Source organism: Microtus pennsylvanicus, chromosome 1 (assembly GCF_037038515.1).
Source record: "Microtus pennsylvanicus isolate mMicPen1 chromosome 1, mMicPen1.hap1, whole genome shotgun sequence".
In the NCBI taxonomy this organism is placed as follows: domain Eukaryota; kingdom Metazoa; phylum Chordata; class Mammalia; order Rodentia; family Cricetidae; genus Microtus; species Microtus pennsylvanicus.
The window spans coordinates 201,211,294-201,499,651 of NC_134579.1; the positions used below are offsets into that span (position 1 = coordinate 201,211,294).

At 39.7% G+C, this 288,358-nt stretch overlaps 2 protein-coding genes, 1 long non-coding RNA gene and 1 pseudogene across 10 annotated transcripts; all 4 read left to right on the forward strand.

Annotated features, from left to right (window-relative positions):
- Nucleotides 1-14,605: 14,605 nt before the first annotated feature.
- Nucleotides 14,606-18,728, forward strand: LOC142832468 (large ribosomal subunit protein eL32-like; annotated as a pseudogene).
- An 18,648-nt stretch (nucleotides 18,729-37,376) lies between these two features.
- Rab32 (RAB32, member RAS oncogene family) lies at nucleotides 37,377-52,303 on the forward strand. Its single transcript, XM_075949042.1, has 3 exons — nucleotides 37,377-37,819; nucleotides 46,439-46,716; nucleotides 50,717-52,303. The coding sequence occupies exons 1-3, from the start codon at nucleotides 37,576-37,578 to the stop codon at nucleotides 50,864-50,866; spliced, it is 672 nt and encodes a 223-aa protein (XP_075805157.1). The 5' UTR covers nucleotides 37,377-37,575; the 3' UTR covers nucleotides 50,867-52,303.
- Nucleotides 52,304-92,431: 40,128 nt separating this feature from the next.
- LOC142842579 (uncharacterized) lies at nucleotides 92,432-96,091 on the forward strand. Its single transcript, XR_012909405.1, has 3 exons — nucleotides 92,432-92,540; nucleotides 94,360-94,451; nucleotides 95,145-96,091. It is a non-coding gene; the product is annotated as an uncharacterized LOC142842579 (long non-coding RNA).
- Nucleotides 96,092-97,438: 1,347 nt separating this feature from the next.
- Nucleotides 97,439-216,033, forward strand: Adgb (androglobin). 8 transcript variants are annotated; one of them, XM_075949057.1, is made up of 36 exons: nucleotides 97,439-97,602; nucleotides 113,000-113,162; nucleotides 121,452-121,544; nucleotides 124,041-124,112; nucleotides 124,631-124,840; nucleotides 131,606-131,745; nucleotides 134,182-134,268; nucleotides 136,125-136,372; nucleotides 148,192-148,286; nucleotides 152,991-153,165; nucleotides 154,028-154,118; nucleotides 160,187-160,316; nucleotides 160,581-160,614; nucleotides 162,371-162,551; nucleotides 163,654-163,717; nucleotides 165,933-166,035; nucleotides 168,565-168,706; nucleotides 170,217-170,331; nucleotides 172,444-172,611; nucleotides 173,806-173,941; nucleotides 174,492-174,629; nucleotides 177,010-177,103; nucleotides 177,853-177,987; nucleotides 178,491-178,644; nucleotides 182,279-182,466; nucleotides 187,623-187,807; nucleotides 195,250-195,449; nucleotides 198,139-198,250; nucleotides 198,846-198,875; nucleotides 201,263-201,435; nucleotides 203,904-204,083; nucleotides 204,950-205,061; nucleotides 207,275-207,535; nucleotides 211,209-211,299; nucleotides 211,960-212,143; nucleotides 215,649-216,032. In XM_075949057.1, the coding sequence occupies exons 1-36, from the start codon at nucleotides 97,529-97,531 to the stop codon at nucleotides 215,835-215,837; spliced, it is 4,947 nt and encodes a 1,648-aa protein (XP_075805172.1). In that variant the 5' UTR covers nucleotides 97,439-97,528; the 3' UTR covers nucleotides 215,838-216,032. The 8 variants fall into 8 exon arrangements, 7 of the variants coding, with proteins under 7 accessions (XP_075805172.1, XP_075805186.1, XP_075805204.1 ...); XM_075949067.1 differs by having other exon boundaries at nucleotides 97,442-97,602; nucleotides 113,018-113,162; nucleotides 215,649-216,033; XM_075949108.1 differs by lacking the exon at nucleotides 198,846-198,875 and adding an exon at nucleotides 140,988-141,122 and having other exon boundaries at nucleotides 97,452-97,602; nucleotides 215,649-216,033.
- Nucleotides 216,034-288,358: the final 72,325 nt, after the last annotated feature.

Below are 288,358 nucleotides of genomic sequence, written 5' to 3' on the forward strand. Positions count from 1 at the left end.
TCTTTTGTGCTATAGGTTGAAAGAAACCTTCAACAATTCTCATTATTTGTCAATTCCCATATGCTCCAGTGACTTGTCTAGATGTTCTTTGTTTGTTTGTTTTTCCCGAGACAGGGTTTATCTGTGTAGCTTTGGAGCCTGTCCTAGAACTTGTTCTGTAGACCAGGCTGGCCTCGAATTCACAGAGATCCGCCTGCCTCTGTCTCCCAAGTGCTGGAATTAAAGGCGTGCACCACCACTGCCCGGCTTGTCTATATGATTTTAACCTCAACATTTAACATGTTGCAGAAAAAGCTATCAATATCTTGTTTTGAATGAAATACATTTTCTACTTTCTGTGAAATAATTAGCAAGAACAATGATGCCAAAATCTTCTCATTGTGTGTATAAACCTATAGAGAAAGAAGCAAAGGCAGAGGAGACACCAATGAGCCGATCTATTAATTAAGGGGAACAATCATTCTAAAATGGTAAAAGACTAACCCGGATGCTAGCTATATTTTAATTGTCGGTGTGTCTTTAGAAAGGCATTGCACACAGGCTTCATTCAGTCTACAGCTGCATACTTCCCTTCCATCAAGAAATCTTATAGCTCATCATCTATAGCAATGAAGAAGAAAATGAGATTTTTAAAAAATTAAACTAAGTACATGATGATGTAATGTGCAACTCAACAGCTAGTGTTGAAGACACTCAAAACCAGTGTCTTTCATTCCTAACATTTACTAGTTTCTATGATGACACATAGACCATGCAATTATGTTCATATATGACTGTGTAGTGGTTTGAATAACAATGGCCCCATAGGTTCGCCACTAGTTTCTATGATGGTAGATTGGCTGTCCAGTCTATGTTCAAATAGGGCCCTGTGGTAGTTTGAATGACAATGGCCCTACAGGTTCATACATTTGAATGTTTAGTTCCCCATTGGCGGAACTGTTTAAGAAGGACTGAGAGGTCTGGCCGTGTTGGAGGAGGTGTGGCACTGGTGGTCTTGGAGGCCTAGTCTCACTTTCTCTGCCTCTTGCTTGTAGATCAGATGTGAACTCTCAGATAGGGCCCCATCACCACGCCTGCCTGCCATGGTCCCCACCATGAAGGTCATGGACTCACCCTCTATAACTGTAAACAAGCTGTCAATTAAAGGCTCTCTTTTATAACTTGTCTCTGGCATAGTGTCTCATCACAAAGCTGAAACACTAAGACAGGCACCAGCATGGTGGATGATTGTTTTGTCATTTTTGTGGTTCAAGAAACATGGCGGAGTGGAAGGAATTCATTCTCTATGAAAGTTTGCCTGTGATTACAGTACAAAACCATAATGTCGGTTGATTCAGGATAATCAGGCCTGTGAGAGAAATGAAGTGGGTGAAGTGAAGGGCTTCCCTCTCAGCAGGACTCTGAAGACATAGCATCAGCACTTCACAGAGGAAGGGCAATGCTAATGGGAGCTCTTTGCAAGCTTCCTTCAAGTGAGCACTCATTATTCAATACCATGTTCACTGAATAGAAAATCCTATTTTAAAGAGTGTTGGTATGTGCAAATGTGTGTGAGAGAGAGCAGGGACAGACAGAGAGACTGAGATAGAGAGAAACAGGGAAAAACATTCTCAAATAGAGAGAATACATTTACGTGGGGTTATGTGGTATTCAGCCACTTAGTACTTTCTAGTAATAGTAGGGTTGTAAGGGACACGAAACTCTCTCAACACAGGCAACAGTAGCTACTTGATTTCAGAATGTTGTGTGTTCTCTATGTTGTAGCTACAGGCGGTGGTTTCTCTTTGTTTGTTCATTTTGTTTGTTTGTTTGCAAACAAGGTTTCTCTGAGTAGCCATGGCTATCCTGGAACTCCCCCTGTAGAGGAGACTGACCTCTGTCTCCTGGCAGAGAGCTGGATTAAAAGCATGTGCCACTGCTGCCTGAAGGTCATGGTTGTTTATCTCCCCCAAGAGAAGTTAATAGTAGCCTATTGCCCTCTAGCTCCTTCACTTATACTCTCTCTGCTCCAGAGCAAGTTTGAGGGGAATCCCTGGAGCAGGTTAGCATCGTTTTCCAGTGGAAATGCTTCTATTCTAAAAAGAGAAGGCGAGGTGGGGGGTGGGGGGAGAGGGGGGAGATTCCTCTGCTTCTGCCATCCTCTTTCTGACAAACTGCTGTTTGGGAGACAGATTGCTTTTTCTGCCGCCTCTGCACATCTGGGGTGTGTGCAAGGATGTGCAAGGAAGCCCGCTCTCCTTGAGACTGTTCTATTCTGCACAGGGATCTCATAAGAAAGTCATAACCCTGTGGAGAAAGTGTCACAGGGACCTTTTTAGGAATGTGAGTCTGAGACACCTCCAGAATCTGCTAGCGTGGCCCCTCCTGGACCTACATATTGGTGGGACTTCACTGTGTGTGATTCCATTTTCCTCTCGGCTATAATGTCAGAAGCCAGGTAGCCTAAGATACTCAGGATTTTCTTTATTTGAGTTGTATCATACTTTCAAGCTGTCTCCCTAAACTCCTGATGGGGCTGCTAAAAATAATATGACTCCCAAGACAAATAATGAGTAATACTCCGAGCCGTGCGATGGGAGAGGGAGGAGAGTGTTTGCAGCTGAGATTTCAAAAAGAATCAGTGGGGAAAAGAGATCAAAATGACTGTGTGAGTGGATGGGAGAAACACCCTGCTCCTGCCGAATTTCCTCCCCTGCCGCCTGTCAGCGAACCAGTGCAGAAACAAAGACATCAAACGGTTCTCAAAGAGCAGCTCCGGGACACCTTAAAATTAACAAATAAAAACGTCAAACAATTGTTAAACTGAAAATATTCAGAGAAGCTGTGTAAGATTCATTAGCAACAGAACCTTAATTGTTTTTGTAGGTAGGGAGAATAGGTCAAGAAAGGTTTGATGACTGACCTACACCGTAAGTAATAAGCCAAAAAAAAAAAAAAGTATACCCTGGGAATCAGGGTCACAATTTCTGAAAACAGCCATCTGAAAACACCGATCTGAGTCTTCTCAGCACATGAAGCCCTTGGATTTTCATCATATTGTAACAGCTGAATATTGTTTACAACCCTTGGCTGTTCATTGTGAGGCATGTGTGTGTATGCATGTACGTGTGTGTATGGATTAGGGTGTGTGATTGTGGGTCTATACATGTGTGTTTGTGTGTGTATGCAGATGTGTGTATGTGTGTATATAAATATGTATGGATGTGCATGTGTATATGTGTGCATATATGTATGCAGGTGTATATGTGTATATTCACATGTGTATGCAAATGCATGTATTGTGGGGTGTGTGTGTATGTGTGTGTATGCATGTAAGCATGTGTGTATGTATGTATGCATGTGCATGCATGTGCATGCATATGTGTGTATGCCTGTGAATTCTAGTATGTGTGTATGTGTATACACGTAGTTTATGTGTGTTTATATGCATGTGTGTATACATGTGTGTGTGTGCAGGTGAAAGTGCTGGACATTGAGCCCAGAGTCTTGTGCCTGCCATGCAAATGCTTTATCATTGAGCTACATCTAGATGAGGAGCACCAGCTACTATTAATCTAGCATATAATTAGTAAAATAAATAATAATTTGGCAAAGGATCTGAAATGTGACAACCTCCAACCTCAACCTGGAGAGCACTTTATACTAGTCTCTGATATCTTCCCAAAGTATGATGTCAGATGACTTTTGGAGGTAAAATAAGTGATGGTGAATTTTGGTTATTCAGTGAGAGGGATTTAGAGTCACTGTGAAAACAAATATCTGGCACATTGATGAAGAGTTTCTAGAATGAGTTAAATGAGTTTTGAAGACCTGAGAGTAAGCAGCATGTATTGGACTGGGTCTCAGACTGAATAAGTGAGAAAAAGCCAACCCGAGAGCAAGGCCCTTCTGACTGTTTCCTGGGTGTTGTTGACACAGTGTGGCCGACCTGGGAGTGCAGTAGGAGATCTGCTTGTTCATTCCTGGCTGCTCAGCCCAGAAATAGCCACACAGAAACTATATTAATAAAGCACTGCTTGGCCTATTAACTCTAGCTTCTTATTGGCTAGCTCGTACATCTTAATTTAACCCATTTCTATTAATCTGTGTATTGCCTCGTGTCTCTATCATACCAGCAAGGTTCTATCTGTCATCTGTCTCCAGCGAGGCTACATGGCTTCCTTTCAACTCCGCCTTCTTCCTTCCAGCATTCACTTTAGTTTTCCCCACCTACCTCTGTTCTGTCATGCTATAGGTCCAAAACAGTTTCTTTATTAATCAATGGTAATCACAGCATACAGAAAAGAGTCACACATCACCTCCCTTTTCTGGCTAAATGAAAAGGAAGGTTTTAATTTTAACATAATAAAATACATATACAAAACAGGTATCAAGCAAGAATTACAGTTACAATATTTGTATCTATTTTATCTTTTATCATAACTAAGGAAAACTATAAGTATAACCATCTATTCTTCAACTCTATTAAAGACACCAGAAGGGTATAATAGTACCAAAGTAAGCAGGAAGTGCATTGTAAGCAACTTCCAAAACTCTAGAATTGACAGAGACATCTTGCTGCCTGGACAGTCACCCAGAGTTCTTTTGTATCCTTGGGGTATCCAATCTTCAGTCTAATGACCCATAGTATTGGGCAGACTTTTCCATGAAGCATGAAATTTGAAGGTCTGTTCTGCCTTGTAATGGCAAAGTTCATCAGTTGCTTTCTTCTGTGTCCTACAGAATGTCTAACAGACTCGTTCATGAAGCAGGGACCCTGAAGGATCATCTCATCTTTAGGCAAGTTCAGCAGACATTTTTCTATGGGTCCTGCATGTCATGGGAGCAGGGCCCTTTTGACTGTTTCCTGAGTAGTCTTGACACAGTGTGGCCAACCTGGGAGCAGGGCCCTTCTGACTGTTTCCTGAGTGTTGTGGACACAGTGTGGTCAGATACCTCACATCCCTGCCACAACACCTTTGCCACCATGATGAATTAAGTATTCCAACTGTGAGCCAGCACAGACCCTTCTTAAGCAAAGTTTCTTTCGTCGGGTGTTTTGTTGTAGCAATGAGAAAAGTAATTAATGCATTTTAGTTCATAAGAACATTTCAGGTTAAATATAATCCTCAAGCTAATTTCATTTTGGAACTTGAGTTTTAAATTTGTAAAAGTACATCCAAGAACAATCTTTTTCAATCTAGTAACAATGATTTCTAAGGTATCTTATTGTAAGATTTTTAAAAATAAAAATGAAATTCCCTCCTCAACTTTATAAATTGATTTGAATCTTTGTTTTGAAATGTTCTAATCAAAAATACATTTCACTTATGGCTACTATCCTGTAACATCATTCAAAAGCTTACTATCCATTTTTATATTATATTAAGATCTAATTTGATACATGAATTTTCCTATATTCTACTTCAAACCATATTCCGTCCTTTATCATTATCACCACCATCATCATTGTCATTATCATTTTTTACAGGAAAAGAGAAATCCATATTCCACCAAATATTGAAGATTTATTTTTAATCAGTGATCTGCATGTGAGGGGTAAGTGGTTGAGGGTTTTTAAAAACACATTGATTCAGATCTTGTCCAGGAACACCACAACAGAGCAGGAAAAGGAGACCCTCACACCTTCCCAGGGCCTTGAGGAGTGAGGAGAAAGCACTGCCTGAACCACTTTGCCCTGACGTTATGAGAATGGGAGACCTGTCGTTGGCCCTCAGCAGCTGCAGCACTCTGGAGAACAGGTCCTGCATCTCACTTGGGAAGCACTGCAGAGCTGATGTTGTTGGCATTGTTGGCAGAGGCAAGACAGTCCTGAGGGTGTGAGCATGGGAGATCTGTCACAAAGAGGCCATAAGGTGGCATAAGGTGGCGTGGTAAGAGAGATTTTATTCCCCATACTCCTCACTGACTTTGGTAGTTGGGGGAGCTGTCCATGAGGTCATGAAAGTAGAAGAACTGCCCCCTCACCATCTGCAACACTCAGGAGAGTGGCCCCTGCACCTCACCTGGGCAATACAGTAGAGCTGGACCTGGGGGTATAGGTATGGAGGAGCTGACCCTGAGGGCATGAAAAATAAGCAGGAGAATCAGTCCTGTCCCTTGCTCATTGCTGCAACGGGAGATACATGCTCGAGAGCTCACCCTGGTGGTGATGATGGGGAAGAGCTCGAGAGCTGCCAACCCTGCAACTACCCAAGCCCAGAACCAGGGATATGAGTTGGCTCACCCCAACACCCACCCCATCTATGAACTGTTGGAGCATATGAAGGGGCTGGTCCCTCAGATGCAAAGCTGAAGAATCTCTAAGACAAGGCAACTTTCCTTTTTTCCTTCCTTCCTTCCTTCCTTCTTTCTTTCCTTCCTTCCTTCCTCCTTTGTTTTTCTTTCTGTCTTTTTTCTTTCTTTATTCTTTCCTTCCTTTCTCTTAAATTTTATTTTCTTTTATTTAGTGGGGGTCAATGCAAGAGCAAAAGATAGATATCTGCAAATGAACAGAGAGATAAATGGAAGCAAGATACATGATGTAAAAGTCAGAAAGAATAAATAAAATGTTTTTTATAAAGAATTTGAGGGCACGAGCCATCTCAACACAGCCCAAGATAACCATTTTAAGAATCTGGATTAGTTTAAAAGCATGAAACTCTTGCCCAGGCTGGAGTACCTGTTGCCATGCACTGACATTAAACTCTATTTAGTTTCACCACTTAAAAGTAATCAGGCTCTCCCTAGAAGTATGAGCCCTTGAGATAATGGTTGTTTTATTTTACCTGCTGTAGGAAACAATAATGAAATTCAAAGATGAATGCTTTGTCACAATGTGTCTAATGATCTGGATGTAGACTATAGATCTTCAGGGTTCAGACCAGAAACCTGGGCACATCGTTGGTTTCTTAGTGACCTAGATTGGCAGAAACATGAAGGGGTCAGTTTTGGGGGAAGAAATTGTTTGTTTGCTTTTGTTTGCCTAAACTATAAGCAAAATCACAATCAGAATTTATGACCCATTATGCTTATTAAAATATCAGAATGAAATGTCAATTCTAGTATTAACTTCAGTGTCTCTTTAGATGATATTAACTAAATAGTATTAAACAAATCTCACAAAGCACCTGAGCTATGCTCCATGTTGTTTTGCAACAGAGGGAAGAAGACAGTACAAAGATTAATAATTTAATTTAATGACTACTTATCAAATTATTACAGAGAGGTGGGAGTCTAGCAGATGGTACCCCAAAACTCACACGAATGGAAGACTGAGCAACTGGAAGATATCGTTCTGTCCATGCGCCCCTTTCTAACCTGCCACTTGCAGTCAGGGAAGAAAAATGAACGCTGGTAAAGCAGTTTAAATAGCTTTTGTTGAGAAATCATGCTCGCCGGCATTTCATATTTCTATAAATATACTAGGGAAAGGCTAGTTCCCTTGCATACCAAATATGGAAATAAGAAATTAAATTTTGATGCTGCCATGGACACCCAGATTCTAGCCAGGAGAATGTAAATAGAAAAGATGAGAACACCCTCTCCTAGCTGAAACTGCATGTGGGCCTCCCTGGAAGAGGTGTTTGTGTGTGTGTGTGTGTGTGTGTGTGTGTGTGCGCACGCGCGCGCGCGCACGCACATGCATGCAATTATATGCCCAAACAAAATAACCCCTTCTTCTCTAAGATGACTCTGCTAACCCCTGTGGTATGGAAGCACATGGGTATTAAAGAATGTTACCTGAGGCAGGTGGCTGGCTGTGGAGTACTTAGTATTGATGTAGGAGGGTCTTCTATCTATCTGTTGCTTTCATTGGTTAATTAAGAAAGAAAACTGCTTGGCCTGATAGGTCAGAACATAGGTAGGTGGGGAAAACAGAACAGAATTGTGGGAGAAATAAAGCAGAGTCAGGCAAAAGCCATGAAGCTCCAGCCCAAGATGGATGTGGGTTAGAATCTTCCTGGTAAGCCACGACCCCGTGGTGATACACAGATTAGTAGATATGGGTTAAAGCAAGATATGAGAGTTAGCCAAGAAAAGGCCAGATATAATGGGCCAGGCAGTGTTTAAATGAATATAGTTTCCATGTAGTTATTTTGGGTAAAGATAGCCGGGAGCCGGGCGGAGGGAAGTGGCCCGCAGCTCCTCATCACTACATAATATTGCTCTTCGTGATACTAAAAGGAAGAAGTAGGTCTTTGACATGTCTTTTAACATCTTATAATTTCTATTTTATCACAGACCTAAGCTATCTGCAGCTAGCCATGCTCACAGGCAGCACATACAAATCTTAGCACCTTCTCAGATCCGGGGTTGACAAGAGTGAGTCCATGGATATCTGCTATTATGGCTAATCAGATAAGCAAGATTTGAAAGTCTAAAGAATAGTAATAAAGAAGAGCAGGATTTGGCTGTTGTTAAAAAGAAAGAAGAAAAGAAAAATGCTGGGCTGTCGGAACAAAAAAGGTGTTCTCAATCCACCTAATGCTGTGACCCTTTAATACAGTTCCTCATGTTGTGGTGACTCCCAACCATAAAATTATATCATTACTACTTCATAATTGTAATTTTGCTACTATTATGAATCATACTACAAATAGGTATGACCCCCAAATGAGTAGTGATCCGCAAGTTGAGAACCACTGCTCTAAGACCCCACAATGGTTCACAAGTAATTGCTGACTTTCTGAATGAGACTTTTTCATTTCCTAACTCTTACTTGGGAAGGTACAAAAACTAGGAGTATAATTCTTAGGGAAACACAAAATATAGGGCTTATTGTCTAACCGCTCCACAGTGAGTGGCTGAATGAGCCTATTTACGTATGATGTAGTTCTCTCATTTGTGAACCCCCAAAAAAGACTGAAACCAAGATAGAGAATAGCTTTTTCCCTTCCAATTAATGGAGAATTTTATGAGGATAAATAAATTGATACTAGTGGAACTAGTGTTGGAAATCTGCATCAGAAAATGTGATAAAAAATATGTGGTATTATTGAAACTTTCTTAAAGAAAAGAACACTTAAGCTGACTTGTGTTGTCCGGCTGGGGATGTGGCTCTGTGGGAGCCCTTGTCTAACATCCATACAGCCCTGTATTTCATTTCCAGGACTCTGGGTAGCAGTATGTGTTATACTTGTCTATGTAATGAGGTAGAAAAGGGTTTCTCTGGTATATCCCATTTTATATAAACAAGATTTAGAACATTCTCATATCTCTAGAGGTTTAAATATACTATTTAATGCTCTGTTTTATAATTTAAAAAGCGAATTTCCATGTAAATATGAAAATACACTTCACTGAAAGGAAATATTCAGTATAATTTTTAAGGACCAATGGTAGTTGAAATGCTTCTTATCCTGTACGAGTCAAAACAGGTGACATAAAACACTGCAGACAAATGAATACAGGCTGGAGCTGTGGAAGACAAACACATACGGAGACATGGCCACATAGGAAGAAGGACACTCATCAAGGGAAGCAGGACAGGTTCAATCAAGGTAGTTTTGCAATGGATTTTAAAGATGGATTGGAGAGTTGGCTGTGCATAGGTTATAGGAAAAGGCCTGGACAAACAAAGGGAAGTCCATGCAAATGTCAGATGCAAAGGTTCCAGGATGAATGACAAAACGCTCATCGTGGTTGATATGGGGTGGGGAGAAGAGGTGGTGGTCAGATAACAACATGTAACAGATCTTGGAGATCTCTTAGCATACATTCTATGTATAAATTATTGTTTTCATGGCCCCCAAGCTACATTTTCTGATAATTTGTGTAGAGATTTTTTGAGCCATGCTTTCCTGACTGCTCGGTTCCTACACAATGTTATAATGCTGTCCAGCACAGTTTATTATCTAGGGATCAAAGTGATTTCTCATACAAGTTCAATTTCATAGTTTACACACATGCCTAATTGGGAGGTGATTCATTTACATAGCCATAAACTACAGAAGGCTAATTATGTGTATTCTCTCTGAGGGGCTATGTACATGCATGTTTCCAGGAGACTCTCTATGTTTAACAGTTTAGCAGATGCTACAGACTAGTCACAGCAGAGGGAGAGGACACTTCATTTTTTGACTAGAAAGTTTACACCTCACATGGATAAAACACGGTGATAATGAAGTCCCTGGGATGTGCAGTTTCCTTGCTTCAGGGCCACAGATGACACACTTTATCTAGAGCTAGCCCACTCATGAATCCAGACCCTCATCCGAAAGGACTTTTATTTCAAGACACTACAAAATCAGAGAATTTCGGGTTTAGAAATAGCTCAATATATTTTTGTTGATTGTATAACATTTTCTAGGCACTGCTCTAGAAAAGATGGATATGGTAGTGAGTAAACCAGCCAAGAACATGAGATTAAAATGGAGAGACTGCCAAAACGTACAGCATACATACACACACACACATACATATACACATATATGCATGCATGCCTACATATATACATGCTTGCACTCACATATATACACATACACATTATATGCATACACACAATACATGCATGTATATGCACACATACATACTTAAATTCACATTTATACATACACACATATATGCATGCATACACAATTAAATATATACATATGTATACATACATAAATGCACACATATAACACATGCATACATACATACATACATACATACATACATACATGTTATAGGGACAGGAGAATAGAGCGAATGAGGAAGGAACAGGTGATGCCTTAGGGAAGACATGAAGCCTGGAAATTCATGAACCAGCATGAGCTGAAGTTGTGAACTGTGAACTGTTATCAAGTATTGGAGAAGACCAAGGTGGCCTTGGTGCCTGGAGAAGGTTCACAAAAGAGAAAGGGCACAGAGGGGAGTCATACAAACAGCAAGAGCCCAGATCATATGGGACCTATAGCTTTGGTAAGGACTTTTGATTTGCTTTAAGTTAAAAAAAAATTAGAAAATGAAGACAGAACAAGTTTAGAGAGAAGATCAGGCGAGAAAGATGGTCCAGTCAAAGAGAAAGGATGCCCCAGACAGGAGGTTCCTAGCTGCAGGGATGAAAGTAGGTGAGCTGGGTCCAGAACTCAGGAAGATCAAGGAAGATCACTGTTACTTCTATAACAGAGGGAAGAAAAAGCGCTTGAGAGAATGGTAGGACCAATCCGAATTTCTTTTCTCTTCTTTGTTTTTAATGAAAATAAGGAAACAAGATAGCAGCTGTGTAAGTATTTGGATGATGGGCAGAAGCTTAGTGAAGCAAATGGGGGATGCAAAAGAGCTACATGCAGGCAGTATCAGCAATAGACAGTGGATGTGATATGGTCCTGATTACACACAGTAAACACTGAAAAATCTCTCTCACCCTTTCAGGCTCAGAGCAATCCTGTTTCACTTCCATACCATTTAAATAAGGAGAACAGACGGTTCACTGCTGTGATGATCAGTTCTAAAGTATGTTCTGCAACCTTTTTATGGTTTTTCAAGACAGAGTTTCTCTGTATATAGCTTTGGCTGTCCTGGAACTCACTTTATAAAGCAGGCTGCCCTTGAACTTAGAGACCCTCTTGCCTCTGCCTCCCAAGTGCTGGGATTAAAGGTGTGCACCACCACCCCCAGCAACCCGTGCACCTCTTACATCTCACCTTCCTCTTTCTTCCCCTCTTCCTCCTCCTTCTCCTTTGTTAGTTTCTCTATTAGATCAACAGAACAGAGAAATCCACCCAAGTTCACCATCCCCTACGTTAGTTGCCAGTTCTTGCTTCGTTCCTCTTTGAGTGTTTGCTAAAGGCCTCTTCTCCAGACTCCCACCCCAGGTTCTTTGCCTCTGAGACAAAAGACAGTTTCCTTCATTACCATTCTATAACAGACAGAAAACTCCCCATTAGGAGCCAGAATCCAGAGTTTGGAAAGCACCTAAATTGTTACATAGTTTTGTTGAATTCAGCATGAAAAGGGAAATGTTTGAAGGCAAATAAATTGCAATGAAAATTAAAAAATCCATCTTATTATCATCTCTGGAGCTCTGGCAGTGGGACAGATAGGCACACTAATTGGCATGCTTCTCTCAAACAAGCTGGGCACGCATGGGAAGAAATAAACTTCAGGATATTGGAGAATTTAAAATCTAATGAGAAAGCATCTACAGTTTAATTCATCTCATTGATGCATGCCTTGTGCAAAACATTGTGAGGGATTGGGTGAAATATGCAATTGAATGAGAACTAATCCCCATAATTAAAGAAGGAAAATGACAGGACAAGAATGAAGTATTTAATTATTTTTAGTAACCCCGACCCTACAATAGACCACACTAATCATGCTCCAAACACATCGAGTATCTTCAAATCGAGTATTTTTTGCCCAGCCATTCCAAATGCCTGTGGTATTTTTCTCTATCCTATCCATCTTTGAAATAGCTTTCCTCCCTTAAGCTGCAGCTTCCTGAGAATTTTTTTTATCTCCAGTGGGAATCAATCCCTCCTTTGTTCTTCTTGGCAACTGGGTGGTTTTCCTGCTGATCTATAGCTGTCTGCGTATGCTATCCCATTCAGAACACTTTGAAGACAGGCATTATATGTTATTCTTTTTTTTAATCATTACAGTGTGCTTCTCAGTGCTTTAGCCATAAAAAACATGTAAAATATTTTTGTGAAACTAATTTTTATCATAGGCCATCAGTCTGAAAAAGCTCAACCAAGGGAAAAATAAAACTCAAAAAAAACCTATACATAATATTTTTTCGAGAACTAGAAACATTGTCTTGGCTGGGAAATAGAAGAATTAATTATATACTGTGCCTGAAATTATTGTATTTTCTAGAAAAACCTTTCTGAGACCTTTTTAAGATAAGAAAATTGAAGACCCTAAAGCTGACAAATCAAATACCCTCAACCTCAAGGAGAAAATGTCAATCTAGGCACGGTCAAAATTCTTCTCGATGGACTGCAGTGATAGCGTTTGCATTTCAGTGCTGCCCTAACCCCACCCCCATCTGCTCCTAGCAGTGGAGAGAGACAGGAAGAGGACACCTTCATTGAGCACTTACCCTGTGCCCAGGATCGTGAAATTACTTAGCATGTATTGTCTTATTTGACAGTCACAAAAATTTTATGCCATTGGCTTACAGAGGCTTAGCAAGAAAGGAACTCTCGCGGACGGTATAGCTAGCTGGTCGTTGATAAGCTCAGCTTTCTGCCCCTAGTCTGTGTGCTGAACTAAATACTGTGGTTATAATTTTAGTTCTTTAAGAAGAAATGCCAACTGAGCCTGCTCTGTTCTTCCAGACCATGTTCTTGCTCCTGGTCAACTCTCCTCTCACCCCTCTTAGAGAAGTACAGTTTTGCAGCCCTTATATCGCTAAGTATCAGCCATTTCTTTTCTACCTTTCCCCATGATCCAAAGCTCCTCTTCTCAAAGTGCAGAAAAGGAAGTCTGTCCCTGGCCGCTCCCCACATGCCCTGGTGGATTCTCAAGGAATTATCCCTCAATACAGCCCATGATGTCTCTCTGCTTCTCTGACTCAAGTCACGAAGAAATGGGAGCTTCTTTCTTACTCCAACCCTCCAAATTCCTACCCCTCCTTCCCCTGTTCTTCACCAGTGACTTTCTATCTGTTGGATTTTTCACATTTGACTCTTGCAGCATTTGACAACTAGACCTGGCAAATGCTTCTCTTCCACTGCATTTTAAACTGTGGAACAATCGTGGGAAAGTTTGGGGTGAGAAGTGAGTTACAGTGGGAATTACTGTTCTCCACAGTAAATATCTGTAACCAAGAATGAACGATGACAGAGTGAAAAACGATGGCATTTGAACAATTCTGACACCTTAGTTCAGGAGAAGCCAGGTGATGGGATAAGAATTTGATGAGGGAAAAACAAGGAATTTCAAAATGGGTGACTGGGAACAGGGTCACAGCTCAGAGGACAGGTAAGTGCAAGCTGATGAGAGAACACAGAGACCAGGAAAGCAAGGAGTCATGGTTTGGTGCTTGTGATGGCTGATGGCAAAGGGAATCTCAGAATATACAGAGCTGTTGCAAGAGAAGGGCACAGATTCATATTCAAGAGTGAGGAATATGGAAGGCCAGCCAACGTACTTGTACCTGAGAAAATCATCTGCAACACTTTAGCTCCCACATAAGGAATTTAAAACAAGTTTTGCTCAAAAAACCTTCAGTAGCATGAGTGGGAGTTTAATAAGCCAATCCCGTCAAGCACATTTTATGTGGATTAAAGTCATTTAATTGGCCACATTATTAAATCATACATAGATAGAACCACACATAGGCTAACAAAAATCCTTTGTTTAAAACAATATCTTTCTTAAACCTAAAAGATAAAAAATATATCCAAGTAAGTTTTATATTTAGTCAAGGTAAAGTCAAAAGGTCACACACATTAGACCTTTAAGGCTACGCTCAAGCCTTTAGTAGCTGGATAGCACATTGAACTTCTGAGCAGACTACATTTTGAAAAATTAAACTGTTTATCTTTTATTTCATATCATATATGTATACATATTAAATAAGTTAATAGAAAATGCTATGATAAAATATCTTCACAAAATCAATTTAAGGCAAAAGGGTTTATTTTGGCTTATAGCTCCAGAGGGATACAGCTCATCATGAAGGGAAAACATGAATGCATGCTATCAGGTAAGGAGCTGGTCACATTGCACTCACAGTCTGGAAGCAGAGAGTGAACATAAAATGGAACCAGGTTATACAGCCTGAAGACCCACCTCCAGTGACACACATGCTCCACCAAGGTTAACTGCCTTAACATTCCACACCCATTCCAAACAATACCAACAACTAAGGGCTACATATTCAACTACATCTTTATATGAAAATACACACACATACTACACATGCAAACACACCACACACATACACAAAACGCATGCCACATACATACATATTACACATGAACATACACCACATACATATATAACACACATACACATATACCACACACATGCATACCACACATGCACATATACATGCATATGACACACACATACAGACCACGTACATACCACATGTGCATGCACACATCATATACTACATATACAAACATACTCTGTGTGGGAATTGCCCTCTGTATGCTGTGAATACCATTAGTTAATAGAGAAACTGGCTTGGCTTCTTCCTTGTCGCTACCTGCTAGGTGGCTGCCATCTCCTTTGCGGCATCATAGCTGTCCTCCAGCCTCTGGTGAAGCCCAAGATCGTCAAAAAGAGTACCGGCACCAGTCAGATCGATATGTCAAGATTAAGCGAAACTGGCAGAAACCCAGATGTAGTAATTGGGGCAGCGGGGCTGCATCCCCAACACCCCAGCCGCCTGCTCGGCCAGCTTATGCCCCAAAATAATTACACAGACACTGTATTCATTTAATCACTGCTTTAGCTCTAGCCCTTACTGGTTAATTCTGATATCCCGATCAACCCATTTCTAATAATCTGTGAGCACCGGTCTTACTGGGAAGATTCTAGGTCGGAGCTTCATCGCTTGTATCTGCCCGGGAGCGGGGCATGGCGTCTCTCTGAGGCGTCTGCTCCCGAGAGGAGAGCTGTCGAGTCTGAGCTCACTTCCTCTTCCTCCCAGCATTCTGTTCTGTTTACTCCACCTACCTATGTCCTAACCAATAAAATGGGCCAAGGCAGTTCCTTTATTAGCCAATGACCTTCCTCCATCATTTCCCCTTTTTCTGTTTAAACAAAAAAAAGGCTTTAACTTTAACATAGCAAAATTACATATAATGAAACAGTTATCAAGTAAAAGTTACAATAATCTTTATCATAACTAAGGAAAACTATAACTATAACTAACTATTCTTAACTCCATCAAAGACTCCAGAAAGATACAATACTACCTAAGCAAACAAGAAAAAAGCAACTTTTAAAACTCTAGAAATGACAGAGACACCTCGCTGCCTGGACAGTCACCCAAAGTTCCTCTGTACCGTTGGAGCATCCATCTTCAGCCTTCAGGCCCATGGTATCCAGCAGACATTTCCATAAAGCAGGAAAATTCAAAGTCAGTTCAGTCACTATCTGTTGTGTCCTGCAGAATGTCTCGCAGACTCTTTCATGAATCAGGAACCCTGAAAGATCATCTCACCTTAGGCAAGTTTAGTAGTCCTCTTTCTGTGGGTTCTCTGTGTCCAGTTTATGCAATAGTCCAGGCAAGAGCAGTTTCTTGCCCAAATGGCTATCAAACTCCATAAGGATCCTCTTCTATGCCCATCTTCCTCTTGAAGTAGATTGGTGCTGCCAGGAGCAGAGTGTCTCATTGTCATGAAAAGTCCTAAGTTATTAAAACATTAAATGTCCTATTCTGTAATCTTTGAAAGACATGAAGAATGTCTATCTAAAATATATCTACGCACATGTAGAAAATATTAACTAACATGACTACAAGCTTTACTATTATCAATGATTATCCATTAACAACCTATATTTCCTAATTATACAGTACATATTTAAATGAACTACACAATCACAATACCTTAATCAAAATCAGAAACACTTATACATATAACAAAATTGACCTTAAATCTCTATCAATAAAGCAAAATCTATACTAATGCAAATTATTCATATATATATATCATATCCCCCTTTAAATGTAAAAGAATGTTTATAAATCATATTTGCAAACATGGGCGCAGTTTTTTCTCTCCAAACTGCTTCCTGCTGAATGGGGGCGTCGTTAATTAGGCCTTTCATGGTATAACCTGTGTGCTAGTTTCATCTCAGTTGGCAGTTGAGCAAAGCAATTTTCTGAAGATGTTCACAGCAACCCTTCAGGAGGGCATGGTCCTGAATGCAATCCACAAGGTCTGATCCTCTGTGAAAACAAAAGAAGACCCTCTCCAAAGCATCATATCCTTAGACCCAAATTCTGAAATCATACCCTCATGATATCCGTTCTGGTTCTGCTTGGCAGCCCATATAATGAAATGTCTCTCTGTACTTAGCTCCTTCACAGTCAAAAATTTTAAAGAAAACACAATGTACATAATCCAGACTCTCTGTGAATTTTCCATTTTTACGTGGCTTATTTTTCTTTATTTCTTTTAATCTCTTAACTATCTGTATTCTGTCTCTTTAAAGACTTTACCTTTTTTTTTAAAACCATTAACTTTATTCTCTATATTCTTTTTCTTCTCTCTCCCAAGCCTACGTACATTCATCCAACAGTGTGACTCATTTAGTGGTCTGAATCTGTCCTATTGTGAATCTGCAGTTTTTTACTATCCAGGAGCACTTTTGATTTGCTCCTTTAAATCACTAGGTGCTTAAGAATCTAAGCTGTGACATTCCTAGGTTAACTTTTTGCTTTTTGAGCGCATATCTTTGACCTGGAATAACCCTGTAGACCAGGCTGTCTTTGAACTCTCAGAGATCCGCCTGTCTCTGCCTCCCAGGCATTGGGATTAAAGGTGTTTGCTACTACACCTTGAAGTCACAGAGGTTTACTTTAAGAATTTTAACTTTTAGTCTGCATATATTTTTAACACACTTTAAACCATTCAGAAATTCTCTGTCTTTGAATCTCTCTTTACTGTATATCTCTCTTTTTCTGACCACATGAGTCTTTAATTTACCAAGCAATCTCAGTAGGACTAAAGGTGTGGCTTTGCCGGCTAGATGTAGCCCATTCCTTAGCTTTCTGCCATTCCAACCTTGTGGCTGAGGTACTGGCTGTAGCCATATTTATAAGAGTCAGAGTTTGCCCTGACAGGACAGCCCAGAAAGCTGGCATTTTTAACGGTGCAGCTTTTTTCCTGCTACGGCTGAAAACCGAAAAGCATGTGTTCAGCTTTTCATCAACACCGTTTAAGTGTTTTGTGGCAGGACCTCTTAATGAGCTGCACGCTTTGCAGCTAAAGCTGAGTCAGGAAGCCTCTCTTAGATGAGGCGCTTGCTTGCCTCTGGCAAGCAGAGTAGACCCGAGAGAGTGCTGCTACCAAGAAACAATGCACAAAGCTGTCATTTTGTTCTAGAATTACTTCCCAAGCTGTCTCAGGCTTTATGTGGAAGCAGTTGTCCACATGGGCGCCATTTGTAGTAATATGGGCGTGGCGGGGCTGCGTCCCCAACACCCCAGCTGCCTGCTCGGCCAGCTTATGCCCCCAAATAATTACACAGACACTGTATTCATTTAATCACTGCTTGGCCCTTTAGCTCTAGCTCTTACTGGCTAATTCTGATATCCTGATCAACCCATCTCTAATAATCTGTGAGCACAGGTCTTACCGGGAAGATTCATAGTGTGTGTCTGCCTGGGAGCGGGGCATGGCGTCTCTCTGAGGCGTCTGCTCCCGAGAGGAGAGCTGTCGAGTCTGAGCTCACTTCCTCTTCCTCCCAGCGTTCTGTTCTGTTTACTCCACCTACCTATGTCCTAACCAATAAAATGGGCCAAGGCAGTTCCTTTATTAGCCAATGACCTTCCTCCATCACCCAGAGGTATTGACAACAGGGTGCGGCGAAGATTCAAGGGCCAGATCCTGATGCCCTTGGTTACATGAGCAACAAGAAAACCAAGCATGTGCTGCCTAGTGGCTTTCGGAAGTTTCTGGTCCACAACGTCAAGGAGCTGGAGGTGCTGCTGATGTGCACAAGTCTTACTGTGTGAGATTGCTCACAATGTTTCCTCCGAGAACCGAAAAGCCATCGTAGAAAGAGCAGCACAGCCGGCCATCAGAGTCACCAATCCCAACGCCAGGCTGCACAGAGAAGAGAAGGAGTAGATGGCTTGCGTGCACGTTTTATTTGTGTTTAAATAAAACCACAAAAACTGCAAAAAAAAAAGAAAGAAAGAAAAAAGGAAGAAACTGGGTTGGCCTAATAAGGTAGAGGAGATGTAGGTGGGGAAAATTAAATTGAATGCTGGGAGAAGGGAGGAGAAGTTAAGGAGAAGCCATGTAGCCCTGCTGGAGCTAGGCAGAGCTTTACGCGGTAAGCCACAACATGTGGTGATACACAAATTACTAGAAATGGGTTAAATTAATATGTAAGAGCCAATAATAAGCTAGAGCTAATGGGCCAAGCAGTGATTTAAATAATTTAAATAATATAGTTTCTGTGTGGTTATTTTGGGAGTCTGGGTGGCCAGGAAACAAACAAACAGCCTTCTACAACACATACTCTACACACGTACACCACTCACATATGCAGATCACAAATACCACCCCCCCACACACAAAACACCACATCATGTGTGTATTACACACATACACAGGTATGCATGTTTGTACATACCTATCCAATTCCTGTTAATTTGCTTTTTCTTAATTTGGATATCTATAAGTTTAACTGATTCTCTGACTCTTAATACTCTTCCCCTTCACACTGAAGAGAGCCATTGGAGTCCATCTGCTTAGAATCCTGTTGAGGATTGAGAAATTTCTGACTTTACCTCTTCAGACAAACGTGTCAGGGTTTGTCAGCCTTTCATAATTCTTTTCGTAATTTTCTTGGTCCAGAATATCATTCTCTTTCTCTCTGTCTTCTTGGTTGGCCCTGAAATTCTCTATATTTCAGTTCAGGTTTTACAATGACTATGAAATAAAATTTGGCATCCTGTTGGTCCATTTCCCCCACCACCCTGTCCTTTGTCTGAAGGTGTTTCCATTGCTTTGCAGAACATGCTATGAGTAAAATGCCTCTCTCTGAAGCCTCTGAGCCTTTCCATGAGAACACAGCTTAATTAGTGCCAATAAAAATGTGTTACTAAGTCTCTTTTATACCCACTATACTGTGCGTCTCCTGAGAACAAAAATGACATCTTTTCTTATTGTATTTGCTCTAATTCAGGCAGTGCCTGTCTCCCAGAAGGGGGCTGACAAACCCTTGTGGAGGACATCTGTGACTCCCAGGGATGTCATCTGTGGTGATATTTTGTTTGTGATCTAGCAAATAAAGCTTGCATAAAGATCAGAGTGCAGAGCCAAGCCACTAGGTAGCCATAGAGGCTAGTCAGTGGTAGGGCATGCCTTTAGTCACAGCATTTAGAAGGCAGGGGTAGGTGGATCTCTGAGAGTTCAAGGCTACCCTGGGCTACACGAGATGGATCCAATCCCAAAGAGAAACAGAGACAGGTGGTGATGGCTCAGACCTTTAACCCCAGTGCTTGAGAGCCTCATGCCTTTAATCCCAGCACTAGGAAGGGGAAAACAGGAAGGGATATGGCTGGATGGAGAGAGGAATATGAGCGGGGAAGAGACATTCACTCAGGGCATTCAGTCTGAGGACTTGTAGAGACAAGATATCCATTCGGTCTGAGGAGTTCACTGAGGTAAGAACTCGTGGCTGGCTGCTCTGCTTCTTCTGATCTCTCAGCTTTCACGCCCTAATACCTGACTCCAGGTTTTTATTGTTAAGACCAATTAGAGTTTGTGCTATACCAGATTCACTTCACTGCACAGTGCTAAGAATATAACATTCCACCTTTTCCAATTGGCTTTCTCATCTGGTCAACAGAATATCATTTTCTAATTATTTTAGTAATTGAAATGATTCTCTATAATGTAGCATAATATTAGTTTGTAGGCTTGCCTATGTTAGCATGTGAACTTCCAAGTTTGCAGCTGAGAATGTTATAGGGCATATTTCCTACCAGTGAATTTCTCCCAAGGGTCAGTTTTTTTTCCCCACACCTCTTTCTTCCAGGAGCCATTTGACAATGTCCCATCTGGTGGGTGGGGACAGTATTTGTTATTGGTAGTCCAAAGTAAGAGGGCAGAAATGCAACCTGTTTCATTTAATACACAGGAAAGTCCCACGTAGTAAAGCATTGTCAAGAATGCCAAGCTCTAACAAGCTTGCTTAAAATTTAAAAAATGGTAGTAGGGGAAAGACTCTGAGTGTATTTGACACTATGCAATTGTCAGGATTTTAGCTATTTGCCTAGGAGTTGAGAGCATCTTATTGACTTTCTTGTAACTTTTGAAATAATGCCCAGGCTTTTACAATATAAATGTGCTTGCTCACTCTCTGTACGGTTTTTCAGAAGCAGTCATCATGTATGACATTTTCTCTGCTTTCCTTTCCTTCTAGGTGTCTAGTGAGTTTACACGTCCCTGTGTCCCAAATACTAGATAGGGTTTTGTGACTAACCAGCCTTATGACTAGAAGTGGTATATGTGAGTTCCATGCCAGAGCATTTAATGGCTGGTGCAGGCTGTCTAGTGTTATCTTGCTCTGGTTCAGTGACTGGAGAATCAGCGACTGACATGGAAACAGAGCAGAATCAGCCAGGATTCCAGGGTTTTGTCCAGTCCATGATTGTCTATAGCTGGGCCTAAGCCAACATAAGTGTTGCTATACCCAAAGTCAACCTTCCTCTAGACTATACTATTTCAGTGGGAGAGTGGCTCATAATGGAGCTTAAAGGACTAGTTTGATTATGATTTTATATAAAAGGGAACAACACTGGCTATGCTGAGCACCTTAATAGTCAATTTGAGTAGTCACTGATGTTGCAAGGAGGGGGCCGCTTTTTCTTTCCAGCTGCCCGGCTAGCTTACACCCGAAATAACCACACAGAAACTGTATTAATTAAATTAATGTTTGGCCCATTCGCTCTAGTTTCTTTGTTTTTTTTTTGTTGTTGTTTGTTTGTTTTTTGTTTGTTTTGTTTTTCGAGACAGGGTTTCTCTGTAGCTTTGGTGCCTGTCCTGGAACTAGCTCTTGTAGACCAGGCTGGCCTCGAACTCCCAGAGATCCGCCTGCCTCTGCCTCTGCTGGGATTAAAGGTGTGTGCCACCACCGCCCGGCTAGCTCTAGTTTCTTATTGGCTAACTCTTATATTAATTTAACCTATTTCTATTTATCTGTGCATCGCCACGTTTTTACCTGGTAAAATTCCTAGTGTTTGTCTTTGGCAGATCCATGGTGTGTCTCTTTCTCTTTCTGTTTTCTTCCTCTCAGAATTCATTTCCATCTTCCCTGCCTACGTAAGTTCTCCTCTATCAACAGGCCCAAAGCAGTTTCTTTATTAACCAGTGAAAGCAATGCAAAGACAGAAGGACGGCCTATACCATTCTGGAATATAACAGATACTTTGAAGTATTTTAATCCCTTGGGTCTGGACAGAAGGCTCAGTGGATAAGAGCACTGGCTGTTCTTGCAAACTTAATTTGATTCCCAGCACCCGTGTGGCAGTTGATAACTGTCTGTAACTTGAAGTTCAGAGGTTCTGAGAGGCACTCTTTGGGCACCAGATACTCACCTACAATGGTGGTACACAACCATAAATTCAGGCAGAATCCCATACACATGAAAGAAAAATAAATTATGTAAAATATATTTTAATCTCTTGTTGAGGGAATATAGGTAAAGAAAATTATTGACCTTTGCTTCTAACAGTATCTTTATGATGTGAGAAGTGATGTATATGAATATGTTTTTATTGCCATTGGTTAATAAAGAAGCTGATTTCAGCCAATGGTTTAACAGAGTAAAGCCAGGCTGAAAGAGAAAGAGAGAGAGAGAGTAGGCAGAGTCAGAGAGACTCCATATAGCCATCCACAGTAGACAAATGTGCTGGAACTTTTCCAGTAAGTCACAGCCATGTGGTGATACACAGATTAATAAGAATGGGTTAATTTAAGATATAAGAGAAAATAAGGCCAGAAATATGCTTAAGCTGTTGGCCAAACAGTATTGCAATTACTACAGATTTCTGTGTGATTATTTTGAGTCAGGGTGGTTGGGAAATAAACTAGTGGCCCGTGCCAACATCTCTGTTCAATTATGACAAGCATTTGACAGAAGCATTTTGTCATATAGAAGACACACCATCCACCAATTAATTTAAATCATATGCACCAATTCTTGAAAACCACTTGAGCTTACTGACCCCAAGTCTCCTCTCCATGCTGGTTGGAAATTCCCAGGGGATGCATCAAGATCTTTTGCTCCCTGGGAAATGCCTGGGTTAAATTAGTTATGCGTCGCAGAGCATTTTCTGTCACTGCTCAGTAAGTCTGGTTTTGCAAAGCTTGCCCTCTTGAGGACGAACAGCTTCAGTCCACCTGGATAATAAATATACAGAAGTCTCCTGATGCCTTTAGAATTACTGATTGATGAGGACTGGGCTCTACCAAGACAGGAAGGTCAGGGAGTGTGAGATCAGTTCTCTGAGTTGGCGTCTGGAATCTGCCATCTCATGTCTACCATTGCAGGGTTCAAGAGTCCATATTAAAGGGCTGTTAACTGCTTTAATCTGTGCACATGGTTTAAAATAATATGTTCTGCAATGTAAATATTCAGATAAAGTGACCTGATATTATCTCCAGAGATTCTGAACCATTATCTACAATAATTTCTTCACAGTGATGCTTACATTATTGAGTCAAACTATTGTAATTATTAGAGTGAATACATGCTTTATGAGCTCGAATCTCAAAATAAATTTGAAACAGATAAATCTAATAGCTTAAGACTGGACTACAACCCTCTTTGAAATAAGCCTGCCAGATCGTTTGTTCTTTACATGGGCCTGCATCATATCAAGCCGTCAAAGTCATGCAAATATTGACATCTTCTCAAATGATATTTTCAAAAGATTTGCATGGGAAAGAGGTATCTTTGCATTTTTTTCTCTAACCTTTTCCACTTATCTTTCAAATATCCAGGCAATTGAATAAACATTGCAGTTTTAAAACTTGATGTGGAATTTGTATTGCAGATAAAATTCAAACTGATTCAAAATTATTTTGGTGGCTCCATAGAAGAGAGCCAATTTAATATGAGAATGAATCATAACAATGGCTTTGTACGTTCTCGAGAAATTATGTCAAGGAGCTCCGTGCAGAGTGGTTTAAAAACCATTTTACCAGCATCCACAATTGTAAGGCCTCCACACAGAACACGGATATAAAATGGAGCATCTTAAACTGTGAAGATAATATTGTGTTTAGCTCAGTAATGCCAAAACTATTAGATTATCTGGTACACTGTAGAATCAAAAGGCAACAAATAAACTTGTCCAAACTGGCTATAATTTTATTTACAGTTTACTAAGTTCTGTAGCCGAACTGACACAAATTGTGTGAAATCAGCATAGAATTTAAATTGAATGAATAGATTTTTTTAGAAAAATGGCTCAGTGCTTTAGAAGCATTTGTGACACAGTTGTGGGGATAAAAATTCAGATTTCAGCACACACAGAAGAAGCCAGGGAATGAACATGCCTACCTATAACTCCAGCTGTGAGGTGGGAAGACACAGGAGAATTGCTGGGGCATGTTGGCTTCCAACCTCGCTGAGAAAATGCAAACGCCAGGTTTACAGAGAGACCTTGCCTCAAAGGTACAAGAAGAAAGCAACAAAGGAAGACATCTGATATTGTCTTCTGGGAATAAACACACACACACACACACACACACAAATAAACAAAAATTTAAAGTTTTAAAATTAAATGGTTAAATAAGAATATATATCCTCTGAAAAATTATCGAAAGATTTAATTGTTTAATGCATTTGAAATATTGAATGCACTTATAATTACTTGAAATTACGTTAATAATAGAGGAACTTCTCTCCTTTTATTCCTATTCATATCTCATATTCTAAACACTTAAAGAAAATAAGAGATTATTAATTTAAACAGAATTTCATAAAGAAAACACACTTACTTATACTTGACAGGGAGCACAGTGCTGGGCATCTAATAGCTTCTCAATTTGAGAATGATTTTTAGCACATTTGTACACTTTTATAGTGTATTATACATTCATGGAAATATCTCATAAACACCACTTTGTGGAAAACAAGACATATACCTCAGTTTCAGTAAATCTGAGAAAATGAGAAATTGAAGACTATGCCCTCTGAGATCAAACAAGAGGCAGCAGAATCAGAAACTGACCTCAAGACACTCTAAACCCTGGACCCTGGTGCTACTTAAAGAATACAAAGGTGGTCTATAGCTAAAGCTGAGATGTAAACTCAGGTCTTGGAGTAAAGTCTTAGATTCATTTAATATTCACCTATCAAATACCTATGGAGCACCTTCTACAAAGATGATGCATGTTTCTGTCGCTATAGTAATGAGGTTAGGGTGCCTGTATTTTCCTCACAGCTGGAGAGTGGGGTATGGAGTCTCAAATGTATTTGTAATGCAGGACCACGGGTGCCTCTTAAGGGGGAGAAGTGAACATCCAGGACAACTCAGACAAGTGGATAAAGCTGGTGTTATCCAATGCCAGAGTTAGGCTATTATAAGATGGATGAAAAGGGGTATGAAAGGAAGAGTTTTGTGTAAATCCCTGGGATCCACGGGGAAAGAAAAACATTTAACTAGAGTAAGGATTGGTAGAAATAGAATGAGTAAGAAAGAGCCTGTAATAAAAGCATAGCTTTCTTACAAAATGTAGTCCTCAAACAGAGTTGTATGGACAACCACTGACCAGTTTCTTTCTCTTTCTTTTAACCTAACTAGATTTTGGTTGATATTTAATGTGTACATTTTGATGGATTTCTATATATGCATGCATTTGTAATGCTGTTACCCAAATCAAAGCATTAAAGATCTCCATTTGTATTCAAATTGTTCCTGTGTTTGTTTACATTTGTAATTCTTACAAGTGTTTTGGGTTTTGTAAGAACATTTCACGTAACACCAATCTCTTCACATGTATCTCAGGGTGCACACAACTGTGTTGTTGCCTGTCAACGTGAAAGTCCTGAGACTGTAATCCTCTTTGAGGAAGAGGAGAAAACTCTTCTGTACATCTGTCTTCGCAATTAAGTATTAAATTTGACAACAAAACAGCAAATGATAAAAATGAAGAAGGGACATTATATCAAGTTAAAGCTTTTATACAACACAGAAAACAAAATCATAGAAAGGTAGTCTAGCTAATGGGAGAAACATTTGCAATCTCTTCAATAAAGGTTTAGTACCCAAAATATCCAAAAATTTCTAACAACTTAACCCAGTTAAACACGGGGGATGACTTAAATAGTTATCTTGTCAAAAAGAATACACAAATAGTCACCAGGCAAGTAAAAAGCTGTGCATTTGTACTAACCATCAGGCAAATGCAGGTAGAACATATTGAGATATGACACCACACCTCTTAGAATAGGTATTAGTAAACTTAGCGAAAACCTCTGTTGACAGATAAAGAGAAAACAAGGTCAGGTTGAGATGGAAACATCTTCCCTACTCTCTAACTTGACTAGTGACAGAAGGAACTATTCCAATTGCTGCGGAAGAAAAGGCACCCATGGCCCTTCCCAGCTCTAAATGCTAGGAAGTTCAGTCACACCATGCCAGGCATGATGTGACTGCTTGTGCAATCGTGGCAAGGCTGTTGTGGGAGTAACCAACTAGGCCACAACTGGAGGTCTGCTCTATAGATGGAAACTCATGTGTATACTGTAAAACCAGTCAAAGACATATGGCTGAGAAAGTCACAGGCCCTAATTGGAAGCTTACTACTGTTTAGTTAAATAGATGTAGTGTAAAACTGCCTTCTAAATATTTGTCTTTACACCCATAGAAACAATGTGATGAGGATGTAACCTTCATATATTATGGCTATGAAAGTGGAATGTTGCATTTATTTGGCAAAACTTTATGTTTATTCCAAAAACTAAAAACAGAACTACTATATTATCTGTCAATATTATTTCTTGGTATGTATGCACAAATATCAGATTTAGGAACTTAACACAATGAGTACCATTTTGTTCATTGTGGCACTGCTCACATTATGTCATGTGCAGCATGACTAATATTAACCATGGCATGAAGATAACCCAAATTTCCAAGAAAAAAATGGCTAAATAAAAAAAATGTGATTAATGCATACATGGAGTATTATTTGCTGAACAAAAATAGAAACCGCCTCCAATAAGCCAGTCAGGGAAGAGTGGTTCTACATGTTACCACCTATACGAAGTACCTAAAATAAACTTACAAAAACAGAGACTAGAACATTTACAGCGGGGGGAGAGAGAATTGGAAGTTACTGCCCAATAGTATCATGTTTCATTTACATGAGATGAACTGCCAGTGAGGGCTTTAGTTATTTTGGGGGTTTTGAGATTATATTTGCAATTTCCCCCTTCCCTTTCTTCACTCTGAAACTTCCCATGTACCTCGTCCCAGTCTCCTTTCTTGGGAACTGCAGGTACAGCTACCCTTGGAAGCTATACTCCACAAACACTTTAAAAATTTACTTTATTTTTAAAAAATTATGTGTGTATACATATTTGCATGTATGTATATGTGTTTGTACGCATGTGTTCATGTTTTTATGTATTTATATGTGTGGATTTGTGTGCGTGTGTGTATGTGTCTATTAATGCGTGTATCTTTGAGTATGTGTGTTAGTGTGTGCATATCTGTGTGTGTATATTTGTGTATATTGTTTATATATTTCTGTGTTCATGTGTGTGTATGTATGTGTTAGTATGTATATGTGCGTTGGTGTGGATGTGAGTGTGATCTGTGTTTATATGTATGTTTGTATGTTATGTGTTTAAACATGTGAATATATGCAAGTGGCTTAAGAAGCCAGAGGAAGGAGTCAGATGTTAAATTCCCAAAGCTGCAAGTTTTATAGGCAAGTTTTTGCTCCACATGGGATCTTGGTGACCCTACAAGAGCAAAAGTGCTCTTAACTGTGGAGCATTGTTCCAGTCTCTTAAAGTCACTTTAAATTCTGCAGTCCTATACAGCCTCCTCTCACAGTCCCATCTTCCTGTAGACAGCATAATGCTTATTTTCAGGAATTATTACACTGGGGGAGATACCTGGTACAATAAAGGGCAAAGTGTCATACAGAAAGGCAGGGTGTGGATGAGTCTAGAGACTCAACAAGGAAACTGTCGTACCTTTATCTTGCAGCCAGGTTTATATCTCTCACATAAGAGTCTAGAAAATACTTTTCAGGAGAACCTGAACAGCCAAAGAGAAACCTACATACATTGACATGAAATGAGCGCCAGTAGCTGAGCCTCACTTATTTATCCTACAGTGGAACGTACAACCTGTGGCATTGACAGAGAATGAACAATGAACTAGCTGGGCCTCACCTAGCTATTCTACAGTGAAATGTACAACCATTGGCATTATTTACCAGTGTTCCAATTGATGACACTGTCCTACCTTTGAACATTAATAATAACTTCTCATGTAGAACTCAAAGACAATAAAGATGAAAGGACTTAGGGCTTGGACTCAATAACTAAGAATGCCTGTCACTGTTGCAGAGGGACCAGGTTCAGTTACCAGCACCTACATGGCACATCACAACCATCCACAACTCTAGTTCCAAGGCATATGACCTTCTCTTCTGACCTCTTGGGCACCAGGCACACAAGCAGTGCACGCATGTGTGTTCAGGTCAAATATATACACATAAAGTTTTAAAATCTTAAAAACAAATTCAATATGAAAAACTCTCCAAAAAATAAGAGATGTAGTGATTAAGACAAATATATTAAAAGAGAAAACATGTTTGGGAAAGATGGGGTAAAGGTTGTTTGTTTAAAAGGACTCTACTTTCAGTAAAAAATAAAAAAAAACAAAGTAGAGTTCTAGGAAGTAATGCAGTTACAGAAGAAAACTGTTTATGAAGTAGTCTAGAAAAAAGAGACTAAACACATAACTAGCTTTGTGAATGTGGATTATTTTTGCAAAGACTATCTACTACTTTCCCCCACAAAGAGTGGCGGATACTTCACTCTGCTAGTGCTGGGCTGCAGTCATGAAGCTTTCTTGTAGGAAGAAGAGAAAATATCCTGGCACAAGACAAATGAGGAATGTGTGGAGCAGATAAACCTAATCAGCCTATACTAAGCTGCCACAGCCAAGCCATGCAGGGCCCCAGACAACTGGAGCCTGGTGAACAAGTAAACAAGAACTGTTTTATAAACAACGCTAAGCTCTGAGAAATTTGCTGTACAACATTATCTCAGCAATCACTAAGACAAAAAAAAATCCTAAACAAACAAACTTTAAAAAAATGATAGATGCAAGTTAATTATTAGCTGAAAAGCATTTCAAAGAGAGAAAATCAGGAATGTAAAAGGTAAGGTGTAAGAAATTATATAATCTAAGGAATATTCTAGAAATTCTGTATCTAAAATCCTCTACCAAGAGTCCTGTGACAATCTTGTGAGAATGATTGAATTGAGGCATGTTTAGGATTTTAATATAGCACACCTCTGGTTTCTCTCGGTTTTTTATTTTACCTTTTACGGTCTGAATAAGATCTGCTTTAGTGGGGATCTTTTTGTATTCATTGGACTTGTCTGTGGGACATTTCCAGCAAGGATTAATCTACCCTGAATGTGGGTAATGCTGTTTCATAGGCTGTTGCCCTAAATGTAATGAAGAATGGCAAGCAGTCAGTTAGCACCAGCCCACCCTCTCCCTTTGTTTTTTGACCACCACAATGTGAGCTATCCATCATGGCTTCCTTGTCATATTGACTGAAACCTCTGAACATGGCAACCAAAATAAGTCAGTTTTTCCCTCAATTTGTTGCTGTTGGATATTTAGTCACAGCAATAAGAGTAGAAAACCTGACTAATACAAACCCATGATACAAAAAGATCTACATTAAAGCTTTTTTTATTTCAGAACATCAAGGATAAAGAAAATCATTAAATCTGCCCCCATCAATGCCCGAGGTGGGTGAGAGAGCAGGCCCTGTTGTCATAAGAGTGGGAAAGCCAACCCTGAACCCCACCAGCTGTGACACTTGGGAAAACTGGCCCTGCACCTCCTCAGACAGCACGACAGAGCCAACCCTATTAGCACAGGTGTGGGTGAACCAGCCCCAAAATTGTGAGCATGGAAGCACAAGAAAGGTGTCTTCATTATCCATCTGTCTTGTGGTAGCATGTGCAAGGGACAATTGTCCCCGCCATGTCCATCAACACCTGGCTCTCTGGTCATAAAAGCAGGAGAGCCAACAGTATTTGCACAGTTGTTGGTGAACCAGCTCCGAAGTTGTCAACATAGGAGAGCTGTCCCTGTTTCTCTCATCTGGTGGATCAACCACATACTGACCCTACAGTTGGCCAGGCTCAGTCCCCATCTATGACCTGCTGGAGCACATGAAGGGCCCTGACCAACAGACCTGAAGCTACTCCACAACAAAGCAACAACATGATATCCAAGAAGAGTCCAAATGAGGGTCCAGAATCGATAGTGTAGTAGAAACCAGAGGCTTCAAATCATATCAATAAATTTTTGCAATGAACACTTGCAAGTAAAATATATGGGCCGGGCGGTGGTGGCGCACGCCTTTAATCCCAGCACTTGGGATACAGAGGCAGGTGGATCTCTATGAGTTCAAGGCCAGTCTGGGCTACAGAGTGAGTTCTAGGACAGAGAATCCCTGTCTCGAAAAGCAAGCAAACAAACAAACAAAAAATTTTAAATGTTGTTAGTCTAAAAAACAAAACCTTCCAGAGACTGCCAAAGCAGTATATGCAAATGTACTAAGCAGAATGGTGCTGTACTTAGACAAATGCTCAAAGGAGGAGTTAAGTAAGTAAATGCCTCTGTGTTTAATATAGAACCTATAAATGTGTGGTCTAGAATTACATAAACGCAGACACACACATTAGTCCCACTGTCTAGTGCCATAAACTATACCCATACTCACACCTTCATAGAGACATCTACATAAACACGAGGACCTGCCCATGCAATTGAATGTGTACATGAATCTTCCATAACCTGAGTTACCTGTGATGCCTCATTCTCTTTATATGATTGGTAAGAACAGAAATTCTTTACTGTGCAGTCTCCCTCCCAAACTGCCATAGCTCTAATTTAACAGTGATTAAATAACTGTACAAATCCAATTGAGATGCATTCTACATTATAGCTAGACTGTATGCCAAACCATGAAGGTTATCAGAAATATCCAAAGCCTGGAAATGTGTTAGGAATAAAAAGTTTTAACACATAGATTAAACTTACTGTGGTATCCTAAATGGGACACAGAAACAGAAAAGAAAACAACACATTAGGTTAAATATAAGTAAGTATACTTAAAGTATGGTCTTCAGATAATTGTATAAACACTGATTCATTTCTTATGGCTAATACATCATTATGAAATAATAACAACAGGGTGACTAGTATGGAATAGGTTGGCTGATATCTACATACATTTTTTAAAGTTTCATACCACTGAAGAATTAAAAGTTTATTAGAATAAATCATTGGCTGTAGAGAATTTCACATCTAAAACTGGGTGGAGCTGAGAGATGGCCTGCCAGAAGAGCACTGGCTAATCTTCTGGAAGACCAGGGTTTGATTCTCAGCACCCATGTGGCAGCTCACAACTCTCTGTAACTACAGTCTTAAGGTATCCTTACCCCTTTTGGCCTCTGTGGGCACTTAGCATGTGTTACTGGGGTTATATTCAGCAAGAGGTTTCCTGTGCCAATGAATTCAACTATCCCTTCTATGAGGTCCAGTGTGATTGATTTTATGTTAAGGTCTTTGACCCATTTAGATTTGAGTTCTGTGCATAGTGATAGATTGGATCTATTTTCATTCTTCTACATGTTGATGTTAATTTATGCCAGCACCATTTGTTGAATATACTTTCTTTTTCCATTTTATATTTTTTGCTTCTTTGTCAAAAATCAGGTGTTTGTTGGTGTGTGGATTGATATCTGGGTCTTCAGTTTGATTCTATTGGTCCTTCTGTCTGTTTTTATGCCAATACCAGGCTGTTTTTAGTACTGTAGCTCTATAGTAGAGTTTGAACTTGGGTATTGTGATGCCTTCAGAAGTTCCTTTATTGTACAGGATTGTTTTGGCTAACCTGAGTTTTTTGCTTTTCCATTTCAAGTTGAATATTGTTTTTTCTAGGTCTGTAAAGTATTTTGTTGGAATTTTGATGAGCATTGCATTGAATCTGTAGATTGCTTTTGGTAAGATTGCCATTTTTACTATGTTAATTCTACCTACCCAAAGTATGGGCAATCTTTCCATTTTCTGGGGTTCTGTTCAATTTCTTTCTTCAGAGATTTAAAGTTTTTGTTATACAGGTCTTCCACTTGTTTGATAAGAGTTACTCCAAGATATTTTATGCTATTGTGAAAGATGATGATTCTTTGATTTCTTTCTCAGCCCATTTATCATCTGTCTAAAGGAGGGCTACTGATTTCTTTTGAGCTAATCTTGTATCCTGATACATTACTGAAGGTGTTTATGAACAAAGCAAATATCAACAGATGCAATAAAACTGGTATAACCCCTTGTATCTTATCAAATCACCATGGCTTAAAATTAGAATTCAACAGCAACACTAACTTCAGAAAGCCCTAAAACACATGAAAATCAAACAGTGTTCACCTGAATCACCAATGGGTCAAGGAAGAAATAAAAAAAGAAATTAAAAACTTCCTAAAATTCAATAAAAATGACTACACAACATACCCAAATTTATGGGACACAAGTGTTAAGAGAAAAGTTCATATCACTAATTGTCTACATAAAGAAACTAGAATAATCCCACACTAGTGAGTTAACAAAAAGCCTGAACTCTAGAACAAAAAGAAGCAAATTGACCCAGGAAGAGTAGATGTCAAGAAATAATCAAATTGGGAGCTTAAATCAACAAAAGAAAACAATACAAAGAATCAATGAAAGAGTTGATTCTTTGAGAAAACAACAAAATAGGAAAACCTTTATCCAAACTAAACAAAAGGCAGAGAGAAAATATCCAAATTAATAAATTAATAAAATCAGAAACAAAAAGGGGGACATAACAGCAGACACAGAGGAAATACAGGGGGACATCAGGTCATACTTCGAAAATCTGTACTCTACACAATTGGAAAGCTTAAAGAAAATTGACAATTTTCTGGATAAATATCACTTACCAAAATTAAATTGAGACCAGATAAGCAAATTAAATAGGGCCATAACTGCTAAAGAAATAGAAAAAGTCACCAAAATCTTCCAACCAAAAAAGCCCAGGACCAATTGGTTTCAGTACAGAACTCTACAAGAGTTTCAAAGAAGAGCTAATACTAATACTTCTCCAATTGTTCCACACAATAGAAACAGAAGGAACATTGCCAAACCCTTTTTACAAGGCTACAATTACCCTGATACCTAAATCACACAAAGACATTACTAAGAAAGAGGATTGCAGGCCACTCTCACCCACGAACAATGATGCAAAATTACTCAATAAAATACTGACAAACTGAATCCAAGAACACATCAGAAAAATCATCCACCATGACCAAACAGGCTTTATCCCAGAGATGCTGGGATGGTACAACATATGAAAATCTGTTAATGCAAACCACCATATAAAGAAACTGGGGGAAAAAAAAACCCACATGATCATCTCATTAGATGCTGAAAAAGCTTTCAACAAAATACAGCATCCTTCATGATTAAGGTCTTGGAGAGAGTAGGGATACAAGGAAAATACCTAAACAAATTAAAGGCAACAAACAATAAGCCAACAGCCAAGATCATACTAAATGGAGAGAAACACAAAGCTATCCCATGGAAATCAGGAACAAGAAAAGATTGTTCACTCTCTCTGCATCTATTCAATATAGTACTTGAGGTTCTAGCTAGAGCAATGACAGCAGAAGGAAGTCATTGAATCTTAACTAATTATATACACATCCTTGACTTAGCAGAATGTGATAGCAAGAATATATATTACATGTGTTAGGAATAATACAAAGTACATTGTATACATGCATAAAATTTACAACCTCACCTTATTATTGAACGATAGTAATAGTTGCATTATTACATGCATTATTGTAATAGTGTATAATTATTGCATGATATCAATATATTTAAAGATTTAATGTTGTATTGATCAATTGTCCTCAAACTAATGAGTTGTATCCATTTTTGTTCCAACAAAAGACCTGGCAGTGTGTTTACAAAAGTTGATGTTAGATGGAAACCAGAATATAAAGGCAATTTTGAAGGATTGCAGAATTTCTCAGAAACATACACACACACAGTACTTGCAAAATCATGACTGCATGTGCACACATATATGCACATACAAACACAGATTACAGGAGAAAGGGGTGTGACTTAGATGAAACTGCATAATAAAAATATAGTTACCACATCAAGGTTGGTGTAATTCTGGTACATAAACCAGCGGAAGAAGGGAAGCACAGAAACAGACATTTTTCTTTTCTTTCTTTTTTTTTTTTTTTGGTTTTTCGAGACAGGGTTTCTCTGTGGCTTTGGAGCCTGTCCTGGAACTAGCTCTGTAGACCAGGCTGGTCTCGAACTCACAGATATCCACCTGCCTCTGCCTCCCGAGTGCTGGGATTAAAGGCGTGCGCCACCAAAAACAGACATTTTTATGAGAACATGTGGACAGCTTGCTTTTAATGTGAGCAGCAAGCAAAACTTATTTTAAACTTATTTTCAATGTTTATTTCAGGAATACCAGGCTTGTTAGTTCCACTTCAATGATTATCACTAAATAATATTGTATTTTTCATAAAGCACATGCTCTAAAATGTATCTGATTCTTTTGAAATTGCTTCTCCTGGACTCATTCCAACACGAAGCCCTTGAGATCAAGCATTTTGTTCACTCTGCTTCTTTCTATTTCAAGTGTCAAAAATAAGCTTTCGAATCAATAAATAAGCATATACATCCTTCAGGAGTGGAAAGATCAGATAAACCTTTTATGTAACATATAAAGGATGGAGAGCATTTGGTTTGAAAAGCCTGAGTTGGGGCAGATGTGTGAAAGAGATTCTAGGTGAAAGAGAAGGCAAACACAGATGAAAAGGACGGCTGGGCGTGGTAGAACACAGCTGAAGTCCCAGAACTTGGGAGACTAAAGCAAGGAGATCTCAAGTTCAAGGTATGGAGCAAAATTCTCTTTTCAAAGAGGCAAAAGGTATTTATGTAGGAATATAATGTGAATTCACTCTTAGAGAAAATAAATGGAAAATTCATTTCAAATAAAAACAGCCATTCACAAGTCTCAGAATAGTTGCATTTTTGTTATACACAAAAACTGTTTCCCCATTAAAATAATACAGAATTCTAAGATTTTTTCCCATTCTCCCTAACTTGTAAACATCTCCAACTTATATATTATCCAATACATACATACATGTGTGCGCGCACACACACACACACACACGCAAGCACGCATGTGTTTGTATGCGTTTTGGGGACAGTTTCTCTGTAGCTTTGGTGCCTGTCCTGGAACTAGCTCTTATAGACCAGGCTGGCCTCGATCTCACAGAGATCCGCCTGCCTCTGCCTCCCAAGTGCTGGGAATAAAGACATGTGCCACCACTGCCTGGCTAGAAGTTCTCATTCTTAAAACAAGTATGTACCTCAAGCTTTTGAAGGTTTATCTGTAACATGCAGATTGCAGGGTTTTTCTTCTAAAAGATTAAATAGAAGTTTTGGGTTCCTTAGAAAACTAGCTCATCAAGTGTCTTAGGGTTTCCTTCGCTGTGAAGAGACACCATGACCATGACAACTCTTACAAAGAAAGCATTTAATTGGGGTGTCTCACTTACAGTTTCAGAGGTTCAGTTCATTTTCATCATGGTGGGTGCATGACAGTGTGCAGACAGGTGTGGTGCTAGAGTAAGTAGCTGAGCGTCCTCCATCTTGCAGGCAGCAGGAAGTTGACCAAGACACTGGGCAGTATCCTGAGCATAGGAAACCTCAAAACTCACCCCCACAGTGACACACTTCCTCCAACAAAGCCATACCCACTCCAACAAGCCCACACCTCCTAATAATGTCACTCCCTATGAGATTATGGGGGCCAATTACATTGAAACAACCACATCATTTGAGTCAGACGTATAGCAGACATAGAAATGACTGAATTCTAAGCACAAGTACATGGGACACTATTAGAATTTCTGAACCTCTGTGAATGAGAATTTTGTAGGCACTGTGGAAAATAATATGGAGTTTTTGCCAAAACATATATGGAAATATATGATCCAGAAATTCCACTTTGGGGTACTTAGGCAAAAGGATGAAAATCAAGATCGTGTGTGTAGATATGTGGGTGTTGGGGTATGTGTGCCAGAAGGGGCAGGAGAAGCTAGCAGAGGAGAGCCAACAATATCCCACAGAACACAGAATATTCCTCACTTCTATAAACTTTTAAAGCTGGGAATCTGAGCTTAACTGCTTAGTTGAGGTACTTGATACAATATAAGGCTGTGGTTCAGGTTGCCTTGGGTCTGGAAAACAGACAGTTAGTCCTGTTTTCCTGTCTTACCTTGGGGAAACTACCTGCTACTTTTGCAGCTGGATGAAGGGCCTGAAATGGCCAAGAAGCTTTAGGGTGGGGTGAGGTAGGGGACGAGGCTAATCCCTTCACTAGGGAAACATCTGGCATCTAGTAATAAGTAGTAGAGTGTAGCACTTTTCATTCCAAGTCAGGCCTGTTACATTTAGAAATGTGTCCTCTGGTTTCATCCATTTTGCTACATCCATTTAAGACTGAATAATATTCCATTGTGTATATATACAAACATATAAATAAACATATATCTAAAAACATATAAATTTATATATATATGTATAAATATATGTGTATTTACTCAATGCGACTTCAACTCTTCTGCTCATGAACACTTCCGTTCTTTCCAAGTCTTGGCTACCGTGAATAACACTATAATGATTTCAGGTATGTGTTTACCTCCAGGGCGGACCTGATTTCATTTCTTTAGAGTATATCCTCAAAGGACATATTTCTGGGTCATGGGCTGGCACTGAGCTTAGCAACTATATTGGAAATCACCCCAAAGCTAGAGCCAAAACAGACAAAAGGAAGTTCATTAAACAGAGAAGTCTCTGGACACCAAAGCACAACAAAGAAAGAAGTCTACAGACTGGGAGAAAATACATCTAAGCCGCACATCTGAAACAATGCTCAAAAGCGAAAACACAAAAACAAAACCAGAATGCTCAAATTCCCAAATATGGAATGGGCAAGATGATATGAATGGGTATTTTCCTAAAGAGAACATACAAATGGCCAACATGTGTATGAAAGAGGAATTTGACATCCCTAACCATCAGAGAAATGTCAATCAAACCCTCATGCAGCAATCTCCTCACACTTATAGAACAGCTATTACCAAAACAGAGAGAGATAGTAAGTGTTGACTAAGGTGTGGAGAAAAGGGAATGCTCGCACACTATTGCTGACGATGTAAATTGCAGCCATTATGGAAAGCAGAGTGCAGTTTCCTCATACATGAAAACTAGATTTATCAAACGACCCAGCCTTAGTCCTTTGAAAAGTTCAGTCACCTGTCTTTTATTTTCCAATTACTGGAAGTCAAACGCATGGGGCTCAGGGCCAACACTGGCCTCTCAAGTCCCCAAGCGGTCTGCAGCCAGCAGGAGGCGCCGTGGACCACGAGGGGTTCCGCGGGAAGAGGAAGTGCCCAGATCAGCTCACCCTGCGCAGAGTGCACCGAGACTCTCCTGGCCGGCTGTGCGCGGTCGGTTCCGGGTCCGGTGACTCCCGTGACAAGGGTCTCCGGGTGCGCAGAGGAAGGATCTGCCCTGACAGCCTGGTGGAAGATTCCACGGCCGCGGTGCCCATGGCGGGCGAGGGCTTGGGGCACCCGGGGACGACGGCCACCACGGCGCCCGAGACCCACGAGCACCTCTTTAAGGTGCTGGTCATCGGCGAACTCGGCGTGGGTAAGACCAGCATCATCAAGCGCTATGTGCACCAGCTCTTCTCCCAGAACTACCGGGCCACCATCGGGGTGGACTTCGCCCTGAAAGTCCTCAACTGGGACAGCAGGACGCTCGTGCGCTTGCAGCTGTGGGACATCGCGGGTAAGCGGGCGGCGTCCCAGAGCCACCAGACTCTTGCTCTTCTCTGCCTTCTGGTTCCTCTCTTTTCTTTTCTCTGCCTGAACTCCCTGCGGTGCGCTTTTAGATGTGAACGAATGGACCGGGAAGATAAGTCGGCTTTGGGAGGCCTATCCCCTCTCCTACTGAAGTTCTGGGTGACTGAAGGACTTACGTGGAGTTCCACTACAGTGGTTCTTTCGACTCATTCACGTGGGATCGTCTAAGACCACGGAAAACACATTTACATTACGATTCATAACAGTAGAAAAATTACAGTTATGAAGTGACAACGAAAATAATTTCATAGTTGGGGGTCACCACGACTCAAGGAACTGTATTAAAGGGTCGCAGCATTAGGAAAGTTGAGAATCACTGCGTTGGTAGCGCAGCCAAAACCAACACAACTGGGTTATTTTCGACCAAGTTCCCCCAACATCTGTCTTGGGTCGGTGCCCCGCTGATGTAAGGGTTTTCTCTCTCCTTAAGCCAAGAAATTTTACCTCTGAGTAATAACAGACATGTTTATAATTTAGTAAGAAGGGGGTTGGAGCTATGGGTGAGAAAATCTTGGAGCCCAGCCAAGCCTTTGTGAAGGGAAACTCCGTTCCTGAAATTTTCTCACTTGGGAGGCCCGGTGACCCTAAAGAAGGGCTGGGAAAGTTCTGAAACTTTCCCGCTGCCCGTCCCTCCCTAAGCCAGTTCTCCTGCCTTCCATTGGGCAATTCCTCATCCCACAAACACTGAACTGTTTCTTTTTGCTTTCAACTGTTGCTCTGGAACGTAAGAGCCATTGTCTTTAAGAGACCACTTGTGACCCTTCCATAGGTTCTCATTGGTGTGGTAGGTGCCATCTGGGCATCGAACAAAAAGGGACCTTCTGTGAAGTTTAATGAAAATGGTAGCAAAGGTTACCCTGTTCAATCATTGCGTGTTCAGAAGCTCTGTCTGCCAGGAAGCAGTTGAATGGGAGCTTGTTTAACTGGAGAACGCCTTACCGAGTGCCAACTTTGAAGTCTTTGGAGGCTGTGGTTACACAGCTGGGTAGCAGAGCGAAGGGATACCTGGCTTCTGTCTGTCAGGTAGTATGTTCTGCATCTAGCCACTCCATATAAAGCGTTGAAAGACTGCAAACTTTAGACTGATTTCCTTAGGAGCAGAGTCAAACTTAGACAAGAAGATACATGTATGCATATCGATACCAATCTCTCAGAAAGTTATTTGGTCTTGGGCTCAACTTGGTTATAAAAAAAAAAAGGCTAAAGAATCTATTTGAAGTGCTGCCCGTCCTTTAAGGCCAAAGGATTTGAAATACTTTCTGATACGGCCCAGAACACCGAAGAACATTCTTGTTGCTTGTTGTGACTTCTCACATCCTGATGGTCGCCCTTACCCTGTCCAGTGCAGCTTTTTCACAGAGATGGTTTGAAACCCGTTAGAATGACAATTCATTTTCTTTTATTACGTGTAAATCACGATGACAATAAGTATTAAATTACATTTGGAAATTTGATGAAACAAAAGCAGCAAGTAGTTCTGGATTCCCTTAGTTCCAACACTCGGGAGGCAGAGGCAGGCAGATCTGTGAGTTTGTTGCCAGACTGATGTACAGAGTGAGTTTCAGGACAGCCAGGGCTACACAGAGAAACCCTGTGTGGAAAAATAAATAAATAAATAAATAAATAAATAAATAAATAAATAAATAAATAAGAATCTTTTCTATCTGTACATCACCTCTCCTCTTTGCATGGCCCCCTCATTTTCTCTTTCCCTCTATGCAGCCTAAGCTGGCCTCCGTGTGGATCCCTCTTCCTCAGTTTCCCTACTGTTGGAACTACAAGAACTTGCCAAGATACCCAGTTTCATCCTTCTTGAACTGACACCATAGCCAGGAGGGAGGCATGGCCCATCCATCTGCCGTACTGAAGCCATCCTTGCACTCTTGCCAAAATCTGAAACTTGAGCTTCTCTGGGGGAAAAAAAAGAAACATTTTATAATCTCAAAAGGGATCTCTGATGTTAGCTGCTGCTTTTCAGCAGGAACTCTTGTAGCGTTCAGCAAATACATAACTCCAAATAAGAACTAAAGAGGTGTTAGTGTCTTAGTTGGGGGTCTGCTGCTGAAACATCATGACCAAGATGAATGTTGGGGAGGAAAGAGTTTATTTAATACACTTCTACATCACTATTTATCACTGAAGGGAGTCAGGACAAGAACTCAAACCGGGCAGCAACCTGGAAGCAGGAGCTGATGCAGAAGTCGAGCTACTGCCTGGCTTGTTCCTCATAGTTTGCTCAGCCTTCTTTCTTTTAAAAGCCAGGAACACCAGCCCAGGGTTGGCACTACCCTCAATGGTAGGGGCCCTCCCTCATCAATCACTAATTAGGAAAATACCTTACAGCCAGAGTTTAACTCTAGTTTGTGTGCTAAGTTGATATGAGATGAGCCAGTACATGTGGTCACTAGAAACCGTTAGACTTTTCTCACAGAGTCAGAGTTTGGGAAATGCTGTCTTAATATTCAGACAGCAAGAGACACAAATAGCTTGGATTTGGGCTGGAATTTGCAGAACTATGGCCTTAACTGCGCTGGATTTGAGCACTTGAGTTACTAGTGAATTCTGCTTAGCTCATGGCATCTGAATAAGAGAAAAGTTGTATAATAAACACCATGCCAAAACACTTCCCCAAGGCTAAGCATATGCCATGCATGATTACAACGCTGACTCATACTGAATTCTGAAAGAATAAAAGTATTTATCCCCTGAATTGCAAAACATAAGGAGGAGAGGAGCCAGCCACATGACATGACGCAACTGCTGGTTCCTTTTCAATACTGTTGTTCTGGAGGCCGTAGAGGTAGACAACGGCATAACAGCAATGTCATCTATCAGAAGGCGTTTGAGAAGGGTAATAGGCAAGAATTACTGATTGCTTTCTGTAAAGGTAGCCAAACAGGTTCATGTAAACCCTTCAAATTAAGGACCACAGTAACTTGCTCGTACAGGCCTCAATAATGTGCTTCTCATTGCACAGAAGAAACCTAAATTAGAGCATGTACCTCATAATGTAGACTCATAACAATTATCATTTCTTCCTACCTTCGTTTCACGAGTCATCATGCTTCCTTACTTATGAAGTTTAGTATCCAGAGAAAGCCAGTTTTGATTGACTCCAGCTTTTTAAAGTGAATTTTGAAAGGTTTTCTAAACTATGGCCATTCTGCTTGTGATAAACTGTTTCATTGGTCCATACCCTAAAAAAAATCAAAGCAATAATTTTAGATATTTGCCTGGTATCTGGTAAACAATCATTGAGGAAGTCTGTGGTCATTGTGATCCAAGAATGAAGTGTTATTTTCAAATACATCCTTGGAGAAATTGTATCCATCATATATATGTTATAATGACCATTTGCTTTCTATAAGCTTTCCATATAGAGTTTTCTGTTATTGTATAAACCTGGGTGACTTCTGAATGGAGATATCAGAGATCAAAGAAGCATGTTTTAGAATTTATCCAAGTGTTCTCCTTCTCATCAAAAGCCTTTTCCCTTTGATCCAGCAAGCATGCTTTGATGGCTCCTTTCTGAGACAGAAATGGAAGGAAAAAAAAGTGGGTAACAAAGATGTAGCTTTACAGTTTCTATTGGTCATTATAGCCTACAAACTGATTCTCTCCCACCCCATCCCCCCCGACCACAGTGGAGTCTATATGTAGAATTTATGTATGTATCCTCTGCCATGACTTGTGATTGCTTCTGGGGGTTATTTTGAATATGCAGGGGTTTCTGGTGTGGTTATCTGGAGACTCTTCAGAACCACAGACAGGGGCCTTAGCATCCACCATCAGTAACATGAAAAGATTCTTTAGCATCTGCTGTGTAAGGAGACTAAGCTCCATCTGACAACTGTGTTCATCCAGCCTGGTTTAGCAGAAGAACTACTTCTTTCCCACGTAAGTCTGGGATTAGGCCTTCCAGGACTGGTGTACAGTATCATAAAATCTTCATAGACAAAAATTGGCTTGCCACCTCTCACTTATTCCAAGACTGTATTATTTGTTTCAGTGGTGCAGTAGAAAAAAGCGCATGCCTACATGCAAGCGCAGTTAGGAGATAAAAGGCTCATGTTTCAAACTATGCAGGGAGTTTGCTCCAAAATATTCTGTACAAGGAAGTTGGGGCTAACAATTAGCCATCTTTCAGACCTGCCAAATCAGAATTCGAAGCACTTGGAAGGTTGTCACCTACTAAACGCTGTGGGTGATTCTGATTTATACTAAAGCTGAGAAGCATTGTTCTATCTTGGGTTTTTTGCACCCTGGCAACACACCCACATCCCCACTACACCCTACGAGCTCACCACTTAATCCGACAGCCTGCCTGGCATCCATGTTCCCCCGCGGTCACATCTTCTACGTTCTTCACTTCCTTTCCCAGGTTCGCAGTACTTTCACAGAAGTGACCTCAGGCCACCCTCATCCTCCATGTGGCCATCCCAGGAGCCTCTGCTGGAGGCTAGTTTATGGACACAAGAGCAATTTACATACAGAGATAAGATACTTTTTGTTCCTGTTCAATAGATTTATTTAAAGGAACAGAAACAATGTCTTAATCTTCTAAAGCTGTTATGAGTTTGAACAGAAATTAGAAAGGTTTTTATTTTCATAGATAATGATTCTCTTATAATCTATGATAGGAGATTGCCTGTTGAGAGTACTTTGTATCTGAAATGCAGCATGAGATTTAAGAATTTTATTTAAGAGACCGTCCATTTGCTAACTAGAAGCCAAACATTTCTTCTAAGTCACCTTGAGTGGTTATTGAGTAACTCGTGTTTACTTTCAGTGGATGGGGAAGCGGTGAATATCTGAAAGGGGAAACCATTTTATTCTATTGCTCTTGATTTTTGTTATGAAATTTCTATTTTGAGTTTTAACTAATGTTACTAGAAACATTTGGATTATCAAGAGAGAGACTCAACCTAAGCAAAAGTCATGATGAAAATCCCAAAAATCAGTTTCTGTGCATTGTGCTTCTCATAACCACAGAATGTGGTATTTCCTTTATTAAATCCAAGAGAAATAATTCATTATTAAGATTTTCATTTGTCTCAATGAGGTACGGTGATAGATTTTGTGTATTTTTTTTTTCTTTAGCCTAATAAGAATATTTATTCCTGCGAAAATGCTGGTTTTGCTGTTTGATCCTCCTCGGTGTCATTAATGGGTAGTATCCCAAATAGCAAGATAAATATTTTAATCTTTTCCCAATTTGCATATTTTAAGATTTTTCGCATTTGCATATGTAGGAGCTTGTGTGATATCTTTGGAACCTGCATCAACTCTCTCTGCCTCTGCACTTACCCTTCTCGTCCTTCATGGCTGCCAAAACCTCAAGTTATAATCAACATGCCTTCCTCCTGAGGCAGTAGCACATTGTTGAAGAGACAAAACATTTTGAGAGTCGTTGAAAATATGCTGTCAGTATGGCAGCAGCAGTGGAGATGACAAAGGCTAACCCTTGTATCAGTGACTGGTGCACTCTGCAATAGGGGATCTTCCCTCCGCTACTGTAGTAAGCAAGAGGTGACTGGGAGTGTGGGGAGGGGGACGGGGGACATTGTAGCAGCACCATGCTGTGATTAAGGATATCACTCTTAGCTACTGTTACTAATAAGAATCTCTTCCGCCACACAAGACACAATCAGAAATGTATCTGTTCCAGCAAATGTCGGGTAGATCGGGTGGCACAGTAGTGTGATTAACCCAGAAAATTTGAGTCTCTCCTTGGGACTCCATTCTCTCATGAATGAAATAAGAGAGCTGGACTAAGTGGACGTTTGCACCTGTCTCCTCGGTTGCCCCTGAACTAGTATGAACTTGTTCAGCATACCCCTGGGTTTCAATCGATTTTCCTAAAAGTGCAAGTTTTAACTTTGAACATGCATACTCTACAGGAAGCCAAACCTTCTCAGGCCCCCTAACTACTGAGGAGAGGCTTTCTCCCTTACCCACCTGTTCCATATGCAAAGACTCCATCAGGTCCCGAGCCAGGCCCTGCATCCTGGGCAAAGATTGTCTTCCTTCTGGTAAAATGTGTTCTACTGTTTTCATGACTTTGTTAACTGACTGTTTTCTCTTCCTGCTTGAAAGTCCTCTTCTCAACTTACTCTGGATATAAATCTTCACTGGGTAAGTCATTGATACTTGGTCCCCAGTCAGTTTTTTCCCTTTACATTTGCTCAATTGTATAACTGACACCTTTTTCACATAGCATACAGGGTTTTTTGTTTCTGGTTTGTTTTTGTTTGTTTGTTTTTTAGTACAGTTTCTGATGTGAGGCTTGTAAGGGAAAATTTTCTCCTAATCTTGACATCTCAGAGAATCTGTCTGACATTTCTAAGCTAACATATCTTCCCCCAAAATTCCTTATCATAGGCATTTCTGGTTTTGAATGAGTTATCAGAAAGGGCAGATGAGTACATCTTTTAATACCACAAGTTATGATTAACAGAAAAATTATTTGGGATTTTCAGGAGCTTGACTAAAAAAAAAGAGCTATGAAAGCCTAGCAGTTCTTTGAAACACATAGTATATAGTTATCCATCCTTTTACTAATTTGGCACCTTTTTGAAATTCAAAGGATGGTCAAACTGAGAACTACGTAATTATCGTACAATGCTAATCTTCCCATATTTTTTAATCTAAGTCTGTCTTTGTCTTAGTGGGGCTACAGACCCTTTGGGTTCTATAATTCGAGTTAGTAACAGTGGATTCCTAAAGCTTCACTCGTAGAAAATGAAATCCAAACAACTTCAATGCATCTGTATAGTTGCTTTTGAAGACTTGGTGACTTTACCCTTACCTGTTAAAATATCCTGGGTGAATGTATTGGTGTCATTGTTCAATGTACATTTATAGAGAGAGGTACAAGACTAAGATGCCATAAATGTCAGCATATATGATCGAATGAGCTACAAAGATAAGCTAAAATCACATTTATCTTACCAATAAAATGTAAACATGACAAGTTCCAACAGATGACCATTCATTGTAAAGAAATCCAGATGTTTGGATATATGAAGTGTCACGAGCCACAGAAATATTTGAAATATGACGATATGATAGAATTTGGAGGAGGAAGGTTATTTGCGATCTGGGGTAGCTTTGTGTTTGCGTGAATAAATGGTAACAAAGATGTAGATGAAGCTTGTGTCTTGATGTGTTTTAGCAGAAAAGTATGCTGTAACTATGCCAATGTCTTAGATCAAAGTGATAATCTTAGATTCTCATTGCTTGCCACTCATTCTCCCTCTGAATCTAGTCAGCAATTTGACACCTTAAATATATGAGCCTAAGAACTCAAGGCAACTGTAAGGTAGTCCAGAATCTTAAGCCTGTAGGTGTGAAGGAGTCATAAGGCTGTCTCCTTTGGTGAGTGTCACTGTGATCCAGGCCATGCATCTTTTTGTCCCTCTCTTCATCTGTCAGATAAAGATTGGTGGCCTTGTTATGGGAAAGATATGTTTGGAAGCACATAGCGACAGCATGCTTTTCAGGCCTGTCTGGATGTGCAGATTGTACTATATTGAGTAGCAGAATTAGTTGAGCCGTTAACAGAAGCTCAGTTCTTTTCAAAGGATTATGTCTGAAGAACTGTGCATCGAACCTTCTCATAATCATACAGCCAGCTGTGTTTGGAAAGCATGAGTTTTCCAGTGACTGCTTCTAAGAGGGGAACAATTTGAGTACTGAGTCAAAAACAGGTAGATATGTGTTGGAGTGAGGCTGCTTATTCCTTTCCCAGCCTCCTGGAACCAAAATAATCACACAGAAACTGTATTAATTAAATCCCATTAACTCTCTAGTTTCTTATTGGCTAACTCTTACATCTTAATTTAACCCATTAATCTGTGTATCGCCACGTGGCAGTGATTTACCAGGTAAAGTTCTGGCATCTGTGTCCAGCAGGCTACATGACTTTTTTCTTACTCTGCCCTTCTTTCTCCCAGCATTCAGTTTGGTTTTCTCAGCCTACATAAGTTCTGCCCTATCATGGGCTCAAGACAGTTTTCTTTATTCATTAATGGTAATCACAGCATACAGAGGGGAATCCCACATCAGATATGGGTTTGAGATATAAAGGGAAGGCGAACTGAGATTACAAGCCGTCTTCTTGCCTGTCTAGTCCCGGTGTATTTGACTGGCCTTTTATCACCTCACCTATCTGCATTCTGTAAACTTCAGCATAGTCTATTTTTGTCTCTTCTTCCACTTCTACCTTTCTTTCGCCCCCCGCCCCACCTCTCTCTTCTTAGACTAACAGGAGAGAAAGCAAAACCGGCTACCTGAGCAGCCTGAACTACTAGAATCCTGAAGTGTATGGTAAATATGTTCTGCAAAGGACTAACTCTTATCAAGCAAATTGTCAGCCACTTTTGTTAAGTTCATGTTCGGTCTGAATGTCCTTAACACCCGTGATGCTTAATCCCAGTGATGCTTATTTCTCTGAATAGTTTTTCGGATCTTTGAGCATATAAATGCTGCTAACTATGACCCTCACCACAATGAACATTTAACCTCCGTTTTTATTCATTTCCAGGGCAAGAACGGTTTGGCAACATGACCCGAGTTTACTACAAGGAAGCTCTTGGAGCGTTTGTCGTCTTTGATCTCTCAAGAAATTCCACATTCGAGGCAGTCTTAAAATGGAAAAGTGATCTGGATAGTAAAGTCCACCTTCCCAACGGGAGCCCCATCCCTGCTGTCCTCCTAGCTAACAAGTGTGACCAGAAGAAGGAGGGCAGCCAAAGTCCTTCCCAGATGGACAAGTTCTGTAAAGACCACGGCTTCACTGGGTGGTTTGAAACCTCTGCCAAGGTGAGATGGCTCTCCTGACAGATCTGTTTGTGACACCCTTGTCAGACTAGTCTGGGACATGAAGCATATAGATAGATTTCTGCAGAGGCTTGTAAGCACAGAATCAGAAAAGCATAGTGTGAATATGTGACAGCCTCCCTCTCGGAAGCAGAAGTATTTTCGAAGTTAGCTTGCCGGGCCATGAATAGGCCAGCAGAACTGTCATTCAGGGCCAAAATCGCATGACATTTTTTGTGAGTTTGCATTCTTAACCAAGGTGTTTCTTTCCTGCTGCCGGAGTGAATGGAAGATAAGGTGTTTTGTCAAAGACAAACACTTTATGACTTTTGAAAAAGGCAAGGAACATGAGAAAATGTCTTTAGAAGATGAAGGTCATATGGACAACTCCTACTGAATAGTCACTAGGAGGTTGGATTGACTTCAAGAGCTTTAAGTAGGAGCAAGATTTACTATGTGCCTTTTCCTAAATAGTTGAGTGGATTATCTTCTCCTACTATTGGAAATTGTGCTTTATTTTTCTTTTCTAGAAAAAAACCAACTAAGATAAATTTTGAAAAGCTTAACCATGGGGCAACTAGAAAACCAAGGCTAAAAAAAAAATCAGAGGTACATTCACTATACTGGAGAGTTGTAGTCCCTGGCATTGTTAAATAAGACAGCTCAATAACCATCAGTCTCTCATAAAAAAATAATAGCCTTTTTTGAGAAATTTTATAATTGGCATTTACTCCTTAATTTACATACTTGTTATACTGTCCCAACTTATAATATGCGTATTATATATGTATGCAGCTGCGTGTGTGTCCACACCGTTTTTCCTCCAAATATCCTTTCTGAGTGATGGCTTCCAGGATTCCTGTCAGGTTGCTTTCAATTTTACTAGGCTCTTACCCTCAAGGTGGGAGATTATTCAATGTCAGTTCTCATCAGAATTATGAAAGCAAATGATGAGCGGCCACATCACAGGGCAGCCTCTGAGCATGGAGTGATGATAGAATCGCTGGCAGGAAAGTCCCTGGAGGCAGAACTGAGTGGTCTCAGCCATACACTGTTTTGATAAATACGGCATCTTTTGTTGTCCTTGGTTTCGTGAACAGATAGTTGTGGTGGAAGAAAGATGGGGCCCAGGGGTCCTGCAGGAGTTCTTTAGCCTGGCAGGAAGGAGGAAATCACAGAAGAAGGAAAGGCATTTCAGAGAGACTGACTTGTCCAGGACTGTGCCCCTCTCTGCCCCGTGTACATGCTGAACAATTTGCTTTAACTTCCCAGTGAAGAGTAGTATGCATACAGCTACATATATATGTTGAGGAATTTCCTATATTGCATGTAAAATTCCATGTAGGATTCAGTTGATTTTTTATCTAAAATATTATAACTTTATACAAAAATCTGCCTATAAGATTCATAAATGATTGTCATATAACCTATAATTTGAGACTGTATAAGTGATTGGCTTTATTGTATTTTAGACAAGATACTATATAGAAAATGGAGAGAAACATATTATTTATAAATGAATGTTCTCTTATAGCTCAATGCTCCCCTCAAATATGTGAAGAAGAACTTCTACCTGATCTCCTGTGTGGCAATTCAGGAGTCTTCTAGAGTCTAGAATCTAAAAAAATTACTATGAAGTTTTACTTTAAAGGTTTGGAAAATTATATCAAGGCTTTAAGTATTACGTATTACTAATAGATGTACTTTCTGGGTGTTGGCAACTAACTTCATATCTGGATTTTGCTTGCATTTTAGTGGTGTGGGTTTTAATAGATATATTGTCAGAAGGTAGTTTTGAGCTCACAAATTTAGTCTTTTCTCCTTTATGGCACATAATGGATTTTGATACCGAACTTTCCAACCCATTTCACTACAATATGGGATTTATGTTCCCACTCAACTTTGGTAGCACTGCTGGAGACCTGTGTCGGAAGGAGAGTATCCCCAGAGGCTCATATATTGAATACAGATCTATTTGATGGAGTTGTTTGGTGAGGCTTAAGAGATGTAGAGGAGTATATCACCAGGAACGAGCCCTGCGATTTCAAACTCTCATGTCATTTCCAGTTTTCTCTCTCTGCTTCCTGCTTATGGTTTAAGATATGATCTCCTAGTCTCAGCCAGTTGCTCCAGTCGCCATGCCTGCCTGCTTGTTGCCAAGCTTGCCCTGGCCGGTGATGGTGACGACACCTCTGGGCTCCGTCTTTCTTCCACCATAACTATCTGTCTGTTCACAAAACTAAGGAGAACATAAGATGTCATATTTATCAAAACAGTGTGTGGCTGGTACCATGCACTCTTGCCTCCAGGACTTTCCTTTGCCAGCGACTCTATCATCATTCAACAGATGGTTGCCCTGTGATGCAGTTCCTCATCACTTGCTTTCATCATTCTGATGAGAACTTACATTGAGTAACCTCACACCTATGAACCCAAATAAATCCTTCCCTCCATACGTTTCCTGAGTCATGGTGTTGTATCACAGCCACAGCAACAGCAAAATAACTAATGAAGAATGGGGATGACAAGAACTGAATGACACGTTTGGAAATTCAAAGATCATTTTTGTGTTAAAGTTATCTTAGGAGTAAAGATCTCAAACCAGTCCATACTGTAAAAGCATCCTAAATAAGCAACATCACTCCCAAATGAACAGGCCTGCCATCTGAAGAAGTTTGTGCAAATAAAGGGGTAGGTAATTTCGTAATGTTGGATTGGGTTGGAGACATTAATGTAAATAGTTTCCTATTTATAAAATCTATGTGTGTATTCATATGTGTGCATTTCTTTTCATGAATATTTATAAATATATTTTAAAAGATGTAAATGAGGTGTGTGCACACAAGTGTTCAATAGCTCTCTCAGCCAAAGGGCTGGAGGCAATAATGCCATATAAAAAAAATGAACTCTCCTAATCTGACTTGTGAATACAATTTTTTAAATAAACAGATGGAGGTTCCAGGAGAAAGACATGATTCCATGACTGATGGGAATGGAAAGTGCAGATAAGCTTGAGATAGTTTGTGTTGCCAGCAAGTAAGAAGGCACTCATAAAACAGAGTGGACATCTCACAAAGAGCACAGGCCTTGCTTTTAGAAGTTACAGAACTATACACCAATCACTAAATAAAGAATTTTTGCAACCGAATTAATGGGTAAAACTGATAGCCTGATGAGCACAAACGAACGATAAATACATTTTCCCTCACGGTAGAGTCCTGACTAGTAAATATAGAAGGTTTGGTGCAAACGAAATGACAGCTTTTAATACTGCAGTGATAACTGCTTTAGAAGAGAATTAAAAGATGCTAAAGTTAGGGAGGAAAGGTATGAAAGAAACAGGCTGTCCACTTATTTATACGCACTAGGTCCGAAGGTGGGGCTGCAACTTTTCAACAGGAAGCCAGGCAGAAACGACCTTAATTCACGTGTCTCCTGCACTCCGAGGACACGTGATCCCGTCTACTTCCCATCAAGAACGCGAAACTTGAAGTTAATCGAAAGGAAATATTAGAAAGAGCCAGACCGAGGGCGATTCTGTGGCCAGTGTTCTCCAAGATGTCTCTTGAGGTTACAGAAGTGGTTTAACCATTAAAACCTTTCCTGTGTTTCCGTAAATAGCCTCCTACTCGTGCTGGGGCAACAACACTAATTAACTCAGTGAATCACACAAAAAGAAACACGAAAACAGGAGGAGGACTTTTCGGGAAGACGGGGTTCTGGGAAAGAAGGAAAGGGTAAGAGAGATTAGTGGAAGTGGAAATAACTGAAATTCATTCTATACATGTATGAAATTTTCAAAGAATAAATAGCAAATCAATTAACCAAATGCCTTGGACTCTTAGTGCAACAGATACTAACTAGCGTTGGAGAAAAGGTTACCCAGTATGCTGGTGTGCCTAGCGCCCTCTGGCACGTCTCCCTAGTCCCCTTACGGCACTCAATATTTACTTCCGAGGTCAAGGCTGGCACTGATCTTCCACATTCTGTTCTCCTGTTACAGGATAATATAAACATCGACGAGGCCACCCGGTTCCTGGTGGAAAAGATCCTTGCGAACCAGCAAAGCTTCCCTAGGGAAGAAAACGACATGGACAAAATTAAACTAACGGATGAGCCCCTCCCAACGAAGGCCAGGTCCCAGTGCTGCTGATGTGTCTCTGTGTCCTCTCTCCTTGGTCCTGCGTGCCTCTGAGGATGTTCGGGAGCCAGTGACCTGTGAATCCCCCTCAGGCTTTATCATTCAGCTGCTCAGGAACCGCCCCTGCGAAGCTGGAGATCGGTGGAGAACTGTTCCCACTAGAGGCCCCGTGACTTACCAAATGAACCCTAGGCTCTTTTTGTACTGTCAAATGCAGAGTAATGTTTACAGCCTTGGAAACAGTTTTTTTCTACAGCAAGTTCAAGTGTTAGCTTTTAGTGTAAGAACTGGAATAGCAGAAAAACGTCCCCACAACGTTCCTGACATTTTCAGTGTCTTTGTTCCTGTGTTCATCCCCACCTAGCAATGATTTTTTTTTTTCTCATAGGCTGTTACCTACAGACTTGAAGGTCCCATGCAACTATTTCCTAGTCAAAACGCTGTACTTCAAGGGGGGCAGGGAACTGTCTTTGCGCTTCCTGTAAACTTTTGTTCTTAAATACCGTGAGTCTAAGCTGAGCTAGGCGGTGGTGGTGCATGCCTTTAATCCCAGCCCTCAGGAGGCATAGGAAGGCTGATCTCTTTGAGTTCTAGGCCAACCTGATCTACAAAGCAAGTTTCAGGACAGCTAGGACTGTTACACAGAAAATCCCTGTCACAACAAACGAACAAATAAACAAAAACAAACAAAAAAATGTGTTTCTAGAACTGATAGCTAGGGTATAATGAAGTTGTTCTGAAACATTTTAAGATTCCATTCCTTAATTAATCGAAAGCACTGAGCTGGGGCTGTAGCTCAATGATAGAACGCTTACTTAGAATGCTATAGTCCCTACGTCTGCAGTACTGGGCGGGCTGGAAGGCCCTTGCACCTTACCTGTATTATGGGTGTCTCCCTCTGAATCCTCTCCTGGCATAAACTATAAATGAACATTCCTTCTCTCCCTTCTATTCTGTTTATAGCCTGGAGCTATTGACGGCACAGCAATACTAAGTGGAACTTGTCTTTCCAGATCTGTCAGGGTAAAGGTCAGGGGGGCAGAATTTTTTCCCAAAGCTTATGCAATTATATCCAAGTTTCTAGAGTATGAAACCTGAAAGAAAATAAGCCATGTATCCTTTTGTCTATGGTTTCGGACACTGATTATATAATGCCTAGGACACTTTTGGAAGATGTACAGTGTTTGTGTTGCACTCAACTCAGAGAAAGGAAAGAATAAATATTTGAACCTAAGCCTGTGTGTTGAATGAATGTAGTTCTAGGCAGGTACTTTCTGGTTTAGAAGATGTTGTGTTTAACTGGAGTTCATCTGTAATACTAGCATGCGGGAGACAGAGGCAAATGGTTAGGAGTTCAAGGCATATATCGACTACACAGCGAGCTCATGAACAGCCTGGGCTACACAAGAGCCTTTCTCCAAAAAGAATAAAATTTCTTTTAAAAAAAAATATTTTCTGTTGAATTTTTTAGATTTAGTTACCTTATTTTATGTGTGTGCTTTAGCTGCATTTGTTTGTATGTGTACTGTTGTGTGTGTGTGTGTGTGTGTGTGCACGCACACACACATGTACCTAGTATTTGTGGAGGTTAGGAAAGGACGTTGGATTCCTTGGAATGGAGCTATGGATGGTTGTGAACCACCGTATTGATGATGAGAGCCCAACCCACATCCTCTGCAAGAGCAAGAATTGCTTTTAATCCCTGAGCACCTTGATTTTTATTTTTAAGGGACTTTTCACATTATGCAAAAAAAAAATCAGCTTCTTTAAAGAAATTCAAGAGCCTTAGTGTCATAGCCTAAAGCTAAAACAATGAAATACTGGACATATTTGTCTCTTGAACCATGTGAACCTGCAGCCTAATATTCTGAGAACAATAAAACCATAGAAATGCTATTGTTCTGTCCTCTGTGTCCTGAGAATAAAGGAGGCACAGGCTTTCTTTTCACCAAACTTAAGCCTGACCTAAGTGTGGCTAGATGCTATATGTTCATGGAAAGAAAGCATGTTAACACTTAGGACATGTATTCGTAGATCCAAGTTTTCTGGAATAGGGTACCAGGGCTTGATTGATGTGTATAATATAATCCCTATGATTCGTCGTGCATTAAATCTCACTTTCTAAGAAATGCATATCACCCTCATGTAAAATAAAGCTTTATAATGCCTCTGATACTCCCCAGCCTGTGAAGAATACATGAGGTATTGTTATCGAACGCCACATGTAGAAACATCAAGTCAATACTAAACTACTGAAAGTGACAGCAATCACTTCAAAGTTTTTGCATGTGACACGATTTCAATTTGATAAGAAATCTGCCACATTTAAGTCTATTATCAATGATCTTAAAATGAGAAGTGTTATATTCCATTTGCTCAACTTCACAGTGTGGGTTAATTTACAGTATTTGTCCAGGACAGTTCCTGACAGAACTGATTGCTGTTAGGTCAAGTGAGACAGTTTAGACTTTGTACTGTGCACATTTCAAGGAAAGAATTGTTCATCTTTGGCCTTAATCTTAAACTCTTTAATGCTTTGTAACTTTAGCATAAAATTTGAGTTGAAGCTAAATTATATAAAAAGGACTAAATGAAAGTAAAGAATTCCTTGTTCCCTCATTCACTTTAAGAAGCAGTTATGCATTTAAACATACACTCTAGCTCAGAACTGGCATGAAGTAACCAATTAAAAGATGTATCTTTTCCCCTCACTCGTCTTAGATATCAAGATGTTGCCAATTTTTCTCCCTGCTATGTGTGGGCCCTTAAATCCCATGTTTCTAAAAACAATTTCTGTGGAACAGTGATTTTCCAAAGTGTAGTTTCATTTTTTTCAATATGTCTACAAAGTACTGAATTCCTTAATGAAATTTCCCAAGCCTCCCTTTAGACTTGTAAGGTTTCTTGGAAATACACTCTTATGGAAATCCAATATCTATTTTGAAACCTCCTATGCTAATTAGTATGCTAAATATTACTGAGTTTGAAATCTACCGTTTGCTCAAAACACTATTAAAATATAACACTATTTCTGTGTGCAAATTATCGATACTATAAGTCTAGGCACTTTAGACAATGGACTAAAAATAAAAATGTGTTCTCACCCACTGAAGTCAATAGGCACTTAAGAGTCTTGCTACCACTGATTAGCCATTTAGTCTACATCATAATTCTCTCTTACTTCCTCCCAAAATTATATAATACTGAAATTAGCTCAATTATGAGAAAAAAATCTAACTACACTAACTGTAGGACTGCTAGGGGGAAATATACTAAGACAATTCTTAAGCACTCTCAAGTGCTAAGAGCCAAGAAAAATAAAAACATACATTTGATTACAAAAGAATATAAATAAAGATAAGATAGACAGAATTCCAACAAGCAAAAAACAAAATATTTACAACCTATTTGATTAGGCAGGGAATGAAAGAAGGATAATGACAAACAATGAACAAAAATGAGCAAAAAATGCAAAACCAGCATGTGTGTACATGCTATGCGAGCGTGTATACTGATAAACCATGTGCATTCATGCAAAGAATCCAGGAGTCCGTTGGATGTCCTTCTGCATCATTTTCTGCCTTAACTCCTTGGTGGAGGGTTTCTCACTGAAGCTAAGGCTCTCAATCATTTTTGGCTATGCCCCGTTTTTGCCTAGGGTTAGATTCCCAGGTCCTGACATTAAGTCACGGTCTCCACATGGAGAACACACACATGTGTATGTGCATCTGCATTTACATGTGTACACTTGAACATGTAAACACTCATATATCCACACATGGACATTGCATACACATGCAAAAGTTAATAATCAGGAAGCAAAACAATTTGTTGTAGTGGCATTTCATTTGTAGTTTAATAAATAAAGCTTGCCTGAAGATCAGATTGTAAAACAGCCCAACTGGTAAGCCTTATAGACCAGGCAGTGGTAACAAACACCTTTAATCCCAGTTGCCACACTAATTGATATAGAAATAGTGTAGTGCATGCCTTTAATCCCAGTGATGCATACCTTTGATTCCAGCCTTAGAGAGGATTATAAAATGGGAGGAGACAGCTCTCAGTCTCAGGCTCATTCTGAGATTTCTGGAGACAGGATTGCATTTTCCGTCTGAGGTAGAAGTAAGAGCTAATAGCTGGCTCTTACTTCTTTTCTGATCCTCGAGGTGAACCCCAATTTCTGTCTCTGACTTTTTATTAATTTGCTTCATTTGGTTAAAAGCCAATGGCTAGCTGTTTCCCTTTTCTGATCTTCAGGCAATTTTTATTTATTAAAATACAAATGAAATGCCTTTGCAATTTGTTAACAGATTGATAAAAAGTATATAACTTTGGTTCTATTTTTTGTTATTTCCTTAATGTTGGGATCATATAAGAAATAAGGAAGTTTTAGCTGTTACACTCCATTTATTTAAATCAATAGAGTCAAGTTTCCTTCCCAAACTGCTGCTTACTTTACACACCAAGTCCACATCCTGCTAAGAAGTGACATACTTATTCTAAGGGGAAATATAATTAAAAAAAGAAAACTTTTGTTTTTGGATAAGTATTATCAAAATGAAATGTTTTTGATTGTTATAGTTATTTTTGAATAATCCATTAGAAACTTAAAAAAGAGACAACTCAAGGTAACTGCACTCTTTCATATGGTCAAGTACATAGGACATGCTAGTTAATTCAGTTTCTTAAGAAAAACAGAACTAGTCCAACATGAAGACAAATTGACATCATTTGTCAAACGGTTCATTCCGAGTCCACCTGGTAACTGGAAGGATTGTCAGTGTTAGTCAGTTTTATCTGAAAGGGTAAAAAATAGACTCACATTGTTATGACAAATAATTTTGTGTCCAGTACAAGCTGCTCACCAAAGTTAGTTTACCACAGAATCTTTGAACCAAAGGTGTTCTTGGTCCTAACAACTACATCTCAAAGAGGTGCTCCCAGGCTGCTTGGAAAAGCCAGTGAGAGCCTAATTTATGTTACAAAAGGACTTCCCACATCTCAGGGACAACAAAGGAACTTGAAAGTTTCCTAATGCAAGTATCTCAGAAAAGAACATGGGAAGAGTCACTTCCTTCATTTTCAATAGGGGAATTAAACCTTTCATTTTTAATGTTTTTGTTTAAAATTTTGTTTGCCCTTATTATCAATTCCAGATAAACATTTGCTTGTGCACACAAATCTTTTTAAACCTTCTTAAAGATTAATAGCTACAATATCTAGCTCACAGTAAAAATGTAAATCTATATTAACCAACATTGTAGAAGAGACAGTTGGCCAGCTCAAGGAGGCTTTATACATAAAATCATATGGACTACACACATTTATAAAATTGTTTTGAAAGATGAACATATAAAAGCTGTGGCTCAAAGGCTAGGACTGTAGTTTAGTGATACAATGTTCAAGTGTCCCAAATAAAGCCTAGACTTCAGCCCTTATCAACACACACACATACACACCATAAATTAAATCCACTGTCTCCAAGAAGCCAAATAAACCACCTAGTATTCTCTAATAAACAGAATTACATCCACTGGAAGGCAGCATCTGAAACTGTCTCCTGAAGGAAATGCTCATTCGGCTGAAATTTTGGTCCACACTGGATTTGCAGTTTGCACTGATGTAAACTTTGCTTTGGAGTCCTGGGGATCGCATCAGCCTTGCTTTAAGACTGTGGCTTGGATGCCTATGGAACTGGGAAAGACTGTAATTGCATCTGGCTGCCCTCTCACGTCAGCATCCTGCCTCACTTCTCTGTCTATAAAGATTGACTTCCATGAGTTTTTTCTCACTGATAATTTTTTAAATTTGGAATAAAAGATAATCCCATTTTCCCCCTTTCCCTTTAATCTATCTCGTGTACTGTTCCCCATTTCTTCTCTCTCAAATTCATGGCCTCTTTTTATTGATTGCTGATATTTCTTTCTTCTTATTGATTACAAGCTTTTAAGATATTGTCTAAAGCCTTTTACTCCTGTGGAGATTTAGTTCTATGAAGAACTAGAGGGTTTTCATGCTGGGTTGATTCAGAATGATTTTCGTCTCAAGGAAGAGAGGCTAAGTTTTTACATTATTGTGTCTTTATTTTTTTTATTTTTTTTCCTGCCTACTTCTGAATTTCATTTTTTTCCTTTAAATTTATTTATTTATTAAGGATTTCTGCCTCCTCCCCATCACCGCTCCGGATGGAGGTGGGCGGTCCTTGGACTTTCCACAGGTCAGGGAACCCTGATTATTGTGTCTTTAAACTAGAGCATGTAGTATAGCTTCTGACGTGGTACTATTTGAACATATTTGCAACCATCCCTACTTAATGTGGCAATGATTAAATGATAAGCTCAATGCATTTACTAACAATACAAATATGGGCAAGAGTGTGCTTTCTGTAGACAGAAATTAAAGATAAAACAGGATCTCAATGCCAGGAGATAGAGTGAGCTAAGCACACCATGTTCTGAATTAGAGATAACAGCTAACCAGAAATCAACTATAGTCAAGCATTCAAACATCTTATCCTGCAGTGTAAGATGAAGCCTGATTGTTGCCACTGCTGAATTGAGTGTGTTATGTTCTGATAGTATTCGTGTATGTGTATATCATAATGCTATTGCAATGATTTCACATCACACATTATTTAATGATGGGGGAGGGTCATCTGTCTATGTGTTACTGTCATTAGTTAATAAAGAAACTGCCTTGGCCCTTTGATAGGACAGAAAATTAGGTAGGCCGAGTAAACAGAACAGAATGCTGGGAAGAAGAAGGCAATGAGGCAGACGCTATAGCTCTCCTCTCCAAGATGGACGCAGGTTAAGATCCTTCCCCCTAAGCCACCACCTCGTGGTGCTACACAGATTACTAAATATGGGTTAATCAAGATGTGAGAGTTAGCCAGTAAGAGACTGGAGATAAGGGTCAGGCAGTGATTAAAAGAATACAGTTTCCTTGTAATTATTTCTGGTAAAGCTAGCCGTGAGCCGGGCAGAAACACAGCCCTCCACTCTTACTACAATTTAACTATAAAGCTAACATGAAATAAGTAATTCTCTTGGTAACTGACACTTTTAGGCATTTTACAATTTAGTGAGAATGTCCAATGAAGAAGAGAGTCTCTCTACATGTTTCAAAAGAGATCTCTGGTGAAACACACTAAAGGAAGACCATACAAAGTATGGAATCCTCTGTAGTAATACTGCCTCTGATCTCTGACTCTAAGCAGGGTTGATCTTGGTAAGTACTTGGATAGGAAACAGAACATGCAATCGACTCCTGTCTGCTCCCTTCAGCCTATTACTCATGGGTGTCCTGACTTGTGAGTACCAGACAAAGTCTGCTACAGCAACTGTCTTCTAATCTTGCTTTCAAATCATGCATTAGTTGATTCATTTGTATATTAAATATGTATTTTATTTTTGTTTATGTGCATGTGTCAATGTGAAAGTATACACACATGTCTGCAGATGTGCAGGAGGCCAGAAAAGAGAACCAGGTCTCTTAGAGTTGTAGTTATAGGCAGCTGTGAGCCACCTAATATGGGTGCTGGGATTTAAACCAATGTCTGCTAGAAGAGCAGCAAGTGCTTTTGCTAGCTGAGCCATCCCTTCAGGAACTAGGTCTTGTATTTGTAACTACAGATGACAAACAAGATTTGCTCTCCAACTCTGAGTGCTGCAGGAAATCCTATAGCCAATAGCCTTTAAGTTGACCGCCCACTGGAGCGTGGCCTCTTAGACTATGCTGATGTAAAGCATGCATCTGGCCTCTTTTCTGAGCTGCGGGATTCCGGTTGCTGTTCTCTGTTCCAACAGAGGATATTGATTTGTCAGCTTACCCCTAAATAAATAACCATCTATTATTCTCAATTCTGAGCTAGGGTGGGGTTTCTTTTCAGCGTCCTTCTTCATCTGAGTCCTCAGACATTAAGTCACCAGATAAAGAAGGGAAGCCCTGCTTTCTTTTCCTATAAAGAGTCTGACAGACTTCCATATGGCTACTTTTGGCAGAAATATTTTTGATTTTTTTTGAATTGTGTATTATGAAGTCTGCTTAACCTTTCCTAAATGACACATTGTGAGTTTACTTTTGAAGTCACCTTGTGCTTTTAAAACCAAGGCCAATGATGAACTTGAAGAGAATAAAGAAACAGGGTCTGTCAATGGTGTTAGTTACCTGTGGGCTTCTCCACAGAATCAACCTACTTTTATCAGTTTTTTATTGTGCTTCAATCCTAATGCTATAGGAGGGCATGGCTGATTAACTCTGCCCAAACATTTGTTTTAGGGGTCATATTAAAATGCTGGAGTTTGGTATTTCTAATCCAAGATCTTTTTGTGGTTTTTATTGAGCTATATACTTTCTATGCTCCCCTCTTTTCTTCCCTCCTCCCATTCTACCCTCTCCCATGATCCTCACACTCCCAATTTACTCAGGAGATCTTGTATTTTTCTATTTCCCATGTAGATTAGATCCAAGTATGTATCTCTTCGGGTTCTTCTTGTCTGGGTTCTCTGGGATTGTGAATTATAGCCTGGTTTTTCTTTGCTTTTTGTCTAAAAGCCACTTATGAGTGAGTAAATAATATATTTGTTTTTCTGGATCTGGGTTACCTCACTCAATATAGTGTTTTGTAGATTCATCCATTTACCTTCAAATTTCAAGATGTCATTATGTTTTTTTCTTCGATGTAGTACTCTATTACATCAATGTACCACATTTTTTTATCCCTTCTTCAGTTGAGGGGCATCTAGGTTGTTTCCAGGTTCTGGCTATGACAAATAATGCTGCTATGAACACATGTCCTTGTAGTATGATTGATCATCCTTTGAGTATATATTCAAAAATAGTATGGCTACATCTTGAGGTAGGAGACCTCAACATATAACCAACCATACTGAACCTTATAGAAGAGAAAGCAGGAAGTACACTTGAATGCCTTGGCACAGGAGACAATTTCCTAAATATAACCCCAGTGGCACAGACACTGAGAGCAATAATTAATAAATGGGACCTCCTGAAACTGAAAAGCTTCTGTAAAACAAAGGACATGGCTAACAAGATAAAACAACAGCCTACAGAATGGGAAAAGATCTTCACCAAATCCATATTGGACAGAAGACTGATCTCTAAAATACATAAAGAACTTAAGAAATTGGTCATCAAAAGAACAAATAATTAAATAAAAAATGTAGTACAGACCGAAACAGAGAACTCTCAACACACAAGCCTAAAATGACTGAAAGACACTTAAGGAGATGCTCAACATTCATAGCCATCAGAGACATACAAATCAAAACAACTGTGATTTTATCTTATACCTAAAAGAAAGGCCAAGATCAAGAGCACTGATGACAATTTATGCTGAAAAAGATGTAGGGTAAAGGAAACACTTCTCCACTGTTGGTGGGAGTGAAAACTGGTATAGCTGCTTTGGAAATCAGTATGGCAATTTCTCATAAAATTAGAAAACAACCTAATCCAAGATTTTTATATAACTTTAACATTGGAAAATTATTAAAAAAATAATTTTGAAGCAAAATTGAAAATGAATACGATATTTATTAAAATAAGGTAACATTCTCATAACATTAATGTCCCATAGCATTACATGGTTAGCTGCCTCAACGGCAACAAGATCAGAAATTATACCAAGCTGTTAGTGGTACTGATGTGGGATTCCCCTATGTATGTTGTGATTACTATTGATTAATTATGAAACTGCTTTGGACCTATAGCAGGGGAGAACTTAGATAAGCAGGGAAAATTAAACTGGATGATGGGAGAAAGAAGGACAAATTCGGAGAGAAGCAATGTAGCCCCACTAGAGACAGAAACCCAGAACTTTACCCACTAAGCCACAGCCACGTGGCGACACACAGATTAATAGAAATGGGTTAAATTAAGATGTAAGAGTTAGCCAATGGGAAGCTAGATCTAATGGGCCAAACAGTGTTTTAAATAATATAGTTTCTGTGTGATTATTTTGGGGCTAAGTGGCTAGGAACAGCCAAAGGACCCTCCCTCCTACTACAGGACACGGCAGGCAGTCACTGCCATATTTCCACTAGCAATGGCACTGTTTAAGTGCATAAGAAGGGCTTAGCATTCTAAGAAGCTCTTCTGGTCATAAAAGGATTACAGACATGCAATAAAGGCAAATTCAGATGAAAGAATCCTCTAAATGAGAAACAGGGTGCTTTAAAAATGTATGTAGGCATGGGAGAGAGAAGAAAAAGAGTATAGAGAGTTATAAAAAGAAGTAAATTGTTTATAAAAATTGTAAAAGCAAAGTATTTAAAGAGACAGAGTAAGACAGTCATAGATTGGAGCAAAGATAATAAAATATTAAAAAATAATAGAGCAAAAATTGATATGCCATGTAAAGATGAAATACAGAGTCTAAATTATGTATATTATTGTGTTTTCTTTGAATTATTTGACTCTGAAGGGGCTAAGTAAACAACATATATACTTTAACATATATACTTTTTATATGTCTTGACTTCAGAATTTGAATCTAAGGATATGTTACTTTGCAAAAGAGGTTGTTCTTTTGTTTCCTCAGAGGATGAGAACCTAATGTGGTTTGATGGACCAAGAACCCCAGAAAGGTGGCTGTGCACACCCCCAAAAGTTACTTCACTCAATAAACAGCAGAAAGCAGTTTGGAGAGAACTACGCACATATTCCCAAATATTGCTTATACAAGTTTGTCTACATTTAAAGGGGAAATTGTTATAGAGATTTGCATTGGTATGGATCTTAGTTTATTGATACAAATTTAAGGTCAATTATGATATATATATATAAATATATATATAATTTCTGCTCTTGATTAAGATTTTGTGATTGTGTAGTTCATTTAAAAATGTAATGAATAATTAAGAAATATAGGTTAATCTATAAAGTTAAGCTTGTAGTCATGTTAGTTAGATTTTCTAGATGTACAGAGATATACTTCAGAAGGATAGGGATTCTTCAAAGACTGCAGAATATGGCATTTTATTGTTTTAAGAATTTAGGACTTTTCAAGACAATGAGACACATCTGCTCCTGGCAGCACCAATCTACTAACAAGAGGACAATGGGCACAGAAGAGGCTCCTTATGGAGTTTGTTAGCCATTTGGGCAAGAAACAGCTCTGTGCTTGCCTGGATTGCTTGATGGCATGCTATGTGAGCTGGACATGCAAGACCTACAGAGAAATGAGTGCTGAACTTGCCTAAAGGTGAGACGATCCTCTGGGGTCCTTGCTTCATGAAAAAATAGAAAAAGTCTGCTAGACATTGTCCTGGACACAAAAGAAAGTGACTGACAAACTGTCAACATAGACAGAACAGTCTTTGAAATTTCCTGCTTCTTTGAAAAGTCTGCTGAATACTATGGGTCTGTAGACTGAAGAAGGATGCCCGGATGGTAACAGAACTTTGGGTGACTGTCCAGGCAGTGAGATGCCTCTGTCAATTCTAGAGTTTTCAAAGGTGTTTACAATGTACTCTCTGTTTACATAGGTAATATTATATCCTTCTCAAGTCTTTCATGGAGTTGAAGAATTGATAGTTATAGTTTTCCTTAGTTATGATAAAAGATAAAGTAGATATAAATATTGTAACTATAATTTTTGCTTGATACCCGTCTTGTTATATGTAATTTTTATATGTTAAAGTAAAAACTTTCCTTTTTATTTACACAGAAAAGGGGAAGTGATGTGGGATTCCCTTCTGTATTCTGTGATGACCATTGATTAATAAAGAAACTGCTTTGGACCCATAGCAAGGCAGAACTTAACTAGTCAGTAAAAACTAAACTGAATGCTAGGAAGAAGAAGGCTGAGTAAGAGAGAAGCTATGGAGCTGCCACCAGAGACAGATGCACTGAAACTTTGCTGGTAGGTCACGACCTCGTGGTGATGCACAGATTAATAGAGATGGGTTATAAGATGTGAGCGTTAGCCAATAAGAAGCTAGAGCTAATAGGCCAAGCAGTGATTTAATTCATACAGTATCTGTGTGGTTATTTCTGGGCAGCTGGGACAAACAAGCAGACTCCTTACAACACGGTATGAAGATGGGTTTGACTGAAGTGTAACTAGATGATGCCATGTGGAGACACAGATGGGGTGAATTCCCTGTGAAGACAGTGAGTGAGGAGTTTCATCCCCTGCTGCAAAGGGGTGAGGAAGGATTTTTCTGCAGGTCCTGGGGATCATAGTAACACATGATTGCCTTGATCTTGAGTTTTTAGCCTTTGCAGCCATCTGTCACACTAGTGTTGTTTTAAGCCATCAAGTGAGTGGAGCCCAGGAAAATGATTAGATACAGTCTGCAGTGGTTTGAGTGAGAATGGCCCCCTAGACTCATATCATTGCTTCTTTGGTTCCCAGTTGAGAGACTATTGGGAGGGAATGATTAGGAGGAGTGGTCTTGTTGGTGGAGGTGTGTCACTGGAAGTGTGTTCTGAGGTTTCAAAGGCTCAGCCAGACCCAGTATCTCCCTCCCTCCCTCCCTCCCTCCCTTCCTCCCTCCTGCCTGGGGATCAGGGTGTAAAGCTCTCATCTACTGCTCCAGCACCATGCCTCTGTGCTCCCCACCATAACGATAATGCACTAATGCTCTGAAGCAAGCCCCCAGCTACATGTTTCTTCCATATAAGAGTTGCCTTGGTCATGGTGTGTCTTCACAGCAATAGACCACTCACTGAGACATCCCAGAGCAGCTTCGTTTCTTTCAGCAGATTAGACAAAAGAAGACAAAATGAGGGAGAAGCATCAGAAACACAGATCTTGTTAGAAATAATACAAAAGAGAATAGACGCTTGGAAACACAGGAGTGAGCGTAGAAAAAAATGCAACTGATAAGAAAGAAAAAAAACTCCTAAAGGATAAAGAAAGAGTACACACTGAGGCCTAACTGTGTCAGAATATGCCCAAATTATAGTAATGTTTTTGAAGTGAAACGCTAGGAGAGGAAAAGGCACACTAGGGCAACTAAAACCAAGCACAGATATCAGGAAAGGTGAAGTCAAGGAAAAAGTACCGTAAAACCTACAAAATTACTTGTTATAGAAAGAAGACTTCACAATAAACGCCTTAGAATTGTAAGTCATTATACATTCATCACAGCTCTGGGAGCTCTGGGAAGTGTTAGAGGAAAAATATTTTTATGGGACTTTGCTTAAACCTTCTTCAAACAAATGTGAAATAACAGAAGATCAATCTAACACACACACACACACACACACACACACACACACACAAAAATGGCATGCATTTTTTTCCTCAAGTTATCTTGAAACAATCAGTCATAAAAATGGCTGAGGACCAGACCATAAAGAAACCTAAAGTCAAAGAAAATAAAACAAACCTATAAGGTTATTTGTCAGCATCTATCACAAAGCAACAAAATGAGATACTAGCTGTAGGCACATCACAGAATCAAATAAAGGAGACCTAACCTGAGCATACATCTCGAGCAAAGGATAAAACCCATCCTACCACTATAGAGTACCCGGAAAGTAACTACAGGGATAATACCACACACAGCTGCCAGAGCTTCTGATGGTGTCAAAGGGAAAACATTTAAATCCAAAAAAATCAAGAATAAGGTTCATGGGTGAATTATCTCTTCATAAGAACATCAAACAAATTAATTCAAAAAGATGATGTATTCTTTTATTAAGTGTAGTGTGACTCAGAACAGTGTAAGCCTGAAAGCTTTAGTTACCAATCAGAGTACTTTTTTTTTTTTTTTGCAGCTTCTATTTTACATGGTTCTGGAAGTCCTGTCCAGAGCAGCTATACAGAAGGAGGAGATCAAGATCATCTAAATTAGCTAGGAAACAGTAAAAGCAAAAAAAGTCTGTGTTTTAAGATGATGCATTCTCATCCATAAAAACAAATTTAAGGAGCTCATGCAAACACAAACTCACAGCATACAGATCTCAGATCCAAACATTGAAGTGTTCTCATTGCAGCATGACCAGAAAATCCAAGATGCACAAACAACCCACATGTCCACACATAATGAAGACAAGGAAAATGTGTTATGAACATGAAATGGAACATGACCCCATGTTTTTCCAAGTAAAGAAATGGGCCTGTTATCCAAGCTACTCAGGAGGCTGAGTGTGGGCAGATTTTTCTGTCCTGCCTACCATCTCCCAAATAACCACATGGAAGCTTAATATTCCTTATGAAAGCTTGGCCGATATCTCTAGGCTTGTCTCTATCTCTTCTAAGTTAACCATGTTTGCTTTGTGACTCGTGCCTTTTACTTCTTTTTCCTTCAAGTTTGTTCCCTCTGTATCTGGTGGCAACACCACCTTCTTCTTCCCAGCATCCTATCTGCCTTAAAAATCCTGCCTATTGGACATTTAGCTTTTTATTAAACCAGTCTGAATGACACATCTTCATGGTATTCAAAAAGATTATTCCACAATAGCTAAGCCAGAGGATCATGGGAATGAGAACACATGCAGGAGTGACCTTGAAACTGATAATTGTTTCTGAGGAATACTGGTGTGGCAGACTTGCTGAAGGTCTGTCATTGGTGGCTGCTCTGCACCTGCTTCCAGCTAGCTAAACCTAATGCAGAAGGAAATCTCTGTCATGTTGTTGTCTGAAACCCAGAATGTTCTGAGTGATGAAAGACGCTTTTCAGTCATAGACCAGTTGCTTACATTCCATTTAAGACAAGGGATCTCCAGGCAAAAAAAGAAAAATAAGACCTCTGAAAATTTTTATATATTGAATAAGTTAATTTTTGTCCTTTGGGGATCAAAGGGACAAAAACACAAATAAATAAATCAGATATAGCACCACCTGTGATAGGAAATTTTCAAACAAGACATAATGAAGAATCTAAGGTAGGGGTCAGTGACATGGCTCAATGAGTAAGAGTACCTGAAGTTAAAACTCTTTTGCCACTGAACCTGAGTTCGTTTCCCAGGACCCAGGTGGGAAAAGGAGAAAACCAATTCCTGCAAGTAGTTCTATGATCTCCACTCACATGTCTTGGCACACTTGTCCACCTACACACATACATACACACACACACACACACACACGTGCACTTCAAACGTAATAAAAGTGTAATAAGAATCTAAATAAGAATAAGAAAGAATGAGATATTTTAAAATTACACTCATTGGTTATTTCATGATTAACTGTACATTGAGAGGACGTGTGCACATGCCACGATATATGTGTATAAGATACATGCCATGGTGCATGTGTGTAAAACACATGCCATGTGATGTGTGTAGGACACAAGTCATGGTGGTGTGCAGGGCAGACAACAGGTTTTAATCCTCTGTAGCCAGTTCTCTCCTTCCTCCGTGTGGGACCCGGGGATGGAGCTCAGGTTGTCAGACTTGGCAGCAAGTGTCTTTCCAGGCTGAGCCATCTCACTCATCAAACAAACAAACAAACACATTTTTTGTTTGTTTGTTTGTTTTAGTGACATATTCAAATATGTTCTTCATTAATTACACCAGAACAAAAGACTTGTCTACAATGTCCTAGAATCAGTTGCCTGCTTTTTGATTATCTGTGAAATCTAACAATTTGGAAGACAATCAGAAAAAAAACATTACTCTGGACTGCCAAGCAACTTTATTATAAAGATAGAAGCGAAATGTTTGTTTCTCCCAGTTATGAACTGCAGTAAAATGTCATTTAGATGTTGCTAAGAAAAGGCTCTTTTGCCCCCTTAATTATATTCTACAGTGCAAAAGCATCAAATGTTGGTTCTAGTAAGTATATTGCTCTGAGCCTTTTATTTCCTGCATTCGAACACGTGGGAATAAGTTTGACAGTGTAGAATGTTAATAATAAATTTCATAACGCTTTTGGTTTGTTTAATAGCAGAGGGATTTCTGGGTCCCGCATAGAAATCAGCATAGTGAAAGAACTGAAGATGCATTCAGGAGTGGAAAAAAAAAAGTGAAACAGCATGAAATTGTCTCTGACAAAAAAAAACACATGCGGAGACCTCATGACCCCGAGGGTTTTGTATGGCTGTATTATGCGCTTAGAGCAGTTACACTGCTGCAGATAGCAATACTCTGCAGGCAGAAGTAGAGAACGACAAGACAGTATCCTCAATTCTAAGTCAGAGACAAAAACCCTGCAACATAAAAGAGACTTTAGAATGTTCAAGCGTGAATACTCATGAGATTTTTAATCCAAGTGAAATATGAGCTATTCCATGCAAAAGGAAAATCTGAATGAAAACCAGAAAGACCTTTAATTGTTAGGAAATGTAAGCTCTCAGTCATTTCTAAATCAATGACTGCTTTTAAAGGATGAAGTGGTTTTGTTGAATGCTGCTGCTAAAGCAGCTACATTAAATGTCTGGGAGTGTGTTTAGCTCTTGCATGATGATGGGCATTATTTGAACATCATCTGCTTGCATGTCAAAGACAAATCCTGACACTCATGCAGAATCAACATAATTGAGATGCGGATGAAGGTTAGGAGATGCCTTTATGACCTTGAGAAATAGTATTTACTACCCAGGTTCTTTGTACATTTTCCATGAGTAATTTCCTCAAAGAATGATATGAACTAGAAATGCAAAACAATATTATGAATAGTATTTTGCTGAAGGGCAGTAATCTATCTAAAATATTCTAGAAACATTTTCTTTGGGGCAGGATGTAAAGTTTCATGTCCAGATGCAAGCTGGTGAAGAATCAGGACCACCAGTTATTACTGGGAAGCAAAAAGGGCATCATAGATAGCTTACACTGGAAGAGACATTGAAGGATCATTTAACTCGTCACTAGCTCAGTCAACATGAGCTATCAGTTCAGCACTAAAATAGAATAGTCAGGAGCATGATGACACCTGATGGTGCTGAGAACCCCTTCCTTGGTGTTATAATGCTAAATCTCTGAGATTTGACTTCTTAAAATGCTATTGTGAATATCATAACTTTGCGAGCAACTCTAAACTGTTTATGTGTATAAAAAAGAAATATATAAAATTAAAGAAAGTTTGTGACAATTAAGGAAAATGGGGTACATTTACACAATGGAGTACTACACAGCAGAAAAAATAACGACATCTTAAATTTTGCGGGAAAATGGATGGAGCTAGAAAACATCATTTTGAGTGAGGTAACCTAGACACAGAAAGACAATTATCATACGTACTCACACATAAGTGGTTTTTAAACATAAAGCAAAGAAAGCCAGCCTACAAACCACAATCCCAGATTACTTAGACAACAATGAAGACACTAAGAGAGACTTACATAGATCTATTCTACATAGGAAGTAGAAAAAGACAAGATCTCCTGGGTGAATTGTGAGCATGGGGACCTTGGGAGAGGGTTGAAGGGGAGGGAAGAGGCAGGGAGGGGAGCAGAGAAAAATGTAGAACTCAATAAAAATCAATAAAATAAAATAAAAAAAGAATGCAAATAACATCAGGGAAGAAAACTGAAGACAAGGGTAATAATCTAAGAGATGACTACTAGTCTAAGAGATGAATATTCAAAAAGGAAGAGAATAAGACACAGGAATAAACCATACGAAGGGTGGGAAAATGTAAAACAAAAACAGTAGGGCAGAATGGGAGAAAAGTTGCTTGGGCTTAAGGAAAAGAAAGCAAAAGAGGCTAGAGGCCAGCAAAGACTTCTCAAGTAGAAAAAGCAAGTGTCTTTATTGTAAAGCGGTGAGGTGAAAGGAGCATCAGGAAACAGGGGGATGGGCAAGGCAGAGCCACAGAAGCCCAGGACTGCTTGTTTCTTTGTGTGAGTAAAGTTTAGCATACCTGAGTGGAGCTGGCATCCAAAATCATGCTGAGGTGTTGTTAAGGATCTGGTATACTGGCTTCAGCCTCAGCAAACCTCAGCTACCAGTTTCCTTTCCAGTAAACTACAGTGTCTGTGTTTACATACACCTGTAACTTGCAAGTTGTTGTAATTCCCACAGCTGACCATAGAGGCAGGGTAAGAAAATTCTGGACAGCAAAGAAAAAAAAATCATTTGTTTTATAAAAAATAAATTAAATCTTTTATCTATTTAATAAAACCTGTTGATGCAGTTCTTAATTATGTGTATGCAGCACAAGATCTTACTGTGGGGATGATGTCTGGTAGGATCATCCAACTTTGGGCTATAATAAGTATCCCATGTATGTCCAAATTGAAATCCATTTGGTGCCAGCCTAAGAATTACAGCATAGACTAGAGATAGCAAATCCAAAAAATGAGTCTGAAGCCATTTATAAATACAGGATATGATGGATGGGATGTTATTTCAAATCAACAAATAAAAGTTGATTATTTTGTAGAATAAGTGGCAATAACCAGGTATATATCTAGAAAAGTGTGTTTGTTCCTATTAGTGCCTGTTCTATTGCTGTGAAGAGACACCATGACCAAGGCAACTGTTAACTGGGGGCTTGCTTGCAGTTTCAGAGGTTAGTCCGTTATCATCATGATGGGAAGCATGGCTTACACAAGCTGACATGGTGCTGGAGAAGTAGCTGGAGTGTTCAACATGTGCTCTGTAGGCAGCAAGACGAGAAAGAAAGAACTACAGGATTTAGCATGGGCTTTTGAAACCCCTAAACCCACCTCCAGCGACACACTTTCTTCAACAAGACCACACCCATTCCAACAAAGACAAACCTTAGAGGTTTGTAATCCTCTCCAACACTTCTACTTCCTGATAACCAAACATCCAACTATATGTAAGTCAATGGAAGCCATTCTTATTCAAACCACCACAGCTTCCTGTGCCATTATTTGTCCAAATAAGTTTCAAGTAAAATAGCAATTTAACTGATAACATATTTCCTAAATTACTAATAAGAAACAGTACCTAAACAAATGAATCATGACTGTGAAATCTGATTTATTTAGCTAAATGAAAATAAATTCTTGCTCAACATTGCCATAAACATTAAGCAATGATCCTGAAAATATTCCTTATCATAGATAAACTGCTTTTTTTCCCATTAATTTTTAAGAAATTCCCAAGAAACAAGCAAAGGAAAAGTCTAGCGGAAAATTGAGCAAAGAATAATTAGAAATGGTTCATCAAAGTGAAAATTCAAATGGCAATTTAACACGTGAAAAATTATTCAAACTAGCAATAATCCAAATTTAAACCAGACTGAAATAGCATTCTCCTGTATTAGCTTGGACAAAAATACAATTCCTAAAAGTACTATTACATGTTACTGAGACTGTAAAAGCCAGTTAAATGTATGTAATGTATGTAAATGTATTTAAAAACATCCAACACATTTACGAATACAGTGTTGGGATGTAGCTCAGTAGTAGCTCAGACTTGTCTATCACACACAAGCCCTGAAATCCAACTTCTCATACTCCCCCTGCAAAATACATACACACACACACACACACACACACACACACACACACACACATACATATAGGACAGATGAGATGGCGCATTGGATAAAGGTGTTCATCTCCAAGGCTGATGACCTAAGTTAGAACGCAAGGACCCAAATAATGACAGGATAAAGCTGACTCCAGAAAGTTGTCCTCTCCTACACTGTAGCACTCAGGCCTCATCCACATGCAGAGAAGTGAATATTAACCAAATAAAATAAAATTAAAATGCTACTTTACAAAGCAGTCTCCCACAGACCTTTAATTTTGGATGTAAAGTGGTTTGCTGCAGGAATATATTCAAAGGGGGAAATTTAGAGGCCATGGATCAAAACCAGAATGGTTTTGTGGTGTTATTTTCATAATCAGAGAAAAGCATTAATACAGAAAAGCTCCCTTAAACAGGAACATAACTGTTTTACAAGCTGTTTTAAAAGTAATGCACTAAAGTAACCACCATTTACTCTGCACTGCAGAAATGAAACCTTTCTGAGTTGATGTATGTCTCTAATCATCTAAACAGAAATGATTAGTTACTGAGGTCTATGCTGAACTAAAAGAACATCCCCCATATTACACTAGTAATAATTGCTTCCTAGATTATGGAGACTAATGTCACTGAAATCCTAACTTACTATCTAATCTACACAATTATCAGGTTAACATATTATAACAAACTCCTATAGACCAAATGGTTTAAAAAGGATGTAAAGCTATTCTCGCAGCACTGGATGCTGGCTCAAGTCTACAACTCAGGCTTTACTAGATTCAAATGTCATGACATGCCGACAGCTGCTTTCTCTCTGTGTCTTCATGAGCCATTGGAGGCAGGAGCGGGCTCTCAAGTGCGGTGACCGGAAAATTGTATTCCTGAATATTCTGTCCCATAACAAGTAAAAGCTTTGCCCCAAAACCAATAACCAATGTGTGTGTGTGTGTGTGTGAGTGTGCTTATGTGTGTATACTTTATTCCTACTACTTGTTAAGATATATAGCATCAGTATTCTTTTTTTAAATTTATTTATTTATTAAAGATTTCTGCCTCCTCCCCACCACCGCCTCCCATTTCCCTCCCCCTCCCCTGACCAAGTCCCCCTCCCCCGATCAAGTCCCCCTCCCTCATCGCCCAAAGGCTTTGGGTGAGCCTAGGCAGTTTGGATGCTCTCCTTACTAGACCTGGATGGAGGTGGGTGGTCCTTGGACTTCCCACAGGTCAGAAAACCCTGATAGCATCAGTATTCTTACAGCTAAAAAGGCAGAGGTTCCAATAATTGAATCATTTGCCAAGAACAACTGTGTGTGGTAAATTCCAGTTCCAATTCATTCACTCTTCGACTCTCTACCTAACAAGCAATCACAGTAGCTAATTATAGGATTCATCAAATTGTGATATCATAAAGCATCACTAATTCACACTCCTCTGATAGATACAACTTGCAAATTACAATATAATAGAGCATTATACCATACCACCCTCTAGCAAATTCCTAGCATATAAAAATGTAGTGCAGTAAAATGTTTTGATAAATTGACATTGATGTTTTGATGGGAGTCTTTCAAAACCTGATACACTAGTCTCTTATTGTCAAGTATTTTCTTTACACATTGAGTTACAGAAGAAAGTTCTTGGTGTCATCTTTTGTTTGGTACAATGAACCATTTATGATCACTACTTATTTATTAGCTGATATTACAAAAGAAATTGTAGCTGCCCTTTAAATGATAGACCCTCCGTCCTTCATTTTGTCTTCTTCAGAGTAACTTCGTTCCATAGAAAATTGTGCCCTGATGCTTCTAAAAGAGCTCAACTACAGCTAAATTCAAAACTTGCCCAGTAGCATGAGCAACGGGTCTCAGTCATGAGTTAGACAATCATGACGGCATTTGTGTTCTCTCAAGTCCAGGCAACAATTGTGTCTTCCCTTCTGTCTGCTAGATAATAATTGCGAGACTTCAAATATATAGTTAATGTTTTCAACATTTAAAATAAAGTCTGAAAAATGGATGAAAAGGGGACAAGCATAACATTTGGCTCAGAGGATGCCACAAAAGGCTCTTCCCTAGGGCTGCTCACTGTCCAGTATAGCCAGAATTGCCAGTCAGCAATTTAAACTAGGTATAAAGATAAATGTAACAATAAACAGGGATGCATCGCTTTATATACATATGTATACTTTATGTGTGTAAATTTATTCAGTCTTTATAAAAATTTTATGAGGTGAATACTTGAAAAATTTAAGGCCATCCTTGAATATCCAGCAAAGCTCCCTAAGCTTTGCTCTGAGGGTGGAAAGCTTTTCGCAGGAGGTGCCATGTAAGTGTGAGTAATGGAGGGTCTAGAAAAACAACTGAATTAAAGGCAGTCTCACTAGGCGAGAGGAATCAGCACAACTGAGAGAGTGTGCTCCCTGGAAACGATCATGGTAGAAATGTAAGGGCTTTGAGGCTCATAGCCTGCTGCAGGGGAGAGACTTCTGCAGCCTCACAGGGGTGTAGATTGCATCCTCCATATGAGGGGGACCATATCTGAAGTAGAAGCACCAGAAAAACCAATCAAGAGAAATATTTCTAAGAGTTGAATAAAAGTTAATGAGGAGCAGGGTATGGAACTCAGATAATAGAGTGCTGGCCCAGCATGTTTAAGGTCCTGGGTTCTGTCCCCAGCACCTCATTAAGCTATGTGAGGAGGCACACTCCTGTTATCTCTCGCTTGGGAAAAGAAACCAGGAGAATCAGAAGTTCAAGTTTATCCTCCATTGCATGGCAAGTTCAAGGTTAGCCTGGGTAGCATAAGTTTTGTTATAATAATGGCTCTCAGATTAAATTTGCATCAATGTGTGAAAAATTAAATTCTGATATCAAAGAGGTGTCCTTGATGAGAAAAAAAAAGGCAGAACAGAACATACTGAAGCTGTGCCCCTTCCCTAATGGCAGTGAAAACTCTGGCAACACTGCAAGAATTTGATTTGGGGAACTCTGAATATTAACCAAAGATGCGTAGGAACCCCAGAAGAGTTGTTCAAGACCAATGCCTTGTTAAATGTATTTAAGGATGAAAATTACCAATCAATAAATAAACATTTCAAGCATTAAAAATATATCAATTCTGGAAAACGGTATAAAAAAAACAGAAAATAGATCCAGCCTTGAAGGAATAACCGGTATTCCCAGGGCTTAGGATGCAACCCCGACATTTTCACCCTAAAATTAGTTGCCTGAAGGCTAGTTTTAAAACCTTGTATTTATCTCACCTGCGTCCAGATTAGCACTAAAGCTGCAATTAATAATATGTTTGTTGAAAGTGCTAAAAGGGAAACTCTCCAGCCTCTGCTACCTGAATCTACGTGTATTCGTGGGCAACCTAATTTAAATCTAAACAGAAGCCTGAGAAGTGAGATGGCTACCAGCCTCAGAAAACTCCTGTATTCTCCAAAAGTCCATTCCTGGGTGGTGTGGATGCTCACAGATACAAGGGAAAGGCCCTATGCCAGTGGTTCTCAACCTATGGGTCTGACCCCTTTGAGGTTTACTGATCCATTCATAGGGATTGCCTAAGACCCCCAAAAAACACAGAGATTTACCTTTTGATCATAATGTAATTATGAATTAATTACAGTAACACAATTACAGTTATGAAATAGCAATGAAAATAATTTTATGGTTGGGGGTCACCACAGCATGTGGAACTGTATAAAGGGCCACAGGGAGATTGAGAAGCACTACAAGCTCTCAAGGCTTGGCAGAGCAGCTCTGGCTTCGGAGTTAAGATTGCTGTGGCTTGGTACTAAAGGCATACCACTTGGCAAGGGCTGGGAGAGTGTGGTTCCAGGCATGTAAGGAAATCTCTATGTGGTCATTATCTGACCGCTAATTAAGAAGTCTGACATAGGTCAAACAACAGTACTCTGAAAATCCAAAATAGAAAATGATTCCAAGTCTGAAACTCTTTCAGAGACAACATCTGAAGAATTTCAAGTTCTGGAGGATTTGGAGTTTGAAAGCTTGAGTTGGTGATGTACAGCTAGTATTTTTGACTCAGATATTCACAGAGCCGAGGGACTCTGAAACCTGAAGCACACTTGCTCTCAAGCATTTCGAGGCGGGAAAACTCAACCTGAACTTTCATTGCCATGTGTGATAAAGGGTGCATGTTTTCCAGAATCAGGTAAGAAATGTCTTTGAACAAATGGCAGCCACAAAATAAGTGGGGAGAAGAAAGGCCAGTGAGCCTCGGGAATCCACCTGCCTGCAGGTGTTGGGGGTTAGAGGTGCGCACAATGTGCACAGATAACACTGAGCTTTGTATTTTTCCGCAGGGGTGTAACTCAGGTCCTCATGCTCACACAGGCATTGCTATGCCCCTCTGAATCGTCTCCTCAGCTGTAACCAATTATTTCTTGGTTTTTTTTTTTTTGTTGTTGTTGTTTGTTTGTTTTTTGAAACAGGGTTTCTCTGTGAAGTTTGGCTGTCCTGGAACTCTCTCTAAAGATGAGGCTGGACTCTATTTCACAGATATCTGCCTGCTTCTGTCTCTTGAAATAAAGAGGCTGGGATTAAAGGTATGTATCACTACCACCCAGCAAAAAACTACGTTTCCCAAGCTGGCCTCAAACTCCAGATCCCCCTGCCTCTGGCTCCTTTAACAAAGCCTACTACTGTCCTGTGCTACCAGAAAGGGCCATTATTCCTACATGTCCTAAAAAACAACTGTCCTTAGCCTGGCCATGGCAGCTCATACCATTAATCCCAGCACTCAGAGGCAGAGGTAGGTGGATCCCTGAGTTCAATGCCAGTTTGGTCTGCAGAGTGAGTTTCAGGACAGTCAGGGCTACAGAAAAGCCCTGTCTCAAAAAAACAAATAACAAATAAATAAAAACAACTGCCCAGGGACTGGTAAAATACTCAGCATGTAAAGTTAATTATTGCTGAACCTGATGAACTGAGTTCTATTCCTGGAATCTATATAGTAGGTGAAGAGAACCAACTTCCACAAATTGTTCCCTGACCTCCACACTTGTGGCGTGGTACATGTGTGCATATATACACATCACACACACACATAAGTAAATGTTAAAAGAAAGTAAAGACAATTGTCCAAGTCATTAATTATAATTCTGTATAAATGGATAGAAAAATGCAATTTCTAATAATAACAACATAAAAGTTGAAGGTGAGAGATATAGAGAAAAACTTTTAATATAATTGGAATCATTAAAACTTAAGAATAAAAAGGAAAACCTGAGTAGTCCTATAAAGTATGAAAAATGAATTTCTTATCAATTGAATTAATGATTAAATTGATGAGTTAAATCTCTAAAGGCACAAGATCCATGTCTTTTGGGTGAAATATATCAGCCATCAAGGACTAATTAATTCCTAACATGCACTAACTTTTCCAAAACACAGGAAGTGAAAACACTTTCTAATTCATTTTGAAGTCAGTATTCACAATGTCAATGATCACAAAGGTATCACAAAAATAAATCCAGATGAAAGAAAAATCCTTTAAAAACTAGCAAGTCATTTTTAAGTAGAAGTAATTAACATATTATATTAATAAAGGAGCAAAAGACACACGTGCCTCAATAAAAACAGAAAGAGAAGATGACGAAAATACAGTACTAAATTTAGCTATTACTAAAGAAGACAACACCTCCCTCCATCGCCTGACCAAAGAAAATCAGTTGAGGAAAACGTCCTCAAGGGACTATCTGTTGAAATCACACAGCAAAGTTCATACTTGCTGTTGAAAGATGGAAGCTTCCAGAAGCAAGACAATGACACCTTCTTTGCCCTTCCCTCTGCATTGTACCAGAGGTTCTCACTGGAACAATCAGGCAAGAAAAAGAATGGAAAGACATTAGCACTGAAATTAAGGAGCTGACATTATTAGCTGCATGCAACCTGATCTTTCCTTTAAAAACCCATTAGGAAGCCGTTGAAATTGCAGTGTTCGTTTTTAATGGAATACTTGAGCAAAACTTCAGTGTATAATGCCAGTGCATAATATACAGCATATGAAAATCTGTCATGCTCATAATCATAGTAAAGAACTATCTCAAAATGAAATTAACAAATTCATTTACAATGCCACCAGAAATAATAAAATTTTTGAATAAATTTAAAGAAGCACAAATTCTTGCATAATGAAAGTTACAAAACTATTTTTATAAATTTAAATTATGAACGATCTAAATAAATGGATAGGCATCCCCATGTTCAGGAACCTAAAGAGTTAATGTTGCTACTACAGTTGTTTTTGTAGAAAGTGATTTACAGATTAAATGCAACCTTAACTGCCCAAACCCAAACACCTCATGTAAATTACTTTTTGAAAATATCGACCACCATTTTTTCAGAAAAGGGTAAGCTGATTTTGAAATTTCCATGGACTGGTAAGGGCTGAGTTTCAGAAGTCCACTGATGTGATATCACAGCTAAAGCAAGGAAGAGAAATTTCATCTTGCTCCTTCTTTCTGTGTGTAGTGAGGAAGAACTTCAGAGCCCAGAGGGCATAGGGAGGAATTGATTTGCCTCGTGGTGGGGAAAGGTGGGGTGAGGGGAAGCAAAAAGCAAGAGGGGAGATGGACAAAGGCAGGTCAGAGTCCTAGGGCTTTCCTGGGTACACCCTGATGACCTTGTTTCTCTACCCAAGGCTTGGGGGTCATACTAGATCCAAATTATAATAGAACCCAAATAACCAAAGCAGTGCTTAAAAATAACTACAAAGTCGATGGCCTTATATCTCTCTGGATTTTGAATTTCATACATAATGACAGCAATTAACTGTATTTCTCAATAAGTGATAACATTTTAATGAAAGTGAAAACACTAAATACAATACCTAGATTTGTAATTTATGTTTCCAAGCATTATATTTGCTTATAGAGGAGCCTGCCTCCTCCAATATTTGAACCACACCTGTATGAAAAGGAAAGTTATATTCAAATGATTTTCCCAGCTTAGTACTAAACATGAACATTAAATTCTGTTGCATGTATCTTTCTGTTGCTATGGGCAAATTATTTGAATGACTTCAACAAATCCTTGAACTGAACAGAAATTGCTTCCCACTCAGTTATAATTTTACCAGGCAGAGGCTAGAGATTGGGACTAAACAATAAAAAAGTCATTCAAGTTCACATTTAATGCTCTGTGTGGGATGCAGCTGAAGTCTGGAGAGGGAAACATGACCTGGTGGTAGAGAGAGCTTGCTTTATCATCTGAAAGACATTTTGGCAGCTCTGCTTTTAATTCCACAGAAGTAAATGGGGGAGGGACCACCACAAAGGAACAAATATGACTGTTAAATTGAGCATTGAAAATTGTGCCTGGAGAAAAAAAGGTAAACAATCACAAATGAAGAAAAATGTAAGAGAGAGATTTCCTTTTATTAAGTTTTTGGAAGTGGTTGACAAAGCAACAGTTTTCATTATGTTCTCATGTGTCCTGTGCTGTGTTCCTGCAGCCCCTGCTTTCTCACATGCTCTGTCCCCTGTAACTGGCCTGATTTCCTGTGAGAGAGGAAGCTTAAGACTTGCTTATTATATGTTTCCTTCATTATGTCTAAATGTGATATGCTATTGGTTTTTTTTATCAACTTCCCCTGATAGTCTTTCTTCTATGCAATCTACTTTATCAATTTTGCTTTCTATTGTGACTTTATAGATAATTTTGATATTTCCATTTGCAACACCTGATTTTATGATTTAAGTCTCAGCTTCATTATTGAATTTTCTATCCATGTTTCTGTGTTTTGCATCCCTCTCCTGAATTGATTTGTTGGCTTTATTCTTTTTCTGTCTTATCCTCACTGGAATCGTTGATCATTTTGTTTATATGGAAACATCTGAATTTTCGTCTGGCGTGTCAGATATCAGATATTTTAGTTCCCTTAGACTCATTTGTTGTGGGCTGTGGTTTTAAAGGGAATCCATGTTGCCTTACTTTCCAATGTTTCTTGTGTTTCTGTATTATGGTTTCTGCATTATTTGGGTTGGCCATCTCTTCTAGTTTTATTTTATTTAGTTGTATCTGCCTTCTTACTTCTTTTGAGAGCTCAGTTACCAGTACTGCTCCCAGAGAAGAAAAGAAACCATTGCAAAAGCGGTGGCATCGAAACAAACCAAAATAAATACACCAAGCGTGAGAGCCCCACTTTGAATTGTTGGTCAGGGCTGTCTAACAGACTATCAAAATAATACACAGTAAGGCACACATTTAAGAAAAACTATTAGGGTAAAAAGTTTTTAAAATTAATTACATAAAGGCAGAAAATACAAGGAAAGAAGAAATAACAGACAAGTTTACACAGAAGAAAGGAAAAAGAGAAGAATGGTGGGCAGAGGGAGATTGCACAATAATGAAAATGTACGAAGTTATGTGCAAAAAAGGAGGTCCGTGGCTGTGTCAGAGGAGCAGCAGGTGGGAACTGCAGTTCAAGGTGTCCATCCCAATAGCAGAAAGCTCCCTGATGGGTGAATCTTGCACAGGCAAGGTCCCGAGACCCCAGACCTCAGAATGTCTTTTGTTTTTCTGCTGTGCCCTCACTTGCTTGCTGTTGCTATCTTTCTCTGGTGTCTGGTATGGTGTGGACGGGTGTGGGGAGATCCCGACTGCTTGTAATGTAGCACATTTATCTCATGGAAACATCCTATTCTGCTGGGTATTCTTACTTTTGAATTATTATGAAGATGATTCCTTCCTAAGATGTACTATCTGACTGATAATAGTAATGTTGCCTAAAGTAGAGTTTTAATGATTAAAATATAAACAAGGAAGGGTCACACAGCTAGAACACATGGGTTTCTATCGAGGAACCGCATAGACTGTGGCTTAGGTTAATGATTAAGAGAAACAGTTGAGTTCCGGTAGCCCAGCTAGCTTAAATTCTTTTAACCTTAATGTTGGGCAATGTGTTCACAGGTTTTTGGAGTGAAACACAGCTGAAACAAAGCTTTGAAAAGAACTTAAAGTGAGACCAAGATGTTTTTGTTAAATAGCTTTGAAGTGAAAACCCCAAGAAGATAATCTAAAGTTTTAGCAAGGCACATAGTTGAATATGGAGCTTGTGAAGGTCAGGGAACAAGAACAAAACAGCCCAATTATTTCCAGCTGATGTACTTTTGTTACCAGGATTGGTTGATGACCAAAGATGATGATTAATTCCTGTACCCATTTTGTCCTCAATCTCCTGACATAAAAAAAAAAAGACTATTGATGAGTAGGTATGTACCCTAAAGATTTAAAGTAGAGATGACTGATTCTTTTTCATATATAAAATTTTAGGCTTGTGATTCCTTTTAGATTCCTTATAAGATTATCTTTCAAGATAAATAATAAAGTAATTGGCCCTTTTTTGTTAATGCAGCCTCCAAGTAAAAGACCTGACTGAGAAGACTACCTTGCTTACCATGTTATCTATAAAAGGTTGCTTGGGTATGAATGTACATAGATCTTGGGATAATTTGTTTTTCTTCTGTAATACGTAAAATGTTTCATAATGTTAACGGATATGGAAAACATGCTGTTTTTCACTTGTATTTACTGTAATCATTCATTTGAAAAATCAATGTAGACACATTGCCATTTTTATATTGCCTGAAAGATCTTGCTGGGGTATATATGCCCTAGGGAAAGAATAAAGAGTTGAATTGAGTTGGAAGGAAAACATCAAGAAAGTTAAAGAGAAACATCAAGAGAGACAGAAAGGACAGTTCTGGATAAAACTAAGAATAGAGGAGAATAAAGAAAGAAATGGTCAAGAGAGAGTGTGAGTGTCCTTTTCCCTTAACCTCCTCAAATGAAAAACAAAGTCTAGCATCAGCCAACTCCACTGCTTCCATTTGAACCCTGCACTGATGGAAGCTGCCCCCCCCCTCCAGCAACTATAAAGAAGAATCAACAAGGAAACTATAACAAAAATGACAGTAACACACAGTCAAAATAGAAAAGGACGACAAAGGTGAAAAAAGAAAAGAAAAGCAGAGGGATAGACAAAAAATAGTGTTTTCTATGTGCTCTAGTGTTGGAGTTGGCCAGGTGGGTGAGCCATCACTTGATCTTGGAGTCTCTTGTCTTTCCGCTCATTCAGGCTGGTGCTGAGCACAGACTGGTCAAGGACCAGTTGTCCTTCAGAGCCACACTCATTTTATTTGTTTCACTTCTTTGTGTGCCAGGAGCCTCTGCTGGCCTCCCTTAGTTTTACAGCCTATGAGTCTAGCAAGTTCTCACTGTGGATACTCCCTAGTGAGTAGACCCAGACTGGTCAAGGACCAGTTGTCCTTCAGTACCACATTCTTTTTATTATCTTCCTTTTTTGTGTGTGTGCCAAAAGTCTCTGCCAGCCTCTTTCAGTTTTGCAGCCAAAGGGGCTAACAAGTTCACACTCTGGATAATCCCCTGTAAGTAGACCCCAGGGTGCCTAATGTCAGAGCTAAGAGACCCTCCCCGCCAAGGAAATTGAGATGAAGGAAGCTGGAGTCTTTACTGCAGAACTGGTCTCAAAAGATGCTTTCAAATCCCTTATCAGGTGTTTTTGGGTGTGAACTCCAGAGTTTTCAGTCATTCTAGCAGCTAATCATGCAACTGACTGAACTGACTAGTGGCCACAGGCTCAAGGGCTCTCCCTACTCATCCTCAGGTGATGGGATGTTTCTGGTCAACAGACAGCAGAGTCACCGACCACTGCGTCCATCCTGATGCCTGTCTGCTTCCAGCTCTCCTCCTTTCTACAGTTGCCATCGAGGGCCTGGGACAGTGTCCTAGGGTTCACTCATTAGGGGATCTTTCTTATTTTAAGTCTCCCCTTATTTTCTACTGCATTTCAAAACTGCTCCCTATTTTTAGACTCTGGAGTGGTTCCATCTCAAGATGGCACCTGGCTATAATGATCTGAAATATAAGGAATGACAATGTGACAAAGTGAATTGCTTCCCCAACATTGACCTGTCACACAGGTAGAGTTATTGTCACATCAAATTCCTTTTTTGGATTCAATGCTTACAAAAACTAAGGGCCTGTCCTATGGGCAGGACTTCCGGGCTTTTTGTAGGCATGACATTTTATGTCCTTACCTCCTCCCTGGCCGGGGATGGAGAAATGGGCTTCATTCTTCTTCTCACTCATCAGACGCCCTCTCTTCAGATGTTCTCAAATCTCAGGTGACATCTAATGTCTTTCTGTTTTCATCTTTGGAATAGAGTCTATCCTTCTATCCTCTGCTGAGTAAGACTCTTTTTACTCAGAGTCTCATTCAAAGGGAGATTCTACTCTGCTATCTTCTGTGGGGATGGAGTGTGTGCTTCTTATCATCTGGTTATGACCATGACACCATTTGCTATCTAACTGTAATGTTCTTGACGTAAACAGTGATGAGAAGTTTGGTGGATGGGGGAAGTATTGGTCAGTTCAGCATAGCAGACTAAATGGATTAAACAACAGAGACTAATTTCTCACAGATCTGGAGAGTTAGCAAGGCCAAAATTGGGGTGCTGATACTGTCAGATTCTAGTGAAGCCTCTCTTCCCAGATTGTAAATAATTGTTTTCTTGCGTTTCCTCACATGCAAAGTAAGGATGGCAGAGAAAGGAAGCAATTAGAGGGAGACAAGGAAGAGGAAGGTTAAATAAGCAGAAGATAATTTTTGGTATACTTTTTCCTAAGGCATTCAATCTGCCTTGAAGGTTTCATCGTCATGACCTCATGAAATTAATTGCCTCTCAAAGGTTCCCATCTCTAAGTATCAATACATAGAAGGATTGTAGGCCCATATTTCTGGATGGTGTGCCAGCCAGGCACAAAAGCCATAGGCCCGATCTGAGGTGGTCATGTAGCTCTGCAGATAAGCTGTCTCCGCTTAACAACAGCCAGGTTGTGCTGCTCCTCTTTCTCTTCTGTTATAAATGTAGATCACCTGAGGAGAGGTGTTGGCTGAAGCTAATGGTCAGGAGGTTTGGTGCTTCCTTCTTTTGTAATTTGGAGGATATCTTATAGCGATGCTAATTCAGGCCTATGTGACAGCAAGCATACAGGTAGAATGCGGATGTAACTAAAGCCCATTCACCTGGTTGCCTAGGAGACAGCCTTATGTGTTTTCCGCTCAATTTATATGATGATATATAAGCTGTTTGGAGAATAAATGAGGGGAGATCTTCAGGAGGTCGTCAGGAGAAAAGACCCTGAGATGCCCTTCCATGATGACCGTGTAAGCTGTGTCTGATTATTCCTCGCGACTCCTTACCAGTCCAGTTAGGGGAAAGAATTATCTGTGTTGGACCCACACGGGCCCCAACAAGGATAAGACATCATATACATGGATGTAGACTGCCCCGGAAGGTCACTCTGTCTAGGGTTGTAACCCGCCTGGCTGGTCAGTAATTCCAGGGTCCCGGAGAGGCGCTATCTGGAAAATATGGGCGGAAAAAGAGGAAGGAGGCCAGGCAGATTTGTCAAAGCCTCCATTTATTAGAGTCAGGGTTACAGCTTATATAGGATAAGGAGTTTGGCTTGGGATGGGGGCAGGGGCACGGAATCTTGCCGCGTGGTCCACGGTCACATAGGCCAGGAGGTTACGTTCAGTCAGGTCACGTAGGCCAGGAGTTCACAGGTTGACACACCTAGTTCTATAGATAGTTTGGAATGTGGGGCAGGTTCTGCTAACAGATAGCTCTCCATTAACGGATAATTGGGTGTGGGGTAGGCTCTGTCAATAGAACAGTTCTCAATACAATTGAGGGTGTGGGGTTCTCTGTAGACTCCCCAGGGCGATGGTTCCTGTAGTAATTTTGGGAGAAAATGGCTCCTGACACATGGACATCATATAAACTTCTCAATGGAGTTGATTTTCCCTCAGCCAGAATCTTCTCTAGATTCTATAGCTGGATTACCGACAGTTCCGGCTCAGCAGAGAATTACCTGTAACTTTTGATTCTGCCCACAGGTTCTGTTACGGCTGGAATCCTGTTCCTCATAATATAGCTCCCTAACTGTGAGGAAACTTACGGATATGTTATGGTCAACATTCCCAGCCAGGGCTCCTATTCTTCTTTCTTGACTCTACTTTCTGGACTCAGGTCTAGAACTGCCAAGATGATCTCAGTTAACACACAGAGCCCTGAGGAGTAATAGAATGGTTGTTTCAAGCTATTAAAACTTGGATGCTTTGTATATGCAGCAATCACTAATCAAAATGTGTATCTTGTGTAATGGTTATAATAAATTGTGTAAAAAGCTAAATATAACAGATGGTAGAATGAATTAAAGATTAGCAATTTGACCTATCTCCACTATTGTGTCTGGTTTCTCATGTCTCCAGAGAACTTCCTCAAGGCTATTTTTTTTTATTCCAAAGATTGATTTTTTTCCCTTTGTTTCAAATTTATATTTCTCTGGTTCTAAACAAAAAGTATTATATATATATATAAATATATATATATAATCATATACATACTATATAACATATAATATATGTATGCATATACTGTACAATATACATATATATGCTATATATCAACAAAAGTATGATATATAAAGCATGATGCATATCATGTATATGATATTACATATGTGATATATTATATTATATAAACATATATATGTATATACACACATATTTATAAATACACACATACACACACACGCACACACACACACACACACACACACACACACACACACACACATCTTCAGTATGTGAAACAGGGAAATGCTTTCACCCCTGAACTACAAGCAGAAAGAGAGACAAGACTTTTACTTAGAATTTCAGGCTGTCCACTTGTTTTAAGTAAGATGGGAACAGAGAAATGTCAAGAAGCTATTTGTGACACTAACCTTTTACATTTTTTACTGACAACCATTTCAAGTGGATTGAAACTAAACCAAACAACTCCCCCAAAATAATAAACCTAGGCATTCCCAAAGAGGAATCTCTACATATTGAGTTAAAGCTTTTAATTCAGTATCTGAGTATAATTAAACTTAAATTAAAATGGTTAAAATTTGATCAGAATAAATCAGGACACATGCAAACTAGGCTGTCCTTATAGCCTCCTGCAATTTGTGTAAGATCCCAGTGTTGAGTTTAAAACAATCATGTGCCTTGGTAGAATAATAAAACGTTTTCCAATGTAATCTACTAAGAGATAACAAAATTCCCTGAGTTAAGAGGCCTGTCTTTTGAGAGTGGCTTTGAGGAAGAAAAATATTATTTAGGTGATTTTGAATAAAATGCTAACATAGATTGACTTTGATATTTAAATTAAGAAACAAGGAATAATAATAACAACAAAAAAGGATTGTTCAAAATCGAGTGATCATGTGTTCATTTCAAGAATTAAAAGCATTTCAAAGATAAACAGTAAAAGGGGAAATGATATGGGAGGGTCTTCTATCTATCTGGTGCTTTCATTGGTTAATTAATAAAGAAAACTGCTTGGTTTGATAGGTCAGAACATAGGTAGATGGGGAAGACAGAACAGAATGCTGGGAAGAAGGGAAATGAGGCAGATGCAATGGAGCCTGCCGCCAGGTCAGACATGCTGAATCTTTCCCAGTAAACCACCACCTCGTGGTGCTACACAGATTATTAGAAATGGGTTAAGCAAGTTATGAGAGTTAGCCAAGAAGAGGCTAGATATAATGGGTCAGGCAGTGTTTAAATGAATACAATTTGTGTGTTGTTATTTCGGGTGTAAAGGTAACTATGCAGGAGCCGGGCGGGACGAAAAGCAGGCCTGCTCGCCTCATCACTACACAGTACTGAATATATTATCATTTTTTTAACATCATGAGTAAAACTGCTACAAATTTTCCTGTACAAATCTTTATGAAAACATATGTTACCTCTCTCTCAGGCCAATATCAAAGTTTCTGAATCTTATGAAAATAGGTGTGTGTTTAAATTTATAATTAGCTACCCAACAGCTTCCCAGAGTCCTTTTATTCAGTCATGATGTGTTGCAGTTGCTTGTATTAGCTCTAGTATTTGGTATTTGTATTGAGCAGTTTTATTTCATAACAAAACATGTATTGTTATAAAATAACATTGATCTGAGCCAGTACATTAGAGAACATAGCTGAAGGCCAGTCACCTCACTTGTATTATTTGATTCCATCCCTAACAGAGATGATGGGATGGTTTTGTTTACTGTGTTTCAGAAGCCACAAAGAGTCACCTGGTAGCTATGTTACAAAGTTAACAAAAGACAAATTCTAGCATATTTTTTACTTTCAAAGCTCTGCCTGGGTCATGTTTGCTAATGTCACAGTAGTGCAAGCAAATATCATGGCCAAGAGGCATATTTAAGTGATGGAATATAGAGTCCCCCTTTACTGAGTGGAGTTAAGTCACTTGAGAAGGAACATTGCTACAGAGATGAGAAGCATTGCTGGAAAATAGAGTAATTTTAAAAAGCTCAGCTTATTTAAAGTAGTAGTAGAACGAACTTAGGGAAATCCAAAAACGCAAGGGCTTTAGACACCATCACAGGATGAAAAGGGGGTAAGTGAGTAGAATTGTCCCCTCTGTTCAGGAATCCAAGGCTACTCCCCTGTCTGACAGAATCACAGTTGAAGTCTGTCTGTAAGGCTACCAGCCCAGAAGGTGAGTTGGACATGCGGAGAAAAGAAAACAGGCTGTTTCTCCAGAGGACGTATTTGTTGTGTGTGGCACTAAGGTACTTTTAGGAGGAACAGCTATTGTTTCACTTACATGATTCAATGATTTTTATTGAGCTCTACATTTTTCTCCCTGGGTCCTTATGCTCCCAGCTTACTCAGGAGATCTTGTCTTGTTTTACTTCCCATGTAGATTAGATCTATGTATGTCTCTCTTAGTGTCCTCATTGTTGTCTAAGTTCTCTGGGATTGTGGTTTGTAGGCTGGTTTTCTTTGCGCAAATTCCTCTTCGGTCTAAATCTAAACAAGAAGATGAAATTCCAGGAAATGATGAATTTTGTCTAACTCGGTTGTCAGAGAGTTACCAGTACACCATGTGAGTCTTACCCAGTTTCTGAACTGTCGTTCTATAGAGCAATTCCCTGGCTCCACTCTGTGTAAAATAGACTTGTGTCCCCTCCCCTCGCCATTTTCAGGTATGTCCACAGAGGTCACAGTGTCCTCTAAACCCTGACCTGTTTACTTAACATACACCCGGTGCACAAGCTCAGCATCCTTGCTTCAGGCCACCAATGTATCAAAAGGAAATTAGAGTTAATTTTTTTTATATTCTCTTTTTGTTTGTCTGTTTTTGTTTTTTGAGACAACATCTGGCTATATAGCCTAGGATAGCTTAGAACCCAGCATGTATTCCAAACTGGCCTCAAATTTTCAACTCTCCCACCTCAGCTTCCCAAGTGTTGGGATTGTAAGTATTTACTACCATGGCCAGCTTTCCTTTAAACTTGTAAAATATCCCTGCCTCTGCTCGCTGACTCATCCCTTCATCTAGTTTTCAAACCTTTTTATTCTAATGTGTCTGTATTTGAATGTTAAATTCCTTAACACTTTGCTTTTACTGATTTAGTCTTCTTCATGACAATTATTAGGGATCTGTAATGTTGTACAATGGCTTGCTTGTTTTCTAGTATTCCTAATTTGATGTGGGATTCCCCTCTGTATGTTGTGAATAGGTTTTATGGCCACTAGTTAATAAAGAAGCTGCTTTCAGCCAATGGCTTAAACAAAGTAAAGCAAGGCAGGAATTCCAAGCAGAGATAGAGGAGAAAGTAGGTAGAATCAGTGAGATACCAGGTAGCTGCCATAGGAGAAAGAAGCCTACACATGAGCCTTGTGGTAAAATATAAAATAATAGAAATGGGTTAATTAAAGATGTAAAAGCTAGCTAGACATACACTTAAGCTATTGGCCAAACAGTATTGCAAATAATATAGTTTCTGTGTGTTTATTTCGGGTCTGGGCGGCCGGGAAATAAACATATATTGACTGAATTTTAGGTGACAGTATTCACTGTACATTTCTAACCTTCAGCGTACCACCCAGGTCTCAGTAATTAGCATATATTTGTTGAATTACTTAGCTAATTAACTGTGGTAACTAAGTGGCTTTGACCAAATCGCTTTACTTTTTAAAATTCGAAGTGTGTCCTGCACACCACTGTGTAATACAATCAGAGATTGCATGGGACAATAATTCCAAAATTCAGTGATTTGCCTGTGAAATGTCACCCTCCTCTAGCAAAAGTTTCCCTTACACTAACAGTTGCTGTGTTGGGAGGGAGAACCCTAGGGTCACATTTCCAATAAAGAAGTAACTAGAAAGTTCTGAAGTGGAAATTCCACCTAAGCAGCATTATCATTTAAAAATTGTAAGTGAATAACACAGACACAAATCTCTTCAATCACCTTCACACTTGAATGTTTCCCATGTTCTTATAAAATTATTGTATATACAGTATGGGGAAGTTACAGGAGAAGTGCTATCTTCTCTATCCTAGTGTTAAATGGAATGAAGGAAATACCTCCATCTTTAAAGAGGGCTGCAAAGTTACTTCTGGCAAACCCCTCCTTAGCATTTTCTAACATCAAAGTAAGCATTCAAGGTTGCATTCTGCATTCAAAGTTGGGCTTTGCTTCTCAGTTGCACCATTTTGAACTAGTCAGTCACATGGGACTGTGAGGCTGAGCTCTGAACACTCATTGTTAGGCACAGAACTCTTTTGCATTAGGAATAAAATTCCGGCAGGACCACTACTGAGTGAGCTTGCCGCCTTGATTTGGCTTGGCCATGTACTGTTTTCAGGTATAAAACATTTTTGCCTTGCCTATATTTTTGGACTGTGAGGTCATTTTGTTAAGAACCTAGACCCATTTCTTTTTTTTTTTTTAATTATTGATTTTATTGAGCTGCACATTTCTAACGCACACTCAAAGGCCCTGTATTTTCTGCTAAGAGCAGGCATCCTGTGTTCTTTTCAGTTTGGAAAGTGGCAGTGTCACTTCATTACTTACTTAGACCCAAGTTTTTACTTCAACTTTGATCCTTCTTCTAGCTCAGAGACCATAACCAATCTGTCAGAAAAAGCCCTTGGACGTGTGCGTCTTTGGAACACACTGGGAATCTACCAGTTCTCACATTCTGCCTTAGTTACTTCCGTTGCTGTGGCAAAACAGCGTGACTAAACTAAGGAAACTTATAAAAAACATCATTTATCTGGGAGCTCATTGTTCCAGAAGACAGAAGAGTCCATGACTATCGCAGTGAGGAGCATGCAACAGTCAGGCAGGAATGGGAGAGGAGCAGTAGCTGAGAGCTTATATCTTATCCACAAATTTGAAACAGGGCAGGGTGAGGAGAGGGAAAGGGCAGAGCAAACACTAACTGGGGGTTTCATGAACCTTTGAAACCCCAAAGCCCACCACTAGTGACACACTTTCTCCAACAAGGCCACACTGTACCTTCTCATCCTTACTGAACAGTTCCGATAACCAGGAACCAAGCATTTAGACACGTGAGCCTATGAGGGCCACTCTCATTAAAACCACTACACTCTCCTATGCTGGAGGCTGGTGTCCATTGATGGTGCATTCTCTGAACAACCTCATTGGCATTTTAACTTGCTTGTCATGGCTTCTGCTCTCCCCACCCCTGAGGAGCCACCATTGTTTATTTTCAATAACAGCATCTGCTCCAAATCTAATTGCTTCCATCTAACTCAGAATAAATGCCAGGAACTTAACAAGAGGTGTAAAGTCTGCCTGCCACACACCCATGCGAAGGAACCTCTATTCTTCCTTGTGTTAGAGGCGTAGAATGTCCGCAGCATGTGCCCTTCCGCCTCAGAGAATCAACTTGATGACCTTTCAAGGGGTATTCTTGTCCTCAGAGGTCTGGGTAGCTTACCTTCTCACACAGGTCAGATCTCTCTGCAAACGTCACATCATCAGAGCAGCTATGCTTATGCCCTTAACATAAAATAGCAACTTCCCTGTCCACCTTCTATGTTTCACATTTCTTTTATATTACTTCCTTTACCCTAATCTAATTTGTAGCAACATTATTTATTATACATTTTTCACCTGTCTACCTTTCCTAGGGGGGAAATTAATGAGGGCTCTCCCTTTCTCAGTTTTCTATCCTCCTGTCGTGGTTTGAATAAAAGTGGCTCCCTAGGACCATAGGGAGTAACACTATTCGAAGAGTCTTAGTTGGGGCTATAACAAAATACCATGACCAAAAAAGCAAGTTGGGAAGGAAGCGGTTTATTTGAATTATACATCCATATTGCTGTTCATCACTGAAGGAAGTCAAGACAGAAACTCAAACAGGGCAGCATCCTGGAGGCAGGAACTGATGCAGAGGCCATGGAGGGATGCTGCATACTGGCTTGTTTTCTATGACTTGTTTAGCCTGCTTTAGTATATAACTCAGGACCAACATCTCAGGGATGGCCTCCCCCATTGATCACTAATTGAGAAAATGCCTTACAGCTCTGTCTCATGGAGGCATTTCCTCAACTGAGGCTCCTTTCTCTCTGATGATTTTAGCTTGTGTCAAGGTGACACACAAAATCAGCTAGTACAGGAGGTGTGGCCTTGTTAGAGTAGGTGTGGTCTTGGTGAAGGCACTGTGTCACTGGGGTTGAGCTTTGAGGTTTCAGATGCTCAAGTCAGGCGAGTGTCTCACTCACTCTTCTTGCTGTTTGCCAATTTGAATACAGAACTCTCAGCTACCTCTCCAGTACATCTGCCTGCATGCTGCCTTGGTTCCCATCATAAAAATAATAAACTAAACCTCTGAACTGCAAGTCACCCCCAATTAAATGTTTTCCTTTATGACTTGCCATGGTCATTGTGTCTCTTCTCAACAGCAGAAGCTCTAACTAAGACACTTTCTTATATGTCTAACCTCCAGAACGAGGCCATGGACATAGTAAACATGATAAATACATTAAAGTGAAAACACAGATGGATCTGTGGTCCTTACGTACATCTTTCCTGTGCTATGCTCTTTCTCTGTGGACCTCTAACTTTTAAAAACTGGCTCCTTGGTAAAGGAAGCTTACTTTTAATGAACTGCCCTTAAAACAATGCACTTTGATAATGTGAGCTCTCTCTCTGTGTGTGTGTGTGTGTGTGTGTGTGTGTGTGTACATGCATGTAAGCACAAATAGTATGTGTAATAGTATGTGTAAGATATGGCATATGCAGAAACTAAATGTTTCAAAAATGTAAAGAATCACCAGCAATTCAGAGAAAAGAGAATAGATACTAGTTAAATTGACAGGATGTGTAATATCAAGATCCTTTGGTGAGGGAGAGAAATGCTTTATCTTAATCATGTGATTTCATTCTGCTCTTCTTAATCCCCATGTTATGAAACTTGAAATTAATCATTAATCTCTTAAAAGATGTTAAAATTATTTGAAATCTTCACAGAATGTAGTAACACAAAATTTTATTAGTCTCTTCTTTGCAATTATAGTTTTTGCCCCCTTTTTAAAGAAATTTGATGCAGGCTAAGCAGTGATGTCTCATAGAGAAATAACTGCTTTTATTTCATTTGCCGTTGTTATTATTGCAGCACAGTTAATCACTGCAATAAACCAAATGAGAGGTGAACTCAGGAAGCATGCTTCTAGATGAGTAGAGGTTCAGAGTCTAACTTGCTCACTATACGATGCATCCAGAATGTGATTCAACTCAGTAGAATTTCAAGTCCAAATACCAACATATGCATGCCAAACTGTCAATACAGAATCTTTTAAATTAATCTGATGGCCCTTTTTGTATGGTAAGAAAGGAGAGAGGCTTATCTTAGTATTCTTCCAGCTGCTCATTTCTTTCTGTTAGGCCCCTGGGATACATCTTACTGTACTATCCACAACTTTTTTGCTGCATCAATTTTCCCTGGGTTGCCCCATGGCCATGATTTAAATGGACATTCACATCCCCTCCTGTGTATTTGACCTATGCAGTGCCCACAGGACCTGATCTCATCAAGAAACTTCTTTCCTGGCATAACATCTTATATGTCACCTTGGAGGTCTGTGAAAAGCTAATCTTGGTTGTCAACTTGACATACCTTGGAAGAGCGGACCACGACTGAAGAATTGCCTCCATCAGGTTGACCTACTGAGAGTATCTGTAAGGGCATTTTCTGGGTTGTTAATTGATGTAAGAGGGCCTAACCTATTGTAGATGTCATCCCCGGACAGATGGGCCTGAGCTGTATAAGAAAAGTAGCTGAACAAGTCATGGAAGCAAGACTGTAAGCAGAGGTCACAACTTCTGCTTCCAGGATCCTGCCTTGATTTCTCTGGATGACAGGCTAAACCTATAAGCTAAAACAAACCTTTTCCTCGCGGTGCTCCTCTTGGTCAGAGTTTTATCACAGAAGCAAAACGTAAACCAGGGGAATGTCTTACTCGGGGCTGCTATAAGCTCAGGTTTTGGCTATCTGGCAGAAGCCACTGTGCCATTTGTAAATGTCGGTTTATTCCCTGTTTGCTTCACAGAATTACAAATTCTTTAGGGTTGAAACCCAATCCTACTCATCTTTTATAAAATGCACAATCCATGCAATTAAATCTCTAACCAAGACCTACAGATAAACCCAAAGAAATTAGGGTTCAAAGTATCAATAGTTATAGTTAGATGATGTAAACACAAAACAAGATAAAATACATGTTTTATAGCTAATAAGAACAGAAGATAAGGTGGTGAAATACATAGCATTAAGAGGAAAAATAAACCAGTGAAAAGAAATTTAACACAAAAAGAATATAGACAATTGAGTTGATAGGTAAGAATATTAAAATAAATATACGCATGTTTTTAAATGGTAACAGCTATCAAGTTTTTTAGGCTTTATAATTCCCAATTTCTGGAGCCTTCATAGGTCTCAGATATTACAACTCTTGGTAGGCGCTGTACACTGATACCTTGTCCTTATTTGCCACAGGTTCAAGCTTGTCAATCACGCTGTAATCCCAAATCAGCCATCACCTTTCTTAACTACTGGTCAGCTCCACACCGAGCTCATTTTGAGATGCCTCTATAATTGTAGTTAGTTTTACTCAATGTGATCCTATTGAACCTTGTACTGGCTGGCTTTGTGTGTCAACTTGACACAAGCTAAAGTCATCAGAAAGGAAGTAGCTTCAGTTGAGGACATGCCTCTGATGGGGAACCTCCTTCAGCCAATGGTCTTTGAGAGGCTGGACCAGATTAGTCATGACCATGGGTACCAACAAAGTTGCAGGCCCACCTGCACTCTCTCTCTCTTTCTCTTTCTTGTCTCTCTCTCACACCTGGTTGCTGAGTTCAGTTCCTGTTCCTGGTTCCTACAGAAGCCTGTGATCGGTGAGTTCCCCCTAAATAAAGAACCCCTCTATTATACTCAATTCCGAGCTAGTGTGGAATTTCACCTTCTTGCCTCCATGAGATATAGCTGTAAGACATTTTCTTATTTAGTGATATATGGGAGAGGCCCCAGCCCATAGAGGGTGATGACATCCCTGGGACGTTGCTCCTGGGTGCTATACTAAAGAAGGCTAAACAAGTCATGGAAAACAAACCAGGAAACAGCATCCCTCCATGGCCTCTGCATCAGCTCCTACCTCCAGAATCCTGCCCTGTTTGAGTTCCTGTCCTGACTTCCTTCAGCAATGTGGAAGTATAATTCAAATAAACCCTTTCCTTCCCAACTTGTTTTTTGATCATGGTGTTTCGTTGGAGTAATAGAAATCCTAACTAAAGCAAACCTGGTTCTGGAGTGTTTACTATTTATTAGGTTTAGGGTTCACTTAAATTTTTGAATCTGTAGGTTTATAACTTTTATAAAATTTATAAAAACTTTCAACCAACCATTATTTTTTTATATAACACTTTCTATATTCAGCAGGTCAGTCTCCACCATGTCCCTGCCCATTTGGGTGTTCTAACTACATCAATATTGGGCCATATGGTGTTATTACACTATACTGAGACTTCATCTACTTTTTCAACAGTGTTTTCATCTCTCTTTCATTTTGGATAGCTTCTGTTTCTGGGTCTTCAAATGGAGTAATCCATTTTCCTGCAATGTCTGGTCTGCCATCAATCCAATTCAATGTGTTTTGCAATATAGACATTGTATTTTTTTTCAGATGTTTCTAAATTGAAGTTAGCACATCCAGTCTTCTGCACATATGGGTTTCAATAATGATAACTGTTGTAATGTTCTATCTGCTAATTTTATCATCTGTATTTTTTTTATTCATTTTGAATCAACATTTTCTTAATGGAGTATGTCTTTCGGCCTACTGATTTTTATTGGCTATCAGTAATTGTGAATTTTATATTTTGGGGTATTGAATTTTTTGGTTATATTAGTGTTCTTAAGATTTTTTTCTGTGTTGCTATTATTGAAAATACTATGGTCTTTTTGGGTGTTATGGATGGCATCTGTTAGGAGGAATTAATTTTTATATTATTGTTGTTGTTGTTATTGTTTTGAGACAGGGTCTCAACTAGGTAGCTCTGACTGTCCTTAAACTCACTATACAGTCCAGGCTATCTTCAAACTCTCAGAAATTCATGCTTCTTAAAGATGCTTCTGCTTCCTAAAGGCTGGGATTAAAGACGTATTGTTCCAAACCTAGCTAGAGATTCTAGGGATTAATACCTTCTTTCTTTGTTCCCTTGTTTAAATAAATTCAGAATTTCATTTCAAATATCCCTAGTGCTGGGGCTAAAGGGTGTCCACAAATAAAGATTTTTGTGGTAGGGCCACATATAGACCCCAAATCACCTATTGCATCTGTAGAGGCCAAGCACTAGGACAATGACCAAATTAAAACTATAATTTATAAAACCACTTTCAAACACTCTCGGTTCACTTAGTTTAAGGATGGGGATGTAGTTCTCTGGAATTCACATTTGCTTAGCACGGCCAAGGCCTTGGGTTCTTTCAATTTCTGGTGCGGCAAAAACAATTACTATAAAAAGAAGGCTACTAATTCCTGCTAATTGAAAGGGGAAGGGAACAGGTTGCTTATGAACCTGCACTGGGAAGCAGAGTTGTATTCTAGTTCCATTTTCTGAGCTCTTGAGTGCTTTAGATTTCAGATAAGTTGCTTTACCTTTTCATAGTTTACTTTCCTTCTTTGTAAAATGGATTGATTGTAATCTCAAATTTAAGGGAGCTATAGACTAAAGGTTCCTGAGCAGTCATAAGAGCCAAAAAGCAGGAGTTTGGGGACTTCAAAGGGCCCAGCTGAGTTTGTCAAAAAGGTAAGACAATTCCTGTTTCGAGGGATCCTGTAGCTCCATTATTGAGAAAAGCTGGGGGGCATAAATAAGGAAAACCACAATATCATAGATATCTTACATTATAAACAGTAAGGCTTGTCATGATAAAGAAGGTTATTATTTCCTAAGCAAATGAGACAAAACCTCAAAGTTGAAAGGGTGTTGGCCCTCAACCTACTGCAACATGTAGAGTTCACTCTTTCATGTAGTTGGATTTCTCGTGATTAACTGCACACCTGGCCTACCTGTGAAGACACTGAGCAGCAGAATCTGCTGTGATTCCCTGTGGATTTGAGCACTGGAGGACACCTGAAGGGAGGATGCTAAGAGGTAGAAATTACCTCCCCTTCCCCCAACACACACACACCTCCAGTCCTCCCCTCCTCCCCTCTGGTTATCCAGGGCTGCTGATGGTGGGTACATATTCTATACCAAAGCATGCTTCCACATTTCAGCAGAGCCCCTGAGGCTAGTTCTGTTTCTGCTGATAGAAAGAAGTGTGTCTTTCTAACCACTTCCCTATGAGCTACTACTGCCCTAAGTCAAATCTCTCTTCCCGCTAGAGCAAGTCTTATTGGGGGTGTGGCTTAGTAGTATCGATGATGATGGTGATAGCAATAATAATAACTGAAACAATAATAACGGCAATAGCAATACCACTCTCTTCTTTCCCAGTTTCTAAAGGTATCTGATGGAAAGCAAGTTTGAAATTCCCTAAAGTGAAACCAAAGGCAACCACCTGGATGGGGAAATGTGACCAACGGGGAGCCAGAGGAAGTGAGCATCTCAGCCTGAGGTGTAGCCTGCCTTGTTGGGCTGCCCTCCATCTGTTCCGCTTCTCCTGTGCACTGCAGTTTCGTTACAAGTGGCAATATCACCCGCCTCTGAGCGCTAATGACCTGTCAAGTCCATTTGTGGTATTATTCTTCCTTATTTTACAAATAAAGAAAATGGAAGTTCTGAGCATTCAGTGAATAAGAGCCAGTATTTAAATCCAGCATGGTCTCTAAAGGAGCTGGCATCCTTTCCCAATGTAGTAGACATGTGACAAGTCATAACGGATATCATTTATTATTCCAAGATGGTATCAATCATAAGTAAAGGTGGATCTAAGATCAAGTCTCCTTCCATGTTCTATTACATGTCATGTCACTATAAAGTTAGAGAAACACACATGCTACTTATGTGACTTGCTCAAGTTTTTTAACTCTATATGGAAGAGAGATTCCATCTACACATGTTGCCTTCTCGATATGATAATTACAGAAGGAACACAAGCCTAAGAGTTTCTTAGGACCACATAGTTGTTAAAATTGCTGTGTGATCCTCTCGTTCCAATACTTCGCTCATATTTTTAATCTTAATGATAGATAACCATCTATCTGAAAGTCGCTTTGTGAAATAAGCTCAGCTTAAATCGGCACTCTTATGCCTGTCATCCAGCCGCCATCAGTGTGCAGCGTTGTGATTTCTGGCGGGACACTTTGTCCCTCTAGGTCTGGAGTTCTTTGTAATTGTTTGGCATGTAGCTGTTTTGATTTGCGGAGCCTTTCTTCTCTCAGGGTCTTGGCATTCGCAGGCATGGACGGTGATGACTGCCCCTGCTCCGAATTAAATTCACCCACCTATGCGGTTGGCTACTCAGAGCTGTACTATTTCAAACATGGTCATTTGTACCAACTTATGGCAATGTTCCTTACTACTTCATTAAAATCATTACTGATATGTTTTCTCACTATTTAGTCTACTTTCATTTAGAGGAATTCTATGGAAGTTCTAGAACTTTGGCAAACAAAGCAGGGCCCTCTATGGACCTTCCATTGTCTGTAGATGCAGTTTAAAGGAAGAATTTGAGGACACTTCTGCAGTAATAAATTTAGTACTTTAGGCTTTGAATTTATTTTATGTGTAAAATATACTGAGTCATTATCTAATTGTCATTGATGTAGCTCTCAACAGTATTAAGACTGCAGTAGTTTGACAACCCAGGCTCCGTAGAATGGAGAGAGTGGAGCAGTCATTTGCCAGAGTTGAAAGATTTGATTTGAGGAAGCTGCTTTCTCAACTGAATCCTGTTTTACTCCCAAGAGCAGAGGGGCATATTTTATTTAAAGATGCTTAGTACTTCCCAGTTTATGGGAGAGGCCACATATATGTTCTAAACCTCAGGACCATGGGTCAAATTTGTCTTGAAGTTACAATGGGCTGAAAAAATAATGTTTTGTCTCAGTCAGTGGTGACCTTCCAGTATAAGCATTTTTTAGTTGAGTATAGGATCCACGGGCCCTATATTTAGCTGATTGGCCATATTTATTCAAGTTATCTACCCTCTCCCAGAAGGCACGAAAGGAGTCATGCATGTTGTACTTAACACTTTACATCCATTTTATCCTCAGAGTAGATGTCAGCATCTGCTAGCAAATGAACAATGGAAGGTCAAAGAAAACCAGTTCCAAGGCAACCTAACTGCACAGACTGCCTGAGCTCCAAACCCAAGCTTTAATACATCCCTGTTGTCCAGCATTTTCAGCACCCCTGCATTCCTTAACCAGATTAATCCTTTCATTTAGCCAGACAGGACGCTGCTTGTTTATCTCCCCGACTCCACAAATGGATTCTCTTCCGGATCCACCGTTTTTTAAACCTTTGGCAAACTCAGTAGTATTTAATGAAGAAACTCATTTCTTCAGCTAAGAGAACACGGGGTTGGACACCCATAAAAATCTATATTCTCATAGTTGAATAACTGAGTTTAAGGTTCAGAGCCTGAAACCCAGGCATAACAAGCTTCAAAGAAACCCCTCAGCAGCCATTTGATACTGTCAATGCTTGCCCACATCACAGTTCCTCCGGAATAAACCAACTCCTAGGTCTTAAACTGTGTCTCCACTCAGAGCCGGCCCTCCGCCCTCAAGCAGGCCTGGCGGGAGCTTCCGGTTCTCAGAACTCGGTCACGGTCTCCGTCTCCTGGCAACCGCGGACGCGGGAAGCCTCGCGGGCCTAGTCCCGCGAGCGCGCTCAGTGGGCCCTGGTGGCGGCTGCCAGGGTGAGCCTCGGGCATGGCCTCCAAACAAGCTAAAAGAAAAGAAGTGCATCGGATCAATTCTGCGCACGGATCTGACAAATCTAAAGAGTAAGGGACTTCTTCCACCGTGTGCCTTCCCTACCCCTGGACCACTCCCACCCAGTGCCGGGACTGGCTCCAGAGCAAACTACCACACAAGGAATTGATCCGCTTGCCTTGTGTCTGTCTTCCAAGGGACCAGTCTAGGAGAAGCCTGTTCCCACATCCTCCTTACTTTAGAGCCATTTCCTTTCCAGAGAGGCTGCTTTCCCGTTGGAAATGTTTCTGTGACTCTCCCAGCGGCGCCCCCTATCCTGAGTGTCACAGGCCTCTCAGAAGCTCTGAAAGAGAAGGTTTATCTAGGAAAACTCCAGTTAAAGACCCGCCCACTTTCACCAGTCCACCTGAAAAGAGGCCTGGGGAGTGGGGAGTGGGGGGCGGGGGGAAGGAAAGAAAGGGAAGAGAGAGAGGAGGAGAGGAAGTGAGAGTTTTATTCTTGCAGTAGCCCAACCTTTCCAGACTTTTAACCAGATGCAATTGAATATGCAGTGACTTCAGAAAACTGAAAGAGTAAAGTCTACCGCATGAGCATGAGGTGGCGTTCCTAAGGCCTACTGGGGAGGTGGTATGTAGGCTGCTGGTTCGTGGGATCTTTTTGTTCTGGGCTGCTGGTGTGTCTTAACCTCCCTATTCGTAGTATTTTCCTTTGGTGTTTCCTTCCCTTTGGATATAACCAGATATTCTGTAGTATATATTATATTATATTATATTATATTATATTATATTATATTATATTATATTATAATTTGTAAGCCATTCCAGCTTCGAGACACCAAACCCTACTTCAGGGGAATCCTGAACAGTCCTCTCCATGCAGTTCCTGTGGGAGATTGGCAGTACGATATATATATATTGATTCTTACATACACGCTTGCTTACATACGCTTCCCGATCTAAAATAAACACCTCCTGCGTCTTCTGCTCTCTGGTCCCTCCTGTTTGAACTGTTTTCCTTGTGAATTCATCTCCTGGGCTCAGTCCAGAGTGGAGATTCTATGGTCTTCTACTTCTGTCCTCTTTTATAAAAAACAAATGTCCAGATACCCAGCAGATAAGCCATTCACTTCCTTAGTTTCAATTTCAGACCCGATGGTACATACGAAAGTGATCTTTACAGGATCACACTACTTTTGTGCACGCGTTGTGAATAGAGCCATTTCAATGTTGCCTAATATTCCAGTCTAGAAGTCTAAGACCCATAAGGGCCTGGAGAATCGAGCCCACACGGCCTCTCTGATTTTCTCCTTACAGGTTCACTTACCCTCAGACACATTAGAATACCAGCTACCCTGTCCTTGTAGGGTCTCTTCAGTTGTTCCCACCCCAGGGTCTCCACACTCTGTCTTTTCCCTCCAGATGTCCATTAGGTCCCTCTCCATCTCCTTCACAAGTTATCTAAATGTAATTTCTTCTCAGCTTCTTTTTTAGTTGCCTGTTTTAAAATTGTATCCCTACTTCCCTGCCCAAACTAAAGCAAAAGCTCAAAATACCCAATACTCCCTGTCTTCCATTCTGCTTTTTCTTCATTGACTTTTTTGCTGCCGTTTTTCTTCATGTTACACATACACAAACACACACAACACACATGCACACACACCTCACAGTTTTTTAACTGATTTTTTTTCATTTGTCTGCCCAATACTGGATTATTTTAGGTACTTCCTAACATAAGTTCTCTGAAGACAGGGTTTTTGTTTTTTCTGTTTTATACATTGTCAAATTCTTATTACCTAGAATAATTCTTAGGTCATATATAGTAAGTATTAAAAAATGCTTTGTGTGTGTGTGTGTGTGTGTGTGTGTGTATGAAATATATATGAAAAAAGTAATTAGTAGTATAGGTCAGATTCTTAGGTTAAATCACTTTTATTTAGTTCCAGCACTGTGAGTATTCATGAGCTAATTCCTGCAGACTCTGTTCAAGAAGGATGTCTCTGATAGCCACACTGACTCATTGTCCCATGTAGACAGAGAATTGGGTCACCTGGTAAAACTTACTTAAACAGACTAAATGAAAAAACAATAGTTGGTGACAGATTTTACTTGAAAAAGGACTTCCCCCAAATAATGATGTTCATATACTCAAACCTATTTAGGAGCTGGGGAAGTCATCAGTATTAAATAGTTTATTACAGCCTGAAAGTGAAAAACATGATTTTTTCTTCTTCTACAAGGCAGCTAGTTTTTATCAGTTTCTGGAGAGAAGACATGATCTGATAGGTTCTGTGATGGCTGCACCAAAAAGGAGGCTCACAGTCCCACTGTAAGACACTGGCTATGGCTTTGCCAGAACTACATTTCTTTTAGAAAAGATGATGTATTTCACATATGCTTCTTTCTTGCAAAATAACCTGAATTGAAATCCTGCTGGTACAAGTGCATGTTTGATTTATAAAAATAGAAGAGAAATGGTAAGTACTTTTATACCATAATATTTCAAACCTAGGTTTTACTACCAGTGATTAAGCATTGAATATCACATCATTATTTTGATGTAGCATTAAATGAGAGAATGTGAAGTGGATGATAAATCAAGTCCTTCCTATGAGGTTTTGCCACAAAACCAATGGTGAATGCAAGGCTGACTCACAGATACAGAGCAAAGTGTCACGCAGTCACAAAGCCTTAGGGATCAAAGTCCAGCTACGACTCTGGTGTGGTTGTCTTTTGTAGTACCATGGGAGAAAGTTAGAGAACTTGATGTCATCTTACCACTCCTATGGTTACATAGCTAATAAAATCAATCGACTCTCCCATAATCCAGGATAAGGCAATGAGAAAAAACTTTCATAACCTTGAAAGCATCCATTTCAGGCACCACCCCCTGAAGTTGGCATCTATGGCATCTGCTTTACCTTAAAATTATGCATCAGTCCCGAGGCAGGGGCCATAGCTGGCTTTTGCTTACTAGGGTCACCAACAACTAATAAGTTTTTACTGTGTGTGTGGTAAATGACCTCTTAGTTTGGTTCCCTACCTCAGTTTTCAGTTCTTCTGGATTTGATTAAAGCCCATTTCTCCTTACATGTCCTAGTTTGATCTTTTGTTGGCATTGTGCAAAATGAGATGTTAAAACTGACCCATCTCACTTTGTGCATTCAGTTAGAGGTTGGTTCTATGGTGTGCACTTTCTCATTCAGACCATATAAAATCTTTTTAGGGTTCACACTGGCAACGGGTCATTTATGATGATGGACAAACATTTTGAATTCAAATGGTTGCTTTTCTTTTCAAGTGAGGTCCATTAAAGTATGATTGCTTTGCCCCTCTATTGTTCTATTAGATTTATTTATTTTAATTTTTTTGTTTTTTTTTTTTTGAGATGGGGTTTCACTGTGTAGCTTTGAGATTTTTTTTTTTAACTCCAAAATAAGTATGGGGATATAGTAAAAATACTTAAAGTCTTGACTCATGTGACTTTTCCATTACTGTTTAACATAATGAACATTAGCATAACCTGTAGGAATCATTGTTTCAATACTTTAGCCAATTCTAAGAAGTCAATAGAATACTTAGTTCAGTAACTGCGGCTACTAGGAGTTGTTTCTCGCAGTTCTGGAGGCTAGAAATGCAAGACCAAGGGACAGGTATTGCCAAGGCCTGACTCACAGGGGACCTAGCTCTTTCTGTGCCTTCACTTGGTAGAAAGGATGAGAACCAATCCTTTTCCTCTTTGAAAGACACTAGTCCCATCACGAAAGCTTTGCCTTTATGACCTAATAACCTTCTAAAGGTATCACATTCTAAACCCATTCCACTGGCAAGTAGGACTTCAGCATTCCGGGATATGGATAAGGTGTCTTCTGTAACATTATATAGCAGTAATTAGGAATCATAAACACATTTGACTGAGTTGTTTTGATAACTGAATGATACTGCAAAGATTCTTCTACCCATTACATACTTGTACAAGCATTCTTCAGATGAGGGATTTGATCTTCTTGGAAGGACCAACCATAAGGCAAAAAGATACAACCTAAGCATTCGAAGTAATTAGAAGGCTGTAGGGATGGCTCAGTGGGTAAGAATGTATGCTGTGTAAGCACAAAGACACAAGTACGACTCTCAGAGTGTATACGTGCACACACATGTGCACACACACACACACACACACACACACACACAAATTAAAGCCTGGATGTGGCATCACAAGTAGCACGGGGCTTGGAATACAGGCAAGTAGTTCCCTGGGGCTTCCTACCCGTCAACCCAGTTCCCAGTTTGATGTGAGGGTCTCTTTCCATGGAATAAGGTAGATGTCACAGAGCAGGATAGCTGATGTCCCCTTCTGGCCTCTGCATGTACACCTTTATACACATGCGGCCCTCAGAGCCATTATTATCATTAATGCACATTTGGACACACTTAAATATTCCAAACTTGGCAGAGTAGTCCACAAGGGGGATGGGGTACAATTTGGTATTAGTAGTCACAAAATTTTCTTCTACCTCCAATAGCATATTCAAAATATGATTTAAAACACTGCAAGAAAGTTATTCAAGTAGCAAAAATTATAACACCTTCTAGATTTGTAATGGTGATATCTTGTCATCAAACGTCTCTCAGATTGAGAAATACATAACTCATCTCCATGTTAATTGTGTCCTTATGGCCACAACACCCATTTTAACTTTATAGAATTCTCAGAAAAGGTTAATGTGTCTGTCCATATGTGAAAAATGGGATTATTTTCAAACTTAATTTTAATGGTATTATGAGAGCAATATAAACTAGAATAATACATTTCTTGCTGAGTATTAAATTGAGTTCCTGGTTATCTGAAAGAGAGAAAAAGGAGCTGATTACATGCAGCTGTGCAGCAGTGGGTGGTGGCGTATGTTCCTCTGTTTACAGAGATGGGGACAGTCCCACCCACTGCAGAGAATGAGGCACAGGAGGAGGCTCCTTTATGGCTCCCGGTGAATATCAGCACTCACCATATTCCTAGTTCCATCTGCACAGTCCACACCAAAGTGAGAGGCCAGAGGAGCAAAGGTGGAGGAACAAAGGAAGGAGTGTGGGGGGAGCTTTGTGATTTCTATAATTGACCTTTGTAGACCCCAACAACTACAAACATTTAAAATGCTAGCGCCACAGATAGAAATACACCCAGGGGGAATTCAAATTCTTCGTGTTTCTAACCATTTAATGAGCGTACCTCCCACTGACGTCATCGGAAATCCACAAAAGATAAAGAATTGTGCATCAAGATAATTCCATCAAAGGAGTTATGATGCGGCGTGGGTGGAAATACAGTTCATAAGAGAAGCCACCGGGAAATCTATAATCATGTTTTAATTTCCCTGAGGACTTGGTGGACAGCAAAGAAGTCATGTGTCAGCATGAGGTTAGATTAGCGAAATCATGAGACTCCCAGAACGAGGCTGTGTGTGTTAAAGAGGAAGTTGCTTCTCTGGAGCTTTCACCATTTCCCTCAACAGTCACTCCTTAGACAGCTAGTGCTGGAGAGGCAGATGTTTGGGGCACAAGAGGTCATCTAGACCGCCCATGCAGAGGGTCTGTGGCTCTTGACAGGTGCTAGCTCGTGAGCGTGTAGTGGAACGAGATGGAAAGGTAAAGAGAGAACTATAAAGTCGTGTGGGGAACACATGGCTTAGATGTCTGAGCAGTGATTTCAGAAACACAATCTGACAGGTCCATGGAATTTATGCTGGACTTCAATCCAAGGCAGAACAAAACGAGCCATGGTTTGAGCTTGGGGGATGCCTCCTTCTGTCCTGTTGACGAGCATGAGGAACACAGGGTGGTGGGTGGCCGAGAAGATCTGAGAAGTAACGATGGGAAAAGCTATGTTTGCCTTCCTCTATGGCAGTACACACAGTGACGGTGTACAGACCTGAGAGTGTGGTGCCTGAAAAGGGAAGGGTTAAAAAGTTATAGGTCTAGTTTATTTCATATTTCCTCAGGGCCTGACACAGTGTGTCGTAATAAAAGCAGGGTATAATTTAAGAGAGTTGAAGTGGAAACAAGTCTTATAGCTGGGTCATAAAACCCTCTGAATCAGAGAGGGTGAGGACATGAGAGCCAGAGGGCAGAGGCCCATCTCAGGTTCCAAGAATCCCTGCCCCTGGGTAACACTCGGCAAAGATTATGACGTTATGTAAGTGTCCATTGCGTATTTTAAAATATAAAGTCTTGCTCAGGCAAATTGCCCCGCTTAATGAGGCTAAGACTGTCTTTCAGCCGTAACAGGCTCTGCCTTGAGTTCTTTGTCTGAAATCTTCACTTGAAGGTTTCTGTAGTAATTTACTCCAATTTGATGTGGTTGAAGAGTTATGGCTGAGACTTGATTTGTTGTTGAAATCACTCATTCTTTTTAAAGTCATTGTGTGTGTGCGTGTGTCCATGTGTCCATGTGTGTGTGTGTGTGTGTGTGTGTGTAGACATGCTTGTGGCGTGATGTACATCTGAAGGTCAGAGGACAACTTTGGGTGTCTATATGTAACTTCCACCTTTTTTGTGACCATTTTATGTTTAACACTACATTGGGAGTTAATTGGCTGACAAGATTCCAGGGATCCCCTTGTCTTTGCAGTCCAATCTTACTGTACCCACTCTGGGATTACAGATGTGTATTACTGCAGCTGGTGTTATGTGGATACTAGGGATTCAAACAGCTATCCCAACCCCTAGAGCCATCATGTATAGCATCACTTTTGCCCTAAAATTTTGTATTAGTCTGGAGACAGGGGCCATATTTGCTTACTAGGATCACCAATATCTTATAAAGTTTTACTAAGTAATAAAAAGTTCTAAAAATCTATTATGTTAAAAGATTTAAAAGTAGATGCTCATGGAATGTTCCTCTTCTTACCTGAAACACGATCGAGTTTATGCCTTGGCACTGTGGCATTGTTGGTAAGCCTTCCAGTGGCATAAACAGTGGCTTCTCCAAAAGTAATTTTAACAACATCCTGTCGACGTTCATGTTACTGTGACATTTCTAGGCCAGAGATTATTTAAATGATGGAATTAGTTTAAATGGTCTGTATACTTATTCTGCCACGTAATGTGAGGAGAAGTTGATTGAAAGCCGTATCCAAAATAGATTAAAATGCACCTTTGTGTGGCATGGAGGACAAGTGGGAGGGTGACTCTTTGTGCTTATTTTCACCCCCAGGAAGTCCACATGGGGAAGAAGGACCCAAGTAGGTGCTTTGAAATTTTATTGTAAATATTCCCTCCCAGGTTCCTGAGGCTGTCTGTAGCCCTTCTCAGGGTGGGTTCAAGGCAATTCAAGAATCTGAGGCAGTAGCCATGCTAATTTGTGTGGTTAAATTAATATATAGTACATTTTTTAATTAAAGAAATACTGGATATGATTTTAATTGTGTCACAATGAATACTGAAGTACAAATATTTAGCAATTCCTGGGAGATTGTCCTATACGTGTAATTGACAGCTTGATTGGATTGACTCTAAATGTAAAGAGCAATGAGACTTCCTTTTGCTTTCTCCGTGTCCTGCTGTCAAGGCTTAAAAGCCTCGGAGCCAGGTTTACATAGTTATGTATGACCTTGTCGGTACTCTGGGTTACCAAGTCTACTTCCAGGACCAGATAGGTGACTCAGGTTCCGTCCTGACCAGTGATCAATGTCCTGATGCTTCAGTTGCTTGTTTTGCAGCATTATTGACCATCAGTCAAGCCCCAGTGTCCTCCAGACCTGGTGATACTGATGAGCTATTTTCCTGTACTCACCCTTCGTTTTGCCTCTCTTTTCCATTCCTGGAATCCATCTGCCCATCTGCCTTATTTTCTTTCTTCTACCTCCAAATTAAGTCATTCTCAAATGGTTTTTTTAGTTGGACCCTCACTTTTCTTCCTATTGATCATTAAGCCAATGATCATCAATTAAATGCAAATTTATTAACTTCTCCAGGCCTCCTCCTGCAGTAGCCCACTTCCCATCCTACATGCCTAATAACACTGATCCAACCAACCCATGCTAAACTGAAGGTCTTTCCCATGAGGCCAAACATGGCTTCTTCACTCACTTGGATATAGTTTCCTCCTCTTCTGTGCTAGCAAAGTACTCTGCCCCTAACTTCTTTACATCCTTCTCAGCTCTTATCTTTATGCTCCAGCAATCATGTGCCTTGGTCCTTGCTAATTTGAGACTAGAAACTGGATTTTGTTAATCTTTCTATTCACTCAAGCATACTGTATCTTAAAAAACAGACAAATGTTAAATTGTAAAAATCAGTTTCTATTTAAATAATTTTAGTAAAACTAGGGGAATAAAAGGTCAACGTAACAACTTGTTTCTTTTTTTTTTTAACTATTTTTAAATTACAAAACATGTTTTTTGCAACTCCTTTCCTTAGGAATTTGATTTTCTCAAGAGTGTGACTCAGAATGCCCCCAGACCAAATTAAGTCCATTGTGTAATTCTATTCATATTCAGGTTCCCTGTGAGTATTAGCTGACACTACTTAAGGCATGCTGATTGCATTTGGCATAAATAAGCTGCCTCCCACCAGGAGTAAAATCATGCCCCAACACTGAACAGCATGCTTTCAGAAAACAGTGGTAAAATTCCAGGACCCTGTTTTATTGAAACTCTAATATCCCCTTAGTGGCCAGCTTCTATAAAATAATGTCATCAAAACAGAGATGAACAATTGTGTCTGTGCCTGGACAAACCAGATCAGCTGCCTTTTCGTGCTTAAAAGTCTCCAAGACCCCTCCTGTATAGTTCATATTGTATTAGTCTTGTTAAGTGTCTTAATATTTACTTTAACTAATTTATTGATTTTAATTAACTAATTAATTAGAGATAAGATCTTGTGGTGCCCCCGGCTATCCTCAAATTCTGGGTCTTCCTGTCTCTGCTTCCCAGTGCTAAGATCACAGGCATACTCTACCATGGCGTGAGGTATGAGGAGAAAGGAAAGAGTAATAGAGAATGTGAACATTATTACAGCATAACACCTGCAGCCATGGAAACGTTATCATGACAGCCCTGTCTTTAAAAGTCATTTAAATATCACTTTATTGTCTTTGCAAAGTATGAGTCAATAGTGCTTTTATGTCTCCTGGAGTTAGTTACTTTATTAATAATAGTCATATGAAAATATTTTAATAAATTTATGAACTAATATAATCATATATAAAGACAATTTTGACCTTGTCTCAATTCTAAGTCAGGCAAGGTATTTAAGTTACTAAATATAGGTGAATTTGAATAAAATACTATGTAGACAAAAATACATCATCTTGGACACAACTTCCTAATCAAATACATACGTGAGGTGAAAAGTTATGTTTTATGGGGCTGGAGAGATAGCTCGGTTGTTAAGAGCACTGACTTCTAGAGGATGGACGTTCAATTCCCAGCACTTACATGATGATTCACAACTGTCTATAATTCTAATTCTAGGGGACCCGACTTCGTTTCTGGCTGCTGTGGGCACCAGCATTCATGTGGTGTACAGATATACCTGCAGGCTAAACACATACACACACACAAACACACACATACACACACACACACATATATATATACATATACCTATATATGTTACGTTTAGTCTGTTCACATGTCTGCTTCACATTTTTTGTTTCTTTCTACATATATACCAGTTTTTAAAATCTACATTCTAACAGCCCCCACAGCAGTTGATTATTTATTCTTTATGCTATTTTATAATAATTACTTGAACTTCTTAAATTTTACTACTAAAATTGTTTTGTTTTGTTTTGTTTTGTTTTTTTGTTTATTTTTTGTTTTTCGAGACAGGGTTTCTCTGTAGCTTTGGAGCTGGTCCTGGAACTCCCTTTGTAGACCAGGCTGGCCTTGAACTCACAGAGATCCGCCTGCCTCTGCCTCCCGAGTGCTGGAATTAAAGGCGTGCGTCACCACCGCCGGGCCTAAAATTGTTTAATGTCTGTTCACACACATATATATCACACATATATGTGTGTATATGTCACACACCCACATATATGATCAAAATTTAAGTTTAAAGTGTGTGTATCATGAATCTAGGAACACCTAGAATTCCTACCGTGAAGTGAAGTTGTGAAGCTTGGAATTTTCTTCAGTTTTAAAATTCCCAGGCTCTTCCTCTGTTTTGCTCTGTTGCTTGTTGCTGTCGCTTCCCTATCTACTCAGCACTCAACATGGAGCAGTTGGGGTTCACTGTTACTTAGAAATAAGTGAACCACAGCTTAAGTGAGGGATTTGCTTACCCAGTCTGAAATTATATATTTTCTAAAATGTTTACTTCCAAGATATCTGTTATTTGCCTCAATTAAAAGAATTCTGCATTCCCAGTTCTCATGTCTTCCTATAGCACAGTTTCCAATTAATTCTTCACTAACATAAGATCTATTCTTTCTTCTCTTTGTTTTATGTCTGATTTCTCAGAGTATCCTTAATTTCTTTTCACACGCAGGTTTACCTCAAATACTTTCCACCAAGTTTGATAGTTATTCAGCGCCATTTCTACAGAAAAACACAAGAACAATTGCATCTCTCAGAATCCCTTTTGTTAAGTGCTCTATTTTAATAACATAATCATATCTTTTAGAAGCACAGATATTATTATCCTTATTATTATTATTATGTGAGTTTAATGAAGAATTGGGATAGTAAAATCAATTGTTGAAATGTTTGTATCTCATTGAAGATGAACACTTTTATCTTTTGAATAAGAGTTTAGTTGGATATTGACTTTAGCCCTGGCAATAGATTAACTTTGATTCTGCAAATCATACTTTATTACTTTCTGATGCCTACTCTTATTATGAATTTGAGATAGTTCTTCATTCCAAGTAATTTGATACTCTGTTATATAAATAGGCAAGTGTAATATATCTATATATATGATTGACCTGCATTTTTATTTGGTATACTCAGGCTCAGATTACCACCTTCTTACCTTCTATTCATTTAAAAAAAATGGTTAAACTTGGATTTGAAAACCCATTTTTGTCATTTCAATATTTTTTTCGTAGGAATCTCTTCAACATTCTAATCTCTTTATCCCCATTCTCACATTCTATCCACTTCATCTTTCTGGAAATCTTAGTATGTCTGTGTTATGTGTAGTCTGTAAACATAAACATGTAGACATGTCTACTTTATATTTTTTGTTTTTTATATGTATATACCAGCTTTTAAAATCTATGTTCTAATAGCTTCCCTATAACAATAGGTTATCTCTTTTTATGCTATTTTATAATAATTACTTGATCTTCTTAAATTTTTACTACTAAAATTGGTTAATGTCTGTTCACATCTGAATTTTTGTCTAATAACCTTCCCGATCTCACAGACCTGTTATCTCTTTTGAGAACTGTAAGACCACTCATTTTAAAGACTTTTAAAATTACCTCATTTCTCTTCCCTTGGGTTTGCTTCCTTTCTTTTGAGATGCTGACTGCTCCTAGCTTTGCATTTTGCCTTTTGTTCTGTTGTTTTTGTTCATGTCTTGTAGATATTCTGAGATCATGCGCTTTATTCTTGCCATGCAGTTGCTATAGTGTTCAGGTCCCTAACCTACTGCTGAAGCCCTTGGTGAACTCTCACAAGAGGACATGATAGTCGTTACCGTGTTGAGTAATATCCAGTCGGTTGGCAAACAGCTGCTCTTTGGAGATACCTGAAGAATGTTCCTCTTCTCTTGAGCACTAGTCTCTCTCCAGAAACCTAAAACCTTGCTACAACTGAGCTGCAACATAGCCAATGGGCCAGCAGAGGCCCCTAGGACTTCGTTCCAACATAAGAACAGTTCTTTCTGATAAATGGGCACATTTACCATATTTAAAAGTTTTACCATAACTCCACCTCCTCCCAAATCTTAATGCTAGAATCTTGAGTTCTCTGCCATATGGGAAATACTCTCCCTGGTGTCTTACCCTAGTGGAAGTCTGTCTCCATTCAAATTTCCCAGCCTGTCATACTATCAACACGGGGATGTAATACCAGGTTTAGTTCAAGCTAGGAGCTTACAAATGGCTCCAGCATTTGTTCTTTTTTGAGACCGCCTTCTCACTTCCTGACATTTATGGCGTAGCTAGATTTCCAGATCTTCAAGCTCCACATAATGCTGTTTGAATGCATTTCCTAGTGACGATGTATGCACTGCACCGTTTCATCCCCCAATTCACCGCAACACACTCTTTCTGTAATCAGTACACCCACCATCCTCATCACTGAATCCTCGTGCTTGCTGCTCCCTTCTCTTTCATAGTTTACTATTTCTTCGATGGGAGTCAGTTTTTCACTCAATTATCTATTGGGCTTTTGTTGTTGTATTGTATTTTATTTATTTATTTTTAGCATTTTTAGTATCCTATTCTGAACATTTGAAATAGCCAGAGTTTATGTTATAAATCTTCTCCATTGACTTTAATAAGTTTTTCAAAAGTGTTCCCACCAAATATATCTATAATTGAATTTTTGATACAGTTTGTGATTTTAATGATATGATGTCATCTACTAGTATTTAGGCGTATTGCTAAAGTAACTGTGGATAAGTCTTGTTTTTGATATTACAGATTTGACTTTTCTAAAACTTCGCAACATGTTTTACAACAAGTATTACAAGTTCCTAAATCTTCCTTTATTGTGGAGTGGTTAAGCACACTTGCTACTCTTGCAGAGGACCATGACTCACAACCAACTGTAATTCCAGTTCTAGGAGATCCAGTGCCCTCTTCTGACTTCCGCAGACACCAGGCTTATGGCACACATACATTCACTTTGGAATAACAATCATGCAATTAAAAATCTAAAGTATAAGACAAACTTTAAAAATTATCTAGCTCTCAGAATTGGTGAGATCAGGCACAATATCCATTGAATACTTAAATGGATCTATCTATACTAAAGCAACTGCTAGATTCTGCCAGCCAACTTCAAAGTCACACAGGCTGTGCTGAGGATTTAATAAGCAGCCTTTACCAGGGTGTTTGAAGTCCTCAGTGTATTTGACCTTGGGCTTAACTTGAACAGTATTTGTCATGTTTGCCTAACACTACAGGTGATCCCATAGACTAGGTTGTAACCATTGAGTGGAATCTTTTTAAGTAATATTCAATGTAATTGAAATATATTTGATGTGTTTCAAGGAAAGGCAGTCAATTAGTTACAAAGCTTAGGAGCTCGAAGAGGAAGCGTTGACTTATGTGTGGCAGACTGAAACAGGAAACAAATATTAGAAGAGCCCTTATTTCTTAGAAAATGAAATCTTCTTTTTAATACTAACTTTAAGACTGTTAACTCCAGAACCAGGTGTGGTGGCACACACCTATAAGCCAGTGGAGGCAGGTGGAGCTCTGTGAGTCTGAGGTCACTGTGGTATACAGAGGGGGTTTCAGGACAGACAGAACTACATAGAAAGACCCTGTACCCCAAAACAAAAGACTGTTAACCTTCTAAGTAAGTTAACCTTATCCCTGCTTTTTTGATACAAAGTCCTCATATTTTTAATCCATAGGCTATGGCAGCACCCGATAGAACATAATGATATAAAGATCTACCTTTTGCCTAGGTTTCTCTATCAGTAGTATGGAGTGGTCTATTTTTCCTGCTTAGGGATATGCTGTAACAATGCGTAGGTCCCAAGACTATTTTCTAACCAGGCAGCAAAGTGAGATTTAAAACAAAAACAAAACAGAGAACCTGCATAAAGAATGGGAAGCTCCTAAACCCCACATTAGGAGGAATTGAAGATGACAGCGTCTTCTCAAGCAATTCTCGGCAGTGGCACGCTGTCTTTTGCTTTTACACCTGTGAGTAAAGGTTCTAAGCACAAATGAGTTTTCGCAGCCTCTGCCAGCAGCCATAAAGGAGGCTGCTGTTCCAGGAGACCCTGGCAGATTGCTGCAACACAGCACAGCAAAAATGCAAGGCCTCAGCCGGAAGTGTGAACTGTTGTAGCTCCAGGCAGGCGGGCATGAGGAAGCTGACCTAACCCTTGAGCACTGTAATAGGAACTTCTGCGTGAAGTTCCGGGTCACCAGCTGGCTCACGGCTGTTGTGGGAAGGGGCATGTAACCATCCAGGCAGAATTTGGCTGTCCTCAGAGCATAATGTTTTCTAAGCATTTCCTCTACCTTACCTGTTAAAGAAATGACCAGGCTTGAATCCTATTGCTTTGCAGAGAGTTCAGGTGGAAGTGCAGCTCTGCAAACCTTTGTTGGAATATCCTTGGTAGAGGCCAACCTAGGCTCCCAGTTCTCCTGAGGAAGCAGGTTGACTTCAGCACAAGCTCCATCAGCTGGTGGAAAGAACTACCAAGTCAGCAGTGCACACAGAAAGTATTTACCCAGGAGCCCGAAGTTCCCAAGTCGATAAAGTGTGAGGCCCAGACTACCCCAGTGACCATCAGGGGTAATCCTGTGGGACAGAGCCTATGAAAGGCTCTGCTAGCTAGCTCATGGGACACGGAGATAGAGTTTCGGAACCAGTTTGAGGATCCGTGGGGCCTTGTGAGGTCCCACTCCCAGTGGCCTCCAAAATGGAGTCATTCCTCCCTTGGGGCTTCCACATGTACCAGGCATGGAAGGTCCTAGAAAGGAAAAATATTTTGGCAATTAGGAGACAGAAAAAAAATGTGTGAAGGATTTATAGCAACAATGAAACCTGCCATAGTTTTGTTTATAAAAATAAGAGACTTTAAGTCGGGAGGTGGTGGCAGGCCTTTAATTCCAGCACTTAAGAGGCAGAGACATGCAGATCTCTGTGAGTTCGAGGCCAGCCTGGTCTACAAGCGCTAGTTCCAGAACAGGCTCCAAAGCTACAGAGAAGTGCTGTCTCGAAAAACAAAAACAAACAAACAAAAAAAGAGACTTTAAAACCAAAATCCACAAATTCGAAATTTGAAAGGATTGATGCTGAGTTAAATGAAACATATAATAGAAATTAGATATTATGAATTCATTGAAATAATAGGTAAACAAAAAATAAATAAGCAGTTATGAACACAATGCTTACATAAGAATAGACTGAAAATATATGTATAGTGATTCCATTTTTAATTGAGAATTTTTGCATCTACTTTCATAAGGGAAATTGACCTATAATTTGATTTTTTTTGTTGGGTATTTATGTGGTTTTGGTTTCAGGGTGATTGTGCCTTCATCAAATGATTTGGATAAGTTATATTATGTTCATATGAAGCTTGATAGTGCTCTATACACACCAGTATTGAGTCTTCTGTAATAGTCAGTAGAGACAAATGTTTAAATTTTGCTTGTGAACTAACCTCTTTTGGGGTTTTTTCTGTCTCTAGAATTGTTGCCTTGATAGTGTCTGACTGGCAAGTCTACCCAGTACACTCCACTGACAAGATTGTTTAATTTATGCAATGCAATTAACTTACTATTTGATGCTAGAGATTTTAATTAAGACTCTTCAACTCTTCCTCTCTCAAGTCTCTACCCTTTTGGCAGTAATGTGCCACCAGGTTCTGTGGAACAGAAGAAGGGGAAGTTCCCGATCTGGCCAGAGTGGAGTGAGGCAGACATAAATGCGGAAAAGTGGGATGCAGGCAAAGGAGGGAAGGAGAAAGACAAGACTGGCAAGAGCCCCATCTTTGTAAGTAGTCATGACTGAGGCTTGTAGATGCATGGGTGTGACTTCTCATGCTGTGCTTTGCACATGCTGGAGAGGGAGGGGCCAGGGTCCTGCACATGCTGCACAAGTTCTGCCCCTGAGCTGCACCCCAGCGTGAGACTGCCTTCCTATTTCTCTCCCATCTCCATCCCAAAGGGAAAGCTTTTTTATTTTCACCCTGATCCCTTCCCCCACTTTATTTTCCCCAGCCTTTATACTGGGAAAATGGGTAGGAAGAAATATAATGGAGTTCTTGAGAAAGATGAGAAAAAACGAGATAAATGAACAACTGGTTTTGGACATCAGAGAACCCAGTATTTGCCTCCTTAGCAAAAGTCCCATGGTATTTGCTTCTGCATCCATTGTTCAGCCTTTGACTAACATGAGATGCTACAAAATGAAAGACACTTGGCTACTGTTCCAGTCTCTCTGTTTTTCTCCCATCTTTTCACACAGATCTGTTTTTATCTGAATAACACATATATATCCTAAAATCTGTTCTGAAAGGTATTTTCACCATCACAGGATAAAGACACTCTAAGCTCCCAAAGGCTTTTTTTTAAGTTCCCTGAACACTTTGGATTGACTCATCAGGTTGCTTCGCAACTCCATTGCTTAACTGTAGATTTACCCAATCTAGCCCACTGCTGTAAAATCTGAAAAACACTAACAGAGACAGGCATCCACACACAAGCAAGCACCAGATCCCCACATGTTTTAAATTGCTGCTAGTCATTATAATATTTCGTCTTCACAGGCCCTTTGAATGTGAAAGGTACAGTCATTTTATATGTGGGTACCAAGAATGCATTGCCTAACACATTGCTAATCTGTACATTAAAGTGATAATAAAGACAGCAATTAATTGTCTTTACTAAATGTCTTTATCTTTAATGAATCAGTCACTGAGATTCTGCATTGTGTTATGAGAATTTAAATTTTAATATTTACTATTTCAGAATGCTCTATGCAAATAACGACATCATAGACCAATCTAACCATTCTGAGCACCTTGCATGTATTTCAAAACATTTGTGATATGGATATTTTTAAATGAATATCACCAATAGTTCACAACCAAATTTTATTCAACAAGCAAGGTTATGACAAGGACATACGCCATTCTTTTTTTAATTCTTTCAATTTTTTTCTTCTATTGAAAACAGATTTTTCCCCCCTCACATCATGTATCTTGCTTATGGTCTCCCCTCACCCCACTTATCCCGATTTTTCCCCATTTCCTGTCTGGTTTCACCCAGGTTCTGTCTCTCATTAGAAAACAAATATGCTTCTTTGGGATAATATTAAAATAAAATATAATGCATAAGATAATAAAAGTTAATACATCAGATTTGGACAAAACAAAGAGAATCAAAAGAACCCAATGGGAGACAAAAGAAATAACTACTTGTTCAGCTTCCAGGAATCCCATAAAAATACTAAACTGGAATCCATAATACATATGCAAAAGACCTGTAAGGGAAAAAAAAGAGAAGAAACAAATATATATAATAAGATAAAGCTGGGCGATGGTGGAGTACACATTTAATCCCTGCATCGGGAAGGGAGGCTGACATCCATTGAGTTCGAGGCCAGCCTGGTATACAGAGTGAGTTCCATGTCAGCCAGGACTACACAAAGAATCCATGTTTTAAGAAAAACAAAACTATAAACAAAGGAAAAGTGCTCACAGGGCTCTGTTAGACAAGAAAACCCCTTTGCATTCATTTTCTGTTGACCATGCAGCCCATTCTTATGACTAGTTTGTTTCCCCAGGGAGATTCCCTTGGAGGAATATAGATCTTCATTTGTCAGTGGCTATCAATTGGATTTTGTTTCTGGGTTAGGGATGGGACCTGTGTCCACTTCTCCTTTTAGCTCTCGGGCACCATCTGGTGCAGACTTCGGCAGATCCTGTGCATGTTGCCTTAGTCTCTGTGAGTTCATTGGTGGTGCTGATTTAGAGGGCCTTGTTTTCCTGGTGTCCTCCATCCCCTCTGGCTCTTACAGTCTTACTGCCTCTTTTTCCTCAGTGTTCCTTGAGCCCTGAGGGGAGGGATGGAGATATCCTGTTTAGAGCAGAGTGATCAAGTCTCTCACTCTTTGCATAATGTCTGTCTGTGGATCTCTGTATTTGTTCCTGTCTGCTGCTGTAGGAATCTTTTCCGATTGTGATTAAGATAGGCACTGATATATAAGGTATTCAGAGTCATTTCATTGTTTTTTATTTTAAAAGGTATTTAATGTTACACTAGGTCCCTGAGCTTTCTAGTTTCAGGCTCTTGATCACCTAAGCAGTATCAGGTACAAATTTCATCAAATCACATATTAGTAGGTTTGCCCCACACACTTTGTACCACTGTTACCCTAGCATATCTTACAGGCAGAACATCATAGAAGATCAAAAGATTTGTGGCCGAGTTGGTGCTTTTGGAGAGTATTTTCGTGTATCAAAGATGCCATCTTTGGTTGTTTGGCTATTCTTGAGGGTGTAAGATAGGATCTAAAAGTGACTTTGATTTGTATTTCTCTGATGGCTAAAAATGTTGAACATTTCTTTATGAGTTTCTCAACCATTTTACTTTCTCTTTTGAGAATTATCTGTTTAGATCTGTACTCCATTTTTTTAATAGAGTTATTTGTTTGATATCTAGTTTTTTGAGTTCTTTACATATTTTAGATATCAGCTCACTATCAGATGTGTAGTTGGTAAAAAATCTTTTCCCATTTTGTAGGCTGCCACTTAGTCTGAATGATGGTGTCCTTTGCCATTCAGAAGCTGCTCAGTTCCATGAGGTCTTATTTATTAATTGTTGATCTAGTGCCTGTGCTAACTGTTCTGTTCATAAAGTCTTTCTCTGTGACAATGAGTATAAGGCTATCCCCAGCTTTCTATAAACTATCCTGTTTTATCAGCAACATTTGTTGAAGATGCTGTCTTTTCCCCAGTGTGTGTTTCTGGCCTCCTTATCAAAGATCGGTTGTCTATAGGTGTGTGGATTTATGTCTAGGTATTCATTTCTTTTCCACTGATCAACATGTGGGGTTTTAGCTGGGCAGTGGTGGCGCATGCCTTTAATCCCAGCACTTGGGAGGCAGAGGCAGGCGGATCTCTGTGAGTTTGAGACCAGCCTGGTCTACAAGAGCTAGTTCCAGGACAGGCTCCAAAACCACAGAGAAACCCTGTCTTGAAAAACCAAAAAAAAAGTGGGGTTTTGTACCAGTACCATGTTGTTTTTATTACTATAACTCTGTAGTACAAGCTGAAATCAGAGATGCTAATATATCTAGCAATTCTTCTATTACTTGAGATTTTTTTTAGCTATCCTAGTTTTGCTGTTGTTTTGTTTAGTGTTTGTGTGTGTGTTTCTATATTAGTCTAAAAACTGTCCTTTCAAGATCTGTGAAGAAACTGTTGGAATTTCAATGAGGATGCATTGAATCTGTAGATTGTTTTTGGTAGGGTTGCCATTCTTGCTATATTAATTCTACTGACACATGAGCAGGGGAGATCTCTCCATCTTCTTATCTTTTCTTCAGTTTCTTTCTTCATTGTCTTTAAGTTTTTCTCTTTCACTCTCTTGGGTAGAGTTACCCCAAGATATTTCATGTTATTTGAGGCCATTGTGAAAGGTGGTGTTGCCATGGTTTCTTTTGCAGTCTGTCTGCCATTTATATGGGAGGGCTATTGACTTTTGTGAGCTAATTTTGTATCTAGCAAGTTTGCTGAAAGTGTTTATCATTTGTAAGAGTTTCCCAGTGGAATTTTTAGGGACACTCTACATAATATCATATCACCTTCAAATAAAGACTCTTTGACTTCTTCCTTTCTGACTTATGTCCTCTCGATCTCCTTGAGAAGATCATGTCCTACTTGCTCTAGCTAAGATTTCTAGTACTGTATTGAATAGCCGTGGAGATTGTCTTGTTCCTGGTTTTACTGGAATTGAATTGAGTTTCTCTTCATTTAAGTTGATATTAACTATGTGCTGGCTGTAATCTGCCCTTATGATGCTGAGGTAAGTCTTGTGTATCCCTAAACTCTTCAGGGCTCTATTATGGTGTTGAATTTTGTCAAAGGCCTTTTCTACATCTAATGATATGAGCATGAGGCTTTTATCTTGCAATTTGTTTACATGGTGGATCACATTTACTGATTTATGTATGTTGAACCATTCCTGCCTCTCTGGAATGAAGCCTACTAGATCATGGTGTATGATCATTTTTATATGTTATTGGATTCAGTTTGCCAGTACTTTTGTTGCAGGAGGAGGCCACTTGTTCATCCTAGCCGCTCAGAGCCAAAATAATCACACAGAAACTGTATTCATTAAATCAGTGCTTGGCCCATTAGCTCTAGCTTTTTATGCTTAACTCTTACATCTTAGTTAAACCCATCTCCATTAATCTGTCCATCACCATAAGGTTGTGGCCTACCAGTAAAGTTCCATCACGTCTATCACTGGTGGCAGATCCATGGCGGCTCTGACTCTGCCCTCCTCTCCCAGCATTCAGTTCCATCCTATCAACAGGCCAAGGCAGTTTCTTTATTTATTAACCAAGGAAAGCAATACATAGACAGAACGACCTCCCAAACCATTTCCTATCCTTCCCTGCAACATACATTATTGAGAACTTATGCATCTATTTTCATAAGGGAAATTCACTTTCTTTGTTGGGTATTTATGTGGTTTTGGTTTCAGGGTGCTTGTGCCTTCATCAAATGAATTTGGTAATGTTTCCTCCTCAAATTATTGGCATTATCTCTTTTATGAAAGTCTGGTAGAATTCTTCGCTAAAAGAATCTGACCCTAGACTTTTATTAGTTGGGAGACATTTTAGTATCCTTCTGTTTCACTAGGGGTTATAGGTATGCTTAAATTGTTCATCCAGTCATGACTTGACTTTTGCTAAGTGATATGTATTGAGAAAATTATAGACTTCTGTTAGATTTTCCAGTTGGAGGAGTACAAGTTTTTAAAGTATGTCTTGATGGCTCTCTGGATTTCCTCAGTGTCTATTATTATGTCCTTCTGTTCATTTCTAATTTTGTCAACTTTTTATTCTCTCTCTGCCTTTTAGTTAATTTGGATAAGGGTTTATCAGTTGTGATTTTTCTCAAAGAACTAACTCTTTGTTTCATTGATTCTTTGTATTAGTTTTGTTATTGTGTTTCTATTTTATTGATTTCACCAGAGTTTATTTATTTATTTTTTAACTACTTTTGAGGGTCATTTCTTCTTTTTGTTCTAGAACCTTCAGGTGTGCTATTAAGTTACTAGTATAAGATCTTTTCAACTTTTTATGTGTGCACTTAATGTTATGAACTTGCCTTTTGAACCACCTTTATTATGTCCCTTAAGTTTGGGTTATGTTGTATATTGATTTTCATTCCGTTTTAGAAATTTGTTGCAAGGAGGGGGCCACTTGTTTGCCTTGGCAGCCTGGCTACCTTACCCAGAAATAACCACACAGAAACTGCCAAGCCCTCTCAGCTTTCACGTGGATTTAATTGGCCATGTGGGCGCCAATTGTGGAAGGTCACTTAAAAAAAATCCCTCACTAGCTCAGAATTGAGAAATAGGTGGTGATATATTTAGGGGTAAACTCACAAATCAGAATCCTCTGCTTGAATGGAGAACAGAAACTGAATCCAGCAACCATAAAGAGTGGCCAGAAAAGAGGGTAGATGCAGGCTCTGCATCAGCATATATAGTATAAGAGGCCACACCCCAGTAGGTGGGTAACCACAAGCTGTAAGATTTTCTACAGCAGAAAGTCTTTAATTCCTTGATCAACTTTTCATTCAGTAGTGAGTTGTTGAGTTTCTAAGCATTTTGATGTTATTTGTTTCTGCTGTTACTGGTATCCAGCTTTAATATGTGGTGGCTAGATAGGGTACAGGGTGTTATTTTGATTTTCTTGTATCTGTTGAGACTTTGTTTGTGTTTAAGTTTGTAGTTAGTTTTGGAGAAAGTTCCATGAGGTTATGAGAAGGTATATTCTTTTGTGTTTGTGTAAAATGTTCTATAAATAACTGTTAGAGTTATTTGATTTATAACATTAGTTAGCTCTACTATTTCTGTTTAGTTTTTGTCTGGATGACCTGTCTATTGGTGAGAGTTATATCCTGAAGTCACCAACTTTCAGCTTACGGGGATCAATATGTGATTTAAGCTGTAATAGTGTTTCTTTTGTGAACTTGTGTACCCTTTTGTCTTGAGCATGAATATTAAGAATTGCTATGTCCTTTTAGTGGATTTTTTCTTTAATTAGTATGTAGTATGTTTCTTTTATTAGTATGTAGTGTCCTTCCCTACCTCTTCTGATTAGTTTTGGTTTAAAGTCTCATTTATCAGATATTAAAATGGCTACACCAGCTTGCTCTTAGGTCCATTTGCTTGGAAAATCTTTTATCACCCTTTTATCCTGAGGTGATTTCTCTCCTTGCTGTTAAGATGTGTTTCTTGGGTACAGCAGAAAGATGGATCCTGTTTTCACATTCATTCTGTAAGTCTGTGTCTTTTTATTGGGTTATAAGGTCATTGATGTTGAGAGATATCAATGAGTACAGTTTGTTAATTCCTTTTATTTTGCTGTTGTTTGCAGGTGTGTGTGTGTGTGTGTGTGTGTGTGTGTGTGTGTGTGTGTTTTCTCTCTTTTGATTTGCTGGTCTGGGATTATTCATTTTTTTTCTTAGAAGTGGCTAATCTTTTTAGGTTTGAGTTTTTCCTAGCACCTACCATAGGACTGAATTTGCAGATAAATATTACTTAAATTAGGTTTTTACCATAGAATGCCTTATTTTTCTATCTATTGCTTCTATAAATTTTGCTGGGCATGGTAGTCTGGGGTGGCATCTGTGGTATCTTAGAGTAACATCTGTCCAGGCCCTTGTGGCTTTGTGAGTCTCTGTTGAGAAGTCAGGTATAATTCTTATAATTCTAGCCTTTGTGTGTTACTTGGTCTTTTCTCTTGAAGGTTTTATGTTCTGTACACTTAGAATTTTAACTATTATGTGCCAAGGGACCTTCTTTTCTGGTCTAGTCTATTTGGTGTTCAGTACCCTTCTTGTACCTTATAGGCAGCTGATTTTTTAGCTTAGGAGAGTTATTTTCTATGATTTTGTTGATAATATTTTCCATACCTTCACTTTGGGTTTCTTCTCCTTTCAGTAATTATATTATTTTTAGATTTGGTCTTTTCTGTAGTGTCCCAGATTTCCTCGACATTTTGTGCAGGAGTTTTTGGGATTTAACATTTTCTTTGACCATAGTATCCATTTCCTCTACAGTGTCGTCAATGACTGAAATTCTCTCTTCCATATCTTTTATTCTGTTATCAAGACTTGCCTCTGAAGTTCCTGTTTGAGTTCCTAAATTTTTTAATTTCAGATTTCTCTATTTTGACTTTTCTTTATTGATTCTGTTTCTATTTTCAGGTCTTGATCTGTTTTATTCATTTCTGTTTGCTTCTTGTGTGTTCATAGATCTCTCTAAAGGATTTATTCATTTCCTCTTTAGGAACCTCTATTATATTCATAAAGTCTATTTTAAGGTCTTTATCTTATGATTCAGCTATGTTGCAATACTCAGGGGCTGCTGTAAGGGTGGCTGGGCTCTAGCAGAGACATATTTTCCTGGCTGTTATTGATTGTGGTTTTATACTGGTGTCTAGGCATGTGGGTTTTGGAAGATTGTAATTCCAGGTGCAGATGCCTATTTTCCTCCTTTCTGGGTAAGCATTTTGTTTTTTGATTTCTTTTGTACTCTCTGGTTCTTTGAAGAGTGTTTTATGGCAGGAAATTTTTCTGGGATTTTGATAAGTGTGACTATTGGGGGTAAAATGTGTTTCTAGAATAGGAATGGGAATGGTCTAGGAGGAGGCACTAAGGAGTCTACAGGCGTCCACAGGATGGAGTAAAGCAGGGCATTCCACCAGGATCTATCTATTTCCCTGGGGATAGAGACAAAGATGGACAGAGGCCACAGCAGGTGGTCTGCTGCACAGCTGGCACTAAGACTCATGGGTTTGATTTGGAGGACTGGGAGGTAAACAGCTGCAGGTAGCCTATTTGCTTCCCTGGCCAGTTTGAGTTTTGGTATTCAAATATTCCACAAGGCCTTTCTGAAGTCAAACAGACATACACATTACTACACAAATTCTTCTATATTGATCTAACATTTGTATTAGTTGGTCTTTATTAAGATGGAATTTTTATTATAATAAAGCCACATTTAAAAGTTCAATTTAATTTTTTTTTTCATCTAGCACTTTTTTGAAGACCCTGAAGGAAAGATTGAATTACCACCATCCTTGAAAATCTTTTCCTGGAAACGTCCACAAGATTTTATATTCAGCCGAGTAAGAATTGTTTTCATTATTGAATGAAATACTTATTACCTACAAGGATAGACTATCTTTGTGACCAAAGTTTGCATTCTTCAAGTAATTTACAGTGTTTTTCCTGTGATTGCTTTTTAGCTTCTAACTCAGAAATTAATATTTGTCAGTATATTTTAATAATTCCTTTGCTTTGGAGATGGATCAGCAGGCCAGATACATTTTGTGCAAGCATGAAGGTATGGGTTCAATCCCCAGAACCCATTTTAAAAAGCCAGATGTGGCAGCATCAGCTTGTAAACACAGCACTAAAGAGCGAGGCACAGGCTAATCTCTGAGGCTTGCTCGCCAACCAGCTTAACTGGATAATTGCATTTCAGCTAAGGTAAAACTCTGACTCCAAACTCAGAAAGTGACTGAGGGCTCTCTTCTCTCCACACATCCCACCCAGTGTGGCAGCACACATACATGGACATGCACATTCTTGTATACATTTGAAAGAGATTACTATGTTTTGATGTACAGGCTTCATTTTTCTATTTCTATCGAAAATGTCAAATTGTAGCCAAACATGTTTTTTGTTATTTCTGACTAGCTGATTTGTTCCACTCCGCATCTCAGTGTGAAATCCCAGGGGCGTGAAGTTCTCTTTCCTCCAGTGTTTATTGGAATTAATTTTCCAGTCCAAGAGATTTGCACATGGGTTCCCATCTTCCAGGAATCCTCCAAGCATCTTCCAAAGCCTGTCTCTGTTTCTAGACTCCATGCTCAGATTTGCGGAGACACCTTCATTTCAAACAGCTCTCACACACTTCAGAACTCTATAAGCTTTGGTCTAACACATTAATAGCCACATTAATTTGAGTGTAGTTCTTGTCTGCAGGGTTTTAATTATCTCTAATGTTTTTTCCCTTGCTGAATTTCTTACTGTTTTCATTGAATGCATGGGACACCAGTAGGGCAAATTAATTAGTACCAGTCACATAGCTTGTAATGGAGCCAATTCTTGTATGCGTTTGTAGTCTTTGGAGTCTGTTTCCACACAATGTAGTTAGCCTTCATCAGTGCTGGTATGAATGCAGGCAAATGTAAGTCAGGCCTCTTACTGACTGAAAACAAAGTTGCATCTACAGCCAAAGTGATTCACTGAAGCCACAGGGTCTTTCGAAGGCTTCCTTGTAAGATGTTTCAAATAAATTCATTATGCACAAAACAAGCTTCTGAATCAATTTTAATTTCGAGCAACACTGACATGAATATAAATTTTCTGCCGTTCACATAATGTACTTGACATTGATAGGTATTTTAATAAATCTTATTCTGTTTACTGTAAATTCATCATAGATGGTCCATGTAAAAATGGTTTTATAAATTGAATAAATAAATGTTTTAAGAACACTTTCCTCTACTCTTTAATAAACGGTGGGTCTGAGGTACATCTGTACTAAAAATCAATTCAGTCTTCCCTGTTAACCTCTCCATCTGTAGGGATCATAGCCCGACATCAGCCTGCACATGGCTTCTGCTCCTCCACAAAGGTTCCGCTCTTGACGGGTCATCCTAGAGTGGGGCCCTGAGCTTCCAGAAGCGAAAGTCCAAATACAGATATACCTAGAGTAGGGGCTTCAAGATTTCATGTATAGACTCACAATAAGAATCACTAAGAATGCTCATAAGTAAGGCTAAAGCAAACAGAAACAATTCCATAAAATAATGACATTCTTATATGAGATTTGGTCTATGACATCTTCCTTCCCTCCAGCTGTTTCATGAAGCTAATCTCATTTTTTTCCTTTTCTTTTATAAATTGCTGCATTTCACCCTTCCCTTTCTTTTCACCAAATACTTCCACACACCTCTCTTTTTAATAGTTGCTGTTATATGCATATATGGATGTGCAGGTACATGCTTATTCCTAAATAGCCTACTGAGTCTGTATTATGTTGCTCCTATGTATGCTTTTCAGTGAAATTCTTTAAATAAAGGCCAGGTTGCCATGACCCCACTTCCTCCCCTCGGGAGCCACATTTGCCTGTCAACAAAGGCCTGGTCAGTACTCTTGGTTTCAGGGATTTTTTTCACCACAACACCACAAAGGGGTCCTCTTTCCTGCTGAGAAGGGGTCCTGATGCTCAGACAAATAGTTTGATTCCTCTGGAGGAATGGCCTTGTGTGCTGCTTGCCACGAGCAGGTTTTTATTGTAAACGCTGTGCACCTGCTGTGATGGAATCTCAGTCTTCGACTTTGAAGGCCCTACTCCGCTTGTCTCACTGCGAGAGCCTTTCCAGTCTGACAGAGGACTCAATGTATTTGCTCTTGGCTTAATAAAGTGTGGCGATCTGGAACGTTCTGGAGTAGATTTTATCATTCTGGACTTTTGGTGTTAGATTAGCAATTTGTGTGCTCTTCCCTGGAGACTATTTTGCCCACAAAACTGTATTTGAGTAAGTTAGGTTTCTTTTACTTAAAAAAAAAAAAAACTAAATAAATATCTATGTCTACATTTTTTATTTCAGCCTCCTGTAGTTGTGAAAAATGAAATCACGTTTGACTTGTTTTCACAAAATGAACATTTGCTCTGCAGCGAGGTAGGTGAGGCCGCAGGGACCACTACTCCATTGAAGAATGTCTTCCAGGCCTGCCTACATAAATACTTCCTGGACAACTCCTTCTTGTCCAGCTTTAAGTCATGAATTTCGTGGGGTTTTTATATTTTATTTTTCCAACTTCTTTGTATAGCTATCAACTAAAAATTGTATTTATTTATGATTTTATAGGATGTAATTTTAGTGATTCAATGCATATAGACTATATAAATGTATATATATATATCACATCACATATATACACTCTGCTAACTCAAGGTCAATGTTAACCATTTTAGGCCTTTTAATTTCTATTGTTGCCCTATCTCATGGAAACAAAATCAAGATATGATATTTTTTCTGTAGCTCAGAAATCAAAATTATATATATGTATACACACACTAAGTGCAAAATTATTGCTCTTAGATACATATTTTTGTCATATTTCACCTAAAACTTTAGTACTCACCATTTAAAAATCAACCTATCAATAGTAGTAGCTTTCATTGTTTTGTGTTCAGCTTATGAGGTGGATTATCAGTGAAATCTACGCCGTGTGGAAGATCTTCAATGGAGGGATTCTGCACAATTACAACAAAGGAAATTCAGGAGAGCCTCCTATGCTGCTCTGGAAGCCCTGGGAACACATATACTCTCTCTGCAAGGCCGTGAAGGGTCACATGCCTTTGTTTAACAGCTACGGGAAGTATGTCGTAAAGCTTTACTGGATGGTAAGTCCTTCAGGCTGCCGTGCATCTGTCCTTCCTGTTAATAAACAAGAATTAAAAACAACAAACAAACAAACAAAAACCCTCTGTATTTAGTGCGCTTAGGCAATCTCGGATTTTCTGTAGGAAGGTTTGCCTTCTATGGGATACGGTAGGAGTGGGACTGGACAGCCAGACTGAATGTGGAATTCGTGATTTCCAATGGTTCTTCGTGGATCTCAGCTGAAGAGCAGCTTGCAGGGGTGCTGCTCAGCAAGGAAGCTCTGAAACTCAGCGATTTCCACATGGGTTGTTTGTACCAGCGTGCTACACGTTAATGGCTACTTATTTTTTCCAGTTGATAGAAGAAGTCTGTCGTTTCTCAGCGAGGGAAGAACTTCTACCTCTTTCTAAGCAACCCCAAGCTGGGAGGGTCGAGCCACAACAGTGTGTGCGCATGACCAGAGTGAATACTTTCTGACAAGATTTCCCCCATCCTCTTCTCATCCATTTCTACCAACCATTTACGTTTTGATTTTGAAAATTCTCTTCCAGTTCTCATGCAGTACTCATACTTGTCCATCCTTTGCTTCACTCTGCAAAGATTTGGAAAACATGATCCTAAGGAGACATGCTTCTGCTGACCAGCATGAGGCGCGGCAGACGCGATTTTGCACCCCATTGCTGTCCCTGTCCTTTGTCCTCTCCTCTTTGCTATGATGCTTGTTTTTCAATCCCAGAAGGACTTCATTTACCTGCCTTGTTACAGAGATTCCCCTCCTCCTTCTCAGAGCCCTTTCCCACATGACTTCTTGAAGGCAACCCATTTCCTGGGGGCCTCTAATATTGAAGACTGATTTTTTTCAAAGCCATCTTTAGTGATACAGGCCAGTCATCCCCCAGACTCAAGAGGCTAAAGCAGGAGGGCCTGAAATTCAAGGCCTGTCCGGGCTACGGTTTAGGTTCAAGGCTAGTGTGGGCAATTTCTCAAAATAAAGTTAAACAAAGAAACAAATAAAAACCCCCGAGTAAGCATATGGCTAAATAGTAGAGTGATTGTCGAACTGTAAAGTTCTGGGTCCGAGCCCCAGTACTGGAACATCAAGCAAGTAATTAATTGTGATTTTCACACCAGGATATTATTTCTCAACAAAGTGTTCACATCATGCAGTCTGGATTCTCAGCTGGCTGTGCAATGTTTTTTGACATCAGCCAGAGAGAAAACATACCAGTTGCACTGAGAACAGTGCATAAAGGAGAGAGATTGGTTTTCTCTTCCATCTGGCTGTAATGACAGGATGCAGGGACACACCACATCTTTCCGAGTACTTTCCAATTTCCCTGTTACTTTGGCTCCCAAGAGGAGGGAGGGAAGCAATTTAGCTATTGTTCCCCACTTGCAATACAGCGTGTAGTAGGCAGCCTCCCTCTGCCTGGGTGCTTTCATTTCCCTCGGATAAGCAGAAAACACACACATGGAGGCCAATAATCCCCCTCAGTTGTTATCAATGTACTTATGTGAAAACATTTTCGATTTTATTCTTCACTGAGATTTATTGGTTTGTTCACACTATCTAATTTAGAGTTTCTAGAGGTACAGCAAGTCTCCAGCACAAACATGTGGGGACTTCACACCCCTGCTTCCCATGCCCCACCCCTCTCCTGGACCAAACAGCTAAATCCACCTGGGAGCAGAGGCAGCAATATTGTTCTGTTTTCTGCTCCATTGTTTTTGAAACTGTGTCTCATTGCACGGGCTGGCCTTGAACTCACTATGTAGGATGGCCTTGGATTGTCTTGTCCTCATCTCCCATCTGCTGAGATAGCTGTATCTGCCACCAAGCAACACTTGCAACCCTGCTTTTAAAATAAGTTCTCAATGATATTTTTATTAATTAAATTCGATAAACAGTGCATTCAAGATATTAAACATGACTTTAATCCCAGCACTTGGCAAAGAGAGGCAGGCAGATCTCTATGAGCTTGAAGCCAGCCTAGTATACAGACTGAGTTCCAAAATGGTTAAAAAATATTATTGAACAATAATAACAATTTTTTATATTACTTGGTTACTATATACCCCCAAAGAAATGCAACATTTAAAGTTTATTATTATTATATATGCTTCTAGTGGGAAAATTCAAATACTATTAATATAGTCAATATAGAAAATCAGAATTCGTTGTAATATTAGTATATTTAGACAACCACAGTCAAGGATTCGAATATTTTTTCCTGCATTTTCCTGTTTTTTGTTTTTGAGTCAGGGTTTCTCTGTAGCTTTGGAGCTTATCCTGGAACTCACTCTGTAGAGCAGGCAGGCCTTGAACTCACAAAGATTTGCCTGTCTCTGCCTCCCACGTGCTGGGTTAAAGGCGTGCGCCACCATCGCCCGGCTTCCTATGTTCTTATAAGCATACATAGACATACTGTATACCATAATGCTCAAATGATGCAGTTTTAGAAACTGCCAACTCATTTAATCATGGGCATTTTCTATGATTCTTGTACATTCTATACACACTATTCTGTGGACATATATGCAAATGTATGCAAATTTATATTAAATTTCCATTAATTAATGCTTAGGCTATGGCCAGCGTCTTACCTATACAAACAAGACTGTTCATGAATAGCCTTTTATGTAGGTCTTGTCCAATAGAATGGTGTTTTTTTTCTCTAGTATTTCTGCAAGTGAAATTACTCTGTTATGAGTGTGAAAATGTTCATTTTGATAAGTATATTCAAATTATTCCTTTTAATTTGAGTTTAAAAGTCATTTATACTAGATAAAATCACAAATTAATTTGCCATTTTACTCTTTGTTACCCCTTTTGTTTTGAAATTTGTCTAACTCTTTTGACTTTCTGTGTTTCCTTGAGTGTTCGTTGGGATTCTGTTTCAATTTTTCTGTCTTATTTTTGTTGTTGTTGTTTCTGCATATACTCCGTATATATTTCCAGATATTAAAATATACACACAAAGCTTTACATAGCCCTTAGTATCAACATTTTATCATTTGAATTGGCATCTAAATATCTAGCCACCATCTCAGAACCTTCACATATCTCCCCTTTCTGAGATAGTTTTCTTAAATAGTTTCTGAATATCTTGAGAACTTCATCAAAAAATTCTTGAAGATTTATTTTATTTTTAGTTATGTTTGTGCCTCTCCCTCTGTCTCTCTGTCTTTCTCTGTCTCTGTGTCTGTGTCTGTGTGTGTGTGTGTGTGTGTGTGTGTGTGTGTGTGTGTGTGTGTGCAGGTGCCCATGGAGGCCAGAAGAGGGTGTAAGATGTTTTGGAACTAGAGTTACAGGCTGTTGCCAGTTGACTAATTGTAGGTGTTAAGAATAGAACTCTAGTGGAGGTGCAGGGGAAAGTCAGATCCAGCCCAGTCTATGTGGTTTTGATCACTCAACTATTGCTGAAATATCTTTCCAATAATAACTCATTTCTTGAAATTTTTTTTGTTGTAATTCATACTATTAATTTAAATAATGTATTATGCTTTCATCATGCTTATAGAAGGAAGACAGCATAAATGGATATCCATTTACCTAGAATTTAATTGTGGAAAATACTAAACTTTGAATGTGATAATATACTAAAATATTTTTATAATTTATATTTTTAGTTTTATTTATTTCAGTAATTTATACTTACAAATCTATATTGCTTTTATTTGCATCACAGCAAGAGAAATACCTGGCAGAAGTGATTACAGGAGGAACGATTTACTTTAGTTCATTATTTCAGAGAACTCAACCCACTGGCAAAAGCGTGTGGTGAAACAAAGCAGACCATGCCATGATGGGCCAGCAAGCAGAGAAAGGGAATCCTGTCTTTGGTTGGCTTCCCTCTTCCCCCTCTTTGATGCTACCCAGACCTCCCATTTACTCCCACCTGCATGAGGGTGGGTCTGGTCATTCATCTTCTTTGGAAGCATCTTCTTTAACACATTCACAGGAACGCCTAACTAAGCTCCCAGATGACTCTAAGTCTAGATGTGTTGACAATGGAGGTCAATGATCACAGGGGACTCCTCTTTAGAGGTAGATTTAAAAATTTTTTGAAAATGAGATTTTTGAAGAAATGATAGGGTGCTAATAAAAATTTCAATATTTAATATATGATTTACATATGATTAAATAGTAAAATAGCAAAGCCAAAAATCATTTAGCATTCAATGATGAGTTCTTAAATTCTATTTTCACATACTTATATTTATTTAAACTTCTATAATAAAATACTATATACTTGGATATACAGTGTAACTTACCAACAACAGAAATTGCTGAAAGTCCAAGTAACCAGGTGATTGTATAACCTCATATGACACAAAAGAGCTCAAATCTTTATTCATTTATAAGGACACAAGTAGTTTCATGAACCCACAACCCTTATAATTTAATCGCCTCCCAAAGGCCTCACGCCTAGTACTAATATATTGACTGTTAAAATTTCAAAATACTTTTTGAGGGCAAAATAACCATCTATAGAAATTACCTATGTATACACAAATAGTAGAAATGATTGAGGAAGGGGTCAACCAAAGTGAACCAAAACATTAACAGGAGGACAAGTAGAATGTAGTCAAATTATACTTCAAAAATATACACAAAACTGAATGTTCATCCTGTGTTATAATAGACTTTTCATGCAATAGTCCTTTTGAAATATAATTGCATACACTGTAATGTGCAGAGTTCAATAATCAAAGCATTCTAAGTTGAAACTATCTCTGCGCATCTGAAAAGAGAAGGTACTGTTGAACTGCTTTAGAATAATTAGTGAGGATAGTTTAAAATTCTTCTTTCATGGGAATCCAGCTGGCCATTTGGAAACATGGTTTGCAATCAAAGTGTGGGAGGGCATCTACCTCTGCTCTTTCTTTATTGTGGCAAAATATGCCAACTCTACACACTGTTTTAACCATTTAAGGGTAAAGTTAAGTTGGCATCAAGCATTTTCACAGTTTGTGAACGCTGTCACTATTTATTTCCTGAAATTCCCATCATCTGAAGCAGAGACATTGTACTCACTAAATGAGGACTTCACACTGCTCCCCACTGTGCTGCTTGGTGACCGCTTTCTATCCCCATGAGTGCCCTAATTTCATCTCTGTGTTTGTAATAATTTATCCTGGCAGAGAGCAACATAGGGGAGAATGGTTTATTTGACTTGCAAATTTTACAGATTATAGTTTGTCGTTGCATGGAAGCTAAACAGAAACTCACAGCAGCGAATTACATCATATCCATGTAGCCAAGAAATGAAAGAAAGAAAGAAAAAAAGAAAGAAGAAAGAGAGAAAGAAAGAAGAAAGAGAGAGAGAGAACGGAAGGAAAATAGGAAGAAAGAAAGAAATATGTAGATACTTTGGTTCAACTAGCTTTCTCTGTACATAGTCCATGGTTCAAAACACTGAATGGTACCGCCACTTTAGCTGGCAGTAAAAGTTCCCCACAGGCCAGCCTGATTTAGACCATCCCTCGCTGACACCCGCTTTCCAGGTAGTTCTAGGGTGTGTCAAGTTGATGACTAAAATTAGAACTGTGGCTGAAATGTAAAATGAGCAAAAATGAATACACAAACAAAAAATGAATTTTCATACAAAAAAAATTAGCTTTCACAGTGAACCTGCCTTTTTTGTCTTCTTGTTTCTACCTTATTTCCCTGTGAATTTATTGTTGTTATTTCAATTAAAGTTACATGAGTGGAGGTGGGGTGACTTTAATCTATAAGATTTAACCTTTAACTCTGTTTTACCCTTCTCCATCTATGGAGGAAGAAAGAGACAGATACAAACTACTACATAAGTTAATATTGAATTCAGAGTTAGGAGCACCATACAAGAAAAGTATTTCACTTTCTCATGACTTCCCTCTAGAAAAATGAGTTGCATTTTTCCTCTTTTCCTAGAGTGTTTTGAACATACTATGTTTTATATTATTCATATATGCTCATATATAAAAATAATATAACAATATAATAATAAAATGAATATATATACACTTATATATTATTAATAAATATCATTTATATATTATACATATATATAGGCTTTCCCCACAAGACCATAAGTATTTAATGGCAATAGTATCATGCCACTATGACTATTGTGGGACTCACAATGCCTGATGTTACTATTGAAAATACTTGTTAACACGAAAATGAATTCATAAGAATCTAGGCATGTAAGCTAAAACAAAAACAATTATAATTTGAGCTTGCTTGTTTCATGCTTTTAATTATGAAATGAAGAGCTTTTAGTTAAACATATAATGGTTTGATTAAAGAAATTATTAATTTATTTCATGTTGAAAATTAGACCATTAACTAGAAGTACTGAAAATATGGGATTGGAAGTCTAAGATTAGTAAGTACGTATCTGGATCAGTAATAAGTATTAAAGTGATAGTGAAAGAATTTGTACTGTGAGTAAGCAAAGTATATTATGCGCAGTCTTATTTCTGGTTGAATTATGTTTTCAGTCTGTTATTTGAAATTTATTTACTTTGCAATATGCTTATAAGACTTCTAATAAAAGGAACAGTATTGATATCACTATAGTTATACTATTATAATTTATTTCAAAAGCTAAAGTAGTCAACCAGATCAGTTCTGAAACCTGTATCTTAGCTTTCTAAGGTAAGGTGTTAACACCAGGTGTTTGTTTGTTTGTTTAACACAAATGAGCAGAAATATGTAGTAATGTCTGAGGGGGAGAACACTATAAAGCACTGATGACATTACCTCTGACATTGCATTGCTTTCTTCTCATGTTTAGGGTTGCTGGAGAAAGATAACTATTGATGACTTTTTTCCATTTGATGAAGATAACAATCTATTGCTTCCAACTACAACCTATGAGTTTGAACTCTGGCCAATGCTGCTGTCTAAAGCCATCATTAAGCTGGCAAACGTTGAGTATGTAATGAAAAACTATCTTGTATTTATATGAAAATAAAAGGGCACTTACATCCATGCTAAGAGCCTTTAACATTTTAATTCAAGGAATTTTTTTTTTCTTGTAATCAATGTAAACTTCGAAGTATAAAAATTAAGGTGACCAGTGCACTGGCTTGAAGTATTGGCTTAACTGGGTAAAGGACAAAATATCTCAAGAAAGAATAGAATAATCAAAAATTATTCTATTCTCAATGCTTCCTTACTAGGAATGGAAAGTATATCACGGAAAATATTTCATGCTAGTGAGGCAAATTGTTTATTAGAGGAAATATTAAATAATCTAAATGATAAAAAATATATACTAAGATCCAATTAATGATTTAGAATCTGTATATGCAGCAATACTGTACAAACCTTAGAAAGATCTGAACTCATCAGAAGGATGCCAAAATAGGCTTCAGGCTTTTGTTCCCTTTAGCTCCTTCATCATGATGAAAACTCCTCCTTTACTTCAGTATGTTTGCAGAATGTGTTTATATTTATCTACCTACAAGACTTTGCACTCAACATACAAGTCTGCCATGACCTTACGGGCAGGTCTTTCTTCCATCTGGTCCTTTCGGGATAACTCAGAGTGATAACAGGGCTCAGATACCTGAGTAGATGCTCTTGGCATCTGCACAACTCAGTGGGCCATCCTCACTCTCACTGCAGGAGCCTGATCCCACAACCTCCTGCAGTGTGCCATAGGAACTCCATCCTCCGCAGACCTCACCCTCCTCCTGTCCACCTGTGCTCAAAGCCCAGCCCCTCCCCTTCCCTCAGAAGCATTAGCAATACCATCGAGATGCCAGGGCTGCTTTGTGTAGATATCCCTTTGACTGGCCTTTCTTTTGTCTCTCAAGGCTACCTAACAAAACAGCCACCACTACTGTCAGCCTCCTGATTTTTCTTGCCAGCCCTCAGTTTCTACTGATAATTTGTTTCACTCAACTTTCGGTCCTCCATTTCAATGATTTCTTTGTAAAACTTTTGCCAAGATTTTTTTTGGGGGGGGACAGCTACATATTTCTAAGTATTTCTATTGGTGGCAGTTATGTCTGTTTGTTTGGGGAAAAAATAAGTATAATGCTCTTCATGTTCCTGAGAATTGGAGCTGAAAGGCTGGTGAAACATTGAATAGATGACCCGGATAGCTGCAGCAATACTTCATTTGCTGTAAAGCCCATGGTTCAGTGGAATTCATTAAGAACATGACTATTAATAGAGTTATTCTTTTAAAATGAAAAAACAAGGCCAGCTTGAAAAGAAAAGACTAATAAGTAGAGTACATTTTTAAACATTCCTAGTAGAAACTGCCTCACAAGATGTCCTTCATATTTTTCTGTAAATTCATCTCAGATTTGATTTTATATGTGAGGCTTAGCGTTCCACAGACAAACCTAATATATTGTAATGATTTACATACCCATGTGGAATATGGAACGAAAAGAGCATCATTTCCATAAGGCTTGCAAAGTCACTCATAAAATGAAATTACCAGAGGCGTTTAGGGGAGACAGTGAACCACACACCAGATTTATGTTGTCTTTGAGAAATGTAGAGGCATCGGGATTCATAACCCATTAAGTAAGCCAGTGCGAATCCATAAACAGCGGCTGCACCACTGATAAGCTGTGAATTCTTTCAAATACAAGGATGTGTGTTGGTCAGTCAGCTTCATTAGCACCATGCTTGGCACAGGGAAGACTGTGCCTTCACTTTGGGGTAGAAGAGGCTATGGTATTTCTCTACATAGACGGATATACATGTAAACACACTAATTGCCCACAGAAAGCACTCATAGGCAGACAGACCAAAGCAGAGCGTGGCCTTTGGCCAAAGACAACCTCCGACTATGTCATACGGCCAGGTCTACTCCTTTGCAGGATGGACAATGTATTTCTGTTTTCTCTTCCACTCTCAAAGTTTCACTAAGGATTCCTCATGTTTATCTTTAGTCACCGCATGGGCATCTCCACATAATCTCTGCAATTGCGATGGTAAAACCTCTCCACTTTGAAGAGAACACATCCACACACAGAGCATAGAAATGAGTTAACAAAATTTTACACTATTTAATACGAGCGTGTTTTATATTTAGGAAATTGATAGAAGAGCTTTTAGAGAAATAGTTCCTAATATGTGACTCCCTTGTTAAAAGAAAACAATAAAATCATATATTCATGATTTCAAAATAAATTTGAAAGCTTTGTATTGGGTCTACTTATGCCTTTTTGTAAACAAATTAAAAGCATCTGGCTTGTGAGATAGCATTCTATTACTCTGTGATGTGCAGCCGGTATGATCCCCTACATTGATTACTATGATGCTGTGTAGAGTGTTTCCTAGTCTTTATTTACTGCTGCGTGTTTCTAATCGTTGATAACTATAGCACCATGCATTTTCTTTCAGCATCCATGTAGCTCAGAGGCGAGAGCTGGGAGAATTCACAGTTATCCATGCGCTTACTGGATGGTTGCCTGAAGTCATTCCTCTTCAGTAGGTTTTTATTTTTTCTTAATAAGAAACATTTACTCATTATTTGTTTCTTTGTTTATTGGGGGTGGTTATGGAGTGGTGTGCCAAGGTATCTATGTGGATGTCAGAAGAGAACATTAGGGCTCAAGGGATTAAATTTAGGTCGTCAGGCCTAGCAGCAAGCATCTTTTGCCTACTGAGCTATCTTATCAACCCCTCTCCACTAGGTCTAAAGACTAAGTTTCTCATATATTTTTTTTCTTTCTTTCCAACATTTCTTTATAATCTTTAAGAACATTGCAAGAAGGGTCATGTTTTTACAAAATGTTTGGTAGCATAGCATTTTATAGTTTTTAAAATCCCTGGGAGTTTAGGGTAAATTATTCCTCCTTATAAAGCAGAATACCTCACAAGATTCTCTGTTGAATCAAGGAGAGACTAATTATAAATCAAGCAAAATCCGTTTGTGTTTTTCTACCTGCAAGACTCATGCACCCAGTACACAGAAGGCCAGTCTGCCATGTTGTACAGACAAGCCTTTCTTCAGTTCTAGTCCTTATAGTGCAACTCAAAATGCCAGTGAGGCTCAGATGCTGGGGTCGACGTACATGACAACTGTGCAGCAATGCTCTATGGGAATATCCTCACATATGCCGCAAAAGTCTGATCCCGTACCTTCCTGCAGTGTGCCACAGCAGCTCTGTCCTCCAGCTCACCCTCCTGCTTTAGCAGTCCCTGTCAGTCCTGTGCTCAAAGCTCAGCCCTCCCCACCTTCTGAAGGAAGTGTAGCTTTTTGTTAGGTATCTTCACACATACAGGGAGACTCCAGGTACTTAAATAGATAGCTCTGAACCTAAGCTCCTACAGCATCTTCAGGAAAAAAAAAAAACATGTATTGTTAGGGAAATGTCAGGACAAGGGGAAAAGACCTGAGTTGCTGCAGGTGGCTATCTTGGGAAGGCAAATAGGTATCCTGAGAGTACAGATTAACACAGCTTTCCCTGTAGGTCCCATTCAGTCCACAGTTGTTTCAGTGGTCATTTTTTTGCCTGCTGTGCTTGGCACAGTGACACCAAATAGAGTGTGTCCTTAACCAGTGTCTGGGAGTTGGGTTAGTAATCCGTAAAGTGTTTCAAAGGCTTCCTAGAAATGTGTAAACAATTCTTTAGGCTGTGAAAGCAGAAGCACGTAGCTTCCTTGCCTCATCCCCGGACTCCAAAGGATTCATTGAAATTAATGTTGTTGACTAGTGTGGGAAAATCAACTCAGAACAGACAGAATAACAAGGAAGTAGGATAGATACGAATAATTCCAGAAAAGTGTGTGATTGTGTAAAACTGTACTATATGCTAGGGAATTGTAGAGGACCAATGACATATGGATCAGGGAGGATCTTCGTAGTTAAAGGCCTTTGATACTGTCTTAAAAATTCTTCCACATCTCCAGAGAGTGAGGATATAATTGGAAAATTTTACTCAGGAGGATGCCTTTGTATGCATATGGTATTTATACATGGATAATATACATACACATTTAAAGTAGATGGATATATATGTATTTATATATATATATAACATATGCATGTATAACATATAGACACACACACATATATATATTTCACCTGCCATGATTTTAGCATGCCTGTCTCCTCTGCCAAACCCCAGTGATGCACTAATTTTGGTCTCTTTATCATCAAAGACTGGCAATAGCAGGAAATGCATTAAAAGCATGGTCAATTAATGGTATTGCTAAATAAAGTTGAGGTAGAAAATGAAATTAGTCTAATAAACTAAGAAGTTAACCAGTCTGTTACTAGCTTCTCGATGTCAGGTAGAAAACAGGCATCTGAGAACTAATGCCAATGTTTTTCCTCTAAGTCCAGGGTATGTGGACAGAGTTTGGGAGCTCTTGAAGGAAATACTGCCTGAGTTTAAGCTCACAGAAGATCCCAGTTCTGAAAGCAAAATCACAACGGTAGACAACAAACTGAAGGAAACTGGGAAAGAGACAAAGGATGTCAAGGAAGTGAAGGATGGAAAGGAAGTGAAAGAGGGGAAGGATTTCAAATCGGAAAGTTCCCTTACGACCCTGAAGGGTTCAGATAAAGGCGACAAATTTTCCAAGGGTAAGATACGGGAAGTCGTGACCAGGCCATGACTGAGATGCCTTACAGGCTCTGTTGAGGCTAATGATACTTTTTTGGTGTTGCTACCATTTCTTAACTCTCTCTTCGAATTTTAGAATTCTCAGTGATGTGAACTGCAGATAATTATTGCCTCGTTACCTTTCTTTCAGTAAATATCAAAGGTGACTCTCAATTCTGCTGATATTAAATTCCTGTTGTGTTAGAAGGAGGCAAGGTACTGAAGTCTAATCCCTACTGGGATACCTTTCTCATGTTTATGTGCAGAGTGGGATGGACCCCCACAGCGAAGCAGGAAACTGACCTTTTATGTAGCCTATGCTCACATCACATTTTCAGAGAATGTGGTATGAGCATAGGTTACATAAATTAAAACCATTATAAGATGGTGGTTCTAATCTGAAGAAAAATAATTTCAAATTATTTTTACAAAGTATATAGTTATTTCTATTTTCAAGATGAAAAGTTGATTGAATAATTGCTTGTTCTATGTCTACTGAACTATTTTATAATTATGTATATGAAGAAACTGCTTGTGAAGTAGAATTAAATCTACTAGGAATTACTTAGGTTTTTCTGTATATTTCCGTTAAATGGCCTTCAGATATTTTATGTTTTACAAAGTATTAACGTTTTGTCAGAATTATTCTTTATCAAGATTGTTTCTAACTAAGGAAGGAGGGAGAGAGACAGGAGATCACAAATTGTAGCCAGCTTGGGCAACCATCATGTGAGCTATGGTGAGACCCTGTCTTAAGAATCCAAAGGTTATAACTCAGTGCTATAACACTTGCCTAGCATAGGCAAGGCTTTAAGTTTGAATCCCAGATCTAAAAAGGAAAAGAAAAGTTGATAAAAGATCTTATCTGCCAGTATATGTTACCATTATTATACAGAAAATTTTATTTTATATCTTCAAAAATATATCAAGATCAGAGGCATGAACAATGTGTGTCCACTCAGGCCTATTTCGATGAAAATAAGCAATAAAAAATGTGAGTGGATTTATTTTTTCAGTATATTTTCAATTAATTTTCTTCTAGAAGTCCTTTTTGATGTTTTACAAGTTAATACTCAGGTATTATATCACTAATACTCACCTAAATATACTCTTTGCTGACAAAAGTACAGGTAATTTTCTAGGAATTAGTGATAAACATGGTAAACAGAAACAGATGTGGAAAAACCCACATTCTGAACCTGATGGTCCAGTGGGAAACACTGACTAATAAAAAGGAAGCCATGCTAACCTGAGGTTGAAAAATAAACTTTAAAGATAAATACAGGAAGCTATGTAGTCTACGAAGGTGAGTGAGAGTAACCCGATAAAGAAGACAACCGCAGCCAGGATCCTGGTGGTGGAGGAGAGCCAGCACAGAGATTAGGAAGCACATGGAGGAGGGCAGTGTATTGCAGGGCAGGGTGCATGATGTGTTCAGATGAAGCAGAGTGAAAGGATCCTTGGTTTAAGAGGAGCTGGATTGGAGCAGGAGTGGGCAGCTTGAGAGTTCTAGGCCATGTTAGAGGTCCCGGTCTTCATGTACGTGTTGCTGACCTATTGTCGGCCAGTGGAGAGTTTGGAGGAAATCAAGATCAAATCTGCTCTTTCAAAAGATGATTTCTGCCATCACTAACAGGAATATTTGGGAGGAGGGGAGCTGAGAGAGGATCAGAGAGGAAATTGTGGGCAGATGTAGATTAAACCAGCTTGAGAATTGTTGGATCAGCTCATGTTAGATTAAATGGCATCTTGGAATAGAGAAAGTGGAGAGGCCCAATAAAAAGACTGATTCAAAAAGGAAAAAATAAAAAGCAACAAGAAAAGAGTAGAACTTGGTTTGCGTAATTTGTGGAATTCTGAGTTGTAAAACTGGATAGATGGTGAGGTCTACCAGAAGGCACTTATAGAATGATTTTGGTCATATTTTAATCTGAAATGCCTTAAAGATAAACATTGATTTTTTAATATCAAAGGTCTCAAACTGTGTATTTAGGAGACTTTTACAGGTGCACTTGATATTTCTCAAAAATACAGCATAGACTAAGGGAGGAACTGAGTCCAAAGATTATAAAGATCTGAGAATTGGTAACAATGACTGACCGATGAGGGAGAGAAAAGAGTAGCTGGAAAAGTGGGGCAAGAAAAGACGAGTGTGCTAGCCTTGAAATCAAGGGGGAAAGTTCCTTCAAGAATAAGAAAGGCTGTTTCAAATATTATACTGAGGTTAACTGTGATGTTCACTTCAGTTTCTCCACTAGACTGTTGGTTGTGGGAGGTAGTGGACATTGGGAATGGAGCATATGGAAAGCTGTGGAAGAGAGCCAAAGAAACAGGACGAAATATAATGTACAGACAAGTCTGGGAGAAATTCAGCTTGGAATAACAATAGAGCAATAAACGGGAAGCTGATAGTTATTAGCATGAGATACACAGAATCTATATTGGTTAATTTAGTGAGGGAGAATGTGGCAGTTCCCAGGGTAGCTCTCTCTCATTTAAGCTGGATATTCCCAGGAACCACGTAGAACTGTTGAGTTCTCCTCAGCTATGGGAACCTGCGCTCCTTCTTTCTAATGTGCAGACACAGGCCATGTAGCCATGGGGTGAACACATACAAGGGTAGGTAGGTAGACAAGCTTGGTCCGGAAGAGGTTGAGGATTTATGACACAAAGATTCGAATATTCTCTGGTTCTAGGAAGCCTAGCTGTGAGCTGAGAATGAGGTTGAGATGGGAGATGGAGACTTGGTGGAAATTCCATAGCAATGTGGTGATATTTGTAAAACTATGGAAGAATTATATCCAGTAACATTCAGCTGATAAGTTATTTATAGTGAGGATAACAAAATCATGGAATTAAATGACAAATGACATATTAGTCTAGTGCTAAACACTAAGCCATTTTATTTACATGTTTTTATGGGATATATTATAAATAAAATTCTAAATAGGAGTTTGAAAGTAAAGTTCAGTTTTAAAACTGTAACTGAAATCACATATTGCTGCACAAAATTAGCTTAAGTTGTGTCAGTATTTATAAAAAATAAAATTTTATTATCCTAGTTTTTAATACTTAAATTTCTCAAACAGCTCAGCCTACATTTGAAGTTTATAATATGTCTAACATATATTTTAAATCTATTCTAAACACCATGAGACAGGTTTATTTTCTATGCTAAGAGACATTAGAAGTAGTTGAGGTCATATTTTTAATAACTGCCCTTTTTTTAAAAAAGTGATCAGGCGACCAATGAGGGTTATAAATTTAGCAGTTGATGTAGATAATCTAAACTTTCATTCCAAATTAAAGAGACTTATTAGGCAACAAAAAAATACTTCACATTTTAAAAAAATTAAAGTCTTTTCATGGAACTATGCTCATGAGTAAAAATTCAAATGGTGGGGACAGCTCGGTAGATGGTTTATTGCACAAGCCATACTGGAAACAGGTGGTTGGTTGGTTTGTGGGTATTGTTGGATTTCATTCCCATAAGAGGATGCTTTACTGAAAGAAAATGGTATTTGTTTGAGCTAAAGTCCCCAAGTAGGGTAAATTGAGAAGGTCTTGTATAGATAGAACTAAACTTGCAGTGCATGATGTGCTGTTCTTGTTTGTTTTCATTTTAAGATGAGAAAACTAACCTGACATTGCAATTAAATATAAATAAAATATATTCAAGGGCCTGAAGAAATAGCTGCCTAGTTAAGAGCACTTTCGGCCAAGCATGAGTATCTGAGTCTAGATCCCCAGGATCTGAGTCTAGATTCCCCAGGATCTGAGTCTAGATTTCCCAGGAGTGGAGTCTAGATTCCCCACATTCTGAGTCTAGATCCCTAGGATCTGAGTCTAGATTACGCATATTCTGAGTCTAGATTCCCCAGGATCTGAGTCTAGATCTCCAGGATCTGAGTCTAGATCTCCAGCATCCACATAGAGAGTGTGGGGCTGCCTGTGTAACCCGAGCACTGTTGGGGGCAGAGACAGGAAGATGTATGGAGTTTGCTAGCCAACAAGTCTAGCTGAAATAGTAGGTTCCAGATTCAGAGAGAGAGAGAAAAAGAGAGAGAGAGAGAGAGAGAGAGAGAGAGGGGGGGGGGAGGGAGAGAGGGAGAGAGGGAGAGAGGGAGAGAGGAGAGAGAGGAGAGAGAGAGGAAAGAGAGACTGTCTCAGGGAGTAGAAGAGAACGTGAGAACAGGGCACCAGCACCCTCCTGTGTACTTGGCTGTGTACTTGGGCTCCACAGGTGCTCTTGCTCAGAGTACACAAATGCATTCAAGTCACTCTCCACATGCAACATAAAACTGGATATAATAATTTAATTATTACACTCAATATTAACTAATTCTGCGCCGATTTCACAGCCCATGTTAATTTTTAGAATTGTTTTCTCTCATTTAATGTGGTATCAATCAGAGGAGATTACATTTTGGGAGAAATCAAGGCTGCAGTTTTACATTTAAGTACTATTTTACATTATTTACATTAAGTACAGTTTTACATTTAAGTTTTGACCTTCTTAGGACACACTGGCTGAATATGTAGCACAGCCTAATGTTTTCTAGATAAAAGATTTACCATTTTTTCTTAATGTGTTAGAGAAAGCAGATGCAAAAGACCTTGGCAAGAAGAGGAATAAGGATGGAGAGAAGGAGAAGGAAAGATTCAAATTTTCACTCCATGGTTCGAGACCCTCATCTGATGTTCAGTACTCTATGCAGTCCTTGTCAGATTGTAAGCTCTCAGTCTCTTATAGTAACTACCTTAGTCTCTGCCTAAACTGATGGAAAATGTTGGAACGTAGAATAGTACACTCTCTTTTACGTGTCTAAGTAACCATGTTCAAATTTTCCCTCCAACTTCGGCTCCTTTGTGTAAATGATAGCTTTGTATGTTGTTAGGGGATGAAAACAAAAGCAAAATTTCCATTGACAAAACCTCATCTTTTAAAAATAACTAAATTCTGCTTTCCCCCTTTCTTTGTCAAAGTAAAAGAAATAGCACCCCTTGCCTTAGAACTCATGGTGATGCACACTTTTAATCCCAGCACTACGGAGGCAGAGGCAGGTGGATCTCGGGGTTCGAGAGCAGCATGATAGATCGACATAGTGAGTTCCAGGCCAACCAGTGCTACACAGTGAGATCTGTCTTAAACAGGCAAACACCCTACAAACACTCCAAGTATCAAATCAAACAGCAACAGCAACAAAACTAAGCAAGTCACGAATATGCAGAATATGACGCAGGTTGGGGCTGTGAGCTCTGCCCATAGTCAGATCTCTGCATCAACACTGGGTGGAGGAGTACCAGGCTAGTGAGAGAGCCCCTCATCAGCCAGGTTCCCTTTCTTCTTCATCACCACAGCAGCATCTAAGAGAGTTCTCAGAGTTAAAGTCTGAATTATTCATCTGTTGGTATGTCACATTTCAGCATATTCATGATGACTGTTTTAATTCTGAAAAGTGCTTAAGACAGAGCCCTGGTTTCCGCTGAGCTCTACGGGACGAGTGTCATCTGACAGAGTGCCTGTGTAGACATCCTTTTCCTATGCAGTTAATTTTAAGTGGCTTTGGAAGCTGCATTCCCTTCACTCGGCTGCTTTAGTTTCATTTGTAGTAGCTTGGAGATGGACCCTGAGGTTTCAAAAGATTCCTGACTTATAGAGTCAGTTCCTACGTGAAAGAATGACTTGATTTCTACACTATTTGTATTCAGTTTGACAATAGTAATACAATATGCTGCACCTAGCTCTGAGAAGGCATGAAAATTTAATACAAAACCTATGTCTTATTAATTTTTTGGAAATTAATGTTTATCACAGCTGTAATTACAATGAAATGGCATTCATGGCTTTAAAATTCTATAAATAAGATAAATGAAGGTGATAAAAGTTCTTTAGATATTTATGCATGGTTTATCATATGTGTGCTTACATTTCTGCAATATCTACTACAATCTACTATATGCTAATAACTATGTGATATTTAAGGCTCCCCCTCCCAGTTTGTTATTTTCAAAGTAAATGTATTTATGAATGCAACTTACAAATGATTCAAACAGTACATTTTATTGTTTTAATTACAAGAAATTAAGGCAATTTATGTCAGGAATTCTTCCAAACTGTATTGAAGAGAACTATGGTCCTGTTCTAGAGTTCTGACACCTTTAATTGTGTGGATTCTGAAGCTCGCTGCCAGGAGAAGTGGGAGAAGAGATGGGATGATTATGGTTGAGATCTTTAAGGACCAAACTCATTGATCACTTCTGTTTGTATTCCTTTCTATCACAGTTAGCCCTGCCTAACTCTCTGTAAGGGAGTTGGAGAGACAGTTTGCTTAGATGTTTTAGAGAAAGAGGACTCCCTCTGGTGGACAGTAGCTAACCTCTGTCAAATTTTACTGTCCTGAACACTAGATACCCATTTCATCCTTTCTGTACATATGTATTTAATACTTTACAAAGACCATGACCCAAACTATTCAATAAGTGCACCTAGTTCCAGTTCTAAGACCTTTGGGGTGTGCACTTGCACACACATACAAGCGCCACACCTCGTCTCTTATGTTTTGTTGAAGACAGATTAACTGCAGTATAAGTTCCCATTCATAAAATGAAACAAGAGGGTGAGTTCTAGTCACTGCTCATTATCAACTATACAATTCTTCTGAGACAGCCCTCTGTAAACCTTTGCCCCCACAGATGGGAAGCCTATTGGCACCGGCTGTGGTATTTTGGAACAACTCCAAATGAGTTGGAGGTGGGTTTGCAAATCCAGGAAGTTGATCTTCAGAGTTCACCCATTTAACCACTGTATTATTCTTCCCCTCAATATCTGCTGATAGAGCAATCTTTAAATGTTGGACAATTTCCTGACGAACTAAATTCAAAATGTAACTTAAAGAGAAACTTGGATTCAGATTGTGACATTAATGAAAAACGCCTAGGTTTTAATCTATGAATGAATCAGACCCTTCTAATATCTGACCAAAAATTTGCCAGAAATATTAGATACACAAACATATTACCTACAAGTTAACTTAGATTTTGTAACTTAGCAAGAGTCAAAAAATATATTTAAAAGGATCAAAGTCTGGTAAAAATAGAATATGGTTTTGTGGGATTGTAAGCAGGGCATTTTCTGAGTATGGAAGAGATTGCCAAGTTTCGTAATTCTCCCACTAAGAGCAGCTGTGCTGTGTTTCCCCTGGATTCCTTTAAAGGTAGATTCGCTTGAGCTTGTGCTGTAGCCCATGAAACACGAGCAGGGGTGATCCTTGTAGCTTGTTCATGGAATGCCCTATACACAATTCTTCCTTTGCTCTCCTGACACTGTGGAGAGCTTAGTGTTAGAGTGAGTGGGAAGAGTGGGAAGCCATGAAAAACTATGTGGAGACCTGCTGTGTATCTGTAACGTCCCCTTCATGCTGTGTGTAAGCAAAAGGAAACTAGCGACATTTGTAAAGCTATGTAATTCTGAGTGGCTATTACAGCAGTCGGAATCACTTAGTGATGCACGAAACATTGCCAAGCTTAGCGTGCCAGTTACAAGGTGAATATACGTGGGCCCTGCCTAGCAGTGGGTGGCTGCAATGAGGAAGGAAGTGTCTCAAGCTGACATCCACTAAGACCTAGACTTTCACCACAAAAGTTGGTGAAACTAGAAGTTGTTACAGGTTGGAAAGTGGCTATGCAGTTAGTGATTTTAAATTTCAGAAATATGCAGAAGAGTGACTATTAATGCACACTGTTTATTTATAATATTTAGTCTTAGCGGGGCATTTCATATAAAAGATAAACCCGGAAATAACAGTCTGTTCAAGAGAAAAAGGAAAACAAATGTCAGAGATCAAAGAACTACAGAATTAAGGAGACCACTTCTTAACCACAAATGAATTGACCTAAAACCTTTAAGAGGACCATGATTTCCATATGTATGTGTCGTTATAGTTTGTTATTATTCTTCCTCCCTCACTGCCCACCCCTTATCTCCTTCTGTGTGGTTCCCACTCTTTGTCCAAAAAGTTCCCCTTCTCCTTTCACATCTTTTAGTGCCACCGTATTCTTTTTTTTACCTCTCTCTTAAAATGTCTCTTCCTCGTCTACCATAGTCCCCATTCTAATTTAATGACACATGCACACACTCACCCATACAGCCACACACATGTATACCATCCAACTGAATTTCTACATATGTGTACTAAGTAAGCCTGTTAGAAAAATTACTTTGCTGTTGAGTTTTGCAGCATATTGTGAAATTACAAACACCTTCTGGTGGAAGATGATCTGACAAGCCTTCTGGTCAGCCTATTCTTCTTCTGCTATTGCTATTAAAGCAGCGGTTCTCAACTCATGGGTCATGACACCTTTGATGGGTCAAACAACCCTTTCAAAGAGGTCTATTAAGGTCATTAGAAAACACAGATATCTAATTATCATTCATAATGGTAGCAAAATAACATTAATAGAGTAGCAATGAAAAGGTATGGTTTGGGGTTACCACAACATAAGGCACTATATTAAAAGGTCACAGCTTTAGGAAGTTTGAGAACCAGTGCTCGAGAGGATAATTGATAAGAAGTGACTGGACAGGCTCGGTACCCCTTTCCATTAACTTCTCACATTTTATAGCTCTTCATCTTGCATATATTTCTTAACCTATCTTCAATTTAGCTTTCTCACTTGAAAAAAGCCATGCCATCCATACAAAACTTATTTCATCAGGCTCGTGACTCAGGCAAACTTCTTAGGGCAGCAATTAGCACATAGAAAACATTTAATGAAAGTCAGCCACTGCACAAGCATTTGTTGTAGTGTTTGTAGTGATTTTGTAATTATTTGGAGTTCATCCCCTGGCAAATCAATGTTCTAGGCTGAAATTGTTATATATTAAGACAGTACAATCTAACAGACGATGAATCAATGATAAACATGATATTTGAGTAATTCTACATGCTGGTTACCAGAACTGTCTGATATTTTCTTTTAGGAAATGCAGAGAGATTCATTCCGTGTAAAATGAGGCATCTAAATCATAACTTGGTGAAACCCTCTAGGAAATAAAGCACTTACAATTAAAATGGCAGTTTTAGCAACGAGGATACTCATAGATACTGAAAAATATTGTAAAGTTGTTTTAGAAGTTAGTATTTTAAATGTCATCTCTTCATATCAAAGTGGGCCGTTTTTATCTCTCCTTTTACATTAGTCAATTATTACACATGCTGAAATGCAGGTCTGTCTGTTTGGCCATCTAGAAAGTTAGATGAGGAAATTACATGATTTCTGTTAGAGTTTTAAATAAAGATCTTATGGAACCCTTGGGGGTCAAATATTTACCTTTAAGATATTCTAAAAGTGCTTGTGTTTATATCTAATAAAACAAGAAGAAGTCAGGCATTGGTGGTGCATGCCTTTAATCCCAGGACTCAGGAGGCAGAGGCAGGAGGATCACTGTGAGTTCAAAAAAAAAAAAGGGAAAAAATGAAGGCGATGCACTGTCCTAACTTTGTGAAATAAGATGAGACAATAGTTCCCTGTGGATTTTCTGAGCCTCATTATAAATAATTGTTTTTACTGAGGAATAACAGACACTTTAGAGGTTTTTGAAAATTATTGCCTCTTCTCTTTTCCCAGACACTTACGTAATCTGTGGTAGGAGAACCATGGAAGGTTCAAGTTCCAGTGTATAATGTTGAATGATGGAGTATAATTTAGACCAAAATAATTTTATACATAAAGATGTTAACATCAAAATTTAGGAGAAAGTTAATGTGATGGGTGATTTTATGTCTTGCCTGAGCCAGGGGGTACTCAGAAATCTGGGCAAATATTGTATGAAGATGTTTTTTGGATGATATTAATATTCAGATCAATAGGCGGAGTGCAGCAGCTCATCCTGTTTCCTGTGAATGAACCTCATCCAATCAGGTAAATGCTGGATATGCAAGTTTGCCCTCCTCCTTCTTGAGTGCTTACAGACTCAAACTCACTGACCTTTCCTGGGACTGGAGTCATCTTTAGACAGGAATTACTCATTACTTCACCTGGGTCTTCCTCAATTGCCAGACTTACCCTGCAGATTAAACGATAGCTATATAGACCAACTCCTAATAACTACCCTATTTCCATATCAGTCCTTCTTCTTAATGCAACAGGACTAATGCAGATGTTGGTACTATGACTTAATGTGCTGGTATAACAAATACTAAATAACACAGCTGAGTGATGTATGGATGAGTGTGAGATGCACACTTAAAAAGTCCTGAATGGCTGTAAAGGGCTGAGTGGTAAGATTTCCAGATGTGACAGATGTTGTGGGACAAGTCCTGTTTGGAAGCAAGGAAGATGTGGTTCGAAAGGAAAGGCGATTCTTATTGCGAACTGGAAAGGAGGTTGCTGGAAGTGTATTCTAGTGTTTTGTAGAAGCAACAACATGTGAATTGTGACACTGGATATTTACCTGAGGTGATTTCCAAGCAGGGCTGGGCATGAAGGCTACGGTCTTAACTATGAGTGGTAATATATGATGGGAGGCTAAAGGAAAGGGATCGTAAACCAGAAACCAATAAAAACTTAAAGACTAGAAAAAAAATTCACTCTGACCTTATCCTAAAGCAGGAAAACTTGTAAAAGAGTGCCAAGGGTGTGGCTTGAAGCCATCCATAAGGAAGTTACTCACTGTGGAGTACACCAGGTCAAGTCCACAAAGAGTAGGGATAGAAATGGTATTATCCACACGGAGGCTATCTTTTAGAGGAAACAGATAAGATGAAAGGAAGGCTGTTTGTAACTTTTCAAGACTGGACCATAGAACTATTTGTCTATGAATGAATATGCAGGTAAGTCCCCAAGATGATCCAGAGGTAATCAGGACTTCATCTAATCAGGCTCCCAGGAGACAAGGCTGTTTCCCATTCAGTTGCAGAGGGTGAGCCCTGCTTCTTACTTTTAGTAACCCCTATTACCCACACAAAGAGCCAAATGGGCCTTTTATGGGTGAAGCAATTGCAAAATGTTCTCACAGGTTCTCTGGACAAAGCCAATTAGATAGATCACCATTCAGGGCCTGAAGGGAACAGTGGGCCCAGCAAACTGATAATCCAACCAAGAGAACTATTCCCAAACCTAACAGTGGAATTGCCTTGCTAAGCTTTTGTGCTAACTGGGCCTACCTGTCCTATGCTTTTCTCTCTATCGCGCTTTGGAGTTCACTTATATTGTCCAGTAGAAATAGAACTCTAGGAGAGAATTTCATTTTTATTTATAGCTGGATAAAGTTTCATTGTTTATATTTAAACAAACAACCAAAAAAGAATTGTAGGAGAGAAGTTTTACCTCGAGTTGGGTCCTGCCTTCAGTCTCACTGGAGGTGAGTTAGGTATTTCAGTGACACTTGGGACTTGATATTGATGTTGAACTGAATTAAAGCTTTTGGTGCTGGTGTCTCGGGTGGAAGGAATTCGTGTATGTGGACGACACAGTCTACAGAGGAGCAGAGCTTATGGAGGAGACTGTTTTTCTCTTAATTGATATGTTGAAGCCATGACCTCTAATGTAAGTGCTTTTGGAGATTCCTTTAGGGTGGTAGTTAAGGTTAAATCATTATAAAAAAGAGGAAAAGATACCAGATACATTCTCCCCTCTCTTTCTGTTTCTTATTTCCTTCCACTTCTCCTTCCTTTGTCTCCTCCTCTCTGCTTCCCCGCTCTTCTATCCCTCCTATAAAAGAGACCACACTGAGAAGGTAACTATCCAGTTTCATGTTGACAGGAATGCTCATGATCGATGTATGCTTTTTTTCCAGGTTCCTCAGCAGTACAGACCCCTCAAATGGTTGTATATGCTACCTTTACACCACTCTATTTGTTTGAAAACAAGATCTTTACGTTAGAGAAGATGGTAAGACTTCAAAACCAAGAGATATCATGTCCTTATGTGTGATGGAGGGGAGGTACATGCTCCTGTACAAGGGGCTAGAACATCCAAATTATCTCAATTGTTCATAGTACTATCTCATTATATAAAGGTAAAATAGACATTTTAAAATATTTTTATATTATGTACAAAAGAAAAATAGAGGAAGTATACGTTTCAGTGAAAACTCATGTACATCATTCCTGACAATCACTTTTCAGCAACTAGAGTACACATATAGGCAAGTTTTCTCTGTATAGCCCTGGCTGTCCTGGAACTTGCTCTGTACGCCAGGATGGCCTCAAACTCACAAAGATCTGCCTGCCTCTGCCTCCTGAGTGCTGGTATTAAAGGTGTACACTACCATTGTGGTCAGCCCACAAGTGTTATACAGTAAATGTACAGCTATTGGAACTATTGGACTTTTCATGGGCTGTATGTACGTACACTCCACATGGAGAACCCGCTTTTGCAGAGTACGGGCACACCTGTCCTTTGTCAATTCTGTAAAAATCTTGTGAAATCGTCTCCCTTCTAGAATATCCCAGCAGTGTATAAATCTGACTTTTCCTGTAGGGTGACTGGATACCTCCCTATGGTGTGAAAAGGATTCAGTCAAGTCCTTGTTCTCACAGCCAAAATCTACATAAAAATAGTCCCTCACAAATGTTCTTTATTGACAGGAGTCATTGATAAGAAAGGCACCTCATACAGGAGGTGATGAGTCTGCTCTAACAGCAGACTCAGGAAGGTGCCATCTACTGGTCTGCTCTGACTTAACAGGTTACTAACATTCTGTACTTGTCCTTCACCTTGGTTTCAACTAGCATAAGATCATAGCCCAGGAAATTAATCCGTTTATATAGGAAAATGGCCTGAGTCACAAAAACTAGCTTCAGAGAAAAATTCTCACCTGGGCACGCTGATGGAGTCAAAAGCAAGGTCTCTAGAAGAGATTTTCTTTAACTTAGCCTATGGGATTGTTAACTAGTCTGTATGCTTATTTAAACTGAAAGCTTTGTGGTGATCACACCCCCCTTTTACCTCTTTTCTTACCCTTATTTTTATCCTTACCCTTATGCCTTATGTCTGATGCCTTACCCTTTAGCCTTATACCCTTATGCTTCTTTTCCCTTCTTTTAGCTTCCCTCAAGGAATAAAAGCAACTTGTGGGGAAGGGGGCGTACCTGAGTCAATCAGTTTCCGCTTGCCGTAGAAGTCCTATTCTGAACCCTGAGAGGGTGCTGAGGCTGGTACTCAGTAACCATGATACACCACCCAGTCACACATATGTTCTTAAAGTGTGATGATAATACATATATTTGCACTAAGACTGCGGAGCCACAGCCACGATCTTTTTGCATGATAAGACAATGCATAATAAACGCTACTTGCTTTTAAACAACAAACTTAATAACATAAATTTAGTAAATACAGCCAAAGGCAATACAATTAAATTGTGTATAGTGTATACAATCAGGCTTAGACTGTGTACGTGCTGGTATATGTTCTTTGGTTCCTTCCTCTGTGCATATGTTCTATATTAAACTCTATACTTTTGTTCAGTGTGGAGTCTTATTTTATGCTTCATTGGGAAGCTGGCTTTTTGTTTAACAGTTTTCCCTGTGGTGTCACATTTAAATGATGTGTTTAGTGATTATATAACAATTATGTTATTTGTTTTGAGCAACTTTTTGTTCTTTGAGGGAAAAGCAAGTTCTCGCCTCTTGTAATAATATCTATCAAGTTACCACACAGTTTAATTAGACGAACGCAGCCATACATTGACAGCATTGCTCCATCCTTACCCTATGTGGAGACGTTAGACATCCAGCACCTCACCCTTGGGGTTCTCTGTGCTGTAAAGTCACCACATTAAACTGTAAGGATAGCACGCACTCTGATACAATTGTACATGAATATCCATTGTGTCAGAGTTGATTTTTAAAATTTTAATGAGAATTAGCTTGAAAAGTAAGTATTCCAATAGGTTCACTCCTGCCCCATGTGTCACGTTCGTCTTTTAGATTAACCTGAGAGCACCATACCATCATTTCAGAAGCTGTTATTACCAGCCAAAGTCTACTGCATAACAGTAGGAATATAAAAATGATAGGACCCAGGATGCTAGCACGAGCATAGGGACATAGGCAGGTTCTGTTCTTTTTAATTCAGAGTTAAGTAACAAAGCTGTGACTGAATAACAGACTCAGAACTTTTCACAGTTTCTGGAAATCAGCAGCTCCCACAATCAAATGTATGCCTAAAGCTAAGACTCGTGTTTACTTTAGGCCTGATGGTCTCCTCTTTCATGTGAGCCATGGGTACCATTTTAGGTGCTCTCGATGGTAAAGACACAATGTATGGATCATTAAGGTACATCAGCCATATGTCGTGGAATGTCACACCTCATATCCAAGAGATACTCAAACTGCTTATTAAAACTGTAGCACTCAATGCACATTAATTCTTATATTTTAATAATATAAACTACATCTCAGGGAATATGCTCTGATCTTAAGGTAATAAAGATGAGTAACATAATCTAAATTCCTCACTACAAAGCTCAAATTCTGTAATGAAGTGGACAACAAGAATTAAAAAGCTGTTACAACAGAGAGTATGTTAGGTACCTAGCTAAGCTGTGTTTGTTGAGTAATGGCAAAAATGGATAGCTATATAAATAAGGGGGAAATCAATGTGAGTGACAGACACAAAGCATGGATCTTCCCCCTAATGGGCAGCTAGGGAGATCTTCCCAAAGGAAGCTAACTCTTTAACCTGCGGTCTAAGAAGTTACACTAGCAAATAGGAGAAGGTGTGCTCAAAGCAGAGATCGTTTCAGGAAATTTGAAGAGCAAGGCTACCACATAGACTCCTGTTCTGGGAACTAACAGAGATTGGGTTAATTGTAAAGAGATTGGGTTAAAAGTTTCAGAAGCAACTCTAGTTATGGAATTAAGGACAGAATATTCTTCACAAATCTTTTTTTCTATTTTCCTTAGATACAGTGTCGCTATGTAGCTCAGGTTGGCCTAGAATTTGTGATCTTCTTGATTCAGGTTCCTCGGTACTGGAAACAAATGTGTACCACAACACCAGTTTAAACCTTCCCTTTGGGTGCCATAAAGAATTTAAGGTGCCAGAGACTGTGGAATCAATCTGTTGTTTGTAACATGATTACAAAGGACCCATCCCAGATTTGTCTGGAGTGTTGTGATTCCCTATCCCATCTGATGGTTCATTTGGGTTGGCTTTCTATGAGGTTGATCTAGTTCCCCTGTAAATATCAACTAGCCTAGAGAATATAAGTATACCTTTTAAATCATAAATCCATAGGAAATGGTTCTTCCCTATTGAAATTTTGTAAAATGGAGGCTAACACTAAAGTTACAGCCCCAAAACATGTTAAGATCAACACACATAGTTAGTGACTTGCATTTGGCTAAGAAGTAATGGAGACCACAGAGGAATAGAGCAAGTCATCAAGAACTACCCTATGTGATCCAGCACCCCTCCTATCACAGGCTACCCTTAAATTCACTCCCGAGTTTCCAGTGGATTACTCTGGGGCAGTGATTTGATTTCGTGGTGGCTTCCAACACCTAAGAAAGGAAATATTTGTTTTTAAGCTACTTTACAAATTAAAGAAATTTCTGAATGTTTTTGTAGTAAATTGGAAGAGTCTATAAAATAAAAAAGTGAAAAAAACTTTTCTTCTTAGGTACTTTTAAAAATCAGGGTATCATTTTTCTCTTCAGTTTGAATTATTATCTATACCATGATTACAGAAACTAATCATGTGAAATCATTAGAAAGAAAATGGTTCCTGGAGGGACTGACTTTAGTGTAGTTGGTATTTTATTATTTTACTTTAAATGTTAAAGCCATCTGTGGTTGCGGTATGGACCAATTAAACTTTCTGTCTCTGTCTCTGGCTGCTGTCTATCTGCCTCTCTCTTCTATAATATACTTCAGACAGCATTTAGGAGCTACAGTTATGTTAAAATAATCGTCTGATGCATCCCAAAGAAAGTGACTTTACTGCTTAATGTTTGACTATGGGACATATCTGTCAGGACAGCTTCTATGCTCCCTGTCCATGCCTCTCTTGTCTCCAGTAATGGAGGGACTTCCTGAGGAAAAGCCCGCTGTTAGAGATTACAATCTCCCATAGATAAGGCCATTTCTTGTCACCTTGCAAGACTGAACATATTTAAAAACATTTTTAATGTTAAATAACAATTGTGAGGTTTTTTTCAAAAAAAACTTTTAGCTAATAAAAACTGGTTTTACAGCTTTAACCTACAAAATACTGCCTACAGATTTTTATATTTTCTTTGGAATTTAAGCTCGCAAATGATCTAATCTTTTCTTTTCAATAAGCAAATATGGTTTCAGGAAAACTTAAACATGCAAATAATAAATTAATACACATATCAATATAATATTAATAATTTAATAAATATAAATATGAATACACTATATACTATGGTATAAACAAGTTATAATATATAAACATATATAAATATAATATAAATATATACATTAGTAAATAGAAATGTTGGTGTTGTTTCTATTAAGAGCTAGAAACATTGGTGTCCCTGTTTTCCTATATTGGCAAAAGTGTTGCTTTTAGATACGAGAGGTGATGAAAGATTCATTTCAAATCTTCTTTCCATCTTGTAGGCGAGTTCTGCAGAGAAACTTAGGGAATATGGGCTTTCTCACATCTGTAGCCACCCTGTGCTGGTGACCAGAAGTAGGTCTTGTCCCCTTGTGGCACCCCCCAAACCTCCTCCCTTACCTCCCTGGAAACTCATTCGCCAAAAAAAGGAAACGGTCATAACGGATGAAGCTCAAGGTATGTGCCCTGTGGCCTTACAGTCTAATTTACACTTCTCTGGGGCTTCCCAGTGTCTCACATGGAGAATGGTATGTTCGGAGGTAAGCCACGCAGCCCTGCACCCAAAGCTACTTGACCCATGTCCGAATTATGTATCTAAAAAATTCAAGTATGTGTTCTGTATTTGGTCCGGTGGATCCACAGTGACAGTGGCCTACACTAGGGTTCATCGTGTATTTGTTTTTCTTTTTTCTATTGGGCTTAATATGTAAAGTAAAAAAATAGCAAAAATGGGAAGGGAGGTCCATTCTGAAGGCTAATGGGGCGTGGCTAACTACCTGAGCTTGTTTCTTTCCCATTCAACTTTAGAGTTCACTGAGGTGATGTGCTACTCTCCTTTCTCATTGGCAATTTCTTACTTCTAAACTAACTTAACACTTACGCATACCCACAAACCCACTATTTCCTTGCTATTCCTGGCACTTCCTGCTTCTTCTTCCACTATAGTCCCGTAGTCCCATGAACCAGCTCACATTCCTCAGCATGTCCTATGTGGTTGTGCCGAGGAGGTTAATTGAGGGACACTTGTTTTTTAAAGAAAAAATTGATATGGAAAGTCACCATTAAAGCATTAGCAAATACAAAGACTTGTCTTTCACCATTTGAGTTCTCACTGTTCTACTCCATAAAAGAAACTGGCTATAGACAAAAGAAAGCTAACGTTGGCAAGATCTGTAAACCGTTTCACTTAAAAATGTCTCTGTTCATTCCTGTTTAACTCTATTGAAACCCCTGGGTAAACACGTCCTCTAACCAGCACTGCTTAGAATCTGAAAGATTCTGGAAATGTACATCTCATTTCCCCACCGGAACTTTTCAGATACTGTACCGAAGAAGCCTGAGCAGTTTCTTGAGATTTCAAGTCCATTTTTGAACTACAGAATGACTCCATTTACGATTCCAACAGAAACGTAAGTATGTGACTTTCTCTTCAGTGTGTCTGTGACGTATGTGGCTAAAAATCACACTTACTGGAAAGAATGCCTGAAGACCACTGAGGCCAAATATATATGCTTATCCTCACAGTCTATTGAATGGGATGCCTTATAGCTCATGCTTACATAATTTTATTTATATTTTTATGTATGACTATTATAGCTTAAAAATTTTATATACCCCAAAATGAAATTCTAACCCTCAGGTGATTGGGTTTGTTAGAAATGATTTTTAAAGATGTTGCATGGGTTATATGGTGAAATAGGTTAAAAGTTACATATGATTAAATGGGTTAAAGGTTGTATGGGATGCTGATCTGATAACGTCTGCCTGTGGGAAGATATTATGAGCTCTTAGTCTTATTGATAAACTAAATGTGTGGATACAGAATGCCTGCAAGCAGAAGTCTTATTTAGAAATGGAAGCAAGAGTGTGCATGACTATTGTACCAAAGATGTCCCAGATACGGTGAACTGCACAAGATAAAAATAGTCAAAATCACCCTGTGGGTAAGAGAGGCTCACCAAACCCCATCCCTAGTTGAGGAGCTATTGGCTATTGATTGCCGAGGGAGAGAAAGTCATTTTTCTTTGCTGGTGTGAACTCTGGTGGGTTGCCCGAGCAGATAGCCCCACAGCCATACACATGAGCAGTGATTATTGGACTCAGTGGGTTGTCAACAAAAAGAAGGAGCATAAAGTTTTGAGGGGGATCTTTCTAGGTGTATGGAGGAGGGCAGTGGACGTAAATATAATCAAAATGCATTCCACGAGGGTATGAAATTCCCAAAGAGTAGGATTAAGTGTGCACGCTAGGAAACAGGATAACAGAAGTCACGAACGAGATCCGAGCAGGGAGACTGAGGCTGCATTTTTATTATTAGTGGATGGAATTGAGAGCAGTTTCAGAATGAAGCTTCTAAACTATCTCCTCATCTGATATTAGTTAGATCTTGAGGTTTCATCAGCCTAAACCATAGGCAACTGGTGCCTGAAGTCAGGATTTGTGCACAATGGGAATAATTTCCTCTTAAATGTTCCCTTGGTCCCAGGAGCATTGGTCATAGAATAACTGTTTCCAGAACAAGTTTGCAGGAATGCACATGCCCTAGGGTTCTGTGGCTAGAAGTGGTTTTGGATGTCTGCGAGGATATTTCGTGAGCAGGCTAGCTCCCCGTTTGGACTGAGCACAAGAAATCAGCAGTTGATCTCATGAGCAGCAGAGGGAGTTTAATGATGGGTTGTCTATTGCCCTTGGCTCCTGATGTCCTGCCTGGAAATTCTTTCTCGCTCACTACTCCCAAAATTCTAGAACACAAAAATAATCCATCCACTTTGTAGCAGTAACAGCCTTTCTGTTATTGTCCAGTAGCATCTCATTTTTATCTGAGACTTTAACATTTTGGTAAGAATTCTCTTTATCCCTCCTCCCATATTTGTACTGAAATAATCTTGAAAATCACTTACATATTTCTTGAAATTAGAATTTCCTCTACACCTTCCTGTTCTTTATGGTGTAGTACCAAAATAATTTTAACAAAACAGCAATGTAGGCATTTAATAAAGTTCCTAAAACTCTTCTAACCTCTACTCAGCTCCAAAATGATGTCTACCGCTTTAGATGGGCAACAGCCAGATTCTGGGCATCCATTTTCTGTTTGAGTGCAAACTGTGGAAACAAAATGTCATAGACCTGTGGATTGTAAGTGGCAAGAGTATATCTTGGTCCTGGGAGCTGGGGATTCAAGATCAAGACCCCAGTTTATCTACTGTGTAAAAAGACCCATTTCCTTATGCAGGCTTCTTTCTGCCTCCTTATGTGAAGAAGTGGCACAAACTCCCTAGAACCCTGCTGCCCAGAGCACAAGTCTCACTCATGAGGACTTTGCTTTCATCCTAAAGGCCTCCAAAGGTCCATGCCTACTACTGTTGCCTCAGGGCTGAGGTTGGACACAGGAACTTAACTTTCAGGTGCACTCCCTTTCAGAGCACATGACTTCCTGCCCTCTTTGTGAAGCCATGTGCCCTGCTCTTCTCCAAGAGGACAACCTGTGGAGCTATTACAATTTGGTTTTGGCTTTTATGCCCTTTCTGTATGAAAAACTCTCAAGTATCTATTTCTACACCTTCCTCTTACTGTTAGGTTTCTAGATATGAAAGAATGTTGTGTAATTTATTTTTCATCCCCTCTGCATTTTCAGTTGAATATAAGGTTTATATCAATACTGTAAAATTTTGATATTTAACACACTACTAAGGATTTGACAAGCGCCTATACTCAGTACATATTGAATAAAAAAATATTTTGAGGCATCTAAGTCATACAGAAACTTCTTGGTATCTTATAATTTGATAGTTGTAATCACATGTACTTGGCTTAATTGGGTACTTTTAAAAATATTTTAAATTTTGAAAATATGTGAGCATTTAATAAGAGAAATTAAGAAATTGTCTTTCCCAGGAAAGAGTCCCCCCACTCCAATGGTTATCTAAAATCAAGTGGTCAGCCTAGAAATCATATAGAGACAATAACATTATATGAACTGAGCAGGTTGTATTTATATATTCAGGAATACATATGCACATATTTATGCATACATGTGACATGTTGGGGGACCAGGCTAGACAAAAATACCTTTTGCTAAGGTAGAGGCATGGGGATTTAGAAAATATTAATAAAGAATATGAAGCACAAATGAAAATAATAAAACAGAGAAACATATAGAATAATATTAAAAGGGAGTTCCAGTGAGTACTGGAATTCACCCACATTTAATTTCCAATTGCTTTAAATACCCCTGATCTCAATAGGCAGAAGTAAGACCAAAAACCGCATTAACATGATACAAGGAAATGAACATACCAATTGAAGGTCACATGTTACAACCACAGTTAAACATTCTGTTGCTAGAACAAAACAAGTCCTGCTCATACCCTAGACCAAAACATTCTGTAGGCAAGCCACTCCCTGGGTGGGATCCAAAGTTATCTCCTTAAGGGAACTGGAACTTAAATTGGATCCATAGAGTTTTGTTTGAGGTAGAAACATATCTACTTCTCTATTCCTGAAATACAAGGTCTGGCTCTTAGCCACAACTGTTGATTATAACCTTGAGAGAGCAGAACTCTCTGACTAAATCTAGGTGGGACCTTTGTTTAAGGTAGAAGCACAATAACTTTGAAGGACTGGAAATAAGTTTAAACTCTCTGACCTTTGGTCAAGCTGAAACAGGATCACATTTTTGGGCCTCCACTGTAATATGAATTTGAGAGAGAACAAGGGCCATGCACCTGCAGTCAGGAAGCAAAAAAGATCAAATGGATACTATGCTCAACCTCTTTCTCCTTTCATTCAGTCTAGGACCCCAGCATGTGAACTGATGCTGCCCTCAGTGATAGCACCTCAATTTAACCCAATCTAGGAATCCTCACAGACATACCCAGAGTTTTTCCTTGGTGGTTCTAGATCCTGTCAAGTTGACAATATTACTCATCAGAGACTGTGGTAGATGTATATGCTTCTGATATACCTCAGTCTTTTCTGGGATATCCATGAACTGTAACCATGATAGAAATAAAAACTGACAAGAAAAACAGCTGTTATAATTTAAATGCCCAACTCGGTGTACTTTGTACTGTTAAGCACTCTTTATACCAAAGCCAGTTAATAAGTTAACTTACACTGCCTTACTCTGGTTAAGTTTAATACATTAGACACTTTTTTAAACTAATTAGCTCACACTGTCTTAATCTGTTTAATTTTAAAGTATTAGGCACATTCTTGACATCTTTTACTCTTTCTTGTGTTTCTGTCATGTTGGGGGAATTGTTTATTTTTGTTGTTTTTTTCTTCTTTTTTCTTTTAATGAATGTTTCATAGTTTTCCAATTATTTTTATACTGAAAGTTCTCCAGAGAAAGCTAACCAGCATGTTTATGACTGGATGATAGCAGGAGCAATGGTATAGAAGCCTGGTAACTCTGTGGATGACAAGGTATTTCTGGGAAGTATCAGTGACGTGGTAGTAGAGAAGTCTTAAGAAAGACCACTTGCATTTAGAGAACTAGGGAGGCCACTAGTGAAGCTATCCAAGTCTGAAGCTTTAGAAGTACAGAAAGCAGAAGCATGGTGTCCATTTAGCTGAAGGATCAGGGGTGCTGCTATAGAAGTCCTGGAGTTCAAAGAGCAGAGACCATGGGGTTGTGATGTCCATGAGCAGGGACAAAATAATCCATGACCATAATTCTTCACCTTCCTAATGCTGGGACCCATAAACAGTTCCTCATGTTATGGTGACTCTAACATTATTCCATTGTTTCAAAACTGTAATTTTGCTACTGTTATAAATTGTAATGTAATATAAATATCTGATAAGTAGGATATTTGATATGTGATATGCAAAATATTTGATACAGAGTCTCAACCCTCTGGTTGAGAGCCACTGGTCTAGGCACAAGAAATTAAAGTCATTTTCCCTCAGCCGTTGTGTGCCACACATGCCTACTGCTGATTGGACAGTGCCTGCCTACACTGAGAGCAGAACTTTCCCACTCAGTCCACTGATGCCCAAGTTCATCTCCTTCAGAAGTCACCTCCCAGACACACCCAGAAGTGATACTTTACCAGTTACCTAGGCACACCTTAGTTCAGTCCAGTTGATGCTGGACATTGTTCAGCATATCTAAGATTTCAATTTGCCATTCATATATATATATATATATATATATATATATATAGATAGATAGATAGTCTTTCATATGACTGTGTTTGCATACTAATCAGAGGTTTTATAGGCTGTAAACACTGTAGCTGTGTTGACACCATAACACATTGTCCTATGGCTTATATTATCATATCTAGCCTTTAAGCATCTCTATGTTTACAAGTTAAAAAAATGGATTGATTTCATAGCTCAAGTTTCCTGAGTTACTTCCATACCCAATTTTATGTAACTTCTTTTTGCTCCTTGATTAAAATAGATAAAGATTCCAATACCCAGGAACAGACAACCATCACTTGATTGCCTTCCTCTAATCTACTATGCACTGTAATCTGTTATCAGTTCATTCCCATATCCAAGCTCTGTGACAAAGGCAAAGGCATGTGAATGCCACTGCACTCTCTGTGGAAGACAGGTCCTAGACTTGTTTTGTGGTACAATCAGATTTCTCATATCAACGTAAGGACAATCTCCAGGGAGAATGACTGCTGTCGTGATTTCATTTCATTGAAATTCCATGGCTGGAGCAGCATGTTTGCTCATTCCTGGCTCATGGTTTTGTATGAGACAATTGGAGCTTCATAAATATGTTTCTGCTACCCTCTAGTGGAAGTTGTATGAAAGTAGGAGAATACAATCTAACTAAACATGGTGGGATCCTAGTTCATGAAGTCTATATGAGTAAAAATTATTTTTATTTTGCTTTTGAGACAGGGTCTCACAGTGTGGACCTGGTCGACCTAGAACTTGTTCTCTTGGCTGGGAACTCACCTTTCTCTTCTGGAATTAAAGGCATGCACCACTATGCCTTGTTATATATGTAGAATTTGATTGTATCTTTGAAACAGTAGTATAAAATACATATATTATGATATGCATCTGATGTGCCAATGAAATGTGTGCAATTGAAATGGACCATGTCAATGACTTCTTGAGGAAGTGACTTGGGTAAAGAATATGAGAGTCACGCTTAGAAGCTTAAATGCTTACATTTCTGGATTAGATTCCCAACAGCAAAATGTTTCATCCACACACACTCGGCTAATTCCACTAATGTTGTAATCATCAACAATTCACATCTTTAAACAATGTCTCTCTAAAATGTGTACAATACATTGACTGATATAGTGGTGGTCTAGAAAGTAATATAAAATGTTATTCAGAGGGTTTGTGTGAGGTGCTTTTTAAAAACTTCCTTGTAAAAGGATAAGAACAAAATGAACAGAATCAGAACCTATTCTTGTTGACAAAACTAAATGTATTCACTAGTCACCATAAATCAGAAGTGACAGCAACAGAAGTTTTGTGGGTTTTTCTCCACTAGGCATTTTGTACAATCTGTTGTTAAGAAAGGGACACCTCTGGGATCCATCCTTCCTCCTCTTGTAGAAAATGAGTTCAATGCAAGCATCAGCCAAGGAGAGATGAACATGTTAACAGGACACCTGTCGCAGGTACTGGATCGGCCCTGAATCAGGCAAGATGTATCTGAAATTGTGAACTCTCTTGTTTCTCCACATCTCAGCAGTGTAAAGGACCCCATTAAACCCACACCTTGTGTATCTACGACACCTTAGAGAGTGGAGCATCCTTCTGCCATAAAGGTCCTTCTTGTCTCCTTCCTGGTTCATGCTTCCTATACACCATTAAACAGCTGCCTATTTTCCTAATTTAGGTTGTCATGTATATACTTACAATTGTTCATTTTCACTTTGCAGGGTACCCTTCCATCACAGCCTATCCCTGGAAAAGGTAAACTAGTCTTTCCCTCATGCTTTTGCTCTCCCATAGATAACAAAGCACTCAAAAATCCTGCTTCTAAACAGACAGTTCTACCTTCTCCCATGTCATCCTCTCCTATGATTTACTAGTTCTCATCTACTCCAGACTAGGAACATGGGACAGTCTCACAGGTTAAGTTCAAGTGGAAATAGAAATGGAGGAGCATGCAATGGAGAGTCTGTGAGTCAAGTGTGTGTGATCGTTTCATTTTGTTGTTCTGTTTCATGTGAGACTGGGTCTTACTAAGTTGTCCTGACTGGCCTACAACTCACTGAGGTCCCAGTTGGCCTCAAGCTCTTAATCCTCAAGTGTAATAATAAGAGCGGCGGCGACGGGGCTATGTCCCCAAAACCCCAGCCGCCTGCCTGGCTAGCTTATGCCCCGAAATAATTACACAGACACTGTATTCTTTTAAACACTGCTTTGGCTCATTTCTACCTAGCCTCTTCTAGGCTAACTCTCGCACCTGGACTAGCCCATTTCTTATCATCTGTATAGCACCGGTCTTACCGGGAAGATTCTAGCCTCTGTCCATCCTGGGTCGGAGCTTCATCACGTGTGTCTGCCTGGGAGCGGTGCATGGCATCTCTCTGCAGAGGCGTCTGCTCCTGAGAGCAGAGCTGTCGAGTCTGACCTCACTTCCTCTTCCTCCCAGCGTTTTGTTCTGTTTACTCCTCCCACCTATCTCCTAACCAATGAGAGCCAAGCAGTTTCTTTTAATTTAACCAATGACCTTCCTCCATCACTCAAGGTTACTGAGTTTACGGGTGGGTGTCCACACTGTCATGCCTTTTAACGCATGCTTGTTGTAGTCATAATACTGTTATGAACTAAAGACTTTGTCGAGATTCATATCCAAAAGAAATGTCACATACATGTATCTAAATTGTTGGTTCAAGATTCTCTATGAGTTTTGTGACAATACTTGACAAATATAAACCGTAGTTATTGTCACTGTGTGGAGTAATTAAAGGGCTGGCTGACACATCAGGAGCAACAGACCCGTCATATTTTCCCTGTTTTCTGCACTCCGACCCTCCCTGCTCCTCTGGCTCATTCTTTTTTCCACGACAAGGTTTCTCTGTGTAGCCTGACTGTTTGAGAACTCGTTCTAAAGACTAGGCTGATCTTGTACTGACAGAGATGTGCCCACCTCTGCCTGGGATTAAAGGCAACTACCAGCACTGCCTGGTTAAACGTTTCCCTAAGATTTATTTGTGTATGTATTTTTATGTATATGAGTGCTCTATTTGCATGCATGCCTGCATGACAGAAGAGAGCATCAGATAGAAGAGTCCATTAGATTCCATTATAGATGGTTGTGAGCCACCATGTGGTTGTTAGAACTTGAACTTGGGACCTCTGGGAGAGCCACCAGTGATTTTAACCACCCAGTCATCTCCCCAGCCCCAGGACTGCCCCTTACAATATCTCTGTAGCAGACTTTATGCAATACACTAATTATATCTGTCATAGCTTGATAATTTTTAAAGAACATGTTCCCAAACTTACCAAAGTGATTTAAAGTTTCTGTATTATAAAATTATGAGTGTGTGAACTCTACCTTCACAGACCTTAGACCTATATATAAGTGATTATCTCACTGATTTCCCATAAAGAGAACTAGAATTTGAAACACTCCTGCCATTCATTTTTCCATACTTTAACAGTCTGTCGCTTAACAGTGTAAGCTATGCTTGACATATTTGTCCTCTCCTCTTCCCAGATGAACAGATAGAGTTTTCTCTGGGTGACACCCACCCACCTGATGCTCATAGTTTAGAAAAGGATTTGATGAGCATGACCACAGCGACACAGGACAAGTCACAGGAGGACTTGGCAACAGTAAATGAAGGTGCTTCCAGAGAAATATGGTTAGATTTTGAAGACTTTTGTGTGTGCTTTCAGTAAGTATTTAAGTGCTGTTTAGCTGATTAGATTCTCCTAAATAAATCCTAAGCTATGCTACTGTATAGACATGGTTTGTTTCTGCATCTTTATACATTAATCATATGATCTATTGATTCGTAACTATCATTCAAAAAAGGAAAGTAGGTATCAGCTGGGAATTAGCATAATATCAAATACAATTTTTCTTTTGATTGAAAATAGATTCTTCTCTCATATAATAAATACATCCACAACACAATTTCCCCTCCCCCAACTCCTCCCAGCTCCCCACACATCCCCTCTCCCCCATATTCTCTCTCTCTCTCTCTCTCTCTCTCTCTCTCTCTCTCTCTCTTTCTCTCGTCACTCTCTTTTCTCCTTAGAAAAGAGTAGGCCTCCAAGAGACAACAGTCAAAAAGAACAAAACAAGATATGTTAAGACAAGGCAAAATCCCTCATATCAAGGCTAGACAAGGCAATTCATTTGGAGGAAAAGAGTCCTAAGAATAGGCTTAAGAGTCAGAGATACACCAGCTTCCACTGTTAGGAGTTCCACAAAAACTCCAAGCTAACAGCCATATTGTACACACAGAGGACCTGGTGCAGACCCATGCAGGCCCCATGCTTGCCCCTTCAGTCTCTGTGAACTCATATGAGCCCTGCTTAGTTGATTTTGTAGGCAGGGTTCTTCTGGTGTCCTCCATTCCCTCTGACTTCTACAATCTTTCCTTCCTGTCTTCTTTGGGGTTTCCCAATACCTGAGGGAAGGGATCTGATGGAGACTTCCTATTTAGACTCTCTCTTCACACAATGTCTGGCTGTGGGTATCTGCATTCGCTCTCTTCTGCTGCCTGAAGGGAATAATGGATACATTGAATATCCATCTGCATAGCACATTATCAACAAAACCCCATGTTAGTTAGTCTTAGTTCCTTCTCAAGCACTTGTTAATTAAGGTAGATTTTCCCATTGAGATAATTTTGTCTCTTTAGAACAACAAGTGAAGCAATTTGTAAAGAAGTTTTTTTGCCTATAATTATTTAAGTTTAAGAAACTAAACATGTAATACTAGTTTTGTATCTAATGGCAATAATCTGTTATAAATGTTCTCCTTTTCAGCCACATATATATTTTCCACAAACCAAATTCTTATTGTCTTAATTTTCAAAAGTCAGAATTCAAGGTAAGTTCATTAAACTTTCCTTTATAGGTTTAAGGTTCATGAAGAATTATTGTATGGGGGCTGCTTGTTTATTTCCAGAGTTTCCAGACTCTCAAAATAACCACACAGAAACTGTAATAATTAAATCGCTGCTTGGCTCATTAACTCTAGCTTCTTATTAGCTAACTCTTACATCTTAATTTAACCCATTCCTATTAATCTATGTATGGCCATGTGGCTGTGGCTCACCTGGTAAAGTTCCGGTCTGTATCCAGCGGGGCTAAATGGCTTCTTTCTAAACTCTGCCTTTTTTCTCCCAGCATTCAGTTTAGTTTTCCCTACCTAACTCTACTCTTTTATCCTATCGCAGGGCAAGACAGTTTTTTTTTTATTAATCAATGGTATTTACAGCATACAGAGGGGAATCTCACATCAAAGAATGCCCTTACTAAAACATTCTAAATTTCTTACACAATTATACTTGATACATCAATTTTCAGTTTTTTAATCACCCTTTATCCAGACCATAAGTGATGCTTTACTAGTTTGTATCCCAGAGTCATCCACATGGTTGGAGTATAACTAAGACAATGCCTGTAAGACAGTTTTCCTATCAGTAAATGATGATAAATGTTGGCTGACACTTTCAAACTAAAGTTCACCATTTTTGAAAACCATCAACCTTTTCAATGTATGGGCATATGTAGTGGCATGGTCAAATGTTCTTTGTTCTAAGGGTTTTTTTTTTAAGTGATTATAAATAATTATTTTTCCTTTTAAAAATATCAATTTAGCAAAATAAAGTGACATGCCTATGTAACTTGTTTACTTCTCCAAATGTCTATAACATACATGGTCATGAGGAAACGATATATATTTTTTAAGACATTGGAGCTCAAAGCTTCCATGCAATCTCAAAGAAAGGGTTGAATGTGGTCTGAGGCCAGGCTTTCCTGCTTTAGTCACTGGTCCTGCCAACTTAGCACAGTCCTGGTGGCCACAGCCCACCTCACAGATATTCTCCCAATGCTCAGTGTGAGGACGGGAAAGAGACATTTGAAAGTCACTCATGAATGGCTTTGAGGAAAACCAATGCCCTAAATGCTAAACCTTTAAAATTGAGCCCCTTGCAGAGCTCATTTCTCCTCACAGGACTGGGAGACCCAAGGTCCTTCACACTCAAATAATGAGTATTTAAAACATCTGTCAACGACACTAGTATACTGTAAGTCAAAGGGAACGTAAAAGAAATGGCTGATGGTAACTAATAATAGATAATACCGGAGGAGGCAGTGACTTGGATCTTTTACTATGCCATAGTTCTAGCAACGATTTTATAGTTTATTGAATAGCAAGCTTTCCATTATTACAGTGTGACTAGAGATTCATCATCCCGCTACTAACTGGTTGTTTAAATATTGTGGTAAAGTAGCACCTCTATGACATTCTTCTACAGCATAGTGACAACTAGGTTTGTTGAATGTGCTTATATATGCCACCATTCAAAGTTATATTAAAGAACTGTGAAGTTGAGAAGCAATAACAAGGCTATAGTCATGAGTACAGTGTTGGAGACAAGCTTTGGCTTTGCTACCCCTACAAACTTTGTGCCTTTGGCAACCCACTCATTCTGCTTTGCATTTTCTTGGAAATTAGGGCTACTCATAGTTCTCTATAGAACACACCGAAGTCTTAACCGTGCAGCTCTATATGACTGTCTTTCCAAAGAATTCTGATGTGACCAATCACTTTACTGTATATCTGAAACAAAACACCCTGAACATCAGCAAGCCCAGGATATATTTCTGATGATCTTGTGAGAAGAATGAAAAAAAAAGTTTTTTGTTTTGTTTTGTTTTCCTATGCAACACTCTGCAAAATACATACATGAATCCCTATTAGGCAATTTCATTCACTACAATGCTCAGTCTGTGCCTTCTTGCCTGTCTGTAGCTGACCTTCTGCCCTTTGCTTGCCCCCCTTCTCACAACTTTATTCCTGGAATTGGTGGTTCCCTATTTTTCTTCTTGCAAAAGAGTTTTCTAATTCAGCAACAAGACTCTCTGAGGTTCAAGACCCAGCTGCCACAGATTATTGCTTCATCTTATTAGACCTGTAATGTACTGACTCTGGTCCATAGAATGCAGTAAGAATGTAGTTCACTGTGTGTAAACTACACTATGCCTGGCAGAATGAATGGACCGGTAAGCCTGATGACTGGTCTGATTTCTTGTAGTTCTCAGAGGAACGTGTGCCCTACTATCTGTTTGTGGACAGCCTGAAGCCTATTGAACTGCTGGTTTGCTTTTCCGCTTTGGTGCGCTGGGGGGAATCTGGAGGTAAGAGGGTTCTGAGAGCACCATCGTCTAGATGCCCAGAGCACAGGTGGGCTAGGGAACATGTAACAATAAGACTTTCAGTCCCTAGGTGATGAAACTATCTCTGCAGAGTTACAAGGGACTGCCCCTGCTACCACCTCTGTTGCCCTTTCTCCTCCAACACTGGGTACTCTACTTACTCTTGCCACCAATTCTTCCTTGGCCACAGTCTCTTTTTCAGGTCTTTGGCATGCTCAGTCTTACTTTTCTTTTCGCCTCTACTTGTTATCATTCTTATTTTCCTTGTTACTTGATCTGACAAAGATCAGAAATGATTTTTTCCTTTAGCTCATTCTGGGTTTTTCTGTGACTTGTGGCCCCCTGTCCCTCAGTGTGGTGAGAGATCTTTCTGAGTTAGAGGCTTGTGGGAAATGACTAAGTTCATGGAAGTGCTGCCAATGGATTATGTTAATGCTAGTGTCAGACTTATTTGAATTAATTAAATAAATTCTCATTATTAAATATTAAATCCCTTTAATATTTATTAAATTAAATAAAATTATATTATTAAATATAATTACTATATTAAATCTCTCTCCAGAGTTTCCTCTCTTCAGACTCCCAGCCTTATAATTCTTGACTCTAACAAGCTCTCCATCCATCTATGCGATACCATTCCTTATATGCCCATCATTTTTATGACCTTTTCCCTCCTACTCCAGTATAAGTTCTCTGGCCAATCACTGCAATTATGTTCTTTTGTCACCTTACTGGACATGCTCAGCCTTTTGACAGTGACATCTACAAAGTCCATTCTAGGGAACGATGCAATCCACTTAACAAAAACAAAATCTCACAGTGTTTTAAGTATGTTAATGGTTTTCTATTGGGCTGGAGGCATGGCTATTGTTAGCTACATAGAGCCACATGTGGCCCATGGACCATAGGTTGAAAATGCTGCCGAGTAAACACAGTTGCCCTTACCTCTTTCCATCACCCTTCCCTGAGAAGCATCCCTATAATAAACTCAACTCTCTGTCAAATGTTTGGCTGCAAAGGAGCATCTGAATATGACTGGGAAAAGGAACTCCCGACCTGGCCAGCCCACTCCACACCGAGGAACCCAGATCTCAGCACGGCCCCCTCTGCAGGCAGTCCCTAGTTTGCTTGTTCTCCCACTCTTCTCACAAAAGGCTAAACTTGGAAGTCTCTCTTTCACATCTCCTCTCTTGTTTTGTTTTGTTATTCAAGACAAGGTTTCTCCGTAGCTTTGGAGCCTGTCCTGGAACTCACTCTGTAGAAAAGGCTGGCCTTGAACTCACAGAGATTTGCCTGCCTCTGCCTCCTGAGTGCTGGGATTAAAGGCGTGCGCCATCATTGCCTGGCTTCACTTACTACTCTATTCTCATTTATTTTCAGTTGAAAGCCATGCTGCTGATTTCACTGGGAAGTGGCTGGCCTCGTTTCTCCACACAAACTCCCCATAGCCCTAACTTGCCTTGCCTCTTCCTTTAGTGGGTGGGCTTCCCTGCTTGGACAGACCATCTGACATGCCTTGCTTCTTCCTTTAGTGGGTGGACTTCCCTGCTTGGACAGGCCATCTGACTATGTGATTATTTTTTGATTCTTTTTCATATTTTATTAAAGACCATCTTTAACTCAAGTTAACCATGTCACAGATTACAGTTGTTCAACAAATATCTCCCAAATACTTAAGAACTGAGTATTCTGACAATATTAAAGGTGAGAGCTTTTATGCTTCATCTTGAATTTTAGTTGTCTTGAATAGCGAATATTGTGTGCCAAATAAATATTCACTTAATAAGATTACCAAAATTTAGTGATTTCAATTTAATATGCCTTCTTAGCAAAGCGCTCTGAAGTCCTCATGTTCCAGGATATTGAAATTTTGCATGCATGAGGACACTGTGACCTTATACCTTCATCTTCAGAGGGTTCTTTTTTAGAAAAAAGACAAAATTTATTATGTTCTCAGCCATTGATGCATCATTATTGATGCACATTTAAAGAAAAACTTACTTGATTAAATTTTTTCTTTTGCAACTTCTATTTAAGTTCAAAGACTTCTAGAATTTGAAAGACAAACATTTAGATAGACAAGGAAATATTTTGATTTTAATACCATCTTGGAAATCTCTTATTATTCTGGATACTGTACAATTTCTCATTAAAGTTACATCTGTGAAGGTATTCTAATTATGCACATAGAGATGATAAAAATAGTAGCAGACTATGATGAAATATATCTGCACGTCCTCCTTTTTCTCAATTTTCTCATCCGAGTTTTTCTGTCTGAGGAGATGATTTTGAAGAACGAACAGGATAGGGAGGCAGCGCAATAGCCAAGCCAGGTGCTATTTCCCATACTTATAAACTCAGCATCTGGCATTTCAGGAATGCCTTTAGAATACCGTCAGTACTGGATTCACCTTCACGATTATGTATGCTGTTACCAGACAGAACGCAATGCAAGTGGAGGAGGGTTATCATTCCACAATCACATTTCAACACATCTCCCTTTTCCCAAAGCCTTAACAAAAGACAGTCCCTACGTGGAGCCTGGACTCCTGACAGCTGAAGCCATCACCTGGAAGTCCCTGAAGCCTCTCAGTGCAGTTTTGAGGATCCACACCTATGCTACGAAGGCTGCCATGGTGCGCCTGCCTGTTGGGTAGGCTCTGACTTCATTTTCCTTTGAGTCTTTTAGGCTGTTGACTAATGAAATAGCAGTGGGCGGTCTACATTATTGTTTCCTGAAGTGATTTGACTAGGCATCTGTCCATCATTGGAATTATTGAGAGACAGACTCCTTACAAATAAGTGACATTCTCTGGGCCACACTGGATGCTCTTTTGGGATGGTCATTATTGACAGTTCTGGGGATGAATATGTAAAGAACATGGCCTAAACCTGCTTAATCCAGAGGTTTCTAAAATGATTGTATCACCAATCTCTCTTGTGTTCTCATAAATCTCACTACTCTTTAGCAAGACGTCCATTTGATTTCATTCCATTTAGATTGTAAATGAAAATTTCTTCCCACCAACCTGGAATTTCACCTGGGTTGCATTTTTGTTAGATGATATCTTTAATTATGGTAAAACCAGGCAAATACGTCTCATTTTCTGTTTGAAGAAAATTATATACAATGGAAGTGTTTTCCTGATTTTAGTATATAGAATTAGGGAGTCCATCTTGTATTTCAAACAGGAAAAAATTCTTGCTAGATTTTTTTCCCTTAAGTTCAATCTTTGTAGTTGTGTGTGATCAGTGAAAAGTTATGGACTGTGTGCAGAAGGCAGATCCCAAGCAACAAAATTTAATGCCAAAACAATGTGTCATGAACCTAGAAAACCAATTTTTTAAAAAATAAATCATTATTTTTTAGTCTAGACTCTGTATAGAGAGGTTCTTCAGAAATCAAATTAACTCCGCAAGACTGTCTAATTCAGTAGTTCTTAACCTTCCTAATACTATGACCCTTTAATACAGTTCCTCATGCTGTTATGACCTCAGCCATAAAATTATTTCATTGCTACTTCAGAACTGCAATTTTGGTACTGTTATAAATCAAAATGTAAACACCTGTGTTTTCCAACGGTCTTAGGCAACCCCTGAGAAGAGTAGTTCGACCTTCAAAGGGGTCATGACCCCCAGGTTGAGAATCAGTGATAGAACTGGCAACACACTAAGGACAGGGACTTTAAAAGGGGGCATCTTACAGTTACATGTCCCCACATAGACCCCTAAGCCAAAAGTGCGTTATGGGCATCTTCATAACAATCTAAATGGCCAGTAACTGAGGAAAGTGTCTGTCTTCAGTGTTAGAGACACGAGATAGGAAGGAGAGAACTCACATCTGTGAAATGATGTGTCTGTGAATCAGCAAGGCTCTATACACACATGAGAAAAACATCTAGAATTCTCTTTAGCAGCACAGTATGTGGGAGGCGTCTTCAGTGTGTGAAAGTTTGTCTAATTATTTCTGTCTTCTGCAACCAGTAAAACACAGATTTCATGATATCGGAGGGTGCGAGTGGAAATCCAAAGGTAGTCCATCCCATCTGTGTTAAAAATATATATAAAATCTTCACTCGCTTTGACTCCAAACTCTGATCCAGCAGCTAGAAATACATCCGACCGAGGAAGCGCCCTCCTCACACAGTGTTCCCTCTCTCTAGGAGGCATATGCTACTCTTCAATGCGTATTCCCCAGTGGGACACGCCTTACATGTCTGCAGCATGATGACATTTGTCATTGGGGATGAAGATGTCGTACTGCCCAACTTTGAGCCGGTAAATATCTTAGCAAACTTCCTACTTTCTCTCTGATTTCAAAAGCTTAAACTCAGTCTTATTTTGATTTTTAGAATGCATTTAGTTTACACCTCCTTTTCTAACCTATTAAACTATTCATATATCCTTTAAGAAATGTTCAGATGTAGTCTGTATAGTTAACAACCCAAGGTCTGTAGGGAAACAAACAAAATTAATTTTTCTCCAACCAGTGTACCCACTCCTGCTCTGCTGGGCCTTTCATTTCTATCACTACGCGGGGAGATGCATTGGTCGTTTGGAAGGATAAAGCACCAGCAAAGGCCTTTAGAAGGCCATTTATAGCCTGAGCATTCCTTTCCGTTCCATCCTTTCCTTACTCTGAGGAGTTTAGAGTGCATATTCCCGGGATTCAGAGGATCACTGTGGCTTCCTGGAAGCATTTACCACCTCCTCCTCTTTCTTTTTTGTCTTTCCTTGCCACCTCTTGCTCCTTTCTCTGTTCTGAAGAGAAAATGAATGCAGCAAGGCCACTAAAATGCTTCCTCTCGTACAGTGTCTTCTGTCTCTGCGTGTGTCTAGGGAAGGTTGGAAGGTGTATTTTTCTGCTGTATGACTCTTGAAACGTCCTCACCTCTCATAACTGTAGCAGCACTTTCTCTTCAGGACCACTAGGCCCCGAGTAATGACACAGAGATATTATTAATTATGAAAGCTTGGCCTTGGCTTAGACTTGTCCCTCTAGCTTGTAGAACAAATTAACCCATTTCTGTTCATTTGCATTCTGTTTAAACCTCTCCTTCATTCTTTTTTTTGGTTTTTCGAGACAGGGTTTCTCTGTGGTTTTGGAGCCTGTCCTGGAACTAGCTCTTGTAGACCAGGCTGGTCTCGAACTCACAAAGATCCGCCTGCCTCTACCTCCCAAGTACTGGGATTAAAGGCGTGTGCCACCACCGCCCGGCTTTCTCCTTCATTCTTTATGTCCAACTCCTTCTGTGTAGATTCACTCACCTGAATTTTCCTGTCTTCTTGTAATTTCCCCCTAACTTCTTCCTGCCTAATTATTGTCCATTCAGCTCTTTATTAAAGGCGCCTTGGTGAAGATAAAATGTACAAAAAGATTATCTCACAAAAAACAACTCTCACTAAAAAAATATCAAGATGAAATAAACTAAAAACCCAAGAAAACAAGTTAAAAACTCCAGGCAGAGCAAACATGGGATTCTCTAAGGTAGCCAGAAGACCCTGTGGCAACACCAGGGTTGACCAGGTTTTCCCACATGATCTGACTCATGCCCCTTAGGCTGGCTGGGCAGGACTCTGCGAGTCCTCCAGGCTTCCTTCTGTTGGCTGTGCTGTCTTCTCTCCACGTGTTTTTCATTCGGCTTGGTAGGCATTTAAGGAAGCACAACAAGTTGATTTCATAGCTGTCCTTTGTCTCCTTGTTTATTCTTGTTGTTTTGGTTGTTGTTGGTTGGTTGGTTGTTTTTTTGGAGATATGGGACAATCATTGTCCTAGGGAACCCTGTAGAGAAACAGTAAAGATTGTTCGGTTTTCCTGACTCTTAGCAGGCACGTGCTGCTCCAGACAACTCCAGCACTGTCCAGTACACACCAACCAGGACAGTCCTCAAACAGTCCAGACTGGGTTGACTCCTGGATCTCTGTCAGCTTGGAACTCTTACTGTTTCCCGGAATGGATAGCTGGAGGGAGCAAGCAGCCCAAGCTAGTCCTCTGTCTGGCTTTTTTGTTTTGTTTTTAATTTTGCAAGACCCTCTTCCTGGAATCTTCTCTACTCCTCAGTCCTCAAAATCCCAGTCTCTGTCAGCCTGACATCCTAGACAGCTTTCAGAACTAACTCTCGACACAATTGCTATGGCATTCTCCCTGACCCCACCACAGCCTAGTGCCCTGTATTCAGTCCTTTTCCTAGGACTTCCAGCCTTTGTTACATGTCTCCTAGACCAGCATCCAACGAAATGCTCAGTCCTGTCTACTCTCTACAAATGAAACAGCCTTGAATCAAGCATACAATGGAGGATTTTTCTTCCCTCGAGGCTGAACATTTGTAAACTTGCTTGCCCTTAAATAGACGTGAGATCGGCTGCTGCACGTGTGCTCTGTCTCCACAGGAGAGCTACCGATTTACAGAACAGTCTGTAATAATTATGAAAGCTATTGGAAATGTGATTGCTAGTTTCAAAGACAAAGGTAAATTGTCCGCAGCTCTGAGGGATCTACAAGCAGCCCACTATCCTATCCCCCTCTACAACAAAGAACTCACTGCTCAGCACTTCAGGGTAAGCAGTTCCGGGCCTGAGGCTCACAGCAGGAAACCTCCCGTCTGAAAGATGCACCAGATGAACCCCAAATGCTGAATCTAGGGAAGTGGTTTGCATAGAGACTGTTTCTGGGGAAAGTGATTTCAGGAAGCAGGGAGGAATCTAGAGGAATAAGATGAGAAAGGGAATGAAATTAATTAGAGAATATGATAATGGCTGCAGTGGGCTGCTGAGGCTCATCCATCCAGAAGCCCCTGCTGAGCTGGGAAGGATGTCTTCATAAAGGAGAGGAAAGGCTGGCACTCACCCAGCAGAGCTTCTGTCAGTAGTTCAGGTTGCCTTTAGGAACATCAGTCTCCTCACTCTCAGAACCTTCTGCTGGAGCTGAGTAGTGTTCTGGCTTTCTAGATGGCCTGCAGGAAGGGAAGTCAGGCTACTTCTTCCTGGTTGACTCCTGAGGGAGAAAACTGAGAGGTACTGGTCCACTCCAGCTGCATAACAAGCCAGTGGCATCTGTTTTGATTTATTTTGATCTTTTTTTTTAAAAAAACCTCCATGCTATTGACATTCAGGCTAAATTATTTTTGTTAAGAGAACATACTGGGCACTGTGGGATGTGTCACAGATCACTTGTTTTCATGGCAACAGAAAACATCTCAGACCTTATCACCTGACCTTTGAGGGAGGGGCTTTCAAAGGCAGAATGAAAAATACAGGGCATTCAACTAAACTGTAACTTTGTGTAAACCAACAATATTCACCTTGTGAATGTGTGAGTAAAAAATTCTTTGTACTAGAAGTATATTTTATCATTGTTCACTTGTAAGCTGATGTTGGATATTGTTGGCAAAGCAGAAACTAAGATTAAGCCCAGCCAAGAAGAGCCAAGCAGAGGGGAAAGAAACCATTTTACTGCTGTGTGAGCATCAAGGTGGACTACAGTATGTGTCCCAGACAGCCAGCTGAATGTGCAGTGGCAAATGCCCACCTTGTCACACTTTCAAACAGATGCTCTCAGCAGCGAAGAATGACTCAGCTCCATACGTCATCCAATCTGGATGTTGCCACTATCGTTAATTTTGTGTGTGTGTGTGTGGTGTGCATGTGTGTGTGTGGTGTGTGTGTGTGTGTGTGTGGTGTGCATGTGTGTGTGTGTGGTGTGCATGTGTGTGTGTGTGTGTGTGTGTGTGTGATTATTTTTATCTTTTTCAGGTTTTCCACATATCATTGTGGCGTTTAATGAAAAAATCTCAAATAGCCAAGCCTCCTTTAAACTTCAAATTTGCATTTCGGGCTATGGTTTTAGAAACGGACTTACTGGATTCCCTCGGAGAGGATGCCTCTTTAGGTACTGACTCATTTTAAGTATCTGAGCATGGAAGTGATGATAATTTCAAAAGGGTAAGTTTAGCTGTTGTGTAGCAGAGACAGCAGATCTGTCAGAGACCAGTGGAGCTCAAGCCCTCTCTAGGATGCTCCAGGGGCTTCCAAGGTCTGTTGAAAGATTTCCTAACCCTTACATGTACCTCCAGGGGAACCTTGAATCCCTCCAAATTCGCCATTGACCCATCTGGTATGGATGAAGGAACTTTGAGAGATGTCCCAATCCAATTGTTTTCCTTCCTTCCTCTTACCACATTTTGTTTCCTTTCGGTTCTGAAGGAAGCCTCTGGCTACTTTCTGATGGGAATCCAAGGCAGATAACCAAAATACCATAGCTTCATGCCCGTTCTTTCTCCAGGCATTCACCTAAGCTCAGTAGACAATGCAAAATGGGGTGTTCCATCCATCCTTTTGGAATGTTCTATGTATGAAGGATTTCACAGTTGTAGGCATTAAGATTTTTGGGAAGGAATTAAATATAAATCCCAATCCAGTGTTTGTCTTTCTTTTGCCAGCGGAATGGGTAGACATTAAATATTGTATGCCAATAAATGAGAAAGAGTATTCTCCCGAGGAAATAGCTGCGGCAGTGAAAATCCAGTCCATGTGGAAAGGGACTTATGTCAGAATGCTCATGAAAGCCAGAATGCCAGGTATGATTTTACATATGTAAAATGGATCCACATGTATAGGAATGGATGTTTCATTACGTGATTAGGGTATTTTAGAGTAAGTTTGCTTACAGAACTAATTCAATCTATTAAGTACTGAAGTTCCCGGAGGCAAGGAGCTGGTCAGAGTTCTCAGGATGAGAAGCAGTGTCTGAGATGTCAGGCACTATACAATGAATATTTACTGAGAGGATAAATGTCAAGGCTGGGACAACGGGGTAGAAAATGTGCTTTCTGCCCAAGCATGAAGACTGGAGTTCAGATCCCAGATTCTGCAGAAAAGCTGTGCAGGTGTGGTGACCCAGCAGCCCCAGCACTTGAGAACCAGACAGAGGGCATCCCTGTGGCCAGTTGTCCAGCCAGTTGAACCACATCAAGGATCTCAGGGTTCTGCAAGAGACCCTGCCTTGGTAAATAATAGAGAGCAACTAAGAAAAACCCCTGACCCCAACTTCTGGCATCCACATGTGTGTGTGCACACGTGCATGTGCCCACTGCACACACGTGTCCACACAGATGCACACATGCACTGAGACCACATTGAAACAGAATGTACAGGCCATGAATCATTGAGAAAATGATCAGCTTAATGTCCAAATCTTCCGTGAGTTCTCTGCAGCCATCCGCAGTTGTTTGCAACAGTTTCCAGTGTAGCTTCAGCCAAGTAGGAGATTATTGTACATTCTCAGACTGACTGTCACAGGAAGAAGGCCGGTGCTTCTGTGCATGAGGCAACAGAAATGTCTTTCAATATGCTCTCACATTTGTGGAGTGAAATGTCTTCAGGGATATCCAATGAATTGTGGGGGAGAAATGCCTAGTCTATCAGATGAAAATTCAAAAGGTGTTTTCAATCATTTTCATCATGCGATGTCCATTGCTATTTTGAGAGGAAAGATTTATCTAGGAGAGACCTTTTTAGTTTACACAAACGTTTTGTTATAAAAATACATCTACAGAAAATATTTAATGACAATATTGAAATGTTTATCTAGGGAGTGAAAAGTCGTGATACCCAAAGGTTATTTTTAAAAGCATATAGTAAATAGTCTGCCATAGGAAAACAGTACAGATGTAGAGATGCTACTGCACTGGTACAGTCCCAGCACTCAAGATGAGGGCAGAGGATTGCTAGTGTTAGTTTGAGGCTGACCTGAGGTGCCAGGTCCACTCACATTCATCGAATGAATCTCAGGGTCACACGCCCGTGATGATGGGTTTCAGAGAAGCCGTCCAAACAAGCGAGGCTTTGGCTCTATTACATCAGCATTACAGCAGATAAACAAAGGCTGTGGTTCCCATGTCATATCCTGAAGAGCAGCAACGGCAGTCAGGCAGGACAATAAGAAACTCTAGACTGCCTGTTTTGGACGCCTTGACTTTGACCCCTGTGGGTTCATTTGCTGTGAAGCCATTTGTGGACAGTGCCATAGATTAAGGTTCGTGCCATCCATCCAGGTGTGTTCTTTAGAATAATTGGGTGGTTGCCATTTCTGAGCTAAGTTTTCCACAGGAGTTTCTGGTATGACAGAAGACCTCTTTAGGCAAACTGTTTCATGCATCTCTTAAATAACGTCCAAGAACCCGTCTGTTTGCAGGCTAAAGATGAGAGGAAACAGTTGAACACTGTGAGCAGTGCTCTCCTCTAGACATCTAGAGCACTATGGTTTAAAAATGACTTTACCTTACGAAACTGGAGAACCTGGAGCCATCTTCCTCATGGATTCTGAACTCTGCAAACACCGTGGTCAGCAGAGAGGGGATCCACAAGAGGCAAGAATGAAATCTACTTCAGTAGAACTCAGTGGCTGGTGCTGGTTCGAACTCCGAGTCTCTCTCCGGTAGTTTATTTTAGGCATATTTGAGCACAGCACAATTTGGAGAGAAGTTTCCTGGTGATAACTAATACAGTCCCATGTGCACAATAAAGTTTAAGACATGACTACTTCAAAACTCTTATAAAGTGACATTTTCCTTAAAGATAGCTTCTGTAGGTTAACTGCGGAAGACAGGCTCAAGATAAGCAAGCTCATAGATTCTGGGGTAGCTGATGCGGCTTGGCCATACAGATGGCACAGAGGGTACTGGACTATTAGCCACACCCCTTCACAACCTTCTGGCTGGAAAACAGATTATATGTCCTTTTCCTTGAAGGGACAACCACGTGTGCTTAATATTACTGTTTTTTCCATTGCTTGTCTGTGAGCACAAAGATGTACATGCCTCCTACAGGGAATTTCAAAGATTTTACCTGCAAAATGAAGGCTGTGCACAAGTTCATTGTTCAGATATCTTATGGATTTAATGTTTACTCTTATTGTTAATGTTATTATTATTATTACTATTATTATTTTTTATTTAGACACGAAGGAAAATGCCATTGTTTCAGATACACTTCAAAAAATTTGGGCAGTACTAGAGATAAATTTGGAGCAGTATGCACTTTCTCTCCTAAGGTAAAGAACGCTTCTAGATTCCCAGTAAAGAACTGTTTTGTGTGGCCATAATGGCCTCTATCTGAGACAACACCTGTGATACTGTGAAAAGGATCCAAGATTCCTGGGGCTTTTAGGCTAGATCTAGATTCAGGCAGGAAGGGAGGAATCCATTCCATCAATTCCCACCCTTTGGGGGAAGAAGCCACAGACTTCCCTGCAGGGAGCAAGCAGATCTCATGATTCATTTTAGTCAGTTACGTGAGCCAGAAAGCATAGAGGAAGAAAATTCTAATCTTACACTCTTGTTTGTGTCCTTTGTTTTTCATCATTAAATTTTCCAAACTGATTGTTCATGTTAACTTCACAAGCTTCCTTCAAATTTCTAGTCTCTATCTGGATTCTTCAGGGGCCTCAACCCAGTTTACAACTGCTTTGCCTGCTTCCTTTTCCACAGATATAGAGCTTAAACATCCAGCCTTATTTTCCACGTATGAAATTAAGAACTCTTTTGCTTGGGAATTACATTCTCCTTCAGTTAAAATCCTCAGATAACTTCAAGTGCATTTGAAAGGTGTTATTCAAGACTGACCCACAGTGCTTCTCTCCCTTGGTACCACTTGCTACAACTCACAGTGTCTCTTTGACCTCAACCGGGAAAACATTGGTGTCTGATATTTTGCTATTTCAAGGGTTACTTCTCTTTTGTAACTGGAGCTTCTTTTAAAAATGCTTTGTCATTGATACTAAAGTTGTTTTTCCATTTCTAGACTAATGTTTAAAAGCAAGTGTAAGTCTATGGAGTCTTACCCATGCTATCAAGATGAAGAAACCAAGGTTGCCTTTACTGACTACACGGTCAACTATCCAGACCAGCCACCGAATTCTTGGTTTATAGTCTTCAGGCAAGTGGTGCAGGATTCCATCTTCAGACGGCACGCAGTATTCAGACCTGCAGTTTCAGGCGTAACAGTAAAAGTACCAGCCTCTAGACTGCTTTCATATTTGTTTAAAACTTTTCCATACATATACACAGTTCTTTTCTCCATATGTGATGGGATGTCAGAGAATTTTATCAATTGTTCTTATATCAAAAGAGGAAAATGTAAACAGTTTAGAGATATTTTTCAGTGAATACGTTAACATGATAAATCATTCTGTTTCCAGTATACTTAGATAACATTTATTTCCAAGCAGCAGCATAGTGGGGACAAGTCATGAATATTGTACGAAGTGGGGGTTTGCTTTTATACATCAAAGTGACACAGTAATAATAACTTGAAATAAAAAAGATACACAAGCCTTTTAGTCATTTGCAATCTTAAAGTTTCACAAAGGCACTTTGGTTAAACTCTACTTAAAACATTATGAGTTCCACTACTAAAGTCTCGTGCTTTTGTAATTACAGAGAAACGTTTCTGGTTCCTCAAGACATGATCTTGGTCCCTAAAGTATACACTACACTCCCAATCTGTATGCTACATGTTGTCAACAATGACACGATGGAGCAAGTGCCCAAGGTCTTCCAGAAAGTGGTGCCGTACCTGTACCCCAAGAACAAGGTAGGTTCCGAATGTATCCCCAGCTGTTCTTACAGCGGTGAAAGGGAGCCTAGAAGCAAGTGCAGCAGGTGAGCTTGTAGCACTTAGGAGGAAGAGTCCACTGTTTTAGCGACTGTGAATGCTGCAGCACACTTGACATCCCAGGAAGGACACATTGCACACGCCCATTGTTGAAACCAAAGCCACATCGATTTTAAAACAGAAGCTGCTCCCGGGAGTTTTTTTGGTCCTACAATGAAAAAGACCAGGCTTGCCTTTATCTCACACATTGCCGTTGTTCTGCTCTGAAGCATGGTAGGGCGAGGGGCGGGGGTGATTAGGGGAGATCACACACCCAGCCCCCACCCTCAGTCTTCAAAGATGGCAATATTTTTATCAGGCCAAGAGCCACTTTAGGCTGCCTGCTGAATGGATGAGAGACCTCGCCTTCAATCAGATGTTTCCTCTCTGGATATTTTAATCTCTCCATGTTTCCTGTCGTGTCCCCCACTAGGGAATCATGACAAACATAGTGGGCATGGGCTGCAAATGAAGAACCGCCTTTGCTCCTACCTTCCATTCTTTAACCTCGTGGTTTTGAACTTGATAATCTTCCCCCTCTGGATTATGAGTTTGTTTTTTTTTTTTGAAGTTCATTTTAGCCTATAATCTCATGCATCATTTTATGTAAATTAGGCTTGCCTCTCTAATGAATGTCTAATGAATATTGACTTCAGAAAGATGAAGAATATTTGTAAAAATATATCAATTCAAAAAGCTCCTTTGAACTATTTTCAAGATTTGAGGAAACATTTTTTTAATAAGAAAAAAAAATTTATTTTTTATTTTAAAGCAAGGCCCTGCTATGTAACACTGACTGTCCTGGGACTCATATAGATAAGGCTAGTCTCACGTTCTCAGAAATCCGCTTGCCTCTGCCTCCTGAGTGCCAAAACTAAAGGTGTGCCCAACACCCCCATCTAAAATTCTTGATAAGACAACTTATTCCAACTGATTATTTATTTATTTATATATATATATATGTATGCATATGCATAGTGATATTTTAAAAATTGTTTTCACTGAACTTATTAGTATTCAATATAATTCTAAAAACTCATATTTTAATAAACTCAATTTTTCTTTTTTTTCATGAGATAAATTTTCTTGATTTGGGCATCAGATTTTATAAAATTGGAAGATAGTATCAGTTTGTACCTAGTATCTTAAATTATTTTTACCTTATATTAAATCAGACAAGTATCATATCTCTAGTTTATGAGGCAATCTGGTAAACAATATGTTATATGGAAGTAATCTGTATTTGAAATTATGTTCTGAAATATAATTTTCTAAAAATTTATGTTATTAAAATTAACAGAACAGTTATTTTATCTATACTTAGCCATATCATTTTAATTTGTGGTCATTATGTTTACCATTTGTTTTAATAATATTCACATTTTCTTTATTTCAACAATAATTATCATTTTCCACACACCAAGCATGCCTTTATGAACTTAGTTTAACCCATTGTATTCCCTCCTGCTTCATGGCCTAATAAATGACATTTCATAAAAAAATCCAGGATTGTGAAATTTACCTTACCCATGAATGCTGCCTTCTACAGCAGGATGTCTTGTGTTAAGTCCAATGTTAGAGAAGAATGCAGGCCCTTCCATAACAAATTTGTTTTTACACGCAGACAATTTTTGCATCAAATTTGACTTACATTTCTGATTAAAAAGAAACAACCAATATTAAAAAACAAAAAAGCTCAAAAGTAAGGAGATTTTTTTTCTAAATCAATGGTTCTCAGCATTCCCAATGCTTCAACCTTATGTATGGTGATGCCCAAATATAAAGTTATTTTCATTGCTGCTTCATAACTATAATTTTGTTATGAATCTTTATGTAAATATGTGTGCTTTCTAGTGATCTCAGACAACCCCTGCAAAAAGTCATTCATCTCCCAAAGTGGTTGTGGCCCACATATTGGAAACCACTGGTCTAAAGGAAGAACCTACCAAAGTCATAGATGCCATCAAAGTCTGGAGATGATCTTTCTTTCACCAAATAAGTTATATCAATATTAGTCACTGATATTTAATTTTGGAAGGGGTATTTAAGGAATATTTAATTCACAGGTTTTGGTGTGTGTGTGTGTGCAGTTTTGAGTTTATTTTTTTAGCATGGTTGGCTCTCTAAACTAGGTGGAATTCTCTCAAGGATACAAGTTGAGTCAAAATGTAGATGCGTATTTCATCTTCATTCAGCTATTATTTCACACAGCAAATTCAGATTGCATCAAGCATTCCCGTCCCTCTCTGATGTCTTCTGCCTTCTGTATCTACCTGTAATTAGTGAGAGAAATGGGAAGGCTATGTAAGAGAAGTAGACATGCCTGAACAGAGAACTAACTGTGGTGCTTTTGCGGTGGGGGGCCGGGAGATGGGGTAATCTTGTCATCTTTTTGGGAATGTTACCTCAGAAGAAAGCTGATGAAAAGAAAATTATTGCTTAAATCTTTGCACTGTAGTCTGTGACTGTATTAACACTCTGTATTAACCTGACAAGTTTGAGAACATATGTGTAGCATATTATGTCACCATAAATTTTTTCTTTCAAGGTACCTGTTTTGTCTATAAAATTATAGTGTCAAAAGTTAATGAATCAAGGGTAAAATAGTTATCTTTAGATTTCTCAGGGTTTTAAACATTTATTGACATTTAAACACACACACACACACACATCCAGAAAGGAAAAGGAGAAATGTATAATACTTCCCAAGTATACAACATCCTAGAAATCCATTTTCATAAAATGTATTGGGTCAGTATTTTACAAAACAAATCATGGAAGACACTACTGTAAATTGAAGCCCTCATCATTTCTCTATGAGGTATTTCTATCCTTGTATCTTTACCATTAAACAATTTGATCTGGCACTGATGAACCATCTTGATGTGATGTCCCAGAGATGGTCTCCAGAGACAGATGGACATCTTCACCCACACAGAGGATGTCTAAAGCTAGTGAACAGATAGATATAACGTAGCCCTGGGTGCTAATCATCCTGGTTACCTGACTAGAGCCCTAATCAGGAGACATCCCGCCCCATGTGAAGTCAACAGCTTTGCTACTATTTACTTGTAAATTAGTTATATGATCTAATGAAGTTCTTCTTTCATATAAACTCATGTTGGCTTGAAGGAGTCTGCTTTGTTCCTTGGATTTTCACAAGGCATCCTTCGAAGCTTGATGAGCTCTCTTATTGGAAAGAATATGTATATGCTCTTCACTTAAATGAACACTTGTCTCCCTACTTCGGTCATAATCCCTCAAAGACTGAACAGTACAATTTAGGACACTGACCTGTGAGATTTTTCAGTTTTCTTTCTTTATAGCACTGAGGATCTAATCCAGGGTTTCACAGAAGCTAAGCAAGCATCCTACCGCTTAAATACACCCTCAGCCCTAAGATAATTATTTCTAAAAAGGATAAACATAACATTAATGGCTTGATGATTCTTAGGAGATCTTGGACCCTATGGGGGTATCAACATAGTGGCATATTTACGTCAATGTGTGGACCACATATTGGAGAGACTCATGGCAATGTGAATCCTGTTTGTGTGGCTGCCTTCTCTTTCAGAAGGGATACACGTTTGTGGCTGAAGCCTATACTGGTGACGCTTATGTGTCAGGCGCGCGCTGGAAACTGCGGCTCATTGGCTCCTACAACCCGCTTCCTTTTCTCTCCCGCGAGTCTCCATGCAGCAACTTCACCATAAAGGAGATCAGAGACTACTACATCCCTAATGACAAGAAAATCCTGTTCAGGTACAAGTATATAATGGACAGATAAATGTGTTCTTTACATATCAGTATTTTTTATAAATGAATTCATAATTTAGAATATAATAAATTTTAAGTTCTGTAATCTTATGGAATAACTAACACTAGCATAATTAGATGGATGCTCGATCAAGCCTATACAGTTTCAAAGAGTGCTAATACTATTCTTGAGCTTTGTTTCACACCACTTTCACTATTGAATCTTCCTGGTCTCTGTGGCTATTTGACTTTCTCCTGGTCCCGCTCTATCTGTAGCCACTCTCTGGTCGTGGGCGGGGCTGAGGATCCTTGTTTGTCACTCCAACCTTCTTTTCATGCTCACCTATTCACACCCCTTGAATTGTCCTAGTACCAATTCCGCTTTCTTTCAATAATTGTTCTTTGGATTCTAATTCTGACACACCATCGCCTCACTGTGGGTCTCCTCCTCTTTTCTAAATACTCCTACACTACTTTGGGGACTTCCTTACATTTGTTACATAAAACTGTTGTTTTGGGAATCTGGGACTCCATGATATCCCTCTTAAGACATTGCACTGCCACTCACTCTCCCTTCTCAATTTATTTGTCTATCCTTACTACTAACATACATATTTACACATGCCTATAAAATGTTTTTAATTTTTCATTGACTGTAGAGTAAAACTCTAGCTGCATAGTCAATATTGAATGCCCTTGTCCGGGCGGAAACTGGGAGCACATGAGGGAGGAGGGGGACCCCGTAAACATGAACTCAGCCCCACATTGGGTGCCAGATGGGGGGGAATGTGAATAAAGAAATCCTGTACTAGCTCCTAATGTGGTATACTAAAGTGTTCTTTATTAAAAGGGAACTCACCGATCACATCAAATAGCCAGGTGTGGCGAGCAGGAAGCCAGAGGGAGAGCGGGTAGTCCCACGGACCTTTTGGTACCCAAAGCCATGCCCAACCTGGTCTAGCCTCTCAAAGGCCATTGTCTGAAGGAGGTTCTCCATCAAACCACTAACCAGGGCTGCCTCACAATAGAACAAAAGGTTTCCTCCAGACATGTGAGCTATACTATTTCATTTTCCTAGCACACTTACTTATTTTGTGATATTCCATCCTCATTTTGCTACTTTGAAAGAAAATTACTGATAATTTTCAAAATGTAAACCTTTTGCATTAAAATGCTCAGCATAAGTAGATAATCCAGTTGCCATTCCAGTGGTAAACATTTTATGTAATGTATACACATTTTAGGTGATTATCTGTTCATCAGCCTCTATGAGAATTAATGTTTTTATTTAGTTTCACTAAAAATAAATTCTTCTCTCATACAATACACCCCAGCTACAATTTCCTCTCCCTCCACGCCTCTGAGCTCCTGCTCTCCAACTCCCCAATCCCCAGCTCTCCATTTCCTCTTCAGAAAAGAGCAGGCCTCCAAAGAAGACAGCCAAACTAACTGGAGTCCAGACACATGCTCTTTCAACATGGGAAGAAGCACAGTGTCTAATGCATAGTTGGCCTGCATTAAGCATTTTCTTTTTTTTAATATAAAATACTCTTCCACATGAATTTAGAACACACATTAAATATCTAAATGCCATTCATAATCAGACAACTAACAAGCAGTCATAGCACTTTGTTCTTCTCTCTTATAGCCTTTCTTTCTGGTCATAGTTTACCAAGAATCATGACAGCGAGGACATGGTGATTCTGACATCTCATGCAGTCTTATGTGGTGATCATTTATCAATAGCGTCCAGATGTCTTTAGCTGTTTTACGGCTGTCCAGTTACCACTCGTGTGAATACATGGCCCGTTACTTGGCTAAAGGCTGCTCCTTATTGTTAAAGCCATGGTGGGCATGATCTATGATGCCCAGTTTAAAAAAAAACTCTATTATTTTCTAGGTTTTATTGTATTGAAGAGATATTTTAAAGGCACAATGCATTGGTGAGTTGGTTTTCAGAGGGAAAAATGCAAACGCAGACTGCTCCTTCATTTCCTGGCCGCCCAGACCCGAATAATCAGACAGAAACTATATTAATTATAGCACTGTTTAACTTAGGCATATTTTTAGTTAACTTTTGTACCTTAAATTAACCCATTTCTATTATTCTGTGTATTTCCGCTAGGCTGTGGCTTACTGGTACTGACATGTTACTCCTTTGGTGGTTTATGGCATCTTTCTCCTTCAGAAGCTACATAGCATCTCTCTGACTCTGCCGACTCTCTCTTTCAGTCTGGCAATATTCTGCTAAGCCATCGGCCAAAACAGCTTTATCACTTACCAATGATAATAAAACATATTCACAACATACAGAGGCGAATTCCACATCAGTAAAACTAAGTCTTTCTGACAAAAATTTAACAAATAATAATACTCTGTCTGATTTTTCCTGCAATTCTTATTTAATACAGAAACTTTCTCCCTTAAAATTGTTAAAAATTAAATCAAAGCTAAATAAGTAATAACATTCAACACACACACACACACACACACACACACACACACACACACACACACACACACACACACATATATATAGTACAACCCTAAGCTCATGTTTCAGCTTTATACACAAACATATTTTATCCTTAGGTAAAGACACAGAACATTCTGCTTGAAAGCACACTAAAATGCAAACATTAAAGTTGGGGTTTTCTCTCAATTTGTCTTCCTGTAATGTATTTTCAACATTGCCTATAAGAAAGAAAATAAGGAAAAAGGAAAGCACAAACTAAAAAAGGAATGATTAATTTACGTTGTTTACTAGTGTGACTAGTTTACTACTTTGACTAACTTGTTTACTAGTACGACTAGTTTGCTAGTTTGACTAACTTGTTTACTAGTGTGACTGACTAGTTTACTAGTTTGACTAACTTGTTTACTAAAAGCCATGGAACCACACTGAGGCCAATTACAGACCAAGAAGTGGTGTTTAACCTAAAGCTAAATTAGTCCCAGGAGCTGGTCTTAAAGGTGTGGGACAGAGAGGTGAGGAGTTGGGGAGCAGGCTGCTTGAGGAGTGTGGAGGGGCTCAGCGTTTTCTGAGAATGGAGGCCAGTTCTCTGCAAAGTGCATTTCCAGGGTGCAATATGGAGCGACCAGGCTAGAGCAACTCCTCCCCTGAACCTCTTCTGGAAGGCTCTCCTAACACAGGAACAGAAAACTTTAAGAGTTTTAAGGAAACTGGCATTGTCAGACTTGTGTGAAAAAAAAAATGTGTCTATAATATAGCTGAGTGGCAGTGGCATACACCTTTAATCCCAGCACTGGGGTGGTAGAGGCGGGAAGATCTCTGAGATCCAGGCCAGAGCGAGTTCTAGCATAGCCAGGGCAATACAGAGAAACTGTCTTGAACAACAGAAAACAAAACAAAACAAAATGTCTATAATACATGAATTGAAAAAAATTAATATGATTTCTAAGATGAAAGCTATTATCATGAGATTCTATTTAGTTGTTCAAGATGTGGAATATGGAACATATTAACTCAGGCAGCTTCTTGATGTTGACTGGGATGAAGGGGAATGTGTCAAAAAGTAGAGGAGCAGTTGGACAGCTGTAAGATAGCACAGGTGGTAGCCTTGGCGACTGGAAGCAGGCAGTCCGTAGGTCCTCTACAGCTTCCCTGTCAAGCCTACGACACAACACTGAGTGGCTGAACAACAAAAATGTCTCATCTCACAGTCGGGAAGTTCACTCTGGAGTCAAGTTGTCCGCAGGGTAGGTGTCTCTAGAGCATGCAGGAAAGAATCTATTTCCTGTCTTCCTCTCGGCATTCCATGGTTTGCAGACGTTCTTTGGCTTGTGGGTTCATCACTCAAATCTTCATTTTTATCTTCATATTGTGTTTCATTTTGTGACTGTTTCTAAATTCTGCCCTATTATTCTAAGGCCACCAGCCATACTGATTTGGCCTCATTCTTTACCTTATTTTATAATGAAAAACCATTTCCACATGAGATGACCTTGTGAGGTCTCCAACATTGCTTCTGTAGAACAGAGAGATACAGTTCAACAAACCAGAAGGAGGTGTGTGCATCTGGAGAGAATGTTTTAAACCATGGAGGTTAAATGGCCTTGGCTGATTGGGCTTGCCTTGGGAAATGTCTGAATGGCATTATTTATTTCAGAGGAGGACACAGGGCAGTAGCTAATTTGCAGGGTGGTCAGTAGGAAGACTTCTTGTTTGTAAATATTAGTAACAGCCACATGATCCCAGAGAGGTAGCTGAGCTAGAGGCTTCAGTTTAGGAACTCTCATCCATTTGATGGCACAGAGAGCCTGGGGAACTGTAGAATGAATGTTGCTTCCGGTCTGTGAATGAGAGCATGTGTGAGATCATCAATGTCAGAGGGGCCTGAGAAAGCAGATCTGAAGAGAAGGGATGGTGTGAAGCTATTTTTCCCCGACACAGCAGGTGTCTAAAGACAAGGCTGGGAGGATCCCTTCAACTCTGAGAGACTCTTCCAAGAGGTCAGAAGATAAGACTAAAAGTTCTCATATGGGATGCACACATGGTTGGGATCCTGGCCAGTGTAAATCAAAACTCTGGATCAGTACCAAGCATGGGAGAGGGAGACAAATTAGTGAGAAGAGCAGGGGTGGGGGACTCCAGAAAGGGAAGGGAAGGCAGGTCATTTTGGAAGGCAAAGTGATAGATTTTGCTGGTTCACTTTTGTTTTATTTGCATCTGCTTGGAAAAAAAAATCTACCATGTCTTGAGCATTTGTGAAGAATTACTAGAGAAAGAAAAAGCAGAAATACCAAACAAGGGTTAAACTCACAAAGGTCTGCTTCCCTGAACTGTTTTTTTGTCCATTGGCATTAATATAAGTGACACGTGGTAGGGGTCACATAACTCTCAAGGATGGTGGCTTGTAGGTCTATCCTGTTCCATAAGTGGCTTCCTGTCATACTTAACAAACGTTAACGTTTCCTACTTGGAATTCTTCAGCAGTGGAAACACACTACTGTTTTTCTTGACTGTCATTTTGGGCTCATTTGTCAAAGTCTGTGGTCACTCTAACATCTTAACAAGTCCACGGGCCTTACAAAGCTGCCTTACAAAGATGATCAAATGAGAAAAACCACACCATTTCCTTTATCAGCTCGAGGGAGAGATCGGCGTACTTGCTCACAAAGCCGAACCTTTCTCACCACAGGTATTCCATTAAAGTGTCAGTGGCTCAGTGCATTACAATCCAGGTCCGCACATCCAAGCCCGATGCCTTCATCAAGCTGCAGGTGCTGGAAAGCGAGGAGACCATGGTGAGCACCCTGGGCAAAGGACAAGCCATCATCCCTGCCTTCTACTTTCTGGGAAGTGAGAGAGCACTGAGCTCCCAGTGTAAGTACCTGCCTGGCGTGTGGACTGCCTGCATGAAGTGATGCTTGTGTCGCTGTGGCATCTAAAAGGCTTAATTTTCTTTTTTTTTTTAGTTGTTTTTTTTTTTTTTTGAGAAAAGGAAAAAAAAGTATCCGCTTCCTCCCAGCCTCCCATTTCCCTCCCCCTCCTCCCACCCTTTTCCCCCTCCCCCAAACTCCTCTCCCCCTGCCTCTCCAGTCCATAGAGCAGTCAGGTTTCCCTGCTCTGTGGAAAGTCCAAGGTCCGCCCCCCTCTGTCCATGTCTAGGAAGGTGAACATCCAAACTGGCTAGGCTCCCACAAAGCCAGAACATGAAGTAGGATCAAAACCCCGTGCCAATGTCCTTGGCTTTTCTCGTTAGCCCTCATTGTTCGCCATGTTCAGAGAGTCCGGTTTTATCCCATGCTTTTTCAGTCACAGTCCAGCTGCCTTGGTGAGCTTCCACTAGATCAGCCCCTTTGTCTCAGTGGGTGGGTGCGCCCCTCGTGGTCCTGACTTCCTTGCTCATCTTCTCCCTCCTTCCGCTCCTCATTGGGACCTTGGGAGCTCAGACCAGTGCTCCAGTGTGCGTCTCTGTCTCTATCTCCATCCATCACCAGATGACGGTTCTATGGTGGTATGCAAGATATTCGTCAGTATTGCTATAGGATAGGGTCATTTCAGGTTGCCTATCCTCAGCTGCCCAAGGGACTAACAGGGGACATCACCATGGGTTTCTGGGAGCAACTCTAGGGTCAAGTCTCTTGCCAACCCTAAAGTGGCTCCCTTAACTAAGAATTGTGGTTCCATGCTCCCCTGTCCAACCTTCCTTTATTCCAATCCTCCTGTTTTTCCACGTCCCCCCTCCTTCCCTTCTAACTTTTCTCTCCCCATCTCCCCCTACCCCCATCCCACCCCACCCCCAAGATCCCAATTTTCTCCCCGGCAATTTTGTCTACTTCCCATAGCCAAGAGGATAACTATATATTTTTCCTTGGGTTCACCTTCCTATTTAGTTTCTTTAGGTTCACCAATTGTAGACTCCGTGACCCTTATTTATGGCTAGAAACCAAGTATGAGTGAGTACATCCCATGTTCATCTTTTTGGGTCTGGGATACCTCACTCAGGATAGTGTTTTCTATTTCCATCCATTTGCATGCAAAATTCAAGAAGTCATTGTTTTTTACCGCAGCGTAGTACTCTAATGTGTATATATTCCATACTTTCTTCATCCATTCTTCCATTGAAGGGCATCTAGGTTATTTCCAGGTTCTGGCTATTACAAATAATACTGCTATGAACATAGTTGAACAAATGCTCTTGTCATATGATAGGGCATCTCTTGGGTATATTCCCAGGAGTGGTATTGCTGGGTCCAGGGGTAGGTTGATCCCGAAATTCCTGAGAAAACGAAACACTGATTTCCAGAGTGGTTGCACAAGATTGCATTCCCACCAGCAATGGATGAGGGTACCCCTCCCTCCACAGCCTCTCCAGCAAAGGCTATCCTTGGTGTTTTTGACTTTAGCCATTCTGACAGGTGTAAGATGATATCTCAAAGTTGTTTTGATTTGCATTTCCCTGATTGCTAAGGAAGTTGGGCATGGCCTTAAGTGTCTTTTGGCCATTTGAACTTCTTCTGTTGAGAATTCTCTGTTCAGTTTAGTGCCCCATTTTTTAATTGCGTTAATTAGCATTATAAAGTCTAGTTTCTTGAGTTCTCTATATATTTTGGAGATCAGACCTTTGTCTGTTGCGGGGTTGGTGAAGATCTTCTCCCAGTCAGTAGGTTACCTTTGTGTCTTAGTGACAGTGTCCTTTGCTTTACAGAAATTTCTCAGTTTTAGTAGGTCCCATTTATTCAATGTTGCCCTTAATATCTGTGCTGCTGGGGTTATACATAGAAAGCGATCTCCTGTGCCCATCTGTTGTAGAGTACTTCCCACTTTCTCTTCTATCAGGTTCAGTGTGCTCAGACTGATATTGAGGTCTTTAATCCATTTGGACTTGAGTTTTGTGCATGGTGATAGATATGGGTCTATTTTCATTCTTCTACAGGTTGACATCCAGTTGTGCCAGCACCATTTGTTGAAGATGCTTTCTTTCTTCCATTGTATACTTTTAGCTCCTTTATTGAAAATGAGGTATTCATAGGTTTGTAGGTTAAAATCCGGGTCTTCTATACGATTCCATTGGTCGACTTCTCTGTTTTTATGCCAGTACCACACTGTTTTCATTACTGTAGCTATGTAATAGAGTTTGAGGTCAGGGATGGTAATGCCTCCGGAAGATCCTTTATTGTATAGGATTGTTTTGGCTATCCTGGGTTTTTTGCTTTTCCATATAAAGTTGATTATTGTCCTCTCCAGACCTGTGAAGAATTTTGATGGGATCTTGATGGGGATTGCATTGAATCTATAAATTGCCTTTGGTAGAATTGTCATTTTTACTATGTTGATCCTCCCAATCCAAGAGCAAGGGAGGTCCATCCATTTTTTGGTATCCTCTTCAATTTCTTTCTTCAATGCCTTAACGTTCTTGTCAAATAGACCTTTCACTTCCTCGGTTAGATTTACCCCAAGATATTTTATGCTGTTTGTGGCTATCGTGAATAGTAAAGCTTCTCTGATTTCCTTCTCTGCTTCCATATCCTTTGTGTATAAGAGGGCGACTGATTTTTTGGAGTTGATCTTGTATCCTGCCACATTACTAAAGCTGTTTATCAGCTGTAAAAGTTCTTTGGTGGAGTTTTGGGGGTCGCTTATGTACACTATCATATCATCTGCAAATAACGAAAGTTTAACTTCTTCCTTTCCAATTCGAATCCCCTTGATTCCATTATGTTGTCTTATTGCTATTGCTAGAACTTCAAGCACTATATTGAAGAGGTATGGCGAGAGTGGACAGCCTTGTCGTGTTCCTGAGTTTAGCGGGATGGCTTTGAGTTTCTCTCTGTTTAATTTGATGTTAGCTGTCGGCTTGCTGTATATAGCTTTTATTATATTTAGGTATGACCCTTGTATCCCTAATTTCTCCAAGACTTTTATCATAAATGGATGTTGAATTTTGTCAAATGCTTTTTCAGCATCTAATGAAATGATCATATGGTTTTTGTCTTTCAGTTTATTTATATGCTGGATTACATTGATAGATTTTCATATGTTGAACCAGCCCTGCATCTCTGGAATGAAGCCTACTTGATCATAATGGATAATTTTTCGGATGTGTTCTTGGATTCGGTTTGCCAGTATTTTGTTGAGGATTTTTGCGTCGATGTTCATGAGTGAGATTGGCCTGTAATTCTCTTTCCTGGTTGAGTCTTTGTGTGGTTTTGGTATCAGAATAACTGTAGCTTCATAAAAGGAATTTGGTTATGACCCTTCTGTTTCTATATTGTGGAATACATTAAGGAGTATAGGTATTCGCTCTTCTTGGAAGTTCTGGTAGAATTCTGCTTTGAAACCATCTGGTCCTGAGCTTTTTTTGGTAGGGAGGTTTTTGATAACAGCTTCTAATTCTTCGCGACCAACAGGTCTGTTTAGATTGTTCACCTGGTCCTGGTTTAACTTTGGTATATGGTATTTATCTAAAAAAGTGTCCATTTCTTTTACATTTTCCAGTTTTGTGTTATACAGGCTTTTGTAGTAAGATCTAATGAGTCTCTGAATTTCCTCTGTGTCTGTGGTTATGTCCCCCTTTTCATTTCTGATCTTATTAATTTGCGTATTCTCTCTCTGCCGTTTGATTAGTTTGGATTGGGGTTTATCAATCTTGTTGATTTTCTCCAGGAACCAGCTTTTTGATTCATTGATTCTTTGGATTGTTTTCTGTGTTTCTATTTTGTTGATTTCAGCCCTCAGTTTGATTATTTCCAGTCTTCTACTCCTCCTAGGTGAGTCTGCTTCTTTTTTTTTCAAGAGCTTTCAGGTGGGCTGTTAAGTCTCCAATATGTGCTTTCTCTGTTTTCTTTAAGTGGGCACTTAGTGCGATGATCTTTCCTCTTAGGACTGATTTCATAGTGTCCCATAAGTTCAAGTATGTTGTTTCTTTATTTTCATTGAATTCAAGGAAGACTTTAATTTTTTTCTTTATTTCTTCCTTAATCCAGGTATGGTTCAGTAGTTGACTGTTCAGTTTCCATGAGTTTGTAGGCTTTCTGGGGGTAGCACTGTTGTTGAATTCTAACTTTAATCCATGGTGATCTGATAAGACACAGGTGGTTAGTAATATTTTTTTGTAACTGTGTAAGTTAGTTTTGCTACTGAGTATGTGGTCAATTTTTGAGAAGGTTCCATGAACTGCAGAGAAGAAGGTATATTCTTTCCTATTTGGGTGGAATAATCTATAGGTGTCTGTTAAGTCCATTTGCTTCATTACCTCCATTAATTCTATTTCTCTGTTAGGTTTCTGTTTGATCGACCTGTCCATTGGTGAGAGAGGAGTGTTGAAGTCTCCTACCATTAGTGTGTGCGGTTTGATGGCTGCCTTGAGTTTTAGTAATGTTTCTTTTACGTATGTGGGCGCTTTTATATTAGGGGCATAGATATTCAGGATTGAGACTTCATCCTGATGAATTGTTTCTGTTATGAGTATAAAATGTCCCTCTCCATCTCTTCTGATTGATTTAAGTTTGAAGTCAACTTTGTTAGAAATTAGTATGGCCACACCTGCTTATTTCTTAGGTCCATTTGCTTGATAAGCCTTTTCCCAGCCCTTTACTCTGAGTAGGTGCCTGTCTTTGTGGTTGAGGTGTGTTTCTTGTAAACAGCAGAATGTTGGATCCTGTTTTTGTATCCAGTCTCTTAGCCTGTGCCTTTTTATAGGTGAGTTGAGCCCATTAACATTAAGTGATATTAATGACCAGTGGTTGTTAACTCCGGTCACTTTTTTAGTAGTAGGGTTTGTGTGTTTCCCTTCTTTGAGTTGCTCTGGTGAAGGGTCTCTAGATGTCTGAATTATTGTGGTCATTGTTGGACTCCTTGGTTAGTGATTTTCCTTCTATTATTTTTTGTAAGGCTGGATTTGTGGCTACGTATTGTTTAAATTTGTTTTTATTCTGGAAAGTTTTGTTTTCTCCATTTATAGTGAATGAAAGCTTGGCTGGGTATAGTAGTCTGGGCTTGCATCCATTGTCTCTTAGTTTTTGCAGTACATCTATGCAGGACCTTCTGGCTTTCATGGTTTCCATAGAGAAGTCAGGTGTAAGTCTGATAGGTTTACCTTTATTAGTAACTTGGCCTTTTTCCTTTGCGGCTCTTAATATTCTTTCTTTATTCTGTATATTTTGTGTTTTGATTATTATATGGCGAGGGGATTTTTTTTTGATCCAGCCTATTTAGTGTTCTGTATGCTTCTTAAACCTTCATAGGTGCATCCTTCTTCAGTTTGGGCAAGTTTTCTTCTATAATTTTATTAAGTATATTTTCTGGACCGTTGAGCCGCACTTCTTCTCCTTCTTCTACTCCAATTATTCTTAGGTTTGGTCTTTTTATTGTGTCCCATATTCCCTGAATGTTTTGTGATGAGAGTTTGTTGGACTTGCTGTTTTCTTTGATCAGTGCGTTTATTTTCTCTATGTTATCTTCAGAATCTGAGATTCTTTCTTCTATCTCTTGTATTCTACTGGTTATGCTTGTTTCTGTAGTCTCTATTCGTTTACCTAGATTTTCCATGTCCAGCCGGCCCTCTGTTTGTGTTTTCTTCTTTGCCTCCATTTCAGTTTTCAAGTCATGAACTGTTTCCATTATCTGCTTGATTGTTTTTCCTTGGTTTTCTAGGGTATCATTCACTGATTTACTCAATTCCTCAAACTTTCTGTTATACTTCTCATCCATTTCTATAAGGGCATTTTTTTTATATGCTGTTTAAGGGCCTCTATCACTTTCATAAAGTCAGTTTTTTCTACTTCTTCTTGATTAAGGTGTTCATGTCCTCCTGTTGTGAGGTCGCTGGGTTCTGGTGGCTTCATGTTGTTTTTCAGATTGTTGGGTGAATTCTTGCCTTGGCGCCTGCCCATCTTTTCCTCCAATTGCTCCCCTATGAATCTTCTTTTACAGGATCATGTCTTCTTGCCCACTGATGTACCTTCCCAGTGATGTCACTCCCCAGTGATGTTTCTCCTGGTGTCCAGATTGGATTTCTGTGCTGCTTGGGTAGCTCGCAAACAAAGGGCCCACCTTGCTTGCTGCAGGCAGGCTATGGAAACAGAGGAACTACTGCCCTCCCCTTTGCCCTCCAGATTTGGGTTCGGTCCCAGCGCCCAAGCAGGCTGAGCTGGGAGGTGCTATGCCACCAAAGAGGGGAGGGATGGAGGGAGACAGGGGATGGGGGGATCTGGATGTAAGCTGGATGGGATAGGAAGAGAGAGGAGGTATCGGGCAGTATAGCCCCTGCAGGATGACCAAGGCTTAATTTTCAATGGAAAATGAAACTTAACACTGTACTTGACCCCAGTGATGCTGTTGTAATTATGTGTTTAATTAGGCTCCCAAAACCAGTAGATTGGATATGACTTTCCCTTAAAGACTTCTTAGCTAAAATTTCTTATACATGAGATGTATGTATGTATATGAGTGTTCACCTATGTGTATGAATGGCCCATGCACATGCCTGGTCCCATAGAGGCCAGAAAAAAGACTTGGATCTCCTGGAAGTGGAGCCACTGGTGTTTTTCAGGTACGAGGTGGATGCTCAGAACTAAACCAGGATCCTTCTCAGGAGCAGCATACAGTCTTAGCTGATGCGTCATCTCTCCAGCCCCACATGGACATTCTTTTTTATTTTAAATAGATTTTTATTGAGCTCTACATTTTTTCCTGCTCCCCTCTCTGCCTTTCCCCTTCCCTTCAACCCTCCCCATGGTCCCCATGCTCCCAATTTACTCAGGAGATCTTGTCTTTTTCTATTTCCCATGTAGATTAGATCCATATATGTCTCTTAGGGTTCTCATTGTTGTCTAGGTTCTTTGGGATTGTGATTTGCAGGCTGGTTTTCTTTACTTTATATTTAAAAACCACTTATGAGTGAGTACATGTGATAATTGTCTCCCTGGGTCTGGGTTACCTCACTCAAAATGATGTTTTCTAGCTCCATCCATTTGCCTACAAATTTCAAGATGTCGTTATTTTTTCTGCTATATAGTACTCCATTGTGTAAATGTACCACATTTTCCTATCCATTCTTTAGTCAAGGAGCATTTAGGTTGTTTCCAGGTTCTGGCTATGACAAACAATTCTGCTATGAATATAGTTGAGCACATGTCACATTGACATTTTTAGTAAAATCTCTAAGACCAGAAAATTTGAAAGGATGCAGTGGGTTTTTTCCTTCTTAAAATAAGCAGGTCCTTTAACGTACGCTGTATTCTGTAAGTGTATATGTAGCTCATTTAGTGAGTAATACCAATGTCTATCAAATATACTAACATAATGTTTCTCCTTTTTAGCTAGCAAGCAAATTCTCTTATCTCATACTTCACCTAAAAAAGAACCAGAAGTAATGACAAAGAAAAAAACTGGGCAAACAAGCCAGAAATCCTTTAAGGGCAGACCTGGAGGTGTGGCGGTAGAGGTAGGTCTGCCCCTGCTGGAAGAAGAAGTTATGAATGTGCCTACTATAGAAGAAAATTCTAGCACACCACAACAGGTATATTAACTGGAAAAAAAAAGAATTATTTAAGGCTAGGAAGATGGTTCAGTGGGTAAAATCTACATATGTGACTCCAGGCTGGGACACTGAGTCAAGCAGATCCTAGACCAGTTAGCCTAGACAAATGCAAAGTTCTGCATTCAGTGCGAGACTGTCTTAAAAAAATAAAGCAGAGAGTGACTGCGAAAGGAACTCAGAACTGACTCTGGCCTCCACGTGCACATGCGGAGACCAAGTGTGCCTAACACACAGGTGCATAGGCACACAGAGTGAGCAAACCACAGTTGTCTGTAATTTGGTCATACTGTGTGCCTGTGCACATGTGCACCTGATCTACACAGGCACACATATGACCAAATCACAGACAAGTGTACCTGACACACCTGCACAGGCACACAGTATGACCAAATCACCTGCACCTGATCCACATGTGCACAGGCACACAGAGTGAGAAAACCTGATACACATGCACAGTTACATGGAGTGACCAAATATATGCAAAAATAACCAGGGACTAATCTAGCACAAAATATAAACAGGAATGATGTCCAAGGTCATACGACATAGACATCATTACGGGCAGATGGCCAACTAAAAAGAAGAATGAATCAAGTGGTTGGGGTCTTAATTATTATGGACACCCGACTGCTCAGCTGAGAAGAGAATGAAAGGCTGTTAGGAAGAAGGTGAGTCAGTCAGTGATCCAATTGAAACATTCGATGCAGGCCTCCTGGAAAACAGTGCAGCTGAGGAGCAAAATTAGAATCATATCTGGGGATTTGAGAGGTCTCATTGTCTTGGTATACCCAGGATATTTTGCTACTTCTATGCATGTGCCTCTGAGCACCACGTGTGTGAGTATCCCCATACTCATGTGTCAAAGCACGCCACAGAAAGCCAGAGGACAAACTCTGGTTGGGTCCCTGCCTTCTAACTTATGTGTAGCAGGGTCTCTTTGTTGTTTACTACTGCTCATGCTTGTGTTAGCTAGCCCAGACATCTAGGCAGTCTTCTGCCTCAGGCTCCTTGCCATAGGAGCACTAGGGTTACAGCACAGCCACCACACCCAGCTTTAGCAGCATTCTTGAAATTGGAACTCAGGTCTGTGCACTTTCAGAAGTACCTTACTTACTCAGCCCTCTCCCCACTTCACTGAGAATATTTTAAAAGATGTGTTTGGGGCTGGAGAGATAGTTTGTGGTTTAGAATGCTTGTTGCTCTGGCAAAGGACACAAGTTTGGTTTCCAGCACCCATGCAGAAGCCCAGCTTCAGAGACTGAATCCTCTCTTGCCCTGTAGGCTACCTGCACTCATTTGCACACATGTATAAAACTAAAGTAGTTATTTGCAAAAAGATAAATATTTTGTAATAAAAAATTAATGAGTGCTTCAATAAAAGTCAATGCTTTTAGATATAGACATAAATATGTAGTATTAGCATAATGTAATAGCAAATACATTATTAATAATAAATAGTTTAAAAGTTAGGATGTGTTGATAAGTTTTGATTGGTATTTTAATTAAGTTAGTCAAAATAATGAATTTGGATTGCTGGAACTTGGTGTTTTGAGAGTCGTGTCTGGCTGTTCAGTCTCAGGAATAAGTCAGTGGCCAAATAAGGGAAGAGACCTTGGCGTCTAGCTTTAGGAATATAATCTAACAATTCAGCATGGGGGAGAAGGGTTAAAAGGCAAAACCTTTCGGTGCCCTGTTTGTCATGCTCAGGCCTGCTAGAGCTCTTCACAACTAACATAAAACTAGCCAGCATAAAAAGAGACATTGATTTAAAAAAAAGAGGTGAAACCGTTAGTTAAAGGAGAAAAGGTAACCTATTAGAGGCTAGGGAACTTGCTTCTCCTTCACCACAGCTAACGCTATAAATAAAGGTGGATTCCAGATACACTGAAGATTTAAGTAGGAAAATTTAATCCATAAATATAATAACAGATGATGCAGGACACTGGCTTTATAACTTGAGTACAAAGCAAAGAGAGCCCTAGAAGCCAACCTCGCTGGAGAGATCCTTTCAGGCTCTGCAATAATAGAAGAAAGCATGGAAATGTCACAGAGATGAGATTTTACTTTATGTTATCGCACTGCTTAACAATTAGAAATGTGGATGACAGAGGCAGTGGCCGGGGTGGAATGTTAAATGCATTTTCACTGTGTGTTAGAGGTTGTCTTTGTTACTGTATTGTTGCTCTGAAGAGACACCATGACCAAGGCTATCTATAAAAGGAAGCATTTAACTGGGGGCTCACTTACACATTCAGAGTGTGAGACTATGACCATCATGGTGGGGAGCATGGCCGAAGGCAGGCATGGCACTGGAGGGATGTAAGAACTAACATCTGCAACTTGGAGGCAGAGAGACTGGGCCTGGCATGGGCTTTTGAAAGCTCAAAACCCACCCTCAAGGACACACCTCCTCTAGCAAGCCGCACTTCCTAATCCTTTCCAAAACAATTCTACCAGCTTGGCCCCAAGCATTCACACATATGAGCCTATGGGGACCATTCTTACTCAAATCACAACAGAAAGTGGTGGCAAACGTGTATCATTTAGTTAACCTATGATTGTATGACTTATAAAATGATACATTATAAGCTTGACCTAATCTGTCTTTCAGTGCGCGTACTGTGTGGGTTTTTTTGGTTGTCCTGACTCATTGCCCTCCCTTTCACAGTGCTACAAGTACATCATACAGTGCTTGGTGATGTTTAACAGCTGGCCTCTGACAGAAACGCAGCAGGTGTTTGTTCAAGCACTAAAAGACTTAGAGAAATTTGATACCAAAGGTATGTTACCCTAAATAATTTTAAAATATTTATTTTATTTTATATGTAAGTGTGTTTTGCCTGCATTTATATAAGGACACCATGTGCTTGCCCAATGCCTGTGGAGGTCTAAAGAGGGTATTAGATCTCCTAAAACTGGAGTTACAGATGTCTGTGAGCCTCCATGTAGGTGCTGGCAACAGAACCCTGTTCTGCAACAGCAACCAATGTTCTTAATATTAATACTAAGACATCTCTCCAGCTGCACACTTTAAATATTACTCATGTCATTTATATCTTACATGCTGATCACAGAATTATAAAATGTTATCGCTCACAGTGTATAGTCTCTCATATTTTTGTTATATTGATTATGTTTCAATATTTTCATTATATAATTTATGAGAAATAAAAATATTTCATCATTATAACCTTGCATGTTTATAAGGTCATGTTTTGTCTACTCAACAAAACTTATGCACCAATTATACTTGTGACCGTTTCAAGAAATATACAGACAAATTTAATGCTTATAAAATTCTATTACCCATTGTTGCTAGGAAAGAGTAATAATAAGGATATACTTTGAAATTAAGACATACATCTTTAATTTCAGCGCCCAGGAGGCAGAGGCAGGTGGATCTCGGTGAGTTCAAGGCCAATATAGTTTCCATAACTATAGGTATCTAGGGTTGCATAGTGAAGAACTGTCTCAAAAATATGTTATGATAAGGATCTATATGTGAATTAAATATTCACAATTGCATGTATAAGTAAAAATAATAGAGAAACAGTACAATACTGTGTATGCTACTGTGTTCAGCAAAGCTTTTGCCTCCCTCCGTCCCTTCATCCCTCTGAACCTTCCTTCCTGTTCTCTAGGGATAAATCATAGTGTTAATAAATGTTAAATTATAACGCTGGAAGCTTAGAATTACAGTAAAGTAAAGAATAAGACCCAAACCCTCTGTTTGTCTGTGTGGGCTGTTCCATGAGTTATCTAAATCTCTTAAGACTTGTTTTCATATTATAATCATTTGTTACGTCTGTCTTGTATAATGATATAATGAAGATAGTCATGCTACTATTGCTCAAATCAATCCCAAATGCATAGCAAGTAACAGGGGCCACATTACCCAAGAAGAGCTCCTGAGATGGGGAGGCGCACTGTAACTAAACTCTGCTGCCTGAAGCTGAACAGGACCAGCTTGTCAACAGGTAGTCCCCCAGCACTTCTTTCCTACATTGATGCACAGGTTGATGTCCTCCAGGGCTTCCTAATTAGAGGCACACACCCACGAGGTCACACATTTTATAACGTTGAGTCAGTGGGATGGTTTCCAGCTCACAGCTTATTCAAGAACATGCTTCCAACACATGCAGACTTAGGGCAAGTCTTGCACACTAAGTTAAGCAACCTGATAAGGGCTTCATCATATGAATTAATCAACCAGATTTAAAGGGCATAGCATGAATATGGGCAATTTTTACATTTTTATCAGCATCAAGAAGAAATATATAAGAGCAAAAGTCTTTGTATTTTATTGAGATTAAATTGGTATCACTCCAAACTTGATTGTATAAAGATTTTTAATTATAATCTTACCCAAAAACACCACAAATAAAATGATAATAAGTAGAAAACAAGCAAAAACCTGAGACAAATGCTGCAGATGTTAAGTGTGGTTTTGAAACAAAGCAATGTACTAACAAGACTAGAGAACTGAAAAAGATACTAAATATGTAGTAAAATAAATTTCAAAATAGCAGACATAAATCCTCCCTTTTAGGTAATTATATTTAATGTAAATTAAATGTGCTTTACTATAAAACATGATCCAACTCTATACATTTATAAAAGAGGGCATCTTTTGATTTAAAATATACAAACAGTTTTAAGACAGAAGAATGGAACACACATTACAAATAGTAATCAAATGAATCCAAATAGTTATGTTAGTTATTTTATAATGCTAAAGAGATCACATATTAATAAAATAAAACCATTATAAATATATGAACCTAACATCAATGCTGATAAAATGCATGAGGCAAAACTAGTATTGAAGAAGAAATTGCTAATTCTACAGCTAGTTGGAAATGCAAATACTCCACTTTAAGTGGTGGAAAGAAATTTAAACAGAAAATTAGTAGGATTATAAAATGCTTGAATAATACAGCAAACAAACCTTTCCTACAAACAGAATTCTCCACTCAGCAGCACCAGAACACATGTTCTTCTCATGACCAATAGAACATCTGGAGGATGTCAACAGATAAAGCGGTGCCGCGAGTCTAAACAGTCTAAACTGAGACTAAACAGATGGGGAGGGATGGAAATAATGCAGCTATGTTCTCTGATCACAACTGAGGAAAACTAGAAACCAATGAGACAAATGTGGAGATCTCATAGATGTGCAGAAAGCAACATTATCTCAATATCATTGCCTGCATTAAAAACAGCAGCTGAAGGATGGGGTCTAGAGAGATGGCTCGGGGGCTAAGAACACTTAGTGCCCTTACAGAGAACCAAGATTCAGTTTCCAGCACCTATATGGCCACCCACAACTGCCTGTAACTCCATCTCTAGAAAATCGTGTGCCTTCTGTGTCTGGGGCACATATATGCAAATGTGTCACACACACACGCGCATACTCAGACACACACAAAAGGAAGGAAATAATAGGAAAGATTAGAGCAAATAATAGTCAAGGTTAGAGCATAGATGAATGAATTGTGTATATGCAGCATATGAAATAAAAGACAAACACAGTGGCTAGTGTCTGATAGTGGCATAATCTTCTTTATAACTTTTATATAAATACACTATATATACCAATGTTGAGTTATGCTATATGAATTATATCTTAATTTTATTAAAAAAATTTTGACTGGCTCTTAGGAAGCATTTGTTCATTTGCTTACAAGGGAAGCAATCCAACCTCTAGATGAAACATGCTTGCCACGTCCCTACAGGAAATGGCCTTGTCATCATTTTGGCTTTCACTGCTTTCCATTTCCGTGTCTCTTTAGCTCATGTGGAGAAGCACGAAGAACTAACTACCATAGGAAGCCCAGATTCCCATGCTGTCAGTGAAGGGCAGAAATCTGTAGGGACTTCCAAAACAACGCGGAAAGGCAAAGATAAGGCTGCGGAGAAAGAGAAGTTGGCCAAGGAAAAGCAAACACCTCGCTTTGAACCTCAGGTGGGTCCGGTGCGATTCCCTTACTGAACAGACCCTGGTAGCACTTGCTGTCCCTCAGGACAGAGAGGGAGGCAGCAATAGGAAGAAATGAGAACTCACCATCCTAGACTCCAGAAATGAGAGATCACTAGCATTTGAAAGATCCTATTTCTTAGCTGTGTTGTTGAAGAACCCAAGTTTGGCTGGATCCACAGATTCGTCTCTCAGCATCTTAACAGTTCTCTATCTGTCAAAGTTCGACACTGGGAAAGTTCTATCGCCTCACTTTTGAAGCCATTTTAAAGAGTAAAGCTAAAACGCTAGGCTTCAAAAGTAAGAGAGAACTTTCCATCTGAGACTTAGTTCTCATTAAAATACTAAGAAAATCATGTAGGAAGCAAGGTCTTCTCGGTAATAATGAAACCAAATTTCAGTGAAAACTTATTTAATGGTTGCAACCTTCTCTTCCTCAGTTACATTATTTCAGATGGTTACATTATTACTCTTCTTCACTGCATTCTGCAAGCACACCAGTTTTAACCTTTAACTTGCCTGCTGGGGTCCTGGAAGATTCCACTTCCAGAGCCTGTTGACTCAAAGTTAACTATAAAAATCCTTTTTTATTTCCAAGTTGCTTTTGGTCATGGAACGTATCATATCAACAGGACACCATACATGCCAGCTTATTAAATAAAAACTCTTGGAGAGAATTTGGCAAAGAACAAGGGTCTCTCTCCCTCTCTGATTGTTCAGGAATGAACTTCTCATATGTAAAAGTCAAAACCCATTTCTGCTCCCTCCAACCCATGCAATTGTTTCTATAGTCATTGAAGTAGCGCTCACTTCTAGAGTGAATCTGTAGCGAATGCACTCAGGGGCAGAAATGATCAAGTGTCTTCTTTACAATTTTTGAAGACACCATGAGTCACCATAAGTATAATTTAAATTTTATTTAAAATTTTTTAAACAGTGTGTGTGCGTGTGTGTGTGTGTGTGTGTGTGTGCGCGCGCACGCGTTCACATACTCATAGGTACCAGGGTGCACATGTGGAGGCCAGAGGACAAAATGTGGGAGCCAGTTCTCTCTTTCTACCACATTTGCCCTGGGGTTGGAACTCAGAGCCGCAGGTTTGGCAGCGCAAGCATGCTTGACTGGCTAGATTTTATGTCTAAGCCAACATAGCCTAGAGTCACGTGGAAAGTCAGTTGAATAATCGCCTATATCAGATTGACTGTTTGCCATGTCTGTGAGGAATCGTCTTCTTCAATGTTTGATGCAGGGTCCAGCCCCCTGTAGTTAGCACCATCCCTAGGCAAGTGAGGCTTGGTTATATATGACAACGAGCTGAGCACGAGCCAGTAGGCAGCCTTCTTCTGTGGTTTTTGCTTCAGTTTATGCTTGAGCTACTTCCTGACTTCCTTTCAGTAATGGACCTCAAAATCTAATCCCAAATAAACCCTTTCTCTTCCAAGGTGCTTTCAGTCATCAGTCATAGCATTTTTCCATATCAACAGGAGGAAAAAAACCAAACTACAACACCCATCAGCCTAATTTAGACTTTACTGTGTATAATTTGAAGTTAAGATTGCATAAAGTGATGCGCATAAATGCTTGTCTTTCTTTCATGCGCATATGATACGTATGAATGTGTGTGTGTGTAGATACATATGTGTTCATGTGCCTGTGGAAGCTCAGGATTAATGTTGGGAGTCTCCCTCGATCCCTTTCCACTATGTTCATTGAGGCAAGGATTGGTAATTCATCGACATGGCTGCCCTAGCTAGCCAGTTTGCTCTGGGGATACTATCTTTACCTCTGAGCACTGGAATTCCAAGTGGGTTGCTGTGAACAGTCAGCACTGAGCTCCTGAATGCCACTCCTCACCCTTTCGAAGCAAGCACGGTTTATCTGCTGAGACATCACCTCAATTCCGAAGGCACAAGTCATAATTATACAATCCATTGGCTTCTTCAAGTATATACACCGTGTAACTGAAGGTAAAAGTTGTATACTATGTTCAGAAGCTATTGGGGCCCATTTTGTCACACCTGTACCAGAGCGCCAGAGAGAACTCGCCACTTGCTTTCAGTCACCATGCTACTTCTGCCTGTCACAGAAGTCAAGCAAGTGCCTCACCCAAGCGGAACTGCTTGGTGTTATTCATTGTACTAAAATGTATGCCTGTAGGATTCTTCCACGTGGTGGTGTACGACAGTCTTGATTTTTTGTTCAGTGCTCAGCAGACAGCATAGGAACAGCTGTAAGGTGGTCACTCACCAGCTGATAAACCTTCATGCTGTTTCCTTTATTTGCTAAGGCTGCTGTGCAAATGAGCACTGGGCACTCTTACATAAGTCTTGTGCAAATTATGGTTTGATGTCTCTACGGTAAGTAGCTAACAGTGAAATCGCATTTTAGGCAGTGAATCCTAGAACCCTCCTAGGAGAGAAAAGCATTCCTTTTATAAAACTTTTTTTTCTCCCCCTAGCCAATACCCACTGCTCACTCTCAGCAAGAAGATCCAAACAAGCCCTACTGGGTTTTGAGGCTGGTTTCTGAACACAGTGACTCAGACTATGTGGATGTGAAAAAGGACACGGATCGGTTGGATGAAATACGAGCCTTGAAGCAAGCTTGGGAGGCCGCTGAACCAGGGAGGGCTATCAAGGTCACGTGCCGGAAAGGCCGTTCTTATTCTTCCTGAGTAGATGTGGTCTGAGACATGAGCGCTGTCTCAGCCACACGGGATTTCTCTTAGGTGTGGGATTTGGAATTGGATCAGATACTAGCTGAATTGTGACATGAGGTGTGCCAAACTATGGGGCTCCTCCTCCACCCCCTCGTTTTTACATAGCCGAGCAGGGCTGGGTCCACAGGTGCCCTGAAAAGCCTCAAGTGTTTTCCTACGAGGATCAGCTTTAGAATAAAAAGTATGTGCTGCCCTCTGGTGGAATTTCAGTGCCTGTGTCACCTTTCTCTTATGCAGTGGTTCTCAACCTTCCTAGTGCTGTGACCCCTTAGTAAGGCTCCTTTACATTGTGGTGGCCCCCAATCATAAAATTATTTTCTTTGCTACTTCCATAACTGTAATTTTTTTACTATTATTAACCATAATGCAATTTTATTGGAGATAGAGTTTGTCAAAGGGGTAGTGACCCATAGGTTGAGAACCACCATGTTATAGTGAACCAGTTATTTTACCTGCAGTGTTCCTTTTCCTAATTCACGGTAAACGAGGCAGATAAAAAATTATTCTTAAACAACTGGATTTAAGATAACATTCTTTGTATATTAGCTTAGGATGGTGGGTCACGCTCTTTCTCTTCCTTGTTCTCTGTCGTAATCTACAGACTGATGAAATCACAGAGGGCTCTGGATTTTAGTCGAGTTAGTGAGGAGTGGGCCTGGTCTAAACTACCTTATTTGGGTTTCCTCCTTAATCTTCTGTATTCTCTGAGCACATCAGCTTGCTTCCGTCCACTCTGCTTGCTGCTTTTCAATGAGCACACAGGCTGAATGATGTCTGTCTTCCAGGCTGCACAGGCCCGTTTGAAGTACCTCAACCGGTTCATCAAGAAACCATCTGATGTCCCCGGCCAAGAAACTTTGTCTGCAAGCCAGACTCAAATTAAAACCACAGATGAAGGTCAGTGGAGGCCACCCAACTTTCCAGGCATTTGGCAGGGTCTCCTTAGTGACAAGGAATTCTTTCAGAGTTTCTGGTACTCAGGATGGTGAAAGGCCATGGGGCTTCACATCAGGACACTAACAGCCTTCTGATTATCAAACCTCTTGTACTTTCTCTTCTAAGACTCACATGCCCATTCTCCACACATGAGCGGAGGTGATTTTCCCTACTTAAGCAAAGTTGAAGGATATGGTACGGTGGCACTCACCTGAAATCCCAGCATTTGGGAGGTAAAGGCAGGAGGCTCAGAAGTTCATGCTTACCCTCAGCTATAGAGTGGATTCAGGGCCAGCCTGGGCTACAGGAGAGTCTGTCTTGAAAAGGAAAAAAAAAGATAAGGAAAAGATGGAAGCAGAGAGGAAATGAGGTGGTTACTCAATGTGATGGTAGTCATGTGGAATTGGAGGCAGTCCTATTACTGCCATAAATCTGGCACCTTCTTAAGAAGAATAAAAAAAATAATAAGATAGTCATAATGAAGATAACTACTTATATGGAACGTTTGTCATGGCTTGGAAACTTGCATTTCTTAAATTACAGTTGACCCTAGTGTCCAAAGGTTATCACTCCCAAGACCTACAATGTCTATTAAAATGCACAGGCATTCTAGACCCTTCTAGGACATGGAGATGTCTTTGCATTTAATCTATGCACATTTTCCTGCATGCTTTAAATTATCATAATTCTTATAATCATAATCCAATCTAAGTGCTTATAAGTAGTTGTTATGCTATATCATTTAGAAAATATAAAGGCAAACAATGTGTATATATATTTTTGTATATGTGTATGTTCATCACCAGTAAAACTAACATAGAACCAACTACGCAGTAGATAACAAAATAACGTTTTTCAACTACATATTTCAAATTGTTTAGTACTTATTATGCTATGTGTTTGTGCATGTGCATGCTGTAAGGATGGTCGCCACACTACATATATAGAGGGCGGACAATTTTGCTAGTCAGTTTTCTCCTCTACATGGACCCCAGGAGTTGAACTCAGATCACTAGACTTACATAGCAAGCATTACTTTAACCTCGTGGGCATCTGTCATCCTTTAACCATATATGTTTAAAATGCTGTATTAATTCATTAATTTTTATGTTTTTTATGTTACGTATGTGTGTTTTTTCCTGCATGTATGTTTACATACCACAAGTGTGTCTGGTGTTCAAGGAGGCCAGAAGACATCATCAGATCTCCTGAAACTAGAGCTATAGCCAGTTGCCATATGGGTGCTGGAATTCAAATATGGGACTTCTAGAAAAGCACCTAGTGCTCTTAAACTCTGAGCCATTTCTCCAGCCCTGCCTTAACAAATTCTTGATTAGTGGTTAGTTGACTAAATCCATGGATACAAAGCCCAGTGATACAGAAGACAAACTATATTTTATTTGGCATTTATACACCAACTAATTGATGTACTTCTTGATCTCCAAGGTAGAGAAAATCTCAATAATATTTCTACATTCATGAGAAACAAGAGACCCTGCAAGCATGCAGACCTGGCCCTCCTTTGAACCATTTGTCTTCTCATACATGCCCAACTATATCCAAGTACCACTGCTCTAAACTTATATAGAGGCAGAAGCAAATCACATCCCAAATGCTGCATTTCATTCAAATTAGAATATAATGCAAAGTAAATCACCTACAATGGATGAATAAATAGGAGAAGAGTGCATGGTTAGCATGAAATTTAGGGTTGGTTATTACGGTTTCTTCATGGCCTAGAAGTCACTCTTAGAATCACTACTAAGGAAAATCCTCCTAGCTTTAGGATCTTCACAAGTAAGAACCCCCTTCAATTTTATTTTAAGAAAATGTAATGCCAAGTCTTACTAGTCCCTTCCCAAAGTGCCTTGCCTATGTACAGTGGTTCTAATACTTAAAACCTCACTTCTGTCAATATTGTCCCAGTTTCTAAAAGCTTCTGATTGTATGTGGCTTTCATATTCCAAGAGGTTGCCAGGCTCACCATACACTCATGCCTATACTAGTCATATCATGCTTTGACATCCTGATGCTGCAGGTTAGACACTGCAAAGCTATGAAATTGTGTCCCCCAAATCTGAGCTCCTAGAAACAAGCCTTGTTAGATTTGTTTTGCAAGTGACTTCGCGGAGTGCAAGTTATTCTTTTTCAGGAACGTATACATTATGCTATAGGAGAAGTAGCAGGAGGAGCTGGGAAAGACGCAGATACCAAAGAAGTGCCACCACATGCAGCAGGAAGTGCGCTGTTGAAGAAAGAAGACATCAAAGAAGTGCCACCATCTACAACACCTTCAGGAGGAAGTTTGCTTTGGAAGAAGTGGCAGCTGTCCAAGAACATCAAGGATCTGTCAAAGTCTACAGGCAGTGATAGCAAAACATCTGTAACAGGGAAGGAAGAGAAAGAGCAGAGCGCACCACCTAAGGAGACTGTTGGTGAGTTCTGATCTGGCTGGTAAGGTAAGATGGACACTTGACTTTGAAACAGCAGTATACACAGATTATAACACACAAAATAGAAAACAAGTGCATCTGTCACAGCTGGCATCATAGCACGGCTCCCCGGGATATTAATCTAGAGTTCTCGCATCGTAGCAAGACCTATAGTAAATGCTGGAATTAGAAAAAATACTATCGACTAAGAATTCTTTATCCAGTAAAAACCATTGTTAAAAACAAGTCAAAATGGGAGTACAGTTATAGTTTAGTGGTAGAACTCTTGCCTAGCACATGCGAAGTTCCAAGTTCAATTTAAAGCACTGAAAAAAAAAACACACTTAAAAAAAGAAGAAGTGATTAAGGAAAAACAGGTACATCTTCCTGAAGACAAACACCAATAGATGTGAGTCTAGAACAGATGGTTTAAAATAAGTGTCTGGATTAAGATAAAATGACCCCAGAAAGTAATTCAGATCCACAAGAAAAGCTCATTATGTAGGTATATGTTTGAAGAAATCAGATTCCTATTTCCAAATTTTTAATTGATTTGAAAGTAATTGTAAAATTGTACTGGTTGGCTTCTGACACAAAAGCAAGGTGCCAATAATAGTATAAATGGTGGCTGAGGAAAAGGAGCTGTATAAGAAAAATGTATTATCTCTTGCTTTCACAAATACCAATGTGATCCAAATAGTGGGAAATGCAAATGTTTATTATAAAAACCATTCTCAAAGAAATGAAAATGGTAGCATAACATAGTGAAACCATCAAACATGGCCAAGGCTAAGAGGGGAGTCTTTAAGAATGAACGCCACCTTCAAAAAAGTACAATCGCTACAGCTCATGGAGCTGAAGTACTGAGAACAAAGCCAGCTCAAATTTAGAAGGAAAGAAGTAAAAACCAGAGCAGAAATAAATGAATTAGAGACTGAAAATCAAAATATGAATGAATACCTACACTTGACTTTAAAAAGGAGGGGGAGGACTCAAATAAGCAAAAATAGGATGTGGAAAGAAAGACATTAAAATTACAGCAGAGAAATACAAAAATGGTGTTAGCGATTATTATGAACAACTGTTTGCCAGCAGTGACCTAAAATAGATAGGCAAGTTTCTGGACACGCAACTTACAGAGATGATGAGGGCCTGGGCTGGGAGACAGCTCAGTAGCTAAGTACTTGCTATGGAGCAGAAGGACCCGAGTTCAGGTCTGCCCCTCACGTGCATGGCAACTTGGAAACATGTGGATCCCTGAGTTCACTGACCAGTGAGTCTACTGAAACAATGAGCTCTGGACTTAGCAAGTGACCATGTCTCCAAAGGTAAGGTGGACAGCCATAGTGGAAGCCGCCTGTTGAAGAAGTTTCTGTATGCTCCCCCCCCCACACACACACGCACCACACAATTTAAAATAAAACAAATCTGTAAAAGCCCTGACAAAGCAAATACAACAACACATTAAAAATATTATTCACTATGATCAAGTTGGATTCACACCAAAGATGTAAATATAATTCAAAAGATCATTAAATTGGATATGCCACATAAACAGAATAAAGGGCAAGAACTCAGGGAGGCTGGGCCAAAGTCAGTCTGTCAATCAGAAACTTGGTCCTGTGATAACTAAGCAACCCATACAGGGTTTCACTGATCCATGCATGAGGATGAATGCCTGGTGGCCTAATTCACTAGCTCTAGAAATTCTGTATAGGTATATTTTGTCTGTAAACATTTTTTTCTAATATTGGTAAGATTTGTTATTCTTCCTCTTGCCCAGTTGTTCTGGTAAGCCCTTGCAGACTATGTTGAATGAAAGTGATGAATGTAAGCATCCTTGTCTTATTCCAGACCTTAAAGATATTTCTTGACTTTTTTTTTTCTGTTCAGTAATACTAGAATTGGTATCCATATGACCTATGTCTTACTTGAGAAATGCCCCATGAAGTAAGAAAAGGCAAGCAAAGGAGGCAATCAGGGAAGACGACATACTTTGCAATGACAACACCATTACTTTCTGGAAAGCCATCAGTAGGATCAGTAGTTGAGTGGCGGTGAATGAGAGAAAAAGCAGCCGTGCCTGGAGCCTTTCTGGGTCAGAGAATGTTCTCTCAATGATATCTCAATCCACGGCTCCATATAGTTATCCAAACCCATACAATATTCCCGACCTAGAGTAAACACTAAAGTAAACAATGGTGTTTGGGAGATGGTGGCCCTTGGGAAATATCAACAATGGGGGAAGTTGTGCATGCATTGGAGAAGGGTTAAACTGAGTAACTCCAATAACGCTGTGATTCCAAAACTACTCTTAGAAATAAGAATTGAAAACATAGAGAATGAATTGGAAAGATTTTCTTCTTTGTAATTACAACTTTTATCACGATCTTAATCACAGTCACTTTGGGTAGAGGGCTAGAGTTGGGTTAGTGAGATAAAGTACCTGCTTGCCATGTAAGCCTGACCATCTGAGTTCACTGCCTTCCACATTAAAGCCAGTTGCGTTGTCATGCGTCTGTCCTCCTGGTGCTGCTGGAGATGGGAGGTGGGCATAGAACGGGTTGGAGGTTCGCTGGCCAGCTGGCCGTAGTGTGATGTACAGCAGCAGCAATAAGAAAAATCCCGCTTCACCAAGGTTGAAGGTGAGAGCTGACTCCCAAAAGCCATCCTCTGCTCCCCGCCCCGACTCCGCGCATGCACCGTATGCATGCTAGCACATCAAAAGAAAGAAAGAAAGAAAGAAAGAAAGAAAGAAAGAAAGAAAGAAAGAAAGAAAGAAAAACTTACTGTGGTTTGAAAATCCCTTAAGAGGTTAACTGCCATTATTTTACCTCGTGACCCAACTCATTCCTGCTTATAGGAGATGTTTAGGAAACAAACCTAGGTTGACCAATGTAGACTAAGGGCTCGCATGCCGGAGCTTCTGGGGGAAGGGACACTCTGACTATAGAAGGACAGGAACCGGTCTGAATTATGCAAATGTCTTAAAACTGGGTTTTTATGGTGATCCAAGAACCTACTAGATTTATTTTAAAAGTATTGCATGCATCCTTCAGATGAGGTAGGTTTTTTTGGTTTTTTTGCTTGAAAATGATGCTTTCTTTTTATTTTAAAGACATAGTGGTCTGGAAAAGTCAAAAGGTCATTATCATCCAAAGGTTAAAATTCTTTATTAAATCTGCTCATGTGGCTCCCTGTGGGTGCATGGAGTAAAAGTTGGTCCTTTGATCTTCAGTGTATTCATTTTATATATTGTTCAATCCAGAGGAAGGTGTAATAACGCGTCTTACGTACATTTAAATTCCAACTCCCATAGTGCTCAGCATGATTTTCAGACATTTTTCAAGCTCTTTCAATTTTGAATCATTTAATTTGCTTACAATGAAAGTTTGTAATTTAAATAAGAGGCTATTTTCCTTTCTCATTTAACTGCAAATAGGAAAGAATTTGTTACTATTCTGATGTTGCATATTCATATTTTTACATCTTTTACTTAGCTATAGACAAATTTACACAAAAGGATAAATATGAAATAAAATTCATAATGTTTTTCAAAAAATAATAACAAAAGTACAGGGTTGTTTCTTAGCAGAAAGCATTGTTTTCAACCAGAAGGAAATATAATAGCTATTTAGCTATTTACTTCTGGAAGCCTGTGTTTGCTTTCCAACAGTATCCCGTCCACGATCTCAGACAGTTCTGGAAACATCTCCACAACTCATTCGAAAAGCACTAGAATTTGTGGACTTCAGTCATTATGTACGGTGAGTTTTTAGCAAAAATGATTAATGCAGACAAGTGTGTTCATAAAATGTTAGATATAGCCCCAATTGGTAATTGCTAAGTAACTGAAAAGTTGAAATTAAATGCTTAATATGTCTTCATTTTGTTTGTCTTTAAAGCTACAAGATTATTCATCTTATATTTCTCAAATATTTTATTACACTGATTATCAACTCATTTAAGTGACTTTTGTAAAAAATTAATCTGAACCTACATAAAGTTCTCATAGTACCCATGACTATTATTTAATGAAGTTACATTTTCTTCAGAACTTAATAATAGGATTAATAGAGCCTGTTGCGCATGTTTGTGTTTGAGAATGTCATCACTCTTGTGAAATTGATAAATTTAGATGTAAAGCCCACACAATTCTCATAGTTTTGGAACCAGTTTCATAGTCACCTTATCTGATGATTTGTCTGACACTTCCCATCATATTCTCTGAAATATCAATGAGTCAATACACCGTACCTAACCCAATTTTTAAAAATTAATCTTTTATTCCACTAACTCTCATGTTTTGTTTGAATCAGCCCAGCTCACTGTTAACACAATTCTAAATTAATTTGCACTCTGAAGTATTATTTACTTTCAAACTCTCAAAAATGATGCTCTTATTTCATCTGACATTTGATATCAAGGAAAACAAGTGATGAGGCTGTGCTGCAAACAGAGGAACTGAACAAGCATCAAGCAATGCAGAAGGCAGAAGAAATCCACCAGTTCCGGCAGTATAGGTCCCGAATCCTTAGCATCAGAGACATTGATCAGGAAGAACGTCTTAAGCTAAAGAATCAGGTTCTAGAAACATATGGAGAGATGCGGGTAAGTATAGCAGCAACTCTGACCACATCTGTCAGGTTCCTTGGTAACAGGAAAAAGAAATCAAAGTTACACATCTGAGTAGAAAGAATTCATAGTATCAGACTCTAAAGTTCATCACCTCCCAGAAAGGCTGGGCATACATCCATATAACTCCTTTCACTCACCGCCTCCTTCAATCAGAATAGGAATTTATCTTAAGATGGAATAAATGTGAGCGAGGACCAAACACTATTTGTGAATGTATAAAATTACAGGGTGAACACTCGTGACCTGAGCTGAGACAGGCAGACACAATGCTGGCTGTGGAAAATGCTTTAGAATCTGCCTGTTTGCTCATAGCGTCTTCGCAGGATATCCCACAAGCCCAGCAGGCTGGCACCACGGATATTATGAAGTGAAAACAAAATGCGACAATGATAATTAGGCTTAAGGTTACAGATCAAAATTACAACTTTTCACTGTGGTAACCATTATCTCTGGGCCTCCCCCCCCCCGCCACACACACACACACACACACACACACACACACACACACACACACACACACGTCTGTAGCAGTGTAGAGGTGTTTTATGAAGACACCTCCAAAGAAAAGTTTTCTATGCAGTGGGAGACAGATTAATTGAAGACAAGACTATGACAGAAATGGAAAGATGCAGTAAATGTGGAAGAATGACTTCCATCTCTGATGACAGAGACTTATTGCTTTCTTCTCACTCCCCTAACACACATACACACACACAAATACACTCAAACATGCTGACACAAACACACACTCATACACTCACACACTGCACTGACATACAGACACACTCTTACACATACTACACCATACTCTTACACACAGAGATATAAGCAGACACATATATATGCATGTGCACATGGATGTGTGCACATGCACACACACACACACACACGACAGAGAGTTATAGAACTTTCTAAGTATTTTAGCCATAGTAATACTGGATCCTCCACCACAGTATTGCTTACTGATGTGGAGGAATCTGCTCGTTAGATATCTCTTTGTTTTGTTCAATAGGCATTTCAAACAAAAATCTCCAAATATTAATTGTAGCAATTTTAGCCCTCTCTCTCATTTCAGGACAAACATGTTACTTCACCATTGTCATCTTAGAAATTGACAATCGTAACTTCTCTTGTTCAGAGCAGAAACCTTTGAGACAGTCCTGCCTGTCAGTCTTCACCAGTGATCCATTATCAAAGCCCACGTAATCCACTTTGAGAATCTATTGGAAGCTCCGCTGCAGCCACTCTCTCTCTATCCAGTACCCCAGTGCAGACCATTGTGGTTTCTGGCCAGGGTCTTTCTACAGATCCCTCATTGATCTAGTTAGCTACTTCCACCTTTGTCGTTCTTTGATGTGGTCTGTCCTTAGCAGCCAGAGGGCTCTGTCATTCAGGATAAATTATTTTCTTCTGTGGTAACAATCAATCTCACCATTCCAGTGACTTATGCAGGATCTGCTAAACTTGTTTTCTTTAAAGGGGGGCGAAATTTTTTCCTCTGTGGGATCTTTGACTGTTTATCTATTTGTCCATCATATCTACTGCTTCTAGTTACTTCATCTCACCAATATTAACACATAATCAATGTTAATACTTAACCAAATGAGAATACACCAAATAAACAATACTTTATTAAAAAGCAAAACAAAACAGACAATAGTCAGATTTGCTCCAGAGACTTGAGCTCACCAAGCCCTGGCGTTTCTTATCCTAGGCACATGTCTAGTGCAGTGCAGTGGGTTCTGCAAATGTCTACTAAGACACTGAATGAGGCTGGAAGAGATTGTTTGTGGAAACTCTGCTGTGACCACATTGAACTGAGCATGGCAGTTGGGTCATGCCGCGTCTGTCCAGAATAGCAATTATTTCCATTCAAATTGTATTGGTTAAAGAAATCACACGTTTACTAAGAGCTTCAAAGATGGAGTCAACTTTGGTCGATTGTCCAACATAAAGAACTTTAAAACAATTACCTGGTTACTGTTACTTTGTTATAGTAAATCTATCAATCTAATATGGAGGGCCATGTTACCTTGAGCCTGAAAAAGAATGGGGAAATATTTTATTGATTGCACTAATGGTATGATCATGCCTGGTTTTGATTTTTTAAGTTATTTTCCTATTTTTAAGTTACTTATTGTTTAAAATGAAAGCTTAATATATTTATAATAAAATATGAATGCATTTTAAGCCTATCTCTTCTAGAGAACAGACTATAGATAAAAACAGCCTCGGTTCAGATTTGTTCTTATATTTTCAAAAGGAAAGAAAAGAAATTGTGTTTCATAAAGGAATTGGAATCAATGAATGACTGTTAAATTGCACAGATTCAATATAACAAAATACATTATCAGAAATAGGGAGTTTCAAGGTTATGGACTTAATTTCTGTGTTTAGAAGCCAAGCTATTGCAACAGGTAAGGATGTGTAGAGAAGAGAAACCCAAGAATAATACATTTCTTATCAAGCGGGAGAGAATAGCTCTCTCAAAACCCCTCAGATGTTTACTGGCATGTGTTCAACTGACTTGGTACACATCCTTAAGATGTTTGTATCTTGCTCACTCACTCTTTCCAATGTGCACTTACTGCTATCTTATGCCAGTGCACTTTGCTCTAGGAATCCAATTTTATGGAAGTTATAGTAAGTTTATTCCATCAAATGCATTGTGAAGTCTGATTCTGGCATCCAGCTATTCCAGCTTCTCAGTAAAATCATGCCCATTGCAGAACAGTGGGGAAAACACTCATAGAATTTAGCATGAAGAGAAAGCTGACATTTATAGAAAGTTTTCTTTATTCCAGTATTGCTCCATTAATCCTTATTATTCCACGGTATTGAGTTTGAAGAAGTCAACAACAGTGAGGCCTTTTCCATATTCAGAGAGGAAGGAGAAGATGAGGAAGCAGCAAGAGGCCCTGAGGATAGTTAGCGAGACTGAGGATGAGTCACTAATGTGACATCCAGTGAGCAGAGAGAGGTCAGCTGACCGCAGAAGAGACGGTTAAGTAGGAACAGAATCAAGAACTGATGTTGAATGTAGCTACACACTGGTGGCCGGATAACAGCTAGATAGTACTGTTATCTAGCACGCTGAGAATGAAAGAAAGATAGCAGGTTAACTGTTCTTACTCAGAAGGTCTGGGCACAGCCCTGGTATATCTTGTCAGAGTCAGAGCACAGGTGGGGCCTAGTAATCTCCCGAGCACAACTGCTGTGTGAAGGACAGCTGGGTTCTGAACTCATCTAAGGCAAAGTTCCACTACCAGAATCTCTACCAGTGTCTCTGCCATTTGTTTTTCACTTGCCTTGTATCACATATTCCTAAACATTCAAGGACAAACCTCACTCCCATCTTCAGTGAGTTTCCCCATTAATGTGTTAGCATGAGGACAAGATAAAGAAAATGTATTTATTTTCCTGCTGCTTATGCATCATTATCAGTGAGACTGATTGGCTTGGGTTTGTTTTGGAATAGGATTCAGTAGATGAAGCCCGGCAGAAGATCCTTGACATCCGGGAAGAATACAGAAACAAGTTACTGGAGGCTGAGCGCTTAAGGCTGGAGGCTTTGGCAGCCCAGGAGGCTGCAATAAAGGTGGAGTCAGAGAAGAAGTCTCCAGTTTCTGACTCACAGAAGAAGAAGAAGCCGGGAAAGAAAAAGTGACCGAGAGGTCCTGTGGCACTCTCTTCTGTAGTGGAAGGAGTGTTGAAGGCACTACCACTTTGCCTTTTGCTAAAACATAGAACAACTGAAACTGGAGAAAATGTTTCCCACTCAGTTTCTTCATTTAAATGTTCTAATTTCACTAAAATTGCTTTAAAAAAGGTTTAGATTGTAAATAAAATTGTGTTACATTTCGAATATTTTGTATTAAATTTGTGTGTGTGTGTAAGTGTGCACACCCATTGATATACATTTAGGGGTCAGAAACTCTTTTGGGGTGGTCTGTCTCTCCTTCCACCTTGTTTGAGGATGATATCTAGTTTTTGCTGCTATACTCCAAGCTTGTTAGTCCCCAGGCTTCTAGGTGAGCTAATTCTGTACTTACTCCCCATCTCACCATATGAACACCAGGCTTCTAGGTGAGCTAATTCTGTACTTACTCCCCATCTCACCATATGAACACCAGGCTTCTAGGTGAGCTAATTCTGTACTTACTCCCCATCTCACCATATGAACACCAGGATTGCCATGTGCTAACAAACATGACACACATATATTTCAGGAATTCCTACTCAAGTCATAGACTCCTGTAGCCACTGGTTTGGATCCACTGATACATCTTCCCAGCCCTGAATTTTAAATATTTTTATTTTTAATTATGTTTATATGTGTTTTTGTGTATGTCTGCATAAATGATCCACCTTCAGAGCCAAGAAGATTGCATCAGATTGCCTGGTGCTATGTGCCACCCCTTGTGGGTTCTGGGAGGTGATCTCAGGTGGTCTACAAACACAGCAAGCGCTCTTAAAGGCTATGCCATCTCTCCAGGCCCCTGAATTTTAATTGGTAGCAAAACAAGATCCTAAATGGGTCAAGAGGGTTATCTTTGAAAAAAATGAATGAAAATAAATATTCATTGTTTATTTCAAAAGTTTTATAAGATTAATAAGGACTCTTCATAATTGTACTATTTTTAATGCTGAAATTTAGTACAATGTATTAAGTAAAATGTTTCTAGTGCAACTGACAAGGTGTCAAGAATCATAGTGAGCATGATGACCTGGCAGAAGCCACAAACACAACCCTCTGTGATCTGTTGTGGGACAATGATCTGTACCCTGTCCCTTGTATTTTAAATCAACACTGATTGGCCAGTAGCCAGGCAGGAAGTATAGGTGCGATGACCAGGCAGGAAGTAGAGGTGGGGCAAAGAGAATTCTGGGAAGGGGAAAGTTCAGTTTGCAATTGTCACTCAGACAAAGAGCAAACAAGATGTGACTGCCTCGCCAGAAAAGTTACCAAGTTATGCGGCTAACACAGACAAAAATTATAGGCTAATATAGGTTATAAGAGTTAATAAGAAGCCTGATATACTAGGCCAATCAGCGTTTATCTAAAATACAAGTGACAAGGTACAGACCCCTGTCCCACAGCACTCTCGGTTGGTAGAGCATGAGACTCTTAATCTTAATGGAGCTTCAGACCCATCTGGTGAGAGTGGACCACTGAGGCTAGGAGAGCCATTGCAGCAGCTAGGGTCTGCATGGAAACATTATACTCTGTGTCTATACACTGACTGATTAGCAAATGTGTTTCCTTTCTTCCTTTATATTTATTATTTATTTACTTATTTTTACTTTTTACTAGGGTGTCCTAGGAGCCTACTCGTTCATTCCTGGCTGCTCAGACCTGAAATAATCACCCAGAAACTGTTTTAATTAAATCACTGCTTGACTCTTGTTACTTACTGGCTAGCTCTTACATCTAGAATTAATGCATTTCTATTTTTTTTATTTTAGCATGAGGCTGTGGCTTACCGGCAAGTTTCAGCGGTTGCTTGTGTCTTTCCCCTCTGGGAACTCCATGGCATTTCCCTGATTCTGCCTTTTTTTGTAACAGGAGAAGTAGGCTGCTTGTCATCCCGGCCGCTTGGTTATCTTACACCTGAAATAATCACACAGAAACTGTATTCATTTAAACACTGCATGGCCCATTAGCTCTAACGTGTTATTGGCTAATTTTTACATCTTAATTTAATCCATGTCTATTAATCTGTATATTGCCATGTAACTGTAGCTTACTGGCAAGATTCTAACCAACATCCATCTCAGGCAGGAGATCCATGGTGGCCTTCACTCTGCCCTTCTTTCCAGCATTTAGTTCTGTCTTCTCTGCCTACCTAAGTATTGTCCTATCAACTAGGCCAAGGCAGTTTCTTTATTCATTATCCAATGAAAGCAACACACAAACAAAAGGAACTCTTACACCATTCTTTCTCCCAGCATTCAGTTTAGTTTTCCCTGCCTAGTTCTACTCTGCCCTATCACAGGCCAAGGAAGATTCTTTATTCATTAACCAATAAAAGCAACACGTAGACAGAAGGACTTCCCATAGCAACAGGGTCTATGTAGCATTGGCTGACCTGGAACTCACAGAGATATATCTACTTGCATGTACCCCATACCTTGCTCTTTTCTCAAAACTGTGAAATGAGGGGAAAACATGGAAAGGAAAATAAAGATTTTGATAAGGGAAAAAATGAGCACCCATTCAACACAAACTTTGTGTACTGTACTATTCTTGTGAATCGGACCAAATAAAAACCTGTAAGATATTAACTGGGGGAACTGGCATGTAATTTCCAGTTCCTGAGATTTTTGTTCCTTTCCATACAAGGGGTCAAGTATTACCTGTGACACTAGAACCCTTTTCATAACTAGATAACCAGATGTTTTAAGTTTTTGTTAAAAATGAACAGCCAGGCCATGGTGGCACACACCTTTCATCATATCACTGGGGGTGGTGGGAAATGCAGGCAGATCTCTGTGAATTTGAGGCTAGCCTGGTCTATAGACTGACTTTGAGGACAGCCAGAGCTACACAAAGAATCCCTGTCTCAAGAATCAAACCAACTAACCAAACAAACAAACAAGCAAAAACCTACTTGAAGGATCCCGACTACAGCTCACACATGTGCCCCTTCCTGAAGCTATCAGACTACTGAAACATTAGTGCCCACAAGGAATTGGAATTTACAAGGGAATCTCTGCAGGGAAGGAAAAAGGTTGAAGCCTGATTCCAGTCACAACAGAATTTTGTCTCCCAGGAAGAGATTACATACAGTTCCGACAACTGCCTTGTAAGACTGACTGAAGGTCAATAAGGAGAGATTGGACCAAGCCTTGACTGCACAAGTCAGAAACCAAACCACAGACTTAGGAAATCTACTGGGCTTCTTTATTTGTTCTTTTCTTAAATGTTACCATATTGAATGAATTTCCTTTCACTGGTTTTAATTATTCTTTGTTTTTTTTTTAATTAGCACATTGAGGAAGGGTGACTGTCTTAGTTAGGGTTTCTATTATTGTGAAAAGACACGTGACTATGGCAACTCTTATAAAGAAAAACATTTAATTGTGGTAACTCTTAGTTCAGAGGTCTATCCATTATCATCATGGCAGGAAGCAAGGCATCCTGCTGGCAGACATGGTGCTAGAGAAGGAGCTGAGAGTTCTTACATGGTGACTTGCAGGCAACAGGAAGTGCAATGTCTCACTGGGCAGTATCTTGAGAATATATGAGACCTTAAAGCTCATCCCCACAGTGACACATTCCTTCAACAAGATCACACTTACTCCACAAGGTCACACCCCCTAATAGTGCCACTTCCTATAGGGACTATTTTCTTTTAAACTGCCATGGTGACTGTGAGGTAAAAGGGCCACCCACCCTGGTTTTGAATCCAGAGCCTATAAAAGAAATACTTTGACCCTGAACCTAGAGTCAGTGAATAAAACACTTTGGCCCTGAAACCAGAACCAAAGAAATATACCTGGACACTGTAAACAAAGTCAAAGAAACACACTTTGGTCCTTGAACCAGAGTCAGTAAAAGAAAGACATTTTGGCCCCGAAACCAGAGCCAAATCTGCCCCTGACCAACTGAACACAGAAGCCACAAATCCCTAAACAGGAAAACTAACCAATCCTTGAGCAAGAAATCTAGTCAATCTGAGCTTGTCCAAGCTCAAGGAGATCAAAACCCGACCAATTCCCTCCCTGAACATCTCGCTGGAAAATCTCTGCCCCTATGAAACCCAATATAAGCCCCTCTGCCTGTTCAGTTGGTAACTGTCCTCCTCCACCCTGGCAGAGGCAGCCATTCTCTTAGGCTCCTCATCTCAAAATAAATGTCTTAAAAAGAGTTTTGAGGGAAGATCTTTTGCTGGCATGGAGCATCAGCTCTGCTAGGAAGCTTCCTTCGTGGAACAGAACAGAAGAAACAACTGACTCCTCTGCTGGGAACCTCCATTAAGGGGAGCCGTGGAGAAGAGACCAGCTGTGATGGCTCTCCCCTGGAGAGGAGCAGGATGGTCACATCCTGTTGGAGACCATCCCCTGCCAGATCCCAGTTTCAGGTATAGCCCGACTTCCTGAAAAGTCAGGCTACCTTCCTCCTCACAGTTGTAGGTATCTGGGATACCTTCCCTTCACAGCTATAGGTATATATGTTGACTTCCCGACTAGTCGGGGTACCTTTCCCTCCAGAGCTGTAACACTTGCAGTGGCAGAACTTGTTAGAACCCTCTGAGAGCAAATTTGTACCCTGACGCTGTAGTTGCATGCTTTGCAGTCTAATACTTGTTCTTCCTCATGGAAGATACCTACAAACCCTGGAAAAGACATAAGACCAAATTCCTTGTTTTCTGACCACCAAAGCAAAAGGCAGCCATCAAACACTAAAAGTCAGCATTTACTCCTACATGGCCTAGAAGCCTCCTCTCAATATTGGGTGAACTGATATCACAAGTAAAGGGGATCTGTGGGGTGTCTCTCACCACGGCTAAGTAGCCAAAGGAAAACTTTTTTCTTTGCACATTCAGGCATTTCCTTTTTCTGGTGAGAGATACCCAGCAGATCAATAGAAGGAGCAGGAGGAACTCAGCTATAGCTGAGTTGAGGAAGCTTTCTTGATCCCATTGGCCCATGATTCTTCCCCCACCTAGACATACTAGACAGACAAAAAGAAAATTCAGATTCAGCAAGAGGTCCCATTCCAAAGGAGTGTTTGTACCTGCAGCCCAAGTCAGGAGGCAGTAGGAGGGGACTCACCACCCCTCACCTCTACTGAGGACTATCCCTCGGCTGACCTGAGGTTGTCTCTTTTCAGGTACTGTGGCAGCACCAGCCAGGAGCAGCAGCAGCACCAGATAAACCAGGTGAATGTAGCTATCCCTACGAAGCTGTGCAGATTAAAATGCCATCACAACCATGATCCACAAGAAAGGGCAAAAACAGCCATGCTAAAACTTAGAAGTGAGGCAGACTTACAGAGTAAAGGGGAAATAAGCAAACATATTTGGGTCATACCAATGACCTGTAAATTCCCCAGTCTGTGTGATTCTGAGATTCTGAACTTTCTTAGTCCTGGGTTGTTTTCTCTATTTCAAGGAAGAAAATACTCTTTATAGAGAAAATAAATGACCTTGAGGGGCTTGAAGCCTGCTTAGTTCTCCCTGGAGAGTTATAAAGGAGCCAAGTATAAAAATAGATTAGCAACCTGGGACTCCAATTGTCTTAGGCAATAAACATAGCCCTTTCCTGACAATGTGGATGCCTGATTTAAGCTCTAGAATTGCATTTTTCCCTTTGGCTGCCCCACTGATAAAATCCTAGTTGCAATCAAACATCTTGAAAGCAATAGTGATAGGCTGGTCAAGTTTGAGCTGGTTTTACTGCATGCACAAAAAAGCAAGCAGTGTTCTCTGAGTGAATTTTCAAAGGGAATCTCCTATTTACTATCTTATGCCTATGGAGATGCATCTGATTAAAATCAAATGCATCATAGGAAAGGGATTATGCAGTAAAGAAACATAACTCAAGCTTGCTGTTTAAACTCAAGGAATAACCTACACCCTCCCTGTAGCAACAATCAGCTCCTCCTCCTGCTCGTGAACCCCACAAACAGTAATGGGGAACCCTTGAGTGTGCTAATTCCATAGTCTGCTACTTGCTTGCAGGGTACCAATATGTACTGTCATGTTGCTTTTGAAAAAAACTTTCCTTTAAAACTCTTCAAGCCCAGTGGTGGTGGCACATGTCTTTAATCCCAACACTCAGCAGGTGGATCTTTGTGAGTTCAAGACCAGCCTGGTCTACAGACTGAGCTCCAGGACAGCCAAGGCTACAGATAGAAAACCTTGTCTTGAAAACAAAATAAAACAAAACAACCACAACAAAAACCACTTCAGTCTTTGGGTACTTCAGTTCTTCAAACAGGATGCTGAGATTTGGAAGCACCTGGTTAGTACAGCCATCTCCTGGAAGAGGTATGATGTGTTTGCTTCCATCCTAGGTACAAATGGAAATCTAGCAAGCATCAAGTCGGCGTTAGTATCAACTGCTTCCCCGAACAGCAAGCAGGATGCTACATGACCAAGAGCTCAGCATTGGTCATGGACAGGTCAAACAACAGGACTAATAAGAAAATGTCTAGAGTACTGGATCTTTATGTAAGTCTCCAAAGTCATAACTGATGGAGGTATGAATTCTCAGACCAGCCATGTTCCAAACACCACGGGTCTGAAATGCATCTACAGTTATTTAAAATCAGCATAGTAATTATAACTTTCATAAAGAAAGCAAAATGATTTCATTAGTGTTCCTTTCCAAGTGGCTTTTCTGATCTGTTTTGTTTTAATTTGGCTGGAATTTCATGGTAACACAAGTGGAAGAAAAATTGTTCATGAGACGTGCTGATGTTTGCCGGACTGTGATGTGTGACATAAAGGCTCAGGTGCAAAGCTGAGTAATTCAGCATCTTGAGCCATCCTGGCCAATGAGGATGTAAAACCAAGAAAGGCAAAGAGAAGTTTGCTGTTGAGGGTAAAGTCACTTCAGCCCCAGCTTTATTAAACTTTACTGTGTAAATTTGAAAAAGTGTGCACGTGTGTGTGTGTGCTTGTGCGTGTGTGCGTGTGTGTGCGTGTGTATGTGTGCGCGTGTGTGCGTGTGTGTGTGCGTGTGCCTGCAAGCGCTGATGTTGCCACGGAGCTTCTGTAGAGTTCAGAGGACAACTTTGTCAGTTGGACCTTTTTCCACCATTACTGGTGTTCTCAGATGAACAGAGACGTCCAGGCTTGCATAGGTTGTGCCTTTACACCCTGAGGCCTCTTGTCTGCCCACTGAGGCCTCTTGTTGACCCACTGAGGCCTCTTGTTGACCCACTGAGGCCTTTTATTGACCCACTGAGGGCTCTTGTTGGCCTACTGAGCTCTCTTGTCAAGCCAAAGCCCTCTCATCAGCCCACTGTAGATTTGATTTTTCATGAACTAGACAGTGAATAGAAGCTATGATTTTGTAAATCACCAGAGTCGCAGTCTTCTTTCAGTTCCTTCACAGTCTTCCCTTTACACTTCTCCCTCCCATTCACCCTCCTTTCCACAGTTGCTAGGAGACATGCACTTACTTACACTTCAAGGGAAGATCTCTTGCTTTATATAGCTTTGTACTTCTTTCCCTGGGGAATGTTTTTTTTTAAAAAAGATTTACTTATTTTTCTTTCATGCATATGTGTGTTTTTCCTGCAAGTACGTAAGTGTACTCCGTGCATGCCTAGTTCTCAACAAGGCCAGAAGAGGACATCACATCCCTCCAAGACTGGAGTTATAAATGGCTGTGAGCTGCTATGCCAGTGCTGGGGATTGAAAACAAAGAGAAATATGAGAAAGTGATAAGGATTAATAGATGACCAGGATTTACACCATCCATAGAGAAAACACCTTTATATTAAAATGAAAAGGCCTATTTTACCTTGTGGCTCCAATTTAGAGACCCGTCTCAGGTAGCTACATGAATGTGGAAAGAGAACCTGAACTAGACCCAGAAAATGTGGCCAGCCAAGACCAGCCCAGATCTTTCATTAAATCAAACCAAGTTAGCAGCGTGCTCTTGGCACTGGGGAGTTGTAGGCTGCAAGCCAGCTAGCTGCCTGCTGCTATGCCTCTCCTCTGCCACCATGGATTCCTATGGTTCTGGAACCTTCTCAGACTACGTGCTCTTCCTTAAGTTGCATTTGATCATGGTGCTTTGTCCCAGCTATAGGAGTAACTAATAAATTCACCTTCATTTAACCCTTTTAGACAGGTCTCTCTAAAGTGCTCAGGCTGTCCTTGAACATCTGATCTTCACGTTTCAGCTTCCTGAATAGTCGGACTGGGGAACCGGGCCTAGCTCTTTTCTTTCTGTAATACTATCAAGTTGGAACTGTTTGGGGAGTTGTGGTTTACTTTTAAGAAATGGAAATAGAAAACACTATCCTGAGTGAGGTAACCAGACCCAAAAAGAGGAACATGGGATGTACTCACTCATATTTGGTTTCTAGCCATAAATAAAGGACATTGGGCCTATAATTCGTGATCCTAGAGAAGCTAAATAAGAAGGAGAACCCAAAGAAAAACATATAGGCATCCTCCTGAATATTAACCTTCATCAGGTCACGAAAGGAGACAGAGACAGAGACCCACATTAGAACACCAGACAGAAATCTCAAGGTCCAAATCAGGAGCAGAAGGAGAGAGAGCATGAGCAAGGAACTCAGGACCGCGAGGGGTGTACCCACACACTGAGACAATGGGGATGTTCTATCGGGAACTCACCATGACCAGCTGGCCTGGGTATGAAAAAACCTGGGATAAACCCGGACTCGCTGAATATAGCGGACAATGAGGACTACTGAGAACTCAAGAACAATGGCAATGGGTTTTTGATCCTACTGCACGTACTGGCTTTGTGGGACCTAGGCAGTTTGGATGCTCACCTTACTAAACCTGGATGGAGGTGGGTGATCCTTGGACTTCCCACAGGGCAGGGAATCCTGATTGCTCTTTGGACTTTCGAGGGAGGGGGACTTGATTGGAGGAGGGGGAGGGAAATGGGAGGCGGTGGCGGGGAAGAGACAGAAATCTTTAATAAATAAATTAAATAAAAAAGAATGAGGTTATAGCACAGGAACTTAAGAGCACACCAAATATTAAACACTCAGGTAAAATGTTCTGAAGTGGTAATACAGTTACATAAAGGACCAAAGAGCCATATCCAGTAATGCTTATTTCCCATCTGAGCTGTGTTCCTGCATAAGGCAAACTGCCTCCTGGGTTCAGACAAGCGTTTTCACATTTCCATCTGTCCCACAGCTAAATCCAGTGTACACAGTGCAGCATGGAATCAACTTTTAAATATATACTCTCATTTAAAATATTAACATTGGGATATTATTTTAAGACCAAACAAACTCATTTGATTTTTAGATGAAGGCATTATTACTTTAAAACAATCATACAAAATTAGCACAGATCTTCAAAATCGTTATAATAAAATGTTAGTAAGTAAGCTATCACTGTGAAAGGTAAATCCACTATTCTGGTAAATTACAGAGTAGATATAGCATGCAGCAGACAAGCTACCAACTATTTAACTAGTCCCCTACAAAATTTTTAAATTTTTGGTTTTTTTTTGTTTTTACGTAATATTTTTATAGATTACTTGGGGATTTTACATAATGTACCCTGATCACACATTCTACTTTCCCCATGTCTGCTGCCCCTTACCCTTCTGACCTCCTCCACAAAAAGGTTTGAAGATTATCTATCTAATTTAAATATATATGTATATCTAGAAAATCTAACTAACATGACTACAAGCTTGACTATTATAGATAACTATCTATTAGCCTATATTTCTTAAATTATACATTACAATTCTAAATGAGCTACATAAACACAATACCTTAATCAAGAGCAGAAATATGCAGATAATAAAATTGACCTTAAATTTGTATCAATAAACCAAGATCCACACCAATGCAAAGTATTCATCTCTATAGCATATCCCCCTTTAAATGTAAATAAATGTTTATAAATAATTATTTAGAAAATTTGGGCATTGTTGTCTAGACTGCTCCCTGCTGACTGGGGATGCTGTTAATCAGGTCTGTCACTGGGTATCCTGTGGGGTAGGTCCATTTCAGCCAGCAGTCCTGAAGCTGTCATGGACATTGGACCATCTGGGCCTTTGTTTCAGGGGGTCTTGTTTGATTAAACCACATTAGCTTATAGAATATAGAAATATAAAAAAAAGAATATGGAAATATAGAATATAGAAAATCTTTAAAGAGACAGAATACAGGCAGTTATAGAAAAAGTAATAGATTTAAAACAAGCCATGTAAAGATGGAATATACACAGAGAGTCTAGATTATGTATATTATTATGTTTTCTTTGCATTTTTTGACTGTGAAGGAGCTAAGTACAGAGAGATATTTCATTGTATGGCCTGCTAAATTAAACCTGCATATATATTTTAGAGGTACCTTGATTCAAAATTTGGGTCTAAGGATTTGTTGCTTTGAAAAAGAGGTTCTGCATTTGTTTCCACAGAAGACGAGAAGATGTAGATTGTTTCCCGAGTAATGTGGTTTGAGGGACCAAGACTCCCAGAAAGGTCACCTTGAACACCCCTCAAAAAATTACTTTGCCCAATAAACAGCAGGAAGAAATTTGGAGAACTACACTGATATTCCCAAATATTGTTTATAAATGATTGTTTACATTTAAAGGGGGGATATGCTATAGAGATTTGCATTGGTGTGGGTCTTGCCCTATTGATACAAATTGAAAGTCAATTTTGTTGTATGATTATTTTGGGGCTAAGCAGACAGGAACTAACTTGCGTCCTCCTTACAACAGTTTGCCATCATGTTCTGGTGGCAGTCAAGAACAGTCACCTAAGAATTCTTTGTTATATAACCCAGCATCATCTACTCAGGGATGACATTGCCCACAGTGGCATGGTCCCTCCCATACCAATTATTAAACAATAAAATGCCCAAGTGTTTTACTGTTTCTCTGACTTGGCTTGTTAAATGGAGTTATATGAAGTACTGCCTTCCTGTGCCCAAATGATTTCACTTAAGTGTGTGGAATGGCCATTCATTCTGTCTCAAATGGTAGATTTCCTTTCTGTTTTACACCGAGTAGCATTTGATTTCAGATAGACCACATTTCCATCCATCCATCTTCTCACCAAATGCTAATGCCGTCTTCAGGATCTAATCAATTTCTCAAGCCAAACTGGGGATTGAAATATCAACATGGACATTTACAGGTAGGTGGGGAAGGGCACAATGTTCAGCCTACATAAGGCATGGATAGAGGAGGGCAGCACTGGGAATCTAGGCTCTCAACTGCAGGGCACATTTGACCAACAGATGACAGGCAGGAGACCTTTGCCACTTGGAGGGACCTGCAAGTCAAGCAACTTCCAAGACTCCAGCAAACTCCACGAGAGAACACTGGGTATCCAAGGAGGCCAGAGTGTACCAGCACTAGATATCAACTGTACTGACCAATTACTCTTTGCTCTGTCTCCATGTTTAACTCTCCTTAGACACCATGCCAGGGGTTAAAAGAGCAGCAGCTAGCAAATGAAGAAAGATGCAGAGCCAGAAGGCAGCGAGAAGGCCATGCTTCCTGCCTCCTCCTGGCTCACAGGCGTGGCTTAGGTCCAAGCCTGGGAATGAAGTTGCAAAAGACACTAACAACCCCCGAGTTTTCAACTTAATGGTGGGGAGGTGTTGTGCGATTATCAGACTGCCTAACCTTCTAATACCAAATTAATGACTATTTCTTTAGTATCCAAGACCTCACTATAAACCTTCCATATTGCCTGTATTAGTCAGCATTCTCTAGAGAAAGAGAATGGACAAAATGAATACATATTAAAAAGGAGACTGTTAGATTGGCTTATAGACTACAGTCTAAGTAGTCCAATAATGACTGCCCTTACAGTGGAGAGGTCGAGAGCTGGTAGCATCTGGGTTCAGTATGCTCAGTTCAGAACACTCAATGAATCAGTGGTCTTGATTGGGCACTGGGGGTCTGGAAGGTTCCTGGGGAGCCGCTAGTCTCCATTGCACATTGTAAGATGAAAGAAGCTAAGTTCTGTTGTCAGTAAAGGAGAGTGCAGCAGCAGCAGCAGCAGCAGCAGCAGCAGCAGCAGCAGCAGCAGCAGCAGCATGGTGGATGATTAGCCAACAACAAGCTTTCTTTTGAGTCCATTCTTAAATTCTTTTAGTAGTGAGACTATAGTCTCCAGTTTATGCATCAAATCCAGAGAGAGTTCCCCACATTCTCCATAGCAAAATGGAAGATGGACTCATGCCAGGAACGCATCCAAAAGAAAGTGCTCACAAGAGATTATGCAGAGATACAGGAAGCCAAAGATAAGCGGGGCCTGGGTTTGCTATCTTCCAACAACTCTCTGTAAAGAACCAATTAACGGGGCACATGTGAATAGTCAGGAGGATGGCAGAAGGATGGGGGTGGGATTTGAACGCAATGTATTACGTGCATGTATGACATTCTCAAATGAGAGGAAAGAATGGAAGAAAGGAAAAGACGGAGGGAGGGAGGAAGGGAAAGAGGGAGGAAGGGAGGGAGGAAGGGAAAGAGGGAGGAAGGGAGGGAAGGAAGGGAGGAAAGAGAGAAAGAGAAGGGGCAAACACGACCTAGGATCTTACCCTACTGGTTCCTTCTAAAGGGGGTACCCAGCTCTTAAAGTCTTTCCACATCTCAGCCACCCTGCTGGAGACTCGCTCTGCATATGTAACCCTTCCAGGAGCATATCTACATCCTACCATGGAATCTTTAGGATCTGAAAGAGAGTCAGCACAAGTTTGAATACCGCGGAACGTTTCATGGCAAAGTGGGGATGACAGCAAACATCAAGGGAGGCTTCTGTGATTTGTACGGCGGGAATCTGCTGATGGGAAGGAATTAAAGGCCAGGAAGAAGTTTCGAATACTCTTGCAGTTCGGGGGTCTTTTGCTTCCGTGATGTGATTAGAACTGAAGGTGACAAAAAACCCAAACCAGGCCTGTAGTCCCCACCCTGCAGGTGTAGGGAGAGTCCGGGTTCCTATTTGTGGAAACTCAAGAATTATCCCCTCTCCCACAGAATTCATACATAGGTTGACGCTTGAGGATGTTATTTTGCTGCACGTAAAAGTTCCCCTTTTACGCAGAAAATTCTCTTCTCACACAGTGCAAGATGGGAAATATGCCAGACCAGTCGCCATTTCCCGGATCTTCCAGTAGAGGGCACCAGGGACCCGCGCACAGGCTGAGCCACCTCCCCAGGGAGATTATGCAATGATGAGGACGCAGGCTCCAGGGACAGAGGTGGCTGATGCAGAAGAACCAGCTGAGGCCCAAGAGGGTAATCCCCAGAGGATATGACCGCTGTCCGGAATCTTTTCCCTTCCATGAAACCCTGGAAACTGCTTAGTTGTTTTTCTGGTTGATTTGTGGCTGCATACAGCTGTCAGCTGCGTGTGAACTGGGAGACACTAGCTCAGTGCTGGCTTCTGTTTTCTAAGGAGACCTCTCCGAATTCCTTTTTTTTCTAAAACTAAATAATAACAGTTATTAAAGACACCATCTCCTGCACTGCTCATTTATGCCTTCAGGGTGTTAGAGGCTGGGCAAATGCTATGTAGCTTTTCCTACACGATGTATTTTTTTATTTCTTCCTCCCATCTGATTCAAGTGGTCCTGCCTAGCCTCTTGTATCAGCCTCCCCACTGAGTTAAACACAGCTTGTTAGACAGCCAGGGAGGGAAGAAGAGAAGCACAGGACGCCAGTCTCTTCAAATGTCCCCCAGTATATTCCACTTATCTACTTTGGAGAGAGACGCATGCGCCCGTGTTCAGAGCATCAGGAGTCTGAACATGGAGATTTCTTCAATTCATCTTCCTCTTGCTGCTAATTCTGCTTAGGATTTTGTGTTGCTCTGCTTTTAATTTCCTTCAAATCTATCAGTGATCTGGTGGATAAAGGATTCTGGTAAAGCAGGAGATGAAGACATTATGGCATTCTCTCTGAGTAGGGAAATGGGCTGCTAGCTGGTACCTTTTATTACATCATAAGGAAAAGCCATAAATTACTTTTAAAAGAAATTAAAATATCAAATCCAGGCTTGCTTCATAGATGACTGCAGGGAATTTGGTCTGGAGTAGAAAGAGAAATGTACTTATGATCCCTTAGCTCAAAAGTCATGACATACATGATGATATTTTTATAACATTGCACACACGGTGCTCTATCTAAAGTGTTATATTATTAATAGTGGCTAAAATACATTGTTTCCCTCCAGAAAAAAATAGCCATCTTTCAGATATTTTCATATTAGTCCTCATCATGTATAATGTAAATGCAGCAAGATATACCCAGTTAATCCAGTAAGGAAGGACAAAGCAGCTGGTCTTCTTATTTTTAGTATTTGCTCCTGAAGACATTCAATAAGTTACTACATTTTGAACACTTTGGTAGTCCTGCCTCCCGCTGCAGGGGGTTGGGGCAGGAGACACTAGAAGAGAAACTGAGTATATTTTAATATACTCAGCGTATGTCTGCAAATGCTTTACTAAAACATGGTGCCGGTTTGTATTCTAACCAATTGTGGGCCAGTGCTTTGTAGGTTGCCAGAGAAGTCTCCCATTGCTGTGACTAGCATTCTTAGCCATGTCTTTACCTCTTGGATTCCTCAGATATTCTGTAAGGACCTAAGGAATGGGAACCTGCAAAAGCAAGCAAGTAAACAAACAAACAAACAAACAAAAACCCCTGCAAGTAGAAGACAGGGAACATGGGGGACCTGAAGGCCTCCTGTGGCAGTGGAGGTACTTAAGATTTGCTGAGATCATGTCTCTTGCGTACAGTGATGCTTTTATGGGCACCAGAACATGCAGGGGACCGACTGCTTCCCTAGAATCTTCAAGGGGATGGCCTTAGGCAGCTTTTGGGATGGGATTGGTGGAATAGGGGTGAGAGATCCATCAAATGGTTTGGCAGCCTTGTTACAAGACACTGGTAATTTCCCTTGCCCTCCACAATGTGACCGCACCTTGAAAAGTCACCGTCTGTGACCCAGAAAGTGGCTGCAGTAGAGTTAGCAAAGAGGTCAGTGCCTTGATTTTGGACTTTGTGGTCTCAGTGAGAAGTACATCCCTGCTTTATGGTGGCATTTCATGACAGTAGCTCAAATGAGTCTACAGCCATTGAAGTTGGAGAGCAGATGGCCCCATGGACTCAAGCTAGAGTGATTTTTGAAGTTGATCACTCACCAGTGATGCTTATAAGAGTCGCTTTCCCAAGATCTAAGTAAAAGAATGCTGAGGATCTCTGGCCTGAGGCGGGATTACAGCTTGGAGGAGGAGATGGAGTTTGACAAGTGTATCACCCTATGACTCAAGCCCAAAAGTGTGCTTCATGTATGGGTGGATTCGCGTCACTTGTGTCTGTAACTGCATATCTTTGTAGATGCCACTTCCCTTATTTTAGTGCATATGGAAGGCACAGGAAGCTGTGTGAGGAAGAGGCCGTTAGGAAGCAGCTATGCATTGGGGAGGCAACTCCATTTGCTCAAGAACTAATTTGCTGAAAAACAATTTGCCAGAAACCTAATTTACAAAGTTTTAAGAAAGCTTAACAAGTTTGACTTTCAGGCTTGTCCCATGCTTTCCTGGCTCCCATCTGCAGGGCTTACCCAGGCTATTTTGTTACAAAGGCAAAGTCAAGTTCAGAGGCAGGTACAAGAATAGACAGAAGTAAGGGCAGAAATTAAACTAAAGCTTATGTACAAAACCTTCAGTGAGTCAGGAAATTGGTCATTTTTTCAAGTTAATTTTAGCAAACTGGCTTTTCAACAAATTGGCTCCCATCCCCTTTTGGTACTATCTTCCAGAAATACCCCTTTTGCTTTCTCTAGTTCTTCCACATCCAATGTACTTTACCTGAACCTTGGTACTGCGCCATTCCTAAGAATATCCCCAACATTCAACCTTTGACATAGAACATAAAGATTTAACCACCAGCTGGCTAGCCTGAATGTAGACTCTGAGAAGAGCTGAGTCAAACCATTTGAGTATTTAGAGAGCCTGAAGCTAAGACAAGGATATTTTCATGGGAAATTTTGGAATAATAATTTCCAAAGAAAAACACTAATAATAAGGACATCATCAGTTCACAATTAAATAGACAGATGAGCAGATGTTTTTTGGAGAAGTACTTTTTGTGTGTACAAAATTTTGGTCTGGTTATTGTGTGTGCTTTTCTTTTCTTTGGGATTTGCTGCTGTGAGATCATCTATTGTCAATTCCACATTAGACAGAGACTCATCTCCAAAATAATCAAAGAACTCAAGAAACTTGACATCAAAAGAACAAAGAATCCAATAAAAAAGAGGGGGGTATACAGACCAAAACAGAGGTCTCTCAACAGACGAATCTCCAATGGCTAAAAGACACTTAGGGAAATGCCCAACATCCTTCTCCATCAGAGAAATGAGTGACCAAGATCAAAAACACTGATGACAGCTTATGCTGGAGAAGATGTGGGGTAAAGGGAACACTCCTCCATTGCTGTTGGGAGTGAAAACTTGTATAGATGATTTGGAAATCAGTATGATAATTTCTCAGAAAATTAAGAAACAATCTCCCTCAAGACCCAGCAACACCACTTCTGGGTATATACCCAAAGGAAGCTCATTCATACCATAAGGACGTATGCTCAACTATGATCATAGCAGCATTATTTGTCATAGCTAGAACCTGGAAACGACCTAGATGTCCCTCAACCAAAGAATGGATAAAGAAAATGTGATAGGCAGACAACGCAGGTGGCGGCAGACGACGCAGGCGGGGGCAGATGACGCAGGTGGCAGCAGACAATGCAGGCCACAGGTGATGGGGACCGGCAGCGACCTGCAGGGACTGGCATGGCGCAGATGCAGGCGGCAGGGACCGTAGCGCAACACCAAGAGCAGATCGCCCCACTACAATTAAATCAAAGAGGTAGGCCTTTGGCTGGCGAGGTCCCTGGCAAACCGGGAGCCTGGTCCTGTTCCTGAAGACCATTCTGAGGGGTGAGAGGGATCTTGGCCCCTGGCAGGAGCCAGGAAACAGAGCGAGGGCATTTTGTAAGAGGAGCCCCTGGCCAGCAGAGAAACCTGATCCTGTTTTAAAAGACCCATTAGATAGCATTGATAGGAGGAGATGGGCAGGCGCCAAGGCAAAAATTCACCCAATAATCTGAAAAAAAAAACATGAAAACACCAGAACCCAATGATCTTACAACAGAAGGACTTGAACACCCTAACACAGAAGAAGTGGAAAAAATTGACTCTATGAAATCAATAGAGTCCCTTAAACAACATTTTAAAAAACGCCCTTATAGAAATGGACAAGAAGTATAACAAAAAGTTTGAAGAAATGAGTAAATTCGTACATGATACCCTGGGAAACCAAGAAAAAATGATCAAACAGGTAATGGAAACAGTTCAAGAATTGAAAACTGAAATGGAAGCAAGGAAGAAAACACAAACTGAGGACCAGCTGGATGTGGAAAATCTAGGTCAATGAGCAGAGCCTACAGAAACAAGCATAATCAACAGAATACAAGAGATAGAAGAAAGAATCTCAGATTCTGAGGACACCATAGAGAAAATAAACACACTGATCAAAGAAAACAGCAAAGCCAACAAATTATCATCACAAAACATTCAGGAAATATGGGACACAATAAAAAGACCAAACCTAAGAATAATAGGAATAGAAGAAGGAGAAGAGTCACAACTCAAAGGCCCAAAAAATATTTTTAACAAAATTATGGAAGAAAACTTTCCCAACATAAAGAAAGATATTCCTTTGAATATTCAAGAAGCATACAGAACACCAAACAGACTGGATCAAAGAAAAACATCCCCTCGCCATATAATAATCAAAACACAAAACATACAGGTTAAAGAAAGAATATTAAGAGCTGCAAAGGAAAAAGGCCAAGTAACTTATAAAGGTAAACTGATCAGACTTACACCTGACTTCGCTATGGAAACTATGTACTGCAGTAACTAAGTACTGCAGTAACTAAGAGACCATGGATGCAAACCCAAACTCCTATACCCAGCCAAGCTATTGTTCACTATCAATGGAGAAAACAAGACAAAGGAGCTAAAAGTATACAATGGATAAAAGAGAGCATCTTCAACAAATTGTGCTGGCAAAACTGGATGTCAATCTGTGGAAGAATGAAAATAGATCCATATCTATCACCATGCACAAAACTCAAGTCCAAGTGGATTAAAGACCTCAATATCAGTCCGAACACACTGAAACTGATAGAAGAGAAAGTGGGAAGTACTCTACAACACGTGGGCACAGGAGACCACTTCCTATGTATAACCCCAGCAGCACAGACATTAAGGGCCTCATTGAAAAAATGGGTCCTCCTGAGACTGAGAAGCTTCTGTAAAGCAAAGGACACTGTCATTAAGACAGAAAAGCAACCCACTGACTGGGAGAAGATCTTCACCAACCCCGCAACTGACAAAGTTCTGAACTCCAAAATATATAAAGAACTCAAGAAACTAGACCGTAAAAGGCTAATCAACCCAATTATAAAATGGGGCACTGAGCTGAACAGAGAACTCTCAACAGAAGAAGTTCAAATGGCCAAAAGACACTTAAGGTCATGCTCAACTTCCTTAGCGATCAGGGAAATGTAAATCAAGACAACTTTAAGATACCATCTTACACCTGTCAGAATGGCTAAAATAAAAAACACCAATGATAGCCTTTGCTGGAGAGGTTGTGGAGAAAGGGGTACACTCATCCATTGCTGGTGGGAATGCAAACTTGTACAACCACTTTGGAAAGCAGTGTGGCGGTTTCTCAGGAAATTCGGGATCAACCTACCCCTGGACCCAGCAATACCACTCTTGGGAATATACCCAAGAGAGGCCTTATCATACAACAAAAGTATATGCTCTACTATGTTCATAGCAGCATTGTTTGTAATAGCCAGAACCTGGAAACAACCTAGATGCCCTTCAATGGAAGAATGGATGAAGAAAATATGGAATATGTACATATTAGAGTACTACTCAGCAGTAAAAAACAAGGACTTCTTGAGTTTTGCATGCAAATGGATGGAAATAGAAAACACTATCCTGAGTGAGGTAAGCCAGACCCAAAAAGAGGAACATGGGATGTACTCAGTCATATTTGGTTTCTAGCCATAAATAAAGGACATTGAGCCTATAATTTGTAATCCTAGAGAAGCTAAATAAGAAGGAGAACCCAAAGAAAAACATATAGGCATCCTCCTGAATATTAACCTTCATCAGGCCATGAAAGGAGACAGAGACAGAGACCCACATTGGAGTACCGGACAGAAATCTCAAGGTCCAAATCAGGAGCAGAAGGAGAGAGAGCATGAGCAAGGAACTCAGGACCGCGAGGGGTGCACCCACACACTGAGACAATGGGAATGTTCTATCGGGAACTCACCAAGGCCAGCTGGCCTGGGTCTGAAAAAGCCTGGGATAAAACCAGACTCGCTGAACATAGCAGACAATGAGGACTACTGAGAACTCAAGAACAATGGCAATGGGTTTTTGATCCTACTGCATGTACTGGCTTTGTGGGAGCCTAGGCAGTTTGGATGCTCACCTTACTAGACCTGGATGGAGGTGGGTGGTCCTTGGACTTCCCACAGGGCAGGGAACCCTGATTGCTCTTTGGGCTGACGAGAGAGGGGGACTTGATTGGGGGAAGGGGAGGGAAATGGGAGGTGGCGGCGGGGAAGAAACAGAAATCTTTAATACATAAATAAATTTTAAAAAAAGAAAACGTGATACATTTACACAATGGAGTATTACACAGTGTTAAAAAAATAACATTTTGAAATTTGCATGCAAATGGATGAAGAACCATATTGAATGAGGTAAACCAGACCCAGAAATACAAATATAATATGTACTCACTCATAAGTGGCTTTTAGACATAAAGCAAAGAAAAAAAACAGCCTACAGTCCACAACCCCAGAGAACCCAGACAAGAAAGCAGGTCCTAAGAGACACACACATGGATCTAAATAGGAAGGAGAAAAAGACAGGCTCTCCTGAGTAGATTGGGAGTATGGGGGTTACAAGAGATGGCAAAAGGGTAGAGGAGGAAGGCATCTTTAAAAAAGAAAGAAATTAACTACAAAATAGATTTTGGTCTGGAAGTCTTTTGTGAACAGACTTTTGTTTTGGATTAAAAAAATACTCAGGCATGAGATTACCTCCTTTGTAGCTTCTGGAGTTAGTCATTTTCGTTGTTAAAACTTCATGAAAGTGACTCCATTTTGATTCTAACTTTTATATGTATGATGTCACCATGGCGATGACCAGCTGGAAATGAGCTCCCTAATCTTTCTAAACTCTGTCTACAGCTGTGGGTCTGAGAGAGCATAATTATAGGATGGAGGATGCCAAACACATTCTCTTCACCACGCACCTTTTCCTACAGGGCTTTCATGCCCGTCAGCTCCTCATCAACACTGAGTAAATTAAGTCATCACAAAGGACACTCCCTCTTATTTCTTCTATTTCTGATGTGACTTGTTAAGAATTTGATCCACTTTGGGAAAAAAGAATTCAAAATTTGGTGCTCAGAAAGAGGAGCTGGACAGGGAGACTACTGGGAGCTGCTTCCTGCCAGGTTCTAGGCATTTTCCTAGTTTACCATTAGATCTGAACCTCATTCATCTTTTGTGTTGCAACCATGAAAGATACTAGACTTCGGGGAGAATTAGAGAAAGTAGGGAATGGCAAGAAAAACAAACCTGAGATAAAAGTTATTTTTCCACATATTGGGTCATGGCAGAAACCTATTATATTTTTATAATTTGTTATGCACCATTGTGGTTCTTAGGGAACATCAAGTTCACTATACTTCCAGTGTATAAGGGGAGAAAAATCTATTTATAGAAATTTAACACAGTGTTCATGTATTAAATGCTAAGGTCTCAAGTTGATCATAAGCTAAACCAGGACAATAAATATCTCAGCAGACGTGGTGTGGGAATTTAGATTGTGATTAAGGAAGACAGGAGGGTGAGTTAGAGATGATGTCAAAGGTGCATTGATGTATGGCCTGAAGGGGAGAGTAGGAAATGGAGTGGAGTAATAGACAGAGAACAGTTTCATCTGCCGTGCTGGAAATCCAGCCAAGTCTCGAAGGGGTTGTTCTTTTAAAGTCACCTCCACAGAATTCCAGAGCCGACGATGACTTATCCAAAGCAGCAAACAAGATTTTCTCTTAGTCACCAAGAATGTGTGTTAAATACACTCCTTTAAGAAAATGCAATGCATAATCAGATAGGTAGGTAGGTAAGTAAGTAGATGGATGGGTGGATGGATGGGTGGATGGATGGGTGGATGGATTTGTAGATAAATAAATACACAATAGCTAGTTAACTAAGAGGTTTAAGGTAGACAGGAAAGTAGTTAATAATAAAAACTGTTCATGCTCATATATTTTCTTTCTTCTTTTTGTTGATCTATATTCTGACCCACAGAAGGAACACTTATATACTTTATAAAAGGCAGAATTACCTCTGATCTCCATGAAATATTTTATTTCAAACCTATTACAACTTTGTCTACTGCTTTGTTGGGAAAAGGCCTTTTCATCTATTTCTACCTGTAGAGCAATCTGATTTTTCTCATAATATCCATCTGGTGTTTCTATTCACCTCTTGAAATGTAAGGGCTGTAGAATTTAGATCAGAAATATTCCATGTGGAATGGAGTAGAGATGTGTTTTGTAGACAACAAGGGGGAGGGAAATGGGAGGCGGTGGCGGGGAAGAGACAGAAATCTTTAATAAATAAATAAAAGTAAAAAATAAAAAAAGAAAGGTGTGTGTGCATGTGTGTGTGTATGAGAGAGAGAGAGAGAGAGAGAGAGAGAGAGAGAGAGAGAGAGAGAGAGAGAGAGAGAGAGAGAGATCATCAGGATACAGCTAGTTCTCTTAAAGATCTTTGAAAAGCTCGGTTGTATCATTCCTGGTTCATTAGCTACAATAGTTTTCACACATTAACTACAATGTACAATGATTGTCACCTTTGGCCATCAGCAGTAGAACTGCTGGCTCACTCTGACATAGATTTTGTGTCTAGTCTCTCACTGGAATGGACAGAACAGCTGCAGTGCTTATACTGTGCCATTTAAGAAGCCCTCTTTTTAAAAGATAGGGGGAGATGATGATACGGCGATTGAAGTAAATAAATGGCCCTGCGAGGTGGCACAGGGAACCCTGTTGAGGACCTAGTTTCCTGGAGGGAAAGTACCTTCAGATTTTCCCAGAGAAGAAAGAGGAGAGGCCATGTATCAAAGCTATCTGGTCACTCAGAGACACAGGCCAACCCTGGCCTCTATCTTAGGACACTTTAACTTTTCTAGGAGCCATGGGACTGTCAGGGATCTAGTTTTCTATTTATCCTCCACTATCCTCAGCATACAGCTTCCTTCCTATAGAGGTCATGGCTTGGCTTCAGGTGGCTGGTTCAGATTAGCCACTGTGACTGCATTACAAGATGCAATAGTCCAAATGACAGAGAGACCAAAAGACAGCACTTCCCAGCAAAGGGATCTCAGCTAAGCCAGGAACTGCATCAATACCTGCCATTGTGTCTCCTGCAAAGAATGTAAACATGAGGTCAAATTGTGGAGGTGGCTAAGAAATGTGTTTCCTTGGCTGCAATGCTCACCCTGCCATTTGAAGTCATCATTCTGTTACTAATAAGTAAAGGTCAGTCAAAGAAACCCATTAGGAAAGTTGCAGTAGGAAAATTGCAGTTCCTATCACACTGTGTTTGCATCTTTGAACACTGCTCTCATTCCCTGTGTTTAATTTCCAGTAACCAGCATCATAGTTATAACTTTCTCTACATAACACCAGTGAAAGGAAATAGGAAGCCCAGTATTCCAGTGGGGTCGAGAGTCACACAAAGAAGTAAAACACTATCCTGTATCATCATTCTGGAAAGCCTTATCCCTCACAGGTAGGTAAACACAGGTAGGTAGATATTGACCTTTCTTTTGGGGTGTGATCCAAAAACCTTCTATACATACATACTGATATCAATCCCACTCCTGATGCATTAGCATCTAAAACTGCTTTGTTTACTAAGAGCATCCAGGCTTACACAATTGAGATGCTTGGAGAATCTCATTCGAGTGGTCTGTGAAATCTGAAGTCTCCAGTTAAGGACTGTACCTGATCTTTAACCTAAAAGTCTGTACATTAGGTTACCAAATATATATTTTCCCCATTTTGTGTGACTTCTAGGAGTCTGTACAGGTAACTCTTGGTGTCTTCTCTTTTCATCTTTTGAGAGGTGGTTCCTGTGAGAGAGTCACTTAAAAGCCACCTGGGAGAACTGTGTGTGACCAGAGACAATCTTTCTGTCAATATTCAGATGCTGCCATTTTACCTTTCAGGATGGGTCATGGGTGATGCATACTGTGTGCCAACAAACAAACAACAAAAAAAACCAGGGGGATCCTGCCTCAGTGTGCACAGGAGGAAAGAAATCAGACTGTTGGATCAGAGTGCAATTTTGTATTAATAATAGATGGAACCCAAAAAGAGCTTGGCAAAAATCCCAGGTACTTCGCATAGCATCATTTCTATGATCTGTTTCGCCTGCAAAGAGTAGAATATTCCTAGGTTGGCTCAGAGGCAGAGAGCTTGGCACCAGTCCAAAGACTCGCACAGTGATTCTGCTCTTAGAACTTTACCTCTGCAAGCCCTCATGTTCTCCCCAATGGTGTGTAGAGCTACGGGAAGGAAGCCATGAGTTTGGATATGCTCCACAGAACAAACAAAACCCTGTGTCCTTCAGCTCCTAGGACAGGAACTGAGTTCTGTTTTCCATATAAATGGTGGTGTGTAAATGTACTGGGGAAACTGTAGGATCATGGATGCCTATGTGTTCTGTAAAAAACAGACCTACTGAAATAGAATCTATACCTTTCTAAAGGTGGCTCCCTGGGGATTCTTAAAGTTCCTTCTGTTTCTTCTCTCATAATATTCTCACCATGCCTGCTCACTTCAGTTTAGCATGTTCTGCATATGTAAAGTCCACACACCTATATCAGAACAGAAATATCTACAGATTGAGTTAATAATATTTACATAAAGCAGCACAAGTCACTGTGTTTCCTGATTGTAGTTCTTAAAAGATCATGTCTCTTGTATGCCTCATCATCAATTAACTTTTGAGGGCTCCGACTCATTAAAAGCAAATAAACAAACAAAAACAAAACAAACAAATCAGCTAGATAACTTTATTCGGGTGCCTTTTGCCAACTCACCCAAGAATAATAGTATCCTCATCTGCTCTGATTTGAATGTAAAATTCCCTACAGACTCCTCTGTCTGAACACTTGGTTGCCAGTGGGTGGAGCTGCTTGGAAAGCCTGTGGAACCCTTGGGAGATAGAGCCTTGTTGGTAGAAGAAGATTAATGCGGGCAGGCCTTGGCTTTCCTAGCCCAGTCCCACTTCCTGTTTGTTTGACTGCAGATACAACGTGGTTAAAGGAGTTCTCTTTCTCTCTGGTAGCCATGTCTCTTTCACCATGGGGATGTGTCCAACTGACTGTAAGTCAGACTAATTCCCTCCTTCCTTAACTGGCTTGTCAGGTGTTGGTCACACCAAATAAAGAAATAATTGATATAAGCTCGATCATTGCAAAGTGTTGGTTCCTTATAGGAATGGCAGGCAGCAGATGGCGATGGGAAGGGGCGCTCTTATTAGGGCACACTGTAACAAGATTGACACCAGGGTCCATAGAGACTAGACTTGCTTAATCTCAGCCAACTGCTCCTAATGCTCCAGAGATTTCAGCTGCACTTAGGGCTATCCATTTATTCCCATTATCTTCTCCAAGTTTGGTATCCGTTCTTGATAAGTGATCTTTACGCCATCTAAATCAGGACTCCTAACTCCAAATGCCCATCTGAGTCCCCTGTCCCTTACTTCCCTGCAGCCCCCAAAGAGTCTTACAAAAGTGGATACACCATCTCTAAAATGAGCTTAGGAAGGTCAACATCAAACTGGCTGAAGGTCATGATCTTCCCTTCTCCCAGGTCAAGAAGTCCTTCTTCAAAATGTATAGGAAAATCCCACAGTAAATATCCCCAAACCCTACGTTCACACAATTCTCATAGCAGTTTTCATTCTTGCGGTTGTTATGGTTATTTTTGTATGCTCCCAGGGATCAGATTGTATTATACATATTTTGTGTGGTCCCCAAGCAAGTAGCATATAACCCTTCATATGTAGAGCTCAATATATAATTGATAAAAATGTAATGAAAACAAGTTCAAGAGCCCAGAAACTATTTCTTAACTGTGCAGCTTGTTTGATTTCAGCTTGTCATTGGATTTAGTTGGCAGAGAGCATTTTCAGATTTGTTTCAAGGGGTTATCGTTGCTTTCTTGAAGCCATTAATTTCAGCATCATCTGTCCCAGCATCCATCTACTTCTGATCAGGTCTGGATGGCTAAAAACAAAAGTCATTACATGACTGGGCATTTCAATGGACCCTGAAGAAGTAAAGTTACAGTTTGAAGTCTTTTTCTAAATAAAAATTATCTATGCATATAGAAAATGCATAGCGATTTCAGTATGCTTCAGTATGCTTCTCTGAACTCCTAACCCAGATATGAGTTACTGCCACACCCTCCGATGCATACCCTCTATGTATAAATGTCACAGGCAGAGTATTGAGGGCATTGTTCTTATTTCTATTTTATAGATGAAGAGCTTGTGAATGAGAAGTTGATGAAAGTTATGCCAGAGAGGAAAATCTGAACACAGCCAGAGATCGTCCAGTGCTTCAGAAGAAGTCGGGTCCTTATGACTTGTTGCCAGGGACTTTTCTCTGCATGATTCATACCTCACCATCAGTAAAAGCCCAGGCAGCAGGATGTCTTCTGTCAGACTGTGCTGCCCCGGGAAAGCCTGAGCCCCTGCTTGTCATCTCACTGTTCCCGTAAAGGCTCAAGATAAAAAGTCACACAAGACAACAAAACTATGTCACTTTCTCCATCCAAGACCTGTGAGCCAATTGGTGAGATCCTCACTTCCAGGCCTAGGAAGGGAACCCAAGGTAACAGTGACTTGTCATGATGGGTATGGAAGAGTGGAGCAAGAGCTGTGGTAAAAGTAGCAATGGTCCCCACAATTGGGTGCTGCGGGGAGCAGGCCCCCTTCTTTACAATCACAGTGTATTTTACATGAAGCAGAAAGGCACACTGGGAAGTCCCAGCAAGGAAAAGAGGTGTATGGCACAGAAAACGCAGCTAGTTGTTGTCCTCCACCAAAAGATATCAGTGTAACTTTGTGGTCCCTAAGTTGTTACAACACAAACAACTGCCCATCTCATTTTTAGCCCTGGTCGACTAAAGGTTGATTGCAAGCCCATCTCTCTGCAACTCCAAGAAAGATCACTTGCATTGCAATTGATTTTTATCATCGAACATTGATTTTTCACCAGTGACAGCACCATCTGTTCCTGATATATTTGAGATGCAGGATTATTTTCTTATGTATTTTTATGTCAATTTCTTGTATCTCAACTGCTGGCAGCTTACATCACACTCGAGCAGTTGTTGCTATGTTTGCTTTCTTACTTCTGCTTCTATGCAGATTTGCTTTGCTGCTGGCACCACAGAGAAGGCCCACAATATCGATCCTGTTGCTACAAGGGGCCTTCCTGAAATACTGAATGCCAATTACCTCATGCTGCACCAAGCAGTAAATTTTCGGATAACCTCAGCCAAAGAAGTCACCATTAGTATTTTACAAGAAGGCCAAACTATAAAAGGAGTGCTCTTTAGAGTCTTCTCTTGCTAGAACCTATTCAGGTCATGTTTTATTGGTGCTCATAATCAAGGCAGAGAGTGATAAGTGTGGAAACCATGGAAACCCATTATGACCAAATTGATGTTGCTTCGAAACACCAGTGACTCACACTGTGAAACACTTCCCATGATCCATTAACAAGGATCTGAGCGTTTCGTTAGAAAGGCCGGCTGTATATACGTTGTAGATAGATGTCAGCCACATGCTCACCAGGGAAGCTCTCCAAATTAAATGGTAGGCAAGTCACCAGCGTTTCCTTAGAAATAGCACACCAGCCTTTATCAGTTCATTCAAACAAATCCCCTGAACTCAGGGGATTATTAGGTAGAGAATACATGAAAAACTTACTGAATACCCAGCAAGAAGACCCTTTCTCTTTCATGTATTATTTGCCTTTAGTTCTTAAAAATGTTAAAGAAGAGTAGGTACTCAGAGGTATAGCAACAAGATGATCTACCAGGCACCTAGTATGTATTGTTCCCACAAAACACAACCAAAACAATGAACACATCACATAGTGAGTGAAGGGCAATGTTGGACCAGCACTGTGAAGTGTGAAGCACAAAAACTCAGGGTGACTGCAGAGTGAAGGGAACAAAACAACATTCCTCCCCCACCCAGCTGTCAATCAACTCATAGTATACTGTACATTACAGCATGAAGGCAAAAGCAAGCAACCCCTGTGAACAGTGGGGACTCCTGTATTCTTCATTTCTATCGTCCTACATCCTCATGGGTCCTGAGCTCAGTTTTGAGATCAGCCTGGGCATCACACAGCTGTGCTACTCCAGAGCCTAAACCCATCAGAACTGCCCTGATGCACAGTACCTGAGCCCTAACAGTGCCTGGTCCCTCTCGGAACAGGTGCACAAGACCGGGGGAAAGCTGCACCTCAGTTGGCAGCATATCCATGTCTCTCTCAATGCTTGAGCAAAACTGGTACCCTGACCCCATCAAATAGGAGCTGTGCATGATGGGACTGACACACTCATTTGTATCCTATCTCCTGAGTGCCAGATGGTGTAGCCCAGATGAGAAAGTTCATCTCAGATGGTAAAGTACCTCCCATTCCTCTGATAGCTGATTTAACCCAGTAGTTCATGGGCTATGAATATATCTTAGTGGTAAAGGCCTTATAACTTATATTAGCCCATAATTCTTGTCTGTGTTAGCCACATGGCTTGGTACCTTTCTCAGCAAGGCAGTCACATCTTGCTTGCTCTGTGTCTGGCTTCCTCTTTCTCTGGGTGATGGCTGCAGACTGAAACTTCCCTCTTCCCAGAATTCTTATTGCCCTGCCTCATTGTTCCTGCCTGGTTGCCCCACCTATACTTCCTGCCTGGCTACTGGCCAATCAGCGTTTATTTAAAATACAAGTGACAGGGTCCAGACCATTGTCCTACAGCACCCTCCCCCTCTTTTAAACAAGAACTCTAAATTGAATCTCCTTTGTTTAGTTTTTCTACTGACAATTATCCATAACAACTTGTAACCAAAATTCTAAACAAAGGCAAACATCCATAATCCATTTTTTTGGGAATGTGGGCATAGTTTTCCTGGTGACTTCCTGCTGATTGGGGGTGTTGGTAATCTTATGGTGGCCTAAAGAAAATTAATAAGTATAATTGAGTATTGACTGGAGTATCCTGTGAGGGTTGATCATCTTAGGCAGCAGTATTTGAACTGTTCTGAATGTAGAACTCAGACATATGTGCCATTCCTCCTAGTGGATGAAGCCCTCTGTTTAATCTTGAGTAATACACACACACACACACACACACACACACTAGTAGTTCAGATCTTGGGAATCAGAATCTTTTTTTATTGATTTTTATTGAGCTCTACATTTTTCTCTGCTCCCCTCCCTGTCTCTCCCCTCTCCCTTTCAACCCTCCACCAAGGTCCCCAATGTTCCCAATTTATTTAGGAGATGTTGTTTTTTTCTACTTCCCATGTAGATTAGATCTATGTAAGTCTCTCTTAGTGTCCCCATTGTTGTCTAAGTTCTCTGGGATTGTGGTTTGTAGGTTGGTTTTCTTTGCTTTATGTTTAGAAACCACCTATGGGTGAGTACATGTGATAAGGAAATCAGAGTCTTGATCCAGGAGAATAGTTGTGATTCAGATGTTCGAAACTGCATGGTGTCTAGTATCCAAAAGAGCTGCAAGCTTGGTTCATGTGTAACATATTTGAGCTCCCCTGAGCTAAACCCAGAATCATCTGAGTTTCTTGAAACGACCCATCCCTGACTAGAGAAGCCAACAAATTACTGTTCCCTAGTACACAGAGATCAAGCAATAGAGGCACCACTCTGTTCCTAGGTCCTGAGTGTCACTGCATCTGCTCACATAGAACTGAGCCCTCTACTTGGTCATGTAAGTTCAGGATCCAGAGTTGTCATGGTCCATCATCCTCTCTCTTGCTGTCCAAGCTGATATAGTGCCTGCTGACTCTAGAGACTAATTGCAGCCCCACCCTGGCTCTTGAAGGCCTGACCCTCAAGAATGCCCTTCCTCCTTGGAACTTTGCCAGTGGCGCATTCTCCCCACCAGGATCAGTCACAGCTCCACCTCTGCTTCCCAAGGCTGAATTTTGAGGGATTGGTCAGAGTGGGAGAGTTAATACCACCTGCATCTCAGAGAGTGGGCATGTGCTCAGCAATTCAACAAGACGCTTACGCAGAAACCCAGTTCCACTGTCTCTCAGCACCTGTGTCCTGGCACACAACACTCATGCAGCTGCCTGTGGCCCAAGTCAGACCTGGCACCAAGAGGGACCCTGACAGTTAAGTTACCTGACTATGGAGAGAATGAGAAAAGAAAACACTTGCTACTAAGATGACTAGCAACTTGCTGACCATCACCACTGACAGAAACTCTCCACTCCAGGCTGCTGAGGTGGCTGTTGTCACCAGGGCTGGTGGCACAGTTGAAGAAGCTGCAGAGATGACTTTTCTGCACCCGTTCAGAACCAGAGTTGTGGTTTGCATGTGAAATGTCCTCCACAGGCTCACATTCTTGAACCCCTTTGTTTTAATGGGTCTCTGGAACAAAGACTTTTGCTCATATTTTATCGTACTCCTTTCTATAATTTTATTTGCATTTAACTTTTAAATCCATTTCAATGCATTTAATTTTCAAATCCATTCAGTGTTTGGTACATAAGAAGAAAGAGCTTTCTCTCACATTTTGCCCCAGAGGGCACATACGAAAGGTTTTCTTCCACATGAGTACATGTAAGCAAATGTGCATGTGGGGTGGTATAGCATTCGGAAAAACAGGACAGGGCAATATGAGGTGACAAGAAGGGCACAGAGCAGGCAAAAGACACTAGCAAGAAAAAGAATATAAAAATAATTGGTTGTCTAATTTGTTAACTTTCATTTTGTGTGTGTGTGTGTGTATGTGTGTGTGTGTGTGTGAGTGTGTGTGTTGGGTAAGTAAGTAAAAATGTAACTCATAGAAAAAATGTAAAACTCTAAGCAAAACTCCATGCCTTCAAAATGGTCTTTCTAACTGACTAGATGTTCATTGAGACTAGACAGTTTGGGACCAGGCAACTGTTTGAATGGTAATCTGTGTGAAACTTTTATTTGTGAATTTATTACAGTAAAGTGACTCAAATATTGAAAAGAAAGAAGGAAGGAAAGAAGGAAAGAAGGAAGGAAGGAAGGAAGGAAGGAAGGAAGGAAGGAAGGAAGGAAGATTGGTTATTTTATGCTGTTATGGGGTAATCAGTGAGGTGGTTCTCAGAAAGTTCCCAATGGTTACAGCAACTCAAAGGACCATATCTGAGCTCATCTGCCACCCAGGCCCTTTTTTTTTTATTTAGGCTAGTACTTCCTTCAATGTACCTGTTATGCCTTTTCCTATATTTGTTCTTTGAATGATATATTTTCTTTAAAAATTAGAATATATTAATTATATTCTACTATATTTTCTGGGTTTCTTATGATTAGTTATTCTAAAGAAAAACTAAACATTTTATTTTTAATCAGACACTTGGCCAAAAAATTGGCCAAGCTTCCTTTCCATATTCCATTTTTGCACTTGGTATAGAAGGAGACATGTTGTCTTGGTCCTTCTGGCAGTATGCACCACAAACTCAGAGAAGAACTTATCACTGTGTGCTTCCTTATTTTTAAGAAATATTTCACATAAAAGCATGTGCTACTGATAGAATAGTCTTCTTTATCTCAATTTAATTTTAGTTTTCAGACCTAAAAGTATGACTGTAAGAGCCCGTGTGGGCCCCAACACAGATAACTATTTTCCCTAACTGGACTGGTACGGAGTCGCAAGGAATAATCAGACACAACTTACAAGGGCATCTCAGGGTCTTTTCTCTTGACGATCTCCTGAAGATCTCTCATTTATTCTCCAAACAGCTTATATATCATCACATAAATTGAGAGAGAAAATACATTAGACTGTCTCCTAGGTAACCAGGTGAATGGCCTTTAGTCACGTCCACATCTACCTGTTCTGCTGAGTATGCTAGCTGTCACATAGGCAGCTCTATAAGATATCCTCCAAATTACAAATTACAAATTACAAATTACAAAGGAAGGAGCACCAAACATCCTGATCTTTGTTAGGCAGAGACAGCTTGTCTGCAGAGCTACATGATCCCCTCGGATGGGGCCTATGGCTTTGTCACCTGGCTGTCACACCATACAGAAATATGGGCCTACAACTAAGATACATTCTTATAAAACAAAAGATATTAAAGTTGCAATATCCAGTATTTTCATGAATTTCCCTTTTTGTCAAATTACTCCTATTTCTATATTCAGTGATAGTTTTATAGATGGTCTATAAACAATCACAATTGTTGACTTTTGCAAGCAAATCCTTCTCCACAGCAGTAGCAGAAGTTAGCTGACCAAATATTTCAATGAACTATTTCAAAGCATAAAACTGAATGCTTGAATCAGAAAGCCATAAAGCCCTGTGAGTTGTACTTCCAAAATTATTCCCGGACAGAGACGTGACAAATTCTGCCCCCCTCTTGCACTAGGCTGAAAGCTGTCTTACTTAAGTCTACTGACAGCATGGTCTTGGACAAGGGGAGAAACATCAGTAGACATCCCATGACTAGGCTGAACACCTCAGGCCAGTTGCACTCAGCCGCTTTGGGTCCTTGAAAATTGTCTTGGGCTTGATTGAGTTGTTGGTTAATACACAGGAACTAAATTAGGTCTGTAATTCAGATGGCCTTTGCTAATGACTCATTTTTTTCCTGTCAATAAAACCGACAACAGAGACTGGCCTAACTCTGGTCTGCACTGTCAAGTCATGTGACAGTGTGGAGCGTTGCCAGACATACACTGTCACTCCCTACTGGCGTTCTCATGGAAACGAGGTTAGAGAGACAGGTTGTGCGGGTGCAGGGACTTTCTCAGCAGATGGGGGGGTGTGTATCCATCATTTCCCGGAAGGTCTCGCAGAGGCATTTTCACTGATAGTACAACACGAATGTGTGCAGATAGGCAAGTCTGCTTTTCCAGTTAAAACCACCTCCTTGGGCACAGAACATCCTTCACTGACCTCAGATCGCCCTAAAAATATCAGATCATTTATCTCGCTCTCATTCTTGAGAACATGTCGAAATCTGTAAGAAAAATTAGGGATGTCAGGTTTAATGGCAAATAGAAATCTCAAAAGAATTTGTAAAGGGTTTTCATCACCAGGATTTTTTTAAAAACAGTCCACAAAGGAACAGGAAAAGGACAGCCTTTACCTTTGTTCTGGTAGTTCCTTGATGCCGATCTTGTCACTAATCAGTTCGTGTACAGATAGGCCATACTCAAGAAGATTCTGACATTTAAGCAGATAATGAAGGGACAGAGATGTGGGATTGCTGACGGAATCTTAATTAAAAGCCACAGTGATGTTAGCCCAGTTCTCATGCTGACTTGTATGTTTGAATGCACACACAATGCACACACACATACACCTACACACACACACACACACACACACACACACACACACACACACACACCTTCATTCAGCTGAGAATAATGAAGTGGTTCAGAGAAAAATGAAAATGATCAAGTATGAACAACCAGCTGTTTCTGAACTGTGGACTCGTTTTCAAAGTTAAATTTTAATAGAATCAGCGAGTTAGTACTTAAATGAAAAGTTGAAAAACAATTCTTAGAAAATGATGCTTGCTAATCAGGGAAAGGTATGAAAGTACCTTTGAAATATAAAAGACGTTTTATCTGATTCAAAGTAAGAGGAATTTAACTTAAAGTGTTGAGACAATATTTTTGTTTAATTAAAACTGGCAGAGAGGGGCTGAGGAGATGACTCCATTGATAGAGTGCTGGGCCACATAGACAGGAGAACCTAAATCCCAAACTCAGCACTCATTCAAGAAAACACTTGGCAGAGCAGTGTACCCTGGAAAGGCAGAAAGGAGAAGATCTTTGGGCCTTTCTGACCAGCAAATGTAGCCCAATGAATGAATAATTAATGAGTTCCAAGTTCAATAGAGAGCCTGTCTCAAAAGAAAATCTAACATACTTGGAGGAAGACATCTGACATTGACCTCTTGACTCCACATACATGCATGTGTACCCGCTCAATCATGTACACACACACACCAAAAACCAAACCTGGAATAAAAATGTTAGCATTCTAATTGACCAAGCCTTGGTCAAATTAACATTCTCTAATTCAACTTGAAACTCTTAATAGAAGTATCTTGGGAAACAAATTGACCACTACTGTAAACTATTATAAACATACCAAACCAGGCTAACTCAGAAAGATCCATCTCTAGGAGGTAATTTTATCAATCCAGTCATAGTAAAGAAAAATACCTTTGAACAGAGATTACTAATTGGAGTGCTTCTGGCAATAAAAAGAAATGGAAACAATGAAATAGGTGCCAGGATATGAAAATGGTGAGATATTTGTATTTATCTTACAACTTAAGTAAAATATGTAGCATTTAAGAAAGATACAGCAGGTGAGGCTGGTGTAAAGGGTGACCTCAGTTGATCCCTATAACCCATGCCAAAGGCTGGCTGCGTTGGCATGCATGGAACCCATGCCAAATGCTGGCTGCCATGGCATGCATGGGACCCATGCCAAATGCTGGTTGCAGTGGCATGCATCTACAACTCTAGCCCTCCAGCAGCGAGATGGAGAGGTAAGATAGTGAAGCAAGCCAGATTCTTGTGGCCAAGCCAGCCTGGAGTACGCAGAGAGCCAAAACCAGGAAAGACCACAGTGAAAGGAAAGAACTGAATCCTGAATGTTGTCTTTTGATTGCTATTAGGCACAATGAGCTTTGTGTACCTGAACTCACATACACTGAAAATAATAGCAAAACCTGAAAATTGAAAGAAGACAAAGGCATAAAAATTGTGATAAATCTAGTTATAAAGTTAAAATGAAGAATGATTCGCAAACTATAATTCTTTTTGCACATGTTCTTAGTACATCAACTAACTCTAGAGGACTCGACACAAAGTCAGAGGAACCACTGCTTTAGGACATAAAACCCAGATCATGAGGAGGTGGCAATGAATATGGGCATAGAGAGTTAATTCATATTGTGTTTGGGTGTTATCTAGACTCGGGAAGAGAACAATTAAGATAATTCAAGGAACAAAAGAGATATGAAGAAAGAGAAGTACTGGCCCAAAAGCCCTCCTCTTTCCCATCATTTCAGGATGCAGTGTGACTTGTGTCCTATTGGAAAGCCCTAAGCCTTCAGCAGCAATCATTCCCTCTGTTCTTACAGAAGTTAGAGATCAGAAGCGTCTTCCTACGGTTCGTGCCAGGAGATCTATCTATATTTCAAAACCCGAGCTCATGCTGACTCACTGTCTACAGTGGGAAAGTCAGTTTATCTTTTTACACTTCTTTGTGCCATCATGGTAAGACTATGCTTTTCAACCCAAAATGTCACTCAGCTGGAGGCTTTGTTTGGTTTGGGAGAGTGTGATTTGGTGCGTTTCCAAACGAGTTTCATTATCGTAAAGATCCCATTCTTAGCCAGGATCTCGAGGAAGGGAGTAGAATATGTCAAAGCTGACCCTGTTAATTCACAGTATTAATTTCTTCAATTGTTTCCCCGATAGAAGTTACATATTTGTAGTTATTTTCTTATGTGAAATTTTGTTGACAGGCTCCCGAAACACTATTCATTCAGCTGCCAGGCAGTGAGTTATTTAACCTTTGACCCTTGGTGAACTCAGCCGTGTAACTGCTGTGTGCCTGACAGGCCCTCCTTAGGCTAGCCTGGGTACAGAGGGCTAACCTGGGTGCTTGTTTAAGGCTCCAGTGCAGTTTGCTTTCGGAATCCCACTCAGCCAAGTTCCCCCACACAGCTGATGTTCTGCTGAGGCGAGGAGCTGCTGTCAGTTCTGATAAGATTCTAATTCCTACGACAAGGATACTGTGAAGTGTGCTTCCATAATAAAGTGTAGTCTAAAATAGACTGTTCTAAAGGTCAAACTGTTACAGCCTTTGGCTCCATTCTCGACACTAAACTAATGTTCCAGTTCAGGAAACTCTTTTATGTTTGTCTGCAGACTAGCAAAATCTCAGTGGACAATCCTCAGAACTCAATGCTCCTTCCCCATTGCCTTTGGTGGCTTTTCTTGGAACAAGCTAGGTTCTGGAAGCTTGCAATCTCTGCTTCTCTAAAATGAAGTCATGAAGGTCACTGTCCCTCCATATCAGCATCTCCTCTGATCTCTCTCTTTCTTTGTGTGTGCTGTCCTCTTTCCCTTAGGTTCGACACGTAAGTCACCCCCCAGCAGGCTTCAATTATCCTGGTAGCAAAGGAGAGTGAGGCACTGACTTTCAAGCGATAACCAAGACCCCAGGGGATTCACCAAGGTTACACCTAGCCGACCTTTATTAAGTATATATTCTAGACCTCGAAATAGCTGTCAATGCAGTTAGGGAATAGAGACACAGGCATGCAAGTAGGAAACATCAATAAAGGCCTCTAGATATAAGGCACACAAATGAAAAAAGCTGGGTAAACCCCCCACCAGATAGCAAACACTTTCCAGTAAGAATGAAAGACTTACTGCACAGCTGCAACTATCTTCTAAGAGCAGGTGGGATGTAGGTGACTTACTGAGAGATGAGATGCCATCGATGAAGAAAAAGAGGTAGTAAGTACCAAGTGGCTTTGTAGTTCAATGATCATGCAAACAGACAGGGATGGAGATCTGTCGGATATGCGCTGCATATCATGGGCTTCCCCTATCCAAAGACCTCTTTGTGCTGAAACAGACACCCTACTAATGTATGCCATTAAGGAAGGAGACCCCATTGTGGCCTTTTGAGGAGGTAGGTGGATTCACAAGCAACCCAACCTATTATGGCTATTTTGTTGTGTCATGACTGGTTTGCTCAGAAGAGTCATGCATGATTTGAATTTGAAATGTGATTCATAAGCACTTGTGTTGTTAGCATGTGGTCACCAGCTGGTTGCACTGTTTTGGAAGCCTGGGGAATCGTTGAGGAATGGGAGATCAGCAGACAGAGGTTGGCCTTGAAAGTTATCCTGTCTCTAATTCTGGTCCAGTTCCATGTTTCCTGATCTACCATGATGTTCAGAAGCTGAAGACGATGATTGCCCCACCATAAACAGTAGTGGACCCCACCACCAGACTTTCTCTGAGATGGATTTATGTCCTCTGTCATTGAGAGCCAAACAAACCCTCCCTTCCTTAATGTGTTCTGTCAGGTATTTGGTAACAAGTGAGAAAAGAAACTAAGACTAACACCTGGATAATAAGCTTATATCCATTACCATTGAAAACTAGATAGCAAAGGAAAGCAAATAACATGAGAGCAAGACCCTGCAGGATGGAACCTCTCATCCACAAGAGGCCAGTGACCCAAAAGGTTCATACGACATTATTTAATGGTTTTAGGACAAAAATCCTCAATATCTTGAACTTTAAAATATTGTACATATGTATTCTGAACAACACACAATTTCCCCTCCAACCAGATCCATAATGTCCTAAATAAAAATCGAATGGCAGTTTTCCTGGTGAGCATGTGGCCTGATGGCATAAGTACATTGTGGGGTCTCTATCGCTGTGGAGAGACTCCATGACAATGAGAAACTCTCATAAAGCAAAACCATGTAATCCAGGTGGCTTACATTTGTAGAGGATTAGTCCATTATCATCATGGTGTGACATGGTGGTATGCAGGCAGACATGGTGCGGGAGAAATAGCCAAGTGTCCTGCATCTTGACTTGCAGGTGACAGAAAATGGTCTGAGAAAATGGGCATTGCTTGAGTATACATGAGATCTCAAAACCTGCCTCCCCAGTTGCATGCTTCCTCCAATAAGACCACACCTACTCCATGAAGGCCACACCACCTAATAATACCATTCCCTTTGGCGGTCATTTTCTTTCAGACCATCTTTCAGACATTCCACTCCTGGTCCCCCAAAGCTTGTAACAATATCATATTTCAAAATGCATTTAGTTAATCTTCGAAAGTCCCCATAGTCTATCAGTCTCAACAATGTTTAAAAGTACAAAGTTCAAAGTATTTTCTGAGATTCATACAATCTCTTAACGGTAATCTCCTATAAAATTAAAAAGAATTATATCACATACTTCCAACGTATAATACACAAGATATACATTACCATTCCAAAACATAGGGAAGGAAGCATAGTGAGGCAATACTGGCTTAAAGCAAGACCACAAACCAGCTGGGCAAACTCCAAATTCTACCTCTCTATGTCTGATGTCAATTGCTTTCCAGATCTCCAACTCCTTTCAGCTTGTTGACTGCAACACACTTCTTGCTCTCGGGCTGGTTCCACTCCCTGTTAGCAGATTCCCTCAGCAGGCATCCCACAACTCTGGCATCTCTAATATCTTGGGTTCTCTAAGGCAATCCAGGCTTCAACTTCACAACTCCACACAATGGTCTCAGTAGGCCTCCATTCAGGGACACCCCTGTCAGATGCCTGGCCTCAACAGCTTTATTCCATAACTCCTTGACTCCAAAGCCAAAAACACATGGCCGAAGCTGCCAAGTTCTGCTGCTTTCCAGGACTGGAACATGACTCACTCATTCAAATACATCTTCATCAGCTTTTTGTTTTTGATGGTTTCCTTCACTGCCTAAGTGTGGCTGTAGATCAGATTGGCCCCAAACTCAGAGACCTACCAACCTCTGCCTTCCTAAGTCTTGGGATTAAAGGCAAGAACCACCACATGTGACTCTAAGCTTTTCTTTAATTCCTTTTCCCAAGTTGGAAATGTAGCTGGGTGGGATCTTGTCAACTGCTCAAGGCCACATATAACTCGAGTACCAAGGGAATCCAAATTCTTCTGGCTGCAGTAGGTACACACACACACACACACACACACACACACACACACACACACACTCTTAAAAGAGAATGGCAATTACTGCAGCAGTGGAGCAATGGGGACAGTGGAGAAACAGCAGCTCTAGAAAAGTAGAACAACGTGCCCATCTTTTCCATGAATAAATATATATCTGCGCTACACACTTGGGTTAACAGAGAACGTTGTAGGAGACTCAACTTTCTTTGAAAGAAAACAGTGAGAGCCTATCAAGGCAATGAATGTGTAAGTGAAATACATTTTTAAATGGTTTGAAATGCGAAGTCTTCTAAAACAAAACAATGAAGAAATAGCAAGAGCGATTTCTATGGCCTAACCCCAGCAAGCTGTCAATCATGCAGGCATGGCTTCTCTTCTAGCCTAGGTGAGAGGCTAAAAGTCGGCACCAGGAGGCCTGGTAGGTACAAATAGGGGGAAATCATTCAACAGAAAGACTAGGAAGAAAAAACTTGGGATCAGGAGCCAAGGATCAGCTGTCTTTTGCTAATGACAGAATGGATGGCAACCGAGAGGGACAAGAGCGTCCAAGGATAGTGATCAATGGTCTTCTTGCTTCTAGTTTCACCAAAACATTTCAGGTCCGCAGAAGAATACCTTTCTTCCCACATGCCCAGTGGGAGTCTTTTCTGACTTATTTCACCTCCTTTGTTCCCATACCCTGCCTCCTGTAACACTTGTCCAACTGTGTTCTCAGAACACTCATTGTTTGAGTCTGAAAAAAAAGTTGGTTCCAAAGACCTTTATTGCCCTGAGTTTGTTCTATCTTAAAACCCTTCTTCTTCTGGTTTCAATTATCTCCAATAAATTCAAAACACTTAAACAGAATTCATCTTTTTAAAGCATCACTTTGCCACGACAATTTCTTTGTTAAAACCTTAGTGTCTTTTGATTGTCTCCCTAAAACCTAAGACCATGATTTTTTTTTCTTTTCCAGATCCTGGAGTTCCTATCCTTCCACGTTTGATTCCTACCTGATTGCCATGTTTCTGTAAAATTTAAGAAAGCGTACATTTACCATTAATGCAATCAGAACATTTCGTCATTTTATCTCTCATATTTTATCACACTTAGTACATTTTCCGTTTGAACACAACTACCCTTCCTTATTCAGCCACGTCTTGAAATTTCCACCATGGGAACTGTTACTCAAGATTTTCTTATGGTTGCATTTAAGGTTTCTATTGCTGTGATGAATCACTGTGACCAAAAGATGGGGAGGAAAGGGTTTATTCGGCTTACACTTCCATATAATAGTTTATCATTGAAGGAAGTCAGGGTGGGAACTAGAACAGGCTGGGAACCTGGAGGCAGGAGCTGATACAAAGACCATGGGTGGCACTGCCCACAATGGGTTGGACCCTCCCATATCAATCACTAATTAAGAAAATGTCCTACAGGCTGCTTGAAGCCTAATCTTATTAATAGACAGATTTTATTAACTAAGGTTTCCTTCTTCAGGTGACTCTAGTTTGTGTCAAATTGACATAAAAACTAGTCAGCACACCTACACAGTAGTTAGCTTATTCCCAGAAACCATTATTATTTCTTCTCACTCCCTTAGAGCTACACAGTCATAAAATGAAGGATAAGAAAGATGATGATAACTTTGACAAATACAACAGTCAGTAATAATAACCATAATCACAGTTTCCATTTAGATGGGAGTTTATAGTGTGTATGGTTATTTCTTTCATATATCATCTTAGGCAATTCTTAATATATAGATAGAAGAAAGTATGTACAAAATTCTTTTATTTCCCACATCTTATCACATTTCATACGGAGTTTTATATACATAGAGCAAAACAAGGCTTGATGGATAAATTGAGGTTTCATTACATAACTTTAGTAAATAGCTTTCCATGAATCCTCCCACGTTACAGGCTGGGATGACAAATAATTTGTTACTTCCTGCTCTCTACCAAGAGAGTTCTTGAGAATTAGAGACAGAATCATAAACGGGTTCATTTTACAAAGTTATCAAGAGAAATAGAATGGGAAGAAATCATAGTCTACAGGGACAACAGACAGCAAATTCCTTTCATCCTTCCTATTGCCACTACAGCTTTAGGGATGCAAAATGAAAGATAACTTAGAACTCTAGAACTTTGTCTGAAAAATGAAGGCGGTCACTGGCCTCTATGCTGAGTTGCAGCTTTGGCAGATGGACCTCTTAAAGAGGCACTACGAATTACACACAATGTAGGCCTCAAGGAATGCCCACAAAATACTCTTTCCATACACACAAAAGCATCTTACCACGGGGTGAGGCTATAAAGAAGGGGAGTCTGAATTTGGATTGCTTAATTCCCATTCTGAAATAAGTGGTTGGTCTATTTTTCTTTTGAAAAATGATGTAGTATTCTATATTTCTTTTTATTCAAACTTCTGCTTTTGCCCTCTTACTGCGTGTAACGTCACAGTGAATGTTTGGAGATGGCCCTTTCTTGGGCTGTGCTGCAGCGACTAGCACCTCTGACTGCTTCCAGCCCTTTCTCTGCTTTATTGTTTCTTCATTTTAATGGGCAGTATAATTAGACCTAAGGTATATTTAAATAATCATAGAGGGTGGCTATCATGATCAGCAAAGGAAATGGACTCAGAATAAACATCTACACGGTGCCTGCATGCTACTCAATATTTTACTTATAAGTATGAATAAATTATGCATTTTTATTTCCAGAGAAATTAAAAGAGTAATACAATGAACTAACCATCTGCTCGGTGTGACTAGTCACTGATCAACATACTGTCCTCTACACACATTTTAAAGTAAGTTAGAGATATGCTTCACCTATTAGTACTTCAGTAGTGTACGAACCCCACCAACATGCTCTTTTACAGAACCTTTGAGCCATTATCACAGTGATGGTGGATGGTAGTAGTTTCCTGAAATTTTCCTTACACTTAAAATGTGATGAGGAGGATGCTCTTTTGAGATCTTATTTATTCACCAATATTTCACCTATTTCACAAAAATTGATTATGAAAAATATGATGTTCCTTTTACCACCCAGGTGACAAGTTGTGCCCTCGCCCTATCACGGTTGCTTGAGGGAGCCCTGTGAGGGTGCTGCTGAGGGCCATAGACTAAGTCAGCCACCCTCAGGACTCAGGATGTGGCATTTGGCTCCTGCTTGGGCAAGAGTTTCAGTTTCTTTATCACACCTTCAGAAATTCACTGTCATTCTTAAGATCCTTTGGCTTCCAGGGTTCACCTGTACTGGAGAGTCACTGTTACCTGCTCTACACGAATCTAACTGCTGAACTCAATTTTTCCTCCATTTGATGCAGAAGAAGAGGCTGCATGTGACAGAATTTACCAAAAGCCTGGAAATATCTTAAAGGAAAGTAAAAAGGAATTTTGGGGATCCTCACCAAAACTCTAAATCAAATGTTTGTTATTTCCTTTGTTAAAAGTCATTTGCGCTGAACTTGTGTCTCAGACTTCTTTGTCTAAGCTTCTCTGCACTCTTGTGCTATTAACAAAAGGAGGAAGTTCCCTACTTATTTGTATAAAAATTAACTCAGCATCCATAATCCTAACAATAAAGTAAGCCAAGCCTTTCTGTGTGTATACAGACTCAGATAAATCTTTAAAATTGTATGCAGTGAGAGTGGACTTAGTCTTTAGTTTTCAATCCCTACCCCCACCCCTGCCACTATTCTGAGGATCAAATTTGAAAGAGGATGGGGGAGAAGGAATGAATTGTAATTAAATAATATCCTCAATCAGTAACCCCCAAACCCAGTCAATATGTGTGAAGCCCTAGAAAAAAATTAGAGGAGGGCTTAGATGTCTTTAGATTTTTATCTCAGTGAGGTATTAATTGTAAGCAGACACCAGAGGTGGTGAGTGGGTGGTAGCTTCAATGAGGATGAGCAAGTGCGGGATTTTAGATTTACAGTAACTTAATAGAGGCCATTCCTTGAGTTTTCCTTCAAAAGACAAGAAAGACTGTTATATGAATGAAGGCAATGAAGACAAGTCAACCTCTGTTAGAGCCAATTTATAGCAAACAAAAATGTTTGAACAACATGTTAAGCCAAGAGAATTATTTTCTACCTTTGAAAAAAATCAAGAACATATACCTCTGTTGGTCCAGGCATGAGTCTGGGACCCCTGAGTAGACTGGAGTCAGGAAACTTTGTAGAACCTGGCCCAAGCCAGGGACCTTCCCGGCAACAGACCCAGAATAGGGACATTTACGGAAATAGGACTGAGCCAACAAACTAGGCTAGAGCAGGCTTGGGACAGTGAACTCCACAGGAACAGTGCAAACCCCAGCAGTACTGAGTGACCTCCAGGAACATGGAGTGGCCAATGTGGTAACTGGACCCATGACACTGACTGCACCATGAGGAGCAACCATCTGAGCCTTGGATCCACTGGCACTTGGAAGATTGGTCACCAGAATCACAGACAGCCCAAACTACTTAGAGGAAAAGATGGGTAGATAAGGTAAGAACACATGCAACACCACAAAGAGCATCTCGACACCAGTAAAAACTGGTGGCCCTACAATAACAAGACCTGAACAGCCCAATATAAATGAAGCAGAAGAAAACGACCTAAAAATAACTTTAAGAGAAAGGTTGAGATCTTTAAAGAGGAAATGAAAAATTTCCTCAAAGAAATGGAGGAAAAGACAAACAAAAACTTGGCAGACATAAAAAAATCCCCTAAAGACAACCAAGAAAAAGTAATCAAACATATGAAAACTTAAATAGAGACAATAAAGAAAGCACAAACCAAGGGAATTATAGAAACAGAAATTATGAGAAAATGACCAGGAACCACAAATGCAAGCATAAACAGCAGAATACAAGAGATGGAAGAGAAAAATCTCAAGCACTGAAGATAAAATAGAGGAAATAAACTCATTGGTCAAAGAAAACATTAAATCTAACAAAAGCTTAACACAAAATATGCAGGAAATATGAAAAACCATAAAAAGATCAAACCTAAGAAAATTTTTATAGAAGGAGAATTCCAACTCAAAAGCACATAATATATATTTAACAAAATCATAGAGGAAAACTTTTCCAACCTAAAGAAAGATGTCTATGAAGTTACAAAAAGCTTACAAAACACAAAATAGACTCGATCAAAAAAAAGTCCCCTTGCCACACAATAATCAAAACACTAAACATACAGAATAAAGAAAGAATATTAAGAGCTGTGAAGGAAAAAGGCCAAGTAACATATAAAGGCAGACATATCAAAATTACACCTGACTTCTCAATGGAAACAATGAAACGCAGAAGGTCCTGGTCAAGCGTTATGCAGACAATAAGAGACCATGGATGCTAGCCCAGACAACTATACCCAGAAAAACTGTCAATCACCATAGAAGGATACAACAAGATATTCCATGACAAAACCAGATTTAACCAATACCTAGCCACAAACCCAGCTCTACACAAAGTATTAAAAGGAAAACTCCAACCCAAGGAAGTTGGCTACATTAACAAAAATCACAGACAATTGATGATCTCATAGCAGCAAATCGCAAAGAAGGGAGAACACACAAATTAACAACACCAACAATGAAAACTAAATTAACAGGAGATAGCAATCACTGGTCATTAATATCCCTTAATACAAATGTACTCAACTCACCTAAAAAAAGACACAGGTTAACAGATTGGATATAAACAGAATCCATCCTTCTGCTGCATGTAAGAAACACATCTCAACCTCAAAGACAGAAACAATTAATAAATGAAACTTTCTGAAACTGAAAATCTTCTGTGAATTGAAGAATACATTCAATAAAACAAAACGGCAGCCTACAGAATGGGAAAGGATCTTCACCAAACCCACATTAGATAAAGGACTGATCTCCAAAGTACACAAAGAACTCAAGAAATTGGCCATCAAAAGAACAAAAAATCCAAAAAAAAAAATGGAGTACAGATCTAAACAGAGAACTCTCAACAGAGGATTCTCAAATCGCTCAGCATCCTTAATCATCAGAGAAATGTGGATCAAAACAACTCTGAGATTCCATCTTACACCTGTAAGAATGGCCAAGATCAAAAACACTGTGACAACTTATGCTGGAGAGAATGTGGAGCAAAGGGAACACTTCTGCATTGCTGGAGGAAGTGCAAACTGGTACAGCCCCTTTGGATATCAGTATGGCAATTTCTCAGAAAATTAGGAACAACCTTCCTCAAGACCCAGCAGTACCTCTTTTGGGTATATACCCAAAGGATGCTCAATCATGCCACAAGGACATACGCTCAGCTATGTTCATAGCAGCACTGTTTGTCATAGCGAGAACCTGGAAATAATCTAAATGCCCCTCAACTGAAGAATGGATACAGAAAATGTGGTACGTTTACACAATGAAGTACTACACAGCAGAAAAAAAATGACATCTTGAAATTTTCAGGCAAATGGATGGATCTAGAAAACATCATATTGAGTGAGGTAACCTAGACCCAGAAAGACAAATATCATATATGCTCACTCATAAGTGGCTTTTAGACATAAAGCAAAGAAAACCAGCCTACAAACCACAATCCCAGAGAACTTAGACAACAATGTGGACCCTAAGAGAGGAAAAACATGGATCTAATCTACATGGGAAGTAGAAAAAGACAAGATCTCCTGAGTAAGTCGGGAGCATGGGGACCATTGGAGACGGTTGAAGGGGAGGGGAGAAGAGGAGATGGGTTAATCAAGATGTGAGAATTAGCCAGTAAGAATCTAGAGCTAATGGGCCAAGCAGTTTTTAAAAGAATACAGTTTCCATGTAATAATTTTGGGTGAAGCTAGCTGGGAGCTGGGCCGCAGCCTGCTGCTCCTTTCAACAGGAGGGGAGCATAGAAAAATGTATAGCTCAATAAAATCAATTTTAAAAAGAAAAAATTAAGAACGAACACCAAATGTTTCCAAGCCAGACCAAAATTAAATTTAGTATAAATGAAATATTATGGGAAATTTGCAATTGTTGTTTTAATATTATTAGCATTTTTAGAATTGTTTTTAAGATTAGCATTTTTCCTAGCAGATTTTTTTTTCTTTACTGTAATTTGGGGGCAGAGCCGTAAACAACATTGATGCATGTTTTATGCTGCTCACACATCTAAGTAATGTCTATGATGCTAAACACTGAGTATATTTATTCAAGTGCAATTGTCAAAATGTTCCCCTCAAATAACAGCTACTCCAAAAGCGGGGACACATCAACCTTTTCTTTTTGTGGTACTTGGTTTCCAGTTCATATCACACAAAATCTTTTACTATTATACTTAGAAAGTATGAAAAAATGTCACTTTTACATTTGGTTTCACAATGTTGGAAAATATGACTTTCCAATAGGTTACTCTCAACTTATTTCAGGGTGGTCTGAACATGACTTGTGAAAAAAAACACGGTGCCTACTTTGTCCACACAACCCTGAAAGAGTCTGTTTGACATGCCTCTGGTTGGCCAGGCTGGATCTGTTGATGCATCACTGCTTGCTTCCCCTCTGATGATGCTTCCCAGTTTCTGTTTTCTCTAACCATCAAGTGCATTATAGCTGTAAAAGGGTTCATTGCTTTGTGAAAAGCAGATCCAGGGTTAATATAGGGTTTCCCACTGCTGTGCTCACTGCTAACATCATCTCCAGAGAAACATCCAGCAAGAAATGGTGAGAGGAGGAAGCAGATTGATCTGGTGAGGGCCCCTTTCTTCTACAAGATCAAGATAAACTACTTTTCTCTTGTAACTGTGAGTCTATGCTGAAGACCTGGCTGTGGGGAGATGGTCTAAACAGCGATGCTCTCCTGTTTCTCACTGTGGTTATCAGACTTTTGTTTACTTACAAAATCAGTACGACTAAAGGAAATGGATTTACATCAAAGCTACAGACTGGCAAAGAATTCTGTCCTGTATGGAACAGGTCTGGTTTTATGTCTCAACCCCCCCCCCCCAATATTTTTCTTTTTCAATAATGGAGGACGTGTGAGCATAACGGGTCAAGTGTTTGGTGCACAAACAAGAAGATCTGAGTTTGATTCCACATTCATGTAAAAAGTTTAGTGTGAAGACATGCAACTCTAACCTTGGTGCTGGGGATGGGATGGAGCAAGAGGATCCATGTTGCTTACTGGCTAAATAGTCTGGCCTAAATGGTGAACATTAAAAGAGATGCTCCTCCTAAAATTATGGTGGACAGCAATAGAAGAAGGTGCAAACATTGACCTTCACACACACACACACACACACACACACACACACACACACACACGCGCGCGCGCGCGCGCGCGCGCGCTAACATACCACCCATGCATATTCATTGCACACATTCATATATCACATGAATTAAAATTGGGAGGTCTTTGAAATCTCATTTTCCATGGCCTAGACTTGATGAAAAAAACCTGCCTTAGCAGGAAAGTTGGAGTCCCAGTCTTCTTAACCCCAGGGATATCCTCACTTAGAATTAGTCTTTGCCACTTGTCTTTACATAATTTATGAGTGGATCATAAATGTGGTAGGAGGAAGTTAGATCCTCCCTTCACCAACTGGCCAGACTGTGCAGAAATTCGCTCTCCTTCCCAGCTTCTGTGTTCTAACTTTTAAAATACTGGTTAAGGGGTGGGTGGGAAAATAAAATAAAATAAAATAAAATAAAATACTGGTTAACAGACCTAAGCACCCGGCAACACACGCGATGACCCCACTCTTCTCTCACTGGCATAATTTCTGTGGATAAATACACCGCGCCCTTAACTTCTTTTATCTTTCAGAAACTATGTAGCCTACAGCAATACAGCGGAGAGTGCTGACCCGTTCCAGGTCCAGACAATGGGATGGTTGTAAATGATTGAGGGGAAGAGATCTGTCTGGAAATGCTGAAGTTGGGGTGGGGGAGTTGAATGCGAATTTCCAAAAAGGAAATAAGAACTTATAGAGGTGGCAAATAGCTACGGAAATACTGGTTCACTGATGCAAATAAAATTCAAATATTTTTAGCAAACTGTAGGCCAATGTTTGTTCTGAAAAGGAGTTGTAAAAGATATGAACAAATATAAAGTCATTGAAAAGGAAGATGTTAATCTGATAACTATATCCAACTAAAAAGTACATCAGATTGTGATTCCTATGAAATAACATATAATACCTCACAATTTTTTAGTGTTTGATATGAGCTGAGTATCTTACAAGTTTTCCATTGGTTATTCTCAATGATTCTAAATGATTATTCTCATTTTATGTATAAGAAAACAGAGACTCAAAGAAATAAAGCAATTGGCATAAGTTTCTAATGTATATATAATGAGTGATGCAACTGCCAACTTATACAGCCTGGCCCAGACCAGTGTTTTAAAGCCAGGCTTGCAAATAGAGCTCAGGCAAAGCCCTGAATATTAGCTCCAAGGGATCAATATTCTGTTTTAGGACTACATGAGAGCTTGAAAAATCAACTTTTCGTTTATTTCCTCCCATACTACTTTTAGAGGATCTAAAAAGAAACACTGAAAAATAGGTTGCCATGGGGGTGCAGTGGAAGTTTCCAGGAGGAAGTCAGGAAGGTTTGGGGGTGAGCAAAGAGTATGCCCTGGGCAGTAAGCATGAGATACTTGCGGAGTCTATGAGCTGGCATGTATGTGGACTTGAACACAGACATAACATCTCAGAAAAGCCTCGTATAGGAATGTCCCTTGTTTTCAATGATTACATTTATCAAAACAAGCTCAAAAGTCCAGGGGAATGGTAAATGATCTGATGGAAGAGGGAGCATTGTGAGCCAGTCTGATTATACACACATTCACTTTGAGGGACAGCAGGCAGGGCTCAGGAAAACAAAGCTGCCTCTCTCTCCCTACAGGAAAGAATCTGGACCATTCTTGGATGCTCCCGATGGGGAGCTAGGTCTGGTTTTATCAACAGCAGTAAAGTGGCCCTGCATGTGTGAGTTTTATTCGCTTTTTCAGCAAGTCAACATCAGCAACACTCTCCAAGCAGACTGGTAAAGATTTCACCTTTCCTTCACTCACAATCAAGCTTGTCTTGAACATCTCAGCTGCATCAATGTTTAGAAATGGAAGCTCCGAGAATAAAGGCTTTTGGTCTTGTACTGATCTGTCTGTCCAGTTAATGGGAATAATGCTGCACTCTCCAGGAACCTAGTACAGCTGAGTTAGCTAGTGTCTATACAGGGTTATGAAAACTGAAGTCTGTGTATGGCTGCTGCAAATAATGAACATATTCACTACATCATTATTCCAAAGATACATATTAATGATATTAGCTATGAAACCTGTGACATGTTTGACAAGGAGCATTAAAGGGGGTTCTTTTGAAAAAAGAATCATCTACTCTACTGGCTTTCAGTGAGATTTTTTTTTTTTTGCGGGTACACTCATACTCATTTTATTTAATATTTTTGGCTTTTCTCTACAGCAAGGGAAAAAAGATTAAAAATTATATTTATTCAAAGATAGATTAAAAGACATTCCAAAGAATTTTTAATAAAATGGATAAAATAAGATACACTATTAGAAAAATGTATGTATAGATATCTATGTATCTATAAATATAGATATAGGTATAGATATAATAGATATATTGAAATATCATACCTATACCTGAACTTATTTATTCATGCCACTTTTTGAACAATTTCTTCAGTGAGTTTTTAAAAATAATTTTATATTTGGCCCTTAAATCATTTATTAGTAATTTCCTATTTTACATAGTTTTCATTGCTCAGTGCAGTCATTTTGATCATTTCACAAAAATATTTCACACAAGAACTGAATTTTTTTGTTTAGTCCAGGAAATAATGCCTTCTTATTTCTTCTTGAAGCAATTTTGAGAAAATTGGAAGAGGTACTGAGAAATAAATAAGAAAACCTGGCTTATGGAGGTCTATTCACACAGTGGGCTGCTGGGTACCCTGCTGCTGGTATTTACAGCATACACACACAGACCCAGGGTGGCTCACCGGGGTGTGCCTCCCACAGCTGAGCCTTCCAGAGGGCTTGCTCATCCACCCACCTGCGTCTCTCTTCCCAGTTCTCCCACACCTAGCTTCATGATGAACAACATTCGTTTGGATTTATGAGATCTGCATAAATCCAATAAAATCCAAGTTTCTCCTGAAGACAGTGTAGGCAACAGAATGAAGGGTGCTTAGGTCCCAGGAAACCAAGGATATCTTTATCATTTTGGTTCATTGAGTTAAGTCTGAACACATTAATAATAAACTCAGTCACCAATAATAATGAACTTGTCACATAAAGGAAGCACTTCCAAATGGGGTCTAAAACCAAGAGTGAGTCCAAATTTGAATGCTCTACTTCGCTTGTCCCTGTTTGTCTGTTGTTTGCTTCTCCATCTGTGCCTCTCTAAAGGAGTGAAACTGTCCCCTGTCTGGGTCTGTCTGTCTAAGCACGCCTATCCCTAGAAAAGGACTTTGCTCTTTCTTTTGTTGATTAGCATAGAAAACATGACATGGGGAGAGAATGAGGGATACTTTACAGCAATGTTTAACAGGGTTTTACAAGGGATTAAGTCACTGACTCCAACTGTATCCAATAATGGACAAACACTATCAAGTCATATCTAAATGTTGCTTATAGCATTTACTTTTAGTCTGTTTCCAGCAAGTGATTATCAAAGCATACATACAAATATGCATGAATTACTGTTGAATTAGAGGCACAGAACAGTACATAACTTAAGGTTAGAGCTATACATAAGTTTAGATTATAGAAGCTAATTATTTGGGACATCAAAGACAAATAAGATCTATTGTAACACTATTTACTTATTTATTAAACATAATTTCTTTACAGGTTCTTTGGGAATTTCATATCAAGCACCCTAATTCAGCTCATCTCCCGGTTTTCCCCATATCTTCCCTTCACCCCTTCAATGCCCTCCACAAGAAACCTTTAAAAAATCAAACAGATAAAAACAAAGCAAGCAAACGAACAAGCAAAAACAAGAACAAAACAAAAACCATAAAATGTCTTAGCTTCTCCTTCATTCCCACCCTCCCAGCACCTCTTCATTCCTCCTGGTGCCATTGGGGGCAGTGTGTCACACAGTATACCATTTTGTTTTCTCAGCTTTACTAGCAAATGCTCATTGCAATGAGTCATTGGTGTGGATCAAGGACTCTTGTTTCTGGTAGACCATCATCTCTGGATCCTTACCAAAACTCCTCTGGGACATCCCAAGGCAGTCCTGAGTCAGGGGAATCCTAGGAACAGAGTTTCATAGGACCAGTCTCTCCATGAGTTCCAGTAGGTCCTAGATGAGTAGAGGTGAGGACGAGCCAATCCAAGGACCAGCTGTGGGCCTGAGTGGTCATTGGACTGGTCAGTCAGGACTGCCTGCCTCAGGGGAGAGTGGAATCAGCCATCATGGCATCAAGGTCAGTTCTTCTTCTCCTGTGGTGAGGACTGGGGTCATCTCTCCTGAGTGGAGAGCAGGGGAGGCAGTTCTCTTGTGAAGGTCTGGGCCATCTCTCTTGCTGCATTATTACTGAGAGGTAGGGTCAACTTTCCCAGAGTCAGCAAAGGATGGGGCCAGATAACCATGGCCCTTTAATTTCATCACGCATGGTTCCTCCTATGGTTCTCTTGACAATGAGACATGTCAGCTTCTGGCAGCACCAATTACTTCAGAAAGTTTAATGGGCATAGGAGAGACTTGTTATAGAATGTGTCTTTAATGTGGCAAGGTTAGCCATTTGGGTAAGAAATTGCTCTTGTCTGGACTGTGTGATGATATGCTTTATGAACTGGACATTCAGAACCAAAAATGACTGCTGAACTTACCAAAAGCTAAGAAATCCTTCTGGGTTCTTGTTTCATTAAATAGTCTGCCAGAAAATCTCTAGGTCACAGAAGAAAGTGACTGACAAACTGCCAATATAGGCAAAAGAGTTTTACAAATTTCATGCTTTATAGAAAAGTCTGCCAGTTACTATGGGCCTGTAGGCTGAAGATGGATGCCCCAGCATTGCTAAAGAACTTTGGGTTATCAAGGAGGGCACCACTTGTTGGTTTCCAGCTGCTTATCCCCAAAATAATCACACAGAAACTGCATTAATTAAATCACTGCTTGGCCATTAGCTCTAGCTTCTTATTGGCTAACTCTTACGTATTAGTTTAACCAATTTCTGTTAATCTGTATATTGCCATGTGGCTGTGGCTTACCTGGTAAAGTTCTGGCATCTGTCTTGGGGGAGCTATGGTTTCTATCTCACTCTGCTCTTATTCTCCCAGCATACAGCCTAGATTTTCCTGTCTTGTTCTTTTCTTCCTTGCCATAGGCTCAAAGCAATTCTTTATTCAATAAAAGCAACACATAGACAGAAGGACCTCCCACATCATTGGGTGACTATCCAAGAAGTAAAATATCTCTGTAATTTCTAGATCTTTGGAAGTTTCTCACAATGCACTTCCTGTTTACTTTGGTAATTATCCTTCTGGGGTCTTTCATGGAGTTAAAAACAAGTAGTTCTAGTTTTCCTTACTTAATAATAAAAGATCAATTATATGTGAAACTTTAAACTCACAAAGATAACATAGATGACAGAATATTTTCTTTAATTTTGTCAGATACAAATAGACTAAATATTGTAACCATATTCTTGTTTGATAGCTGTTTTGTTATATGTAATTTTAAGTTAAAACTTCCTTTATAAGACAATAAGGGGAGATGATGTGGGATTGCCCTCTGTATGCTATAAATATGTTTTATTACCATTGGTTAATGAAGAAGCTTTTTTGGCCTATGACAGGGCAGACTAAAGTTAGGCAGGAAAACAAAATTGAATCCAGGGAAAAAGAATGCAGAGTCAGGCTGATGCCATGTCGCCTCCCAAGAAGCAAGATATGAGGTAACAAACCACAAGCCTCGTAGTAAGATATAAAATAATAGAAATGGGTTAATCAAAGATGTAAGAGCTAGCTAGGAATATGCCTCAGCCATTGGTCAAACAATGTTGTAATTAATATATTTTCTGTATGGTTGTTTGGGTCTGGGTAGACGGGAAAAGAAAAGGCAGTCTCTGTGTACAGTTAATAGTGATCTTTTAGTTATAAAATTTTGAGCCCTTTTTCATACTGTGTTTTAAGTATTTGTTCTCTAACATCCAAAAATCACAATAAAATTTAAAAATGGCAAAATCACAAGAAAAAATTCCTCAGAAGATTGTATTCTTTCAAACCACTTTCCAAGTTTAGACTTTTAATATGCCAAATAACACTAAAAGACATACCTTTGCCAAAAGCAGTAACTAATTGCTCATGATATAGTGAACATTGTTAAAATGAGAACTGAAGTTTCATAGACAGCCTTATTGACAATGATTTTCAAATGTTAACATGGAGGACTTGATAATATGGGTTACTGAGACTCTTGACATCATGGACTTTCTTTTTCATCATGTGTGACCTGTGGACCTGCATTTCTAATGACTTTCCAGGAAAGGCTAATGCTTCTGACAGCTCTCTAGACTGTATCAACTCTATCACAATTGTTTGGACCCAGAAATACCCCTGTGAGCTGTCACAAAAAAGGACTTTTCTTTTTATTTTAAAAGCAGATAAAGGATGTTTAGAGGTCCTTGAGAACCTTTCTCCTCATATCCAGGTTTGACATATCCCATGTGACATCATCATCTTTATTGAGTTAGTTCTGCAGGTGGCCAAACCCGTAATCTATGCATTACCCTCGAAGAGCAGACAAGTACCATTTGTATGGGTTTAAAAATGGAAGCAAGATAAAGGTAATAGAACAGAATCTTCCAGCAAATGTAGAAGATTATAGATCTATGCCAAAGATTGGGTGGCATGACATGACGGACATCTGAACAGCACAATGTCCTTCTCTTGGTGGTGTGTCCCTGCCAGCTGCTCATCATAAGTCACTCAAATTAAATTAGGATTAATTTTTAATGGCTGTTGTTCAGGAATTAACTTTGATACTTTCTTAATTCCTGTTATTTAATGCAACAGAATATGTTACTTCTTCTGAGGAACCACAGGCAGAGCCGACTGTACACTGAGAAGGTAGACCAGAATGGATAGTCTGTCCCTTTAACTCTTCCTAGCTGGATTCTTGGTGAAAAAGTAGAAATTATTCACTCCAAATGATGTGATTTTTTTTGTTTGCTTGTTTGTTCCTTTTGTTGTTGTTATTGGTTTTTGTTGTTTGCTTTTTGTTTTATTCGTGTTTTTTGTTTTCAGTGTTGGGAATGACAAGGGCTAAAGGATCTTACCATGAAGATAGATAGGAATGAAGCAGGCTGCAGGGGAAGCCTGAGCAAAGATAAAGGCAAGGAAACCATTGATGAATTTAGAAGAGTTTTGGTAGATAGATCAGAAGAATCGAATTGGGGCTGCGAGATGGAGAAGTTGGAGCACATGCGAAGTTCTCTCCCAAGGAAAACTGCCATTGTAGATTTTCTTTAAAGAGAAAAGTCACTCAAATTGACCTAAGTATTAAAAAAATCAGTTCTATCAATAAGGTAAAAGATTTGACATGCCCCAGTTTAGAGGTAAATAATGATGTGACATATTCCCTTGTATGAAGGACTGTGAGCTCTAATGTAAAATCCACAAGGCTCTTTCTTTTTTTTCATTTTTATTTTTTTTTATTTTATTTATTTATTTATTTATTAAAGATTTCTGTCTCTTCCCCGCCGCCGCCTCCCATTTCCCTCCCCCTCCCCCAATTAAGTCTCCCCCCAGCCCGAAAAGCAATCAGGGTTCCCTGTCCTGTGGGAAGTCCAAGGAACCCCCACCTCCATCCAGGTCTAGTAAGTTGAGCATCCAACCTGCCTAGGCTCCCACAAAGCCAGTGCGTGCAGTAGGATCAAAAACCCATTGCCATTGTTCTTGAGTTCTCAGTAGTCCTCATTGTCCGCTATGTTCAGAGAGTCCGGTTTTATCCCAGGCTTTTCCAGACCCAGGCCATAAACCAAGGACATTGAGCTTATAATTAGTGATCCTAGAGAAGCTAAATAAGGAGAACCCAAAGAAAAACATATAGGCATCCTCCTGAATATTAACCTTCAGCAAGCGATGAAAGGAGACAGAGACAGAGACCCAAATTGGAGCACAGGACTGAAATCTCAAGGTCCAAATCAGGAGCAGAAGGAGAGAGAGCACGAGCATGGAACTCAGGACCGCGAGGGGTGCACCCACATACTGAAACAATGGGGATGTTCTATTGGGAACTCACCAAGGCTCTTTTTTTTAAGCTGTTGAATTAAAATAAGATCACACATTTAGTTTAACTGAGTGGAACTCTCAGCCTGGATGCACAGATGCATACCATCCATTATTGCATAACTCTAAGTCATTCTATTAAGTTAATTCATTCTTACTCTAGTTCTTTGCTATAAAGCAACCAAAACCATGATATGATGTTGCTTTCTTCCCAAACTTTTAAGTAAAAATATGCTTTCAATCAGTATTCTTATGCTTCTGAATCATCCTCACTTCCTTTTTCCTGGTAGCATGACCTGGCCTTCTCTTCCATCATATCATTAGGCGTTTGAATCATTCTCTTTGCACTTCAGGAGGTGTGGGCACTTCCCTACTGTTTAGAACATAAAAGCCTGTCTTTTCCCCAGTAGGATATTACCCATGAACCTACTCATTTCTTTGAGAAGAATGACTCATTCCAGTACAAAAATAAAAATAATCTCTCTGATAGGAAATAGCTATAGGAGCTGATGGTGCCAGTTAGTTAGGTGGGAGTTAAAGAATGGTAGAACTTGGTAAACACAGGAAGAAACAGTTGTTCCCTGCCTGTCAGTATATTTTTAAGGACACTTCTGGGATTTTAATCTTCTGTTCTCTGTGTGGGAACAGACATTAGCCCATACTATTATCATCCCTGAGTTGTTATAAGAAAATTGATGCTCGTTAGTTTTGAGAAAATAATCTATATAACTTTAATCCTATATAAGTAAACACACAAAATAACTTTGACCATTAACCTAGCCTATAAAAAAGAAGGTATTCATTAGTTATTATAATATAAGTCATGTATATATTATCTCAGGCATTTAACAGGAAAAGGATATGTACATATCCTTCCTCTTCTGCCTTTCCCCCTGGGCCCTGGTTTTACTGGTTCGGTTTGTTTGGATCTCACCTTTATCCATCGTTCATGCAGATAATCCTGATTTGTAAGTTTTATCTATTAATAAGTATATTGTTTAGTTCTGAGCTAGTGTGTGATTTTTTTCATTAAGCGTCTGATCTCTGCCCTCAGTGCAAGTATGTGGATATTTAAAAGTTCTAAAGCAGTGTCTGTTCAGCACAATTCATGGTACCTCGAAGAATAGGCATTAGCCAAGATTCACAGAGAATTTATTGTAAACTTGAATATGAAAAAAGAGTGACAAACCAATTTAATGCATAAAACTCCAAGCCAAACCATAATAAATAATAACAGATATATCAAAGTCACATTGATGATCCAGACTGTTTCTCTGATCTTGGTAACTAGACAATGATCTGGTAGAAATTTCTCTCAGACTCAGAGATCTGTTAGAAGATGGATTATCAAAAAGTGTCTTGAGTTTCAAGTATACTCGAGCATATAACAGTCATTGTTAGTATGAGAAGTAGGACTGTGAATTCTTAGAACTGAATTGTACAAACTGAAAGTCTATCTGAGGATATTGAAAAGACAGTAAATAAATGTGATTTGAATAATATATCATGAAGGCAAAATTGGCAAAGAATTAAAAAGGGTCGATGCACAGGAAGATGGGCATAAGGACCATTATGCAAAATTGCTTGATGAATATATACCTCAAGAAGTAAGAAGACAGAGACTGTAAGGTATCATGCTCAGAGAGCTGTGCTGTCTCCACCTTCTTTTCTCTTCTATCTCTGCTTGGAATTCCTGCCTTGCTCTATTCTGCCCTGTCATAGTCCCAAGCAGCTTCTTTATTCATTACCCAATAAAAGCAACACAAATACAGAAGGACCTCCCACACCATTAAAGTTTGCCCTCCTCTCCATTTCCTTCTGGGTGTCGCTGGACTCACAGCACTTTGTAACTACTAGAATCCTAAGCGTGAAGATGACAGATAAGATTCGACCTTCCCTGCTTAAGTAGCATTATAGATAGATAGACATTCCCTTGCAACTTATATGAAGAAAAGCAGAATCTCATGGTGTGTCTATAATGCAGTATTTTAGTTCATCTATTAAGAGATTCATGTTTCAAACCAAGGGGGGGGGGAAAGGCAGTCTATTGCTATAGTACCTATAAAATTCAAAGCATCACCTTTTCTTTACCCCGCTTTTACATACCCCCCTCAAACGAATGAAGCTCTCCTTGTACACACTGCTGGTCCTGTCACCCTCTGCTTATAACAGTGCCTTGCCAACGGATGGCTTACCTGAGATGAGATAAGCGGATTTGGGCTTGTCCAAGTGCAGCCTAAGCAGACACGGCTCTAATCTGTTCAGATTCTCTTGGCTTCATTAAGTATTAAATGCTAACCTTTCCTTTTTCACAAAAGGAAACTCTAATTTTCCACAGTCTGATGAAAAAGATGTAGAGGTCTATTAAGGCCATGTCTTTCACAGTTTCACCTTCTAGAAGATTTGAAAAAAGACCATTTTAAAGAGCTCATTAAATATTTCTCAGGACTGCCATGATTATATTACTCTTGTGTTAGCCTGGAGCTGGTTGGATGAAGCCAATGCTTTTGTATCTGCAGTAACCATGTTGATAGCGCTTGTGGGAAATGTTGGAAATAAACTGCAGCAACTTGGGCTTCGAAGAACTGGCAAAGTTCTCCAAGGGATAGTCTTGCCGTGCCTGTGGGTAAGGTAAGGAGGATCTTGTGCTATGGTTCAGTTATTTGTCCTTGGCATGGTACCTGTTTTTCAGTTGGGAATTTTCCCTTCAGTCTTTTGTAATTGAATGGTTACGAAAAATCTCAGTCTGGTAATGGAGACCCGCAAGCAATAGAACACAAGGAAGCAGGGGAAGGGGGAGGGAGGGCATCTGACTGGAAGAGATTTACTTCCCAACATCTCTTTGGAATTTTAGTTTGTTCATATTCTTGAAATCCAAAGGTCACCCAATCAAGAACACATGCTAATAACTTGTCCTTTTAGATTGTCTGAAAAACAGTTGTTCAATATTTGCTAAGGAGAGAAGTTGTCAGCTGGAGAGTACTGATCAGGGGAGGAGGCTAGCTCACAGAAAGCTGAATCGTTAGCCTGGTGATCTCAGCAACCCTTCAGATGGGAGCCTGCCCTCACTTGACCCACAATCTTCCAAATCAGGTAGGACATTTGTCGCTGTAACCTAAGCATGAAATTTCTAAATCTCTTTTCTTACTACCAGAGCACTTTTATCAAGGTGATTCTTCTACTTTTCCTCACAGGATTTCTTCTAGATATTCCTTTTACTCTTATTCCCATGGATGCCTTTGCAAACTGAGAGTTCTTCTCATATATTTATGCCCAGGGCTGTTTAACATTTTATTTTGTTTTGCTAACAGTTAAAATCTGTGGTGTGAGAGTGTGTGTGTACATGCGTGTGTATGTGTGCGTGCACGCATGTCTGATTTTAGTGCTATGGTGGCGACAGAAATGCAAGTCAAAATTGATTGGCTCATGTGTTCATTTATAAAATTATCTTTAGTTAGCATACAAATAATAGGCTCCACTGGGATATTTCCATACCTATTTTTCCAATCTAATCTTGTGTACCCTCTTCTTATCCTCTATCTCCCTCCTCCCCTGTTTCTTTTTGGCCTTCTTCCTTTCTTCAGATAGTTCCTATCCTCTTATTATTCTATGCCTAGACTGTTCATATCTTTTATTATGAAGTCATTTGAGCTTTGTTAAGGGCCGATTCTGTGTCTATTGCAATAATCACGCAATTACTGTCGCTAAGCCATTTTATGAACTGAATTATACTTCCTGGTGTGCATATGTTGAGTGTGTGAGAATGTACATTGTATTATGGGATTGAAATCAACTTGGTCATATCTAAATATATTCATGAATTCACTATACAAGTGTTTTATTGAGAATTTTTGTATCTATGTTCTTTAGGGTAATTGGGCTATAATTTCCTTTTTTGTTGTTCTGTCTTAAGACTTTTTATTGCAGGATATTATCCACTCCTTATAATGAGATTGGTAGTGTTCCTCTCCTTTCTATTTTACCACCAACTCTGAGAACCATTATTTAAAGGTTTAGTAGAATTTGGCAAAGATCCATCAGTCCTGGGCTTTTCTTTGATGTGTACTCTATTCCTTCTATAGTCTGGCTAAGGAAAAGTCTAAGATGCTTATAGATACTTGATTTAATACTGCTATGTGTGGTGGTTTGAATCTGAACTGTCCTCAGTATGTAGATAAAAATGTGATCATCAAGCTTCCATCCCACCACCAAACCTTCCTGGCCCATTTCCCTGACTTCCCTGCCATGATGAACTCTCTCCTTCTGGAGCTGTTAAGCCAAAATAAGCTCTGTCTTCTATAAGTGGCTTTCTGTCAGAGTATTTTATTATAGCAATGGAATAGTAACTAATACATTAGGTCATATGTGTTTAGGAATTTAAACATTTCTTTTAGATTTCTCAGTTTTTTTAAATAAAATTCAACAACATGTTCTGTAATGATCCTCTGAATTTCATTGGTATCTGTTGCAACTTCCCCATTTTCATCTCAAATCTTATTTTTCCATTTTATTTTTTTTAAAAAAAGCATTTTTGGCTGGGCAGTGCTGGTCCACACCTTTAATCCTAGCACTTGGGAGGCAGAGGCAAGTGAAACTTTGAGTTTGAGGCCAGCCTGGCTTACAAGAGTTATTTCCAGGAGAGGCTCCAAAGCTACAGAGAAACTCTGTCTCCGAAAACCAAAATAAAATTTTTAAAATTACATTTTTAAATAAATATTTTTTTTTAAAAAAAAGTTTATAAGGTACATGACTTCTTTAAGAGACATAAATGAAAACAAGTTTGACAGAGATGGAATTAGTAAGAGCTAGGAGACTGTAATTTTGCTGAAAGAAACAATGTTAGCATTTCAAATGGATAGAACATGACCATAGAGATCATAAGGGTAAACACAATGATCTAGGCCTCCTGAGATGGCTCTCACTGCCCTTCTACCCCATCTCAACTAGTCCCCCCTCCCTATGTTTGCTTTTTAAAGTTTTGTTTTCCTATTTACTTTTGTGTCGGTGTGAGTTTCTGTACGGCTGTGTGTCGTATGGGTGCAGTGACCATGGAGGTCAGAAGAAGTCACTGGATCCCCTGAAACCGGAGTTACAGGAAATGATGAGGAGCCAGGCACAGGTGCTAGGAATTGAATTGAATTTGGGTCCTGTGTAACAGCAGCAAATTCTTAAGCAATGACACATCATCTCTCCAGTCCAATATCTTTTTTGTCTTTTCTTCGAGAAAAATCTCCCACATACCATTTTAAGACATAAAGTGAGAGATTTCCCATAATTCCTTAAACATGATTTCCCAGAACTCCTGGAATATAGCAATGTCCTGTAGTTACACCATTTCAAGCATCCTTGGACTTCTCTGAAATTCAGTTCTCTATTTTATAGAGCTCTACTGAATGATCTTTGTACGTTAATATGTCCCTGGGGGAAGGAGCATTATTAACTTTGCTTGCAATAGCACTGAATATGCTAGCACTCTGATAAATGCTACCAGACAATGAAATGAATCACCAAGGGCCACCAAGATGGTTTAGCTTGTAGAGGGTCTTGCCAAGCAAAATCAGCAATCTGAGTTCAATACCTAAAAACTACAGAAAGATGGAAGAAGGGAGCTGACTTCACAAAGTTGTCTTCTGGCATCCCATCGATGCCATGGGATGTGCATCTACACACATCACACACTAATAACAATAATACTATCGTGACAAAAATGAATAATGAAATGAATTGCCAAGGGTCATTAAAAGTTCAAACCTACAACATTGAAATGTTTTTTTTTTTTTTGTCAATAGGCCACAAGCACAGAGATGTTTACCACCTACCCACTTGGGTTTTCAAGTAGAGTCACCCAAATGCCAAAATAGTACAAACTGAGTAGAAGGCAGCAAATGCATTGACCAGTAACAGGATGGTCCTCAAAACTCTGACCTTTGGGGATGCCCAAGACTGTGGGGCTGTGATTACATTAGACCTTTTGCATTTGTAAAAGGCAAAGACTATGGAGCCATTGGTCCAGACCATTAAGATCAGATGCATGAAGTGAAGAAAAAAAAAAAAAACCCACAAGACTGCTGTGTTTCTCTTGCAATGCCCAGCATTAGGATCCATGACTTTTCACAGTAAAGATTTTGCCATTTCATTGTACATTCACTGATACAGCATTAAACGAATTCATGCAAAGGTTTGGGATCCAGCAGAGATAACAGCAGGTATCAATGAACACTAGGATCTAACATTGATATAGAGGTTGAGACTAATGACCTGGAACCCATCGAGGGGACAGATGGTATACAAGAAAATCCCTGTGCCTACTCTGCAATAATAAAGACAATTTACACATAATATCATCCAGGAAATATTTTCATCCAAAAGCCATTGCCTGGTGTAGGTATCAACTTGTGGAGTAGACAGTAAATCTAAGCAGAAAGTGGTTGTTTACTCTTTTGGCAACCATGCCACCATTGCATCAATGGGCATGTCTTGCCAAGCTAGTCATTATAGTTTACAGGATTCACAGCTGGGTAAGATTAATATTACTTTTCAACTCTGGTAGTGTACACAGCATCTTCTAGTAATATGAACAGTAGCCAATAAGGATAAAGCTTTCAGGTCAGTACCCCACTGATTTCCTCATGTTAAGAATATTTTCACATAACGCATTTTGATTACATTATTTCCCCTTCCCGAATTCCTCTCATATCTTCCCCATCTCCCTACCCATCTAAATTTATGCTCACTCTCTTTCTCTCTCCCTCAAGAATACCACCCCCACCCCCAAAACAACCCAAAAAAAAGCATCAGAGCAAGAAAGCACACAAAAAGCAATAAGAAAAAAAATTACCTGTTGTCAACACTGGGTCCTAATCAAGTGTGATGGTTCTGGAGTCCTTGGCAATGAGTTGTTCTGCAGGTCTTTGGAAATCACAAAAGAATGGTATGGGACAGAAAAAAGGGTCAAAAAGGGCCCAGGGGAAAGTTTAGTCCTTACCAAGAGGCTGAATATTATCTCTACCTGATCATTTTTTTTCTTCAAATTTTCTTTTATTTTTTTCAGTCTTGCTATTTTAAAAAAACCAATTCTTGGTTTGATTAATTTTATGTATTGTTATTTTGAGCCTTGGCTCATTAATTTTTGCTCTAATCTTTGTTTCCTACCACTTGCTGGCTTTGTGTTTCTGTTGCCTCATTAAGCTATTTGAAATATCTCTTTTAATGTAAGCACTCATAACTCACGACTTTCCCTTGGATAACTGCATACACTGCATGCCAAAAAGTCTGGCAAGTTATAATGCACATTCTTATGAAACAGTGTCAGAGCTTATTAAGAAGAATAATTTTTTTAAATATAGATTTAAGTGTGAAAGTTAATAGAAAGGAAGGTATTTAGGAAAAGGGCAGTTGACACTAAGTGGATATCGACTCCTTCCAACGAAAGAGAGAAACGTTCTTTCCATTTAATTTTAAACACCTTAAAAATTCTTTTCTGACTTCTTCAGTTATCTGTTCTGTCGTCCACATGCAACGTTCACTCTCTCAGCATCTCTTTTCCTGCTGTCTTTCTAGTGATACCCAGTTTTGGCACACCCAGAAAAGACAAAAAAAAATATTTAAGTTTTTTTTTTCTATTTCTTCAGGCTTCCTTTATGGCCTCTCCATGAAAAAAGCTGAGGACCTGGACTGCATTCCCAGCACCCATGTCAAGCTCACAACTCCTTTAATTCCAGCTCCATGGAGATCTGACACCTATGGGCCCCAAGAAAAAAGTTCTATGAGCTGGTGAGAAGAATGTGCACCCCATACCCTGTTAACATTTGTTAAAGAGATCTGATGGATGATGCAGGTTGGTTCTGATGTTTCCTTTACTTTTTAGTCTGGATGAGTCCTGTGTTGATGCAAGCAGGGTTTAAAGGAGCTCATTGTCATTTTTTCAGTACCTCTCCTTTTATGTCTAACAGTGATTGTGTTTTGCAGCTGGGGGTCTCAGCAGCTATATTTATATACATAAAGCCATTGTATATTCCTGATGCTTTGTTCCAATCATTTGTAGTGGCCACTTTAAATATTTTATTAGTATCAGATGTGTGAGTGTGGGCACATGTGTGCCATGTGCCAATTTTGGGGAGTTGATTTCCTCCTCCCAAGAAGGGTTTTAGGAACCAAACTCAGGTTATTTTATGAGGCTTGTGTCGAATGTGCTTTTACATGCTAATCCATCTTGCCTGCTCATTACACGACCGTTTTAATCTTTCCTGAGTACTGAGTACTTCTGCCTTGAGGTCTACATAGAAAGGTATCAGAGTAGCTTCTTTTCTTTTCTTTTTTTTTAAAAAGCTGTCATTTCTTGTTTAACTGGCAGCTATCTTTCCACTCTGTTAGTGTCTTTACCTATGAGATAGTTTCATTAGAGATGATAGGTAAGTGCATATTATTTTTAATTCCAACCAGCTACTCTACAGGGTTCTTTTTTCTTTGTGTGTGTGTGTTGTTATATGTGTGTGTGTGTGTGTGTGTGTGCATATGTGTACTGTCTCATGTGTGCATATGTGATGATATCTTTTTCTATGCCTTCCACATTGCTTTTTAAAGAAAGGGTCTCTCACTAAATCAACTTGGAGGTCAATATGCTAGACTGGCCAGTAAATCACCAGAATTATTCTATCTCTGGCATCCTGATGCCCAGTGCTGGGAGTTACAGACATACACACTACACCAAGCTTTTACATAGCTTCTGAGCATCAAAAGTCAGGTCCTTAGGCATCCAACCCCATACTCATTGAACCATCTTCACAAGCCTGATGCTGTATTTTTTATGTGATGTTTATGATTGTTTACATTTGGAACTATTACTTACAATTTTTTTCTGATGCCTGTACTCTTATTAGTTGTTTTTATTGTTGCTTAAATTATTTTTGTTGTTACTATTCCCCTACTGTTTGTATTAGGAGTTTGTTAGGTATTATGGATTCTCTCATAGTCTTCTTTGTTCATTTTTTTCCTTGAATGAATTTTATTCTGCTGTGCCTCTTGGTTGACAATTTTCCTTCCTCTATATGTTGGATTCCTTTAAGCCTCTGTTTTAGTTTTGGCTTGGTGACCACTGACTGACTAGTCTATGCATGTCTTCAAGTGTATTACTTCTCTGGCACTTCTACAAGGTAATTTCTGTGATTAGATTAATTTGTGATTAAATTAATCATAATTTACAGTTATTTGATTTCAGGCCTTGATTTACATTGTTACACATGTTCCTGTATTTGTACGTGTATTAGTATTTTTTCTTAATAGATCCCACATTATGTATTTGATTTGTACTTTGGGCATTTTGAGCAAGTATCATGCTGAAGGAACGCAGCTATGGATGTCTCTATAAAGCCTTAAATGTCTCAGCCTCTATGACAGTAAGAAAGAGCTCTAGAGGTATATTGAACCAGTATAACCAATCTCAGGCTTAAGGGTTGTCAAACTCTAAAAGTCCACTTAGAGGACGGTGTCAGCTCCTTAGCCATCAAGGGTGGGACTCCTTCCTCTATATTCAACGCCAGAGTTGATCCTCATGTCCTCTGCACTCTTGGGTTTGTCAGCTCTGTCCCTCTGAAATGGCTTCCTGTTGTTCTGTCTCTCACATAAAGCTATGGCAGAAGTGGTGGCTCCCTGTTTCTAGGGCCCCCAGATAACTCAGTTTGAAAGAACAGGCTTTATCTCGAGCTGCTACTTGACCACAGATCTCTATCTAAGGCAACATCATCACATCTAAACCCAAACCAGGATTTGAGATTTATAAGAACATCAGCTTGTTCTATAGGTAGGACACTGTGTCTTCCTCCACCAGGGCCACCTAGCTTCCACTTTGGATGAAGTTTCTTTTCTCTGCCCTGTCTATATAACTGGAGCTGTATGGATCTAGCTCCTTTGGTTGAAATCCTTTTGTGTCTCTACAACTATCATCTTTTCCATCACTCCCTTTCTCTTCTTCTCTGTCTTTAGGATGAAGCAGATTCTTTCATATCCCAACTCTTCTTTTTCACTCTGCCACATAGAGACAAAGCACAATCTGTCACAATCTGCCATCTTATTTGGAAGACTTGTTTTGTTTTTAATTTCCAAGACAATACTGATATATTCAATAAAATCATGACCACATTGGGAAACAAAGAAAATGGAGATCTTGGCAATGTTTAAATTTTCTATTGATCAGTTGATTATTAGATTTCAAGGTACTAGGGTGTTGCATTGCAATTTTTGCACATACTAGGAAAGTGCTCCACTACTGAGTTGTAATCTAGTTATTTTCCTTAATTTTTTAAACAATAGCTTTGTCAATCCTCTGAGAAAAATCAAATAATGTATTTTAACCTCTTCAAACCCCTCCCCAACACCCCTTCCATAACTTCCCTCTCTTGCCTCCTATCCCTTCTCACTAAACTTGTGATTTTCTCTTTTTTTTTCTCCTCCCTTTCCCATTGAGTCCAGTTTGTGTTGCCCAGCTAGTCTTGGAGGTGGGACCTGCCATAGTCTGTGAGTAACCTTCTGTGGGGTGTGGGTTACATCGTTAAAGAAAGCAGACTCTCTCTTTCCCAGTAGCTAACTAAATTTAGTAGTTCCCCAGCTAGTGGTGAGAGTCTGTGAGCACCTTTCCTTTGCAATGCTGGAGTTGCTGTAAGTCTTGGGAATTCTGTCACAACTATTGTGAGTTCCTATGTTCATCTGCCCTGTTGCACGCACGTAACACTGTTTGTAAACACCTCTGGCTAAATAAAGTGGTTTTTAGCACCCTCTGGCTGGGGCTGTTAAAGGGGCCAAGAGTCTATGGCTAGACACGCCATAAGTTGTAGGGCAAAACTCAGTACTCTGATTCTGCTAAGTGGAATAGTCAAACAACTTCCAGTAATTTACTGTGATAGAGAACTCAAACTCTCATTTGAGAAGCTTCTCCTGGAGATAGATGTAATTAACACAGAGCCCCTCAGCTGGTCAACTGGAAGAGAATAAGAGTGAGCAAAGTGCTCTAGATGGGGGTACATGTCTCAACGTTGAAGTGCTCAGTTCCAATTTGAAAGATTTAGAATGTTTTTGAAATAATGCGTTTTTATTTCAGCAAGATTAATGCTATCGTGTTATGAGATGAGAGGATAAGAATGAAGATGGATTTTTCTTTTCATTTTGGAAAGCTTATAGTAGCATTAAAATAATAGAATAACAGAATAAATCATGTTCTTGTTTAATTTCAGTCATTTTATCAATGCCTTTTTTGGTTCAGTGTACTGTTGCCTTCACCAAGACTCAAAAACATCCTAAAAGGCAGGCGGGATATATTGTTACTAAGAAAATGACTTTCTGTTGCTAAAAATAGACTATTGACTCTTGAATCTGTGCCTTTAAAATTTAAGGTAGGGTTTGGAGAGATGGTTCAATAGTTAAGAGCACTGACTGATGTTCCAAAGGACTTGGGTCTCAATTTCAGTACCCACCTGCCAGCTCGCAACCATCTGTAACTCCAGTTTTAGGCGATCTGACTCTCTTTTCTGGCCTCTGTAGGTGATACATACACATGAGCCGCATGCACACATGAAGGAAAACCAACCATACCTATAAAATAAAAATACATAAATCTTTTAAAAATAAAATTACATGTAATACATTTTAAGGGTGAATAATAACTGGTTTTAAAGGAATTTCTGAGGAAAAGGTATTTAGTGAGATGGTCTGAAATAAATCGGTAAGTAATTGGGCACCATCTAAGCCAAAACAACGCTGGGATCCAGATAAAAGGATACCTGTCTGAGACAATGTTTTGAGCCTTGAACAGCACTTGTTGCTGTAATAAGACACTGACCACACACAACTTAGGGAATGAGAAGTGTATTTTGCCTTACAGGTTACTCTTTGTGAACAAGGGAAACCACACCAGAGGCTCAACACAGGAACCTACCAAGCAGGACCTGAAGCTGATACCATGACAGAAAGCGTTTGCTGGTTTGGCCAGCTATCTATCTTCATTGTAGGGCTACTTGCCGACAGATGGTATGACTCAGAGTGGGCTGGGCCCTCCTATGTCAATTAGTAACATATCCCTGCAAGCATGCACATGGGCCAATTTAATGGAGGCAGCTTCTCAATAGTGGTTCTCTCTTCCCTGGATGTCAAGCTGACAACTGAAGCTGACTGTGACAAGGTCCCAGTAAACCACAACCTGGAAAAAAGTGCAGATTCTAAAAATTACCTCATGCCAGGAACATACAAAGTGACCCAATGGATCTCATTTGGAGTAAAAATAGTCTTAGACTTCCAGGTAGGATGGGATACAAAAAGCTGCCTCATTTTGAGTCAAAGAAGAAGAACAATGTTAGAGTATGAAAAATTACACTCTGTTCTTGAAGAGGAAGTAAGGAAGAGCTTCAGTAATTCACAAAGATTGTGACAGGATTTGTGAAAATTGTGAAGGAAAAGATATACAATGCACAGGAAAAAAACAAATTAAACTTAACCAAACCAAAGCCAGCCAATCAACCAGCCAACCAAGCTACCAAACAAACAAAAGACCTCCAGGCAAGGCTGAACACAGCTCTGTGTGATTTGCCTCAGAGAAAGAGCAAGCAGAAAATTCACCACAGCTAAGTCAGATAGCCCTGGAGAAAGCAGGCAGACACCTGCACTGCCCCTCCCTTTAATCACTCCAGTTAGGGAAGTTCAACTTTGGAAGTAATTCTTTCATCTTCTCTGTTACTCATAATTAAAGTGCAGCTGTCTCCACGACAGCCCCTCACTCACTTCACGCTCTGCGTACAGCACAGCGGTAGAGATTGAGTTCCTTGTTCTCTCTTGACCTCGCCCTCATCAGTTTTTGTTCTTTTATCTCCATGGTTACCTTCAGTTTCTTAAGGATCATAGTTCTTTGGATATTATACAAAAAAACCCAGTGTATTTTACTTACCTCTTTCCCATATTATTCTACTAGAACAAAGTCCCCTGAGAGCAAGGGTTCCTTAGATAACACTAGTGCAGTACTGTACACAAAATCAGCTTTCATATTTGTGACTGAGTGGGTAGACGGATACATGTAAACTCCTATTAATACTCATGTCTTTTCCACCTATTGTCATGGCTCTAAGAGGGCTATCTTTACCCCCTCCTGTTTATGCAATAGGTATCAAAATGTGTATAGTCATGAATTCCTACCAGCTAGCTATAATCGTATAATATTTAATAGAAGTTTGTTTTTCTGGCGGATTTTCACCAGCCCCTGTAATACGAATTTAGAAGCTTGACCATAGTGGCACTAATACATTAACCTACAATATCTACCTAAAATATATTATGAGCAAACTTGTATCTATCTATCTATCTATCTATCTATCTATCTATCTATCTATCTATCTATCTATCTATCTTAAGCAACTGGTTCAATAGTGTCTTGACATTACTTACAGGCTACAGTTACAGATAAGCTAATAGATTTTGATGCCAGTTCATTGAGACATACGGAAAAAATATAAATCATAGGAACTCTTGTGCATGAACAATCAGAGTGTGAACAATAAAATGGGACTATACAGTAGTCACGAGACATACCTAAGTCCTGGAGTCTACTTATTATGCATGGTCACTACTTTACAATTTTTGATTGTGTTGGTCAGGAGTGAGTTTGCTTTCTGCTGACTCATCACAACCTCTTTAGCCACATACAGTCCATTTCCTCAGATGAATCATGACACATCGGACCATGTGATGTTTACTCAGAAGACCTTTATTGTTTATGCAAGCAACCCGAAAAGCGAAGAAAAAAATATTTACTCCAAAGAATAGTGGTTTGGAATTGTAAAGAAATGCTTTAAGTAGAGGCAATTTGAAAAAAATGTAATGGCCGAGCTCTCCACGAGATGGCACTCCTCATCCTCCCACCATTTAAGGTTTCAGTGCGTTCATAGACTATCAAGGCATTTATCTGCATATACATATACACATTCATATGTGTGCACATATATCTATTCAATTGTGCTAAAATGCAGAAATTACCACATTGATTTTGTGCCTAGAAATGTACTTGTATTCGGCAAGGATTAGGCACAGAACCTAAAGGAAAAATAAATGGGGGTGGAATGCCATGAACTATTTCAGAAACACTACATATCTTGGGGACATTGAGTAGATCAGCAATTTAGAAACCTGCTCGTGTTTTCTAAAGATCATCAATGTTTAATCCCTGATTCACAAAAGGAGTCTTGCTCTTGTCAGCACCTGGGACCAGAGAGTAGCTTTCTCCATTGGTAAGGTTTAATCTGAATTAATACTTGAAATCCTCCCCCTGTTCATACCCCAGCCCTGTGCCCTTGTTAGAGTGCTTTAGCGGCAATAGACTCTAATATGGATTTTGAGGTCAGAGACTCGCAATTACAGCCAGCTGGAGAATCAGCTAGGGTTTTGGATCATTTTGAAGTCATCATTTTCATTACATTAACACTAAAAGGGGGAAGGATCAAGCAGGCAGAGTCGATAGACAGATGCATCAAATAATCTAGAGGAAGAACTGGGAATTTCTCCACATTGACAACCACAACACACATTAGGCTAGATACTCATCTCAAACTGGCCCCATGGGTACTTGGGAGTCAGAGGAGGAAAGGGCACTTCCGTACAACTGGCTTTTCCATCCATCACTCCCGCCTCTGTGTGAGACCCTTCTCCCTCTTTGCCTGGCTGCTGCTTCTTCAGGAAGCTGTCCTTCTCGGGGTGCATGGAGCAGTGTTCCTCCGTGTGCACCCCTGACATCTCAAGTCATGTTTGTAAGGAAGTTTGCTTTCAAATCATTCTGACATCTCGAAGTCATTTGCTTTGGTTGTCTTCAGTCAGAACGATTTCAAAATTGACGTGTTAGTTCTAATTTTACAAATAAGAATCCTGAATCAAACACATAACAAATTGGCCAAGGTCAGAAACTAGACAGAATCAAGGTCCCGGTTGACTAGAATTCTGACCTATAGTTAGTTCAGTCTGCTCTTTAGCTGACCAGGGAAATGGCTCATGACTGGTATGTCACAGGAAATGAAGTCTTCATTTTCTTCTCTGTACAAGAATGTTGTGATGCAAAGGTCTTTCCCCCATAGATATTTTACACATGGTCTTTTTCACTCCCGAGTATTGTTTTCTAGGACCTTCTTGAGATACAGTCATGACCTCAGAGGAAAGACACAGTATATTAAATTACTTCTAGTCCTATGACTGGATTTTTATTAAGGCCAGTGCCTGAGTCTTTTTTAGTACTGCCCCTGGGCACTTAGGAAAAAGTTTGTTTTCATGGCTGGCAAGGGCATCATTCAAAAGACAATTTGAATGTGGCCTTTGATGTATTCTATTCAGAGCTACTGTTTGGATAACCTGTGGGGAAATCTTTAAAACATACTAAAAGTGTGAATGCTATTTCCGGTTTGGTGGACATACACATAAGGAAAAACAGATAAAATTCTGAATGCTGTTGTAGACTAGTGTACATGCATATCCAGATGTGAGTGTGTGTGTGTGTGTGTGTGTGTGTGTGTGTGTGTATGTGTGTTATGAGGGACAGATGTGATCTGGGAAATAGCTTATCTAAAGCTTGTCATCAATTTATAGGCCAACAAAACAGTCCCCACATTTTCAGTACATTCTGTCTGAATTTATGAAGTCTGAGGATGTGAAGTCAAGCCAAGGAGCAAAGAGCAGAAGTGTGACGCACAATTACTGTCATGAGGAAGCATCCAGTTAACGTTCTCCCAAGATTTACTTTGAACTAACCTGGGGTATTACATACTGTTCTTAGATGTGATAAAAAGACATGAAATAAACAACTCAAAAAAGGTTTTATTTTGGCTCAGGGCTTCAGAGATTTCTGTCAATGGTTGTTTCTATCCCTCATTTTAGAAAAGAAATAGAGAGGAGAGAGTGAGTGCTTTGCGGGCCTTTCTGATTTTCTTCTTTATTCTATCCAACCTCCAGCCCAGTGCATGGTGCTACCTACTTACCTATTTAGGGTGGGCTCTCCTCTTAGTTTGTTCTTATGGAAGTATGCCCACAGACACACCCAGAAGAGCGGGGTGGGGGGAAGAATGACACCGATTATCTAAATCTAATGAAGTAGACAATACTAAGACTGATTGAGACTTGATTGGTGTAGTTCCATGAGTTCAAGGCCAGCATGGCCTATAAGAACTCGTTCCAGGACAGGCTACAACCCTATAGAAAAACCCAGTCTTGAAGAAACAAAACAAACCAAAACGCTAGCCTCACTCGAATGAGGACCTTTCTCCTTGCTCCCCAGCACTCAAAATTTCACCACGAACAGATACACGTGTGTGAATAAATTGGGTAAGTCAGAGGGGTGCGCGTGTACACAGACAACACCATTACATGCACATAAAATCTGAAAGCAAATCAGGAGATGTATTTCTGATGCATTTGGCTGACTTTTAACACTTACTGATTTCTTAAAATAAACAGCAGCTAATATTCCATAAACAAGTACAAACACCTTTAATGGTACAGTTGGTACTCATACATACCCATAAATGTGTATTTGCCTCCATACATGAATGCAAAACATGCAAAGGACACAGATATGAAAGATGCATATTTACTATTATGACTTACCTGATTAATAGCTGTTTTATTTCAGGTCTTCTAAGGAAGGTGTTCTTAGGCACCAGCTCTATGCTGAGATTCAGGGGATTTAATTCTGAATCTGTGACTTTGTTGATTTTGTTCTCTGCCAAATTTCACATCGTGAATAACAATAGCTTAATATTGGAGTGGTTACATTCCAGGGAAAGCTGACAGAATAGAGTTCTCCAAAACTCAAACCCTGCCAATTTTGATGGCCCTAATTTATTCTAACAACTGTTTACATCTGCATGCTTCCATTTTAATCACATTAACAGTATACTACAGAGTCTCAACACCCAAAGAACTCCAACGGCAAAATGAATTTGGCTGTTTCTCCTCCTCTTTTTATTTGGGATGATATTTGCTGTTAGAAACCTTCAGGCAAACTCAATCCTTAGGTAATTTTCAATTGACTTCCTTTGCTTCTTAGACGCATGGACTTTAGTGTTTGCCCGGATATAATCAGGGATATCCACATCCTTATTATCCAAGTGACAGCATGGGTCCCAGGCTTCCCATTGCTGGCATTTACATTTTCTATCCTCTTGGCTGGTGTTACAGGAAAATTGTTTGAACAAATCCACATCAATTCCTGTCAATCCCAAAGGAAGGCACGATTGGCATCTTGCTGTAATCACAGGGGCAAAAGCTCCCAGGAAACCATGTGTCCCAGTTTCCATCCGGTGATCCTACCAGGCAATAATATATTCAACCTTCAATAGGCCAGAGGTAAGGACTTTTTTCTGTGAAGACTGAGCCGTAGCCAATCTGCCCATGTTTCTAAGGTCCTCATAGTTAGCTGCAAGAAAGTTGAATATTCCATGCAGGTTAGGTGACGGTTGTTTGGTTTTTAAATCAAGAATGTCTCTTCTCCAGGGCTCAGTTTTTGTCAACAGTTGATACCTCCGGAAATAGAATAAACATGTTTCTGCCCTGTGTAGCCAAGGAATTTTCACATTTAGCTTCCCAGGAGCTATTTAACCACATGTGCACAGAGTCTTGCACCATTTTGTGAGATTGTCAGCTTGGGTTGACCAAGAAGAGGAATGGTATTGTCCTCTCAATTAAGCCGTTGCTATGCAACATTCAGAAAGTCATTTGTACTCTTTGAGATTATGTTTGCTTAATTATTAAAATGAGAGATATAATTGTGTCTATTTCATACAGTGCTGCCGTGAGAAACAAATAGGATACAAAAACCAAAACAGAGCTGTGATTGCATGTTTAATCATACACTTAATATGGTCACCATTAAATAAGAGCTTAATGAACACTAGTGATAGAATGATCCTTATATTATTTCACTATAAGACCTTTCTGAGAGATGGCATAGCTTTGAGTGATCCCGAGTCCCACAGAAGACTCCCTCAGAGGTTTGCCTCTGTTACTAATAACTACTAGACTGGTTGGTGGTGGCTCCCAGAGTTTCTACACAATCCACGCTTAAGGGCAGCTACATGCTTAGAGGAGCAGAGATTGTGTTCAAGTTATATTTGC

Coding starts and splice junctions, on each gene's coding strand:
- Adgb (XM_075949108.1), top strand. CDS start 97,529: ATGGCCTCCAAACAAGCTAAAAGAAAAGAAGTGCATCGGATCAATTCT. Junction 201,436..203,903: donor CACCTCGCTTTGAACCTCAG/GTGGGTCCGGTG, acceptor TTCTCCCCCTAG/CCAATACCCACTGCTCACTC. Junction 204,084..204,949: donor AACCAGGGAGGGCTATCAAG/GTCACGTGCCGG, acceptor TCTGTCTTCCAG/GCTGCACAGGCCCGTTTGAA.
- Rab32 (XM_075949042.1), top strand. CDS start 37,576: ATGGCGGGCGAGGGCTTGGGGCACCCGGGGACGACGGCCACCACGGCG. Junction 37,820..46,438: donor GCAGCTGTGGGACATCGCGG/GTAAGCGGGCGG, acceptor ATTCATTTCCAG/GGCAAGAACGGTTTGGCAAC. Junction 46,717..50,716: donor GGTTTGAAACCTCTGCCAAG/GTGAGATGGCTC, acceptor CTCCTGTTACAG/GATAATATAAACATCGACGA.